Below are 255874 nucleotides of genomic sequence, written 5' to 3'. Positions count from 1 at the left end.
TCATAATCCTTTCACTTGGATATTACAACTTTAGAGGAGGTGAGTACTGAATTATCAGTATGTAAATTACTCAGTACTAAAAAGGTTCCTTAATTAGTTTTTAGTTTTAATATTAATTAAAAGAGCCACAAGGGAAGTGAAGGAGTGTTGTCTGAAAAACGAAATAGGATCTTCATTTGTTGTTCCCTCCACCTAAAATAAAGATATTCCAGAGGTTTTTATAGGAGGGTAAAAGGACATATGGTACAAGTGATAGAAAAAGAAATTGTTTGCTTCCATTCATATAGTGCTTCACTCCTGATCCCAGTTTGTCCTAATTCAAATGTGCACAAATTAAGAAATGAGAAAAGTTGCTATCTTAGGCTGTGTGTACACATGAAAAGGAAGTCGATGCCATTTTAGATTATTGTAGGATTCACAGTGGGAAATAAAAGATCTGGAGGTTGTCCTGATATAAAATCAAAGAAGAAAAATTTATGGAGAGCTTACAAGTTTTTATCAGTACTGTATCTGTCCAGAAAATAAATGGAGGACCTAATCAAATAGTTCCATAAATATAGGCTTGGCACTAAATTCACTTAAAAATGTCAAAATTGGATTTGGTTGGCACTCAGTCGTAAAAAATTACTTTCTGAAGAGTTATTCTCCATTTCTATTATTGGAGTATCTTGATAAGAAAATAATTGGATATAAATTAGATTATGTTGGTTTAGTGCTTCATGAAGGCACACTTGCAAGAATAAGAATGGAAGCAAAACTAAAATCCTAATGATAGTCTCTTCTAAAACAAACATATATTTGTCATAATGACTAAACCACAGGTCACTTGGTTAATTGTTAGTGACATGGTGGATTTAATGGATCTGGATGTAGCACGAGAACACTTCTATAACTGGCCATTAATCTCAACACCAATGCTTTCTGCCTCAGTCATTATTGCTTATTGATCTGACACACTTGTGCATAACTTCTTCTTATCTTATGAATGGTTTCTCATCCAGTTACATGGTGCATTGCATCAGGGTACTTTGTTTTCCATAAAATAATATATTAAGTCTCTATTTTTTATGGTTGATTAGAAACAGCAATGTCTGGAGTAGCAAAACTCTGTGGTGGACAGACACACAAATGTGTCCTTGACCAGGTCCCAGCTCCCACAAGAAGGAAACCTTTATGAACCAAAAGATTAAGGAATCCATATGCAAAGGTTATTTTTATTGCCATTCCTTTCAACAGAATCATGCCTGGCTTGCTCACCGATGTATTCCCTGTGGAGTCTGTTCCTTGATTTCACTTTCCTAGAAAAGTTTACACTCTGAAAGAGAAAAAAGAAATCTAGACACATCTTCATGGTTTTATATTTTTTAACTCTGTAGAGTCATTTTGTAAGTCCATATATCCTGAGTCTCAGATGAGACCTTCTCTGACATTCTGGCCAAAGGGGAAGTTGTGCTCCATTCATGTTCTGCCTCTTGTGTCACCTTCAACGTTTAATGCAGGGAAATTCTGCTTGATTTTTGTAATGACTGCTGGCAACTTGGGAAATTATTACAATAGTAAATATATTAGAGTTATAAATATTGGTAAATATGTTTGTATAGATTCCAGCTTCATAACAGTGATATTTTAATTATATTACTTTATTTATTTTTTTGGCCTTTATTCTCAGAAATATCACTATTCTGCAGAAATTAATCATGTAAATCAAATTAACATTGATAATTTTTAATCTAGAGACCATGTATTTCTAAGCATTGATCTAGATAAACAGCTTACAGAGGGTTTTAGCTCAAGCCTGGGGTTAAATTTTTTAAATGATTATTGGCTGTTTTCAATTTCTGCTATAAAGACAATATTTTTCTTAAGCATACCACATGTTCTTTGGTGAAAAGTGAGATTTTTCTGAGGGAAAGAAGTAGTCTAGAAGTACTTAATGTCTAAATTGATCACTACTTCCAGGAAATCAATTTTGTTTGTTGCCTGGACATGACAAAGAGAGTTGCTAAGAAGTCCTGAATATTTGTGAGACAATTTTTTTGTGTGCTGCACCATATTTGAAAGGCCATACACAATTATAAAAGGTGTAAAATTGTTCTTGGGAAGGACAGAAGGCAGCAGTGGAATCCATATCATCAGCATTCTAGATTAAGTTTTTAGTACACCTGAGTTCTGCCAGGTTTCCTGCAGTTTTATTTTCTGCCTCCACCAGCTTTAGAACTTGTCTTGTCTATAGTCTTGTGCCCACTAAATCACTGACAGATTTCTCTGGTGGTTTCAATGCAACTGGTTTAGATTCCTACTTTCTACAGTGAAACTAAGAATGAACAAACAAAAAAAGAAAATGGAATAGTAATTAATAAAGCTGATGAAAGATAGAATTGTGACATCATTCTTAAGTAGCTTTTTAATTTCATACTGATTCATTGTCCTTCCATCTCACAGGTCTCAAAAAATAATTTTCTTTGTGGTATGTAACATATACTAGGCACATGAGAAAAGGATACCTAAAAGTATAATTACTATTTCTTGAGGTAACTTTCAGAAGAAAACCTGCAGCAGCAAGGTAACATGATATTATGCTAGCTTTTTATACATTATAGCTCCTAAATTGCTTATATATTTCCAAAAAATCTCTAGGATAAAGCACATATTGGCCTGGTACACAAGAATTAAAAAGCTTAAACCACTGCATTACACGCTGCTGTTTATATTGGTCAAACTTAAAGAGTATAGGGTTGCAGAATATTTAGAACATCTTAGAGTTCTGAAAAAAGAAGAAATACATCCTAAAATTTTATGATGTAAAAATATTTGCCTAATAATGTGTAATTGAATAGTAAGTTTGTCATCACTGTCACATATATTGTCACATATATGGTTGCATTTAAAGGAGTGGAAAAGACCAAATGTAAGTGATGATGAAGGGCTCTTATAGATAGTGACAATTTCAACATGTGAGAAGGTATGGCTTTGTTAAAATTTATTTGTACCTATTTTTGAGCAGTTCTTGTTTGCAACTCTTACTAATAACAAATCATTTAACACACCATGGCCCTTTAGAGGACTACACTGCAAATTACATTTCTTTTCTGAGTTGGGCTGCTGTTACTGGGCTGAATATGCTGTGCATGCACAGGATCGAATGATTATTAATAGTTCTAGTCTTTCCTGGGTTGCTAACTGCACAATAATGAAAATAAAAGCATCATGACCAAGATACAAATCAGATGGAAATATCACCTGTGAACTTCTCATTCTAAATTTGTACAAAGCAATTAAAACCCCCTGTACTTACATATTTCTTTTAGACTGCTCTAATGGTTTGCAGGTAACAAGGTAAGATAGACATTCTGATTAGAAGAGACCAGCACTTCCCAGATCAATAAGAACAGAATGTCCTAATACCTCTGTACTTCTGGATGAGAGATTTTCTTCCACTGACTTTCAGTTTAGAGGTACTCACAGAAATTTATAACTGTAAAATAAGAGGGATTTCCCCCCTCAAATTCTGAAATAAATTTGCCTACAAATATAGTTATCCTGCTATATGTATTGCAGTAAAATTCATGTGTTTCATGTCACATAAGCCCTATGAACTTTTTGGCACACGTATATCCATGTGATAAGCAGGTGAGGTTCTCTGATGTGCAATGGGAAAAGGGATTTTTTTCGTTACTTTAGATATGGTTGGTGGATGAACAAAGGTTAGGAACCCACAGGTTTTAGACAGTGAAACACTGAACAAACTTTCCATTTAGGGAAAATAAAAATGTTATGATATTTATGTAATGGATGAATCACAGTTTGGAATAAAAAGGAGTAAACTTTAATCTGCTCCTCACTTTCCTCTTTTCTTATAGATTATGCTTTCAAGCATCATTCAATTTTGTCAAATGCTTGCTTGTGAATGTTTTTCATTGAATTATTACATTTACCTCTCTTTTTGTCTAGTCTCTTTCTGCTTTTTTCTGATGATTTTTTTTCTTTTGATCTGCAAAGTCATTGATGCAGCATCTTGTTCTCAGCTGAAAGAAACAGTCTGAGGAGTTGAATTGCTGTTACAGGATTACAACAGCACATTAGCTCTGTCTGTCTGTCTTGCTCCTTTAGGAGTACTGCTGGTTGCTTCTTCTGTGTAGGGTAGTAATTATTCACTGATTTGCTTCACTTCATGTTGTCTGCCTCCAACCTTTGAAATCCCTATTATACAGGATGAAAAGAGAGACTTTAAAGTAGTAGTTGCCTAAGGAGAAGGAAGGGTTTTGATGCTATTCCTAAGACAAGTAATGAAGAGATTGCATTATCTCAGGGTCAGTATCTCAGTATTAATTATTTGAGTACCTGTAAAATAAATTGAGAAGCTGATTTCCTCTATGGAGCCCAGTAGGAAGGTAAGGGATGCTCATCCCTGTACGTTTGAGCTTTTTCTGTAAAGACTCTGCTGTGCTATTTCTGTAGCATTAGAGCCATGCAGCCCACCACAGAGACATGTCTTTAATGCCAAGTCACTTTGGCCTGCTATGCCTCACATTCTTACAAATGTGCTGCTCTTCAAACCGGTCCCTGCTTCCATGGTCCCACTGTCTTTCGTGCTGTTGGAGAAAGTCTGTCAGCCTCTTTAGAGTCTTTCTGTGATTTTTCAGGATCCTGACATGCTCTTTGACCCAGCTGCCTCAACATGCTGCTGCTGCTCTCTTGCCTCTCTTCTTTTCTCTAGTCCTGTACTGAATTTGCAGTAGTTATACAGCCTGTGCATTGTGTTATGATTTAAAACTCTGATGTGATCTTTAACATAATTACCTCAATTGCAGGAGTTCAAAATCATGAGAATGTAGGATTACTGCAGTATTCCCTCATGCCACCTTGCATGTCCCATAAAGGTTGCTCTTAGAGCAGGCACAAAGGTGGAGCAAGCTCTGTACTGCCTCTCCCTGCGTCAGCTCTAACGTTAGGGAGAGGATGAAACATTTCCAATTTCTCCTAAAGGGCTACACAGCAGGATCCATTGCACCAGCAGTTTGCAGTATGTGTCGAAAGGCTGCAGCATATGCTCTCTCCTCACTGCACTCACCTCCACAAATTTAGCTCCAGCAACTGTAACAGACGCTGAGCCTGAGATATTGGGACAATGTATTGATACTCAGGAGGGAATCACACTGCAGGCTTTCTTTCCTTCCTGCCTTGTTCACAAAACACTGGAAACAACATGAATCTTACTGTTCAGGGTATTGTAGTTAGTGAATGGAAAGCTATTTTCATGCCTGTAAGAAGTTATGAAAATTGTTATTCTAAAAAATAATCTACTGTAAAATTTAAGTAATGTTCTCTGAAGCTGCTGATTTCCCTGTGGCCTCAAGTGGCATATTAACTTTTTAAAAACTATTCCTACTAAACAAAGATTCTTATCTGCATTTACTTGCTTTGAATTTTATGGAAGTGGCAGTTTCTCATTACAATAAACCCAGATCAAAAAGTGTTTTCTTTTGAATTCAAGTCAGCCAAATGGGCATCTCTATCTGAATTCATTCATGCAGCTCATCTCTGGTCTTCAGCATAGTTGGGAGTTTCATGTGGTAAAAGGGTATAACTTTTTTCACTGAATTGTGTATTTATATACAATGTGTGCCAAACAGCCAGAGCCAGAAAAACATCCTCCAGTAAAGTGTGGTTAATAAAAATTACTGTTCATTCATGATACTCTAGTTTGACAAGGATCCTTTAAAGATTTGTAGTCTCAATTACATTAGATTTTTTTTTAACCTAACTTATTGTACTATCAGCCAATACTGGACTATTGTAAACATTCTTTCAGTGTATTCCTTTTACAAAGAAGGACCACAAGATTATTTCAAAAGGATAATAATGATAATACCCTATTTTGTATAACATATGAATAACACAGGAATTGCACACACCATTTAAGAATCCATTAATTTTTGTCTGTTTGTTGAAATACTGAATGAGAGCAGTTCTTAAGATTTTCCATAAACATCAAAATAGAAGATAAGCATAATTTTTTCTGTTATAGTTACTTCTATAATCTGAAAACAATTTCTATAATGAAAAAAACATAAGAATGTGGGGGGTTTTTTCCAAATTTGGCTGATACTCAATTTTTAATTTTTTTTCCATTCATATCAGATTCTTCTGAAAACCTATAGGAGAGGGAACGCAGATCATTAGACAAGTTATTATTATTAAACAATGCAAATCTTCATCAAGTCCTGTTGTGGAAAAAGATCTTGGGCCCATTAATCCCAGCTGCTGAGCAGCCACGGCTCCAAGTGAAGTCAGTAGGAGATAAAGGTGCTCAGCCTCTCCAGAAGTGGAGAATATTGCATGAAAATAGATTTATCATAGTAAATTGAAATGTTACAAGAATAGAAAGGATTATTCAACTTCTACTATAACATATGAATTTGTGGAGACTGGAGACTAAGAATCTGAGTTGCAGTGAAAGATAATCCTTTCAGTGTAAGCCCTATAAGGAACAGGGCAGATGCCCATTGCTCCTATATATATTTCTGGTAGACATTTGTCCTCCTCCTACAATGTGTAATTTCTCTGTTTTACCTTGATAGGTGATGCTTAAGTAGAAATTCTACTGTCAATTGCTCCCTGGTCCGTGTTGGATCAGTGGCAGTGTGGAGCATGCAAGTGTGCACTCACAGCTCAGCCTCACAACCACCCAGGCCCTGCATGGGTCTTTACACCAAAATTGTGTTGGCAGACTGGACAGAGTAAGCTACAGTTTAGGAGGCAAAGAAAGTATATGAACCTATGGGGCATAATATATTTCACTTACCATTAATTACTTAAATATTATAATTATCATAATTTCTATTATTTAAAAGCTTCCCTGGAAGCCACTATTTATGGAAGTATTTTTTAATACTTTGAACAGTAAAACTAGTACATAAGTTTATTAATGTTTGTTAATCAAGATTAAAAGAACATACTAGACTTGTATGTAAAAACATACAAAACTACCAAAACATTTTCAGCCATTGATTGTATAATTTGACTGTGTCTGTTAAACAGTTGACTTTTGCCATATTGCAAACATTGCCAATCTTGAAAGGTCCAGCTCTCTCAAAACAGTTTTTTTTTGAAGAGGAAATATATTGTATGCAGAGAGAAACAATCTGAACTTGCTGTGAAGCTGGTGACCCAGAGAGCCACAGCTTGGCTTTCAGTTTACTTTGCTTGTAGGCAGTGAAATTACCTTGTTCTTTATTTAAGGTGTCTCCCATACCACAGTCAGGTACCTGGCAGTGCCCTTTCATGGGCTGCCCACCACATGCACAAGGCATCCTGCTTCTTCCTCAGGACTCTGTCACAGTAGCATTTCCTCAGTAATCCCTGTGGACTGTAACTTTCTGTCAATTCTGTGTGCCAAAAATTGGAAACAAATCAAATTTTTCCTCCTCTACCTGTGGCAAAACACAGTTCTTCTATCACTTGCTCAGGTTGTAAAATGCAGTTTGTGTATTTACCTGTTAACTTTAATTTAAAGTTAAATTTAATTTAAAGTTAATTTAAACTTCTCTGTACCCCTGTGGTGGTGCAGGGCAGATGTGTAACATCCTGTAACACCCATTCACTTAGCATGTGCAAACTAATGACAGAGTTGATAAAGATGTTTTGAAACAATGCATTTGCTTTTCAACACATGTTGTGTCCATCAGTTTGGCCCAACTGTTAATCATTTGGGGTTGTGGGGAATAATACATGGCAAAGAATTTGTTTGTTTAAAACAAACATAGAGTTTAAAGTTCTGCTTGAGTCTGTCTTAGACCTGCATCTTAGTGCTTTCAGGATCTCTATTACTGAGAAGGATTTTTGGAACTTATTTAAGTGGGGGTTTATTATATTTGTACTGTAAATGAGCTGTTCTGGAGGAAATCCTTGGAGAATCTCCACCAGAATAGGACACAACAAATACAGCAGCAGCTGCAGCATCAGCATGCTCCTCACACTTTCAGCTAGCAGCTCAATGAAACATTTTGGCAAGGCAGAGAAGCCAGTGGGTGCCAGATTGGCACTGGTACCTATTGTGTTTTCTTTGCCTTATAGGATTTTAAAAAAATTGTCCATCTATTTTTATGATACTGCAGCTTGAAATAAGGTGGAAAAGGGGAAAATAATTAATTCTTCTTTAGGGTCTCTTCCCTGCCATGGACTTTTGTCTTTATTCTTCTACTTTCTTCATCATGCTAATTAGGAAAAATATTCAAACACCTGATGTTGAGTTCCTGGAACACGATGATACATTTTAAGGGAGAGAATTTCCTTGACATTAACATCATAGCTTCTTACATCTGTTTTCAAATAGTTTCTGTTTTCTAACTTAAGTGTTTAAGGCATGCTGATCTCATGCAGTACAGCAGAGAACAGGGTTGCCTTATTTCCAGAACCAGAAGCAAACAGCTGTGCCACTGTGGTGTAATGCTCAGGCTAAGTGGGGGACCTGCTGAGGACAGAGCCTATCAATTCAAGAAAATTGGCAACATAATTGGCAATGCATTACATTTGCATTGTGTAATTACTAGAAAGGGGATGGAATGGAATTATGTCAGTGAACATCCTGTGCAGTGTCTTGGAGTGACTTCTAGATCTATATATATGGGCTTTCTTTGTTGACAGTTTCAGCAGGAGATGTTCAACACTGAAGGTGGTTAGCTCCAGTCTAGGAGCTAAATTTGTGATTAGAATTTCCCTCAGTATCTGTCTTCAGGGGGTGGAAAATATGGCTACCTAATGCAAAGTGTGACTACCTGCTCTTTAAGTAGTGCCTCACACGAGCATCCTCTGTAGGGGCTCTGCAGTCACCACCAGTTCCCAATTAACTTGCAGGATAAGTGCAAGCCTCTTGGCTTTAACCTGCAAATCCCTTGATGCCTTGGGACTAGGACAGCTGACTCCATTTGTGATGTTCCTGCAGGTGTCATCAACAAATCATCATTGTGCCATTTTTTTTTTCCACTAATGTGCCATTTTCTTCAGTCTGCACTGAGCAACAAGATGCTGAACTCCATGTCTTGTCTTTCACGTGTGATGCTTCTGTGGGTGTGTTAGATGAATGGTGGCACAAAGGAATATATGAGAGTGCAGATTATGCACAGTAAAAATGAATAGCACATTTAAAATTAATACAAGTTCACAATAAATGTAATTAATAAGAGCTCTGGAAAAGCTCAGAATAAATAATTTTGTCCACACTTGACAGCTAGACTGAAAAATTCACTTGTGAAAAATGCAAAAAGATAGAAGTTGCCTTTGCAAAAGAGATGAATATGTTTAAAGTATCTAAACAGATGATTGTGTTTCATGTTATGAACAGCTATACTCAGAAGTATGTTTCTGGAGAAAAAGAAATGCTAGGTGCCAACACATTCCTGCCTGGATCAGAACTCCAAAAGGTGTGAGCAACAGCTTATTTTTGACAGTTAAACTTGTGTTTCTTTAAGAAGATCAAACCAAGTTTTATATAGCACAGCTGTTTCAGAATTTTAAAAGTCTTTTCTACAAGTAGAGTTTGACAGTCTTTTTTTTGAAAAATGTATTTTAATAATTAATTCCTATATTTTCCAAAAACAAAGACACTTGTTTGACTTCATGCATCTCACTGAAGTGAGTGAATTTATGTATATAGAGTTAAACTGCTTACATCTTTATGCCACCGAAGACTTTGATGTCATTTATTGTTTAACAGTTCTGCAGTAAAATTGGCTTCTGAAAGCCAAGTGAATGAAATGCAGAAATATTTGCAAAAGGGAGAGAAAAAAAATCCTAAATGAATGAATGCTTATTGGCCACAGAGAATTTTTTAACAAGATTTAAAACAAGACAGTGATGGTAATTATTATTTGCTGCACTTTATTTTCTGGATCATAAATGAATGTATAAGCTAAGTAGATCATTACCTCTGCTTTTGCATAATCATAGATAAACTATAAGGAAAAAATATCACTGATGGGAAAGTGTGCCTGTGCAATTATCTGCTCGCTTGCTGTTTACCATGTCTGACTATAAATGTTTTATTTTGCCCCGACCATGTTAGCTTGAGTAGGGAGGTCAGAACCATTAGCAGATTGATCCTTCTCCTTCGTTTTATGGCCCATATCCATTTTTGTTTTCACTCCAATTTCTATTTCTCTTTCAGTACAGCTAATTTAAATAAACAAAGTTTGGGGTTTTCAACTCTGATTTTCCTTTTCTGTCTCTGTAACTGTCTTTTCTCTGAGCTGTCTACTCTTCAGATGGTTGTTATCTCCTGTGTGCTCTTACTGATTTTCAATACTTATGTTAGTTTTTGTGACTTTTGCTATTGGGTAAAAAGTGCTGTATCTTAGATCATCTCTATTAATTTTGAAATGAGGATGTTTCCAAACTCTTTATTCACTTTTCTCTTGTGGTGAGCTATAAATTTTCTTAAGCATCTGAATTCAGCAAGGACACCCAGTTGTCATTCAATGCTCTGTTATTAGCTGCTTTAATTCTTGAGAATCTGCATTTATTTCCACATTTACATGCTTATGTTTTAGTCATTTGTCTTTTTCTGTGGCTACAATAAGATAGAAGATACTTTAACACACAATTAATATTTATCCTGGCAAATGTGACTGAATTGCTCATCACTCTTATAACAGCGTTTGATCAAACTGCCAGTCATTCAGCTTATTAGTGTCAGTGTATGTTACTGATTTTTATTGTTCTTCAAGCAGGCTCATTTTCAATTCACTTGCCCGTATCCTTTTGTTTCTGTACTATAGAAACTTCAGAACTCTTCAGCATCCAGGGTCTCATTCTGGCCAGCATTTTCTTTCACCCCAGGACCCCCTGAGTTCTCCCCCCGCTTCCAAATGAAGTGGCAGATGGTGTAACTGCTCCTCTGTCCTATTTCATGGACATTGTTTCTCCACAAAGCTTTACAGTGTCCTCTCGAACTGGTAGCAAAGTGGTCGTGCAAAGGTGAACATTTGTGCAGGAACCCATTCCCAGGAGAATGGTTATTCCTCTTCTTGAAAGTACCATAGGAGTGTTTACTTTCCATGCACAAAAGAACAAGCAGCTTGGAGAGAATTGTGTTTAACAGCACCTTTGAAGTAGAGTGTTTCTAAGTACTAATGAAAGGCAAGAGGATGACAAAATAATGTGTTAGAGAAAAATCCAGATATGAATTTTTGGAAAGTATTTAATGTAAAAACTGCATGATTCTGGAGGAGTCCATAGAATCCAGTGAAATACAGTTTCCATCTTTATGGAGCCACAATGAAGAGAGTGTAATACAGAAAGGAGAGGATACAAATGGGATGGAGTTAACTTCCCATAGCAGCCCTCATAGTGCTATATGTATAGAAGAATAATACAATGCCATCATATGAATTTGCATTTTCTGTTCTGGTCACCTCATCTCACAAGCAGTATAAAGGGGAAGAAAAGTGGTTCACAGAAATTATAGTAGATATAACCAAGTGATATTTTAGTATTATAAACCAGTCAAGCATAGGAAAAAACCTTTGAATTCTGTATTTAGTGCAGAATCACAGATGCATATTAGCCCAAGGCCCTGTTTGTGTGTCCAGTGCAAAAGATCTTCAAACACACTGGAAATATTAATAAATCAAATGAGAACAAATATGTGTGGTTGTAATTTTCTGCAAAATAACAGGTGTTGAGTGCATGTATTAAGGCACCTGTTTCATTTGGCTGTTATTTGTCCAGAGATGCTTATTCATGCTAAATTTAGCTAGGCTGTGGCAGAGCATGAGTTCACTTGGGAATGTGAATCTGTGAAATATGCTTTCACTGGAGCATGGTGAATAATTTAACTCACTAAATCTCTTTTTCAGCTTGCCATTTAACTGTGAATAGATTTCAATTTTGATTTATTTTGTTCTTCAAGTTATTCAACGAAAGGTTTATGCAAATACATTGCAGCCTAAGGACAGCTCATATATTACCCACAGTGATTACCCACTAGCTTCTGCTGCTGCTGATGGGACTGATTCAGTGCTCATTGAAGTTGTTGTAAAGGCTCCTCTACACTTCAGCTACCAAATCCTGCAGATATTTTTTCCATTGACTTCAGCGAGATGGGATGAAGTTGTTCTGAGCTGTTTTACTCATGGTCTCTCTCTGGTCAGATAGCTCATGTAAGGGGGGTTCTGCTGCTTAACAAGATGATTTGAAAATCCACAGAGTCCTTAAAGATTATCACGAGACCATTCCCTCAAAAGCTGTGCATTTCTTCATGGTATTTCATCTTTCTGGAAAAAAAGCATTTTGAAACTCATGCAGTACAAACATGTCTGCAAGAAGTGATTTAACAGCTACATAATACATTTCTAAGTCATTTCATATGTGTTGTGTATTTATCAATTTACAATCAACTTAAACAATACCTACTGTGAATTTATGCATTATATAAAAGGAACACTCTAACATGCAAATAATTTTTATTAATTGCAATATATAGCAATTAAATAATTTAAACAGTTAGTGATAGCATAGCTTCTAGTATTTTGGAAAATACCTGGTTTCTTGTCAGAGTGCAGAGAGTATGGATTTAATTTCTTACACTCCAAAGTCTTTTTGGGAAATGTATCTGAATAACAAATACAGGATAACAGCTCTCCATTGTATGATTCATGCAGCTAAAGAATTTATACACTTTTATATAATTTTCTTTAATAGCTGATTATTTCTTTTTCAAGGAGATGAAAATGTAAAGATATATCTAAAATAAAATCTCTTGAGATACTTAGGGGGTTTTCTCTGTGTTCATGGTTTAAAAGAATAATGTGTTCATTTGGATTCTGTACCATCAATTCTAAGAAAGACCAAAAGATTAATTATGAATCTGATTTTATGATTACTAGGCCTTACTTCATTTTTTATAAATTTAGAAAAATTTTACTTCATTGTTTTATTTTCACTGATTTACCACAGAATAACCTGTGATGATATTTGCTGCTTAAGCAAGTGAAAGATTTAAGTGTGTGCACATTTCTTTAGTCACTTGGCCATTTTTATGGCAGTCAGTTCTTTGAATTCCTCCCTGACATGACTGATGATGAAATATTTACATATACTTCACTTATATGCAGAAGTGTCATTTGAGCTATCAATATTATTTTGGTTTACAAAGTCCATAATATCTTATCAACACTTTCTCCATATTCACCCATCATCTGGATGCATAGTATTTATTTTGATGGGGAATCTTTGACCTCTCCTCGTTTTCTTGAAGGAAATTCTTGACTGAATTTTTAGGGGAAGTCATAGAAGAACATAGTTTTTTCAGTGATTACATAAGAGATTCATGTGGTTAAACCTCATCCTGTTTATCTCAATCTGTTCTTTTAATATCACAAAAACTTCTTTCCATCCTACTCCTTTTTCAATTTATTTAATATATACCTTTTGCATATTAGATATTTTGGTGGTGGTGGTGGTGTGAGCCCTCTTCCGTCATATTGCTTTTAATGCCATATGCTTGCACTGCTGGATTTTGGATTTCCTTGGATATTTGCAGAAACAGTAAACATAGATCTATTTTCTTTCTGATTTGTCTCATTGCTTGCACGTTCCAGGCTTCTGTTTTCTTGTAACATTTAGCAGCCAACAGTCACTTCCCTCCTGGACTGTTCCAAGTACTCTGTGCCCATGTAGGTTCTTGAAAGTAACATTGCAAACATATTGAGACAAAGAACCTTATTTCTTTTGTTTTGTGAATAAGCTTTTGAAATGCACCTGGCAAAGAAAAAAAACAGCAGGTGCCAAGTGATTTGAAGTGTCTGCACTACAATTTTCTATTAAACTAACTGGACAAAAAACTCATCCATGTACAATAACCAGCAGATGAGAGAGGATTTTGTTAGGTTGTGTTTTAAGGACTGTAGTTAATTCAGTAGATGGCACTATTCCTCCTGAGTCACTGAGTTAATAACCCAGATACAAGGTGGTTCTCCACTATGACAATTATGGTTTTTTTTCCCTAGATGAGACTGAATAAAATTTTTGCATCCGTTAAAAATTCCCATGAAATTATTTGCAAGAACATGGGAAGCTTTCTGCCAAGATTCAAGTTTGATTATTTGATTTGAATCAATTTATAAGTGTGCTCCTCTGTATCTGGGCACTGCGTGCACTCCTTCTAGGTTCAAATGATTAGTGTGGTTCTACAAATCATGTAAGCCTGCAGAAGCTCTTGCTATTGCTTCAAAAAATGCAGTGATCACTCCCACCCACCTACTGCCTCTGATAGTTCATGGTGGCATGAACATGCCTATGTGCATTGGGATTGGTCTGGATTGTAACCAAGGAAGGAACCAACCTGTAAGTTATTTGACCTGGGTACTTTTCTTGGTCTGGTTCATGCTACAGTGACCAAAAAAGTGGTGTAAGGGAGTGGAATCAAACAGGAAAGGATAAAAGAAGCTGACAAGATTAATTCTTTTAGTAACGTGAACATTGTATATCAGCTTTAAGTGTTCATGGCTTCAAACACTAGTGCTGAATTCAAGACTTCAAACTTGGTATGGAAACAGTTCCAGTTCTGCAAATTCAGACCCGGGTTGAGCATGGGTTCCTGCTGTGTAACCAAAAGGGCTGCAGCTACATGAGGCCCTGATCCAGCACAGCTTCCCTCTGTTAATTTGTTTGATCCCTGTAAAGCAGGCATAAAACTCTACATGATGTGTGAGCAAGGTGACAGGAACACTGCCATGTCATCAGCCCAAGCAGCCCCTGCTCTGATCACTGATCTGGTGTGAGACAGCAGCACCATGCCTTCTGAGAGTGTGGGAATGCCAGAGCTCAAAACTTGGTCAGAAAGCATTGATTAGGAGAACCAAATAATCACAAGAAAAGTTGTATGTGCTCTAGATATGCTTCTGTCCTCAGAAATAAGAAGCAGCGTAGCCTCAGCACTTTCATCAAAGAAAAACTTACTTTTTATTGGATTGGATTTTTCCCACTAAAATCTAGGCATTTTTGTCACACATGTCTTGAAGATCACTACTTTTTTTTTTCTTTTAAAAAGTGTGATTTAAATTATTCTGTGATTCTATTTTGTTTGGTGGACATAAGAGTGGCAGGCATAGTGACATTGTCATTGCAGCCATTCAAAGTGGACAGAATAAATCCTGAGTCTCTCTTGAAAAAATAATACAAAATGAGAGATGAATAAAAGGAAAGGAAATAAAATAGTACAAAAGACTATACCAATGATTTCCCAAATGTCTTTCATTTCACCATGTGTGAAGTTGATTTTTTTTACATAAAAGTCTTAAAAAATGGGGTTAAAAATTTGGTGCATTCTACATATTGAAGCTCAAGCACTGGAATTTTTCATATGCATGGACATTTATTACATTTATTGCATTTTTTCCTTGGCCTAATAGTGGTGAGCTAAGAGTATCTATGAATATAACATATATTTTCTCTGTAATGTAGTGCTGACTTTTTAAATCAAGTGGAAAACAAAGGTATTTTAGAGTAAATATAATATTGACAATCAAAACCTTTTTTAGTCCTTTCAGTTACATATGAGATATGATGTCTTCTAAAAGAGTCCATGGTCATAAATAGAAAATTATTAAAGATAATGGGCAATTTGAAAGCAAGGGTAGAATTTATTGCTGTGTCTCAAAATGGCCTAATCTAGAATTAATTTTCTTTAATCACAGTAATAACATTTCACTTGCTTGTTTTGGAAATGTGGTGGGAACACAGCTGCTTTCTCTGAGGAATGGGTTGTAGCAGCTTGTAGTTTCCCTCCTAATTTGCAGGGTTGGAACTAATAGGCAGGTAGATATTTAGTGCAGCAGAACACTGGGGTATTTCTTACTGGAGTATAACTGAATACCAAGTGCTGTTAAACAGCAGAGTAATTAGATGTACTTAGTGAAGAGAGGGTGGTGTATAAACACAAAGGTTTGTAGACATGGCCTTTGGATACTTACATATTTTTAGTTTTTATAGTAATGACTTATGTCCTGAAACCACCTCCTTGAAAAAGACATCAGCATTGATTAAAGAGAGAATGATCTGTGATTAAGACATAGTCAGGGGATTTGGGTAATCTGAGCACTACTCCCAGTTTGGTTTCTAATATCAGGCAAATAATTTATGCAGGTTGTGCAATGTTTTGGAATTGCATCATGGTGATATTCAGGGTTCCTGTGCCTCATTCTGCCACCCCACAAAGGGAGTGTTTTTCTATCCATGTGGTCACTACCATGATTTAACTCTATTCCTTTTACAAAATAGGAGCGATTCCATTTTACTTAGAAAGTTTCTTTAAAATCTTTAACTTCTCTGATGTGTCTAGCCATAATGATGTGAGCAATCTGTGTGGTTACAGTATTGACACGTAATTTTTAAAAATCAAAGTAGTGGTAGCTGATAGGAAATCTGTCATAAATAAGTAGATGATAGACTTTTTTCCCCAAATCAATAGATTTTAAATTTCATTGAAGATATGCAATTAAATGCAAGCTTTTTTAATTGATTTTATTGGTAGCTTGGTGATATCTTCCCATTACTGTGCTGTCATCTAAAACAGCCCTTAAGAAGCAGTATTGTATAGTTTTGATATGTAAATAATCTGAGCTTGGTTTGAAATAATGAACCCATTAAAAAAACCCAGACCAGCAACTCTGGTTTCCTCTAGCTTTCTCATTGAAGTCTTAAGGGTTATATCACTCTTAAAAAAAAATCAAAATAAAATCAGAAAATTTAGTGCAAAGATTCTATTTAAATAGGAAGATCTTTTAAAATAACATGTCAGTTGCCATGAAATATTTAGAAAGTGGGAAAATGTTTTTCCCTTACATGTATTTTAATATAGCTGTGTATAAGGGAGGGTTTTACACACTGTGCCATGAGTATCAGTGACCCCTGTATTTCAAAAGTGGTGAAATTGGAAGCAGGTAGTTACTATTGATTTGTGTTAATTGCTTAATGTCCAAGCAGTGATCCCCTATTGTTTTAGGTACTGTATATACAATATTAAAAGTCTTTGCCATCCTTCCTCTGACTCCAGAATTAAGATTACAGCTTGTAACAGGGCAATAAATGATCAGCTTTGTATTTTCTCCACTTAAAAAGACTGGATTACTAACATTGTGCTGGTTTGCTCTCACTGGGTTAAAAAAAGGAAGGAGTCTGGCAATAAATACATTTATTTTCTGTACAAAGCAGTAATGGTTCTCCTTGCATTCTTCCAAATTCTCCCGAATTCCGTCACTCAATAATATGTTGCTCTTGTCAGCCTAAAAGGGTCCCAGATGGACACAGCAAATCAGCTGTGGTGCATCCTTCCTTCATTTATATTGTTTAATAAGCTGATACTGGGTCTTCAGTCAGTACTTTTTGTCAGGTTCATGTGTGTTCCTTTTAAAGCAGCTCTAATTCCATAGATAAATCTCTGTTTGAGCTGTCAGAATATTCATTGTGCAAGACCAACTTTACAACATTCCCAAGGCAAAGCAATTAAAACTCTGCATTTCCCTTAGCCCTTCTGGCTCCTAATGGCTGTTTATATTTTCTGTGAGGGTGATGGAAGAATGAAGAGATAAATTTGCTCAATACAGAGCAGTGCCATTAAATGATACTGACCTTCTTTAAAAATGTGTGTTTTGTTATGCTGAATACTTTCTTATCCTTTCAAACCATGTTTGGCATGGCAGCTTTTTCTGTCCTTGCAGATAAAAAGTGGTTCTGTGCTAATAAAGAGTTAGCAGCTTTTTAAGATCTAGTGAGAGAAAGAAACTTTCATTTGCAGTTGTGCTGGCCATGGGAGATTGTAATTGCTATGGCTTGTGGCAAATTTGTTTGCATCAGAATATATCCACATGGGTGATTCAGAGTTAATTTTAGCTCTTGGTGAGGCCCTGAAAGCTTGACACATTTTTTCTCTTTAGCGATGTCCAAGGTTCTCCTGTTTTACAGTTCCAGTGCTTCCTCTGTGAAATTGAGGCATGTGCATGTGACAGTTGGTTTTCATGAAGACAGATCACTGTCTGTGCAAGGTTAAACCTCAAGTCCATGAGTTTTGGCAGCCACATCACTCAGAAATGGCAAAAGACCATCACCTTTCAGTCCCTTGGCTGTCTGTCTTGTCAAAAGCTTTTCTGGAGCATATTATGTCATTTAGAATGTCTCTATAATGAGTATGCAGAAGTAATTTGGCCTGTGTGTGACTACTACAGGGAGCACAAAGGGGAGAAATTAGTTTGAAGCTACACTGTTGAAGAATGTGGATAAGAAAGGGACATAAAAAGCAGGCTTCACGATTTTCCTGTAAGGAGTAACAGGAATATCTAGAAATGAGGATAGGCCTGTGTTTCATACACGCTGAATATCCAGTGATCATATGTACTTGAACACAAACTGCAGATGCTCAGAACTTCTGAAAAGTATCTGTTAAATAAAAATAAACCTCGAAGAGTCCAAAGCCCAATTTTTAAGCACTTGAAGCTGGAGACAGAATTTTAAAAGATCATAACTCCAACTAGGGCACTCATATCAGGACCAGATTTTCAAATACAATCACCAGCACAGTTCCTATTGTGACACCTAAGACCCAAGTTTTAAAAGACTTTGGCCCTCAGCATGCTTAGGTCTTTTAAAAATTTGTCTGCAACTGTGTAGATGTAATAGAACTTCTTTCTCTGAAGTATAAATATCTAAACCCAAGAATGGAGCAGAAGCTCATAGAGAACTTTCCTCAGATTTTTTTGAGTGGGGGAAATTCAGTCTCCCGTTCTTCTGTTATTCTCTCCCTCACATGAGGATACCTGAAGCTACAGAGAAACTCATGAGTACTGGGATAAATAAGATTCAAGAAGATTATATAAGAATAATTATGCATTCATTTATTTACTGATAAAATAGGGAGACTCCAGACCTCCTTTTCTAGTTTCTACTCAAATTTCTGTTGTTTTTATTCCTTTCAGATTCTCTTACTTTGTCATTAATGAGACCAGGACACCACCAGTTCTATTGGAAAAACATGGACTTATTCATGGCTAAATAAAAAATTTTGTATTTCTGAAACTGCTAGCTAACAATGCAAATGTTATTTATTTCACGGTTATTTTTTTTAAAAAAATAAGTTTCACTGCAACCTTTTAAAAGTTTTAAAATAAAATCTTAAAACCAGGAAGTAACTGACTTATTGATAATATCCTTCTTGAGAAAAAACTTTCAATTGGAACAACTTTATGCATAATTTTCAACTATGAAATATATCTCAACTAGGAGAATATCAAGTATCTAAAGTGAAAGACAAGATGATAAATTTTCATCTTCAATGGCAGGCTAATTAAAAAATATGTACCTGGATTTAACATTAACCTTTCTTTAAAAAATAAAGAGGATTTTTATATCACATTTAACAGACAAAAGATGTATGAATGTATACATTTAAATATCTTATATGGTTCTTGAGTGGAAATTTGAACTAGTATCAAAGAATGCCCCGAGTGTGTAAATATAATTAGTCTGGCTATTATGAATCAAATCCTTCATAATCCTCATACATACAAAGGCTGAAGGATGAGATCTGTTTGTCTTTATAACTCCAGAAATAGAGTTGATTTGCAATGGCTACACTAATTTAGCTTATCTATAAAATGAGCACATATTACAAGTGCTGTTTTATGCTTCTAATATGCTGTGATTAATTTTAAAACTAATTTAAAGCCTCAGACGCTAATTGGTTCTTGTGCATACACACACAGTAGCCTGGCAAAAAGCACACTGCCACAAAGCCTTGGGGCAAGAAAATACACCAGATAAGCTCTTGCAACCTCTTAGTTGATGATAATATAAGCAACATGTATTGTAAAGGTTTAGCAAAGAGTAAAACACATTTCTACATGTACTGTCCAAATAAGGCTGCTGCAGAACTTTTGGAGGCATTAGGGCATAAATTTTAATACAGCTCCACCTTTAAAAATGAGGTTAAAGCCAAGACAGATCCTGGGACAGTTTTCTTCATTGGAGTGCTTGTGTAAGGGATCTGTGGTTCCTCTCCTCTGTCCTACCCACCACATATTACATTATTACTGACTTGAATTGATTCTATGCAGTAAATAACAAAATCCATGAAGATGAAAAGCCATGGAATTAACACTGTAAGGCAAAAATGCTGCTTAAGCAGAAGCAAGCATTTTATCATGTAAATATGCAAATATCTACCTATATACTGACACTGCAGTTTCAAGTGTGTTGACACCTATGGACTAGGGCAGATAACTTTTGTATGGTGGAATTCAGTCAACTGTATTGAATTTCAGCACAGCTTTGCAAAATGCCTCAGGAAGGTTCTATGTTTAACCACATTCTGAATGTATCTGAAATGCCTGCAATTTTCTTGAGGTAGTAAATGAAATAAAGCCTTTCAAAAAACTTAACACAATTCAAAGTAGATGATATAAATTCATTGTTTTGAAGATGAGTAGTGTCAGTATTTTATTTGGCAGCATTATTTGTTGGGAAGTGCTATTTTCATTGCAAATAAGTAATTGTCTGAACATTTGCATTTGTTTTTTACAGCCAATGTAGGTTACTACTAAAATACAGTGTCTTTGACAGGTTTATAATTTTGCTGACACAGGTTGGCAGATAGATGAGCATCTCACATGGAATATAAACATAAATTTCAATGAATAAATAGAACAGGGTCTGTTAGCACAGTCATCAAAAGAGAAAAGCCTCATAAGAAAATAACAGAAGGCTTTTGACCCTTTAAATTATAGCTCACTAGCTCACTGCTGCAATGAACTGAGCTCCCAGGCACTGCTGGTACTCTGACTCCCCTCTGGCATCTTCTTGTATGCTGTTCACATCAAAATCCCCATGGAAAGTCACATGCTCCCAAAATTAAGTAGCTAATAGACTACTCAACCCAGGTTCTGGGTCAGAGAAAGTCTGTCTGTTAGTCTGCACGATTCAGGATTGAGCATCTTTAGAAAACTGTAGGAAAAAGGAAGGCATAATTGAGTATTTCTGGCTGCTTTCTGTTTAGCTTTTGCCTTTGTAAGGTAAAGCTCAAAGCAATTAGAGTAAGGAGTTTGAATGAACGTAAAAGCAGGGTGGTGCCCTAAGTATTATTAATTAGCATTTATTTTCTTAGAACTATCTCCCAGGCATTGTCCCACTCACTTTGCAGGGGGCATCCTGGGTTCTGACTACCAGATAATTTGCTGGTGTGACTTTAATGAGTGAGAAATGCTGCCTCACTGCTTAACTTTTAACAGTGAGGATCTTCAATCCCTCCCGGGATGGTGATTCCCCATTTCCCAGTTGTTTCAATGCTTGACAACCCTTTCGGTGAAGAAGTTGTTCCTGCTGTCTGTAGGCATGTCTACAGCTGCTTCTAAATGCAAGAGTCTTCATTTCAGGTCTGAATTTGAAACCCTCATTTCTTTGGGGACCCCTAAGACAGGGTTATAGATTGGGTTTTTTATTAGCCAGGCACTGGTGCTTGATTCCTATCTAGATCTTGGCTGGCTTCAGGACTCTGAGGCTGTTACCATCCCACTTATGACATTCACTTGTGACATTGGGATTGTTACACCAAAATTTACAGGCATCCTTTCAGACAGCTGGGATGTGTGACTGTAAACACACCTGAGCTAACGTAAAGCTGCCTCATTACAGCCCTGCAATGAATGAACCCATCAAATGTGGAACTGGGTGTGCTCTGTTCCTGACTTTCAACGACTCTGCCTTCCTGCCTTAGAGCTGAGTCCCCAGCTGAGCTGTTGGAATTAGAAGTAGTTAGAACATGTTCACTAATATTACAGACATTACTCCTTTTACAACCTGTTTTTACTTTCCTGACTCGACTTTGACAGTCCCTTTACTGCTTGTACTGTTCCTCCTAATTGTCATTTTCATACCTGTTATTTATATTACTCCCTTTACTGTCTTTGAACCTTCAGTGAAAGACTCATCTCTGTTGTCAGAACAGCAAACCTGGGACCTACCATAACAAAAGACCTTCTGTGAATCAGCTAGTTTCAGTTATTTACAGTAGGTGCCTTGACGTAGAGGAAAGATGTGTGGAGTTTTTTTAAACATAAATTAATTATAATTATTAATGTTTGTAACTGTTCCAGAGACTAAAATTGTTGGAATTTTCACAATGGATTCAATAATATATGTGGAAAAGCCTTTTCTTTTAAACAAATTCTGCCTATCAGAAGGAAAATTTTACAGTGCTAGGTCCTTGATTTCTTTATGCAGGATTGTTTTTTTATACATTTTTCATCTGAGTTATTGTAATTTTGCCTCTGGCTAATATTTTTCATTGGTACTTTGGTTTTTCATTATTGACAGATATTTTTGAAAGTTATTGCATAAATATGTTATGTTTCTTTACAAGGGTATCTTTGGTAGGTAAGACAAAATGTGTGGGAGTGCTCTTGAAGAAAATCGGGAGGAGCAAGGATTTTGATAATTAACCTAAAAGCTGAAAACATGTCTGCAAACAACTGACAAAAAACTACTTTTAGATAACATTGTATACCAGGGAAAATTGAATTTTTCCCATTAACAGCAGCTCTGTTCTGATATCTTAGCTTTTTTCCCTAACTATATGTCTTAGCACACAGACCTTTGTTCTCATTTACATTCAGCATCTACACTGATGTACTCTTGTAAACTTTTACCTCTTCTTCCTATTCTTTAAATTTAACCCAGTTAATAATTACAAATTAACCCTAGGAAAAAAAAATATTCTGGAGTAGAGAAGAAAAAACTGTAATACACAATAGATTAATTAAAGTAAACTTTAAGTTATCTTGTAGAGCAGACCATTTCTTTAAGGGGAACAGGTCATGTTGAGAGTTGTACTTGGCCTTTAGCAGAATTTGTAGTTATGTGTGTGAGTTTTTTAAGCATGTGCTACTTGGAATAAAGTACCTTGTGACTCCTGCTGTCATTTTGTGCGTGATGTTTGCAAATGCTTCATTATGGTTTTTGTGTGTATTAAAACAGGAGCTGATGTAGAGCTGATGTCAGTGTAGTTGCAGAGTTCCAGTCAATCACCTCTAGAATAAATTCAAATTCCCTTTGACTTTATGAAGAACACAATAAAATGTGTGCAGACTAAGAGCATATGGATAGATTCCCATTTAGAAAGGGGTTTGGTGGTGAATCCTGCAGTCTTCATTCAAACAAATCTTTTTGTTGAATTCAGTGTTAATGGCATTTGGACCAGTTTTCTTTTGTTCCTTTCACAGTTCTTCAAAACAGACATATCACAGGTTTGTATTTAATGTGAGATGGTTTTTTGGTCTTTTTGAAGAGTAAAATTTCTTTCTTGTATAAACATCCTATTTCAAAATAGGTGCACTGCCAGAGGCCATATGAAGAGGCAATAGATATGCAACGTAAAATCAAATCCAGTTTACCCAGAGTACAAAGGCAATAGCAAAGAGATCAGATAAAGAGAAAGGGGATGAAGCTGTTGTAGTTCCTGACTGAAGTTCTTCATAAAGTGTGCAAAATCTGAGAGTTAAAAACAAAAAAATTCTTTGAAAGAAGACTCCACTAGCTTCCAAAATAGTATAAATACTTCCAATCTCTGTAGTCTGCTGCCAGAGCTAGAATGCAGTATTTGAACTCTCCTGTTTCATTATTTTTGAGTTAACATAATGTGACCTTCCCCTGTCTTTTTATTGAGCATCACTGCCTTGTCTGCTTGAAAGATTTCAAACACTGCTCCCATTTTTCATTGGCCCTGTATAATTAGGGCACTTTGTTTTTCTGTTCAGAATTTTAATTACACATTTTGTGTTCCTGACGATGGGGTGTTGTGTAGGTAACTTCTGTTTCAAAGAAGGAAATTCTCCTGCTGTTACTGATTCTTAAGACTTTTTTTTTTTTAAGTTCCTATGAAAAAGGACTCCGAAGTGTTGGTGTTTTCCATGTATAAAAGAAAAATACATTGCTGCTCACAGCAACAACTTCCAGACCCAAAGTGGTCAAGTAGCAATCTGAACCTAAACAGTCATGTTACATTTCAGTGATAGGACAATAATAGGACATTTTATGTGGTTCTTACATCCACAGATCTGCAGAAAGGTGAATAATGAGACATGAGATGAAAAACAAATTCTTCCCACAGCTGTATAAAGGCAATTACTGCATAATAGTTTTTCACTCTGGCATGGTTCAACCCCGAATGAGATCAAATCTGTGTTGTAACAACCATGATTGTGAATAAATAAACCCAAATACGCTGCTGTTTATGAGAGCTGTGAAAATCTAGAAGCTTAAAACTTAAACATAGGAATTTTACTTATTCCTTGCAAAGTTACTGCTTCCTTTGAATTTTTTTCCCATTAAGGTTGTTGTAAAGCCATCTCTTTACCCAATGGAAACTAGAAATTGGACTTCAGTGTGTTCTGGCAGGACAGATCTCTCACTCTCCCTGACTGATGCAAAAACACACATTACTTCATTACTCTCCCCTGAGCTACTGCAGTTTGTAAGGAGAATAATTAGAGATTCACTGGGGAAAGGAACAAAGTGTTGCATATTTATTAGGACACTACCTAGCTCAAAAGTCACAGTTGCCTCTAAACTGAAGGTTTTAGACTCCAACCTACCAGAAATAATGAAAACTATATCACTAAGTTCACTTTTTCATTTAGCTTTCACCACACAATAAATGGACCATTCTTGCTAAATCTACACACTTAAACTATCAGTGAGACAGAAACCCTTTCAGATTTTAAAAGAAGAATATTATTTCCCAAAATTCTGATATATATTAAGAAATACAATTTTGTTTTGCATTTGCGAGTTTATTGAGATAGAGAACAAGAGACTTATTTAAGGTTTGTGGTAGGAATCTGCTCACCTGAGAGCAAAAACCTAAGCACAAACACATGAAAATTGTGCTATTCTCATCTACATGGTTCTGTTAAATTTGAAATACTTCATAAAACCCAGGGCTTTTTTGTTCCAGAATTTAATTTAAAATAAATAACAAGTCTTTGAAATTGTTGACATGGGACTTTGCAATTTCCTTTAAAATTTGCTTTTAATTTCTTTTAATGGGTTTTCATTATATAGAATTAAAAAAAAAATGTTTGGTTTTGTTTTTTTTTCAGGATTATATGTTGGGGTGGGAAGCTCAGTAAATTTCAGTCTTAATTCTGATTTCATGAAGCAAAATTTTAATCCTCTCATGCTTTTAACATCCAGTGAATGAGCACTGGAACTGCCTCAGCCCTTTGTCAAACAAAAGTTTGGTGGGCTGTTATTCTACTAGGCCATCATGAAACATTGCATTTTCCAGCTCCTCAATGCACTGACAGCAAGTTTTTCTAAAAATCTTGGAAATAATTAGCATAAATACTGATTTGTGAATTCTCCTGAGAAGCATTATCAAAATGATGAAGTGAGGCACGGTCAAAGTAAGCTGGCGATTTAATGAGAAATGTTTGTCTTGATTCTTCTTTACTTCACTATAAATCACTAATAACTGTTGTACTCTCTTAAAACAAACTTAAATGCAATGAGAAGTAGCATTGAAACAGAATGCTTGTCCAAAAGAAAACATTCCTGGAGATGTTGATTTGTAACAATTGTGCCAAAACTGTCGAAATACTTTTTGACTTACAAAATCTTTCTGTATAATGCACTCTGAATTATTTTAAAATATATTTAAAGCTGATTATATTTATTAGCAAGTTTCAAGCAGATAAAGCATTTTTTTTCTGGAAACATTTTGGGAGATGTGCATTGTTCTATGTGCTATAATTCCACTGATTTACAGCTTCTGCAGCTCAGGAAGCATTTTTGAATACTCCTTTGTTTTATTTGTTGCAAAGGAGAAGGGTTTACAGTGCAGTCTTACTTTTACAACATAACTTATAAATGAAAATAGTTATACAGTGAAAATTTATGGTGTCAGAGTCACTAACATATACTCAAATTTAAAGGATCAGATATTATGGTTTTACAGACATTGTGCTCTTAAAACATTTTTCACTTAAATGTGATCTAGACAGAGAGACTGAGAGATTAAACAGCCATTTAAACTAGGAGAATTTCCTTGTGCCAGATCAGAAAACCTCTATCTCTAAGCACATGAATATTTGATTATTTTTTGAACTGTATCATTTGTAGGTTATCATACAGGCCTATTTTTATTTAAATTATTGCATACTGTTGATTCTTTCAGACTGACACGCCTAAACAAGAGTACTGTTAATATATAGCTGTTATGTAATGTTTTAGATTTCGTACCTACTGCTTCTAGGTACTAAAGGTGTTTCACAATCACTAATTATTTGGTCACTACAAACATATTATCATCCAGCAAGATAAAATTGAAGCAGAATCATTAATTCCTTAGTATTAACATAAAGACAGTGAAAGAAGGAGCATCAAGATTCAGGAATCACCATATATTAAACCTGAAGTATTGTTATTTTAAATTTATTATATATCAAGGCAAAAAATAGCCAGTGACATTATAAGAAACATTGGAACTGGAAATTGGGGTGAAACCACAGGAAGTATAAACTGCTTTAGAATCTTTAGGTCCTATGAATCAAAGGAAGTGAAAACATTTGCATTTATGAGATAGGATAAACCCTTTCAGTGTTATAAAAGTGATGAGAAACAAGAGAAGCAAGTCAGGAGGAAATATTTGATACCCCATCTGGCTGCCCAGAAGATGGGCCATGAGGTTGGTGACAGGCACTGCTAGATTGCATATGGAATTGTGTACTTACCATGAAGTTGATGGTCTCTGAGCAGGATCAGCAGCCATGAATTCACACCTTGCTCCTGGTGGGCCATATGTGATACTGTCTGTATCTTCAGAAGATCTAAGGGACTCTGGAAAAATCTGGTTTGGCCATGTGAGCTGGAATGAGGATAAATACTGGATAACAGAACAAGGATAGGAAAAAAACCCAAAACAATGACCAAAAGGTGTTGTGAGAATGATAAATAGGTTTGAGCATATCCAAGAATATAATTTTGTGAAGTATTGGAAAGAAAACTACCAAGTGGAATTAAAGAACAGAGAGGCTGAAAGAAAAAGAAGAAAATGCTAATTTAATAATGAGGTCACCTATCGTACAAAAATCTTACCTCCTAAAATCTGTTTGTGCTCTCCTGTCAACCCCATCTAATTTGCATTGAGAGAGGTTAAAAGGAGATGGCAGCTGTGTATCAGGGCAGGAGAGAGTGTGCACATTGTGCAGTACACTTGGTCAAACTGCAGCCTAGTGCTGGCACTGGCCCAGAAGGATGAAAAGCACTGGCTTGTGTTGATAGCAAGTATTAATGAAACAGTGTGAGAGATCAGAGTGAATGATACAATCCTTGGCTCTCTAATTGGCATGAGCCTCTGTGTTGCTGCTTTTGTTATTGTGTACTAACAGCCTTGAGTAACTGGGGGCTTCTTGTGACAGATGCTGCATATGTGTGTGCATAAATACTTACATGCGCGTATATACATGGGAGGAACAGTTTGCGTTAAAGATTTATGAAAACTTGAAGTATATAAACAATATGTAACATTGGTATTCTTTCTTAGCAATGGCTGTAATGCCACAAAATGTAATTAATGGAACTAAAGAGGAAAAGATAAAGACAACAGAAAGAGTGAAAGAAAGGAGAGTGATAGTGAGGAAGAAAATACATTGAAAGATACTGGCAATTGGTTGGATATAAAATATATCAGTGTGGAAAAAATAGGAGAAAAATAGCAATTCCAACTATACCTGTAGGTGTTAATCCTCTGCTACTGAGAACAGCTTTATGGACTGCAATGATCATAGATTGTTGCCTTGACAGGATTAAGACAAATAATGCATTAATTCAGTTTCCCCATTCTCTTCAATTTCAGTAGCTACCAGAAAACACATTTAAGAATGTCTTCTGAGCGAGTTGATTTTAGGGCTGTCCAGTGTAAAAAGAGAATGTAGTGGAACTTCTTTCCTCAACTTGGTGAACCCACATATAAGACAACTTCAAAACCTTCATACTCAGAAGCCTACAGAGAAAAAAACAGGCAAAATTTCATTTGAAGTGAATTCTTAGTTTTTTTTTTCAGCTGCCTACTGTCACCTTTATTCATGATGACTTTGCTGAAGCAGCACTGCCCCTGTCAGTCTTGTACACTGGAAGGACTACATCGAAGAGAGCAGGTTGACTCAGCAAGTGTAAGACCAGCAGGCTGGTGGCAGCCAATTTCAGCAGGAGGATGTGAAAGTTATTATATAACTTGCTCTGCAACCTGTTCAGCAAAACAGATGGAGAGTAGAAACAGATGCAAGGGCAAGGAGTAAGAATACAAGGGTAGTAGGACATAGAGGGGAGCATCATAAAGGGGCAAAATGAAGAGATAAAAGAAGAGAAAACAATACTTGATAGAAAACTCCTGGACTGTCTGATAGAAATATAATTGATTGCTGTAATTTTACTTAATTTTCTCTTGTAGTTCCTTACATTCAAAATACTCACTGAGAAAAACCCCAAAACAAACCACAAAACCCAGAATCAATTTACAGTATCATCCATATTCATTATCAAATATAAAATCATCAATGTTGCAAATTTGGTAGAATGGAATTTCACTTTGAAAATCTTATTTATTCAGACAAATTCTAGAATAGTTTTACTGAAGTCAGTGAAGTTACTTCACTTTTATTAAGTGTAATACAAGAATACTATACTGCTAAGTATTTTGGAGAGATTACTAATATTTCCTAGGTTTTGCAAGTATTAATATATATTATTTAGTATAATAAATTGGTGTTTGACAGTTAAAATAACCCATCTAATCATCATTCCTACATTATTCATAATTTATTTAGCTTTTCTTATGGTCCACATTTTTGTTACTCAGTAATTCCTTTAGGAAATATTTATTAAAGGTTGAAATGCAGTTATCATTCTGTATGAACTGGTTAGATTACTTCTTTTAACATCTATTTATTGTTTGCATGTGATATTTAGTGAAGTCTCTACAAACTATCACTGTAGTCTTCTCTAAAGTCTTCCAGAAAAAAGTGAGGGTTCTTCTCATTGCCCACCAAGACTTTAGGATAAGCCCATTAACAAATCTGTGCTGTAGTTTCTCCTACAACAAGGGTACACTAACCAAGAAAGAAAGATAAATTCAGCTTATTTAAGACAAATCCACTCTAATTGTGCATTCTTGTGATAACATTGGCAGGATAATTTGCTAAGAGTTTGATCTATGTTCGCACACTGTATTTCAAGATCAGAGAAGGATGACATTAAAAAGCGCACCACTAAGGAAAAATACTAATCTAATTTTACTGAAGATGAACAAAATTAACCTTCATTTGAATATGCAAGTGCTTATAGCATTTGGCAACTCAAAACTGTCCTCTGAGGACACAGAAGGCAGTGATGAAACTGCTTATATTCCAGCTCAAAACTTTATTCTTGAAGGCTTTTACACATGAGTAGGTGCTAAATAATAATAATAAGCAGAGACTGAAACAAACTGCTGGTATCTGAAGGGTGTCAATGCAGTCAAGATAAAGAACTGGGAGCTCTTCAAGTGAGTTGGGGTGTGACAAAATCTGTGCTGATGAATGCTGACATCCTGAATAAAATCACTACACGGCTTCACGTAGGTCAAGAAACTACATTGTTTCCCTGAGCCACAATGACAGCAGGGTGACAGAGATTAATAGCTTTGTATTGACTGAGCAACTTCCAGTTCCTTATCTTTGTCAAGTCAAGGCTCTGTCCAAGAGCTGAAATTGTTATTAGACTTATAATTGCAAAGACATTTAAAGGGTTTCCCCTTAAGGGACTATGAAATCCAATAAACCTTTCATAAAACCTCAAGCATTCAAGTGCAAAACCCTTGTCTCAGAGACGGGCACGCTCACATCCATAACAGGGGAAACCTTGAAGCCTTGTACATTGAATAATGTTTGATTTATGAAGTTGGTTTTGAATTTGTATCAGTTATTTTATTAAAAATATATGAAAGAATGTTTTAAATATGAGTGAGCTGTGTTCACTTCTGTCTTGATCAAGTACTCTGTGTGTCTGAGCTGGAGGTCTTTCTTCACCTGTCACTTAGATTCATGAGGGCTCAGAAATACTGATTTTGTATTGCTAATTTAAGGTGGTTAATTCAATTTGGATGAGATTAAATCTCAATTTCTCACTGAAATTTCAAAATAAAAGCTGTAGGATCAGGCTTGGATTTCTTTATTATTGTTGATTTGTAAGGAAGTGTTTGCAGCATGTAAACAGTTTTCAGTACTTTATGTCAGATTTACTTAATGAACCTATTTGAATGAGAGGATAGAATGTTTTCAAGCAGTACATTTAATGCTTATCTCTTTGGCTTATTTAGAGTCTCTTCCAGTACAACAGAGTGTAAATTGAGAGATGGCACTGGCCTCAGGAGATACCAGAGTCTTTCTTTTGTTTAAGAAGCTCAAGATTTTCTAGAAAATTATTGTGGTTTGTCAGTAATCCATTTTATGCTAAATTTTCTCTTACTCTGTTTATTTACTTCCTTCAAAGCTTAAAGGGCTTGTCTTGATGCCAGTCATATTAGTGGTAACTGCAGTCTTTTGGCAGCAGAGCAAATGGTATTGTATGGTGCAATTAAGGTAGAATCTGCCCTTGATTTTAAAGAAAGGAAATCTCACACAAATTTCTGCTGTGTTTTGTTTTATTTTGCTAAGACATTAAGAAATAAACAGCTAACATAATTAAAAACTATATCTTAATAGTGATAATCAGATTTAATAGCCATAATATATTCAGGCACATGCCTTTTATTATTTCATTAATTCTTCAACAAATCTGAGTGCCATTCTCTGGAATTATTTACTCCGAGCTATACAGATCTCTACTAAGGTGTCTGCAGCCTCCACTGACTACTCTCCAGATATTTCAGAAGGTATTGATATGTGTTACCTCCTCATTTCAGTAATAACTGTGTGTGCCACCTCCCATAGCTATAAGCCCTATTCTAGGACCATTGGAGTTATATGGACATTATGTCTGATCTTCTGTTTTGCTCCAGATAAGACATTTACAGCTTTCTTGAAAATAAGAAAGTATTTTAGTTTTAGGGATCTGTAAACCTTAGCACTGTAGTGACTCTACTGCATCTTTGCATTGAACTGGACATCCACTGTATTATATGAAGGCTCATTTCCTTGTTGTGTGCCCATTTAATTCACATGCATGTTTTAGACTAATGCTACCATTATCAGATTCAAACCTCTCTTTCCCCTACCTGAGGAAGAAGGATGTTGGGAGAACGTAACTCAGGTAGAACTCTCTTGTGCTATAAAACAGCATTATGTGCATAGTGTCAAGGGCAGAGAAGAACAGGAACATTTCATGCAGTCGTAGCAGCACTCACTGAGGCTGGCGTAGGTGGTGAAGGTTCTGTGTAGGGCACAATAACCAGAATTTTAGTCATATCTAATTAGAGACATAGTATTTTTCGTGTTGCCTGCACGCTGTTCCCTACAGGAAAAAGTGCCCAAGGAGTAAACAGGAAGGAATTAACAAACTGGAATGGACACAAACTGGAAGAAGTAGTTAAAAAGGCTGAGGTATGAGGAGAAACAAAACAAACCCTTAATGTTTCTATTTGATATTTTGGAATGCATGGAAAAAGGAATAATATCATTAATCCTTCTGAGTATTTATGTAAATATTGTTTTTTTGTTGTATTTCTTCCTTCAGTGTTTTTCATATATCAGTGTCAAAGCTAAGTATATTGACACAAACTAACTTGCCTCTGTTACTCAATTTTGACAAAAGAATTTAAGCAGTAAAAATGTGACTTAGAGAAAACTGTGATCAGTTAAGTTAGCCACTGGCAGAAGATGTGCAGTCCAACCATCTCTTCTCTTATTGAAGAAATTTCCAGAAATTTCATATTTATATATTGTATTTTGTACATGTTTCTGTATATACTCAATAAGAACCCTCTGGATGCTCATTCACATGAATATGCTGTGCATTTTCTGTCCATAATTGTGCCTAAGAAAGAAACTTAAAAAATACATATCCCTAAGTTGTTTGAATGCTGTGCTCTTTTGTAGTTCTCTTATCAGAATTTTTGCCTGTTGGTGCAGGTCAGGCAGCCAGGAGCTGGTGCCCTATTGATCAGCCTGCAACAACCACTGGAGTGAACAGACCAGCCTGTGCAAAGTACACTTCCACTTCTTAAACCAGTTTTGAATTTGAATCCTGAGGTAATAGTTTGTGGCAAATAAAATAAAACCTACAACCTGGGTGACTACTTAACTCAGCATAAAAGGCCAGTTGGCCTCTGCCTTGTGATGAATAATCTAAAGGTGAGAGAGTAATTGCAGCAGTTTCTTGCTCTCCATTTTTTTTCACGTTCTTTTCCAATCATTAGTTATATGTTGGTTCATCTGTAATGTTTCTTAATTGTGGTTAGATTTATTTATTTATTGGAATAACCACTTAAAATTTTAGGAGCTTTTTTAACAAAAGTTCTCATAACAAATCCAGAGGACAAACTGTAGTAAACAGTAAACTAATATTTTAGTAGCTATATTTTGTTTTACAGATTCAATGATCAGTTTTGGGAATTGTAGTAACAAAAGTTTCAAAACTCTCTACTTTTTTTTAATATCTGGAGGGGAGAAATAGTAATATCAAGTTCTGTACAGCTGTGGGCTTTGTGCCTGTGTTCAGAAAACCCATTTAATTTTGGACTTTCCCTGTTATCTGTGAAATCTAGATATTAAGCTTGAATTTCAAGATATGTTACAAACATAACCAGGTTCAATAGCCACTCAAGATTTCACAAGCTGCATTTACAACATATTCTTACCTTATGTGGAATACAGAAGAGCACTGGTGAGGCAAATCAGCAATTGGGTACCTCCCTGTCTGTCATTCCTCACTGAATGTTACCAAAGCTTAAGGATGGCAACATCCTGCAGGAAGAAAAGTTTCCTAGAATGAATTTATAGTAAAAAACCTCAGGGTTCATTCTACAACTGTACTTTGCCAGTAGTGCTAGGAATCAGTTATGGTGATCAGTTCATCATTTATCTCAAGGGATGATTTATTATTGATCATTTTTCTGCAGCTGGAGATATTCAAAGCCCTGGCAGCAGCCTGGGAGCTGAATGCTGTCCAGCTGAACACCAGTGTGGTGTGAGTGCAGCTTAGGTGATCTCATGCAGCTCATGCTGCTACCTTCCCTCTCTGGTTACCTCTTATTTTTGTAGCCAAAGGGGATCTGAACAACACATTAAAGACCTATGATCTCATGAAATAGAAATAGTGATTGGTGTGTATAATGAGAGGCCATATTAATGGGGTTTTTGTCCTGTAGTCAGTGGGTATCCTACTGTCACCACCACTGAGAAGCCAGCATTTCCTGGTAGTTATTATGTAGTGAGAGCTGTGGCAACCACGGCTTTCTCTTCACTGCTCAGGAAGTATTGGCACTAACCCTGCAGTTAGGAGCAGTCTGGTAAATTTTGATTAAGGTCTTATTTTTTAATAGCTTTTTTTGTGGGGGTTTTTATTGTGGTGGTTTTCTGGGGTTTGGTTTTGTCTGTTTTTTGATTTGAAGTTTTCATCATTCCACAGGTGAAAAATGTTCAGTGGGTAATATCACTATGTGAAATAAAGAGCACTGGCAATTTGGTTAGTGAGTGATATTTTTGAAGAATATTCAAGTAAGCAGTTGGTGCTGAGAACGGTCCAGGCCTGTGCAAAGCAGTTTGTTCTAACACTTGTTTCACATTGTTTTCTTGTTTATCCTGAGATGGATTTTAGTCAAGCTGCTGAGTGCAAATGAGGTTTGCCAAGTTATCCAGTTTTCCTTTTTAAGTTCCAGAGGGAGCTACAAAACAGTTGTACTCCATTCATAGTCATATTAATCTGACTGTAGAGTAATGGGAGAGGATAAAATAGAATTCATTGCACTTTTATCACAGGATAACGTGAAGTTTCTTCAAAAAGTTTGAGTGGAAGAAGAAAAAGATGAAAAAATAAAACTAGGCTATTTTCCCTTCCAATTTATTTTTCTTCAGGTGGCACTTAATTTAAAAAGCCTTAAAGGATCATAATTATCAAGGTAAGAAGAGTTCCTGTTTTATAATAACATAAAGGGTTTCCTCATCTTAATTTTGGTAATACAAAACTTGAAAGATTGCAGAAAATGACCTTATGTTCCTCAAGTGCTGCAGACATTATTTATTGCATAAATATAAAGCTAGAAAAGAATTGGCGTTATTGATTATTGATATTGTTTCCTCAGTATAACTCCAACCTAATTTTGGACTCTGTAGCTACTGAATAAATGTGATACATTTACCAGATGTATCATCAGAGATGATTCCTGCCCTGAAGACTTAATAGCTCTTGTGATTCAGTGAGTTGCACAAATATCAATCACAGCAAGGCAATACATTTTCAATAAATCTGGTAGTGCCGTAAATCGGTCATGCAGGATGAGGGTATGATGGATCATAGATAGGCTAAGGCTTTGCTAGGGCAGAGCCTTATTTAAAATCAGGGACCATAAGGACACGTAACAAACCTTATGAGGGAAAGGAAATGCAACTGCCTGTAGCAAATACATGAAATCATGTGTGTCACCTCCCTGCATGAGTCCATGTTTAAATTCAATTGAATTTGCAAAGATATTTGAAGCTGTGATTGTTACAGCTTTCTAATATTTATTGTCCTTCAGGAGAAGAAAAGGGGGAAGGAAAAAATAGAAAAAATGCTGTCAAAATATTTTGTGAGGAAAAACTTTTGACCTCTGCATTGATTGTTAATATTTTTCTTAATATGGAAAGTAAGAAACAATTTATTTTCAGAAAGTATTGACTTCAAGGATCCTAGGTCTGGGAGGAGAATATTTATTAGTTTATATAATCAAAATGGTGAAAATTCTTCTTTTTCTGTAGCCTTAGCTCTGTTTCTTTCTTAAAAGTAATAAACACTGTACACAAGAGTATTGCTGAAGTAGACTTCTGATACCAACCTGGGGTGTTGGATATAGTTACATTGCTCTGGGAAAAAAATATTGGTGTTTTATGAGTATTTCTGTAAATGAAAATGCTGGAGAGAAGGTGGGGGAAGGTGATGGTGTTTGAGATACCATTTGAAAATTGTCTGAATGTGTGGCACTGTTTCTCACAGGATGCCTAGGTAAACAGAATATTTTTAATATTCTGGGTTTACCAGAATTTTCTTTCTGGATGCAGGCTATTTTTGTGTGTGGAGGGCATCAACTTATATTACTCCCCTTCTTCTTCAGCTTTCTCTTTACTCTGCAGTTGGTCAGATTTCTGCTTTCGCTGTACCTATGAACATGTGCCCATTCATACGGTGACAGATGAGACAGTGCCACATGGGACTCACTTCCAAAGCAAATGGGATTAGCTAATGTAGGAAAAAGCTCAGAAAGAGTTCCAGCAGTTCTACTGACTTCACTACTATTAAAATTTATGTGAGCAAAAAGTTTATTTCAATATTTTCTGCCTCTCAGCCTTGCATATTTTAGCTGCTGTTTTTAAAGTAAAAATGGGTTCTCTACAGCATAAGCATCATCAACACTAATGAGGATGTTTCAGACCAGATCAAACTTATGTTCAAATAACTCCCTTAATATTCCCATGGTCACCCCAGTGGGCTAGAAAAAGGATTAATACAAAGCCTGTTCAAAGGAAAAGTCTTACAGTCATAATCAAACATCTTGCTTCAATTAATTTTCTGCTTGGTCAGATTTTGACCCTGGACTTGCACTGAGACAAGCAAGAGAGTAGGATATAAACAAATACTTTGGATTTTTTTTTTTTTTTATAAATTGCTGTAATATATAAATATCCTTTTTTCCTTACTCCGTTTATCTATATAATTATTAGTCTTTAATAAGAACTTTAAGGCATGCTAGTAGTAATGTTATAAGTTATTGTATAAGGACATTTTGATAACTGCCTTTAGACTCTACTGGAAAGTAAACACTAGTGAAAGTAAAAAGAATATTTAAAATAAAGTAAATATGGTAACGTTGGTAATAAAAATGGGTGGGTGCTGAAACAAACAAACCAACTTGATTTATCAATCTGTTGCAGAACTGCTGCAGATGTTGATTTGAAATGACCTATGATAATCTGAAGTTCATGAGCTGACAGCTGAGAAGTTGGTAACTCAATAGAATAGCTCCCAGATATCTGAGTTTGGGAGCAAACTAGTTAAAGAACCACCAATGTTACTGAGAACAAACAGCTGGATTTGCATTCAGAGAAAAGGTGGTTGTGGTCTAAAGATTCTTTTGTAAGTCAGCAGTCAAAATAATGAAGAAAACTACTTTATCCATTGCAGAGACAGAAACAAGGGCTGACCGAAGCTTTCCTTGGAGACAGTTGTTGCTGTCTCAAGAACAGCTATGGCTTTAAGTATAGGGGAAGAGTTCCACCAAAGAAATTTACTGCTGTTAAGGCTTAATGTAACAGTTGCAACTGAATATTCAAATATTTTACATTAGGAAAAAAATGTTGAAGGACAACTTAGTCAATTGCCTCATTACCTGGAAATGAAGCAATATTATTGTTACCACAAGGATATTTTTTTGTAATGGGGGCTAATAATGGTAAAGTATTGTTGGGAGTTTGTTATTGAATTTTGTTTATTTATATTCTAAATATACTTAAAAGGCTGCAAATTTTCACGTATTCCTGCTGACATATGTAGCCAATAATTTCCATCACAACATCTCTGTGGAAATTGAACAAAATATCTTGATAGGAACAAAATTAACACAGGTCACACATCACTCCATATGGCAAGTCACCGTGCCAAGACAACTCAAGGTGCTTTGTAGTAAATGGAAAGTCACTAACAAATACTTTTCTCTGTCAAACAGTGTTTCTGTTATCTAAAGAAAGTTTGACATCCATGTCTTCAGCCAAGATCCATCAGTGGTTTTCCATTACTTTATTACATTAGCTTAATCTGACCTAGAAGAAAATATAGATGCCTAAGCATAAGCTTTGTTTGTATCCTTGTGCACTCACCTCTAATACCTTGAGAAGGAGGAAAATAGTTGGCATTGGAATATTTAAAAATAATAATCATAAATTCTTCCAGTGCTTGACCTCTACATACTCAAGTTCTCTCCCTGCCCATTCTTTGGCATTTCAGCTGGGAGAAAATGGCCATATATTACTTTTGGGTCATGTATGGAAAGCTTCCTTCAGCTTTACCTCCCTTCAGCTTTACCTATGTATGTTCACTGAGATCAAGGATGTCCGTTTTTTTCTGGCTGGTCCATACACATCAGGCTGCAAAGTGAGGGTTCTGTGATGAAGCCAGACCAATCTAGCCTTAGTATCACTGAACAGAAACTTCCCCACTGAACTTCTGCCTACAGGGTTCAAATTTTATCTCCTCCCAACTATATATTTTACATAATGCTATCTATAAAAGCAGTGCAAAGCCTATACTGAACCCATGATTATCTCTGGAATTATTGAACCCCATAATACTGCCCCTAGCAGTTTCCTGCTATATTCTGCATTCAGGTTCAAGACCATTGTTTCTGAAAATGCTTTATAAATATGAAACCCACATTTTGATGTGGATGCAAAATCAAACAAAAGCATGCGCTATTTGCCACTGATTTCTGGTTTGCTGAGATCACATATTAGTTCTTAATTTGGTTTTCAGGAGACATCTTGGTAAATTTCAATTGCTCTAGCACCTTTCGCATGAATAATCTGACTGTGCTATGGCATTCCTAACTTTGGAACGTTGTTATTCTCCAAGTAACATACAAAAATTAAATAGATATGTTTGATGGGGTATTGACAGCCGTTGTCCTAGTGAGATTGTGTGAATGCAGTATGGTTTGGCTTTACTCTAATTAGACTAATCACATCCCAGAATTTTGGAGACCTCAATGACATAACAACTTAGGTAAAAGCACAGTGCATGTTTTTATTCAGTGTGATTGTAGGAGTACTACCAGAGGAAAGCTAAATCCTTCCTGTGAATCTACAACCTATCCATTTCTCATAAGACCAAGAGTGATTTGCTTCTTATGGAGTTCAAGTGGCTTTGAGTTCAAAAATATTTTTTTGCTGGCCTTATTAAGCTCTAGTAATAGCCTGTATGTTATTCTGTCCACTTTCACCTATAAGGAAACAAACATATAAAATGCCCATATAAAAAATCAGATTTAAAAATGGAAATGAAACAAGATCAAACACAGTGTGGTATTGAGAAATATTGCATAAGTATATATATATATATATATATATATATATATTTATCCCTTAAACAGATCTTATCTTACTGGAAAAAATAGTAATTTGTCGTTTTGTATTTTTCTTCTATTATTAAAAAAACACTTTGCAAAATATTTTGTGAGATTTTCAGAGTTAAAATTTCCCAGAGTATGCATTCACAGTAGCACCAAGGAGCAAGCAAGGTCTCCTGTTCCATTTTTTTTTCCTTTGGTCTGTTTGGTAAGGAACAGACTTGACACCCATCCTCTTGTTATCCTTTATGTGAACCTGCTTGTTCCAACTTTGTAATCTCACAGATCAGGATTAACTTCCACTATAAGCTGCATTCATTTTAGGGGGATTTGCTCACAATATTGAAAGACAGGATGATATAAATGGATTAGAACTCCTGGGTCTTGCTCCCCATCTCATTCCCATTGTGCTTTGATCTTCTTCAGGAAGATCTGTTTCAGAATGAGAAAAGACTCTGCCCATTAAGCGTGAAAAACCTCTGATGTTTGATGCAAGGAGAGCATCTGCCATGTTAATAGATTTGTCAGTGAGCTAAGTGCAGAGGTACTAGCTTTTGTTCTGGGTTTGTAAAGTGCCTAAAAAAAAAAAAACTTAAAGAAATTACTGACACACAACTGAAGCTCCTGAGAATGTTTTCTATTTTGCTGCCTTTGATGGGAAGCTGGCCCTATGAAAATTGTTTGGAAGGCATATAAATGCTATTCTTGTAACACTCAAATTCCTAATATTCCTCCTATTTATCTCCAGTCTGTGTTTGATTCATGAAGGGCTCAAAACCTGTCTGTTGAGAGACCTAAAATGTAGGTTGATGCTCCAAATGTTGGTCTGCTCAGAGGCTTGAGCTTGTTTCCTCCACAAACACATGTGCTTCCCTCCCTTTAAAAGTCAAATGTTATTTGTCTGCCTCTGAATGATAGCATTGAAACTAAGTTATTCCTACCAGAGAGCCTAAATTTAACAGAGCTAAGCATAAAGATTTAAAAGATACTGTTACTCTCTGCACATTTCTCAGATTTTTATTGTACATAACTTTTCAGAAACTTGAGCCTCCTGTGTAATATAAGGTGTTAGAAACTCAGGTTATTACCAAAGTGGCAGCCTCAGGCAGGAGAGAAAATTGGCACAGAAAGACCCACGCTTACTCTTCATCCTTTTTTCCTGCCTTCTGGCTTTACCCTCAACTAATGTACCACAAACTTCCAGAGCTCTGCTTTCTGAAATATGTAGACTCCTATTGTTATCTTTTCTGTATTGAGTATGAATATTTTAAATGGGAAAAAAGTAAAAAAAAAACATCACAGTTTACACATATTTCTCTGTAATTCAGTCTATCAATTTTTGCATGAAATTGTAGCAGGGTGCCACCCCTACAGCATCAGTTTAGCTTTCCAACAGGCTGCCTCAGTTCCTTTTCCTGTATTCTTTCAAATAATTTGTAACTTTAACTTTGTTTCTGTTCACAAACAACTCTTCAAACCTTCTCCCCTTCCCCACAGGAGCAATATGGCAATCTTATTTCCCTAAGGCACTGATTCAGTTTCTGCTGAAAATTGAAGCATCTTCACTGACTTCAGAAAGCTCCAACATGGTTTGTTCAGAGACAAATTAAAAATCTCCTACTTGATAAGACTAAAGGCATATTAAAATGAGAATTTTTTTATATCTTTTGGACTGCTGAAATATCCAGACTTTCATAAAAAGCCCTGAGAAAGTGTAATTTCTTGGTACCTAAGCCTCACCAGCTCTAAAGCTGGAAATAACCAAAGTTTTTATCTGTATTCCTCTTCTAGAACAACTAAAATGGAGCAAAAAGTTCTAATTTTGCTAAAATGCCCAACATGAGAAGCTCACCTGTCATATATATTAGGATTAATTTTCTTTCTTTTCATCATACAGCATTAACTGGCCATGGTTCTATTCCAAGACTTCACACAATCACATTTTGCATTGCATTTATAGGTTTCCTGATCTTCTGAGGACTATCTCTGTTTTTGTTTGATGGATTGTAATGTTGAAATGTAATGTTGTTATGTTTTTACTTAATTCCTCCACTTCATCAATGGACTGAAAGAAAGTCAGCCAAACACACCTGCAAGCTGTTCTAGAGCTTATGTGTTACTACTGTGAAAGAAAGACAGGGAGCTGAACACCTTCAAATTTGCTGAAGTAGTTCTGTGGTGTTGCTCACAGGTGGCTGGAATTAAATTGACTAAGTGACTTCTCCAAGCACAGTACCTGTCATATCTTGTCTCCTTTTCATAACTTCAAAGATATGAAAGTCATAAAACCAAGCCCAGAAAGGGTCAGAAGCCACATGCTCCTTTGATTGATGTTTTGTCATATTTTGGTTCATTACTTCACCAGAATCCTTCTCTGCTAAATTTCAGAATTTATAAACTCCCAGAAAATAAATATTATTAAAAACTGGGAAAAAGAGTGGTAGTGAATCTAACCAACCATGCATGAATCGAAAAATTAGGCCTCCAGGATGACCTCAGAATAAGGAGATAAAATGGAGATTACATTCAATATATTTGTTATCTATTTCTTTGACCTTACAGCCACCTTTAAAATGCTGAACCACCGTTGCTGAAGGAAATATTTTTTTGCTGCTGTGTACAGAAGTTTCTTTCTAATGAACACCACAGGGTTTACTGATCGCTCTTAATGAGTTAGGAACAAGTGTCCTGCAGGTAAATTGTCACATATTTTTAGAAATAAACCAATCAATGAAGGTGATGTATAGAATGATAGAGTTATCTGTACTTCTCTGAAAGAGAAAACAAATATATCAATGTCCTTAATGCTTTATATAAAAGACACTTAAGGAGCTGGCAAAAACTCTGTTTAGACCTGTGTTTCAGCCCTTAAGAATCAATAACAGCAGTTAAACTGAGATTTAGGGACTCTTACAAACATAACCAGAAACAATATTCAAAGGAATGAAGAAACTGAAGGTTGTCACAGGAGAAAAAAGTCTGATTTTGTCACAGTGTCTATATCTTTTGGAAGAAATAGCTGTCTCTCACTCTTACTGTAAGATAGTCTTTTTTTTATAATGACCTTTCTGCTGTGTCTTGACAATTACTTTGACTACCTTAGTAACATGTGGTGGATTTCAGCTATTCTGCTAGAATTCAACCAAGGAAATAATTTAAGTACACTTTTTAGCAGACATATTTATATCCGAGTATATCAGGATCTACTTTTTATCAAATGTACCTAACCCTATCATGTGTGGTGCAAGGGAGGTAAGCACTTTAAAAAAAAATGTTGAATGCATTTATATAATTAATTTTCATACTTAAAGGCATATTTATGTCTTTGTAGAGTATTTGCATATATGTGCTGCATACATAAAGATTGTTTTGGCCATCAGCTTGCAGTGCCTGGTGCTCAGGGAGTGGGGAGCTCCTGCTGGCTGGGTTGGTGCAGTGCCCCCTGTGTACAGGGATGTCTGCTCTGCCACTCATGCCAGGCTTCTTTCAGGCTTTCAGCCTCATGAGTTGAGGGTTCTATTTTCAGAATTTGAGGATATGGTGCTTACATAATAAACACTGTGATAGAGCTTACATTTTTAAAACTTTTAATCTGGTCCCTTACTCCATGCAAGTCAAACATCTTTGGAAGAAGGATACATAAGTGAGCTAAATCTAATAAACTTTCAACATAATTCTACCTATCTTGTACACAATCCTTAATGCACTAACTCCCTCACTACTTAGACTTTTGACATGCAAAATGGAGAAGTATGTTACTGTAAAGTTTTTCAATATTTTCCTTTATTCACATGTAAATGTCATTTTGCTTAATTAGCTAATATAGCTGTTTAAAGATAGAAAATCAGGATTATTTTGTGTCTGAAAATGTAATGTGTTACAGATTCCCTTGCAGCAGGACTTTTTAATAAGCTTGACCATGATTTCTTCTGTCTTTACATGGAAGTTTTGAAATTGGTTCTATTAAGGCAATTCAGAATATATAGCATAAACCACAAATTATGTAATAAATACATAACTAAATTAGGTTTTGTGATTTTCCTTTTATACGTGAATTCATCTCTGTTTTCTTAATGTTGGGGTTCTTTTAACTTATGGAAGAACAGGCTTCTGTTCATGGCCAAGAGCTACATTTATTTATGCAAAAGTAAGGATTGGCATTAAATATTTATATATCTCATTTATTTGAAGCTGCTGTCCCATAAAGAACAGACTGCTTTGGGGTTGCTATTAACTGGCCAGGTTTTTCTGACCTCAGTTTAATTCTCAGACTGCTGCACTCAAAGTTGTCACCTTTTATGAAATATTCCAAGAAAATGACAACACTGTTTTGAAGTGTAAGTGAAGAGCACAAGCTCGTCCTGCTCAGTGACCTCAGAACATCCTTTACATACTTGTACTTTGTCCTCATCCGTTCAGTTCAAGAATTTAGTTCTCACCTGAGGGTTGATCATTTTCCCACCAACTAGGTGTCTTTAGGAATTTGCTTATTGCTCAGACACTCATTTAGTACATTCCTACGAGTGACAGACATCTGCTTCTGAGTAAGTGCTTGCTTGCTTGCTGTAAATATATTGCTCATCTGCCTGCATTCGCTGCTTTGTGGAAAATGGGGAGAAGCAATGTGGAAAATGTTATTCAAGGAAAGAGTATGTACAGCATGCTGCATGACAAAGTCCTTAGTTTCAAAGCAGTAGGGCTAGAGATATGGACTGCTCTTAATGACAGGCTTATTATGAGATTTTAGATAATAATTTTGAATACTACTTGTAATTCAGTTTTCTAAATTCTGCTTTTTTTTTTTTGAAAAGGCTTTGCACTTCTGTAAAGTTTTAAAGTTTTGCTGCTTTAGTTTTACTTTTGTTGGGTTGCAGAACATGCCATTGTTTCATTTACATCTCATAATTTTTAATTATGTATACTTTTCTGTACTTTCCTGCTTTAAATGATGTCCTGGACTGTGGAAACACTTGAACATTTGAAATACAACCAGTAAAATGCAGAGTTCATTATGCATCTGTGGAAGTTGGTGGTCTGTAAAAGTCAGAGGTATTGATACATGCTTACATGTTTTGCTTCACATCAGATTAGTGGGTTATTTTACAGTAGCATGGTATTATAGTCTTCTTTGTATGTAGTAATTTTTTGTTGAGTCTTCCTTGTAGCATATTTTGAATTTTTATGTTATTTACCCACCTGTTTTTTCTACAGCCTGTAGAATACTATGGGTTCAGTTCAGAAGTTGACCTCCTATCTATAATTCAAATAAAACTTCTGGGAGTAGAAATTTACCAAATCAAACTGGATTTTTAAACAAATACGATGTTCAAAGACAACAGCAGATCATTGGCTGACTTGGAATCATGACAAGACATGAGGTATGGATTTTGTATAGTGTTTAACCTGTATTTAAGTTGCAAGGTGAGAATTCGTGATGCACAGTCCTTGAATGTTTTTCTCATTTATGATAGGCAGGAGCACAGAATGATACCTGGAACTTTGTCTAGGCTGTTTATTTAGGATATAAATATACTATGATTATGAGGGGAGCTTGGAATGCTTTGAGAAGATTATTTTGAGGCACATTAAAAAACCCTTCAACTTTGACTAACTGTAGATATGAAGAATATAGCAAAATGATATATTTCATATTAAGTCCATCACTTAGACTCATGAGCACTGAGAATGTACTTGTCTAACTTTTCAGTTTGTTTTGAAAGATGACCTAAGTAAGTTTATTTTTTATCTAGTTTGCTTTTCTTGTCTCTAATGAGTCTGAGTTGTAACTGTTTGAATTGTAGCTAGTATTTCTATTTGATCTGTTAGTTCAAATATGCCATGTCACATCAAGGAACCCTTGATTTATTTCCACATCCCTTGCAGATGGATTTGCCAAGCAAACAATTTTCTTAGAATTATTTAGATTATTTTTGGCCTTTTGTATTTAGTGAGAAAAGTGCAATAGATCACATTTTTATTAACATTTCTAAACGTGTGCATATTATACTGTATTCATCTACCCCCAAAATCAATATTGGTTGAAGCTTGTTAAGATGACTGACAGGCTGGTTATTACTTCTGCCCTCCAGTGACTGTCCACATGGATATTCCCAGCCATTCACTAACACTGGCTGATTTTGGCTTAAAAATGAACTGTCTTGAGACTGATCCATAGATTTATAGAATGCGCTTCCTTTCCTCAAATTAATGGTGTATAGATTATTTTACTTTCAAAACAATATTTGTTTTATAATTGAGACACAAACAACATGTATAAGAGTTTAGAGCTTTGTTCACTTAACATATATTCAGAAAATGATGCCTTTATTAACAGTTGTGGTGAGAAAATAGAAATACTGGATATGCTTGAAATCACTCAAGAGAATTTATTTTCCTAAATCACCATATTAGCGAAACAAAAAAATTTGTTAAAAAACTTTAAAAGCTGTTTGAAATAATCTATAAAAGAGATTAGGAAGTAAATATAATTCCAGTTAATTGTGTTACTATTTACTGAGTCCACAGTGAAGAAGCTGCAAAATATGAAAATCAGATTTAGAAAAAAGTTAACTGGCAAATTGAACAAAACTTTTTCTCCTGAAAAGGGCAGATCTGACAATAAGGTTATTTACATACACCAGAACAAAATCAATGAAGTAATTTTACTTTCTGTTTTCTCCTCTGCTGTATGCAGGTGTAATAAGTCATCTTGACTGGCTGAGCAAGGAGGGATCCTGGAGGCTGTGGGTCTTTTTATTTTTGAAGCTGTACATACAGCTGCTCATGAACAGACTCCTTTTCAGATTAATTTTCTGCAATCCTTTTTATGCTGAGTAGTTCATTAAAACAATTTTAATCATACCTTTCATGAGATGCCCTTTTGCACAGCAAAATTTTCTCTCTGTGAGGCTCAGTAGAGCACAGTGACATTGGCCCCTCACCTTGTGATCAGGCTAAACCTTGCCAGTGGGGCTGGCAGGCACGGTGCCCTAAACTGCCACGGGCTGGGCTCGGTCCTTCCCTCTGCACTGGAACTGCTCTGAGAACCAAAGAGAAGGAGGATTTGCCTTGCACTCAGGTGTCACAGAACTGTCCATCAAATAAGCAAAAGGGAGAGCAAATCTTCAGCAGTTCTTACTTTTGTTAACCAGGGAGTTTGTAAGACATTGGTGAAAGAATATTCTTAAATCATAGAAATGAATTTGTGAACAAGTAAGTGTTCTGGAAAAAGAGCCTCTTCATGAGCTGCTTTCTGTGGGTGCTGCCAAAATATTGTTTTCCACAATCCCAAGTGAGTTTGGTATAGTTCCCACTTAGCTGATTGCACAAAATTGATAAGTCACATAATTGTTAAGTTCTGCAGAGGCTACTTTTAAATATATCATTCATTTCTTCAACCAATCTGGAGACAGACCCCTGTAAGAAACAGGCAGTATTCCTTTTAATACTAACATCTAATGCAAAAGATACAAAAGATGCTTCTGGTGTTCAAGCACATCCATATTAAATGGAAAGGAGGCCAAAGGGATGGATACTGAACCTACTTTTTCTTAATTTTTATAGGAAGCAATTGGAAAGAAATTATATTCTATGGGGGAGTTAAATGATATGCAGTGGATCAGAGCTCTGGTCCTGCAGGAGGTAGAACTTGTTCAACTGCCTGCAGGATGCTGAAGGAGATCATGAGGTTTCCCCATATCTATTGATCATGTGCCAACTCTCTATAGGCAGCAGCTATTTCAAAGAGATTTAGATGATGTCACAGGAAAGAAAAGGTTTCTCCTTTCCAACTGAAATGCTTTATATGCTGTAGGATACTTTAGTATCTTAACAGCACACTATATATTTCATTATGTGCTCCATTTTTATGTGTAACTGTCAAAGATCAGAGTTTAGTTATTTTTTTGTTTATTTTTTTCCTTTCTCTAAAAATTAATTTAATTTGCATGAGGTTTTTTTGGAGGGGTGGGGAGGGCAGGTTAATCAGTCTTACTAAGTGATAAAAACTTTGACTACAAAATAAATTCAGCAATGTACCTTACAACACACAAAAGCTTGATCATAAAAATAATGCAAAGGTAGCATCCTCATTCCTTGCTTAGCTCTTTGAAGTTTTGATCTAAAATACTGTAAATGGCTAACATTTATAAACTGTGTGAAGTAAAATATCCTGTATTTCTGAATTGCCTGCTGGTGCTGAAAGTTATAGAGTTTTCCTCTACATGTGAACACCAGAAAATAATGTATTTCATGTGGGTAGCTGGAATAGCAACGCAAAGTCGTGTCTTCACAAATATATGGCACAGAAAGATTTTTCTTTATTTGTTTACTTTTAAATTCAGTGATATTAAAATGGCAAAATAACATTGGAAATTTTCACTAAATAGACAATTTGTTAGAAAGTGGGCACTTCCTTTTTTCCTCTTCCACTTTCTACTCACAGAATCAACACTGAACTGAAATTACGGAAGTTTACATTTTTGCTTGAAATATTTCCCTTTCTCCAAAGGAGATTTGTATTTAATAATGTTTCATAGAGATGCCATCTCTATGAATAATAACGATCCATAGAGATCCCTGGATGTTTCAGTACTGTTCAAGTACTCTCCCATTTTGAGAATTGGAATAGTGCTTTGATCCCATGCTTTGAATCTTTCAGAGGGATAAACCCTCACTCTCTGTGAATCTGTGCCCCTCCCCTATGCATTGTTTTCTATTGTCACCATTAGTGGTTCCAGAGCTCCTTTGTGAGTATGGGACTGTTTCCTCAGTGTGATTGTAAATCTCAATTTTTAAGTCAATGTGTCTTGGGAACCAGTTTCCTTTATCAGAATCAATTCAAAGAAAATCCAGTGAGAGAGGAGGGAAGAAGAGAGGATAAATACTAAGGCTAGTCATGTATTAACTAAAAATATTGGGCTGCCTTGCCTGGGAAAGCCATCAGGAACAGGCTGCTACTTCCATAATGACTTTTATAAGGTAGTAAGAGTCACAGCTTCAGCCTTTTCCTTGTGCCTTGTGAATCAGATGAAGTTACCAGTACCCATTCCTCTATATCAGACATTTTACTTATTCTGCAGTCTAAAAGCTGTTTGCTGTCATTATTTAGAAATTGGTGTTATTGTCATCTTATATGTATTAGAATTATTAAGAGGATGCACAAGCACACAGTGCTTCATCTCCTTGATCTGCCACATCTGTTTTTCTGAAAACTGTTGAAAATCTGGAATTAAAACATTTCCTGTTCTTGAACCTACTGCTTATTATTATATATAGTCTCTTTATTTCTGAGTGGTTTCTCAACACTGTTGGATAGATATGGTGATCTACAAAGGAAAATAAATTCTCGGTTTAGGATATTATATATAGCATGGTAAGCAGGGAGAAATGAAAGAAATGTATGCCTTGTGTAAAACTTCAGAAGGGAATCAGTCACTGAAGATGATGTGCTGTTTGTTGGAAGTGAGGAAACTCTAAGTACATAAAGATACTTCTGGTTTTACTTTGGTTCTGGGCTATCAATTATGTGGCACAGGAAGTTTGGTGCTCTGGAGATTTTCTTAGATGCTGAGAGTGGCTTCAAGTAAACTTTTTATAAGCTCAGAACTTCTGGAATTGGATGGAGTAACAGCACACTTTATAAATCAGCCTTCTGTGGGCACTGCATTGTCTGTCCAAAGGCTGTAAGGAAGATTTATCATGCAGCGTTTGTGGGATGCTTGGATATTGACTCTCTTATTGCACTTAATAAGAGGAGGAGATACCAATATAAGAATAAGGTTTCCAGCTTAACTGATTATGTCCTCAGTAATCAGCTGGGTTTTTTCAGTAGCTACTAAGAGAAAAGCTGTCCTACTGAAACAAGAGGGTCTGTTCCTGGGAAATTCTCTATTTGCTCCTTTTTATGGCAAGTTATGATCCTTTAATTTGTCACATTGAACAGCAAATTAAAAGCAAAAAGGCACTGGAGTTTCTTACCTAGACAGCAAACATTTACAGTCCTGTTTAGCAAAGATGGAAACTGCAGCAGAGGTCTGAGAAACAAGGAAGTGCCAGACAGAGGGGAGTTGTGTCTTTCTTCAATCTTCTGGAACTAATTTTCTCTGACATCAGATTCCAAGACTGGGCTGACTGGGACCTGAACAGCTCTTCACTGTAGGGTCATGTGCTGCCTGTTGGAGACAGTAACTTAAACCCAAACACAGTCTTATAAAATCAATGTGTTATCACTTAGACTGGGTTTTGACTTTGGACTGTCCAGGATAATACTTTTATTTTTAAAGTGACCAGAGGATCTGAGTCAGCCAGCAAATGAGCCAAGGTGAAATACTCCAGGCAGAGACACTAAGGGATGAGCAAAGGAAAAAGGTCCTCATGTTGTAAATGATACTTTTAAACAGAGCTTTCCATTATTTGTCTCCCCTGTAAGTTAGAACATATAACCCAGAACACAGAGGTGGAAGCAAGAGAAGTTGATGTCTTCTGTGTTTACTGGCTGCTTTGGAAGTTTTTCACCTACCATTTCCACTGAGCTCACCATATTTCCACAGAGTACAATGGGAGTGGAATTTAAAATTGTACTTTCTGTGATGTCTGCATGGTTAATACATAATCATTCTTACTAGCATTAATTTTTTTAAATGGACTTCAGATCAGCTGTGCTAGAAAATATGTTATAAAACTATGGAAGACTCTGGATGATGAGTCTTCCTCAAGACTGTTGAGGATGAGTTTTTCCTCAAGAATGAGTAAGCATTTCTGGAACACTGATAATCTAGAAATTGTTAGTTCTGATTTTTTAATTTCAAGCTGTCCTAAAAAGTGGCATCCTTGTGACCCTACCCTTGGTATGTGCCTCCTCTATAACATTTGAACTTGTTGACAAATTTTAAACAAATTTGGCATGGGTGGAAGTCACAGAGGATGGGTCTGTTCACATTTCATTAAAATGAGAGTTAGATATTGGAGAGAGAGAACTGCTGTCGTACCCTCACCCAAGGAAGACAACAAAATTAATCTTTGGTTAAACATCAGGGACTCTGCATAAACTCACCATTGAGACAGAAATCTCAATTATGATATTGGACTGTGATAGTTTGGAGGCTCAGAAAACAACCAGGTGTGGCTTGGGGAAGTTTTTTCCCCCCCTCCAGTTGAAAAGAACACCCATATACTTTGAACTGGAATAACTTCAGACATTAAAAAAAATCAAAAATGCAATTAGAGCTTTGATGAGAGCACTCAGGTCTAATTTAGAACAATCTGGACTGAGCATGAAATGGCTCTAAAAATAGCAGGGCACTTAAAAAACTGGAAGGGATACATGGAGAAAATACAGATTTACATAGTTAAAAGATTGAATGAGTAAAGATGGAGATTTGCTGCCACTATTTTTGTTGCCACTTCATCACCTAGAAAAGTAAGAGATGAGGACTTTACATATAGTTTGGAGTTTAAGGAATGACTTGTCATCCTGAGTTACCATAGTATCTGGTTTCCCTGGTTACCAGTGACCATGGAAGGGACACTAGGGAAGCTGAAGGCTGGTTATATATTTATTTTTTGAGAACGGAAAAGAGAGAGAGGGGTCAGAAAAGATTTTTGTGTGTGTGAGAACAGAATGTGAGAATAGTGCTGGAGGATAACAGTTGGGAACAGATTTTGTCTGAAATGGAATTTATAGATTTCTTTTCAGTGCAAGGAGTTAAGTAGTTGAAAGAAAAAGACTGGTGGTGAGAAACAGAAATTCTGATTAAAAAATGAGGGAAAGAAGAGCCCTAAGGCTGTCTGCCTGAGATACTGGAGGTTGTGTTGATACAGATGACACAGGGTGTGATTTGACCAGATTTCCTCTTTAACACAGTAGCACTGGACTGGTCCTTTCTGTGCTTGGGGTTTTACAAATCTACTTGTGCCATAGACAGCATGTTTCTTCCTAATCCAGAGGATTAATTTGGCAATTCTTATGGCTGAGACTGGTTCCCAGAATGGAAATTTAGGAAAATCTATGTTTCCTTATGGCCTGTTGAATTCCTGTCAACAGAAGAATAAATATGGCAGATTATAGCAAGGAGGGTTCTCAATGAGTGTTTGTTTGCTGGTTTCAACAATAAGGACATTTCTGACTTTCCCTTTTGATTTCAAACTAACTTATTTCATGTTCAGAAAACCTTTTGAAAGATGCCACACTGTAACAGACACCATATGCAACAAACACTCCTGGGCAGCTTTGGGTTTGATCTTTAGTGGAAAGAAAAGGAAGGCTGTAATTGCTTTCATCCTTTAGACTTGTTGACACTTAATCAGAGCTCAGATTTCCAGGGAGAAATTATTCAGGCTTGGGGAGTTTTTGACACCTCTACATTAGTAAAATATTTTTTTAGACATTTTAATATTCTTATTCCACAAGGGCCTGTTCATGTCAGGGAATCTCATACAGAAAATTTCCACTAATGCAAGAATGGCTCTGCTGCCCTAGTTCCAGTATCTGAGGCAGCTTAAATGGAAACATAATTCTGTTTTGTCCCTGTGTTTTATCCATGATACACATTTCTTTGATTTCTTCATTTCTAGGGCAATTTACACGTACTTGACTGGACCAGCTTCTCTTAAATAAAAAGCAATACAAAGGCTTAAATATAAGAATACTAAACTTTACCATATGTAAACTCTTGTTTATGGCTGAAATTATAAATCTATGTCTTTAATATGCTGTTTTATTTCTTTGCACATGGGCCAGATGGTAGGAAACAGATGATTTTACTAGTTGGATAATTTTAAGCATGTGATTACAATGTTGTGAGTAAATTAATCATTTTGCTATGTTTCATTACAGAGCTTGTTGATATTCTATTCAAAACTTATTCACTAAGTTTTCTTTTTCAGAGATTTTCTTAGTTATTTTATTTTCAAGATGATTTAAAAATAGGCACTGTCTTCCAAGGCAGAGATTTTTAGGGAAAAAAAAAAAAAAGACAACACAGTGTGTATGAACCTTTAAATTCATTGAGGCAAATTTACTCTGGATTTGGCCCTTAAATTGAAAGTTTCCAACTATTAGTAACTGTAATGTGATGATGATTTAAACATCTTGAGCATTTCAGTAGTCTACAAAATACCTTAATCCACCAGAGACCAGAGGAGAAGGCTTTTGTAGTATTGTAGTAGTAGTCTAAGCTTATTCATAACTAATAAATTACCAACTGCCATAAATTTAGATTAGTAATTCTGGTGACCTTAAGTAGATTTAGAGTATATGAAGGTAGAAAGAGGATTTACGTTTTGATTCTTCAGATTTATTTTGCTTATATTACCTTTTATTTGCCAGTATAACTCAAAATATTTCCTTCCAATCTGAATTCAGATTCCAAAACTCTCTCAATTTTCCTTATTTATTGTATTTTTAATTGTATTTTTGCCTCTGTGTTTTTAAAAGAATATCTCTGTTTTGATCCCGATTTGCATGAGTGCAATGTCAAATGTTCACATGCAAATGGGGTGGTTACATCTGCATGCCATCATGCATGCAGTCCCTCTTTGCACTGGCAGGTAGGCAAGAGCTAAAATGCAAATAGAAGTTAGCCTCAGCATTGTCACGATTCTCATTCGTGTGACAGCAGAGGAGAACTTTATAAATGGATTGGAGGAAGGTGTTTAAGGGGAGCCTTCCCAGCCTAATAGGCTTGAACAGCATCATGGGCCAATTAAGTGAAAGAATCTATTGGTCCCATGCACTCTCATTATTCACATAAAGCATTTTTTGTGTGCAGGAATAAATTGGATCCCTTTTAGAAACTTCTTTCTCAGTAATGTTTCCACTTTGACGTGAGGCAAGTTTTCCAGACATCTCTGCATATTCTACACTTGGGTGCCCACAGCCAGAGCTCAGTTCAGCACTTCCACCTTGGGGGCTGGAGAGGTCCAAGAGCCACCTTCGTGTGGCAGAAGTGAGCCCCAGGTAGCAGAGCCACTCCTGGGTCTGTAGGAGAGGGCAAAGCCACTCCTCCCAGCCCATGCCTGCCGTGACACAGCCAGTGTCCTCCTGGACTCAACAGTGGAAATGCTGGTGATCCTCCCGTGCCATCTCATCCTTTCCAGCCTCTGATCAGCGGTAGGAAGGTTTTCAGCAATAAGATTCCCTCCCCCACCCTGACATTTAGAGTAAAATCTCCATTTCCTCAGGCAGAAATACTTGTGTCTGGCTCTGTTGATAGGCACCAGATAGCTTTCAGTTAATACATGAACTACATGTTCTAACCACCTTTTTAAAATACATATAGAAACATTTTGTCATAGCTAGTCTTCCTGAAACATGTCTGTCTTGTTAAATATTATTCCTCTTATGCTGCTGAAAAATATTTTATTAAAATATTACTTATTTAATAGCTAATATGTCTAGGTTATAATTTCCTTGGTAGAAAGCTTTTCCCCTTTATTTTTCTTTCAATGGCCAGATATGAGTGAAAAAACCCCAAAAAATCCTCTGAACCCCCAGCCATAATTGCCTAACTCCAAGACAGCACAGCATACAGTTTTGAGGAAAATCTGCCATGAAAAAAGAAAATAGAACATTTATTGGAAAGGACAGAATGCAGTTAAAATGTTGCCAGTGTACATATTTTGCTACTTGTTCATAAATAGTAATTTAATTTTCTGTTCTGTTTTGCTGACATATTCAAAAAATCCCTGTCAGAAGGTTCTTTGTTGACCTTAACCTTACTTGCTAAATTTTACAAGCACAGTGGTAGTCACTTCCCTTGAAAAAGATATTGTTGCCAGTAATCATTGCTAAGTGCAACCCCATCTATCCCATGTGTGACAATAAAACTGGCCTTTTCAAAAATAAAATAAAGTGAGAAAAGAAGAGGAGAGAGAAGAAAATCAAAAACATTGATATTCTGAATCTCACAGTTTGGTAGAAGGGAACTTTTTTTAACAACCCCACCCCCTCAGAGTCCCACCTGCAACTTGGTAAGTAAGTGCCTGCTGAAGACACCACCCCCAAACCCCCAAGGATGCAGGTTTTGGCCATTTGTGCTAACGATTTGTAAGTGAATCCATCCAAAGGGTGGCTCAGCAGATTAAAGCTGAGGTATTTGAAGAAGCTTGGGAGGGAGGGTGGTGGTAGTCCTCTCCTGCTAGAGCAGATTTGCCCAGAAGGTTGCTAATTGCTGTGCAAGATTTCTCCAGAGACTTAGAAGGTGTTGGTAATTGGTAGAAAGATATTAATTTATTTTCCTGGGTGAGATGTCTTCTGAGGTGAGAAGTTTTATTTAACAGGAGCAAAAATTAAGTAAAAGCTGGAAGGATGGGAGGGAGAGGCTCCTAGGAAAGTGTGATATAATAACATTTTTATTGTTTTCCCTGCAAATAGGCAGGAAAGTTGTACTAATGATTTGGTAGAAATGCTTTAATGTCTCTTGCTGTGCACAGTTATCTTGTGAAGTTTGATTTTTTTTGTCCCAGGAGGCTGCAGAAGGGGAATGTTTCTATACCATTTCACATCAATCATTAGTCCTCTACAGAAAGTTGGTCTTACAATTTTTTCTAAATATGTTCTAAATGCTTATATTAAAAATTAGGACTAGTTTCTATTCAGCTAAAGATATGTTTTGGATGCATGTTTCTGTATTTCTAAAAGATGAACTCTTTCTGAAGTAAAAATATCATTAAATGAAGGTGGCAAGTCAGCACAACCCTGTTGCAGTAGTATCTTCAGAACTGCTTTGTTTTACGCTGTCTTTCCTGAGGAGATCAATAATGGATGGCTGACATAATTCTTTCACCACTCAGAAATGAGAAAGCCTAAATGCATTTCTTTAGGGCAGGCATGTTTTTCATCCTGAGCTGAAAAGCCTGTAATTGAGTGAGGTTTATAAGTGTGATTGCTATTGGTGTGTGTTCCAATCTGATGTGCCTCCGAAAGGTTCCACTGGCATTTACCTGACTCTTAGGAATGTTGACCTCATCTCCCAGGCTGGCCAGGATGCGAAATGTCTGTGCTGGGAGACACATATACAAAATAAATCTCAGAAGCATTGAGGTTTAGCTTTTGATTGTGTTGGTAACTTCCTCAAAGTTTACTAGTTCTACCTAATTTGCATGCACTGTAACTTTAAAAAGAAAGTAGAGCAGAGAACAGGGGTTGCAATATTGACTTATATTTGTGTCTTTGTGATAAAGTGATTGGAAAGGCTTAACAAGTTTCCTGTTGGTAAGAATGTGGGAAAACTGGAGGGCTTCTTTGACTGGACTCTTCTGCTGCTATTCACAGGTCTAAAAATTTGGGAGGAATGTGTACCTCTGAAATGATTTGTCAGTATGGACATACTTACAGCACAAAACTCTAAAGTACGGTTCTTATTACTAGCAACTTTTAGGTCTCCAATCATTTCTACAAATGAAAATGTACCCGAAGGAAAGCAGCAGGAGCAAAGAATTACTGGTTTAGTGTGACTCCAGAGTGCTGAGTGTAGCCCAGATCCCTCTCTCATGGAAGCTGTCCTTCCAACCACTCTGAACACCTCCCCTCTCTGCAGAAAACCCCTGTGGCCCAGCTGCTCTGTGCTGACTGTTCTCCCTAAAGGGGCACGCACAGGGCCAGAGCATTTTCCAGACCCAGGCAGACAGTGCTGTTCTTGCCTCAGGGGATTTTATTTAGCTTTCTTTATCTTTGGAAGGCTTTCTGTAGTGTATTAGCAATATGTTCTCTGGAATGGTTCAGGTATATGGCAGCTTCACTACGGCTGTAAGAGTGACACTGTTGAAGACTTCATCTGATCTGCTGATTTTACCCATCTTTTAAATCAGATTAGCAGTCTGCTTTGCATTGTGTTCATCCCAGAAGTTTTTTGGAAAAAAACAACAGAATTCTGTAATTTAATGTATTACTGTTTTCATCTGCTGTTTTGGAAGGCTGTGGATAAGACAGATTGGTTTACAGCACATGTGAAATGCTGTTGAAAAATGCAACATGGATGCACTAGGGTAAAACAGCTCTTTTCACAATTAATTACTATTGCTGAGAGAAAGGTGAATTCAATTTTGATTAGCATTTTTGAGGGGCTGGTTGGGCTTTCTGTTGTTTGTGAAAGGAAGGAGTGATTCTGGGGGGTGTCCGGGGAGTCCTGGCTGATGTCACAGTGGTGGTTTCTGTGGCTGGAGGGGAACTGCCAGGTGCAAAATGATCTTGGGGGTCCTGTGGGTCCCAGCTGTCCCTGCCCAGGTGTTGCTCTGGGATCTCTGTGGAGCAGCTGGGGCTGCTCCATGTGGGACAGAGCTGGTTCCAGATGGTTCTGGAGTCACTCTAGCACAGGGCACAGCTGAGCCCCTCAGCAATAGCAGTGGTGCCTCTGTGGGAATGTGTTTAGGAGAGCAGAAAATGCTGGGCAAATGCAGGAGGGAGGAGGAGAGAGAGAGAAAGAGCAGAAGGAGCACCACTAAGGTACATGCCATCATCTTGTACTTCTGTGATTGAAGGTGATGTGTTGCTGTTAGTTGCACATATAGAACTTTATCTCTAGAAATGAAATAACCCCCTAAATGCTGTAAATCAGCACCACTTGTGAAATCCACAGTATGTCTTCCTTGCTGTGTGAACTCAGTTCTATTGGAAGCAGTATTCCCATGTTTGTTTTGATACACAGTGGAAATAAAGTACTAGTTCTCTTACCCACAAATATGCTATGTTTTTGTGAATTGAGTTTCCAACTCTTTTATCAACACTGATTGCTGCCTGGGGAAATGATTCCAATATATCAAAGCCTGAGAGAAAAGAAAGCCAAGGGTAGCTGGATATTTCAAAGCAGAATAAAAAATGAGCATTAGAATTCATGACAAGTAAAAGCAATTTGTAGTACAGAGGTAGGCATTGTATTAAATAAATGCATTTAAAATATTGCATGTAAATGAAGTAGATGTCTGAATTTAAGAAGGAAGAGCAAGTGCTATGCATCAGTGCTTAATCAGGTATTTGTAAGTAGTAAGAGACTTAATTTAAAAATAGGATTACCTGTAATTCACTCTGAATACTTAAATTTTCTTTCTTTATCAGAATGAGTCACATTTACTCCTATTGAGCAATAGTCTTAAAGTAGGTTTCTTCATTTGCTCTACCTATAACACAAAACAGTGTTCAGTGTAGAAACAGTGGGAAAATATTCCTAGGAGCAAAATATTTAGGGACAGAAAAAGGGGTATCATTCACTTTCTTCATTATCTTATGACAAGGACAGCCTCCTAGAAGCAGTGAAAAGTACTTTGAGTGCCAAATTGAATGACACTCACCATTTAATTTTTTTCCTCAAGCATTTATTTTCAGCTCATGTGAGCTATTGTGTTTTCCTGTTTTGCAATGGAGATGTGGCAATGTCATGAAAAAGACACTTCTGAACAACCTTAGTTATCAGTGTCAATTAGATAATTTTGGAAGCATGAGTTTGTCTTAGATAATGGTAAAACAGCTACAAATGAGGTAAAATATGGAAAAATAATCCTTTATAAAAATAAATTAGTATACTTCTGGCACAACTTTATGATGTGCAGCATCTACATTCCTGTTTTTCTTTATATATTTTGGATGTTTAGGAGGGCAAGAGCTGAATCTGGTTGTTTTAACGTGTTGTGTAATAGGTGTTCATTTGCAAGGAAAATACTTTATCTTGGAATGTTTTTCATTTAAAAGACATTAATTACTTGCTGGTCATAAGAGACAGCAACAGTTTCCACCATCATGTGGCTGCTATTTGGGATATGTTCACCATTTTTATTAGATTCCAGGATTGAACTTTATTTAACTGAGAACCCTGGGGTTTACTTGGTGACATACAAAATGTGTGTACATGCCTGTGTGTGAGATTTGAACAGGCAGGCACTTTCTCTTTTCAAACAAAGGACATCCATAACAGCAGTGTGGAGCATTGCGTTCAATCCTTGTTTCCAGGGTTCAAACCTCTGTATGCAATTGAGATAATTTTGGTGTTGCTCTCTAACAGGCATTTTCATTTTGGTAAACTCTCTTCAGATTGCTCAAAAAGCACACCTGTCAAAGCGACACATTTTGGTGGCAAAAAGGTTTTGAAGCAGAAAATCTTTTGTGGTTTGAATGATTCCCCAGCTTTAAAGCCCAGTAGCACAACATGAAACGTGCCAGCATTAGAGTAGTTTGCAAGTTGATTTCAATTAGACTGTACAACGTGTGCTTAAATGAAAGAAAAAAAATTCCTTCTCGGCAATTCTGAAAGTTTTTATTTTAGTGGTGTGAAAGTACAGATGTCTTAACTGCCTTGAAAATAAGAGCAAGGTAAGGAAGACTCAGGTCCTATTTCAGTCAGTATGGCAGTGATCCTGTGGACCTCAGACTCATTGTTTAATGCATAAAAATACAAATAAAATCATTAGGCATTGACATACTTTTCTTTTTAAGAAATTGTGTTGGTAACTTAAACATGAAGCAGTGCTGTCAGATACACGTGGCTGTGTGATGCTATGACTTCAGTGTGTCCTGGGGAGCCTGTCCTGCTGTTTTAATGCTTGAGTTGTGAAGTCACAACTTTCCGTCTCTTATTCCAATCAGATTTGATCCTCAGACACTCTCATAACCACAGCTCATCTGTTACCTGGATTTTATCATTTTGTCTGGTCTCAGTTTACTGCATGTTTGTATTACACATGGCCCTCACTCGTGAATTTTCTTTTTTCAGATGGACAACAAGTGGACAAGTTTGTGGTGAAAGTTAAAACACTTTGAAGGACATATAATCTGCTGTGCTTTTCAAAATCCCCAAATAGGTAAGATAAAATCAAATTTGATTCTAGATGCAGTTTTGCCAGTCAGGCACTGTTATAATTTGACAGGCATGATGTGACACAATGAGATCTGAATGACATAACCTGCTGTGATGTATCTGATAGGCCAATGTATAAATTTAATAAACATTTCCAATAAGTTCCCTGTACTTGGCCTGTCATGTCCTCAGCCATGCCTCAGTGTTCTGCCACTCTTTAGGTCAGGTATCTGGTCTTAAACATCACAAAATGTAACAGGTTGCTTATTCATGACAAATTCCATAGGTGTTTCCATGTACATTTCCTGGATATTCTGGATCTGAATAATGTTGCAACTGTATAATTATTCCAGTGTAGGCACCTGTAAATCATTGTATGTGGTCAGTAGAGAAGCTGCTGAATATATGGAATCACTTAACCTACTTACATATAATCTGCCTAACACTGATATACTGTGTTGTGGCTAGCTATGACCTAGTTGGCTTCTTTCTGAAGTTCTGAGGTGTTGGAAAAAAAAAAGAAGAAAAGACACAGCTCCAGGGTTTCTTTCCTATAATTTATCATGACAGCGGCTTACTCAAAGAATTAAAAGCAAGGTATCTCCTCATCTACTCCTTTGGATTTATATTGCTGCTGCCATGAGAGGATTCTCTTCTAATTCAGTGAAAAGCAGTTGGTGCAGCTAAACTCCCAAACCTCCTGAAGTGGCATTTAATGCATAAAATTAACAGAACATAAAATACCTTTTAAAAGAATCCTTCACGCTAACCCTTCAGCCAGTTATCAGTTATGCCTTGGCCCCTTTTCTAGCTACTTAAAATTAATTATTTGTAATGTGGAGTTTTATGCTTCTGGAGTAATCTAATTCTTGTGATTTCAGTGGGAATTGGCAGGCTCACAACTGTAGTTCATAATTAGAATGTATTTATCATATCTGCATTACCTTCTTATTATATAGAAAACCATATTAATATTGCATATCACAAATTATTTGCAAATATTATTTCTAAGAACTTTATCTAGAAGCCTTGCAAACAATTTGAGTTTTTAAACAACAAACAGCACTTATGAAATAATTGCTTTTACAGCCTGGGACAAAACTGCTACATGGTCTATTCCAAATTAACCTGTGTAAGTGTTTGCTAAAAATGGACTGGGCTATGGAAACCAGAAAGCAATTGTCATGTATAACTTACTTTTTCATTTGAAATATAAACCAAAGAATCAGTATTAATTAATTTATTATGCTTTTATCATCTTCTGCCAAAAAAAACTTGTATATGTATACCACTGTCAAGAATGTCACAGCAAAGTATGCCATGAATCCACCAGGTTGTTCTCTAAAAATAAGAAACTTATCTCCATATGATTCCAACATTGAAGGTGACTTATGCTTTCAAAATAAGTGTCCACAGAGTCACTTTGCATTCAGATTTCATTTGAAATTCTTGCCCTTATATATGGAATATTATGGAAGGGCATTCAAATAACTAAAGTCCTGAGATGTGCTGGTTAAAGGCAGGAATAAACTCTGCTCTGCCCCTGTATAGTAAGAATGCTGCAACTGTTCAGCCTCACAAGGCTGACATACCTGGAATATCAAACTTCCATGCTCGTGTCTGCACAGAACAGGGACAGCAGAGGTGAGCACTGTCACCTTTATTGCAAGTAGCCAGATGGTCCTGTTATTTCCGTCTCCTGAATAGATAATAGGTAGCTCAGGAAAGAATTTCTTATTGTCAGCTGAGGTGTAATAGGTTCTGGACACAGAATATCACTGTTTATATTGCTTCTTATTGTTTTAGTTGCTATCTAAAATAATTTTCTTAGGCACAGTAGATAATAGAAGCTAAGTTTAAATAAAAAATATTGCATGGTATTGAGTCATGGGAATACTAATAGTCTGTGTTTTTCAGGGAATAAGTCTCTGGTACAAATGTTGTGATCTGGTATATTTAATGTAGCTATTTGTCATTATAAAGCATTTCTGAGGTATTTTACTTGATAAGCAAGCTATGCATTAAATTTCAGTAAATTTGACATATAAATTTGTATGGGAAGTAGAAGTAAAGACAGAATGCAGGTAACAATAGGCTCTGAAAGCGATTTGGGGATGTGTGTTACTGAAGAATACAAATCTTTGTAAGTTATATTGAATGGGTGCATTCAGCAAGTCCAAAAATATTTTATTTTGAAATCTGTAGCTGTATTCATCTGTTTCAAATCTCTAGCTGTGTTTTTGTCCATTTTCTACCTATCTTTTCTCTGCTGTACTTGTGTTTTTATGGCTTAGCCCCAAGAGGGTATCCAGAGGTAGTGCTGTGGCAGACCTTGCTGAAACCTCTACCAGCTCACTGCTGCTCACTTGTTTTAATTTCTTCTCTCTTCTTTCTTCCTCTCACCTTTCAAACCTTTGTTCATCAGTCAGAGAAACCTTCATAGTTACTTTGTATTAGATGTGCTGGCTACCATCAAAATGAAAAAGTGGTTTTCACCAAAAAAGAGTTACAGAAGTTAAATTAGGATTTAACAGGTCAAGATTGGGCCAAATTCATAGGATGGTTTGGCTTGGAAGGGACCTTGGATATCATCTAGTTCCACCCCCTGCCATGGACATTCCTTCTGGAAGTAGCTTCTCTAGAGCTGCCCACCTCTTGAACTGCTTAGTTTCCAGCTCCTCCTTTACTGATAGAAACAGACAGTTTCACATATTTAATGAATAGAAACCTCCTGAAAATACAGTTCAGGTGCAGTAATCCTACAGCAAGGTGTTGAATTTAATGCATGTAGTAATGCAATACTTCAGAGACTACTTGTGTTTAGGAACTACTGTGTCTGAAAGGAGACATGAGACACACACTGACTGGATTGGTGGCGTAACTGCCCAGTGCAGGAGCATTTGCTGTAGTTCAGAAGAAAATCCAGTAGTAGTCCAGAAAATCCAGTGGCAAGAGACTTGAGATCCTTGAGACAGAAATGTATAGCTTCACACCATTCCAGGAATGGATTTGTGCTCACCCAAAGTGCAATTCAGCTGTATATGTTCCCTCTCCTTTTTTTACCCCAGAAGGAAAATACATGTAATATTCCATGCATTGTATGCATTTCCTTTTCTGAGGAAAGTATTTCTTATTTTTCCTCTCTTCTGTGGAAAATTCAGTGAATTGGTGATATAATGAATCCTTGGTAACAATGAATTGCTTACCCATTTTTTCCCAGATTTGCTAAGGGTTTGTCAGTGCTCTGTTCTGATTATACTTAATATTTGTAGTCATGGAGGAAAAGCTATTATGTTAAAGGTGCTTTACACAGCTAGAAGATTTATCTTTCCTTGGAAGTACAAACTTTGGTTACTCAGCAGAGTTTATGCCATTGTTGTAAGCCTCATCTTCAAGTGTCTGCATTTACATTGTGCTTGCTATACTGCCCTGGTATAGCTGTGAAAGGAGCCTCTTTTCCCCCATCCAGCCTCAATATAAACAAGATCTAAGTTACCAATGTGATAATTAACTACACATTACAATTCATTAAATAGTCTTAATTCTGGTGGGGGAACAAATGAAATTCATCATTAGCAATTGAGTTTTAGAGTGAGTGTGTGTGGGTGCATGGGAATATGTATGCTAGAAGAAATTTATGCAGATTAAATCCATTAGCAATTTTTTGCACATCTCATTAGGCAAAATATCAAATCCTACTTAGCTCTTCTACTGCTCTCATTAGACAATTTAAACTGTACTGTTCCATACCATGGAAAGACTCAACCAATCCCTTGTGTAGTGTCCCACAAGTGAATTCTCAATGTCATACCAGCTCCTCCTCATGTTGTCACTGTGTACTATGGCATTGCTCAGTCTGCTGAGAGAGCCTGGCAACCCTGGAGGGGCTCTCTGGAAAACAAGTGGTTTTTACTTCTTCTCACAGCACCACCCAAGCTCTCTGGAACTGTAAGTGGCTTAAAACAGGTGTGCAGCTCTATGTTGTGTGTTGAAAATACTTCCCAGTGATAATTGTGGAAAAAGTTGTTCTGTTGCTCCCCTTGTCAGAAAATACAGAATTATCAAAAAATTGAAGTTTTCTTTCTGAGGATGTCATTCCTGTTAGACTTTTTAATGGAATAATTTACTGAGTTAGTATTGGGATATCTGATGTGGCTACTACTGTCAGAGGTTGTGGGTTAGCCATAACTTTAAGTGAAGGCTGAATTAATTTTGATACAGGTAGGTTTGCTAGGCTGGCTCTCCATCTAACCTTGCAAATACTCCATCCCAAAAGAAGGAAAGTACAGGCTGAGAGTGGAGAGAGGGGGGACACAAAAGTGCTTCATTTAACTGTACTTCTCTTATAGCAGTTAAGGTTTCCATAATACTGTGGCAATAATATAGTCAGTAGTTCAAAGGAAGCTCTATAATGCCAAGTTGAACAAAATTAGGTAGAAAACTTTAAAGGGAATTTGCTAGCAAGAATTTGTCACTGTTTTTGCATGGATGGAGGAAGAAATAGGGTTTCCTCTTGTTAATTCATTTACACACAGCAAGAAGCATGAAAGAAAGTACAAGCTAATATAAATCTATTCTGACTGAAAGTCTAAAAAGTATGGAGAGACTGTCTTTAATCCTTTCTCTTCCTGTTATTTGACTACTCTTTCTGATTTTGAGACTGAAAAGTGCTAAATACCTTTCATTCCCTGCCCAAACCATCTTGTGCAATGCAAGCTTGCACAGTTTAAAAGCATAGGGCTTGCTTAACTAGAAGGTAGCAGAATGAGAGGAAAAATTCTCTGCTGAGTACTCAAAGTTGTGGTCCAATTAACTTTTCTTTCTTATTTATGAGTGAAAATGCAGCAGAGTCAGAAAACAGTAACAAAGACTCCAACCTCCTCTCCATGTACAGTATTAGAGCAGTATTTAACTTTCAAACTAGGTTAACAGTATTTTTAGCTTCTGTTCTCTCCTTACTTCTTGCAGATGCTGGAGCAGGTAGAATTTCCATTTTTACCTCACACTGGAAGCAGCAGTGTATAAGGGAACAGCTGAATTCTTGCAGCGCCACATGTAGCGTTCTTTGCTGCCTTTGATCATTTGTCATTTTGATCATTGCACTTTGAGCAAAGTAGTTAATTGATCCTTTCTCATTGCCTCCTTCATGTCCTGCCTGCTATCAGCTTTGGTCATTTCCTTTATATTCAAAAATGTACAGGCAATTGTCCTGCAGGTCTTAGCACAAATGGGTGAGCCTGTCATTCTGCTGTGAGTGTTCCTGGCACCTTGCTCGCTTGGTCAGGGATGCTTTGGAGCCTCACCAGGGTGTAGTTTGTACCTCATTATGCTTTCTATAGCTGGTAGGTGCACCTCACATGCTGAGAAGGGCCAGAAGAAGGAATTGGCAGACAGGAAGATTTTGAACAAAGGTTCCTGAAGCTCTATCCTCTGTTCAGTCCCACAAAAGCAGATGCCATGTGGGATGTACGAAAGTGGCCAAGTAGAGGTTCGTGCTCTTAATGGCTTTGTGTGGGCTTATGAGGGTTATGGTTCCCAGGTGTCCTAGTGAAACTGGGACAGTCTGGACAATGTGGAAGCAATTCCAGTAATTTTGAGTACAGTTTGTACTGTCCCCACCCCACATGAGGGAAAGGGGCTGCTGGCTGCTTCTGACAGTGTGGGTCACTGACACATGGGCTGGAAAAGATGTAGGTCCCCTGAAGAGACCTAAAGGATGGAGTTTAACCTTCTAAACAGAAAATCTTGTTTTCTTGTTTTTCTTCTGTGTCATCTGGCCCTCCAAACAGGGTTGGAATCTCCTGGGCTGTTGCATGCTCTCTAGGTTCCCTGGCCTTACCAAAGGAAGGGAATTCTGTCAGGTGATGGCATATGGGCAAGTGCTCATAGCCATGGGGGATCTCATGGCACAGAGCAGGCTCTCAATTGCATTTGAATCTGGGGATGGAAAAGGAGAGAGGAGGAAGAAGTAATCTCACTTTGTCAAGATTGCCTTTTCTCCCTCACCATAACCCATTCCAAATCCCTCTGCTAAACCATGAATACAGTGTATGCTAAGCAAATAATTTCTCCTATTATATTTTACATGCAGTTCTTCAAATTCAAAGGTCACCAGCCAGACATGTAAAATGACTTCATGAACGACTTCAGCTCGTTAATCATGCCTCACTGTTGCAGTGCCTCTCCTCAGTTCATTAGAATAACATTTCTTTGCACTTTATGGCAAACCATCATTATAATACAGAACAAGGACAACAGAGTGTGAAAGACTTTTTTTAATGAGACTTCATAGCTGCTCATGGTGGGACTCCTCATCCTGTTTGCTCTTGAAAGAGCTGTCTGACAAAGGTTCAGGATTTTACCTGATGAAGAGAGCCAGAAAGAGTTTCACAGGGAAAACTGTCAATGAGCTTACAGAAAACTGCATAAACTTGGCTGCCCTGTCAGCTGAGCTGTCAGTCTTCAAACAAATGCAGAGAGAAAATCTTTAATTGTACTCACCACACACAAGACATTTTATGCTGTATCATTGTCATTTGCAGCTGTTCTTAACTCATGGAGAGAAAGAAGCAGCTCAGGATCCCCAGGATCTTGAGTGGACTCTGAACTTAATAAGGAGAAACTTTGTGCTTTAATAATTACCAATCTTTGAGGAAAATAAACTGTTAACTCAGTTGCATCATCAATGCTCTTGCTGTTATTTTAATATTATTATAGTCCTTACCTTGGATATACCAAAGAAATAGAATCACTACAATACTGCTGGACTCAGACAGCTAATTTAAATCTCTTAATAAATATTTTAAGGGATGTTAATAATATTTTAGAATCTTTCTTCTTTAGCTGGAATAATGAAATCGCAAAAATGGCTTATAAAGTTTTGTGGCTGTTCATTTTTAATTAAAATGTTCTTCCCTGTTTTCCCTCAGGAGTGGGGCGACCTTAAGCACTAGAAAAGGATACCAAGGTTCCTCAGAAAAAGTACCAGTCTGACTATTGCCCACATTCATTTCCTGTCTGAGGCTAGTCCAGGTGCTCCCAACAAAAAATAAATACTTACAAATCCAGGCTCTAATCTTGTCCTCACGACAAATTTTCAACTTCCTTTGAAGGCAAATGCAGTTTTAATTCATATGGGAGGCAGCATCAGAACAGTTCTGCAATATGCAGATAGAGGAGTAATAATGATGAGATATACTTATTTTATCACCAGCCTCAAGAGATAAAATTGAACTTTACAATCAATGGATTTGTGAGGTGTTTGAAAATTATTGTTGTTCTTTCCCCCTGCCATCTGTTTGTTCCTTATTGCCCATCTCCATTGTTTTTGATATACTATAGGTGTTATTTTTGGCAGTTACCTTTCATCTCCTATATATTGATTAATTTCTGCATGTAATTTCCTAATACTTTTTTCTTCATCCCTGTTTACCCAGTATGTGCCCCTAGATCCTGAAGCAGATTTCACCCTAGGCTTCAACAGCTTTCTTCTCAGCTTTGCTGCTATTTTGTCCCTGCAAATCCCTTGAAGTTCTGTATGTCCATCTTTTTCTTCCTTATTGGCCAAGGTCTCTTTCACCTGGGTACTGCCTTGCCCAAAGCTTAAAAAAACTGTATTTTTCAAGCCTGGAGTGAGGAAGTAGCACTGTTCTTTGTTCCCCCAAATATTTCTGTTATCGCTGGGGGAAGCAACAGAGTTTCATTGAAATAAAACAAACTGTTTAAAGTATGGTTACTAAAGTGTTCATGAGCCCTTTTCTTCAGCTGCTCTCTTCTCCAAATCATCAGGCTCCTTTTTGCTGCATCTCTTAGGCTATTTTCCATCTTTCTCTCTGATAGGCCAAGAAAAGGCTTTTTTTTTTTTTATTGTAATCTCTAGTCCTCTTTCCCTTGTGTTGCTCTGATCTGCTTTGTCAAGTGATCAAAGTCCCTGTACAGGTGAGCTGTTGCTTAGTTACCACCTGCTTGGAATTCACTCTTGAAAAATTGCTTTGTCTTGGGAAGTAGCCATACCTTTGTTCCTTGGTGCTCCATTTAAATGGATGATCAAAGTTTATCAGCCTGCTCTATTAGCTCTGTGTTCTGTGCAAAACTTTTTCTTGTCACTTCTATGGATTTTAGGTCAATCTGGAGAAAAGAGATGGAAGAGAAGGCTCTGCAGTTTAGAGGGAGTGTTTGCCAGAAGGCAATCTTGCAGGGAAACAAAGTACGTTGTCTCCAGCACCAAACAGTCTGAACACAGCCAAATAAATCCCAAAGACAGCGAAGGTATTTTAGTGTTGGGTGGCTGCTGACTGTCTCAGGGGAGAGGTGAAGAGCAGTGACTGCCACTGCATGGGAATTTCTTTTGGGAAGTGTTGGAGCCTGGAGGAGTTGACCAAGATGATCCTGGAGAAGGATTTAGCAAGTGCTGCATATTTCTCTCTCAATTAAACCTGCAAGAAGCAAACTCTCACTGTAGTATTGCTTAGGTCCGGAACTGTATTTTCACAATTTAGGAAATATAAATACTGATTTGTGTGATTGATGAATTATTCTGATATCTGCATATAGAATAGTGCTTTTCTTGCACTTTTGTAGAATAGTGCTATATTTTGTGAGCTAGAGCAATTTTCCCAACTGGCATTTAAATATTAACTCCAGCTAGCACACTTCATAATGTCAAGTTCTCCTAATGCTTTTTTGTGTTCACTAAGGCTGTTTTTATGTTTGTTACAGCTATGTCAAGTTCCTATAATCACAGTATCTGCTGTAATAACTGCTGTATCAATTTATTCATTGAAATATAGAAACATATACTAGTAAAATAGTAGAGAAGTTAAGGTTGAAAGAGGCCTTTGGAGATTCAACCTCTCCTGCTCAAAGCAGGTATTTGGGGATGTGTGCCATGGAGTTTTGAACAGATCGGACATGGAAGAGGCCACAAACAATCTGGACAATTAATTTCAATTTTTGTTTATGTTCACAGTTAAAGCCCATTTTTTTTTCAAGTGGACTTTTCAGTTTGTGTCTCTTGCCTCTGATCTTTCCCTTTGCACTGGCTCAATCTCCTTTTCTTCCCATCAGTAATTTACACATGCTGCTAAAATTTGAATAAATGTAAACATAATCAAATCAAGGGGATGATTCTGATGGTCAATAAAATGTGCTGTGGGTATAGTATTATGTAGTTTTACATGAAAGAAGTTGCAGGGAAATGAAAGCAGAAGAAGCATAGAAAGAAACAGTTACATATGAGATTGGTCAGATCTCGATGCACTTGGTTCTGGCTGAGTGAGATTTTATTTGCTGTCTAGATAAATTTTTTGGGGAAAGGAGATTGTAGAGGTTTCACTGCAGTGTTAGCTTAGGGCATAGCTTCTGTTGTTCAATATCCAGTACTGTTCATTTTTTTAAAAAATGATGTTAAATTTTGCTAACAATGAGGTAGTATTAAGTATTTTTGTTGTTAATTCTTTTGCGCAGGTACAATATCAGCATAAAAGCAGCTGCTAGGGAGATCAAAGCTGGAAAGGATCAAACATTGGGAACATAGTTTTTACATTTCTGACAATTTGTCAAAAATTACTAGCGTCTGTGTTGTATAAAGGCATTGCATATTTTTGGAGAACAAACAGTTTTGAAGTATTAAAAGAGATTTAAGTTAGAAGCAAGATGATTGATTTGATATGCAAGATGGCTTGGATACAGGGTGGAGAGCAGGTGGGGAAAAATGAATAAAAATGAGAGCAGTTTATGTAACCTAAGTATGTAGAAATTCAGATAAAGGGCCTGAACTGTGTCAAGGACCAAGTGGTGGTGGTACTACTGATTTGAAAAGCACACTGGAGAATCAGGTCCTCTTCTGCTTAAAATAGCAGGGAGAGCTCCATTTTCCTCTGTAGTGCTGCTTTTCTTTCTATCTCATACAGGGGCTCTTAGAACAAGTGTCAAGGCAAGCTTTCACATTGAATGCTTCTATATAAAATTTAGTTTTTATGAGGCAGCTAGATTCTATTTATGTTCCATATCTCATAATATGGGGTAGCTTTTGCTAATTGCGAGGCTGTGAATCCTCTGCTTAACCAACCCAAACATTCCCATTTTTAACTTATGACAATAATAGAAAGATACTTTTTGACTCCTGTTATTTGTTGCTAATAGCTGAGAGCCTTGTGGAGTTTAAAAATAAAAAGCCTTAAGCAGCTTTTGTCTGAAGAAGCTCTAAGGCATGCAATTTGTTTGCCAGCTGATGTTTGCTAGATTTAAGAACAACAAAACTTCCAACCCTGAAGTTAATTAAATATTTAGTAAACATTTTTATAACCTGTTGTTGCCATCATATTTTGTGTGATTATGTCACTGTGTATGATAAAACTGAATTTAACTGTGGCAAACCTTTCCAACTTCTGGCAGAAAGTGTAACCTCTTTTTCTGAATTGGCAATGAATTTGCCAAAGGGACAGGGTCTTAACATTTTATGCAAGCAAATTTCTGACTGCCTGGGCCTGGAGACAGGTATGCCACACCTGGGGATAAAATCCATCCATTTTGTGAAGTATGAATGTGACTGAGGACCTTCTTGGGGAGGATTTCCTGTTGTTCAGGAGAGGTTGCTCTTGCATTGGGCATCCTGCCCACTGTACAGTCCCATTTTGTGTTCCATTCTGCCAACTCCAGTTGGCTGCACATCTCCTACATAATTTTCCAATTTTCCCTGGTCATAGGGTTTTGTAACTGGAGACAAAGTAGTGAAGTGCTCAAACAGCAAGAGAATGGAATTATTTTTTTATTTAGTATGTACATGCTTGCTTTTCTTTTCTGCAAGTCAAAGACTGTTTGTCATTCACTTCCCCCCAGTTTTCTCCCTGATTTGAAAGCATATATGAGCAAGATCTGTCTGTGTTTGAATGTATGTGACCTCACCCTCTCAGAAAAGAAGAAATTAAACAGGACAAAACCTCTGATGATTAACGTCACTGTCTTTAATGATTCACTTCTGATGACAAAGGGTGAAGCAGTTTGATTTCCTGTATTTTGCTTCCACTGTCTACAAGGTAATTTCCCTCCCAATGAAGGTACCTGAGCTCCAAGACCTAATTTTTTCCAGTTTCCTACCAGGTTCTGAAAAACCTGGTCTTCAACAATTCTCATTGGGCTCCAGGCTCCAGCACTTACCGATGCACTGGTTTACAGATACAAAGGTATCTTGTGCTCAAACACTGAGTGACAGTGCAAAATTATTCATAGGAAGCTTCTGTGGTTCCATATCAGAGCTATAGGAGCTCAGGAGGGATGTCTTCCCACATGCAGCTTGTCCATTCACAAGGCAAATGTGTGAGAAAATGTGGGATTGTATTCAATCAGTAATTACTAGGAGATTCTTTTCAGTGCAGATTTTGTGGGTTCATTAAATGTTTTGTCCACTTCAGATTAAGGGCTGATGTGCCCATTACTATCTCCAGTATGTTTTCAGCAAAACTGGTTTTATAGCTCTTTAAATATTGTTGTTAATTTTCAGCAGAAGAATTAAGAATACGTCTCATCCAATGTAGAACTTAAAGTAATTTTGTTGACAGCTAATTCTTATATCAGGTTATGCACCTATGATATTTTGGAAACGTAAAATCCAACAACAGCTTCAAAGCAAAAAATATTTGGACTTTTTTTTTAGTCTAAATACTGTAAGAATTATTTCACAAAACTTGACAGTCCAATATGCTAAGTTACAGAAAATAAGGTAATGCATGTTTTGTATATACATGGGAACTGTAGCTCTGAGTATGGGATTGTGCATAGAAATCTTGTGTTTATATGAACCCCAGGGATGCATACACACATCTGATGGGCTGTTTCATTCTTCCCAGAATAGGGCATAGACTCATGACTGGTGTCTTACAAACCCAGGACTGAATACTGTGCATTAAACTATCCTTATAACAGTGATTTGCAGAGTCATAAATGCAGATCCTGAATTTCTGAGCTAAGTTACAAGATCTACACAAACCAGGGATGAGAACATCTCTTGAAGGAATTATTGACTTTTGATGCTGAATTCATGGTTGTTCAGCTCTCAGCACAAGTTAGAGGAGTCTGTCAAGCTGAGAATTGATAAAGCAGAGCAAAATGCTTTTATGCCTTAATAGTGATCTCCCCTCCTTGGCTGCCTCTGCAGTTCGTGAGGTTGTGAGCTCATCCATTTGTACACCAATGGAAAGATTCCCCATCCCCAGGGAGTGGAAGAAATCCATAAGAGTTGTATTTTGGCTCTTCATACTGCTCAAGGGCAGAATTTTAAGTACAAAAGAATGCTGCTTACTTTTATTAGGACTAGTAAATAAATGTCTGGATTGTAACTTTGTTTTATTCACAAAAGTGTTGAAATTCTGACATAAGCCCAAGAAAGGGGTTCTAATGTTTTTCTATTCTGACAACTCTCTACAGGTTATACTGGGGCAGTGAACATGAATTTATAGATTTATAATCCAATTTCTAGAAAGCCTATGAATAAGGAAAAGTGTTGATATCACCTGTTTCAATGTATTGAGTCTGATGTATCTCTGGTTTTGTGTTCTTCCTGAAGAAGTCATGATTTCCTGAAGAAGATGATTTCTTGGTGCCTATGCTGTGCACACAGCAAGGCAGTTGTCAAGCACAGAATAATTATCTGGAGCCTGTTACAATGCTGAATCCCAATTTCAAAACTAAGTGTATTCATGAACAATGAATACACTTCCTCTGTTGAACCAGAAGAAAGAACAGGAGAAGCCATGAAAATAATTTAAAAATAAAAATCACCTTCTGTTCTGTCATCAAGTTTTCCATCCTTAGTGTGGAGGAGATTGCAGAGACAGGAGAGTCAGTTTCCAGGTCCTCTGTCCTCTTGGTGTCTGATAGCATGGATCCCAATTAATGTCAGTTCTGAACCTGACTTTTAAGATGTGAATTCTTTTCCACCCAAAGCTACATATAATATTATATTCTTTCATGTAGGTCATCTAAACAGCTGTTGAATTGTTGAAGCTTCCAGCCACTGCTGATCTGAGTCAGGTCTGAACTGATGACCTGCTGATGAAAAGCTAGAGTCAGATTTCAGTCCCCTGAGTCATTTAGACTGCCTGCAAATGCATAATTAACATTTAAGATGCAAGTCTTTTTTTAGTAGCAGGAGATGAAGGACGAAGATGGTCAGTGTTTAATAATCTAGACCGTCCTGATATAACACTGTAAAGAAAATGTCTGTACAGCTGGAAAGTGCAAACTTTGATGTCAGAAAGGAAAAACATTGAGCTGCAAGTCAATCAGTATTTCACTGAAATAAATTTCAACACTTCATTTTCACTGTTTGTTAAAGGATTAGAAGAGAGAGCCATGGGGTAGTTAGGACACTCATCTGAAGTATTGGAAAGGTTTTCAATTCACTTACTTAAACGAGGTCCCCATATCTTTGGAAAGGTCTTGCAAACACATTCTGTGTAAGAGACTAGGAGACACCATTCTTCTGCATGGGTGTCTCTCTTCAAAAGATTAAGTTCATCCTTGTGTGCAATGGTGGTTTTGGTTCTAATTCAGGATGTTTTTGCAGGAGGACAACTAACCTTATGCTGTTTATGAACAAAGATGTACTGTAGGGAGCTTGCCAATGTCCTTCCAAAATAGTGTTCACTGCATCAAGCAAAGTTCACTTTCAAATTTGCAGTGATGAAATTTCTGTAGCATCTTTTGGGAGACTTTCTGATAGACTAACAGATTTCAGTGTCACTGAGTTTTTGCTGATAATATTAAGAGAAGGTATAAATACTCTGTTTATCCTGGTGATCTAAACCAAACCCAACCTTTTGCCCTATTTTTTAATGTGTTTATAGACTTCTACACCCACAGATTTTCATTACACATCACCAAAGTAATTGCCATCAACAGAGACAAAGGCCAAAGGAAGTTATAATTCAATTTTACACAGAAATGTATAGAAACGTGTTAGGATAAAGGAGAGGCTGTGAAAGACTTGCTGTTTACTCTGCTCAAACCTCTCCAAATCCAAAAAGGACTGCCTGCTTTGTCATCTTCTTTTAGATAGAATTTTTCAGGTTGAAGTTGTAATTAAGCTGGAAAGATCCTTCAGCAGGGATATGATGGCAAATGTTTTTGAGTGAAGTTGTGTCTGTCAGGTTGTGGTTCCCAGCTGGCAAGGTGCTGTGTTTGTGATGTGCTGTGCAAATGAACTCTGCTTGCTCTTACTTGACTTTCTGAAGAGGTAGATTTGCAGTCCTCCTGCAGCATAACTGAGCTGAGAGTGCTGGGATGTGTGTTGAAAAGGATCTGATTGCTTCTGGAGGGTGAGGTTATTGTGCCTGTTGCACATGGCAGCAGAGGTGCCAATGGGTGGAAATATTTGCTCCCCAGGAAAGAGGCTAAGGAGGAAGAGAAGCTCTGAGGTGAGTTAGGAATGAAAAATATGCTCTAGTGAAATCCTGGGGTTGCCTGAATGCTTTGCAACTTGATTTGCAGACTAGGAGGAGTTGGTTTGTACAAGGTTTTCTTGAGGTGAGCCCTTTGATTTAGCTTATGTTATTTGTGTAGGGCCTTACCCAACAGACTGATTCCTGGTCATGTGTGATGAATAGGGCAGAAAATAAAGCATCATTGCAAGTGGCTTCCTCACTGCTTCAATTATTGAAAAGCCCTTTTCTAATTTTTGGCTTGAATTTATTCACCATCTCTTTGCTTGCATTTGGTCTTTTGGCACCATTGGTCATTAACTGGGAGTTCTCTTCTCCCAGTGATGCTTTTCTGCTCTTATATGTAGAGAGAGTCACCAACTTCCCCTCAGTCCTCATTTTGCTGGAGTGAATGAGAGGAGTTCCTTTATTAACCTCTTTCAAGCTCTCCATTCACCTCCTCAGTCTAATGCCCTTTCTGACACTTTTCCATCTGAAGCTCAACTTTTTAAACAAAGGTCATGATCAGTATTGTAGATAATATTCCAGATAAGAATTTTTCTTTCACAAAAAGATTATTCACTTTATAGTCTGGCAGCAGTCTCACTGGGAATGTCAGGATTTCACACAGGTCAGAGAGAAGTGTCCCTACTTACTGGAGCTTTAGATATTCCCTTCTTCACTTTGTCTCCTCATTTCACTTACTTTTGATAATATGCACAAATATTTTTTCACTTACAGAAACAAAGGCAAAATAAAAATTATTAATTGTGAAGAATCATTCTTTCCTTTTATCCTAAATGCTATGCAAGATTAAAAGCACATGTGCTGAAATTTTTAATAGAAAATAAAGTAGCCATCTGCAATCAATAATTTAAAAAGCAAACAAAATTATTAAAAACATATTAAAATAATTTCAACATTTTAAAAACAGAGTGCAAAGTGTTCAGTTCATTGTTTTCTGCATGGACAAATGTTAAGTTTTCCCAATAATATATTTTTAGTAAATAATTTTAGTAAAACTAGTTTTATTAAGACAAACATTACTTAGGTTATGTACCTAGAATTAAGAATACAGCTTTTAAGGGGCATGGAATAGTGTCCTATTTTGCTATGAAAGATAAAAGAATATAGCTCTCAACTTTGTTTCATTATATGTCATACTAGCAGAGGTAAATCCTATGGAAGTCAAAAATAGCTATAGAAATTCATAGAATTACTTGTTGATATGAGATACAGCCCCCTGAGTGATGTTCTACCTCTATTGAAATCTATGGGGTTTTCCCCTGACATGACAAGAGAGATTTTTCAACTTAAGTGTATCATAATTGAGGTTTATGGCTGCTTCCTGTGACAGGCAAAGTCACCACATTTAATTTACTTACCTTATTTTTAAAAAAGAGTACCTTCTCCTCATTTACATGCCTAACCAAGAACAGGTAAGACTTGCATAAAAGAGAGGCAAATATAGGGTGAACTCTGTAGCAAAGAGAATACTAGGATGCATGCGGAAAATTGTTGAACTGGAAAATAAAGGTGCAATTGCATGAATAGCTCATATAATTTTTACGTGCACAGTAAGGATGTCAATAATAATAATAACAGCAATAATCTCTATATGGATTGTTAATGAATTACTATTTGCAACAGCAGAGGAATATTTTTAATGTGTCTGCTCCTGAGAAGTCAGGCCCAGGACAGACCAGCACTTTGATCTTTAAGGAAAGGACTTTGGCAAACAGCCATAGGTGGTGAAGGGGTGAGGGGCTGTGCCAGTGGTGTGGGGGTTGTACTTCTGTGGGGGTACTGCTGCTTACTTGTGTCTCATTAGTCACAGCAGTAAGAGTGAAACATGCTCTGATTTTATTTTTCCTCTGATGGTGGGAGTTTTATTTCTCTTAATTGTATCATGTTTCATTACATATTTCACTTGTGAGGGAGAGGTCTGGACAGAAAACAAATGTAGAGGGAAAATATTTAGGCCATGCAATATAATTTGTATAAATGTAAAAATAAATCCCTTAATATACAGGGGTTTTCAAGACAATGTTTACATTGTATGAACCATTCCAATCAAAGATAGAGTGAAGTGATTTCAGGTACATTTGCAAGTGCACCCTTCTTTTTTCCAACCGGTCTTATGTCAGTCTAGATAGTGTCTGAAGTGAAGCCTAAACTACAGAATACAAGAAAAGTTTCCTTCTGCTTATATCCTTTCTAGAAAAAGACCAGCATCTGAGCATCTTTAATGCTTATTAATAGGAAAAGATATTAAATATAGTCTTCACCTTCGTGTCCTGACTGCAGTGGAAAAAGGTCAGTGCTGAGCTGCAGAGCTGACACTGCATATTACACCATTATGCTGTAAACAACTGTACACAGGTTTGCTTGGAAATTGTAGCACTTCGTTTGCTACTTGAAGGAGAAAATATGTCAGTAAGAAGAAGCAGATATCAGGTAGCAATATCTTCTATTTGTTCTTTTTTATTATTGGATGTATTTCCCCCGTCCCCATATTTCAAATAACAGTAGAAGGAACCAGAGGTAGAAAAACATGGACATAATGTCCCTTCCAGGTTGCACCTAAATATTTGTGTACAAGACGAAAGGGCCAAAGAGGGAGCCATCACTGATATTCTAAAGTTAACTTCATTTAAAATGAAGCTACCCTGTATAGCAAAAAGCCCATCTGACACTGAAAAACCATTTCTCCTAGAAATAAAATGTCTGTGTCTTTTTAAAGTACTTTTGGCTAATGAAAACCACTATCAAAGAATTTCAGACAAAGAATTGGACTAAATGTGAATTAGACTGTGAAGGTGTATAATGTAATCTCCTATAATTACAAGTAATAAATGGAAAAAATCAAGAAATAACACCCAATAACCTTGTCACCTTCTAGAGGATGTTTAAAACAAACTCTGCCAAGATTTCTTGCAAAATTTGTGCAGTCAGTGCAATACCACTGGCTTCAGAATGGTGAAACGCTAGTGCTGTCTGAATCATCTGAATTGCTTTGCAGGAGAGTAGGAAACACACTGAATAAGCCCTTACAGGCTTTCAGCATTGGCATTGCTCTAGTTGGTGGAATTAACAGATACAACAGGTTGTAGAGAATGTGGTCTGGTGCAGTTTTTTAGTGTTAAAGCAATTTTGGACAAGACAAACTCTGGTTTCTAGGCAAAGAATTTAAGGCATCAATTTTGCCAGCCAGCTAAGAAAAGTGAAGTAATGATTTCTGGGCTGCAAGCACATGTTACCAGGCCTGCTGAGCTTTTGGTACTCTAACACCTCCCAGTCCTTTCTCTGCCTTGACTGTATCTGTGGCTTTTTGCTGCCTGATCCCAGGTGCAGGACTCTGGCCATGTTGAATTGCAGGAGGGTCTCCCAGGTGCACCTCTCAGTCCCTGGCTGGCATCCCTTCCCTCCAGGGTGTCACCTGCACTGCACAACTTGGTGTGGTTGGCTCTGGGATGCCAGTAAGATCCCTGCCCTGCAGGTGTGTGCATGTCTCTAGTTCCTCTTTATTCCCTGTGCCACATGTATTTCATAATCATTTAAGCTGGACTCCTGATGAAGCTGCCCTACTGGCTGGGGTTGCTGGAATTCCTTTGTGCTGTCCTTCACATGCTCTCCTGTTAATCTGCAATCCCTTTCCAGGGTCTGGGCATCTATGGCTGGCGTTGGCATCAGACTGGAGGAAGTTGTATGGATTGAAGTTCCCCTCAATTTCAAAATTCAATTTCCTTCTAGAGAGGGTTAAATTTAGCTAGCAGTCCACTTTTGCTTGAGTTTTATAGTTCACCAGAAACTACAAGAGATTTCTCTACCAAATAAAGACATATGGAGGATATAGCACAGATTTGCCCAGTCTGAGCAGGGAGGTGCCTGGCCATTGGAGTTAGGATAGGATATGTGAGTTGCTCTGTTATATGGGTGCAGCATATAGGCTGGGATTTAGGTCATAGGACATTTTAGAAGTTCATGATTTATCCAGGCTATAAGTTCTGCCTGTAGGCATGGGAGAGAAGTAAATACTTTCAGAAGGTAACTAAGATCACCTTAGCATAAAGATATCCAGTAGCATGGTTGACTCTGGAGGGCTTCCTCTTGTTCTCTTTTTCCCTGTTCCTCTCTCTGTTAATGTTTGGGGCAACTACAAAACCTGCTAAGCTCAGGTTCCCAAATCTCAGTCAAATTAAATTAACTGACATGTAGCTTTAATGAACTTAGAATTTGGTGTGTACATCATCAATCACATCTTGAATTATAGTGTCTTGGGATCAACTGAATAGAAATCTTTACTTTTCCTGAAGTTATGTCAGATTTTTGCCATAACTTCTAAGAATTCTTTCCTCCCTTGAGCATATCCTTTTATTTAAGATTGCTCACCAAATTACTAATTAGACTATATTTCATTTGTTTAGCTTATTCTTGTATGGACATATTGATATCAACAACATTTGCTCCACTATTTGAATTTGCATAATGATGCATGCATGAGATTTGTAAGGCTATTATGCAATAATAAGCTTCGTATTTCCATAATTATGTCATAAGCAATTCTGCCATGAGTAGTGTCAGTGAAGTCAAATAGGAATGACATTACAGTCATAAAACATGAGAAAAACACTTGTCTGCAATAATATTAGTAATGACCTTACAGCTTCTGGTGCCCCAAGTGAAAGTAGGTTATTGCAAACTGAGTAGTTTTATGTGTAGTGTAAGTGGGTTTATTAAAGTGAATTTTTGATTGCAAGTTTTCCATAAACACCATTGCAAAACAAGAAGTTCATCCTTTTATTAAAACCTCTGGACAAAATTGGAGGAAGCTGCATGTTTCTGTGATGAACTTCAGTCAGCCCAGAACATGATATATCGAGCTGTTGTGAGGAAGGTGGGATGAAATTTGGAAGTGTTTGGGGGTTTTTTTGGGTTTTTTAGCTGAATCTTCTCTCTAGCTCATACATAAAACATTGCCTGTATCCCTGTCTCCTCCCCTTTTTCACCTTTTGCTTTTTTAGAGGAGCCTAGTTGGAGAATGAGGTTTGAATTCTTTGGGATAGACCTATTTGTAATTTAAGAAATCGTACAGGCAGTGCTGCCAGGCTTGTATATGTTTTTCTTTTCTTGGAATATGAGAATGCTCTCTTGTTTAGCTCAAAGGTTGGTTTAAATGAAATAAATCAGAATGCCAATGTTACTGGAATTTTTTTTTATTGCTTTCTTTTTAGCCTTTTTATAAACACCAGAAAAACAGAAATGTGGAAGCTCTGCTAGCGGTCAACAGGTTTTAGAGAGAGAAGGTGAAGGGAGCAGGAAATATTTAATAAGAGTTAGCTGAATAAGCAGCTGACCTGCACTCTGAGTGCTCCTTTCACATGGGTAACGCAGGCAGTTTATTTCAAATATTGTTACCATATCAGATCATTGCTTGCACAAGCATGTTTTATTGTTTGCTTATTTTTCTATAGCACTTTTGTCTATACTTCTGTACTTTATTTTAGAGTTTACCCAGAATAATAATTTGTAGTCATGAATAAGTAGGATTTGAAGGTCATGTAAAGACACCAATAAGTTATGTAATGCAATAAATTAGAAACTAATTTTTAGTCAAGCTTATCCTAATTGTACACGTTCATTTACTTGTCTCTAAATTGCTATCCTTTTGCTATCTTGTGCTGTATTTTTTATCTTTAATATGCCATCTTTCATTATCAAATGACCATTTGAATATTGTAACAATGGCAATCCCAGAATTTTTATAATGAAAAGCAAGTGTGATAGAACACATGCTAGTCAGATGTTATTAAAAAACTCAATAACATCTGACTAATTATTGAGTCAGATAACTAGTGCTGACTAGTTATCCAGCAGCTGTTTGGTTAAAGAGGTGTTCAAAGACTTAAAAAGTATCAGAGAAATTTTCTGAGCTTAATTTTCAACCACTCTTAATTTACTCTAAACAATGATATAGAAAACAAATAACACAAAAAAAGGACCAGTCCCCTTGAGATTGTAAATAAACATGGCTAGGCATGTCTATGTTGCACAAACTTAAGAATTAACAAGTTTGTGTGTTCACACATGTATTTAATCTCAACAGAAACAAAATTGTTCATGCAAGTGATCATGTAGATTTTTTAATGTTATGATCATTTATTTCTACATATGCAATTGCTTATGCCGACTGAAAAAATGCCATTCATCCTCACACTTATGTCTATTGTCTGATTTTGCCTGTAAGGGACAACCTGTGTTTTTAAAGAAATGACAAATTGAAACTAAGTGCACATTTCTCTCAGTGTTCCAATAAAAGCTTTTTGAACCAAGGGCACAGACTGCCTGACCAGTGAGCCGTGTGATAAAGCACAAACAGTGCAGGAAATGAAAACCCTGGGAGCAGCAGATGATGTGGGCAGGAGGCACAGGTATTTCACTCAGCTCTATCTGGTTCACTCCCCAGGCTCTCAAAGAAAACTTAAACATTATTTACTCAACCATGTGCTAGTTAAAACCAATATCTCCAGACCATCTGTTCAGGAAGATGACCTCATGCAACTTTCTGCCCCAACATTACGTCAATGTAATTCTGACTAATCAATCTCTGCTTGATCACATTGTCTTACCTATAGAGAAGAAAAAGGTCGACTCAGATTTAGCTGGGTATTTCAGCATCATTTTGTGAAAAACAGTAAGACCCTCAGTTGTGATAAAGTAGCTTGGCTCTCCTGGATGATGGGAGCTTCTCTGAAATATGCCAGATGAAGGGCTTGGCCACATATATTCAATATATCAAACTATAATTTTGCAATTTTTCAGTACAAAATCTGTTCCTTTTGAAAACACTCTTCAGAGATATCAATGTTGTTTGGATCTTCAGGATTTTCTCATCTCTATTCTCTTTCACTTGTGTATTCACATTAAAGTGGGCTTGCTTTCACAATAAAATATTGTGGGGCTGTAAAATGGCTAAAATACTTCTGCATAGTACTAACTTTTCAGCGTGAAGTGCAGGTGTGCATTGGGAGCCTTGCATGTCAAAGTGGCTGTTTGTTACAACCAAAGAATCTTGCAAAAAAATAACTTACCAAGTATCAAATCCGTTCATTGTGTCAGCCTAGGAGTTCCTGAATGGGAAGAAGTGCAAATAATGATCAATAGTTTTTCAAATTCAGTGTGTGAGTGCTTGGGTTTCCAGGAGTTCAGCACCAAAATGGGTGCCTGGTGAGCATCTAGAATTGAGTCAGTAGTTTTGATCAATTCCTTCATATAATCAGGTTAGTGTTTGGTATTTAATCTGTGGAGGTACTCAATATCTAAACTGATGACAAAATATTCATGAATTTGCCTTTTCTCCGTATTTTATATTCTGCTTGTTTTGTCAGATTCAGTATGTGCATGAATCTTACTTTAATGGTGAGGAGGATTTGATTCAATGTTCCCCTTGAAATGTTGTGAAAGCCTGGTTAGACATTCTAGCACTGAACATGGTTTTGCTGAGCATTTTCACATGTCCCTGTCACTTCTGTTTATTCATTCACACCTTTGCTCCTTTCTGATATAGTTCCTGTTTGTTGCCAGGCAACTCTGGCTGTATTATGCAGGTTCTGCAGTACACCCAGAACTAAATTGCAGTGCACTGTAAAGCAATAACTGATGGTAGGCTGTACTTTTTTAAAAATCACACCATACCTTTGTTTTCTGTTTGTTTTTAATTGTCATTCATCTGAAGGTTGAAAACTTTCCATAAATGTACTCAACAGAAAAAGAAGATTGATCAGAAGCACAATGAAATGTGGAAAAAAATTTAAAAGGCATGTTTATGTTTAATCCTGAATCTTCTAAAATACCTTTGGGGTGTGCCATTGTCTTTTGAGGCTTTGCTGTTTTGATGTGTTTTCACACTTCTCAGCTTAACAACATTATATCAGATTGTTAGTGAGCATCAGCACTACCTAGAGACAGGCAGACACAGCCATGGAATTGAATAACCTGTTTTTATTAACATTGTTGTGGAATTTCAGGCACAAGGAGGTTGTGTGTATGTATTTGTATAGCACTGTGATACAAGGAGCTGGTTTTTCTATCCATTAGAGCTGGACAGGGCATTGCAGGGAAAACAATTTGTAGAAGATCCTGGAAAGTCTTTCTAAAAAGACAAATAAGAAAGGAAATTTACAGTTGCTGTCAATGAATACATGTCTAATGCTGAGGAGAATAAATCTCACACACGGGAATTCATTTACATACTATTAAAGTTGACATGTTAATATCAAAGCATTAAAATATGTAAATAGCATAAGCATGCACAAAATCCTGATTACTGCTTTACATTATCAACTCATTTACTCTCTGATATTTTACAACTATTCAGCTGTGTCAGCAAGCAATTATAAAAATCTACTCCAACTTGATGGTAATGCATTTCTGTGTGTTTCCTTTTCTTTCCAAAAACATTCTTGCAGTCCTGAAAGAGAACAGCATGGAAAAGCCTCACATTGCTGAGTGTCCTTTTTGCATGAACAACATATGCTTTGAGTTTCTAGCGCTTCAGTGGTCTTTCTTTTATACTGCTTACCAAAAAAGGCAGATTTATATGCAGGCTAATGAGAAGTGACATTTCTTACGCTCTCTGCTACAGTTACAGTGCAAATTTAATCCATTGCAGGTGTTATATCATTACAAAATAAGCTGGAGGCATATGAGCACTGAGGAAAAACTTAACAGTTATTATCATGGAAAAAGATGCTTCATTTTATAAAGCATTGTACCTTTTCAGTCATAAAGTCTCTACAGCAGGGAAAAAATTTGTCATAAAATCTGTACTGCCGACCTGTAATAAGACAGTTTCTTTTTTTTCCCCTCCCAATAACTTCAAACAGCTATTGAAAGCAGACAGCAGTGATGTGATATTTCTTGATTTCGCTAAGTGTCTGAATTTTGATCATGCTTTAAATTAAATGGAAACTTCTTTGGCAGTGTAATATTGCTATTGTGATGAGTCTCTTGATTTATAAAAAGAAACATTTCATGTCAGAGCAACTTGAGATATATCAGATTCTGTTCTGTCAGTTCTTTAGTGATATTAAAGAGCTGTTGCATAGAAAAAACCTAAATCACAGAATTATGGCATGGCTTTTGTTGGAAGGGACCCCAAAGTCATCTGTTTCCAGAACCCCTGCCATGGTCAGGGACACCTTCCACTAGACCAGGTTGCTCAGAGCCCTGTCCAACCTGGCCTTGGACACTTCCAGGGATGGGGCAGCCACAGCTTCTCTGGGAACCTGTGCCAGGGCCTCCCCACCCTCACAGGGAAGGGTTTCTACCTAACACCTAATCCAAAGCTCCTCTCTGTCAGTGGGAAGTCATTTCAGCTTGTCCTGTCACTCCATCTTTCCTGTCCTACTCTCTTCAGGTACTGGAAAGCTGCAGTAGGGTCACCCCAAAACTTCTCATTTCCAGGCTGAACAATCCTTATTTGCTGAGCTTTTGCTTGTAGGAGGGATGCCCCATCCCTCTGATCGTCTTGGTAGTTTCCTCTGAATTTGTTAAAACAGTTCCCTCCTGCAGTTCCTAGACTCTATATAGAAAATATTCCTTTAGAGCTAGAGTTTTATATGTGTTAGAAAACTGAGTGGAGCCCTTATTGGAAAATTTACTTTTAATTTAATTGGGAAAAATATAGGTTTTTTTAGAGGTATTCCGAAATTATTTTAATTATTGCTAGGTTATAGAGGATTTCTGAAAATTATTCAGTTATTTTTGCTTTCCTCTGAGTAAACATGAAGGGAGTCAAATTGTGGAGGATTAGAGCTGTAATCTGAGCCTATGGTATTGCTGTGGAACTGATGTGGCAAAGAAAATAAAGGGAGCAAAGAGATTGACAGAAACAACTTCTGTTAAAGAGGAAGTTAGAGACAAAAGGCTCACAAAAAACTATTTTAAGCCAAGGGCAGATGACACAAGATTCAGAATTTAATGAGCCTTAAATGCCATAGAATGTGCCACATGTGCAGTTGTAGCATGAAGTTTGTACAGTTGCACATCTCCATTTTTTAAAAGCCCTCGAAGCTCACACATGCATACATTTAGTCATAGGAGCTCAGAAAAGAGCCCTGACCCATTTCACGTTGTAGCCATCACCTCTCCCAGGTTTCATTTTAACTGTGGCAGTTTCAAGCTCAGTTCTCCTAACAGCACAGATGACTTCCATGGAATATCACTTTGCATCCCCTCACTGGCAGGGTCCAGGGGTGACACAGGAGCAGCAGAGTCTCTGTGAGCTGTGCAAACCCATCTCCACGCTGTGCCTTGGAAATTTCCTCTCCAGCCCGCCACTGCCTCTTGCCCAGTGCTCCCTTTCTTTGCTCTCCTCAGTTGCTGGCTTCCTCTGCAGAGATTTTGATCAGCCACCGTTTCCACTGCTGTGTTATTTTGGTTTCTCTGTGTGTTTGTGTTAGGGCTGCATTCAGGTCTCCAAGTGACAGTTCTGTGCTGTTTTTGTGCTGAAGTGCCAGAGAGTTGAGACTGATTTAGATGCTTGCTCTCAGTTTTGGTAGACCTTGTGGGCCAGTGCAGCTGATGGAGAGGGAATGGTGGTTTCTATTCAGACCCCTGGAATGCAATCATGCTCTATGATCTCAGGTAACTGTCTCTGTGGTTCTTTTAAACTTATGTTGTGTTGGAGAAACTAACATCCATCCTGTTTCTGATAGGTATTCCACTCAAAGCTTATTCCTATTTTAGATCCTCTGGAAATACTGATTTTGAGATTTTAATAATCTATTAGTGCAATAAATTAGTTTATCAACAATAATTTTTTCAAAACTTGTTATTTGAAATGGGATGAAATTCTCTACTTCTCACTGCTGGCTGAGCTTGACAAGCCATTACATATGCAATGAGAAAGAAAACAAATACTGAGATTTTCTTGCAGTGCTTTTCAGACATTTTGATTTTAAAATTAAAAATTACCTTTTCAATTCCAAATGGATACAATTTACAGAATAAGTGTAGGAAAATAATTTTAAAACAGCCATTTCACTTCATGGTGGAGAAAACATTTCTGATAATCAGAATTTATTTTCTATTTTGTGATTCAACAGCTAAGCCAAAATGTACATCAGCTGCTTCACTTCTTATGCTTCTAATTTTTACATTTTGCCTTGAATAATAGATCTAGTCTGAAACGTATGTTGTACCTAAGCTAAAGGATTGCATACCTTTGTAAGAGAATAGAAATAACAGAGCCATTGAAGGTTCTGCCTTTCCTGCCTGTAAGCTGAGGGGTTCCTGATTACATCAGAGCCCTTTTCGGAAACACCTCCAGGTCTGAGCGCTGCTGGGGCAGCTCCGGGCTGGCCCTGCCGGGGCGATCCGGGGCTGCTCCCTCGGAGCCATCTGGCAGCGAGGGCGAGCCCGGGGCCAGCCCGGCCGCTGCTGCTCCTCCTGGCCCGGGGTGCTGTGCTTTCCCCGGCCTGGGCAGCAGGCAGGGAATTCTTGCCATCCGTCCCTCTCCCTGCTGTGCCGCTGCGCGTTCTGCAGGGTGTCCCTGGATATCAGCTGCTTGTGGTGGAAAGAGTTGTGGGCGGGTTTTGGTGTGAATGGAACGAGAATTTTTCCTTTTGTCCTTCAGGAGTGGAATAGAAGCTCATTAGTAAATTCAGTAGAATGTGTGTTTCAGCGCCCAAACTGAGGGGGGCTCATTGCAAACATGGAGAAGTCAATTTTGGGGAAAGGTAGAGATTCCTGGCTTTGCATTAAATGCTTTACACATGCAGTGGACTTCCATGTAGGTTTATGTTTCAGACTAACAAAAAACCAGTGCCAGTGTGGAGATGAAGGGTGACAAAAAGTGATTATGAGATTGAAGGATGGGTTATTTTATGCTCTAAATTTGTGTTCCTAGCTCTACATACATCAAAACCAGTGAAACGTCAAGACTGTAACTTAAATACGTGGGATGCACAAAGTTGAACGATACTGGTCAGAGCTGAGGAAGGGAAGAGAAATGAGAAGTCCTTTATTTGCTTACTTTAAAATGGGTAGCACAAAGCATTGTCTACTACTCGTAATTTTTTTCCTCTCTCAGCTTTTTTAGTTCAATATACATACAGGAATAATTGATATAGATTTTGATATTTGTTTGTTTGTTTTACACACAGACCTTTCTTCCATCCCTTTAATAACTTCCATATTCTTAAACAGAAAGCTACTTTTGCCTGTGTGAACTCTGCCATTATTTTGAGGGGTCTTGTTTTCCTATAGGACTATCCAGATGGCAAGTGTGTGACTTCTGCAGTAAATAATACAAATGAGATGCTACCAAATGAAAAAACTCCGGAAACTGGGGGAAAAAAGACAGCTTGCAATCTCCCCTGAAGTTACACAGTTATGAAAACAAATATTCACCACAAATACATGAATTATAGATAGAGTTTGAATCCTTCCTGAAGTAGTTTTGGCTTTTCTTTCTTCATCTCAAGATCTCATATTAATAACTGCAAATCTGTGTATGGTTAGGTGTGTAAATGTATAACTGGGTTGGAAGAGTTGTCATGGGAAGATGGAATTTCTCATACAACTTGTGCACATCTCACATTCAGCTCTTGTCATCCATTCCAAACTAGATACCATTTTTTTAAGAGGGCAGTTTTGCCCTCTTGTTTTGTCTTATAATATAATCCTGAAGTTCTGTATGTTTGTTCAGTGGGACATCAGCTGAGTTTGTGGAAAGGGAAAAGTAGTATGTGTAGTCTGTGATATTTGAAGTACACTTTGCTGATAGTAACTAATTAATTAGCTGGCTTTGAGATTAAGTGGGGATTATTATTTATCTGCAATGGAGATGGGCTGTGGAGAAATAGAGAGCTGACTGAAGGGACACAATTATTCTATGATACAAAAAAAGATTAAACTTGCAGGGCCTCTCTCTCCAGTTCTGTGAGAAACTTGTGCCTGTTACAAACTTTAGGTACCTGTTTATGTCCTTGCCTGTTCAGTAGGCTATGAAATCCTGTACTGTGAGCAGTGTGTATCTCATCATACTCACTGTCTGCTATAAAAAAAATAAATTAAAATATCACTTCTGAAAGAAAACCAAGGTAAAATCTTCAGAACTGTTGTACTGGGTGTATTAGGAACAAATCCCCTATGACAGTGTTTCATTGTTTGACCTTGCTGAAATTGTTGCCTACAATTCAAAAATAGGCCCACTGTGAACTGCATTTTGGCCTTTATCTCATGGAATTTCTCTATGGACTTACCTGAATTCAGCTCAAACTTTTGTTCTGAGTGGATTGTACTGCAGATAAACACAGTTTAATGAAAAAGAAGTGATCTTTAGTAATAAATTAGCAATGTGTCTTGATATTAGTGAAGTGTTGCACATAAGTTAGTACATGATACTTACTAGGAGAAAATTAAAATTACTTATGAACTACACAGTTAAATGGTCTCCAGTTGGGTGTTTCTTCCCATGTGAGGTTAGTGCTGCATTTTTTTTAGGCAGGTAAAAGACCAGGTTATTAAATTAATTTAACTGAAATTTAATAAAGAAACAAAATAAATATTTTCAAGTTCTAAACTACCAAAAAGACATAATTGTTATTAATAAGTGTGTTTGTGTTGTTCCAAGAAGGGAATTGAAATTGTAATTCTTAGTTCTGCCACCATATACCCTGAGATTTTGAAGGGAATTCTCCATTGGTTTCCTGCTATTTGTTCAGTGATATTTCCCCATGCTTGAGAAGAGTGACAAACAAAGAGGGATTTTCATATTTGTATGACTTAGGCTTACTTTGTGGTGTTTATCCTTTTAACTTAACCTGAAGATACTGAAAAATACTTATCTTGCTGTTGTGGTTGGAAGTCCTGCCAGGGCTCAGGGGTTGGTGGTAGGATGTTATCTTGGCTACTTCCAAATGGCTGTTGACATAATCTGTTGCCAAATGAATAAAAAAACCTCTTTATGTATAAAATCAGATTAGGTGATATGAGCAAAGATGCAGATGAAAGATCTCCAGGTGAAAATATTAATGAAAACGTGGTGGGCTGAGTTACTGTCCTTAGTTGAGTTACTTAGTCTGTTCTTTCTGGATAATTTGAGATTTTTTAAAGTGGGAGCAGATATGGCAGGAGGTCTTGTTGCTCTTCAGTATGTGAGAAATTGTATTACAGAACTTGGTGTTTTGATGCAAAGGGTTTTTTTCACTGATAAAATTCAAAAATCTTCCAAAACTGTGACCTTGAAACTTGTGTTTGTCTAACAGTCATCTTCTCTGTGTAGTTACAATTTGATATAGAAATAACTTGGGGAGAAACAGTTCAAATCCTTTTCGTGGATTTTTTCTTTTTATGTTAAAGTATAGTCTAACTTTGTATTTGAGAGGTTTGTACATACTTGGCAGCTGGTCAGACTTCCAATGCGCTTCTGAAATTTCAGTCATTCAGTTGTGTTTTGCTTTCACTTATAATTTGTGTGAGTAGGCTAGACTAATTCTGTCTAAAATATGTGTAATAATCCTAGGGAAAGAAATTCTAGGTAAAATATTGGATCACACAGTTCCATCTGTGTTTTCAGTGGTAAGAATCTTTCCTTGATAGATGGAAATTTTTACCTAAAATCAGAAGACATTTGGGTCTGACAGTGAAGCAAGTGTGCATAATGTCCGGTTGTATTCAGTTCCTAAAGCTCATTAAAATACTTCAAAGTGGTGCAGTGAGCATAGAATTTTAGATATTTTGTAAAAACTCACTGAAATGTAATTTAGAATGTATTTCCTCATTTTGCTGTAAGAGTGTAAAACTTTGTGATGATTTATAATCATAAAATCATGATCAGCTTTCATGAAAATTCACAGAGACCTACTGTGTGATGATTTTATCCTGTTCTCAATTGCTTTCTCCCATAACTCACCATTTGTTTCAGTTCAAAGGTAAATTGCAATTAATATCTTCTGCCTGCCCTAAAGTGCAGTATTTTTATGCCCCCAAGCAGCAGAATGCTGAATTTTGAATTCCAGTGGTGCTCAGGAGCAGGATTTCTGATTTACTGATGGTGTATCAACAGTGCTGATTGTTTAATGTGAGATTCAAAAACCCATTAAACTTGGCTTTTATTTTTTTAACAGTGTGCTAAACCTATAGCCATGTACATACTATAAATAACACATCTTTTTCTTAGTTAATGCAGTAAAAATGCCCAAGTATAATTTATTTTCCAACCCCCCTGATGCCTGGCTGCTCATAGCCTGTCCCTTATTGGGTTGTTGGATGCATGAGCATCCCTTGGGGCTGGCCTTGGAGCAAAGGCAGCAGCTTCCCTCCCCTGCTGGGTGCTCCCACCCTGAGGCCAGATAGGCCAAGCCTGAGGTTTTAACCAGCATGGCAAAGGGTTTTCTGTTTCTGGGAGCCTACGGATATTTTCACCAGTTCAGAAATAGTCAGAAACATCTCTTTTTGGTTGTCCTTGATTTTAACTAGGTATGAGGGTGCTCAGATTTTTTTACAAACAAATCTTGGGTTTTGTATATCAGCTTTAGTTTAATGGGGGCCATTGGTTGCAGTATTGCTGAAAGGCAATGTTTTTTAAAGCACTCCTGCCAGTAGCAGCACCAACATTTAAATAACTGCAACCAGACATGGTCATTGTTAAATTGTCTCTTCTGCTGTTGCTCTTAGAACAGCATTGTGTATGAAAACTCAGTCTTTGCTACTCATACATTAACTTTTTTAGGATGAAAACCAAAGAATGTATAAAAGACTCATACTAATCAAACTGTGATGAATCCTGACAAAATTTGCAATTTGGTTTTTGAGTTCTGCGTTTGTATATTTACATGCAACATTATTAGTGCCACTCACTAGTAGACCAATTTAAGTTCATGAGTATGGATTGGGTCTGTCATCTAAATGTGTGAGTAATTATTTTGTGACACAAACTGTTATTTAAGACCACACAAGGAAAGACAAAGATTGTTTTTACTCTCACTTTGTCTTTGCTGACTTTGTATATCTTTGCTGGGTGTTTCTTCCTGCTTTTTCACAGTTTGAAGAAGTCTTGATTATTTGCAGATTTGGTTAGAACAGCCTCTCTTGCCATAAATCCATATACCACTAAACAAGTTGGAAATGTAAGCAGCCTTGAAGAAGGGAAGAAGCCTGGAACTCTAGAAGTAGTTGTGTTTTAATACTCTCTTGGCATGCTGCCTATTGACTTGTGCTGCAAGCAGCTTGCCAGGAGTTGAAGGTGCTCATCATTTGCTAATTTGTAGAAATATTTTTCATACAACTCATCTCAAATTGTTAGTAATACAAGAAAAATTGTTAAGAATTAAATAAGTCAGGAGAAATTGTGTGACATAAACAAAGTTAGAAAACATAAAAATTGTTGAAAGAGAAGAAAAATGTCTTCTGTTGATTTACTACAGAAGCATGAACAGATGTGGTAGTCCTAATGGCCTTCTGTAGAATATAAAAACTAAACTGCCTTTAGTTCTGACAATTTTTAAAGTACTGTGAACTGTGTTTAGAGATACCAAGAAGCAGATGAGCTGGAGCTGGTTTAGAGAACAATTCCAATACAACTGTGGGTCTCACCTTGAGGTAGAGGCACAGAGAGCATATCTGGTGCTTGCAGTATTCTGAAGAACTGGGGCTTCAACATCTCATTATTGCTTTATTTATCTGGAACTTCTGCTATGAAAGTGCTGATCATTAACCTTGTTTCAATTAAATAAAAATGATCACTTGAACTGAGTGCAACTCAAAATGCATCTGTCAGCCCTTTTAACCAGCAAGCACTTAATCACATTACAACAGCTTTTCTCTGAAAGATGCTGAGCTGCTCTACCTATCATGTCCATGGCTTGAATGGATCTAGTAAACAAGAAGTGGTTTTGACCATACTTTCTCTGAAACATTTCCTTAATGCTCTACCTGGTTCCACTTTGTAGAAATGATAAATGGTTTTGGAAGTCAAATCTATTCTTTCAGGTTATTTAGTAGCCTAAACATAGCTTCTCTCAGACACCTGATTGTGGACACTGGGTTCAGTTTGTCTTTTTGAGAGCATCTGATGGTGCCAATCAGCGTGCTACATTTTGTATTTCTCTGTCTTGGGTTTAATTTTCTCTTAGGCTCTCCAGATCAGGTGTCATTTGTGAGCAGACAGCAGCAGAAGCTAAGCTTGCTGTCTTGGGACAAAGTTGTCTTTGGGAGTTTAGAATACATGCAGACATGGATGATAGCTGGTAAGATCTTAGTGAGCATCTATTAAGTGTTATTTTTCTAGAGTGTTTCCTGGACTTTGGTGGGAAAATCTTCCAAGAGATGTGTTTCTGGAAGGCAGTTTGTGTCCACAAATTATATTTACACAGCTCCAACTTGTCTCTAAGCCTGCTTTGACCATGAATTATACCTTCCTATCCCTTCTCCCTGCCTATCATCTCATTCCCCACTGACGTTTGCCTTTGGCAGCATGCCCTGCCCAACAAGCCATTGATCTGCACAGTCTCTTTTGCTTTAAAGACCACCATCAAAACAGTCTGAATTAAAAAAAAAATTCAACTTCCTGAACCCTGAAGAACCAAAGAGCAGAAACTCAATCAGCTCTTTAATGTTTGTTGCTTTGTAAATGAAACTAAAAATTGTGGGTGTGTGGTGACACCTTTCCTGTACACCTTACCTTATGAATTTCATGAGACTTACTGTGATGTGGGCCTGCTGACTTCTTTATTCTTTTTTGGGTGTTTTTTTGGAATGAAGAGTTGATATCACAGGATTGACTTTCAGTCCATGGATTTTTCTGGCCAGAAAATAGCCACACTTTCAATCATGAATTTCTGCTTTTGTGAGCATTGTTAACTTTGGCTCAAAAGTTATACCAGAATGATCCTTAGTTCAGACACAGTTTAGTGAAAAGTTTCATTAAGGGAAAAAGAAAAAAATGAAAGAAATAGAAAGAAGAAAGGCTTGGCTGGTGTCCTTATAATCATGCAGTGTCCATGGCTGGGAGCAGTGGTTCAGCCACAGTTTGGCAGCCGAACTGCAGAGCCTGGCTGCCTTTGCTGCACTACAAAAGACCAGTCTTAATTTATTTCTTCATATTCCAAAGCAAATTCTTTGTCTTTAGTGGTGTCCCAGGAATGTGTGCATTTGTTCCCAAACTATAGCTCTGACACACTTACCTAGTTAGGTGATGGTTTTGAATTGAGTCATACAAAACTGAAACAGAATAATTTTCAATTTTATTTATTTGACACAGTATGATATCACTGTAGTTGTTCTTTCTATTCCTCTACTACAATAAAACTGTAGACAATACCCTACAGGAAACTTCTATACATAGTGAAAGGGCTTTTATTTTTAGAAGACTATAGTTCTCCACTTGGTGGTCTGCCTGTTAAAAGCAAACAGTTTAGAACACAGTTCAAACCAAACATTGAATACTGGCTATGTCAGTCTTGGTTCAGGGGCATTTGGTTTCTGCAGTGTAATCTGCTACACTGAACAGGGAAAAATTGTTATCACATTATATATATACATAAAATATATTTTTAAATAATAATTCTGCTGAACATAATGGTAAATAAAGCATTTCCTTACAGGGATTGAACAGTATTGAACAAAATCAGTCTGCATGTCTTCTGCAGACAGGTTACAGCTTGGGCTGCCAATGTTCTTACCTGACTGGGTGCAAAGGAGGGAGATGGAATAGCAGCAAATCCAGAATAAACCCTTCTCCAGAGAAGGAGGGTACAGGTTCATCCTGGTGTTAATGAGGTTTTATCAGCTTGGCTCAGATGAAATAGGAGAGGAGAGAACATTGTGTCGGTATGAAATACTGCACTGGTATATTTGGAGATGAAGTGATGAGGGAAAGAGTGAAAGCATTGAAACTTAAAACAGGGAAAGAGACATTGGGAGAGAGAATTCAGGGTTGTGGCACATCCGCTGCAAGCAAAGCATCGCTGCTGTTTCAACCACATGTTGAGAACACAGTGCCCTGGGTCTCAGAAAGAGTGAATTTGAAACAGCATTTGCTCATCAGTCACATGCTTTGGGGAAGGGTGTAGTGCTTCCTGCTGGAGAGCAAGCTAGCAGCACTAGTAATTGTATATGCCAGGTACTTTGGGGGTGTTGGTATCTGTCCTCTCAAAAGAAATAAATATGGAAAAACCCATGGGTTGCTCTGACCACTACAATTCCAGTTTATATATATATATATATATATATATTTACTGCAGACTATATAATTTCCTGTGGTCTCTTAATCCAGTAAAACACAGTCTATACCATCGTAATATAATTTTTGTTCTGAGAAGATAAGAAATGTAGATGTTTAAGTTGGATGCAAGAACTCAAAAAGGCCACATTTCCTTAATTTAAAAAATTCATTCCAGTATTTTTACCTAGGAAACAATTTACAAATTCCTATGTTTACAATTAATAAGGTATTTCTGAAAGTTTTTTATTTATTACATATATATAGACACACACATTTTATATAGAAAACCTTTCATAGATATAAATTATGAAAGGATGCTTTATAAAATAATTATATTTATCTCCTTTTATTATACTTAATTACCAAGTTTAAAATGCTTTATTCTGTTTTGACTGTAATTTAACTGTAGATTAATTTAGCCGAGAAAATGTAGTTTATTTATTTTAAAACCCACTGTAAACTGTAAATTTTTTTCATGCATCAGATTATTATATAATATATAGTCATTAGACACTTGTAATGCATGAGTTTTTGTTTTTTACTATGTCTACAAATTTCTAAATTCCTGTGTCATGGTGCTTTAGATTATCTTTATATCTATACATTTAAGAATTTCTAGACATGATGATGCTCTATTATGCCAGCAATATTTCAGTTTGTTTCTTCCATCTCAAAACAGAAATCCAAATCCAGAATTCCTAATCCAGTTTCCTTGTTCAGGTGTGTAGTCAGTGAGAGACAGTATACCATGGATTCAGGATGAGCTTTTCTGTATTATGAAATTATGGATTTATGCAGTGCCTTCCTCTAGAAAAAAAACCCCTTGATATGAGGCTAAATCCAGTGCTTTAAACAGCACTTCATAAAACATGCTTTTGCTGTTCAAAACAACATAGTGCAGTGTATTTTTACAGCAGATCTGTGTTCTGACAATAATTTTGGTGAAGTCAAGACAAAATACCTGTGTATTTTATGGTGCCTTTTTTATTTCTCCTGTTTTTTTTTTTTCTGTTGTATATCACATGGTAATATAGGATCCCACCATTTCTGCTGTGACACCTACATCCAGTCTTGTGCTTCCCCTAGGTGGTGTGCAGCACAGTTCACTGGAAATTCTATTTTAAATGTTTGCTTATACCAGTGATGGAGGGTAAGATGTAGATCTAGGTCTGAAAAAATGTCAGACTTTTGTGGAATTGATTGTGGTGAAAGGAGGTGAAAGAAAATTGAAGATGAAAACATTGGATGTAGAACAGTTCATGGCAGGGCACAGCCCTCCCAGTGGAAGGCTAGAGTCCTGGACATTGCTATTTGGGGTGCAAAATAATTCATAAACACCCACTAACTACAAGAGGAAAAAGGGAATTTTCCAATCATTTGTTCTTCTTAGTGGCATTTCACTTTGTCATAATATCCATACTTCAAGTTGTAGTGGTAAATGTTAAAAATATTTACATTGGAGCTATTCCGGTGGATGCCTTTACTGTCCTGAATTTTGCTAAATCAAATACATGAATATTTAATATTCCTAAATGTTTCTACAAAGCCTATAGCCACTTTCAGGGTAAAATTCAATTGCCTCTGGCTCACACCGAAGAGAAGCTTCCTTTTGAAACAGCTATTCTTAGAAAACAGTGCTACAGAGCACGGAGCAGTGGAATTGCTATGCATAATGTTAGGGCAATTTCTTTCTGCCTTTAGGTGATATGACCAGCTGACATTTCAGCACAAGGATTCTTCAGAGCAATGTAGAGAATTTGATGTGACAGTGTCTCTGAGTCAAGCACTGAACTTAAAAAAGTATTTGTTATATATAACATATGTACTAGCCTCTCATGTAATCAAAGAGTTTTCTTTGGCTTGTTTCCACATGTAGTTGTCTCTTTTTTTGTCCTCATTTTTATTTTGACTGATGCATACTTAAATGATCACACTTCCCATGCACACACCACCCCCTGTGCCTCACTGTGCAGGAGATGCCTCGTGTGTTGCCATTTCTGCTTCCCCCCCTCTCGTGTTTCAGTGGGATTGATGCTCCTGCCAGGAGTGTCAGCTGGGGCAATTCTGTATGTGCAGGAGAGCTAGCAGCTCCTTGCTTGTGAGAGGGTGAGAGCAGGAAATGTCACAGCCTGTCCTCATCAGTTTGGATTAAAGCTGGATGGAATATTTGGCCAATGCACTGAAGACAAGGCAGAGCATGTTGGCAGCCTGCAGTTTGAGCAGTTACATCAGCAAAGAACTGGCAAATAAGTTTTTATGAAGACAAGAATTAGACAACCTGAATTGACTCCCCCTTAATAAAAATAAGCTTTGCTTTGCTGGAGGTTTTTTTGGTTGGTTGGTTTTTTTCTTTCCTCTAAAAATGCTCTTCACCTAATATTCCTGAAAACAGATCATGAAAGGAAGTCATCTTTAGCATGTTGGATTTTAACTTTTCTGTCAATGAATGGGATTGAGACACATCATTTCTCCACAATGAAATCTTAACCTATTGCTTACTTGAATTAATGGTTTGTTATTTCCAAGTCTCTCTTTGGTTTATTTGAGAAACTTGATGTGTTCTGCTTTCCCAGAGCAAAAAACAGTTTTTCTGATTGGTGCAGGGCAGACAAAATGCAAACCCAGAGCAGTTACTGAAAAGCATGGATTTCCTCCTTTGTGGTTTGGCAATCTTTATTCTGGTCAGCCTTGCAGTATCTGGGTGAGAAAGTTCCCTCAGTGACTGGAGTTGTTTTCCCTTTGGTTCTCTGAACACCAGAATAGCACACAGGTGACTCCAAGTGACAATCCCTACAGGAGAACATACAACTGCTGCGAGCTTCTAGTCAGCTCCATCTGGGTCACTGATTCACTTTGATTACAGTGTTATCCATTTTCCATGTTAAATAATTTATATGTTATTTTTTGTGTCGTGTTGTAACAAAGCCACTGCTTTTTGATCTCTAATGTGGATGATGCTGCTGTTCATAGAAGCAGAAAGTCTGAAAGTCATAAATGATCACGAGGTGTAACAATGCTCTACTGTACAGATGTTTGACAATAAAGCAATGGGACAGAGCATTTTGTAAATTTAATGGCACATCACTTAAAACATCATATAATTACAGTGTGTAAGTTGGAATAAAATTGCACCTTTGCAGGTTAAATAAAGAATAGCTAATAAAATTGTAACAGACATACATTATACAGCATGGGGTTCATGATGAATAATTGGTAGGTTATTAGTGCTTAGCAGATTAAGGGTACTTCCATTTATTACTGTGCTCCACTAAGGATGAGCATTAATTTTTTTTCAAAGCAAATTCACTGGAAACAGACAGTTTAAAATTTATGCTTGTAATGATTGCTACATGGTCCATTAAGACCACCTCTAAGTGAGCTTAATTTGTAGCAGATAAATGTACATGTCTACATATTTTTCAACGTAGTTTATGGTGCATCCTGCACAGCTGTGCCCAACTGATTAAATCCTCACAAAATTTAAATAGGAAACCCATTACATAGACAGTATTATATCCATTTATCATACACACATTTTCAATTTAACTCTCTAAGTCTTTGTGCAGGATATTTTCACTGTTTCATTAAATATGTATAGCAAGGCCATTTTCTCTTCTAGTTTGTTTTGTGCTCTTGTTTTCTGGGTTTGTTTGGATCCTCATTTTCAGTTCTATCATCAAATAATTAAGAACTTCACCAAATTGAACATCATCTACAACAATTATCTCAGTAATGATTGTAGATGTGACAGTCACTTAAAATTGTAGATCAAGAGAGCTCTCACCTAGGGAAAACAAGCAGGGCTATAACCACTGTGTAGGGAAAGGTGATTGGTACTAACACCCTCATTTCTCTGTCAGGATGGATACTGGACTCTGGATTTGTCTGGAGAGATAAACATCCTAGATGCTGACAAATGTTTGGATTACAGATGTTTCTGTTCTTTCTTCAGCATTTCACACTAGTGAATTCTGGGCACTTCCTGATTTTGTTAAAGTCCTTTCTAGAATCCCATTCTGAGCTGTCCAGCTTTATCTTGGCTTTAGGTGTTTTCAGTGTCATATAAACATAGTTTTGGCTTACAGAAATAGGATTCGATGTATTTGTCCAATTTTAGAGACAATTTTACAGATCAAATTTAGCTACTCTGGATTATTTGAAATCCCTCTTATGGTCATAGAGCAGTTTAAAGCTGTTAACTTCACTTGCCCTGAGCCCTGTGTAAAGTAGGTGGGATGAATTCCTGTCAGTCAAATACTGCTCTACTTGGTTCAGACGCACAGAATTTTCTCTGGATCTGGTAAAAGTCTTGTTCATCACATTTTGTGGTCTGCTGAAGTGATCCTCTGCAACAGAGCACACCTTTCTTAAGGTCAATAGAGCCTGCACTGCCAGAATAAGGGGACAACTTTTGTTTAAGATGTAGAACTAACTTTGTTTGTCCGAGAATAACAATAGGGAAACACGATTTTAAAAGAACAAGAATAAATAATTCTTGTTCATTCGTGTCTGCATTCCCCTAATTAAATGCCAGAGACAGATTCTGTGCTCTTCTACAAACTGAACAAACAAACAGAGCCACAAGGAAGTGTTGACCTCCAAAATCTTCAAGAACTGACAATCTATTTTGTAAAGAAATGGTTGTTTAAAACACTGCATTTTTTATAGGTGGCTCTGTTTTTTTGGTATGTGTATAAAATCAAATTATATGGCCATTTTTTAGCAAACATGGGTATTTTAGAGAGAAATTAAAAGGATTTGGTAATTTTGCTTTTCTCAGTGCTGCAAATAGTGACAATGACTTATTACCACCTTCTTTTTAGTCTGTTGTCCTTGAAGCCATTCAATGATTTTTTTTCTCCCCAAAGTTGAGTGTCAGTCCCTGTTCCACAGAAACACCAAAACTGGTAGGCACAGGAATTAGTTTGAAAACATTTCAGATGACAGAAACTATTTTATATCCCTGTATTTTGAAATTTCTTCCAGTATATTAGAATTTTTATTATATATTAACAAAGGAAATTATTGATTTTTTTCTGATTAAGATGAAAACGCTGGTGTAACACTTTGCCAACATGCATGACTTTTCCATAGGATTTTAATGTAGGCTAGTTAGTCCTGATGTTCTTCAGGGCTTTTCACACATTTGCTCTGCTCAAGATCCTTGTTTTGACTCCTCATTTCACTTATTTTCTTTTTAAAAAGCCAAGAATCCTGGAAGAGAATAGGATTTCCAAGTCAGAATATTCAGACAGAGCCCATCTGTTCTTCCAAACATCAGCTTCAGCATAAATACAAGGACAGACATTTAGAGCTACATCATCCTTGGAATGTAGTGGGGAATGAACATCCCAATTCTTGGAGAGACAGTGGAAAAGTTTTAGGATATTTTAAGAGAAAGGAAGATGTCCTTCATGTGAGAATGTGGGGTAAGAAGAAAATATTGTTAAAATGCTGAGGAATTATTTCATGATTGCAAATACTCAGGTGCTCTGGGGGCAGATCCCACACCTACAATCAGTGCTGCTGCCTTGGGGTGGGGACTAAAAACACTGGGGGAACCAAATGTCTCTTGTAAAATAGGAAAGTGCATCTCAGAGTAAGCCCTATAATTGTCTTAGAAGATTAGAGAAATGCTTAGGAACAGAGAAGTCAACTCATGGGAAAAAATGTCCTAGATATAAATTCCTGTTCAAAGATCACACAGATAAAGAAGCTGGCTGAGCTGGACAGCTCTTGAACAAGCCATAGGTGAGGTCACTTTGGAAAGAGCACTGTGAGGATTTGAACATCAAGACCTGTGCCTCAGCTCATCCAGAGACAGCTGATACAGAGCCCATTTTTTTCAGTAGCAGGCAGCTGTGACCAGTGAAGTGCTGCCTCCATGGTCTGGATTGTAGGTGGGCTCCTCCAAATCAAGTTTGCCATCACAGGCATGGAAATAATTTTGCAAATGTATATGGTATTATTTCTAGATTTCAGGAAAAGAGTGTTTTAGAGGGTAAAGAATTATAGGCAGTAAGTTGCTTGCAGGTAGAGTCTAAAAGAGGAAACCTGTTAACTACCAGGAATATTAGTGGCTATCCAGTATCTGGTGATAGTTTTTTCATGTAAGCACAAAATTATGTCTTTCAAAAAACTCTACATGAGTGTTTTGGAGCCTTGTTTTTGATACCAAGGAATTATTGTGTGTGAGATTGTAGTGTATATATACTCACTTCATCTACATGAAAAAGATATTTGTGCTTGTGATGAAACTGTTTGCATGCTTAATGGATAAACATTTCAGCAGAAGTGTTTATTTAAAAAGGCAAAACAGTGCAACTGTATGAACCTGAGGAGGTTTGTGTCACAATCTGTTATCTTGAAACCCTACCAAGACAAACTTACTTCAGGGGAGTCTGTTTTATTTTTGCTGCTGGCAGCAGAATGATTAGCTGCAGAATAATCTTATAGAGAGCTGGTGGCTGATTAAAAAAAATTAGACTGCTCCCTATGTTGTACTTTCAGAGTAATCTTCCTCACGTTTTGATTTTTCAGGAATAGTTAAAGCATTAATACAATATTGTTAAATAATTATTACACTTGAAATTATTAATGTAGCTAATTATAGGTATCTAAGAATCTGCCAGCCCTTCAGTCTAAGGTTAACTTTTTGCAATAAATAGATGTATGAAAAAGAAAAACTCGTTGCCTATCAGAACACAGAGGACTGACTATACAATGATTTCTGGAATATTTCCAGGACAATGGAAGAATAATTGGTAACCGGCTTAAAAGCAGGAAAATGACCCTCAGTCTCGTGAGGATATTGAATGCAATAACGTTTTGGGTCCAAATTATATTAAGTACTTAAATACTTCAATTCTTGGGTACTCAGCTGAACCATAACTCCAATTCCATCTTAGCTCAACCTCTATAGTTTAAATAAATTTATCAAAGTATGGCTGATTCAGAATGCAGTTTAAGGAGAGACTGCAGCCCCAGCAGAGTCAGAGGTAGGACCTTGCCTTAAAGCTGAGCTAAACAGCTCAAGCAAATTCAGTGAACAATAAAAAAATTGTGTCAATTCAAATAAATATAGAAAATATTTTCTGTGTGAGAAAAGGACAAATGCAGTTAATAGTAGTTCTTCACAGGTTTTTTTCAATGGGGATTTTTTTATCCTCTAAATGATAACCAATTAAAATATACTCATGACAGAAGCTGACGTTTTGTCCTCAGAAGCAGGAGGTTTGATAATCATTATGTGTGCAGTTACCACAGCACACATAAAATACCTGGCTTGGAAAGCACAATGAATCATGTTTAATTAAACTTTGTTTCAAGTGAGTTGAATTGCAGTCAAATTGGAAAGGGCTTCCACGTTTTAACAACAACAACAAAATCTTCAAATTATGGAAATATGCAAATATTGCATCACTGCTCTAGAGGAAGCTGTGACGAGGACTAGTTGGGATTTGGTGGCTTTGTAGTGCTTTATGGTACATGATAATGTTTATGGTTTAGATCATGTTGCATTAACTGGAGGTGTCATGAGCTGTATTCTTTGGGTCCCCTCTGTGTCCCATGACTTCTGATTATTCTACAGATTTTCTTTCCTTTCAAAGTGTGTATATATATATATATATATATTTAAACCATAACTAATACATTATGTGCCTGAACATTTCATCAATGCTCACATATGGGAAATACAAAATGTTTTTACATAACTCTGCAATGTGATGTTGAGCAGATTTAACACATTTAATATAAACATAATAAACTAAATTCATCTAAATTTAAGTCTCCTTAGAATGTGAATTATTTTTATTTAGATTGAAAACTGAAAAAAAACATGGGTTCTTTCTGTATTGCTGAGCTGTTCTCTGTTTGTTTCCAAATTCTTCTTTAGAAGACTTTTTTCCCCCTGGAACCCTAGTGATTATCTCTCCTTTGATTTATTTCTTTCTGAATCATTGTCCCAGATCGTGTGTGTCTGCAAGGCTTGGTGAGCTGCTTGGAGTGGATCCCCCTGTCTGCCTCTTTTGGGGCTCTCTACCATGGTGTGCCAGCTGTTTTGCCCGCTGTTTTGGCTGTGTGCAAAAGCACAATGCAGAAAATACTTTGGATTTGCAATGTGCATAAACACAGTGCATAAACAGGGCTGAAGAAGGTGATCCATGGTGTCCTCTGGCTGAGCAGGGAGCTCTCCAACTGGGAGCAATTTGGTGATGTTGCCGGGCTCTGAAGTATGTTTCTCTCTCTTTAACAGTTTTTGGGTCACAAAACGTTGCACAGAGCTGGTGAGTTGCTGTGCAAGAGAAAGCAGAAGGGAGAAGAATGAGGTGTTGGCTGGGTGGCAGTGAAGGGAAATGCTTACAGGTCCTAAACTTGTAACTTATTTACCTTGGAGAAAAACCACCAGTCAGTGATAAAGGTCTGGTTCCACTATTGCCCTTTGAATTTATCAGTTTCCATTTCCTAATTTCCAGTGACTGAGCTGTGGAAGTTTGCATGCTGACCCTTCTATACCCCAGCAGCCCCTGGACTGCTGCCAGCTGCTGGGCATTCTGAGTGACTGAACCCGTGCAGAGGGGCTGGCTCTGCCTGTTCCATTGGTGCAGGCACGCCACGACATGTCCAGTCAAAAAATGTTCACTGCTCAAGTCCCTTGTGGCCAGTGTCATCTTCTAAAAGCTTCTCAGGAGAAGCATATTCTTCCCAAGTTCCCTTTGGCAACATGAGCAATTTTTTCTGCTATATTTTGTGGCTCATCCTTTGAATCATCCTTTAAGGATATGCCCTGGGCTGAAATCCTACTTGCACTATTAACTTTTATTCTGCAATAACTCATTTAAAAACATCAGATGGTCTCTAAATAGGTGTTTTATTAATGTTTTGTTAAAAAATAATAAATTCTGTTCCTGTTAAGTCAGAATTCTGCAGCATCTGTAATGTAACCTTGACATTTCAAAGCTCTTTTAAAGACCTTGCACAGCCTTCCTGATGGATTGAAGAGTTTATTGTTTTATCAAAGGATACACTCAGAGGAACTGCTGATTTTTTTATTCAAGTGCTAATGTCTTAACCCTAGTTGCACCTCATATGTGAGGTCTGTATAAATGTATAATAAATATATAGTGTATATAACTATATTTATATTCTTCAGAAACAAAAATGGCTTGCAAAATCTAATTAGCTTTTTCTTTTCATTCTGCCCGATTAGTTTTAGTTATTTGATTTTGAACCCATTGTTTTCTCTGATTAATTTTGTATGTAAGCATTGAAATCTAATTTAGTTGTCTGAATAAACAATCTGTTTGGAAGTGGGAGGTCACTGATACTCCTTAGTCAGGCTATTTTCTGTATGCAGTTCAGATGGCACCCAGGGTAGCAAAAAGTTAATGAAAGCACCCAAAATCTTATGAAAAGAGTTCAAATGAATTTGTGCTGGCATATATGAACTTGTTAGCCCATGGACAGACTGAGTCCTTCAGCTCAGTATTTATTTATTCCAGACAGAAATCATACTGCCTGTGCAACTTTGTGAGGAGGAGGCATTTTTCACAATTCCCTTCTACCCAGGTATATGGCATTTCTATCTTTGCTACCAAACACAAATTTAGCTTGTTATAACACCCTCCTTGAGCAGTGATGGAGTCCCACTAAAATATATCTTCTGCCTCAAAGTTTAACACTGTGCCTCTACTGCTCTAGCCAATATGTTGCTGTGAAAACTCTTGGTGAGTACTTATCCAGAATTATTGAAGGACTCGACCTTCCTCTGTGAAGTATTAGCAACATTAGCGAGTTCTTTTTTAATAGTGTTTTTGTTATCTCTGCCCTTGTAAGTTGCTTCTTCCAAATGTTATAGCTTATTAGTTTATATGTTATTTCCATTGCAATTATAGCCAGAACAGGAAAGGTTTTTTACCTTTTTAGCACATTGTCACCATGCATCATTTTTAGATCCTCATTTCTCCTTATTAGAGGTTCTTTAAGCCCTCAGCTCTCACTGGATATCAAAGCATGCTTATGATATAAAGTAGCTAAAGTTTATGGAAGGATGTTGTTGCATTGGTGATGGTCTGTGGTGGTTTATTGGGGTTTTTCTGTGTGTGATCTCTTAGGTTAGCTAAGTGTAATATAAATGTACATAAATATCAGACATCTGGTACAGCCTCTGCTGGAATGACCCATGGCTGTGCCAGACCATGAGAGATCTCTGCCTGGTACCCCTCACCTCCAGTATGGTGCCAGCCTCTTCTGGAATTTTCTTCTCCTGGTGTAGATTAGACAGGGTAGGATGGAATGTGTGAGATGAGCAGCCTTGCTTCTCTGAGGAGAACTTGGGGATCTTTAAAAAAACCCCAAACCATTAGAAGATACAGTGAACATTTTTGATGGGGCCCTGAGAAGATTATCCTAAAGAAAACAGTGTGATTTTCCTCATTTATTTCAATTTTTATTTTGCTTATGTTCTGCTTGGTTGCTGTGTGGCCTCTGTGTGTACTACCCAAGCATGACATAATCACAATAATTGAAATAATTGAAATAAGGTCAGCTGGCCAGAGGATAAATCAGTCTATGCAAAGCATTGATAAGAACCTGGGCCCTACAAGTGCTCATGTGGCTTCAGTGTTCTTGGAGCTGATGTGGCATCATTTCTTTTAGTCTGGGAGAAGGACTGGATTTTTAAAATGGATTTTTATAATTTTTATGAATTTATGGATTTTTATGGATTAAAATTGTAAACTCAAACATTAGGAGAGACTGGTCAGACTGTGTGGCTTCAGAGCCCTCTAGAGCAATCTGTGATACCAAATTATCATTCTATACTATTAAATCATATTTCATTTTTTAAAAATATTATAGTAGTGATTTAGTTACATTTTAGGGCATTTAAAATGTTTTGAAAAAAATGTTATAAAATTTAAATATTAAAATAATTATAGTAAAAGCTGATGACTGCTACTCTGAACCAGTTCTGTCTGATTTCCCTTAAAAAAAGTGTCTATAGGCCAGACTATACCTTTTCTAACATTGTCAGTGGATTTCCTGGTAGATAATTAAAAGCAAAATGTGGCCATTTGATTCCCCAAACAGCAATAAAAATACTCTGAAGAGTATGTATTTGGGGTATGAATAGTTGATTTTTCCTTTAAATGGGTTTTACAAGGCTATTGTTAGTAGTGCCATTTCCTTTTCCACTGCATCCTTGAGAGTGGGTGTTTGCAGATGCACTGTTACGAGAGCCACTCATTGTAATATCCTTTCTGAGCAAAGGCAGGCAGCCTGTGCTAATTGCTTTACAGAGATACTCTGCAATGTAATATAAAATGTCACTTCAGCCCTGTTCATAAAGACCTGAGTTTCCAAATGTTCCGTGCATTACAATAAGTTTTGGGTTGGGCTAAATTGCACTATTGATTTTTTTGTAATTAGGTTTTAATGAATTGTATTCACTGAAGTTTACATTCGTTGAGGGACTTCAAAGATTGGATTGTGATCATTTAATTCACTTTATTTTTTAATTATTTTTGTGTGTGTGTATCTAACAGTAGACACCTCCTGGAAATATTTTCTAGATATTAGTATTTTGTGTTAGCTTCTTTAAAGTCCAGCATCTGCCTTTGTCCAGTAAAATATGAATAAAATGTGTAAGATTATAGGAATTTGGTTTGTCCAAGAGCTGGTGAAGTATTCCACATCTTAGAAATGTTTTCTTACTGTTTGCTCCCCTGCATCTTTTGGATTACACTGGTTGACTGAAACTGGTCAATAAGGGTTTTGTTGGACTTTTGTTCTTTTATGGTAGCTTCTGTTTGGATTAATCTTTATCACCGAGCACTGAAAAGCTGTTTTTCCTTGTTAATGCTTAATCAAATAGCGTGGCAGCAGATATTGTGTTGATTTAGTAACACATATTGTGTTCCAGCAGATTTTCTTATGCTCTTTTATTAAATTATGTGCTTCTGTAAGAAAAACACATGTTCTATACCAGCCCCAAAATGCTGATTTAATGATGCTTTTGCAGCTTTGTTTATTCTTGAAGGGTCAGGGTCTCTGCTGTAATTTAGTATTTATGATCCATTTCACCCTCCTAAAGGAAAACCACTTAAAAAATAGTTTAAAACTCTCTAAACAATAAGAGATTAGGAAATTAGTGATTTTGTACCTATGTGTGAGAGTTTCCTTTCTCTTCCCTGTGCTAATTCACAGCATTTCCCCCATGCTGGAAATGGATAATTTTTGCTGAGTGTCGTCATGGCTCAGGAGGGTGAGGCTGGATGGGTCAGGGATCCCGGCAGGGCAGGGCAGGGCAGTGCCACCTCTGCTCTGGGCAGCCCCTGCTCGTGGCTGGGCTGCTCAGAACCTCGCTGCCACTGTCCTTCTCTCTCTGGATGGGACCACAGCTCACCCCAAACTCAGGTTATCCCGTTCCTCCAGCCACAGCAGCTCCCTCTGCCCATGAAATAACATTTCTCAGCCGTCCCTGTGTCCTGTTTGCCTGCTCCAAGCCACGGTGCTGCTCTCAGTGTGCCCAGCCCAGGAGAGCCTGGCAGGGCTAGGGATGAACAAAGCTAAAGCATCCTAGAGGGAAGTGACATATACAGCTAAGTCAAGCTTTTGGATTGGAATTTTGGGATGTAAAATTGATTGCAATACACAGAAATTGATGCACAAGTGGCTGGATAGAGGAACCTTCATGATTTGTTTGATGTTGACCTACTGTGTGGCACTGAGTAAATAACTCACGAAATCTTGTTGTGCTTTTATTCTTCCTATATACCTTTATTCTACACTTTATATTAAATCTGCAGTATTTCAATATTTCACAACAAAAAAGAAAATGTTTCTTAAAAGAAAAAACCAATATTCCAGGTTATGTTCCTTCTGTGTGATTTGCATTTGCTTATGTAAGAATAAGTCAAATTAGACTCAAAACCATTCATAATTCTAGGTTTCTGAATTTTGCAATTTAATTTCAATAAACATGTTAATCTAAAGGATTTTTATATTTCAAACTAACTATTATACATACCTTTAGTTTCTTTTTAGACTAAGCCATCACCCTGGTGAATTTTCTGCTCTCCTTAGCTGGGAATCTATTATGTCTTCCACAACTGTTTGGGCATAAGAGCCTGAATTAGGCAATTAAAAAAGACACAGAGCTTTTACAACTGTGCCTAAATAGTAATTCTAAATTTCTACATGGCCATTTCCAGATAGAAATATGCACTTTGCATGTGTGACTGTGCAGATTAAAGCCAACAATTTAAGCTTATGGTGTGAGCGCACCTGCATGTAAGCCTTTATTTTAAAATTTGGTCATGCACAACTTTGCTTTTTAATTAGGTTTTCTTTTTTTTATTATTTGAGAAAAATTTGCGTATGCATACATTTGCATGTTTTATGTCTATTTTTAGAAAGTGTGATTGTAAATTGAATTTACAGAATGGTAGGGTACAGTTTGGATCTATCCAAGTATGTAACCTATGTAAATAAAAACAAGGATAAGTGTCCCAAAGTGAACCTCAGGTCTGGCTAAAATGTGGAAAATTTCTTTGCCCTTTGGCTGAGGATGAAAAGAAATTTCAGATCTCAAGAATATGTTCTTTGTGCTTCCTCATGGTTTCCTCTGGAATACCTTTTCTTTAAATTGCAGCTAATCTTGTTATAACTACTGGAATGTTTAATGCTGATGTTAATTTCCTCTCTGACTATGAAATAGTTTGCCAGTAATATTGGTTGCAATAATGGCATGAGGCACTTGTACAAAATAGTGATAGACTTTTTATTTGTTGAGATATTAGCAGCTGTTTACAAGGAGTGCTGGTAGCAGTGATTTTGTTCTTTAGAGCATTTTAGTACAATGTTAGTAAGGGTATTTATGAGTCTCTGGGGCAGGACATGGAGAGAAGAGGAAATATTTGGAGACAAAAGCAAATATTTTGAGATGAGCAGCTTCCTTCTCTGTTCCTCTTTGAAATATATCTTTATTTTTTAATAAATTTTCTTTACTAATTCCTTTCCCTGTGACAGTCTCCTTCAGTTTAAATCCATGCAGTCTTGCAGGACAATACCAATTAGCTAAAGTAAAGTGAATGGGCAATTTAGAGAAAAAAAATACAGATAAGCAACTCCTTCTGCTCAGTTGCTGAATGAATTTCCAGACAGGCTAACCTTGAGTATATAACTTTTAACTTCCTGAAAACTATAGAAGTCTGGTGTCTTCCAATGAAGTGAAACATGTCAGAAAGAAATTGAAAGAAGGATGGAAGTGACAGGAAAACAGTGTAACAACAAAAAATAGTATGAAGAAAACCATATTTTTCCAGCAAATGAAATCTAGAAATCATAGAATTAAAAAAGTTCTAAATAAACAAAATCTACTTGCATCATAACCTGGTCTGTTCCTCTGTCGATACAGAAAAGTTCTTTACAGCACATTTCCAAGAGTTTTATCCTTTTAAAAATACCCTAAATTGAGAGCATTTCAAAAGGATGCTTAGAAGACTATTACATGGTCAGATACATCTAATTATCAGTATTTCCTTTCCAAATCCAGCCTTTGCTCTGTTGCATCCTATTATTCCTACCCCTTGAGCCACATTAAATAGGTTTTTCTCCCTTCCTTGGGATGATTTGGCTTAAGACACTTAAGGATACCTTTCACTGATCCTTTTGCCTTGCTAAGAAGAGAAGAAACTGCTCCAATGAAATACAACATTTTTAATTGCTGGATATACTTTTCCTACACTGCACTGCCATACTTTTGAATGGTATGTGGCATTAAAGTATGCACTGTTTTTCTCCTTAATTCTTGAGTTAAAGTGGGTTTTTTAAATTTGATCTTTTCAATTAACTTGTGTTACAATGGTTGGATCAGGCTGGGGATTTTCCAAATGTAAAAGTTGGCCTGCTTTGTAGGTTAAATATCCTCTTAACTGCTTTGTTACTTCTGCTTGATCTGGGGTCTCCAGGGCACCAGGTCCACCTCATTGCCAAGCAGCAGATACTAAAATGGTTTTCTGTGAGTTTGCTGCAGTTATTTACAGCTGCACACACTGCTCTGTTGAGGATATAATTATTCCCTACCATCAGTGATTTTTCTTTTACTTTTGTTCTACCTTCTAGTTATCAATGTTGCTATTTGTCTTGGAACTGCAGTTTTCCATGAAAAGCCTGGTTTAGGCATGATAAGTGACCAAAACCATACTACATTACCAGCATTCTTGAGGTAAGAATTGAGTTGCTTTTATCTTTGACACTTGTCTGCTTGTGTGTTTGTACTCCATGGTGAATTGTCCTTGAAGCCTTCTCCTGTCTGAGGACAAGTTCTGCAACTGAAGACAAAAAGCTTCTGCATCACACACATGTGCAGGGATTACTTGTCATGTGTGAATCAAGGGAATTTCAAAATGTCCTTTGCAGGCTGCCCAGAGATCTTGTGGAGTCTCCTGCCCTGGAGATATTCAAAAGCCAACCAGACACAGCCCTGACTAACGCGCTCTACAGCACTCTGCCCAAGCAGGGAGCTTGGACCAGAGCACTCCAGTGGTATTTTCCAACCTCACACATTTTATGATTCTCTCCTTCAGTAAGAAGGAATAAATTTCCTTTTTGCTGCTACTGTTATTAATATTATTATTTTTATCATAATAATTGCCTACTTTTAGAGAATAATTTCACATAGTGTTTAGAAAATATAGTCTGAGGGATTTGTATAAATATTATTGGCATTATATCTACAAGCATAAAGGAATTTAGTAATTACTGCCCCAGCATGGTTTATATTTAATATATTAATTATATTTGCATACATCAGGTATATACATGGAGACCTCAAAGTCATCTCTGTCAGATTCCATGAATCTGTGAGTCAGGTAAACATCTGCAGCCAGTACAAAAAGGGTGCTTAGTCAGGCAATTTATCAGGACCAGGATAAAACTGCTTCTCACAACCCTTCCCTGCTAATTGAGCCAGGACATAAAACAGCATCTGCAAATGTTTGCCTCTAGATCCCAAACCAAGGAATCATTGTCAGGCTGTTTGCAGAGTATACCTCAAATGTGATATGTTGGATAAAGCAGTAGAGCAGACAATTGAATACAACTTTCTTAAATACTAGAGGTAAATCTGATTAAAGTCCATATTAAATGTCATTGTTAAATCCAGCTATATCCTCAGTAAAATATATATGGCTCTTGCAGAAAACAGTGTTATCCTGGTAGTAAAAATCAGTGTCTGTCCAAGGTTGTCTGCCAAAGACTTCTCTTTTGACATTGATTGGTTTTTGTCTTGATAAAATTAATGGTGATTGTTAATTATTTTCATAATCATTACTGTAACCAGAGCTAAAGTTCTGTGAAGATAAGGAAGTTTGTAAAAGTAAATATGATTTCAGATGATGCACACCTGCACCTAAGCACATTCCCCATTTTTAAATTGTTCTCGATCTCCTTGTGTTCCAGCCACTCTTTGCTGTTTGCCAGTTACCTCCCTGGGCAGGGCCACACAGCATTAGGAACCTGCTCCAGAGTTGCAAGAGGCCACAGAGATCTGAGCAGGCAAAACACACTGTACAGTGGCTTTTTCATTTTAACCAAAAGTTGACATACTCCAACTCTAAAAACTGAACATTTGTTAGGATGAAAGTTTTGCCTAAGTAAATTACATTTCTGCTAACAAACATGTTCTAGAAGCTGCATGTTAACTGTAGGAAAAATTGGTGCAGGCAAATAATTTGAACACTTTATTGGGTGAAAGTTGCTCATATTTTGCTGGATCCTTAGACAAACTAATGTGAACTGCTTGTATAGGCTTGCTGGGCTTCATCCACTAGACACAAGGACAGTGATCTCTAGACAGTATATTCATAACATAATTAAAACATCCATTTCAGGGATCCCCCAGCAAGTCTCAACAGGCAATATCATTATCACTTCAACTAAGTTTGCTACTTAATAAGTTTTATGTGATGAGCTCATGGTCATGTCTAATTGGCTGTACATCTAAGCATTTCACATGAAAATGGGCTTGAACTTATTCATAGAATGTAATTGTGACAAATATTAAATCTGATGGTAATCAAGCAGTAAACTAAAGAGGAGGGTTTAAAGACATTTTTAGATACAGAATGCAGATGATGGAGAAAGCATCTGTTTTTGCAAGTCATATTCCTTATATGTGAATATGACTGCTGTAGCTATTTTCTATTCTAATGAGGTTTCTGAATTACAAAATATATCTGTTTGTCCTGTTTCATTGATCAGCAGAGATGGTCAGCATCCTTCCTCTCATCTTCTCATCATCTATCTCTTCTATTTTATAGACTACATTTCTAGTACTTCCTTGCTTCTCTATAAGAGGTCAAAAGAGAAATTCAAATGAGTCTGGAGAGAAGTAGTCAAGTCATCTAGTTTATCTTCTTTACATTGACTTTTGTTCATCACTTGAGTTGTTGCTTCATAATTAGGCACGGAGAACATCATCCCGGAGTAAGGTACTGACCTTCAATTTTAATGAAGTATTATGGGAGTCTTAGTCTTAAACACTTCATTTGCCATTGTTATGATGAACAAACAAACTAGGGCAATAAATGGTTCATCTGGATCAGCATTTTAGGAAGTTTCTTTTTGAGAAAGAAAATTCTTTTTGAATTTTAAAAAGCGGTATTTACAGCAAAATAAAATTCTTTTTTTGAGGTACAAAAATATCTCTGGAAAAAACCAGAATTTCTCAGAACATTTCAAAAGTAATATTGATCATGTCTAATCAATAGATATTATTTCTTAAACTGAAAACACTTCTATCTCATTCCAGCTAGATGGGGCTCTACAGGAACTACTGGAGCTGTTTGTGTTTTCTTTCCAAAAAACCAGTTAAGTATCAAATGGTATTAATTGATCTTACTTCTGAAGGTAACATTTTCTTCTCCTGTTTCCCATAGTATCTGCAAAGGGAAAAGCGCTGCCAGTATTAATGAAGGGAAGCCAGCTGATGTAATCCTTTGGGATTTCAGCAAAGCTTTCAGTACTCTCTCTTGCAGTGTCAAGTATGCCACATTCAGTGGGACAAGCACATGGGGTGAGCCCCTGGCACATGGGGCTCAAGGGGTGAGCCCCTGGCACAAAGGCTGTGCTGAACGGGGCCGTGGGCCCAGCACTGCCAGCCAGGCCAGGCAGGGCATTGTCCCACCCTGCTCAGAGCTGGGGTGGCCTCACTTTGAGGGCTGGGACAGCTTTGGGGCACCATGGAGGACAGACACTGAGCCACTAGAGAGTGTCCAAAGGAGGCCACAACAGAGGAAAGACATTGAGCCATTAGAGAGTGTCCAGAGGAGGGTACAAGGAAAGACACTGAGCCTCTAGAGAGTGTCCTGAGGGGGCCACAGTAGAGGACAGACATTGAGCCATTAGAGAGTGTTCAAAGAGGGCCACAAGGAAAGACATTGGGCCATTAGAGAGTGTCCAAAAGGGGCCACATTAGAGCAAAGACATTGGGCCATTAGAGAGTGTCCAGAGGGGGCCATGAGGATGGTGAAGGGCCTTGAGGAGAAGCCATATGAGGAGCAGCTGAGGTCACTTGGTCTGTCCAGCCGGGAGCAGAGGAGACTGAGGGGAGACCTCAGTGCAGGTACAGCTTCCTGGAGAGGGGAGCAGGAGGGGCAGGCACTGGTCTCTGCTCCGTGTGACAGTGACAGGAGCTGAGGGAATGGCATGAAACTGTCTCAGGGAGGTTCAGGTTGGATATCAGGAAAAGGTTCCTCACCAGAGGGTGGCTGGGCACTGGAACAGGCAACCCAGGGTAGTGGGCACAGCACCAGCCTGACAGCTCAGGAAGAGTTTGCACAGCACTGTCAGGCACAGGGGGGATTGCTAGGCTGTCCTGTGAGGGAACAAGAGTTGAACTTCAAAGATCTTTGTGGGTCTCTTCCAACTTGGGATAGTCTATTAATATCTATATATTCTGTGATATTCTATGACTAAATACAGGATGTCTTAGTTATATAGACTGAAATTTACATTTTGTGCTTATATTTTCTGTGAAATCTAAAAAGTGAGAAATTTAGAGAAATCTAAATCTAATGAATGTCTTTTGTGTGTGTGTAAAAAAATCTGTACCTTCCTTCTTCTGACTTTGTGATGTTGTTTATTTTATATTGCTGCTTAGAAAAGCTCTGTTTTAAATTTCTAAAATTCACTCAAAGAGAAAAAATGTAAGTCCAGACCTTCACTGAAATCAGTGTATGTGACCTTTGGCTTTACCTGAACCGTTACTTACCTGAAGATTTACCTTTAAGATGCCTTGGTTTACTGTATCTCACATAAAGATGATATTGTATGTCAGAGAAATTGCCCTCTATAAATGCCCATTTCATTCCATTGCCTGTAAAGTGATTTCAGGCAACTGCCTAGCTACAGATGTCTGTGCAGATTCAGACACTTAGCAGACAAGTGGAAATGCCCCTTTTATGCTATCCATCCCACGTTTATCTCTTGACTTCAAGGACTGAGCTCTAATCTTTTATCCTCAATTAATGCAGGAATGAAAACATGATTTTAATTTGCTTTCCACTTCTATTTTAAGAAAGGAAACAATGGTTTTGAGGGAAATCTGGAGTTGGTTTATGTTAGTGCTCAATTACACATAATTTAGTTGAGGGTAAATATTAGGATTTCAGACTTCAGCACAAGAATAATAGATTTTTCTTTCTTTAAGGAAAATAGCCTATTTGTTTTACTGCCAAGCATTGACTCTTTCAGTATGTTCGAGCCTAGAAGGCTGAAAACAACGACACAGATGTGATTCACATAGGGCTCAGCAGCATGGTGCTTCAGTGTTCTGGCTTGTTGGAAAGCTTCCAGGGGATTTAGGAAAAGAGCATACTGAAGAAATACAAACTGTTATTTTGCCAATTAGTTGGAAAGATGTGCTTTTTCAGCATGATTCAAATTTGCTTTGTTAATTTTTATTTGCTTTCATCAAAATTTCCCCATGCAGAACAAAATATTTACTCACAGACCTGTTATCTGTATGCTTGTTATAGTTAAAATGGTTAGGTATCAATCCAAAGAATTTTAGAATACCCTGTTTATTAAGGGGCTTATGTGTCTCCTAGGTGATTGTAGGAACAAAGTGGCAGTATACTGCATCACAACAAGGTAAATCCATTGCCACTTTAGAAATGTAGCTGTTGGAGCCTAGTTTGTGTTTTGTACAGGGAGTTTATTTGACTATTTTACACCTGTAAATACTAATCACAAGACTAATAGGTTCTTTGTAATAGGTTCTTTTTTGGAACATGATTACTGTCACATAGGCTTTGTGGGGTGGTGAAAGGGACTATAGGAAAATACTCTTCAGTGATGCTGCTCTCCTTGCCTGGTGTCCCTAAGAGCTGGTGTCACCAAAACACAAACCAATGTGGAGGCATTTTTAAAAAGTGTAGCTAAGTCATCTTGGTTTATGTAAGATTAAGACACATTAAAGTTTTCTCAATCTTTAGATGAATCTATTACAGACACAAACATTTTCAAATATAGAAATCAGGAATGGTTTTACAGGGAGGACCTTCCAGGCTGTTCACATAGTAATAAAATATGATACAAAGCAACACGGTGTCAATAAATCTACAGGATAAAGGTCAGGTTTACATCCATGGACAGAGCCAGCAAATACATTTGTTCCTGCAATGTCTGTGTTTTAAATGCCACCCTCTGATGAACCTGCTGCAGAAATACACTTCTGGGTTTGATGAGATGTCAGTTTTGTTCAGTGCTGATCAAATAGGATGAATGAAAGTGAAACAAGAGAAAAATATTACTTCTGTCATTTATTTTTTATGCATTACAGGAAGTGGGTCAGTCAGTGAGATTTCTCTTAAACAAATAGCAATCACTGCACAATATCACCCATTGATCTATTTCACAGCAGGCAATGGCCTTTTTGTCAGAAAGGACACACAATTCAAATACCACAGAAGACGAAGAAATGCCCATGACAGATTTAAAAAGTGTCTTCCCCTCCTTTTACTTGCCAGGCCATTCTCCACAAATCAATCTTGGCTGTAGAGGCAGGGCATTGCAAAAACACTTCTACATCTAGAGGGAAGGCAGATATTCTAGAAAAAAAAAAAGGTGTCATGTAAATATTGTCTAAGGTAAAGGAAATCACCGTTTAGCAAAAAATGATTTGTTTTCTATGATACATACATTAAAAAAAAAAAAGGACCCGAGCAAATTGCAATTGCATGAGTCATTTTGTGTAACTGTAGCAATTTGAAGAGCCAATACTTAGGATGAGTGGTGTGTCTTATCATTAATTCTTCTTCAGAAAATTTTGTCAAATGTGAGAGTCTAGACATCCCATAGGACTGTAAATATTTGTTTTAAAAAAAATTGTGGATAGACAGTTCTGAAAACGGGACACTTCCCTTCACACTTAATTTTCTTGTGAAATGATTTTAAATCATTTAAGTGCAATATCCAGCTTTGAGTGATTCCAAGCAACTTTCATGTATCTGAAATGAGGCAACTAAATCCAATATCACCATCTAAATAAATAAATGACTTGAGTTCCTAAGAATTTATAACCTGCATGGAGGTAAATGCTATTTCCAGTTTATTAACCGTGTGTCAGCACAGCTGAAAGGCAAGACAAGATATTCTCTAATAGTATTATATAGTCAAATGTGGAAGGTCTCCTTTATAGGAGTTATTTATTCAAATAACTGAATTATTTCACTTTGCTTGACAAGTTGCTTTGGTTGACCATAAAATTCATAGATTATATCTTCTTCTGAAGGTGTGTATTTTAATGCCATTGCACTCACAAGCAGAATTGCTTTGATTTAATTCTAAGGACTTTTGTCTGTTGGTTTGGTATAATATTTATGGGGGGCAAATAATAAAACCTGTAACACATAATGACTGTCTGAAATCACATTCCTCTACTAACGAACAAAATGTGTATGAAATACTGAGAGTTTTTCACATCCAACTGAAATATGGGTTTACAGATAGCCCACAATCTTCACTTTATCATTTTTCTTTTTAGAAGAAAAAATAACCCTCACTTTTCTCTTCAAAGAGGGGAGGAGGATAACAGCACTAAAGAAAGAAAGAGAGTTATAGAAACAAGTTAAAAGGAGGAGGAAGAAACCTACATCTATGTGGCTGATTTCTTCCTGCTCTGTCCACTTGTTGGAGTATATATAGATATTTAACTATTTACCATTCAGTATAAAAAGCCTGCAGACCTTAACCATGGTAACCATTCAATCACTTTCTATTTAATATATTATTTATTCATATGCCTTATTCTTGCAATTTCCAGCAAGGCAATTAAAAGCATATGTTCCTGTCTTCTATTGTATAAGGTTTTTAGGAAGAAATAATTAAGCTATAATACATTTTATATTCTCAATAGTTCTGCAGCTTTTCAGAATATTTTTAAAACTTGAAGCAGCCATAACAAGAGAAAATCTGAGAATGACTCTCGTGGCAAATCTTGACTCCATGAGAATGACTTCTTTTACTCTTTCTCTCCACTGTATTTTAAGAACATAGCATTTTTATTATATCTTAATAAAAATTAAATAACATTGATATTTGAGGATTCTTGCTGTGCTTTCCATTATGACCCTTTATATACCACCAGATAGCATCTTTACCTAAGTGATATGCTGTTATGAAATGGAATTGTTAATGAGTATAAATTCAGAACATTTTAGGGCAATGGTACAAGACAGGCATTACTATACACAGTTGCATTAAATAACGAGATAACACAAAAGTAAAACAAACCCAAGAATCTTTTAAAGACTGGCTGGCGATCCCTGAGGTCCATACCAGGTACTCTAATGTGAAATCCTCCCTGAGGGAGGAGGAGAGCTGCACTTCCCTAAGTCCCTGTTTTTATCCCTCAGATCTGTGAGATTGTTGCTCTCCCCAAAGCACCTCCCTCACCATCATTGTCATATATAATTGACTTTTTAACAGTGAGGGGGAGCAGAGAGGGTGTGGTAAGGAACTGTGTATATCCACCCAGTGAGACTTTTGGCTGTGTCCTCTTTTACCTGTGCAGGGAAAGTGGCTGGGAGTGTTGCAGTGACAGTGAACTCAGTGGCTGTCTTTGGGACACAGTAATAGTTTTGAATATTTTGAAGACAGCCAACATTTGACAAGTATGCAGTGGGCAATCTATGGATTTTTTCTTGCAGTGGCAAATAGTTTAACTCACCTTTGCTGACTAAGCAGTTGTTTTTATATATGGTTTCCAGTAGTACCTTATAAATGACTTTAATTTACAGTTCATTACATGTCTATGCCTCTAAATCCCCATGCAATAATTTGTATCCTTTCCCTTGATAGTTTAATTGTTTGTAATTTTTTTTATGGTAACTTCTTGATAATCCAATCCAACAACTTCTTTCCATTGCTTTTGAATAATAAATCTTTAGGCATTTTTTATTCAAATTATCATAGGTACTTATTTTATAACTGCTTTTAATGTGGGCAACACAAACAGTATAATTCTTACACTTCCTTGGGGAAAAAAAATGCACCACAGAAGAAATGTATTTCTTTACATTAATACAAAACACAACATCTAATTAGATTTGCTAGTGCATCTGACAAATGATCTGCATATACTATAAATGGGGCACATATATCACAACTGCTTGCACTTTAGTTGGAGCTTTACAGTGCCTTACGACTGTATAAACATCAGTGTAAAAAAGGCTTTAGTTACAAATAATGGAGCTTCATCTTACTCAGGTCTTTAGTGGGTTTTTAGTATTCAAACTCTGCAAAATAATCCCTGGGCCTTTAGATTAATGAGAGAATATTTGTGTAAAGGAAACTCTGTGGAAAAGCCCAAAAGGAGCATATCTAAGGGAAAGGTTAGAAAAGGGTTACAAACCCTATGATGGCCATGTTTTGTGAAGAAACTTTCTCTTCACAATGTCATTGCAGTAAAGCATTTCACATAATGGGTATAGGACTTCAGATATGTTTATAATGTAATAAAATATATTTGAAGGGTAAGTCAATCCTGCCGATTTGTTAAATGGATTTTTTTTTACATCTCATTTTCCACACCTGACTCTAATGTCATTTCCTATCACATCAAAGATGAAAAAGTACATGTAATAGTTGCTTTGCTCTCACTACTCGATGAAAAGGTTTTTTTAAAAATTAGAATATTCACTAACACCTACTAAATGCTTTCTAGCTGTTATTGTGATAGGGAATTTTTGAAAAAACTGCTTTGTTTGAAAAAGAATTATAAAAATTCTGTATGTGTGTGTCCAAATGCAGGCCAGCTTTGTTACAGTCTTTTAAGCCTAGTGAAATGAATCTACTGGTCTGAACAGTTGCTAAATACCAGATATATTAAGCGCATGCCACATCTTAAATCTTCTATTAAAATCTTCACAAAGCTATAAAATGGAATTAATGAAACAAATTAATGGGCATAATTCAGTCCATTAAATTTGCCCTTTTACCCTGTGTAAATAGAAGTTTGCCAATTTTTATGGCAGTAGTTTCTAGACCCTTATGGGTGGCTGTAACATCTTTGTAATAGTTGACATTTTATCTATTCAACTGTTTTACTCTTTCTTTTATTGCTGTAGTGACTTTTTCCCATGTCCAAACTATCACTGGAATATGAAATTTCTTTCTGAATTAGCTTACCATCTTCAAAGCTTGTAATTCTGAGTGCAGAAAGTTCTTCCTTTTTCAGTGCAAGCAGAAATGGAGCAGAAGTTTATGGGTGCTTCTGTAAGTAAGGTCATCAGCACACTGAAGTTCAGAGCATGTGAGCAGACATCCTAATAAACATGGAAGGCTTAAATGAGGCAGACTGTTTTTGTAAGATGTTCATAGTCCCTTAGAGGCAGGTTTTGTTCCATTTTTTTCCCTCCCAAAGCAAAGCCTGGCATCCAGAAATTTGTTTAAGGCCTTTCAGTTCTCTAAATACTTGGCATTTTTCCATGTTTAGATTCAGATTTTAGGATATGAAAAATGGAGACCTATAATTACCAATAAGTGGCAACTTTTGTGACCTTGGATTTTGTATATTGCAGATAGTAAAAAATTCAAAAGTAATTATGGGAAAAATTGATTCATCATTTATAGTCCCTACATGCCCAGTCATCATAAATAATTAGGGAGAGGAAAGACAAATATGCAGAAGGTCAATTAAAACATCACAGTGTCAGTTAGAATAAAATATGATCATAAAGAATTCTATTAAAAATAAATTTTAGGATAGAAGTGTTTCCTAAATTTCTGGTAATATAGTTTCCTGATTTTTCACCTCTATTCTTTTGGTGTCCCAGGTCTTAGGTGACATTTCCTTATGTACTGTTTAATTTGTTCTTACTTAAAAAACTGTCCTGATTCTGTATAAATGGACATAAGTCATGGGTGATAATTGAGAATTGACAAGTTGGACATTTTACCAGCCATCTACCCTCACTTTGTGTTTTGGGTGGCTTTACTCATTATCCTTCAGAAAGGATCACAGGATCTTACTGGCTGTAATCACAGTCATGGAAATACTCATTGAGACAGTTTTCCCACATTCCTACTGTTTTTGCATTCCTCACATAAACACAGATGCGCCTGGGCATGTATGCCTGCAGGATTGGTTCTGGCTGACATGTAATAAACAGGGGAAAATTTCTGTTCAGGTAGGATTTCTCTTTTCTCTAGTGATGTCACATCACTTTAAACTAGGTTAGTGACCCTGGGAATAGGAAAGGAAAGTTCAGTTTGTGTCTGTTTTCTCTTCTGAGTCTACTGAAAGTGCTCTCCTAGCAATATGGGTATTCTCTCTGGTCAGTTCATCAGAAGCAGCTGAGTCAGATATCATAAAATAACTAACCCACATGCACTTGCTAAAAGCTCAAGCACATCATACTCATTGTTTAATTTCTTTAATAGCTACAGGTTTATTGTAGCAATAAAATATGCTGTAGCTGTAGCATGTCAATTCAAAACCACTGTTCCTTCTTTTTAAAGAGGCTGTTCAGAGATTATCAAAGTACCACTCAAGAAAGTAGATGACTCTGTGTTAGTGAAAAGAGAGAGTTTTCATCTAGAGCTGCAGAATTTATCCTGGAGAAATCTGTGGTGCAGAGATCTGAATGTATGTATCTACATTTTAATTAAAAGTTAAGAAGTTGGAGTCCTGAGATGTCACTGAGTTACTGCTGGAACAGATACAGCTGATGTCAATAGTCATTTTCAAACTCTGCTGAAGCTGAAGGAGGGTGAGAGATCAGTGTTAAGTGAGAAGTTACTGATGTACCCTCATGGGCATAGCTGAGAATGTTTGTGCTGAAGGAATGGAGCACAAAAGAAAATGGTTCTCAGACAAAGTGTTTATGATTAGTGAGGACAGAAATGGAGCCCAAAGAAAATGTTTAATAAAAAAATTTGAAAGTGGTCATACAAAATCAAGAGAGTGAGTCAGAATAGAAGATGGCAGAGAGAATAATCACTCAGGAGAGATGTCTGGGAAAGAATCTTATTGATGGGAGATTTTATGCTGCCAACTAAGGTTATTAAATCAGAAACCAGAGAAATCCTGAGAGAAGAGAAACATGTGATTGATGTGAGTAAAAATATTTTGAAGAAAATAGAACATTGTTGAATAATATTGATTGTGCAGGGGAAATAAACCATATCCATGAGAAGGTGAAGTAACATCTCCCACTGAAAGGGTCAAAAATACATATTTCACAAGTGAATGATATGCTAAAAGAACTTAAAATTGATGAGGATACAGGGAAGAAAACTGGACAGTGACCTTCCAGTTGGATGAGACTGACAGTTCAAAGGAAAGGTGGCTGGAGGGGTGTAGGAACTACCCAATAATTTCTGTAGTGTTGCATGTCAGCTTGTTAAAAACTGGCAAGGATTTAAAAGAAAACAGTCAACAGAGAGGGTAAGGCATGAAGGCCTCATAAATGGAATTTATAACTGAGAATTTGAGTGACTCGCTTGCTGCTCTTAAAGATACTTATTGTGGTGAGAAAGATGGAATATGAATATATAAAGAAGGTGTTGATGATGAAACTAATACCAGAAGAAGAGGTTAATTATTTTAGTAGTTTAATTATCACAATCAGAAGCCATTATTGGATTTTCAGGAGTAATGCTTGACTGATTTGTCTAATAGATGAGTGGTACTTTGAAAAATATTTTAAGATTAAAATTCTCAGAATGATTTGGTTTTTTTTAACATTAATAATCTAGCTATAACATATTTTTTCTCTTTCACTAGTGCTTGAGTAATTTCTCCTTTAAATCCTCTGTTAGCCCTGACCAAACACCCCTTTAATCTCATTTCTTGCCCTAAATGTCACTTCATATTTTCACTCTTTTTTTCCCACCACTGCACAACTCTGTACCTTCTTTGTACCCACATACTGCCTGCTAAATCTGCGACATTTTCATTTCATGCAGCACTTGATCTTCCCAGCCCACTGCCGCTCCCGTGGGACTCACTGGGCAGCACCACCGAGAAATGGGAATGGAAGGTGAAGGTGCCAGGGTGCAGCTCTGCTTTGAGGGATGTGCTCTGCTCCTGCACGGGTGAGCTTCTCTTAAGGGCTCCCTTACAGGAAAGTCTGATAGGTTGAAAGGCAGTGGTCCCCAGGGGTTTGTTGTGTGCCAATTCTTCAGTGCTGCACTAAGATTTGGGCACCATTTCAGTGCTGAGATGGTGACCTAGAGAAGACCACAGCCAGCCCACATGGCAATGCTTGTCTGTCTGGTACCTTCCTCATATCTGTTTCTTAAAGTTATGTGCCATGCTTCTGCTCAAAATGCAGAGTTTTCCACAGCATGTCTGGCCAGCAAATGCTTGTTTTTTTGAGATTTTCCAAGGCCTGCATTTTGAGCTGTGCTGTGCAATCAGCTGAACATCTGTTCCCCAGCTGAAGCTCTTTGTGTGGGGCTGTGCAAGAGGGAGCAGGCAGGGCTGGGGCAGAGCTCCTTCCAGGTGAGGGGACGACAGTGCCTGATCTCAGGTCTTGTCCAGGAGCCACGTCCTGGGTGGGAGGTGCAGAGCAGCTCCCTGTGCTCTCTCAGCTCTCACTGTTGTGTAGGCTCACGTCTGCCCTGAGTGTGCTCAGGAGCCCTCCCTGTTCTGGCAGCCCTGACACGCAGGTGGCCCTTTCCTTGTGCTGCATGCTGCAATGGAGACCCTGCAGTTGTGCAAGCAGAGCAGTGGAATGGCCAGGACAGCCCTGTCTGAGCCTCCAGCTGGCCCTGGACAGCCAGTGCCCCATAATGGGGGAGCAAGGATGGCTCTCCATGCTTTACTCTGATCCTTTTTACTTGAAAGAATTTTAAAATTTCTTGTTTCTTCTCCATCTAATTTTCCCAGTTGCTCATATATCACATTTGATGACCTTTTGAATTTATTCTGTGATTACAGTTCCTTTCCATTGAAATACACTCTACTCCTTTCATAGGTTATTCCTTATTTTATGAAAAATACTAACAATATATATTTTCCATTTTTATTAAATTCAGTTTACTAATCATAATAATCACTAGAAACACAGGGACCTCAAAGAAAATGACAAAAGGCAGCAAAATGAGAATCTATGCTATGAATCTGTCTGCTGCTATAACCTAGGAGATATTACACAAGCACCAAGAAGCTTCAGCCATTTTTAAACCTGGACTTTACAAAGCCTTTTTTGCTAAAGTTTGGAAGTTTTAGGAAATGTTGTTGCTGTAATATTTTTTGTTTATTGATTTGTTGGGTTTTTGACAGTAGAACTGAAATATCAAGGATATTTTCCTACAAGATTTCAGTCCCAGTCTTAAAAATTGAGTATTTTATAATTTATCTTATAAATTTAATTGTCATCCTATCCTCTCTCTTTAGACACATTTTACCTGACTTCCACTAATAACTCACATTCCCTTCTACTTCTTTGCAGAGGATCTGCATAAAAATTTGTCTTAACCAGACTCTGAAGCCCTGGGCCCATAAATACTGAGAACTTTTTAGAAGGCTAATTCCTTCATTTTTCCCATGTCATAATTGCTTTGCTCATTAAGAGATTTCTGCATTAAATTTATATTTGTATTTTTTACATCTTATATTTGAAAACATGAATATATAATGTCTCCCTGGAACTCTGCACCATTATGATGAAAGATAGAAGTGGAGTCTAAGACAGACATGTTTAATTAGTGAGAAAACTTGACATTTTCAGTGCTTAGACTAGACAGGGAAAAAGCCAAGAGCAAAGAAGTGGTTTGGGGTGATTTTTTTTTTTAGATTGCTGACAGAAAATAATTGTTTTAACACGAATTAAAATGAAACTTTTCAACTTTTGTAGTGTATCAAAGGCCATTAGAGTTAAGGTTCAATGCTTATTCACAAATCCAAATATTCCAATTCCTACCTAAGTGGGAGGAAATACTTTATCATTTTTGAGTGATAACCACTCAAATTCTGTAAGTGGCAATTGAAGAACTATGTCTTCATTAATAAAAATATCACTTGGCACATCATGAGGGTGGGTGGTCAAGTTTTGGGTTCAACTGCTGAGGTCATTTTTTCTCAACTGGCAATGGAATTTTCAATCTTTGGAAGTCAGTTGTTCTTTGATGAGGAATGAGTGATTCAGTAGAAAGAAGCAGGAATAGTTCAATTTCATACAGCCTTCTAATTCAGGGTTAGAAGATGAAACAGCAGAACCTACAGAATCTGAGAGCTAGGGCCCTTAGGATTTAGCTAGGGCCAACTTTCTCATCTGTGAAGTTGTGTTTTTCATTATATCTGACATTTTTTGAGGGTGAGTTTTGTTACAGATTATTAGCCTATGGCACTGGGCTGGGAAGATGAGACTTCACTGAGATACAGAACCCATAAAAAAAGAGTGAACAATTGAAATTACAGGGTTATTGTTATCTTGTTGTCAAGGTAGCTTGAGGTTGGTTTTGCACTGAGAGGAATTCAGCTTGCTTTTATGTGTGATACTAGGAAATGAATTCAGTGCCCAGTATGCCCCAACACTAATTATAAAACTTTCTAAAAACAAAGAATAAACCCAAACAAACTCTTTCCAGCTTTCTTTCACTGTTTAACTCTTCTCATGCATCTCTGAAACCACTGTATTGATTTACACAATTGAGGGCTTTAAATGTGATTGATTACCTGTATCCTCTTCTGTCCTGGGTTATGCATATTCATGGAAGGAACAGAAAAGATAACTTTGCATCACAGCTCTACCTCAGGGAAGTTGTTTAGGATGTTTAGGAGTAAATCCTGGATTCATTGCCATTAGCTTAGAAGGGAATAAGCCCATGTCAGCAAGGAACTAATAACTTTCTGGGTAGCTGCTGTGCAGCTAATCAGGTAAGAAACATATCACAGTCATCAAATATTACCAGCTTATTAAATAAAGGGAAGAAAGCAAATTTCTAGGAGAATTTAAGGAGAACCTTCTGAGGTGCCTGGAGACATCTTTGTTCAACCTTCCTTGGTACGTGCAGGGGATTAAGCCCATGAGCAGATGCTCCCTGGAGAAACTCTACAGAAATTATCAAAATTGGCCAACAATGTTTGGAAAAAAATTAGGATGTAGTCTAACTTCTATATGTTCAAGGTACTGTGTTTAGGCAGGATGACAAGATGGGAGCAAATGGCTGGGAAGAAGTTTGCATTTTTAAAAGATCTGTCAGAGGAAGGAAACAATCGAAGTTCATTGTCAATGACAATTAAACAAGCAGTTTTGGATTTAACCTGCAATAAAGAAAATTAAGATCAGTTAGTAGGAAAAAAAAACCCCAACTTTTAAAGGTAATGATAGCAATGCATTTGGATAAATTGCCTGGAGAGATTTTGGAATCCTTGTAATTGGAAATTTTTAAAAAGACAGTCTAGACAAATATCTGTCAAGATTAATATGTTTGATCTTGCCTTGGAACAGAGGATGGATTAAATGACCTCTTGAGGTCCCTTCCAGCCCTGTTATGAATCTTTAAAATAATGTTTTAGCTCCCAGGGGAGAAAAGAACTATCCAAGCACAGAGAATCTGCTACAAATGACCTTTGATATTTTTATTGACAAAAATTCAGAAACAATCTCACTATATAGCCAGTAATGAAATAAAATTATTCAAACTAATATTAATCTCTAGTTTCTTCAATCAGAATCTTATATGAACATTTCTCTATCCCCTGTCACTTAAGACTTCTTGTAGGAAATAAAATTGTGATTCTGTTTGCAGAGTGAAGATCTTAATTTGAAAAGTTAAGTACCATATTTGTTGTCTCACTATTGTGGAAATTCTCCTGTTCTCTCTAAGGCAAGGTTGTTGAGAAAATGCACTGATAAACTGGACTCAGTCTGGAAGATGGCCTTGTGCAGAACACCATATGACTTATTTGTGAAAAGATCAGTCTTTCTGATCCAGAGACAGCTGGAATTTAACTTTGAAAAGAGATTGCTTATAAGGCTCTGCTCACTAAGAAAGATAATTTCTCTCTGAAATTCTCTAGACCAATGGTTTTCAAATTTTTTCAGTTTTAAAAATTCCTTGGAAGGCCTTGACTACAGAATAGTGATGGTAAGGTTATAAACCAAAAGTGTGATGGTAAGAGATCTGCAGCAATAACAGGAAGAAAGACCAGCCTGAGCTCACAGGTGTCTGCAGTCACAGACCAAGCTCCCTACTGCACATCTGTCGTGTGACAGAGGCAAAACTGGCTGTAACTCACATTAGGAAAGGGGCAAGATCTGACAACAGCCTTAAAGACACCATTTTTTTTACCTTGTAGATAAGTCTTCTGTGGGAAATATCATTGAAATGTAAGGGAAAATAACAAAAGTGAAGAGTTCCTACAGAAGAACAAGCTATTTCCAATGGGAAGAGAGCCCTGGTGATCTCCAGCTCAGCCTCCTCCTGAAAGAGAGTTAACCCTGACAGAGCAGGTCTCCAGGGCTTTGTCCACAGATGTCCCCACAATTCCCAGGGACAGGAGATTGCACAGCCCCTCTGGGCCAGCTCTTCCACCACCTGACTTTGCTCTTGTTTTTGTGGGTCTTTCAAGGCTGCAGGGAGATTTTCCCCCAGCGATTGCAGTGCTGTGGAACACCAGCAGTTCTCAGTGTACTTTGCAATCATTGTTTTGTTAACAAAGCATAAAGTTTCCTTGCCTTTGAGTATTTGAGAACCTTTGCTGAAAACTGTCTTTATGTTAATTGAGATGTTTCTCACACAAAGATATTTTACTCTTGCATAAAAAACCCTAAAAATGAAGTCCTAGCCCTTTTTACATCTAAAATATTCAAAACTGAAAAAATATTAGCTCAAGGGCTAATTTAATAAGAAAATGCAAGTGCAATTATCTCTTAGTTAATTAAAGAACATTGAAATTATCAAAAAAGATTAATCTACCATGTTGAAAAAAGCCTTATACATTCATTCTATTGAAAAGGCTTGTGTAATTGATTTCATTGCTTTCAAATAAGTTGGTCCTGGAAATACAATTAGATATCAGAATGCAGGAAAAAAAAATTAGCTTATTTTGTACCATCAAAATAAAAAACAACAAAGAATTGAGTACACTCCCCATACATGTGAAAAGCTTTTTCTAAACAACTAAATTAATTCATCTTTACCAGGAAGCAACAGAGATAAATAGTTCTTCTATCTTCAAAGAAGACAATTTTTCAATAACTAATATTCTTGAAAGAAAATTGATTATAATTCTATTTCAAATAGTAGAATATAATTTTGGAGAATATTCCTTTTTCTGAGTAATTTGCATAAATATTAAATTAAAACAAATTATTAAAAATACTCTCTTAAATTCCAATCCAGTGTTCTTATCAGTCAATAGTTTAGATGAAGATGCAATGAATAAACACATGCAAATCATAGACAAGCTGCAAAACAGAATGGGATAGGGAGGGAAGAGGAGCAGGATGCAGGAGCTGCAGTGTGAGTGCAAGATGATGCCTGGTGCTCAAATCTGCTCTGGATGTTATTGGGACCATTTTCTGCATGGTAACACAGGAAAGTATGAAACACACACAGAAGGAGGTTTGCTGTCTAAGAATCAAGCCTGAAAAATGGCAAAACATCACAGTTCACCTGGTGGGGCTGGGGACAAGCTCTTCTTTGGTCCAAGGGGCAGGATCTCCCACCCAAGATGATTAAGGCTTTTAATGCAGGCATAAAGGGCCTGATGAGTGACTTCCCTGAACTGCTCACATTGTTTAATAAATAGTTTAGGTTTGGAAGAATTCTTGCAATGTTTTTGTAAATAACCTGATTGAATTTTTGTCTTATAACAGTGGGAGAATTGTCCTGTTTGCTGCCAACTTAGTTCTGACAGTGTGTTCACTGCTGCACAAATGGGAAAGGACTTTTGTCCTTATTTATTCATTGGCAACAGTTTGAAGCAAAACTGTAGCCCCCCCTTGGGACACTTGACAGGGGTTTTGCATCACATAAAACATGTTCTGAAAGCAGCAAAATGTTTCCTTGCCAGCTGAAACAGATGTAATATGCTGCTCTCAATTTGTTTTGCCCTAATTCTTAAACCATGTAACATTTGTTACCTTTGATAGCACTTTCAGCCAGCTCTTTAAGAATATCTTAGAATAGGCTTAACATGCTCATTTTCTCTGTGCTACTTCAGTTTATATCCTCTCTAATGCATATGAGCTTTTCAATTATTTATGATGGGCAATGTTATTTAGAAGAATATGAATCAAAATGGTAGATTTTGAGAAATAAAATGATCATTTTTTCTATCTCTTAGGAATCCCACGAATGCATGTTCTTACTTATTTTGGCAGGGAGGAAAAAGAGGTTAAATGACTTTCCTGCAGAGATCAGTGAGACTGTTGAGGTACACTCACATATGTCATTAACTTTCTCACAACATAATAAGGCATTTGGAAGAATATTCAGTGCCCTTAAAAATTGAATCTCCTTTGTCCTGGGCTCTAGTAATAACTTGAACAATAACCTCAAGTAGAAGAGGAGAACCTGCTAGAATTCTCTCAATTTACACTTATATTTTCTCTCTGTTATTTTTGTCTATGTCCTCAGGCTGAGGGGGAGAAAATGACCACTTTTCAGAAGCTCTGAGGGCTTTTTCCATTTGATAAACAGACAAATCAATGGGGCAGCACTCTTACATCTTGCAGTTCTTTGGCTTCATACAATAACTGTTTTTAATTTCTCTCTAAATAACTTTGGAGATAAACAAATGTGTGTGTGTCCCCACTTTTTTCCCCCCTCTCTTTCTCTAAAATCTGGAACTGGGGAGATTTGTTTGCAGAATATAATAGTATAAATAAGTATCAAAGATAATGGTATCAATGAGTATCGAGCAGCATTACGAGGCTGCAGTTGAATTTGACTGCAGATTAGGATTGTAAAATCAACAGCTGATTTCATAATTAACAGAGAAAAAAAGCTCAAGGAACAAGGAGTCTTTATTTCTTCTCTTTGCCTTGAAGTGGACTGTTGCTCCAGTTATTCATGATAGACAAAAGAATGCCAAAACAGCCCTCATTCAGGAGCTCTGTTCATCTGACAGAAGCTGACATGTGTAGGGTTAGGATTTCCTCCTCTGTGACATTTCTAGGCGTGTAGGACACAAGAGATAAGCGTGAGCTGAGACAGCTTTTGCAATCAAACCCTGGAGCTTGATGAATGCATGGCATTTGGGTCTATTGATCAGTGACACAAGAACAAGGAGAAAAGGCATTAAGATACATTGTTGTCAAAGCTGTTCAGAGGTTTCAATTTTCCTTCTGATGGTGCTATTTAAGCAGAAAATTTATACAATGAAATGGAGAAAATGCTTGTAAAGGTATAGCTTATTAAAAAGAAAATGTTAAAAAATTGTGCTTCTGGGTCGCTCTAAGAAAAAATTTAAAAAACTTTTAAAATGCCAACAACCCAAAACATCAATAGTGAGCCAGGCTGAGGAAAAAAAAATCTCTTTTTGACAGCACTTCATATTTGTGCTACCTGCCTTTAGGAACACAGGAATATTTGTTAGCTGGAGTAAAAATTTCAGTCATTTGCCATAAATTCTGAAATGTTGTTTGTAAAGTTAACCTATAGCATCTGAGACCCTCACTAATAATTAGTGTACACTGGGATTTACATCTGGAGCAGTTATTCTTTGTCATTTATTGTCATACCCATAAACACAGCTGCTTTTCCTCTTTTAAAAAAAGGTTACCCTGTAGCATGTATTTACAGTATAATCTCTATATATACTGCTACGTATTTCTGCTTTCTGGTAGAAATATCTTTAGGTGTTTAAGTTGAATGATTATTATTCTTTTCTTATCATTCCCAGGCAAAACATAGGAAATAAGAGAGAGGAATGAAATAAACAACATTTTATGTGCTTTTTTTTTCTATATTTCACTAGTTTCTTGCTGACACAGATGAAATCAACCAAACTGCATAAAACATCTTTCTCTCAGCAGCATAGAACACTGGTACTTTCTCCTCTATTTATCACAGTTGAAACCTTTTACATACTTGTGTGTGCGACAAGAAATGTTTATTATAGAACAGTTATGTATTATATAGCAGCACTTTATATTAGGGGATGTTTCACCTGCTGTATCTTAGACCTGCATAGGTGTGACAATATATTTATAGCTGTTCAAATGTTCACAATTTGGGGTTTTCTTCTCTGTCTGTAGGTTACACCTGTAACTAACTAAAAAAAGTTAAGTGTTTCTTATAACTTTGCAGAATAAAAAAATGTTGCCATGTTCTAGGGTTTGCAGCAAACATAGTAATGAGGCTTGATATTGAAATATTCCTTGGAGAAGACCAGATTTCTGCTTAGTTTGAAAAAGGAAATAGTGAGGAGTGGTTTTGTGTTTTGTAGTGACTTCAAAAAAACCCCTGGTAAAATAATTATGCACATCTTTCCCACACTCTGGATTTTTGCCACTTCCCACCTAAAATTAGAATTGGTTTTGGTTTTTGTTTGTTTGAGGTAGTAGCATGTTAAGCAATAATTAGGATTAGTTAACTCAGCAACAGAGAATATGAGAGAAACAGACACGAGAGAAAGAGGTAGCAATTTTTCTAATCCTTAATTGTAACCCTTTCTTTGATTGATGACATACAAGAAATTAGTGCCTTACAGGGTGTAATTTCCAAACACCTAAGAGGTTATACGTTTATTTGATTTAAAATGAAGTCTCTTGAGTTGGTTTATTTGCCATCACAAAGGATGTGAAATAAATAGCAATGTTCTTTGCTCTTTACTCCAGAACAGGTCATATAAAAACCTTTAAATATAACTGTGTGCTTTGGGTTTGAAATACTGGACCTACCTGAATATACAAACACACACATGAAAGCATGGCAGTGATGAATGCACAGCCTTGCACTATCTTGAAGCCCAGAAAAGGGAAAATATATTTATGGAATAAAAAGATTAGTGCTAGTGTGAGCTACACATGGGAATCAACTCCTGAGAAAGGAATACTTTTACATAGTTCTGGGCTTTTTTGTCACCTAAAGGAATGAACTTTGGTTCAGTGTAAGTACATTTTCAGTTGAAATTATGCTAGAGAGTTTAAAGCTCTGTGCAGCTTCCATTTGAAGTAAATCATAAAATGTGCCTAAGTTGTTCAAATTACACACTGAGCATAAAATGAAGCTAAGTTCTAATGCTTCCTGTAATGCATAAATGACACTGGGTAATTATTTCACCACATAACAAAGGATAAATTCAGTCCTAGGCACTTGCATACCAAGGATGTACATCCAGCATGACTGCACTGTATACTTTAGACATGCTTCTTAATTATTGAGGGAACTATTGCAATATCACTTCTTTTGAACAGTGCCATAACTCTTCCCCATACTTTTCTGTCCTTCCATTAGTTTGAACATGTTCTTGTTAGCAGACTGTGTTTGCCATGGTGCTGGCTTTGTGTGCCAAGGAGTGCCTGTGCATTGCTCAAGGTGAGACTCAGTTCACATTGGTCTGGAATTTCATGTCTTTCTTCATAACTTCAAAACTTCGTATCTTTCTGGAACTTCTTTATCCTTCCTGACTGGGGGAATTTGCAGAAAAAATGCAGATGAGAAATGAATGTAATGCTGTCAGAATGTAGATCTTCTAGTTGTGGAGAATAGCTTGCTTGTGTCCTGCTTTATGAAAGGAATCTTAATGTAAATTGAAATGAAGATTTCAATTCTGAAATGCACCACAAATTTTAAAATATTATTTCCCTAGTTCATTTTTCCTTTCACAAAACCCATGTAAGAATTAAGCATTTTTCCAGATATTTGTTCACTGTGGAAAATAATTTCTCTGTGTTTTCTGTGTCTATCTTAGACCCACAGAATGGCTTGGGTTGGAAGGGACCTTAAAGCTCATCTGTGCTGTGAGCAGGGACACCTTCCACTCAACCAGGTTACTCAGAGACCCCTCCAGCCCAGCCTTGAGCACTCCAGGGATCCAGGGCAGCTGCAGCTGTGCCAGGGCCTCCCCACCCTCCCAGGCTGTCTGTGGGGGTGTTCTCACTGCATTTTGAAGCTCATTCAAACTGCAGTAACTCAGCATCTCGCAGTAACACAGGCACTGTTGCCTCCTGCACTCCCTGTGGAGCATATGGCTCCTGCAACAATATTGACTCTGTGTCTACAAATCACACAACAAAGGCTGAACTGTGAAGAACTGCAGATGATGAAAAACTAGAATTCCCATTTTGCAATTCAGCCTGTGTCCCATTTTCTCTTTTTATTTTGCCCTGCTTGAATAATTAATGTGGGACTATTTAGGAGATATCTATGAAAGCATATTTAACATAATACAATTACAGAAAAAATATTATTCAAATATCATATATTTTCTATAAAAAATTGGTCATGATGATGGGCTTATGGACATTACCTTCTTCTGGGGATTTTGGTGGAGGGGGTTGAATTTTTAATGTTTTAATCAAATAATATGAAATTTCTCCAGTTGTCTGGGAAATTGTTGTTGCTTCATTCTGAAGCTCCAAAGTGATATGGAGATTAATAACTTTGGGGCTGATATTATTTTGCCATTAACAGAAATGTATTGGCTTGAGGATGAGCAGACATCTATTCTCATGTGGAAGGGGCATGGCTGAGAGCAGGGCAGATTCAGAGCCCACAGCACACAAAGACACCTTCTGGAGAAAAGCATATAAATGGTTGTTATGAGAGCAGAGCTATAAAAAGGCTGAGTGAAATATGGCATCACTAAAATGCATAGCAAAACCCAGTGTGATTTCCATGCTGCCAGAATTTCATTCTAATTCAGCAGAAGTTTCTAGAATGAGAGAAAAGGTCAGACACACAAACATGCATAAAGCATAAATATAATAGATTTTAATCAAAACTTTCTTTTATTGACCTGATATTTCCTAAATTTTAACATGGCCATCCATGACTGTTATCCTCAGAAAGTCATGTTTGAAATAAGATTTAGAAAGTGTTGATACCTTTCTATAACTAATAAGAAATAATTTATGGATCTGTGGGAAATTAAACTGCAAACTCTAAGACAAATTTGAAAGGTTTCCAGATGAATGCCTAAATTTGGAGGCAATACTGTTACTTTAAGAGCAGCAGTTCTGATCTTCTGACGTGAAGACAAACAAGAAAAACCTTTAAATATACATTGCTGCAAGTCATTTTACCAGCTGGTCCTTCTAGTACACATTGAGAGCTAAAATACTCAAAGAACAGGTAGCTGCTGGATTAATTACATCTAACATTTACTTTTTTGGTAAATGTGTTTTAAGAGCTCACTAATATAAACCTGATGATATTCAGAATTTTACTGTTTACTTTGTATCATTGTTCCCTTTCCAATCAAAGGGACAAAAAGAGAGAATAAGACCTAGTCTTTTGCTTTATAACAGGCAAAAGTCTGTTTTAACAGTCTCATTGTTACAGGAAATACTGAAATGTTTCTTAAATGTTGACTTCTAATTATTTTGGTATCTACAAATAACTAACAAAATTAAAATCATCCTAAAAAGCAGTTGCTTGAGAGTAGAGTAAAATACTTTCACCATCTGAGGCACTACAAAATTTCTAGGCATTTATCAGAGGGTTATGGGACTGTTCAGGGCCTTTGTATCTTTCCTTGACTAATTCAGATGCACACAGGGGTTGTGCTGGTTCCAGGGGGATTTGCCATCTCATTCTGAATTATTGCTGACACCCAAGTTAAAGCTACATAAGCTCTTCAAGGCAGACAAGGCTTTGCTTGTGTGGTTCTTACCATTTATTTGGCATGAATCTTTTGATCATAAACCTAATTGTTCCCATCAGGCACACATTTATAAGTGAGTCTAAAATGATTCTCACAAACAATTGCAAGAGCGTGTCAGTGACTTACCTACCCACAGGAAAGTCAAAGTGTTCCTTAGATGGAATCCAGCAGAGCTGAAGGAATTGAAATGTTCAGAGCGAGATCTACAAATCCCCATTTCATTTTCATAGTATTATGAAGATTCCTTTGACCCTTACTGAGGTATTTCCTGAGAGTTCTTTATCCTGCAGAGCACTTTGTGGGTCTCACCTGCTCTGACATGCAGAGCACACCGGAAAGAAGCAGCCTACAGAAGGCTCAGACTGCTTTGTAGATGAATCTTACTGAACTCTTGCTGCCACAAGGAACACCACCATGCCATATTAGTTACCCTTTCCTGTAGATGTTTATCCTGTCTGTTCATAATTTCAGTTTATGTAAAGGTGAGGGGAAAATATATAAGCAAACTTGAACAAGAGTTTCTGAAAATTATTGAATTCTTAAAAATGATCCCAATCTTTTACTTAACAGACAACTTCCCAACCTGCTTGTCTCTTCCTTGAGCTTTGCTTACTGCCGGGGTCAATGTGAGATCTTCCTACAAGAAGCTTTCTTCTTTGTTTTTGAAAGAAGAGGGACCTAGTACTTTTCTTGCTTATTTTATGATAATTACTACCAGAACAGGAAATTAAAAAAAATATGCATTTCTAAATGTACATCTTCCAGTAAAGTGGAGATAGCAGTGATGATTGTGAGAACAGAGATGGGAACAAACACTCACTAGGTTCAAAAGAAAGAAAATACACAAATGAGTCACTTCATTCTAGGCTTGCGTCAGGCAGCACAGGAGGTACTGAATCTCTCTCTCTCTCTCTTCTTTTCCAAATTTTCCCCTAAAGTCATTATAAAACACAACTGATGACTACTGGCAATTTTTATTCCACATGCTGCTTTCCCAATAAGGCTCAGATTTAGCTCCCTGAATCTTATTTTTTTATGGAATAAAATATTACCTCTGTTTCCTACTTGCAAAATAGGAAAACATACCAGGATTTTAAAGCATTTAATCAGTTGGAACAGAGTAATAATAGGCTCTGTTTGCTGAAACCTTCATAGATGCAAACACTAGTGATAAAAGTCACCTCTCTTTATGTCTAATATAATCTTCACTTTTATTTGGTCACTAGTGCAATGGTTTCTTAGAAACAACCAAAAACTAAAAATAAGAATACTCCAAAATCTACCCCTCTTCTGACCTCCCCAGTGTTTATATTGCTAAATTAAATTTCTGAAGCATTTTCTGGGAGGAGTGACAAGAGCCATATGGAGAGAAAGGCAAGCTGTAGAGGAAATCCTGCACTTAGTTCTGAGCTAAAGTGTTCTCACCTCCAAAGAGCTCCGAAAAAGTTTGATTTTTCCAACAAGTGTATCTGAGGTGTATCCTTCAGATCCTCACCTCTCAAGAAAAAAACATTTTATTGCTACAGCTGTACTCTGTTTTTTGCCTCTGTAATTTTAAAGATAGGCAGAATTTCTCCCCCTTGCTGTCGGCACCTGAATATTTAGCACAGAACTTCTTGTATATACAGTGCCCTGACTATATCTTTGAATTCCCAAATAGTGCTGTTCTTTCATTATTAACACTTACCTATACTTATTTACAGCTTCAAATTATAAAGTTTATTATGAAAGAAAAAGTATTTATTATTACTGCAAACAGTAAGGGCTTTTTTACAGAAGGTGATATAAACACTGCTGCAAAAATCCTCTTCAGGCTCCATAACATTGTAGTACTTCATGTCACTTGAACATGGATTGGAAGTATGTCAGGCTTTTTTAATCTCTTTTCATTCAATTTGCTTTGATCACAATAAAATTTCAAAAGAGGAGGGTCTCTGCAGGGGCAAGTTTTGGTGAAGACTCAAGTAACACAGAGAACTTGGGCTTTGCGTGTTGAATTCACACTCGGTGATTTAGGTACAGGGACTTCAGGACTCCTGTGCTGCTCCAAAAGTTAAACTTGTTTTTGCTGAGGTTTTCATGTGATGACAATATTTGTAAGATATTTGAATAAATTATTTGAACAGGACATTTTTTGACTTTCTTAGCCACATATGAGGTGCTGATGATCCTGTCCACATTCTTGAGCTTTCACATTTGTATTACACTTTTCCTCTCAAAATGCCTTGGTTTTGGTTACAGTAGCCATGCTGAATTGCCATCAGAGGTCTCATTTAATAGACAAGAAAACCAATGCAACAAAGCATGTTTAGTCTGACACCACAGATTCAGTAATAAGAGAGCTCTACTGTCAGTTAAACAGAGGGATAGTTTGTTAACCTTAAGAAAGTGATGTCAATTCTGAGAAGACAGAATAAACTTGGCTTCTGTTAGGATTAGCAAAAAGTCAATAGCAGGCAGGGCCAAATAAAGCTGTGTGAATTGCAAGCTCTGCTGAGATTCAGAGCAGGACTTGCTGGGTGATTACTGAGGTGAATTGCCCTTAATTCCGTTTCCAGTGTAGTCCACCATGACCTATGGATGCTCTGTCTGGATAGGTAGAACAAACTCACGCGGTGTCTTGCAACATCTCAGAAGACAGAAATCTTCCAAACTGCCTTGCAGAAGGTGAAATCAAAAAGACAGAAATGTGGAAGGGTTTGAACTGGTTTATTTTCTTTGCTAACCAGAGATGACAACCTGGACTTTAAGCAGTTCTGTTGGTGCTGGTGACTCTACCCTGAGCAGTACCTGAGAGTTTTCCTCTCATGCTCCTCCATACTCCCAGCAGCAGTAGGAGACCATAATCTGTTAAGGCTAAACTCTCTTTTATTGCTTTTCTTTCACAATCAAATGATTTTTTGTAGTAATTAAGGTCTTTTGAAAAAAGCATAAACATTAGCATATTACTAATTTAGAAAGCAGCTCCTAGATGAATGCCTGTCATGCAGTGCACATGTTCCACCGTGCACTTGGCTTATGTTGATACTGCTGTTTCCATTTTTATTTCAGCTGAGCAAGAGAAGTCTACCCAAAAACTTGCTTTCTAATCAGGTGGATGGGAAAGGATGTTTAGGCACATAAATTGCAGAACTAATTAAGGTGGATTTGCAGCAATCCACCTTCAATCCCTAGGGATTTTACTGAGTGAATCTCCTGGTCATTGCACAGATGAAAACCTACAGAGCTAGGTAGCTACTCACAGGCACAGAGAGAGCTAATTTTCATTTGCCACCATTGGTACATTTCTAGGGAATGTATTGAATCTGAGGTTTTCAGAAATGTGGGCCTTTATGGTTTTGGGGTTTACATTTTTAAAGCTAATCAGGGGATATTGATGTAAAATTATTTTTAAATCCATTTACTTTTTTTGAAAAAGCTCATAATCAAATATTGATTTTAATAGATTAAATAAATAATTAGAGCAAAACAACCAGTCAAAAAATTTTGTGAAAGTTCTGTTTACTAACTTATGTTTACAATGTACATAGATGAGTATTGCTGTCACTGGTATGTGACTTGCTATTGCTAGAAATCATCTTACCACTCAGAACCCTGTATTGTCATATTTTATTGTGTATTTCCCAGTGTAGGTTAGCATTTTAATACAGACATTGCTAACATTAAAGCTAATAGTATTTCAAAGATCCTTAGTTGTTTGATAACAGTCTGTGACCTTGCTGACCTCTGTGATAAGACTCCTGAGCATCTCTTTTAATTTCATGCATTGAAAGATAGAATCTCAAGTTAAATAGGGCAAAATTATTAATAAATTCCTTCAGAAATGTTAAAAATAATAGAATCAAAGTAAAATTCAGAACCAGTTGGGCTTTACTACTGGAATAAAGATCTGCATAATAATGTGCAAGCTTAGGGCAAACCTGTGTGCATGTCCTTTGTTGGACAGACTCAGAATGTGCCTTGAATTCTCCCCTGTGATTATTTTGATTTAACAGCAAAAAATTATCCCAACTCTAAAGCAATTTCTTACATTAAATTCTTTTAATTCCTAAATAAAACAGATTGTCAGTTTTTTTAGAGATGTTACCATTGCTAACAGAGATCTCGATGCTTATTGAAGATACTTCTTTTTAGTTATTCCTTTATGTCTAAAAGCATGCAGGTTTTATTAAATGTAAAATACTGAAAGGAACACAGAATTCATATTACATAGCATGTCCTGCTGTGGCCTTGCTTTACCAAAGAAGTATAGCAAAAATGTGCTGGTAATATCCTTTGTCTTCATTATAAGGATCTGTGTTACTACATTCTTTCTGATGTAAGGCCATTTACCTTGACTCCCAACCACATTTAATCTCATTACATTCACTGTCATTATAGCAACATCTTTATTCCACTTGAAAGACTTTAAAGCTCTGGAGGATGGTATTACAGTAAGGACAGAATATGCTTTATTGAATAGGGTCCTCTGTAAATTCCAGATATGATCACACCATCCATTTTTATGAGCCAGTTCACATGATGCTGGGTTAATGCAGCAATTGTGATTCTTCCAGTTAAATATAGGGATGGAAAACCAGACCATGAATAAGCATCTTAAATATTTTGATATTGAGAGGACAAAAAAAGATGTATTAAGAGATCTTAATATAGATCTTGACTTAAAAAAAAGAACTTCTGTACTTTTCCTGCAAAAACTTCTACAAAATCCAAACATGTATAAATACAAATGCTAATGTTAGAAATAAAAGTAAATTAATTCTGAGACAGGAAATGACATCACTGTAACTTATCCTTAGTTTAGAACTCAGTACTGCATGGATCATACTGGGTTTTGTAATATTTATAACAAAATCTACAGGGCTGAGTTGAATAAGCCTTACCCACTGGAAAAGAAAATATCTAATTTAGGCTTTTTGTCAGGGAATCAGCATTACATTGGAAAATTTCACTGATAAAATGCTTTAGAAAACTGCAAAAGCCAGAGAGGCAGTACTGGGATTTCCAAGTCTTGTACAGCTCATGCACAACCATGGGGCTGTACAAGGTGACCCCAGTGCCGAGTCCTGCCAAGCAGGACTCGCACTAAGGTGGTGAAACACAACAAACTTCTGTCTGTGCTTCTCTCTGTCCAGCTCTCTTAGACCTGGAAAGCAGATTGCTGGAAATATGTCTTTGTTCTGCATTCCCTCTTTCACCTGCTGTGTTCTTGCAGTACAGAGCAGCAAGAACAAGGTGCATGGGATCAGGTAAACTTCTTTCTTCATGACTTGTTCTAGATAGTAAAAGAAATAGCTGTGAAATATGTGAAATTAATGGCTCATAAGATCTTTGTGAAAAAAAACCAGAACATTCAGTGTGTGTCTGAATAAAGCATCCTTGAAGTACTCAGCATGACCATGCTGATAAATAGACTTACCAGATGACTGAAGGGAAAATTGTTGGTTCTTGCCTTTGGTCAGTGATAATGTTGTATGATCTTGTCATTTATTATGGTAGATTTTATTAGGTGTGTTATTATAGGCTGCCCATAAAATTTTATGTACTAGTAGAAAATAAAATTATACTTTATCAGATTATTTCTCTGCCTCTAACTATTCTAGATGGGTGAAAACAGAGATTTGCAAGGTGTGGAACTTCTTAATGAATACAGATGTAGAAGAAGATGATGTTAAAGATGATTCTGTCAGCTCTTTAGTCTTTGAAGCTACAGCATCCACTGCAAATCCAGGGACTGACCCAAGGGAAGAGTAACATTAAAACCTGCTAGTTTTATAGAAATAGCTTCTAAAGGTTTGATTTTCCCTGGGGAGTGGCTACATAATGTAAATACTGGGTATGTCTGAAGACAGTATATGAAGAATAGCTTTCCTGTTTTTTTTTTTCAGGGGCAAGCTTTCTGCTAGATTAGTATAAGTAAATATCCATGTTGCTAATTGGTTCAGATAATTTAGGTAAATGGTGGCTTTTGAAGATTACTTACTGTGCAAGATTAGTCATATGAATAGAAATAATTGCCTATCTCGCCATCTCAGTAACCTCTGCTATTCTCTCCTTTTTATCTCATTTTACAAAGCAACTTCATCAGGCCATAATAAGCGTTACTCAAACAGAGCCTGTAAGCCTTGCTTTGAAGGGGCATATAAATGATGAAAGGGGAGAGAAGACAGGCAGGAAATAGAACTCAGTGAGGTTACAGATTCTTGCAGATTTTTCTTCCAAACTGCTATTCAGTAAAAAGGTTTCCCTTTCCCTCATGTCACAGAACCAGACCCTTGTGCTAGCTGTTCCTGGCTAATCCATGGCACAGTTTCTTCATCATTTCTATTGAACTGGGGAGACATAAGATCAGGCTGACACAGGCCTTCCTCACAAAAAGATGCATTGGCTTTTCCCCTGAACACAGCTCTCATTATGGAGGAACACAATCTAATTTCCACTGATACAATGGATGGGTCCCACAGTTCACAAAAATATATGGAGGGAAAAGGCGTCTTACAAACTTTTCACTTCATCTTTGGTTTCTCAGAGTTTATCCCCAAATGCCATTTGTATTTTCTTTTCATATGTAATTCCTTACAGCCTTCTCTAGGAGTGACATTTGTACCAGGGTGCAGAGTCAAAGGTGACAATTCCTGGTGCAGTGTTGGGGCTGTCTGGGTTCTTCTCAGAAAAATGACTCCTTATTGCAACTCATTTTGATAGCCCTGAAAAATATTTTCTGAATCACTGTTTTGAGCAGTATTTATATGTACTAGTATTAAATTTCCTGTTACCTAGTAATTTTGTTAAATAGCTTTGCTCCATAATTAAGCAATGACTTTATTACTTCTCTCCATTCTGATCAAACAGGAAAACAATTTTTTGTCTTGTATTCCCACTCAGACACATTCTGCTTTTATCTCAAAATGAAGAGATTTGTTCTTGTGTTTTTCTCTCCTGTATTAATCAGATCTAGTTTAATATTGGGAGATACCAAGTAATCCCTGTTTAGAGAGTTTTGTGTTCTGGAAATGCTGCTTTTGTCACTCCACTGCTATCAAATAATAACAGCTTGGCTGCTTCTGCCACTGGCTCTCCAGCATGCTGGGAACTGTTCCTGCTTCAAAAGAATCCAGAAAGGTCTGGTGGTATTGTAGTTCTAAAACTCGAGCAGCTAAAACCAAAAGGTTGATACAATTCGCCCTTTTGGGAAGAGAAAACCTAAAAATGGCAGCTGTACAAACCTGTAGCAGAATTGTAGAAACAGTTTAATCTATAGAAAAAACCTGACCTAACATTTTTTCTCAGACTTCATGTGAATTTGTTTATGTAAAAACTGGAAAAAGCAAGCATGCAAGGCATTCCTAGAAGACGTTCTTTGACCTACCCCAAGTGTTTTAAATTATTCCCAAATTCATAATTCTGAAGGACCATTTTTGTTTGAAATTTAAAAAAAAATTAAAAGGTAGATAAAACAAGAGAAGGTGTTTGTAAAATTGGAATCCAAATTACTTGCTGACACAGAATTGTTTTATTACTCCTCCCAGTTGGATTTTAAATCAGAAATCAGAGAGATTTTACAAAGCTAATGATTTGCTTTCATCCTGTCAATACATTTCCCTTGAATCAAGACAAAATCAATAGGAGAAGACAATATATGAGAGGCTGAAAAACCATTTTCCTATACTCTAGAAAATGTAGCTTTCCATTGACAATTTGGGGCACCTTCTACAAGCAGTTTATAGGATATCTCAAGGAAAAAAGTGCAGAATAAACTTAGGAGGGTCTCTCAGTGGAACACGTCCATATGTGGTGTTGGGGATAACTCAGGTTCACTTTGTCCTTCACCACCTTGTCATCAATTTTCTTCCCTTGAGCTGGCTGCTGGGAACAATTTTCTATTTGCTATTGATACATGTGAGTTAATCAACACCATTAATCTGCATTCCAGATAGCTGGAAAGTGTGTTTGCTACTACCAGTAACATTTCTCCCTGCCCCTGGAAACCCGTGGATGGGTGCTTGTGTGATCCTGTCTATCACTACTGTTGGATTTCCTTGAGTATAACAAAATCACCTTATCTTGTTTAGGAAATGTTTGGGGTTTCTGTGGAAAAGCACTGTTTAACTCTGCTGAATCCCTTGGGTTTAATCTGACCCAGATGATTTCCTAGAATTTCCACAGACACATCTGGTTCCACACAGAACAGTGTTCTAAACAATTTACAAGCTTTCAGTAAAGTCCCAGCAGACCCTGCAGCCTTGGCAATTGTAGTGCTGGTACAAATCCTTCTCTAAGCACCACATCCTCAGCAGTGACACCCCAGCAGCAAAGAGGTTATTCTTTTCAGAAATAGAACCCAAGGAAAGGAGTTTCCAAAACTGCAGCTAGCAGTATCTTTTGGGCACAGCTACCAGAAGAATATTTTAAAGATAAGATTTATTAAACATTAAATGGAATTAAGTCCATACAGTCCTTTACTAATTATGCTTGGGCATCCCACTGCGCTATAGAGAATACATTTTTCTTGCTACTCTTCATATATCTCTTGGGGGAAATATATCATGATTCTGGTTGTTAACACTGATGCAAATAGGTGAATTCTTTTGCCTACTTTTTGACTTCAGATATTCTGAAGAGTAAGCAAAGAATTCATCAGTCTTTGAAGTCCTTAAAAAATTTCCATTGGAAATCCAGTTTGTGCCCTGAAACACACTGGAATTTAAGAAAATTATTCACTTTTTGAAAAACCATCTCATATTACTTGCTACTCTACCAAATTAGATTTTCTCCAAAATCTATTTTCATCCTTTAACACTTTACTTTATGGTTGTTGTCTCCAAATACATAGAAGAAAGTTTCTATCCTAAGGGGAAATTACTGTAGTACAAAAACCAGGGAAGACTTTGTTTCTTTATCCTGTTTCCTCACCTTTTTTAATTTAGTAATCTCTCATAGAAGCTTAACAGAGTGGCTGGCAGAATGCAGCACTTTGTACAGTCAGCATGAACAAGAATGTTAAATTTACAAGGAAAGACATTAGATGCAGCAAATAAGGAACAAAACACAGAAACTGTAAACTTCTTTTTAATGCTTATATTTTATCAGCTCCATGGGTTTCATTCCCACATGATTTAATATTATTTTAATTTCCAAAATATGTGGTGCATTTTTTACATTGTATTTTCATTATGTATCTTTCCTGCTTTCTCTGCCTGCTCTGTACTGAGCTACCTTCACTCCTCTAGCAGGGGCTGTGACTGTCTGAGCCAGACTCCTGCCCTGCCTGCAGTGGGGCTGGAGCTTCCCATGGCTCCAGCAAGTTCCCTCTGCTGCCTGGGCAGCCCAGGAGGGGCAGCCACAGCCTTGGCAGTGGGGTGGGGTGCCATGGCTCATGTGCCAGGGAGCAGCAAGCACAAGCCAGGATGTGACAAGGTTGTGCTGGGTTGTGCTGAACCCCAGGTTTATTGGAGAAGTCTACAGAAGGTGGGGATCCACTGTGTGTCACTCAGGAAGAACTTAGAAGTTTCTGTGGTGGCACTTTCCTGACCTAATCCCTGACAGTGTTTCCTAAAGGCAAACGTGTATAACATTTGAAACTGGCTGAAAGGATGACTTTCTTGAGACTGTCTTGAATACCAGACCTTATATTCCTAATCATCTACCAAAGCCTGTGCAAAAGCACCTTCAAAGTTTTCACCAGAAATCTCTACCCAAGAAAAACTGCTTGGCTAAAAGTCTCAGTTTTCCAGACATACATTCTGCCTTTTCTCTTTTTCGCTTCTGAAAATAGGATAAAAGGACCCTATAAGCTATTTAAAAATATTTTTCCTTTTTTTTTTTTTTTTCCTACCTCAATCTTAGCAGTTGCAGAAATCTGCTTCTGCTGTTATTTCTTGCAGAGGTCACGTGCTGCTTTTAATTACAACCTTATTCCCTTCTGAGGCCTGTGCAAGTATTACCCAGAGCAACACTTTAGCCTCTGCATTTAGGCTGAGGCAAAAGCTAATCTTCCATGTCGGAGTTTACTGTACTGGATTTATTAACACCTTCACAGTCTTCACCAGTACTTTTGAATTCTTTGGGTCATATTAATCCTAAGTGAGGTCAAGGAAAATGAATTCTCAACCTGCTGTCTAACTCTGCAACAGGCAGAATTCTAATTCTCTGGTATAAAATGAAACTACAGAGAGGTGTATCTGCATCAGAAAAAAGTAGTGGTTGTAAATATTGATGAGCACAATAATTATCCATTAATGATGACCAGTGAATAAATCTGGAATAGACTCCAAAGAAAGGATCCCAAGGAGCAGGAGTTGAGTCAGGGAAAGGACTGTACTGTGTTTTGTACAGTGAAGGATAAATATGTGATTTTTAGTGAAAGTGCTCCAAATTGTTACCTCTTTGTTTCAGAATGTGGCTTGTTTATATGTTATGTTTCATTAACTCTGTGAAATACCTGTAGCAGTGCCAAGAAATTGATTCCTTCAGCCACGTTTATGTGGAGTCATTGATCTAAGTAGGAAACACATAAAGTGCCATTGATCTAAATGGGGGTCAGCTTGAAACATCCAAGGGGAGAGGATGGTATTTGACTTCTGTAGGAGGGAAATACCCACCAGATTAACTCATTCACATTCACTTTTCTAAGTGAGTCCTAAATTATTCTTGTGTATTCTGAGAACTGAGACTTGTCTGTCTCAACAGTGAGGGAGCAGAGGCAAGACAGTCTTATATTGGTTGCTGTAGTGAGCATTAAATTAGCAAGAGCCAACATAATATTAACCTTGTTTAATTGCAATTTCCTTGTCTGTTTGCTCTACTGTATATATTTAGTTGTACAGTCTCTGGGTGCTGTGGTGTTTCCAGTATAATCACAACTTAATGACTGTGCATTTCATTTTCAGACATCACTGATGAATTTTCATCAGCCTTTAGTAAAGTAAAGAAGAATTGGACTGTTTCAAAACATTAAAGCAAATACTTAAATGTGCTCAGTCGTCTCCATATAGACTCTTTCAGGCATGGTAAGAGGTTAGATTGAGACTGCAGATAACTTACAAAATAGCATATCATTGATGTGTATCACCAAATCCAGGACTGCTCAGAGAAGACAATGGAGAGGGCACAGATGAAAATGCAAATGGAAATCAAGGAGTCTGATGAATGGGAAAATGAGTGACTCAGCAAGTAGCACTCTACCAATACCCAGATGATATCAGACAGTACTTTATAGATGAAAGTGATTAAAATTAAATGAAATGCAAATTTAAGGTACTCAAAACTACAGGTAGGGAATTCCCTGAGTTTTTAACATATTCCAAACTAGGTGCTACGTGTAGACAATGCCTGGCAATAAATCAGCTCTTAAACCCTGATCAGATGGCTGTGTAATGCAATTCTGTCTGAACCAATTCATCCTGTAGACTCATTTATTTCCACTTTCTATTGTATAGTACTGCTGTACAAAATTAAATCACTGCTGTATTGTGTCTAGAAGAGGGGATAATTTACTTGTGACTGAAAGAATATAGTGCCATCATAGCTTGGGTTTTTTTGTGGGAGTTTCATGAAGTAAAATCTATATCAGAATCAGGTTTGGCAGAGCCATGACTTTCTGAAAACACATTTTGAAAATGTAAGGTGTAGAATTACCGTGGGAAGTGATACACACCTAAAATTAATTGCTGTGTAGCAAAGCATTTTATGCTACTTGGCTGATCTTTAAACAAAAGTTAGCATTTCAAAAACGCTTACTGAAGGCATTAGCTTTCTTGCAGTGCATTCCAGTTCAATAACTTTAATGAAGAGAAGTGATACCTTCACATTAAAATTCTAACAAGGAAAATATTTTCTACTCATCTCTGACTCTGTAAGTTTGGTTTTCTTCACTGAGTTGGGTTAATTTAAAGGAAGAAGTGTCCATCATTCATATACAATATCCTCACATAAACAAGGCCTGATTTATATCTTTCCAGAGGTCTCCCAGCCTGGGGATATTAATGGGAGCTGACTGGAAAACACCTTCTGTTGTACTGTACATCCTGCTTTTGAAAGTCACAAACCAGCACAAGATTTGGATCTGCATATGCATCAGTGACTGTAATTGTCTCAGTGGGTAATTATTCTGGCAGTGTTCATTTAACTGCTTAATTCTTGGAGTTACACGGTCCCAGTGCACATTGCACAGTTGGCAGAGGGGCTGCAGCAGCAAGCAGGGGTTAATTGGCTTTTATTGAAGCAGTTTATAGCTTGCTCTTGTCTTCATCCTTTAGCACTACTGATCCACTGTAAACTAACATCTATTGGGACAATATTTTTAAAGATGTTTAGTTTTCCACTAAACCGTATTTTATTTGTGTTGTTTCATTTTCTTCCCCCAAGATATCTAAGGATGAAAAGGATAAGGTCATTTTTACTGGTTCTCTTTTTCTTAAGGTGAAACTATTACATTCTCTGGCACATTAAAGGGCAGATGTTACTTTTTATTTCTGAAAAATTTACATGCACTTCAGTTTGTGGAACAGAAATTGCAGTGATTCAGTAGGTAGCTACATTTGTTTAGCCTACATAAAGTGTTGAGAAGAGATCTACAGGGAGCAGTATTATCCTTTTAAATGATTTTTAAAATATCAATTTTTATTTCAGTTAATTCTAATGGTTTGCCAGCAGTGTTTTACTACTATCACTGTTCAGTGTATTTGAGCACTATGAAAGATTTAAATGAAAGTTTTATGTAATACACTTCTTTAGAATTCAGAGGATTTTATGGATTATTATTCATAACATCTGCCACTTATGGAGAAAAAGCCTTAAAATGCTCCTTTAGTATATATTGAATGAATGAAATGTAATTTTATATTAAATAAGATTTATTTTATTTTAGAAGTTGTGTTTGTGGGGAAGATCTGTTTGCTCTATAATATATACGTCGTTTGTAAAAAATGTAAGACTTGAAAAAGAATGCCAAATGGACATTTTAATTTTAATGAATGCTTACTGATAACTAAAACGGATTAGGGTGATGTAGATCCTTCCCATTTTCCTGCTGTATAAAAATGATTTTTATAAAATCATTGCTTAAAAAAATAAAGCTTTGCTAGAATTTGAGATAGCCCCAAGAGACAGATCTTGGAAGGCATTCTAAAGCCAGACATTTCAAGTCCTCTTTTATTTTTGACTACAGGAAACCCCCATTGTTCTGTTTTGTGCTTGACATTGAACTGGGCAGGTGTGTCCACATAAGGTGCAACGGGGAGGATTTGCATGCTGGCTTGCTGAAGTGACAGAATTGTGCAAAATAACTGCAGTGGTCTGGCAAGCTTCAGGAAGCAGGTGGGTCTGAGGTACCTGTCTCCAAAATCACAATGCTGAAAATGCCTGCTTGCCTTCTGCCTAACCTGGGAGGAAAAGACAGGTTTTTTTCCCTACAGTGCTATTCACCAGGCTCCTCTTTTGTACATCATGACATGCTTAGAACTGCCCCAGTGTTAATACTACTGAGTGGTACAGCCTGTAAATGGGCAAAATTGTGATTCAGTTTTATTTGTCTCTATGATGAATATAAAAATTTGTATATGTGTATTTTGTGTTTTATGTAAATTTGTAAATGTGTATATGTGTTTTATTTGTCTGTGTGATGAATAGAAAAATTTGTATATGTGTATTGGGTGGTATAAATTCACAAACTAAAAAAAGATGCTGATTCTAATTTTTACTGAATATAGAAAACCAATGCACAGTAGCTCATTTTAGGAGTTTTAGAAATTCCTGCTCATGTCAAAAGTCCTTGTCAGTCATCTGATGGTACAGGTAAATAGACAGTAGGCTGAATTGCAGATGATACTTAACAGGGGTGGGACATAACAAAATGCCTCTGCATCAGTGCAGAAGGATCTGGAAAAACTCCAGAATCTGCCTGACATAAACCTAATAAATATGAAGAAAGTGAAGCACAGGAATTTGTACAGATATAGATGAGGAACCTGTTGGCCAAGGGACAGCCAGCACTGCCGGGAAGGGTTTGGAGTGATGCAAGACTGACAAGAGCTGCCAGTTCTCCTTAGCACGAATAAAACAAATCCCCAGTGTGGCTACATTATATATGTGTGCTCCCTTCTGCTGGGGCTGCTCCTCACACACTGCACCCAGTTCAGGCCCTCCAGATGTGGAGAGAGGTGACAAACTGCAGTGGATGCAGTGGAGGTGGCCCAGACCAGGAGGGACTCAAAGCAGCAGCAGCCCCCAGGATGAGGGTTGAGGGAGATGCCCTTGTTTAATCTGGCAAAGATTCCAATAGCTGCCTACAGCCACTTGAAGAGCAATTGCAAAGATGATGGAGTCAATCTCTTCTCAATGGATTACATAAAAAGGGACATTTTCATGAGTTGTGGCTTGGGATATTTGAATCACACATAGAAGTGATGAGAATGTGCTTTCTATACTCCCGTATCCCACAATAATTTCTTTTAATATCTTCAATACCTCAACCAGTTTGAACTGTCTTCAGCACAGAATGAGTTTAAACCAGGTGGAATTTCCATAGTAAGTTACTCAGCTCCTCAGCTCTCCCCTGTGATATCACTCTGTTTCAATCTCATGTGGGAGTATTCAAGTTTTCTTTTTTTGCATCGTGGAGTGAATTAGACATAAGATATTAGCTTGGAATTCCCCAGGAAAGGAATTTTAGTCAGTTTTCCTAATAGGTTTTAAGCAGATTCAAAGAGGAGTTTAGTTTATGAGTTAATAGCACATGCAGAGCAACTCCACTGACCTAGCAGACATTAACAGCTCTGTCTGAAGCATTTTAGCCAGTTGGGTCAATGATTACCAGATTAAAAATTCTCAGTAGTTTTTTTTACATAATAGGCTATCATATTCAGTCAAGTAAACCATCCAAGAGTGTTTAGATTTGTAATTCAGAATGAGAAGAACTATTTTTCCTAGAATGTAGTGGAGTTATGTGGGAAATAAAACACTAATAGAATTGGCAGAATAATTTACCATTGTATGACATGAAAGTGGCTTAAATCTCTGCTGGCAGATGAGCACACAGAGTAATGGTTCAAAGTGATCATTACTACTTAATCATGACACGTTCTTCTGGAAGAGCGAGGTATAATTCTTCAAAATGAGACATTTATATTTCCTCAACTCTTTCTCTTCTTCCTCTCTATGGCATATATCAAATGACAACGTTCATATTGAAATGAAATTTGTTCAAATCAGTTAGTGAATTAGTAGAAGAATGACCATAAAGTAGTTATTTAAACTTTACTCAAATAATGAAAAGCATTTCAAATCACAGTTATCACTGTTATCATCTCTGCCTTGAAAAGCAATAGTAAATAACACACTCCTTGTTTTTATTCTAAACGTGATATTTTATTTATATGTTTACAGGTGCAGTCAGGTAGCAGTCCCCAACACAGTTCCATATTCTAATTCTCATGTTTGGTTTTGTTACATTATGCTTGTATTGTTTTCTTTTTGTCCATAAGTTGTGGAACACAACTTAATTGTTGCTATTTTTAGTTTACCAAATTAACCTTCTTCAGCAAGCACACCTGCAGAAGGAGTCCCTGGAAAGCATATGAAACTTTTTTTTAAACATTTTTAAACATTTGTGCTTAATATGTGAGAGGTAGTTTGAAAACTTCTGTAATAATACATAAATTATTAAAAATTATGAAAACAATTTTTTTAATTACTAGTTTTTTGGCTGCCAGTTGATTTGTGGCCAAGGGGCAGTAGAAAAGCAACACTTTCCAGGTGTTCTGAGTATATGCTTGCTACATTATGCTTAATATATCTTCCTGGAATTATTTTGAGGAGCATGATCAAGTTGTTTTTGTTTTAATTGTGGAAGTCATTATTTGGCCAAGCCTCTTGCCTGGATTACTCAGTATCCCATTAACAAAACCCAAGGTTTGATGAAGATGTGTAAGATAATTGTACATCATTAGACACCTCAGAGTTGTATCTCTTGTTACATGTTCCTAAAGAGCCAGCACTGTCTTGCAAAGTTCTAAAATTTTTATTGGACTTGCCTAGGTAATGAAAGTTATTGAGCCATTTTCAGTTAATGAAAAGCACTGAATGATGAATCACTAGGATATTTAAATGTACTCATATGTGAAACTCCAGAGCTACTCAATGTTTTAAATTTAATTAATTTGGTTCTTGGTATTGATTAGTAAAGGTGATTTGCAAGAAGGTTGTTGAATGGATGGATCACCCAATATTTTGGTTCTAATGGACATTGTCTTGTACTAAAAGGAGACGGTGATATTAATGACAACTTCCAAAATAACTTTTGCCATGGAATTCTCTGTTGGTTCATTGATCATTTTGTGACAGGGACTTTTTGAAATTCTATGCTTCACAACAGGTCTGAACCATAGCATTTGAGAGGACACAAGTTGTTATTTTAAAATCTATATAAGATGGAAACAGTGAATGTAAGGGTTTTAATTCACACAGATGCTTTTTATAGTTTGTCCTATAGTAGAATTAAGATAGAATTAATTTAATCAATCCAAAGATTTAGATGATCTAGAAAAAAATATATTCTGTGCTTTTATAAAAACTGCAGAGAAAAAGCTTCAGAATTGTAGAACAGAGAAAGACAATTACTCTGGCAATACCAGTCTATGGTGAGACTATGCACAAGGGAGAGGGGTATACTCAGCATGAGTTAAGGGTTACTAGAAATAAGCCTTTAGTGTGAAATTCAGTACTGCACTAAGTACCAACACAGACATTTCACATGAACCAATTAAGGACCATTTAAGACTGTTTCATTAAGTGTCTCTTAAATGTAAAACTTGACTATTAAAGGTGTCCAATAAAGATAGTAGAAAGGGTTTTCTTTTAAATTACCTTCTGACCAGGAAAAATCTTGCTGAGAAGCTTAAAACCAATCTATAGTACAGAAGGTTAAGAAGTATTCTGTGCTTTCACCAGTCCCAAGCTTATTTGTAATTAGGAGATGCACTGAATTTTGCCCTGCAAGGCTGAAGTCTCTCATAGAACAGCTTGTGAATTAAGTAAGAAAGAGTACTAATTGTTTGTGTGATCATTAATTAGCCATCCTGCCTTTCCATATCATCATTTAACTCCATTAAGCTTAATGTTTATACATATACTGTATTAATGATCTCGCATACAGCTAGCAGTGGAATACATAGTGATTAGTGAAGCAATAATCACATACAGCATTATAAATTTCATCAGTAGTAATGCTAATTCCATAAATTAGCAGCATTATCATAGAAACTGGATCACAACTGGAGATGTATTTTTAGAGATTATAAATTATTACTAGATAAAATTATTTCCAGAGGAACAAAACCCCAGGAAAACAGCACTGTGTCTTTGTGGGGTACTCTTTAACTAACAAAGAAACAGGGAAAAAAAAATCAAAATACCACCCCCCTCCCCCCTGCAAAAAAAAACCAAGCTAAAAAACAGAAAAAACCCAAACCAAACCAAAACACCAAACAGCAGAAAGAGCTGAGTTTCTAGTGAGAACAGTATATTACCTAGAAGTCTGAAAGTTTGCGTTTATTTTATTCTGCTTTCATGACATCCTGATGGTATGACAGTGATCATTTTCAAGAGCTGTGTTTCTATTTTTTATAAGAGTTACTCAAAATTTAACACAACGGATGTATAGACTGACTGAATGCTCATATAAAGGTGACAGAGCCCATGAGATGTACAGTAAGATTTACACACAGACCATCTCAAAGACTATAAAGATTCAGAAGTTATAAAATGACACTCCTCTGGATCATTTACCACTTCATACCATGGAGATTCTCATCCTAAAATGTTTGTTTTTGGGAAGAATAGGAAGTAACAGGAACAGTGATTGGGGTATATTCTGCTGGTGTGGTTTTTTTATTTGGGTTTTTTTTGGGTTTTTTTGGGGTTTTTTTTGTTTTTTTTTTTTCAGGTCAGTGCAATAAATGCATCATGATATTAAGAACCAATGAATTTAGTACAAATGAAAGACAATTTTTTTAATGCAGAAATAACTAGCCCATGGAAATTTCCATGGCAGATAAGCTGTCTGTAAGAAATGGGGCTGGGTAATGTGTTTGCTAATGATATTTGTGGCTGTGATGATCAAATCTCATGTGTCAGAGAAATATGATGGAAAGAGAACAAGCCTTTCTTTTTCTTACTGTCATTTCAAAGTCAGATATTTTATGGGTATATAAAGTAGACACATAAAGTATGAGAGGAGCTGTAGAACAGAAGATGGCCCCATTATGAGAAATTCTCTATTAGTGGTGTTCTAGGTATTCTCTGTGAATACCCAGTCCAGAATACCCATTGTTGCCAAACTGCAGAAAATATTTCGATTGTAAGAGTTGGTATGGACAAGCAAAGCTGATAAATGTTAGAGCTAAAATAAAACTATGGAGCAGAACTAAGTGACCCAATAACAATATCTTACAACTTTGTTATTCATGACGCTTGATTTATACTGCTGATTTCAATGGTTCTTTGTGATTTACATTACTAAAAATGACAGTGAGACCAATTCTTGCACAAAAAGGCATTTTCAGCAGAGATTTTTCTTTCTCCATGCTATGTTGCACAGGTTTAAGCACTATTTTCTCTTTTGTCACTTTTTGGTCAAGACATATTCTCTGTAAAAGGTTTGGGAAGAGTTCTGTCACATTAATACTTTCTAACTGAAGGCATCATTTGCCAGAGCCTATATTCAGTGTCACACTCTTTAAAAGAATTGCTCTTGGCAACACAGCCTAATGGTATTACAAATCCTGTCACAATATCAATAGTGAAGTGGGAAGAGAGTTAGAAATATTAGGATGGTGCTCCATAGTCATACAGCCTGGCAAAGAACAATCTGACTCTTCTCTTGCTCATACCAATGAAATGTTGTCAATCTCAACTCTCCTGATTTTTAGTCTGTTTGGAAGACCACTGGAATCAATCTTCACCTGTCCAAGGGGAACAAAGACTTCCAATTTAAGTGCTCCACAGTGTTCTAAATAAGACTCTTGAACTTGGTGTGTAAATGGATCAGTAGCATCATTGTTTCCAATTTAACAAGGAATTAAATAGCCTTACAAAATATTCTTTTGGATAAATTGTACAGCAAGATCATATAATCCAGCAGACTCCATATGGGATTTTGTACATCTAGTACAATTTTTCAGAAAGCCACTTAAGAAAACATCCAAGCAGTGTGAAATTTAACCATTTCAGACTACTGATTGTAGCCTGTCACTCATAATGCCCCACCAGATAATTGGATAAGTCACAACAGAATCAACTATTTATTTGGTTCTTTCTGCACATTTCTGAACACTAAGGCAATTTTCCAGACAGCAATAATCTAGAAAGATTACAGGATTTCTTATAATTACGTGAATGCATTCAGAGGGTGTGTTTACCATTACAGATGAAAACCTCTTAGTTTTAGTAAAACCAGGTGTATTCAGTATAACAAACTTAATTATGTCAGAAGAATTTTTAGTGTTTTCAATGAATTATTTTATATAATTAGTTTGACTTTAATTTAAAGTCTTAGAAAAAGTGCAAGGTCTTTATAAGAATAACTGCCTGTTATTATCTACTCTGATGCCACCTTGATAGGTCAAGAATTTCTATGCATTGCTGATATTGCAGAAAGTCAGTAGGAACAAGGAAGTATACTGAAAATGGAAGAAACTTTAATGTATTCAAAACATTCAGTAGTTTCTGATTTTTTAAAATCAATTTAAATAAACTGTTTTAAATGTTTACCAGGGAAAAAAGTAAAAGCATTGATGAGCTCAACCCTTACAAAACTGTTGTATTGTGCAGCTGCAATTAGTTTTCCTTCTTTAAAATCATCAGAAAATTTAGTGGCTCCCTAAGGTATATTTAAATATTCTTTGATGAATTTTCTTGTGTCATGCTTAATTGTGCATGTGTCACACAACTCCAAAGAATGTGTACAGTGGGAGCAATCACTTCTCCTATATAACTGTAATATGGTTTCATATATAGCATGAATAATTTACATACATTGGATTTGAGCAGGAACAACCATATTTAATGCAGTCTTTCGGTGAAAAGATTCTTGTCAGTCATCTACTCCCAGGCAGATTGTTATTTACAAAGAATCCGGTCTGCATGTAAGGCAAGCCTGTGTCTTTTGTTAGTGTAGTGTACTCAAGTGAATCAGGAAGATTCAAAACAATTCAAGTATTTTTGTATTTTTGAACACCCTGAGTTTCATGTGTCCGTATATCAACCTGTCCCTAAGTCAGAAAGCAAATAGAGTCTTGTGTTGAATGCAGAGAATGTTCCTGCCAAGGCTGGGCAGCATTCCTGGCAGTGGGAGTTACTCATTGCAGTTCACCTGGTGTCACTGCTGCTGCCTCAAAAGCATCCTTCTCCTTAGAGCCATGATTTTCACTGCTCTGTCTTTCTTTCTTCCCCCACCCCCTGTGTTATGTCAGTATTGCAAGCCTGGTTAGGAGCACACAGAACTGGCATTTCTGCATCCTCTTGATTTTAGGCACCTGGAAAATAAAGGAATTTAACCTGTTCATTAAAGGGTATACAAAGGAAAATCAATAGCCTTCACCATTACTATTTTGTGTTGAATCTGTGACCTGTGGTTATGGAAATGATAATTCCTGCTTGCTTTTACATGAGGGTTGGGATTCTAGCATCCTTGGGATTTGCTCTCCAGACTGGAGTGGGCACAGGCCATTCCCCCAGGCTGCACTCTCTGCTGCTCTCTATGGTGTCTCTTCCATCCCACCATTACCTCCTGTGCCCTTTTCTGTCCCCAGTCCATTTTGTTCAGCTGTCCAGGATGCACAGGCTTCTCTTGCAGCATCTCACTGACCACTCAGCCTCTCTCTCTCCTGCATTCTACTGCCCAGTTCCAGTTCCCTTCAATCCTGTCTTCTGTGTCTTGGCAACAACTTCTGCCAGAATCTCTCTGGAATCAGATGGGACAGCTTCTATTCTGTTCCTGGAAACAGCTGAACTTCCAGAAATGTTTTTTACATTTTTTCCTGATGTTTTCTAAAATCAGCCTGCGAATCTTGGAAATTTCCTAGAGGTTTTAAATATAAATACATCATTTTTCATAAATCTGTGAGCAATTGAGCATATGACTTTGTAACTGTAACACTCACAAACCTTAACAGAAGACAACCTTTTAGCCTTGCCTTTTCCACTGTGCCAAATAACATTTTTCACTCATTGTGCCTTGTTATGCTGTTAACTCACAAGATGTGATTTCACTGAAATAGCCTGTTCTTGCTACCATGAAAATTAGTGAAAACATCACTGCTAGCTATTTTTTGCTGTGTTTTAAAAATATTCAAATAATCATGGATATCAACACATAGGTGTTGTGCCTCTAAGTTTAAACAAAGTCTTATAGACAAAGAGAATGTGTGACTGGAGGACTGAGCAGAAATAGCATTTCTTATTACTACAAATACACCTTTTTTCTTTAAAAACAGGAGGGGGAAGTAAGTTCTTTGATGCTGATTCTATTTTTAATTAATTTTAGGGCCATTTAACATAACTAGAAAGTTTGAAGTTTCATGTTGACACTGTACATTACGGTTTAATGACCTAGACTTATTTACACATAAATGAGTTTTTTAATGGTCTAATTAACAAAATGCATCAGTTTGCCTCTTTAAATTAAGCAACTCTAAGGTAGTATCTTTTAGTAATTTCTAATGTTTAATAAAAGATGAAAGTCTCCCATTATTTTAAGTGAGTACTTTCCCAACAAACTGTTTCCTCATAACGCTACTGCTGCTTCAAAATATTGGACTTTACATTCAGACTAAATTTTAAAATCAGATCAATTACTTTGATTTAAAATTCAGAGGAATGTGACATTTTGGATAGGAAAAAAATTAAATGAATGTTTACATCTTGATAAACTCCTGTATGAGTTTACTCCTGGCTCCCAGGAACTGCTCTTTTTAGAAGAGGGTTCTGTTTTCCTGTTGAAGTGCAGAAGGTCCAGTGAGTCAAATTAGAGGTAAGCATGTCTTCTCTGCACTAGGAATGTTCTCTGCTTCTCTTGGCTGCTCAGTCAGACTTGATCCATGGTGGATTAAGTCCAGTTCTAGAAGTCTGGTTTTATTAGGAAATTTAATTATGACATACTTCTGATTTTTAAGCATTCTTTCAAGCTGTGTTATCTAGAAATCAGTTTATGTCAGAAAGTGACAATGTATTAATTTTCTGCATTTTATTATCTCTTGTCTGGAGGCTTCTGAGTACCTTGTAGACATAAATTCTACCCCTTTTTAAAGAGCAGGAAGCTGGGATATAGAATGAATCAAGACTTGCCCAAGATCACAGAAAAAACTGAGCAATAGATCTCTTCATTCTTAGCTGATTGTTACTATTGTGATGCAGGCCAACATTTCTGACGTGCAGTAGTAATAAGGGGCAAACTCCAGGTACAAGAGGACCCCCACTGGCTTCCATGGGGCTGCTTGTATGAATGAAGCTGAGCATTCAGGGAAGGTATTTGCAGGATTAAGGCTCTACATAGGATGGAGAATTGAGTTTTATATATACTTTAAATAGATTCCCAGTCCTTTGTGCTTCCCATTGTCCAGTGCTGTCTCTCACTCTGAAATAGGGCATATCAGACAGGCAGGAGCTGAGCAGACGACTGCAAGGGAGAAGGCTGTCTGCTATGAATTAAAAAAACTAAAGGCTGACCCCCCAAATCATACGCTTCAGTTTCAATAACTTCCATGGCTTTGATATCAGCGCTGTGATTCTATTTTGGTGTGTCTTCTGATTTTTGAACTCCTGGGGTTGGCTACACTGACATCATCTCTAAATTTGGTGGGGAGAGAAAAAGGCGAGCATTGTTAGGGTGAAGGAGCCGGCACAGCAGCAGCTGCTGATTTGCTCAGTCAACACAGTCTATTTTATCCCACGGCTTGAGATCGAAGGTTTCTCAACTATATTTTTAGCACCTTAAGTAAAAGCTTGTTTGTTTTTTGACTGAGGTGATTATACCCTTGATGAGGCGCTACTGCTTGTTCTGCAAAATAATAAGGACTGTTAATCTTATGATAGACTCAGGGGTAAAAACAAGCATCACTCTAACCTCTATTGTATTATATTCATAGTCAGAATGTCCAGAAAAGAGACCTGCATATTTTAAATCATGATCATGTCTGCTTTATTGTGCATTGCATTGCTTCCAAAAGAAAAGATAAAAGTTACCAGAGTCTCCTATTAGTGCAGGGGAGTTATGCCATTTAAGTAAATAACAGCACAGAATATCAGCAAGATCAGAACAGGGAATATGTCTGTTTACGAGCTGTACCTCAGGAATATTTTTAGTCTGTATCCCTTAGAGAGAGGGTCTGCACCAAGACACACAGTATGTTCAGGGAGTTCACTGTCACCTAAATAGCCCCTGCACTGGAGACCGTGGAGAGTTGTAGACCATAATTAATCATTCAGCTTACTGTCTGTGGCAGGTCAGTGATTTGGTGACAGAGCAGTGAACATGGGCAGCTTGTGAGCTCTCTCCCAGTAAGCTGCTCCCCGGCAGCTCTGCAGGAAGGCCGTGCAGCAGGGCTGTGCCTGTGCTCACAGAGCATCACAGCACCACAGGCACCCTGACAGCAGCAGGCTCGGTCCTGGCTCATCCCCCAGTGGAGCAGTGGGACCACACTGCAACTCTGCTTGTAGTGCCAGGGAATTTGGAAATATCACTACAGCTCTGCATGGTGTTGTGCACACAGGCACCCGGTGAAACAGGAACAGAGGGGGGAAATCCTGGCTCCCAGCAGGGCCTGTAGGAGTTCTCACTTTACTTCAGTAGGTTTAGGATTATAGCCCTGGATGCTTTCACTGCCTTGGGGTTTCCCACCTCCATATGGATCCATCCCACAGCTGGGATCATCACGTCCTATTCATTGCATTTTTTATTTTTCATCCAAATTGTTTGTAACTGTTATAAATGGAAGAACAAATCTGTGGCAATGTCTTGTCTGTTTAGCTAGAAAGGTCTTTAGGAACAAGGACTGCCTTTTGCTGTCTGTTGCTATAGTGCCTAGCACAATAGGGGCCTGGGTCTTCATTGCAATCAATGCAGGATGCCCATTGTAGGAATAAATGTTCCTGAGGAGACAGAAAAATACAAGAGCTACTCTGTAATGCAGTCATGTGCCATAATGGCATAAAAAAATTTGACATCAGACTGGTTCTATTCTGTGTGGGATCATACCCTTCTCTGCAATATGCTCTGCATAGTGTATTTTTATACTAAAAATAATCCTTCAAAGGGCACTGATGTTCGTGCAGTGGCACAGGTGATTTTAGAGACCCCCAGAGCTCCCAGTCCCATATAGAGATCCCATACTCTACCCTGGCACTAAATTTGGTGAAAAGCAGCTGCACAGGGGATGAAATGCAGATAACGTTTAACAGTACACGAGCTGCAAGACAGAATGGGAGCTAAAAAAATGTGCTCTGTTAATATGAGGTGGATTTAAATAGGTAAGAAATTATCTGCTAGGATGGAATTTGGCAAGAAGACCAAACTTAATTCTCTCATGTCATCCAAAATGTGTCATGTCCATCTGAATAATGTCCTCCCAAATGGAAATAGGCAGAAACTTTCCAGTAAGCACTACTTCATTAGAAAATGCTGAGTTACTGAGATCAAAAATACATCACAGGAAATTCTATGGGTCTCTGAGTTTTTATGTTGGGTTTTGTATGGCCTTCCTCCAACTCCAGGGCACTGAGCAGGCTTCCTGAAGCTCAGCTAGGAGCTCACATATCTTCCAGGTAGATTTGCTAGAGTTGGAAACCCTGAATTTCTGAGATCTCTGACCCAAGTTGGGGCTCCTGCAGCTTTGACTCCTTTCTTCAAAAACTTGGATACTTTAATTCCTACCTCAACACCCAGCCAGTGGAGGTGGAAACCTGGAAGCCCTAGGAAAGCTTCCCCAGCAGTGGTTCATTCTTTTTCTCCTCCAGCAATGGTCACTGTAAATTCCAAGATTGCTGCTTAAAGTGAATGTCCATATTTGTGAGTTCCTACTCTGTTTGTAGGTGAGAAACAAGCAATCCCAAGAACCCTGAGGCTCTCAGCTCTGCTCCCTTCATAAGGGTTCCTGTTTCCAGATTCATACAAGACTTTTACCATTTCAGACATTTCCTTTTGTTTCAGACAAAATTATCAGCAATAAAACAATCTCTTATTTCCAATGTAAAATTTTCAGAATTTTAATTCCATTGCAAAATTTGAGAATCTACTATTTTATTTTCATTCAAAACAAAAATGTGGCGCAGAAATCTTGAATTTGGGTGAAAGCATCTGCAAGCACTGTCTGGAGAATTACTCAGTGCCTTCTCCTTGCACCACATGCTCCATGCTGAACTGGTAGCATCACTCCCAGCCTGCCTGCCTGCGGGTTTGCCATCTGAGGTTGTTTGAGTGAGTCATTCTCAGCCTGTGAGATGGGGCATATCCAGACTGGGAGGTTGGTAATGTTTGGCACTTGATTCTTGGTGCTGTATTGTTTACACTAGAGCCATTAAATGTTCTATAACCTTCAGATATCTTGTTTTTCAGCCATGACTTTTGCAGTGTCAGGCTGTGTTGAAGCACATGAACAGTGTGTTCAGTCATGGTGTGTGCAGAGTTCAAAGCTTTGTGACTGTTACACAAAACTCCCTGTGCTTTCAGGGCTATAATCCTTCCTCTTGACAGAATCATTAAAAATAGCTGTGGATGTTAAACATGCTCCCTGCAACCCATAACAACAACATTTCATTGCATCAGAGTTAATAGCTGTGCAAGGACTGAGCTCTACTGCCTCGTGCTGTGTGGCAAAGTGCTTGCAGGATCAGGACTGGAGAGAGCTCAGGCCAGGATTGGATTGGAAGGATTGAAAGCTGTCAATACCCAGAATCAGAAAATTCAGAGAAGGATAGTGAAGACCTTATTCAAGGCAGCGCAATGGAATTTCCTCACCAACTTTTTTGCCAAAATTATATTAATAAACAGTTAATCTGGGAATTATTCCAGCAGATCATGCACAGAGACATCAAAAAAGAAATGGTGCTGGCATCATTTTATGTATAACGAGTGAGATGTCAGCACTGTGCAGTGATTTCAGCACACTGCTGCCTAACAAGAGAGGAAAGGTGTATGCTGGGGGAAAGAGTGAGAAGAAAGAAAAGTTTCAGACAGTATTTGTTTAAAGAAAGAAATCCATCCTATGGCTTTTTAAAATGAGGATAAAACTACTCTCTCCAGCTGCATACAAATGGGAAAGCAGCTCACATATTAAAATGGATCTGGGACTTTCAAGTACTTCACTCAATATGCAGAAAATTATACTGGATGTCGACAGCTTTTCTCCACAGAGAAGACAGCTGTGGGGGTCCTTTTATTAGACAGAATAAAAAAAATCCTAAAGTGAAGTTTTGCCAAGTAAATAGGCAACTATTCGATAAAACAATCAAGTGCTGTTTTTATTTTGCTATTCAGTGTGGAGTTTGTTACATTTCCTGCAAATAATACAGAAAACAAATCCCTTTTTAGGACTGTGGGAAGTACTCACTTGTGACAAATGGTGATTGGTACACAAATGTGCTGAGCTGGTAATGTCTGTGTTCTCCAGAGCCTATGAATCATCTGCCAGTGCCAGTGTGATGTTAAAGGAGATAAAAATATTTTCCTTTTCCATTCTGGAACAGAACCAGGGAGCCTTCCTGATAATTAGAGATGACTCCCTGTGAAACCACAAACCCTGTCCATTGTCAAGATCTCTGTCCAGTTCCATGTGTGAACTCTGCATATTCCATGTGTGAACTACACACATCACCCTTATTCTCACACTGGCACCCCTGGAGAGAGCCAAGGCCTGGATTCAGGCACTCAGAATTCCAGCTCCCCTAAAACTGCCTCACCTCCATCTCTCCATGGCTGGGATCAGTGTAGCCCTAAAGGCAAACTCACTTTGTGGAAATCCTTTTGCCCAGGAATGGCTTCCTGCATGTCCCTGCCAGCTGATGGTGAAAAAGCTCATCCTAAAGTACTTCTTCAGGGATTCTTTGAGTCTTCTGCAAGAACAGAGGGAAAGCTGTTTAGAAAACAAAATTATAAAAATTATACTGTTGAAAGTGATGGTTATATCTTTTCACAAAATATTTATAATCCTTGTATGTGCATCTGGGACACAAAACAGTTAATATGCAAACAGAGATAACTGGGGTATTACAGAACATCAGCAAACATATACAACATAAATTTGACAAGAGAGATAAAAATCAGCCTGGCAGCTTTTAATTTCCATTTCCATTCAAAAGGCAACTTCCCAAAAACAGCTGCACTATTCCCATGCTTTACCTCTCTCAGATTCAAGAAGGGCCTTTGCATTTCAGGGAAGGGATGCTTCCTCCCTCAAACTTCATATATTAGCTCTCTTGGGTTTTCCTCTCTTAATTGCTTTCAATCAGAGCAGAGGTTTCTTTGTTGTTTGTCTTTTTGTGTTTGCTTGGAGAGCTACAATTAAATGCCAATTACAATTTGGATAGGTGACAATGTAATGCCATTCCTGTTTAACTGTCTTTTTCAAGTCTTGATAATGTGTGTTTTAATCACAGTGACTGTTATCACATAGAAAGTCAAATGCATCAAATATAGATGCTATTATACAGTTTAAAATGATTGCCATTTAAGAAAAGTAAAAGGACTGATGGAATTGATATACTGAGAGAGTTTTGTAAATCTCTGCAAAAACACAGGAATACTTTGCATAGGGCATTGTGAGATATGTCTGCAGCTAGTTCTTTAAAAATCCTTACACAGGTTCAAAAACTCATCCCATCTTATGTCTTTATAATATGTACTTTGTTCTTCATTTTCTATAGTGGTAGAAATGAAAGGCTAAAATCATCTCCATGGCTTGTCATTTCACAGGTTATTGCACTGGCTCATCCTTCAGCTTTTTGCCACAAAGAACCTTTGAAGCTTGCCCAGTTCTCTCTAACTGACTTTTGTATCTGACCTCCACCAGCACTTAATTGAGGGATATTTGCTAACTTAAGTAGTCAGGATTGCATTTTCTGTCAAATTTCTCTAAACCTCTTTTCCCATTTCTACACAAGGCCCAGATCCTCACCCATAGCATAGCAAGGTGCATAACACAGCTGCTCTTCCCTGACTCACCTTCCTCTATTCCTCTCCTGTATCCACAGAGCTGATCAAGGTGAGACAATTTATTGCCACTTTATTGACTTGTGCTACATTCCCACTGGCATTTCAGTGCCACCTGGGGCTTCTCAGTGCTAGAATGACATGAATGTTTCACAAAGTAAATTTAGAGAAGGAAGGGAGGCAGGTAGGAGTCAGGTTGCTCAGAGATGTTGAATAATGGGACTGGAAGGAATGCTGCAGGTCCCTGTAAGCCGAAATTCCACGCTGATGTCTCTATTCTGTCATTACACCAGGCCCTCCACGGCTGTTAGTTCTGGTGGGTGTTGCACAGTAAAGATGCATTAGAGTAATTACATGGTAATGACAGAAGATCATGAGTTAAAGATGCTGTGAATCCTGTATACACATCTGAAATTGTTTGGAGCTGATGCGGGAGGTGTATCCACATGGAATTTGATTGCACTGATATTGTAATTAAAGCTGAGGAGAGATGAGGTTTGTACTTATTTCTTACTGCTACCTGTGAATATTAATTAGCCCATGGAGCCACCTGACCTTAGTAATAATCAGCTCTGTTACACAGAGCAGAAGGGAAAACGTGAACTGTCCTCTAAATATTTATTAAGAAATCCAAGATGAAAAGAGACTGGTTGTTGTAGAGAATAGAGGTTCCTGGAAGCCAAGTTGCCTCCTCTGTTGTGGAAGGAAGATCAGAATCTTTCCAGTTTCCTCTGCTTTGTGGAGAACAAGGACAATTCTATCACCACACAGGTGACAGGAACACGGCTGGTTTGGCACACAAATGAGTAAGAGAATGTCAGGTCTGCAGAGATTTCTCTGAGACTTTCTATATTCCTGCTTGCCTTCCTACCTGCATGGGCTGTATGCAGAAGTGACTCCAGAAGGCAAAAAATGTAAGCCTGAGCTCAAGAGTGTCCCCATGTCTAGACAACACATATGTTAGTCTTTTTGAAGGTTTCACATCACCCTCAGAGAGAAGGGAAATTATTATTTCATCATCTGTGAGATGGGATGAAAAGGTACATTGGGAAACCCTGCATTTTTGTATTGGAGAAAGCCCTGAGAATTAAACTAAATAAAACTAAAATTCTAGTCCCATGTCTTAGGCTGCCTGGCAAAGTAATCCTTTTCTCCATTCCCACTAGCAGTGTAGTCTGGCCTTTGGAGATACCCAGGAAACTGGTATCAGGGAGAAATTTGAGTGTCTGGTTTTTACAGATGGCAAGGACAAGCCGTGGAGAAAAGGAAGATTATATCTATATCTGCAGCATAACAAGGTAGCTCTGTTTCTTTCCCGGTTAGGACCTGGTCTTGTTTGCTGCAGTCAGGAGCAGCCTTCCTAATGGTTTCCTGGTAAGGCTCATTATTGAGTTCATATTTTTGTTCTTCTCACATCTCCCTCATCTCCTCTCACAGTCCCTCCCCAGTCATGAGGATTCGATCAGCTGTGATACACAGACTTTGGAGTCTGTGTGGAGGGACGGGCTGTGTTAAAAATGAGGTGTGTTCTTCATCTCCTCAGGTTGACTGGAAAGTAATTCTCTGAAGAGGTGGAAGAGCACGATGCTGCTGTGCACCGGTGTCTGGCTGCTGCCCTGCTGGAGATCCATGAGCAACAACAGCACGGCAAGTCCTCTTTCTTCTTTCCTGACAGCACCACAGTACCTGTATCTTAATCAGTCAGTGTCAGACAGTGTCACAGGCTCTGAGCGCTGCTCGAAGCAAAGCACAGCACAAATGCCTCCCTGCTGCTGGTAGCTTAGGTTACCATTACCAGCCTGAGCTGCCTGATGTAACACTCCTGTGCTCCAGACAGGCTGAAACCCTCACAAGTGTTGGCACCAGCACGCGTTCAGATCAAGACACCGCTGGCCCTGGGCGTGGTGGCTTCTGTGCTCCCGTGACTCTGTCACAGGCACCACGGCCACGCTGCTGGTGACAGCACAGAGGGGAAGCAGAGGTGCTGGAGAGGGGGGTGATGAAAGGAAAAATGGTTGCTGGGGTCACTGATATCATTTCAGTCATACATGTTATAAAGAAGGATGAACTTGTGCATATTTTATATGAATTTACATGCCTCTTGGGCTACCTGGTTTGTAACTTTTGACTGGCATGGTTTAAATCAGAAAGATGGAGGGGAAGCCTGCCTAACATGAAACGGTGACATAAGATTTTTAGCAGAAACAATCAAATAGCTGACTAGAGGGAATAAATGTAGCTCCATCAAAGTTAGAGTGGTTTACTGTTTCCAGCAGTGAGTCTGGCATCAAAGGGAATCCTAAACCTGAAATCCTTGGAAAGAAGTGGGTTATCAGCAAAGACAAATTGATTCATGTAGAGAACAAAGACAACATTTTGTTAGTGGGACAGCCTGGCTTTTCCCAACTCAGTGACAGCTTTCCTTTCCTGGAGCATGGAGTGGTTAAGCTTGGCCTTTCACCATGTTAACACATTTTCCTCAAGGCTCTGTACCTTCAAGGTAGGAATAAATAAAGCTTTATTTTTTTTTTAAAGTATTATATAAATTACATCTGTTCAAAGGGTCCTGCTGGGAAAGTTTTCAAGTTCTGTAAATTAGTTAAAACTGTGGTGTTAATACAGGGGTCTGGTGAACTGTGTTCACCCGTAAGCACTGAATGAATATTCACAGCAGCTTTAGTAAAATGTGGTGTTTAAATGTTTTACAGAATAAGAGGCACCAATGATAAACTTCAGCAACTGGACTTTTTGTTTGCTGGTTCCCATTTCATGGGCCCTGCTGAAGCTGTAGAGGCCTTTGTTGTATGTGGAAAAGAAACAATTATTTGGAGCTACCCTGCTAGTAACAGCACAGAAGGGAGGCAGAACTGCTTCCACAGAGCTGATGAAAGGAAAAGATTGTTGTGGTGGCTGATACAATTCTAGTTACACATGTTACAGAGAACAAAGAAAGTAATTTCAGTAAGAGTAGAAATACAGGGTGATGACAGCTTTACACTGGGTGTTCCAGCTTGGCTGGGTCAGTCTTCAAACAGAGGATCTTATGTGAAGAGCAGGGTATTTGGGGTCTCAGATTTATTGTTGAGGGTGTTCCTTCTGTCCCCTTTTAAAACAAAAGAATTTCCCCCCCTCTCCTGGTTAGGATGTGCCTCAGTGTAGAGACGTGTCCTCCACAGTACTCAGACAGATGTACCTGTGCCTTCCTGCTGGATGACACAATAACAATTCCAGGATGTCTCCTGCAAAACACAAACAAAAATGGATGCAGAAATCAGTGGCATATTTTTTTACAAGAACAAGGCCATTCAACCATTGGAGCTCTGGCAGGATTAAGACCTTGTTTAGAAACAAGATATTCAGTAAAAACAGTATGTTCAATTTTCATTTTTTAAGTCCTACAGAGGTTGTAAATATTTTGGAAGTTAGAAAGAATACAGAAATGCTAAATGCATATTCAGAGGTCTCAGATTTAGTACAATGTTTTATGAGGCTACCTCATAATTCATTTCAGCTGCCCCAGTAGTAAGCAGACTGGTGTTTCAGGGCCCAACTGCAGAGGTCACAACCTTGTGCACACAATATATTGAACAATTCCATCATTCCTGCCTTCAAAGTGAATTTAGACTGACATAGCAGAATAGAAAAAAATGCTTAATAAACTAAGGGTTTTATTGCACACACAGTCTCATAGGTATGCATTCAGAAAAGAGTGGGCATGACTCTATAATAGGTGCACTAAAAAAAGCCATCTGTTTACATAATATCCCCTTTCACCACACTGAGTAGAAAAGATTTTTCAGTTATTTTACTGTCTATCCTCACCACCTTTACATTTGTTTGACTATAGTATTACCTTAGTAGAGAAACCTTGTTATGGGAAGTGATAAATATGAAATTTCAGAGAATGAATCTTTTATGGGCAGGTGCAGGGGCAGTGCACTGAGCCAAGCAAGGGAGTCAGGAGACTGTGCCTGGCAAGGGTGGCCTGTGCATGTCCTCTGGTGAGGAGAGGAACTTTCCACTGTGCTGCCCCTCCAGCCTCCTCCACAGCAACCAAAGCAGGAGCTTCCAGGGGCCAGCTCTTCAGCCCAGATGCTGAATCAGCCCAAGAATATTTAACTACAGCAGAAAAATGGACCACACCAGAGGATTTTCTCCTTGAAGAGAACTTCACACTGTTCTGATTAGAGATGGAAATTTCTGAGGTATTCTGGACTTCTTTAAGAGGTCTCAGCAGTTTAGTGGAATTAAAAATGGAAGTCATGGTCACCTTAGGCATAAACATCAGTTAACCCTTGGATGTGATAAGACTTGTAAAATCTTATCAGACCTTCACCACTTTGAAAAGATGCATAGCAAAACTATTTGATAAAACATTCCCAGTCTTTAGCACCCTCCCATTCACAGTACCTATTATGAGAAAGAGCTTTAGTATCCCTAATTTAGAGATGAGCAGCTGAACTCCAGGAGTTTTAGAACAATTCCTCCAGGATACCAGAGTGCCTCAAAACATTTGAGAGCCTATCCCCAACTGACCCTCTAGAGGCGAGAATGAAGGATGGGAAGCAAAACCTTAAATCCAAGGCCTTCATGCCTTAAATGTTAATCATAAACAAGCACCATCCTTGTGCTACAAAGAAGTTCCTCCCCATAAATAATTCCACATTAGCAAGACTTGTAGCTAATTGCTTTTGCTTTGCAGTCTGGCTGTTCTGTTATGTTGTACAGCCACTGCGACCCTACTTTTCAGCCATATGTTGTCAGTCATATTTTTGCCTCTTGTTGCATTACTGTCAGACTCTAAGCTTTTTATGAGTCCCTGAAATGTGAAATTTTGGTCTTATTTAGTTTGCAGCTAACCCTGTTGCTTAGATGCAAGAATATCACATTTACTATACAGAGAGATTTATTTAAAACCCAATTGTGAGTTACACTGAGAAATCTTCAGCAAACCATGACAATAAATAATGAGAGGATGTTTGCCTGGAGGACCTCCCTAATGAGGTTTGGTCTTAGGCAGGCATTCTGTTTAGAAGTCAAATACTTTGTTCCTTGAGATTTTCATGTTTCTCCCTATCTAGCAGAGATTTCTGTGAGGTTTTGTTAATAATTGACCTTAGGGTCACTCATGATTACACATAATGCAAAAAGACACCAGGAACCTATCTAGGGGAACAATAATTCTATATACAATTCCAATGTCTAATATTTATTTCTTTATAAACAAAAAATCTTATCAAGACAGCAGTTTTTTTGGAAGTAGGCACAGACTAACACACTTTAAAAGAGACTATAGATAGCTGTGAATTAGAAAATATTATTGTGGGCCACATTTGTTCAGAGGAGGGTTTCTGCTCTGAGGTGCACCTCATTGTATTTTTAGTCTTCTGTAGGTTCTCTTCTCAAATGGATGAAATTAACTAAGTGAACTCTCTCACTTCTGTAACCGTGGCATTTGTCACCCTCCATTGTTCACCCTCCAAAAGCCACTTTCCCTTTCCAGTGCCAGCCTCTCTGTCTGCTCTCTCAGAGACACAGAGCACCTATGCTGACATGGGATTGTGGCAGCCACGTGGGGGAACACCTCACCAGTTCAAACCTTCATCTCTCTGTAAGGTACACACATACCATGGTGTTTTGGACACTGTTATAAGTAGTGACAGGCAGCAGCACTGGAGGTATTTGCAAACGCACAAGTGATGTGTATATAATGCATATAAAGGAAGAAAATCTGTAGGAAATGTTGCAACAGCTGGTGATGTTTGAGGGAGGGTGGGTGCAGTTCTACTGATGGTCAATGAAACCCCTGGTATTCTCCATCACAAGCCTGTAGGTGAATTTCACATCTGTTAAATGTGTTGTAGTATTTCCTTGCAGGTTTACTTAAGGCCTGTTGAAAAGAGAGGGAAGCACTTTTTTACTTGAACGCTAAGAGACACAAATGTACTTACCCAGAAACCCAGGGACATGAGTGAGTTCATTGTGCGTGGAAAGTCATTTACTGCATGTTTCTTGGATCCTTCAGAGTAAATGGACATCTAGGTAGTGGGTTGAGTAAGTCACCAGACTTAAGGATTCCCCTGTGGACAAATCCTCACCGATCTTTAAAGGTTGTCAGATTGCAGGTGTGGCAGACCACAGTTATCAGGAAGTCATATGTATGGCAAATGGTTCTGGTTGGATCTTTCAAGATGAAATTCTAAGTAAATATCCAGGATGAAGTCTTCCTCCTTAGGTGTATTATCTTTGCTCATTAATATTTCATTCTCATACTGGAAAGAACTCTCCTTAAAGTAAAGCAAAAGGGAAAAATACTATTGTCAGACTCCTAAATTAATAAAGCAGCCCAATCATTTACTTAGAGCAATAAGCAGCACATTCTCAGGTTGAGGAGATGCACAATGGGAAAATCTATCCGTTTGCCTCAGCTGCACATCTGGTAGCCCTTAGGCAGAAGACAGGTTTGAAAGGCATCTAACCGGGAACTGCACACAGTGCCTGGTTCTTCAGGCAGTGCAAAGTTCAGCAGCCAAGTTTAAAAAATGCAGGGCTCCGTTCCTCCTTGCCTCCGGCAACATCTGCTCGTGTGACAAAGAGAAAGCTCAGTAGTTCTGCACTTCAAATACCAGTTTGATGTCTGACTTATAATCAAAGTGCTCACTAACACCATGCTTTGCACTTACTCAACTGTTTTAATCTTTCACAGTGCAAGCAACTTGATAATGTAATAAACAAAAGATTGATAGAGGATGTAGCAAGCTTAACATATTCCTCCAGTTCCTCTGCTGAGGAGTGATGGATACTTCAAGTGAAGAATTCCCCTGGTGGCTTCATTGTTTTCGTGGCATCTTTCTAGATGAACTTTTCCAATGGTAAATTCAGTACAAAGTAGAAATGCAATCTCTCCAAGGGATAATGTGGAAGCCCAGTGCTATACAGTGCTATAATGCAGTAATGAATTCCATAGGCAAACCAGGACTTTTACTGAATAGTTTTGTAAGGTGAAGAAATGGGAGAAAATGTTGGGTTGAGTTAGGTCAGAGTGCTTGTTTGGCCACCTTATAATTTGGGATGTTACAAACCAAAGTCTCTCCAAAAGCTAGAGCCTAAACTCGGAAATGAGAAACCCTTAAACTCTCAAAATGTGAGCTCTATGTTACATTTTTCAAAATGAAAAGGCAGTGCTGAGAACACCGGTGTTCAGGTAACTCTGATATTGAAATCTTTAACTGAATTCAAATTTTCCCTCTCAGTGGCAGTTGCAGTATTTTCTGCTTCCATTCCTTTTGAGATTGTTGCAGAGTGCATAATTCCCCAGTTACATGGTGAAAGAGGCCGAGGGTATTTTATGGCTACATCAGAAGAAAGTCTCTTCCAGTCACATTGCATCTACATCAGACCCTCTGATGAGCAACAAAATAATGCTTTAACACACCTTGACCAGAGGAAAGTAGTGGGAATTTAGGGTGATATCATCCTCTCCAAGATGGTTTATTGGGAATTTCTATATGCAAAACTAGAAAAAAAATCTGGCCCATCAGAAAATAAAACTCAGTGCTTTCTAGTAGGACAGGGGATAAGTGAGAAAAATAAATCATGGTCCAAAGGTATATTTCTTTTCCAGCATGTCAGAGAGGAAATAGTTGTCTACCTTTACAGTGAGAGTTCAGCCAACAGAAGTCTACATAAAGTTTTGAAAATTAGAGACACTTGTGAGAAATATTATTTGCTTTCATCTTAGGAAAACAAGCAATTGCAATCAATTATGTTATAATTATCATATTGGCTTCAAACTATTTGGAATATTACTTTGTGTTAATAAAGCAGCTTACACTAATAGAAGATAAAAACTCAGTTTGCCTAGTTTGGAAAATAAGAAGTGCCTTGTTGAGGTCAGAGTGAACCCATTAGTCATGCAAGTAACTAACCATAGTGGCAGTTCATAACAATGAAATTATCATATAGTGGTCTTTTTGTCTTCGTGATCAAATTAATAGGGGAAAAAAACAGTTTTTAATTTACTGTTGACTCCTTGTAAGTTCTAAAATTTTTGTCTGTCTGCAACCAGAGCATTTCTACTGTCCTCAAAAAGACAGATTATAACAGGATTCAGTGCTCTGCAATAAACTCTAAAACAAACCTACCACTATTGTAGATGGCAACTGTACAACAAATTACTTCCCAGCAAAGCTCTAAGAAAAGCCCACTATTTACTAAGATTATACTGAATGAGCATCAGGGCTCAAGTCCTTGAATGAAACTTGTATAGTGTGAAAGTGATTTTCTTTTCCGAAGATTTGATAAAATTGATGTGATTTCCTTTAAAAAAAGTTAAATCTGGGGTCACAGAAAAAAAAAAGAAAAATCTCTGAATAATTGATAGAAGTGGAGAAGGTAGAAAGCAGAAATTACTTGAAGTTTGTAACTACACCATAACCACTCCCAAAAAGCCTTTTGGGTGAGTGTCTGGGATGCTTGACCAGTGTCAAAGTGGGCAATGAGACAAGGAAGAATTAAAGGTGTTAGTGTGTCACCTGCCATGGTGTCACCTGCAGGGACACAAGGGTCTGCCCACCTTCCCCAGCAGTAAAGAAAGGATGTTCCCCTGGCCACCAGCTGACTGAAGGGGCCTCAGAGCTGGTTTTAATTCAGTTCAAGTTGTTAGATTTCCTTCCTTTTCATGCAATAAATGTTACACTGCCAGGAAAAGTATGTGTCCTTTTCTGGTACTGCAGCAGTCATTATTGCGAAACAGCACATTTTCTATTCATACATATATATGACTATATATTCATACATATACACACAATATATAGAAAATTGTATATCATTACTTAAATTATAATAATATTATATATAATATATATTATATATTCTTACATATTATATATAATAATATAATAATGATATATAATTATATATAATTTGTATAATTGTATGTATATATTTTTTATATTTTTATATATAATTTGGTATATTTCTATATTTGTACTTCTATAAACAATATATGTACATGGACATTTTATATATATGCCTTCATATAAATTCTTACATTACTTACATGAATTCTTTATCTACTGGATATGTGCTATGTTTATAGTATATAAATTGCTTTATAGAGCAGGACGATATTATGTGTGTATCAAATTAGATTAGGCATTTTCTCATTTTTATATGGTTCGTATAGGCTTATAGGCCCTTTCCACCTATTTAAGTGGGTGGGGAGAGTAGAATAGGTGCTAGGAATACTTTTGTAAAATTTTTTTATAGAGTCAGTAATAGCAGCTGCTGCTGTGTCCCAGGCTCAGGCTGGTGTCCCAGGAATGAGTGTTGGCGATCTGGAGGGAAGGACCTGAGGCTGCAAGGGATGCGGCAGCCGCAGCCACCTCTGAGCATCAAACCCGCGCTGCTCGCAGGGCCCATGGTGGGGGCCGTGGGGGCTGCCAGAGGTTTCAGCACAGCCCAGCCCTGCCCCGGGGGCTGCAGAACCCAGCCCCAGCCCCGGGTGGGGTCCCCGGGAGCAGCTCCTGCCCCGGGTCCCAGCTCTGTCCCAGCAGAGGCCTGTGCAAGGCAGACCACGGCCTGGCGCTCTGCTTGCCCAGCGCCGGGCACGGCTAATAAGGAGCAGGCTTTTGATATTGCAAAATTCTCCATCTGTTCCCGGGATTTCTAATTACAGGCATTAATCTGTGCCCCTCCAATGAGCCATAATTGGTAGGCGTTTGCCTCATTAATCATTCAGGTGCTGAGCCTCTCCATGCACTGCCGCAGCAGCGGTGGCCAAGCAAATGTATCTGTACAGGCTTGGTATGCGGTACCATTGCAATTTTTGGAATTGTGGTGGATTCCAAGGACATTTGCAGTTACTGTAGCTCAGGGGCGTTTCAATATCCTGAAATGCCACAAGATGGCACTGACTGATTCCGAGGCCCCTCATCCCGGCCGCCCAGGCAGGGCTCTGCCATGGCCGCAGGTGCGCTCTGGGCTACTCAGGGCCTGTTTTACAAACCAGCTGCACTCGGCTCTTCGTGGTTCGTTTTGATGTGGTTTGTTTTAAGCTGTGGCTATGAAATGCTATGACTCCGTGACAGTGACATAAAGCTTTTGGATTTAGGCAGATTTGATTTTCCAATGTTATATATGCAATGGCTGCTGGTCTGTTAACGGCCTGAGCCAAACTTTACACACAGAATTTGAAGCCCAGGCTGCCTATGTCCACCAAGAGCTGACATTTGTTATTCTTACCAAAAGGCAGAACACCATAGCCATGGGACACTCACAGAGCTTGGCTGGAAGGGTCACTGCATGGATACTCGTAGCTCTGCAGCTCACAGTGTGCCACCATGGTTGCTTCTTTATGAGCCTCCTCCTGTCACCATCCCTGCTTCTTTACGAGCCTCTTCCTGCCACCATGTGCCACCACAGTTACTTCTTTACAGGCTTCTTCCTGCCACCATGTGCCACCATCTCTGCTCTTCATGTGCCTCTTCCTGCCACCATGCTGGTGAGCCCAGTGCAGCTGCTCCCTTTGCAATGGTTGATAAGCCCCTCCTGTACTTGAGCATTGGACGCTCTTGTCTGGACTCTCCAGGTATCCCCAGTTGGCTCATAAAGTCTCTTCTTGTTTTTCAATCACAGTAAAGTATCATTCCCTGCTTTTGCCCAAACCGTGCCTTTTAGGCTGGCTGTAGTCTCCTGAAGGGTGCTGCAGTGGCTCAGCTGATTGATGAGTTGCAATAACTACTTTTGAGTCCCTTTGTTGTGACACTGGTTTTGAGTTTCACCCATGTATAACGAATAGCCTAACAAACATAGTGTATTATTTCATTCCTTTATTAAGTCATTTATTATACAGCAAGTTCTTTAACTGAATCAGAAAAGTTTCTGGATAGAACCAATTTACTGTCATCATGGTGTAACATATGGCTCTTACAAGGACTTATTTTCAGCAAATCCATGCATTGCAGGATCTGCTCAACACTAAAACAATATTTTTTTCATTTAACAAACTTGTAGTCAAATCTAATCTTTATTTTGCCTGGGAACTGATTTTTTTCTGATTACTGAAAAGGGAAAACTTCTCATTTAAATGACCTTCTCATCCTTGAGAAGACACACGTTGGCCACATGCTGAAATACTACCAAAACTCTACTTCTTTAAAAATAAGATGAATCCCACACTTTTTCTAGGTGCAAATCAAACTTTTAGTCAAAAGAAAATAAGAAATAAAGAATAAATAGTACAGACAGTACAGACACAGAACAGATGCTTACATTTAAACATATGCCATTAAGCAGTTAAAAAAATTATTCAGACACCATCATATCAAAGGCATATTAGTGACATATGGTGTCTGACATGCTTCCACAAATGAATACATACACTGGCTTTGATGACAACCATGAAAATTGTATCTTTCCACATGAACAGTTTTTCAGGAACAGCCTGCACAGCAACATGTATTTTGGATTTCTTGTGGAGGACACACCATGTTGTAACCACACACTATGTCAAATCAGGGGAATGTGTGTCAAATCATTCTCCTCCTTGTTTCCACTGAGACCCAGGCTAAGACTTTAAAGCATGTGAGCCCCAGCAAGCAGCTCTGCTTGGCAATAAGGGCCAGCTGGCAGCTGTGCTGCTGCACGGGACTGCATTACAGCTCAAGGAGGAACTCCTCCTCCTCCTGGGACAGCAACCCTGTCCCCAAAAGAAGGGTCAGGGCAGGGTACCCTCTAAACCAGCCAGACAACACAGGCAAATTTCAGCCAGCCACACCAGGTTGGTTGTTTGCCCTCTGCACTGTAGGTTTGCCCTGGCTCCTCCAGTCCCTCAGCACCTCTGAGAATACAAAACCCAAGCACCGTCTCCCATTAGTTGTCCCAACACAGTCCTCATTTGGTGCATTTGCTAAAACCATTCCAAACCATCCACATTATCATGACAAAACAGGAGCCCAGAACAGCAGAGCCCAAGCACTGCTGCTGCTGAGCTGTCCTCCCAGAGCCAGGCCAGCAGAGTGAATTGGACACAGGCACTTTCTCACTGAGGGCTGATCTCCTTGGCAGATGGTCGGCGGTTCCAGCACACGGGAGGTGATTATTTCACCATAGGAGAAATACATGTTAAAGTTTATTAATATTAGGGGGAATGGTCAGGCTAACATGGGGCTACATGTCAAGGTACTTGAGTCTTGTCTAGACTTCAGCCTGTTTCAGTGGAAAAAACATGATTTCATGTGCTGGAAGTGTTATGCTGGCCAAAATTTGAGGTGCCAACTCATAGACTCTTAAAGGCACTTGGGGTCAGACATAGGGTTAAAAGAACTTTTAAGATTTTAGCTTTAGAACCCCATGGCTCAGTTTTGCCTATGTTCCTTTCTAGAGAGTCGTCAGGGGGTAGTTGTTCAGTTCAGAGCCTGTAAAAGCAAGAACAGAATAAGCAAAGGTCATACTGAAGTTTACACAAATAGCAGCTGAGGAAGGTCAGGTTGTTGAGAGAGACTTTACTGTGCTCATATATCTAAATAAACAGGGACCAAAAAAAAAAAACCAAACCAAAACAAAAACAAACAAAAAAAAATCCCCCCCACTTAAAAAAAATCTAAATAATCTCTATAGTTCTCAACAAAACAGCTTCAGCTCTAACACTGATTTCAATCCGCAGTAGCTTAAATATTTTTGTCCATAAAACAGCTAATGTATTTCTTCATCAGAATATCCTTGAGAGTATCAGTTAATTCATAATTTTAAACAATTGCCATATAATCATGGAGGGTCTCCTAACAATGCAGTAAATAAGGAGAAATGCCAAAGTGTTATTCCTTCTCTGGCTATGTTTAGAGCCTAACAGGGTACATGTGCTGGTCCCACTGATGCCTGGACAAGGCTTTCAGCTCATGGCTGCTCACATCCTGTCACTTTAGAGAACAGAGAGCAAGCTGTCCTCCCTCCCTGGGGACAAGAGTACATCTGTTCCTCAGGCCAAGGTGCTGAAGACAGGCAGCAGCTCACCAGTGTTCAGCATAAAAATGCCAAGCAACTTGGGCTAGCCTAAAGATGCAGGTTTGATTGCAAGAGCTCTGCTTTGACGTTTTCTGTATTTTGGCTCCCAAGCTTACTGCCCTTAAATAAAAATAGTGTTTATAGAATCTCCAGTTTATTTTATCAGCCTCTTCTCTGTGTTCTCTGTGGTATAATATATTGCACTTTTCCCAAAAGGGGGGGAAAAGTGCAATATACTGTCTTCTAGTCACTAGTTGGTCCTCCTTTAAGGACCTTGTAAGACATTTTTTGTGTATTGTTTCCCTGCATATGTGAGCAGCTTTACTACTTCATCCCCCTTAGGACCACTTAACAACATCAGCAAAGCAATTAAGTGTAGTTTTCAGGAAAATGCCAGAGGCATTACACTGTCTGGATGGGAGTCTCAACCCAATTATTTTCAGCTAGTTGTGAACTGTGGAAAGTGGACTTTACTTCATTATAACTTCAGTTCCCACTGATTAAAAGTCTAGTATGTTACAGACGGTAAGGAAAAATGAAACAATTAAACTTTCCATCAATAAAATTGCTGCATATTCTTCAACATAGGGGTTTACTTCTCTCCAGAGAAGTGATTAAAATGAACTGATTGAACTATAATTTGATTGACTGAAGAGCTGCAATCCATTGCACTAAACCTGAAATTCTATCTTATTGCTCTATTTAACTCTGAATATAAAAAATTATTGGCGGTCTTGCAAAGCCCTTATGCAGCCATCCAGCCAAAATTTCTTGTTGCTCACAGCTTCTTGTGCAGCAGGTTCTGTTTTTTCACTGATGTGTCTGCATGATTCACAATGGACTGACGTCGAGAAATACACAACGACACCTAAGAAATTATATTAATACAGCTTTAGAAAAAATAGGAAGTGCCTATTACATTATCAGGTATCTTCTACCTATTACATAATCATTTGGGGATTCTAATCACAACCACAGATAAAGCAAAACCAAGAGACTGGAGAGAATAATTGCCAGGTAATATACAGTTGTTGCAGCAAAAATTAGCATATTCTCCTGATGAAAAATGCAGCTGTGATGCTCCTTCCTGCTGCAGAGCTGTCTTCAGGAAGGTGTGAGGCTTCTGGATGCAGAGGTGTGCACACAAATGGATGACTCCTTCCTCCCAGGGGATACCCGAGTGCCCCACTGGGTCTGGTCTCAAGTAAGCTGTGCTGGCTGTGAATTAGGATGCCCGAGTTCCAGTGCAAACACTGCTTCTTGGGACTCAGCACAAGTGTTTATGGTTTGCTTAGACTACGAGGGTTTTGTTTCCACAGTGTAGAATTCTGCTGCCAGAGCCAGGGGCTCCTGTGGCACAGTGAGGGCTCATGAACACCAGCTAAGGAACAATGAGCTGCTTGCCTCTGTCAGCAGGCTACCAGGGTGTTCTGGTCTATGAAATACCCAGAACATCATTCCCCCTCTGAAACTTTAGTTGAAATGCCATTTCCTGTTATGAGCTGCCCCTCTGTTGTATGACACCTGCATCTCTATTCCCACCATGTATTTTGAAATAAAACACAGTATTTGACCCACAGTAACATTGGGTAAGAATATAATATTGTACTAAATCACAGCAAGAACACCTTATATTGGTAATTAAATGTATCAGGCTGGGTAAGATATGTGGACAAAGATGGGCAACAGCTGGCTTAAATACTTAATGCACTTCCTCTGACAGGCAGCTCAAACTCTGAATTCAATACATGTTTTCCTACTAAGATCTCCAAGAACCAGGGCATGTACCCCTTGATAATATTTACTACTGAGCTCAGTTTGCTGTGGAGCTTTGAACTTCTGGATGTGCTGATCTATGAGGCTGGCTCATAGCTAATCAGGCCATGGATGCGATTTGTGCTAGCTTCAACCCTTGCATATTGCCAATCCCAGTTTTACAGCAATACCTGATCACAGTCAGGATCTATTAATCCACTAAGTTCTTTGGTCTTAATGTTTACACCTAGGTCATATCAATTCTTCTTGTTAGCCAAAAGCTACCACAACTGTGCTGGAGTCACTGAGGCAGTATTGATCTGAAAAAATGCTGCCTTCATCCAATTTAGAAGGAACGCCTTTGACAAATTATATTTGGCACTTAATAATTGTCTTTCATTATTGGCCTTTTCCTTTGTTTCTTCTTTCCTTTTGATTACCAATTACTATAAATGTTATACTCAACTCTGCCTCACCAGAGGTAACTTTGAATAAAGATGTGCAGCAACAGGAGCCTTTTAAAGGGAGACAAGGGCAAATACAGAACCACAAATTTGTAGGTATCTCTGGAGGCTGCAGAATGTTTGTTACATTCCCTGAGCTGAGCATTATGTACACACAGCAGAGGCACGTAGGGCTCCAAACAGCTTAAATGCCTGTTTAATGCCTATTTAATCTTTCAGTTCTTACACAGATAAATTCTCTCAATTATAAGACCTTTGCATCAAAGTTGAAGCAGAAGGTGCTGTGCTTGAAGTAATTTCTATCTTATTTTCTTGCAGGACAACAAAATGGCAAAAAAGAGGTGCCCCAAATGTGAAACTAGCCTTGAGACTTCTCTAATTCCTGCATGAGAAAGTGGCAGGGATCTTGCAAGGTATTTATTCATCCCCAACAGCACTCCTACATCCAAGGCAGCAAGCAGAGCCCGGGAAGGGCTTTTTGTCACACTGACACAAGGCACAAGAAATCTGGACAGTGTGCAAACAACAGCAAGAGCAGGGCAGGACCTTCTCCCAAGCCCAGCCTTCGCTGCACATGAAGGAGGAGACACAGACATCTGGTGACCCAAGCAATTGCTTAATGTGGCTCCCCAGAGAAGTGTCAGCAAGTGTATGGACAGGAACTGGCAAACACTTCCACCAGACCATGCTGGCCTGGCACATGGAAAAAGTGAAGAATGATTCAAGCTGGATGTGTTTTCTGCACCAGTGGGCTTCCTGGCAGACGCACAGGAATAACCCTATCTACCAAAAAAGAACATCATTGTGCCATGGATGCTGCAAATCACACATGTGACTGCTCTCTCCTTACTCTGTCATGGACAGGCAATTTCCTGTGTTTCAACAAGAAGTTGATTTCAAAACCTCCAATTACAAAAAATATACAAAAATGTATTTGCCAGCAGATTTTTGTTTAGAAAAATACAGCATTTTAATTACATAGTGCTGTAATAGCTCCCTATTTTTATAGAAATGTGATCACTGCAATTTCTTCATTAGGGAATAGTTCCACTATTTAAGAAAATGTTATTTAAGAGGCGTGGTGTTATCTGTTTATCCCACACTGTTAACACCCCAGAAAAACATAAGCAAACACTTGAATGCTTTCCTCCTAGCAACCAAGGTCTCTCACATCAGAAAAGCAGCATACTTGTCTTTTTCTCTACCTTGTATTGAGCCAAATTTCTAGTTTACAGCCCTTTGGCCATTCAGTAACCATCAGATTCTTGGAATATAATTTTAGGTGAAATTCTAAACCAGTGATTATGTTCACAGGGCCAGATTTTCAGGCCTTTGTGTATCCCTTACTTTCACTGATAGAAATATTGTAAAATTAATCTTAGGAACTAAGCTTCTTTACATTTACTAACCTGCTGCATGACTTAACTCTTCAAATTACCAACAGCTTTTACAAAGTGCTGAGTTTCTGCAAATCCCAGTATGATGAGTCTAAAACACTGACACTGAGTATTGCCTTGGGATCTCACTCTGTCTTTCAAGGCTGGGATCATGGTGCTGTTTTTACTGAAGAAATGGGGGGGTTCAGATCTCTTGAAATCTTTGCAGGGTATTGGGGACCCAAAAACCCCAAAAAACCCAGAAAATAGACCATCAGAATCGTCTCCTTGTCTACTTCCTTCTTTCCTTACATAAGGGTAAGTTCTCCTTTCTCTCTTTTCTTATCTAAGGGACACATGGTCTCCGTGCTAACTCTTCAAGAAAAACAGAGAAGCACCTGGGAAATCTGTCTTCCAAGGAAAGATGAAAGATGTAGCTAAGTGAGAGGATGTGTCCTTCTCAGCACTGACAGTGTGGTCAAAGAGACAGCTCCCCCTGACTTTTCCCTGAAGAGTTCACAGACAACTGTCCAGAAGAGCGCCCGGTCTCGCGGCAGCTCTGCGAGCAGCAGGGATCACTGCAGCACTCTGGGCTGCTGCTGCCGTGTCATTCCAGGGCCTCTGGGGTCACCTGAGTGCATTAAATTAACACTGTTCCCAGGCAAAGCAAAATGTCTGGCAACAGGATGGTGCAGCATAACAATGGGGTAGGAGGGGTAGCTGCACACCTAGATATGAAATGATTGGAAGGAGAGGGGAGCGCTGATTCTGAGCGACGTGACTCAGTGCCAAATGCACGTTCTCACACACATCTCCCAGCAGATTATGTGTCTCTTCACCAGCACTTAACATTTTTATAGCTTATTTCAGTATTTTTGCATTTGTTTCACCCATCATAATTTATTTATGAGTTTAAGATTATTAAAAATTTGAAGCTTCATTACAAACTATCCTGGGGGAATCTCACCTGCCTCATCCTATTACATTATTATTACCAAGTGTCTAATTTATATTTAATCAGACATCAATTGAACATCAATAAAATAATAATGAATTAATAAGCTATATCTTCCTGGAAATACTTGTAGCTTAAGTATTTAAGCAAAGGCAGTGCACTGTCTGTGGGTCAGCTATCAAATCTCTCTGAGACTATCTGACAGAACAATTTAGTATTTAGAATATGATAATAAGCCATAAAAATAGTTAATTGCTATGGTCTTCAGCTAATTCTTGTGATAATTATGACCCATACCAACCTGTGAACCTGAGCTGAGAAGTGACCCAGAGTTCCATGTAAGACAGTCATTTCCAAACACTGTAAATGCCTAAGGGACTCCATGTTCCCACAAAATGAAATGACAAAAGAATTTTGGTTTGGGTAAATGCTTTATTTTTCACTTTAGCATGACCTCTTAAACTGAAATTATTTATTTTTCTACACAGAAAAATCAAAATAAATATTTTTTAAAAATTAATATAACATCTGCCTATGAACATTAAAATAGCCTAGTTCAACATTGCTGGTCGGGTGTTCTGTTTTAACAAAATATCAACCCAACAAACAAGCTTTGGAAAATACTTCTTTACAGACAGAAGTAGCCTTATTTCAGCCTGGGGAATTTCAGTAAAGACCCTACTCCTATTCCCCACTATGGATCCACAGTGATTGTCATCCTTAAATAGTGATGAATATCACTAATTGGGGACTACTTCCATGTGCACTTCTTAGGCCTATATGTTTTCTCCTTCCTCTACTAAGCCTCAAGAGTCAGAATTTTCATTCCAGATCTTTTTACTTCTTCTTCAATTTCCTACTATGTACTCTCCTTTATGGTTCAAATTTTATCAGAGATTGAAAAAAGAGCCCTAGATGCAAAAGATAATCATGTTGTCAGTATTCTTCTCTGTCCCAGTCCACTAAGAATCACTTAACCCTGTTCTCCAAAATGATCCTACTGAAGTCAGGGGAACTGCTTCAGCCCCTCACTTAATCAGATTTACATGAGGACTTTAAATACCCATCTGTGGAACTTGAGCCAAAAGACAATATTATCCTTCTATGACAGTCTAGTACCTTTTAATATTCACTGACTCTCTTTTCCTTTTCATCCACAACACATTTGTCTCTTTTAGCTGCTTGGGTCCACTCTGGCTGTCTGTATTACCCAAGCAAGGGTTATAAGGCCAAGTGTCCTCAGGCATGCAGCATGGGCTCCTGCAAAATCAATCCCATGGAAACCTCAATGCCACTTGGGATATTGAGCCATCCACCAAAAAGTGCCATTCAAATCTAACATAAGGAGATTCCAGTTTAACATTTAAAATTTTAATAAGATCTAAAGTGGCCATCAGACATTCTTTTATATGAGATTTTCACTCAGTTACTTCTGCATCAATCCCCACAACTCCTCTTTGAGTAAAACACATCCTTATTGAAATGCTTCCAGTGTTAATCTGTAAATGGAAAATCCATCATCTCACTGGCTTACACTAGTATGTTTTACTCCACACATTCATCACCTCACTTCTCAACTGAACTTGTCAGGCTGTCACTCCCACTCACTGACTTGTCCTTCCCTCCATGCAGGGCTTTGGCAGCCCATGTTTTGGTCCCAGGGATGCTGGTACACCACAACCTGAGTGAGCTGGACTCACCAAAGCCATGGGAAGCCCCACCACTCACAAAAGTAAAAGCCATTGCATGGTTATGTTCCATCCCCTTTACCATGAAGGATTCCTCAAAGTTCAGAATCAAGGACATCACTCTTCTTCCTGAGCAGACCCAAATACACTCCTTTCTGGGACACACTCATGGGGAAATGATGACCAGTTTAACCAGAGACCACCTTCCCACACCTCTGAGGGATGGTTCTAATTTTTGGGCAACTTGCTTACTGGATTTCACATTTTCTGCCGTGTAACCACAGTCAAATCTGAAAAAAAAAATGCCACTCACCTCTCTTCTTAAAAATCTTCCACCACAGAGAGCAGTTTCACTGCTCTCATTCAATCAAACCACTCACTGACTTGACAGATCTTTCTCATGAGTAAGAAAGAATAAAGGTCTTCCTGTTCTGGATGTGCTTTGCAATGGATCCTGTGAAAATCAAGATAAATAATGTACACTAATTCATCTTTAATGAGCACAAAAGTAGTTGCCCAGAATGACAGCTATCAGGTTGTAGCCAGTGAGTGCTGTACAACCCCTTCTGTAAACACAACAATGAGTAAAGATCAATCTCTTACTCCTTTCTTACTCTCCAGTGGGACAGACCCTTAATTATAGCTATTACATTAATAATGATTTCAGACAAACCCACACAGCTGAGGGTGCATTCTCCTCAGGATAGCAAAGACAATATTAAAACCCTGCCTGGGAAAACTCCTCAGTAACTTCTGCTGGTGTTCATCCCAACCAAGGAATGCTCTGTTCTAGACAGAAAGCACATAGCTCCAGCTCACTTCCTCCTGCTCCTGGGTGATAAGGCAGTCTGCAAAAATTGATACACCATTGAAAAGGGAAATATTTATGCCTGAAAACACTGAGAGAAAAGAAAACTCCACCTCTCATTAAGCTCTGAAAAACTACTAGAGATTTTGGATGTCTTACCCAGGCCTCTAGATCCTGCACAGTTTGCCCATCTTTAGTAAGTCCCTGACTGACAGTGTTTGTGACACAACAATGCAAAAATAGCACTACAAATTGTGATTGTGTACCAGAAAATTGAACCAGAAATCCCCACTAAGGCCCTGTATCACCCTCATCTCTCACTGCACCACCAGAGCAACATTTTAATTCTGTATGTGTAGCATTTATGGGCACCCTTCAGGTATAAACATACTTCTACAGTCAGCTGGGAAGGATGGCTACACAAGACCCCAGTGAGGGGACAACAGGGCAGAATCAAGATTCAGGTTTGCACCAAACAATGAATAATTCATAAACCCTTTACATGTAGGTAGCTTGTAATTCTTACATAACAATTACTAGAAAATTAATGTAACTGCCTCTCAAGAGAATTACTAGAAAACACCATTATTCTCTGCAGGTATGCACATGCAAGCTATAGCTAAGCTGATGACACATCTTGTGATAAATTATTTGGTTTAAACTTGTTTTGGAATATGTAGCAACTTATTGATAGCCAACATCTTACAACATTGCCTATGTGGAAAGCAATGCCTGGCAAATTATCAATTCTTAATAAAGCTCTGTGCTTCTAAGTATTACTGTTGATGCTGCTCTTGATTTAGATTCAGCTAATTTTTGTCTAGACTCAGCACTGTGGCTCATCCATGTTTCTCCATTTCCCTGAGGATTTGGAAATACAAATTTTGACTTGATCAGCCTATTAAAAAATTCAGAAATGCATATGCAGCACTATCCTTGTCTGTTCATGAAAGTAAAACTGACTCAGGATGATATAAAGGCACATATGTGTACTAAAAGCCCTGCCCCCAAGATGGACACTGTGTTATCTACAAGCAAATTATACTGTCCTGAAACAACACTGTCAAGGTGCACTACCACACTCAAGTAAGCCCGGATGTGCAGGAGAAAAATTTTTAGACAGAGCACATCTGTAAAGGTAAGTTTCCTTAGAATTTCACAGCCATATGGTGATGCTGCAAAAATAAGCAGAATCAAACAGCTCTCTGCCAAAACTTAAGACTGTTCCATACCTGTATAACCATCACACTTCATTGTCAAGAGCAGCTGTAAGCAACACAAGTCTCAGTTATAACCTCAGCAGTAACATTTCTTTGTGAATGTTTGCCCTTCCAAATATCTTTTAACCAACACTTGATGCAGGACTCTGTAAGCCACGATCCTCAGCTGTGGGAGCTTAGCAGTTTGCCACTCATTTAGTCAGCTCTAGGCATTGCCAAAGATCAGGTCTCATGTAATTCTGAGTTTAAAAAAAAATTCTTCAGAACAAGGAAATTTAAACTATTTATGATCCTTTTTGCAGTTTCAATCCTGTATATTTTTATCAAGCTTTTTTACTTAAAAACCCACAGTTTAAACTAAGGTCTAAAAAACCCCTCTGATTTGCCACAGAAATCAATCTTCTGCTGTCCAATTCCATTCTTAATGAAAGAGACAATTCAGAAACCTACAGGAACATGCTTTATTGATTCATTCACAAGTCACTAAAGCCTGTGCCTGTGTTCCCTCCAATAAACCTAACCACATGCACTGAATTGCAGGGAAAGACAATGACCCCAGATCTGTTCTGCTGCAAGTCCAGTGAGAATAAACACACCCAATAAATGTAGATACAGCACACCACTAAGTTAATGACAAATGTGTGTAGGAGGCAAAGTGACTGATATTTCCTTCCTTTATATTTTCTTTATTATTCCTTCAGCTGAGCCTCTGCCTTCTTTATAATTTATTTACCCAGGGCAGTTGTGCCCAGATGCATACCTGTTTCTTCATGGAGGTCCTTGTTTTTCTCAATTTTGTAGATGGATTAAACAAAGCAGGAGGAGGCCAACCTCCATGTGTGAGGTCACAGAGTGACCTGTAATCTGCACTGCAGCAGATGCCCGAATTCATTCAGGTTCAACACCTAATTTGGCATAAACCTGGAGTGTAGCTGCACTGCACTGGATATTTTATAAATATGTCTTTCAGTAATCTCCCTCACTTCTTATGAAGGCAATAAGAAGCCATAAGAACAGCAGAGCCTATATTGGGTGAGCTTTCCTATTAAATTCCTCTAATGCATCTCAGCTGTGACCTGCAGTAATTTGGGTAATCTAATAAGGCTGAATGCCCTGTAAGAATCTGGGATGACACACTGCCTACCTGCAAGAGAGAAGTACAAGAGAGCAGTGAGATACCAGGTATCACCCAGCAGTCAGGACAAGAGTGAACTTAAAAATCAGGTGTGAGAAAATACAGGAAAACACATTATCAAGAAAATATGGTTTGCACAGTCCTACTGGTACTTTCAAGTACCACCAATACAACTTTCATTTCCAATTCAAAGCATTGCATCTACCTGTCCTGCTTAAGGGAATATGCTATACTCAGATTTAGAATCAGGTTTTATGGTAACTACAGTTAATCCAATTATTCCAGTAGAAATACCCTGAAGTACAGCATTTATTCAGGTGCACCCAGGTTTTGCCAGAAATCCCAACAGTCTTTTGCCTTCTACCTTATGATGCAATAGAGCATAGGGAGCCCATTTCTCTTATGTCATTCCAATATTCTTTCCCCTTTAGGTATGCTTTTGGTAAGTGTGCACAGACCCAGTCAAGAATACCACTTTTTACTGCAAAACTTATCTGTCACCTGCATTAGAACTTAGTGGGTCTAGTAATCCTAGTGACTAATGGTTTCAGAAACAACCTCTGCTGTTAACGGGATAAATAAGGTAACAAGCAATTTAGTGGTGTATAGAGGAATTAAAGTATTTTGTTATGCTCTTTAATATTTCTCTTCATTCTAAAATCAGCCAAAACTCCAGCACAAAAATCACTTTTCCTTTAGAATTGCCTGTCAGCAGGGTAGTGGGCACAAGTTATCGCTTTGTGCCATACTCTATGTTCAAAGCCATCAGCATTCAGTGTGCTAAGAAGTGACACTGAATCCCACAATCAGAAATAAAAATGAAAGTTTCAAAAAGATTTCAGAATTTAGATGAATATAAATAGCTGCTTTGAAGATGGAAAGCATTTTACAGATTTACATTTTGGTCTGTTTTGTACGGATAAACAACCGAAAATATGCTTTTAAAAGGAGCAATATGATTTTCAGTTTAACACTTTCCATAATAAGATTGTAAGAAATACTTGGAGCCACAGAAAGAATTATTTATACTCACTGTACAGAAAGCTTATGTTTTGCTTCTGCTTATTACTTGAGCTTCTGAAAAGCATCTCATTTATAACCTTAACAACTATTAATGTAAGCCACAAGCTTTTTTCAAATGTACATTCGAACCACCACCTTTCCCAACTATGAGAATTCAAAGAAATCAGGCCACTATTATTGTTTATTCAATAGACTTAGAAGGTTTATCAAAGGTTTTCTTTTCCTTTGAAAGATGCAACTAATGTTGCTAAAGAATCCATACAAATTTAGAATTAAAAATGTTACAAAAAGTGCTCTGAAAGGAAAATTAATTGGAAGGATTCATACTCTAACACTTCTTGCTGTCACTTTGCTCTTAATGACTGAAGTGTTTTTATAGTTTTCTGTGTTCTTCCTTAGTGCTTTATAATTTGATTTCCAAATCCCCTGAGAGCTCTGTGACAAACCTGCAGGGTGTTTCCAGGATGTAAAGGTCAGAGCTGAGGACAATGGGCATGGAGTTTGCAGAAGACAAATCTCCGATTTTCTTCCTTCAAATCTGTCACCGACACACAAGCTAGGGTCAGTAAGGCACAAAGAGAAGTCTCTTAAAGGAAAATCAACCATGGTGGCAACTTCCTACGGAAAAATCAACTTCGGTGGGAACCTCTTAAAGATGTTAGTGTAATTGCCAGCAGAGTTCAAGTGACGTTCCTTTAAAAAAAAGAAAGAGACAGCTTTCCCAGAGATCTGCTGCATGGAAATCAAACAAGCTTCCAAATTTCTTGAACAAAACTCATGTAGTGGGAAGACCAAACTGTGACTTGCACACTTGCCTCATGTGTAACACCTGGAATTTAGGGAAATCCTTCTGTGCTATATTCCTGGACTCCTTCCCACCCCATCCTCCAAAGAAGTCTTTCCTCAGCCAGCTCCTTCCCTGCCCTCACACCAGCCTCTAGTTTTCTGACAAGATATTGCTCTTTTGGGCTGGACACCATATGACACTGTGCTGGCTGGCCCCACAAACTGTTAAATTAGTGCCAGCCAATCTCTATCTTAGGGTTCCTAGCAACTTTATTATCTTTTTTATTGTTTAATTAACATAATCACTTCTTAAGAACAACTGGAATACTAGTTAGTGGAACAGGTGCTGTAACTAGTAAAAAGTCTATAAAGAGAAAAATCAATATTTCACCAGATGTATGCAGAGAATGCACCTTTCAACATCATAAATTCCCTTTTGGGGACCTGAAAGTATTCTCTGCTGCTTCTGCATGATGTGCCTCAGTGTTAATTCACTTGTTATTCTTTGCTTAATCAAGTTCATCTGTAGTATAAATGTGAGCACCATTATGCTAATTTCTGCACTAGACATGCAAATATATAAACATTTGTGTGCCAAATTATTAAGGTTCTGTCTATAATGTTATGCCCCTATTTACTATCTATATTTTATGTCTTATGGATTTCTAAACATTTAAATTTATATCAGTGCTGTCACATATCTGCAAGCAGAGACAGTTTTATGAGCACTAAAAAAGCTGCAACACACAGCCACTAAATACTAATGACATAAATGGTATCCACTAATGGTCTCTGTTTTTATTACAATGCAAAACTTCAATACATTGCAATTACCATTGCTCTAAGGCTGAGCCATACACACTGTATAACGCCAACTTCCATCTCTATAGCATAAAATGACATTATTTGTTGTTCAGCCCTGTACTGCAGATGTTGACTGAATGCTCAAGTCAGCAGTTGGAGCTAAATTCACTCTATTTACAAAGTCTTACTGTTAACTAATACCCTAAATTGTCAGATATGCCAATGTATTCGACATTTTTCAAAGCCTGCTGCACTAATAGCATGTAAGTGTAGAACATGTCTTGTTGTACCTGTCAACAGCCCAGGAACTTTGCAAAGGTAAAGCATGTCAAAAAAGGGAATTATCTTCACGTGCTTCTCTGTTAAAAAAATCTTTAGTGAGTAGTTTTTCTAAAATATTGCAATACAAAAGTGCATTCAGCAACTTGTAACTGGGTTTCTTTTTCACCTTTTTAATGTTAATTTTAAATTCTTCATTCATAATTTCAAGTCTCCTTTTACTTCAGCTACCAAAGAGACTAAAGCTTCCTCTTAGAACTTTGAGACAGTGGAAATCTCAATGTTCATAAAACTGGATGAAAACAAGTGCATTGCAAAATCTCTCCTACATGAGTGGAGCTATTAATTTCATTTCATCAATACATTTTGCTTGCCAGAAACTTTCACCAAAATAAAGGAGAGCTAAGTTCCCCTCTCAGACTTTCTCAAGCTGGTTTGTCTCACATAAAACAAGTGCAATTAGATTCCCTCCCACTGACTTCAAGAATAACCTCCAGAACGCTCAAAGTTCTGTTTGAAACAGGAGACATTTTTCCTATTTCCATGCAGCTGGGAAGTCATTTACACAAGGAAAACACTGGAGACAAAGTAGGTGTCAGACTGGGTAGCATTTTACATGCATTTCCTGACACAAGGCAGACAACAGAAACGTGCACACAAAATATTTCCTTTCAAGGGCTGGCTAGTGCAAACAGCAAATAGGAGACCTTAGTGTAATTATTGCAGAGTTACCAAATACTCCTTGTTCCTAAAAACAAAATCCGATTATCACTCAGCTTTTAAGCATGGAAAGCCATTCCACCTGAAAGCAATACTTTCTTTAAATTTTCTCACTCAGCTTGCAAAATCTAAAGTCACACAAGTGACTGGAGAAGAGTACATGATGTAAAATGCATACAATAATTATACCCACATCTTAAAACTGCGAATACTGACATAGAATTACTTATTTTTTCTTCCTTTCTCTGCCAGGAGTCCTGAACATAGCAAGTGCTCTCTAATGCAATCTGAACCCACTTCAGTGTCCTAATATTTTGACTAAATAGGTTTTGCAAAGGATCCCAGTTAACTACCTCTGTTGCACAATTGCAACCATAAAATATTCCAACTGAAAATCAAATAGTTTTAAATTCAGAATCCAGGATTTCTCAAAAGAACAAATTCATTACTTTGAAGAGCTGTAGGAAAACACAGCTTTTCTAAATAAGTAAAATATGCTATGCATTTTCTCAACCAGGCTTTAAAATAAGAATTTTAACATAATAGTTCATTTTTGGAATTCAAAATGTTCAGGGGCAAGTAATTTTTAATCCTCTTTACACATCTTGAAACAAACCGGGCTGAGTTCACTAACACAAAAATGAACTATTTGAGAACATGAAAAGCATTTAATTGTTCTTCATTTTTCTTGAGGAAACTGTTGGGTAACTGCAACGAATTTTGAGGAGTATTTTGGACCTTTTGAAATTCCACCTTTGATAATCTACATTGTTCACAGTAATTCTTTCTCCTTGCTTAACAATCACATTGTAACAAAGGAGGAAGTGAGCTCTTTATAATAAAACCTTGGACAAAAACTGAGGGAATCAACTTGAAAGAAAATATTAACTATGTTTCAGTTTGTAAGTGTCATGAAAAGTATCAATAGGCCATGGGTTGGCTAAAACCAACAAGTGCCTGACCCATTTTTTGTTTGTGATTTTTGCTTTTTAGTGTGGTTTGCTTGTTTGGTTTCCTTTCATTTCAATGCCCCTTACTTTGTTTTCACAAGTTTGCCCTCACAACTCTCAATGCGACAAAGCCCAATGTCATTCCCCTAACAGACCACACTTGATGAGGTGCCTAATTAAGAAAGCAGCTGCCCTAAGAACTCTGCAATGCCAAGGAGAGAGAAGGAGACACCTGCAGGGGCCGAGTCAGGTGTCTCTGGTGTCTCTGCTCCAGAGCTCCCGAGCTCCTGGCGCGGGTGTCTCAGGACAGCAGAGTCACAGGGTCAGGAACAGCCCGTGACCCAAACAGGGAGCTCTGGTTCTGCCCAAAACGTGCACATTCCCTGAGGGCATCAAAGACAGCACAGGTAAGGGCACAGCTGCTGCCCAGGAGCAGCTTACAAAGCTCTCCACGGGCATCACAGACATTCCCAGGCCCAGTGGGTTTCCAGAGTTGGCAGCTGTGTCTGGGCATGTCTCCCACCCTGTTGCTCCAGCCTCTTCTACACTAAAAAAGAACATGAGCTCTTGTGGTGCTTATCTCTACCTGGGTACACACAGTGAAAACATTCTCCTTCACTGAAACAATAAAAAACATGGAAAACAATAAGAGGCTTTCTGTCCACTTCTGTGATGGTCAATTGAGCCCTAAACAAAAAGACTCCTGGCTCTGCTCCCTGCTCAGAGTGTTTGGCTATATTTTTATTTTAAACTGTAAAGACACTATTTTAAAAAGCACTCTAGGAAGTTTGGCTGGCTGTATCTGCATTCCTTCCAAAGGGAATGGGGTAGAGTATTTACACCCAAGGCAATGGCTTTTTAAGGTGTTTCTTCTGATTGTAACAATACAATGAAACAGCTATAATACCTGGAAGCTTTAGACTTCTGCCTTGTAACCATGCAGATGAATAGCTTCAACCTTTGCAAGAAATTGCAGTATGAATGTCTGCTTTATTCCACAGTTGTGTCTGAGCAGACTATTAATAGAATACTGATAAATGCTACAATAGCTATTCTTTTTCCTCCCCTTTTGCTTTTATGCTGTCGTCAATACCTATCCTTCCCCTGGTGCTGTCAGCTGATGCCTGTCTCATAACTCTTGGGGTAACAGCATTAGGTGAAAAAGAAATTAAGTTCAAATAAAACTGCCAGGTAGAATCAACATTATGAGATTATGGACTGAATTGTTTTCTGAAGAGGCACATATATGCAGCGTTATACCACTAATGACCTACAAAGAACTTACATATTAAAATTTAATTACCATAATATTATTTAAGAGAAGGGGAAAGATACTAAAGCTGAATTTGTTTCTTTTTATAGAAGCTCTGCAATTTTTAATGGCAAGTAGTAACTACATCTTCTTTATACATTTCCTGGGGACTGTGTAGGTAGCACCACACACCACATCAGGTTCACATAAAAAGGTGTTATGAAATCCTGGTAAAATGTGCACGTGGCTGGTAGGACATTTACCCAGGCCTTTGCCAATCTGTGCCATTCTTGGGCATGCTGCATTTGTACAATTTGTACATGGCTGCATGTGTACAAATCTCTTGTTTGTGTTCACTCTTGGGTAATTAATCTAAAATACAGGCAGCTGCCACTGTTGATCCTGTGAGTAAAAAGAAATCAGTGAGATTATGGAGCAGAACACACAATATAAATACTACACAATAATTATGAAGAAACAAGAAAAAAGGATTTCTTGCAACTACTTGCAAGCCATGCAGCTAAAAATAAATTAGTATTTGATTACGATACCAACAGCCTCAAATTATCAGTATAGCATGCAAATGAGTGAAGTTGTTTACCCTGTAACAGCAGTGTTATTCATGTTAATGCTTGTGTCACATATCCTAGCACCACTCGGATCCTTCACCTGGACTGCAGCAACTGCTATTGCAGTCAGAAGCAACCAGCTCCCAAACTGGGTCTTTCAAGGAAGCCAAATAATGAAGTGCCATGGAGAACAAATACATTTTTTCTTCCTGAAGCAATATCTTCAGCGCATTAGAGGAAACAGCTCTGCCCAGAGAAGCCTCTAAGGCTGTAACTGATGTTTCATCTGCTTTGAAAATTTGTATTTTCCAGAGTTCTCAGACTATTAAGATTGAAGCAAAAATGACACATGTAAAAGAAACTAAGAGAAATAAAAATCTCTTTTTTCTCATAATGCCTAAATAAAGTTGGGAAGAATGAGAAACACCTAGATATTTGTCCAATCTGAACACAATCCAAGCCAGCAACAAAAAGTCTCTAGCACATCCACATTTAAAAGTAACAGTTCCACTGAGTAGTAAATATCTATCTTTTAAGACCATGGTGGCAAGTACTGTAGAAACATGCATGCATACATTTTAGGAATAGCTAACATTTGCCCATGGCTGGAAAGCCATTTTGGTGAAGACAATCTTATAAAAATGCTTTAATAAAATCAACAAGGAAACTACAAATGTAGTATGTGTGAAGGGGGATAATAATGGAAAATAAATTATATGGTGCTTTCAGGAAAGCTGAATCAGCATTGGCTCTGATAGCTGGAAATCTGGACAACAACAGAGAGCAGAGGAAATCCCGAGTGCATACTCACCAAAAGAAAACTGACTGAATTTCAGTGCACAAAGGAATAGACTGGACCATACAACTGTAGTGAAACACTATTGTGACACTGGAAAAAAAAATTAGCAATGCTAATGGCTGAATGCCAGTGGATGCAAAAACTGTAGGAAATTATAAGAATGCAGTAGTCATTGTGGAACAGATATCAAAATAAAAAAAAACCAGAGGTCTAAGTACCTCTGGGAAGGTAAAATGGACAGAGGGTACCTAAAACAGGGGCTGATCGGAAAGAGGGATTGGCAAGGTGAAGAAACAAAAAGAAGCTGAAACCTTTATCAAGAGACACATACTGGAAGATTTTTTTAATACATCTTATTGTTTTGTTTATAAAACGCAAGGATTTCTCTTCAGCTGGGTTTTTTGTGTATTTATTTGCAGTTTTAGAAACTGTCAGTTTTGGAGATTACATCTTATGCATATTAGTCTTCCAACATATTGAAACTTTTTTTGACCTTTCAGGAATAATAAGTGGTATTTTTATGTAAATTAGTCTTCTTCAATCTTTGTTGTGATATCAAATATCTTAAATATTGGGCATGCTTCCCATAACAGAACTATTTAAAAGAATGAACAAACTGAGATTAAATAAACATGGTTGCTAACTTTAATTATTTCCCCAAAACTGTATTTTAAGTGCTTGAAAAATTGCAGTTTTCTCCCACAGAAATAATAGACACAGCACTTTCCACATCTCATAACCGCTCCCATCAATATCTGCTCCAAGAAAAGTTGCACATTGAGTTCTGCAAAGTCAGGCAGACAGATTTCACAAGACACAATGGAGCAGTGAAACTCTGAAGTGAGGGCCCATGGCTTGGCCCTGGTTCTGCTCAGACCCAGCCCTCCCAGTCTGTGTTTGTAACAGGCAGTTACAGCAAACCCTCACCTACATCGCCTTTCAGAAAACCCAAACATCTGAGATGTCCAGCGCGGGGAATGGATCAGAATAGATTTAAAAGTGTCTGCACAAGGAAGGTTAAGAGCCACAAATCTCTCCACACAGCTCTGCACTAAGCAGTAAAGAGCTGAATTAAATGCAATAGTAAAGCAGAGCCAATTTTGAGATGCATCCCCCCCACTTGCTCTGCCTTTCCTAATAACAGAGGTTCTGCTCAAAAACATAAAGCCTAACTTGCTGGATAAACTAACTTTACATAAGCAGTTATGACCTAAACAAAGTTTGAACAGTACATAGCCTCTGGGTACTCTTTTGAGTACATTTTAAGTTTAAATTTAGATTTTTATTGCCCTTGGAATGCTGAAATAAACTTTCAGTCCCACTGGTGCATCTCCAGGAAGAGACTATATTAAATTTCTCTGTTCATGAAGGTGTGTGCCTTCCTTCTATTCATTACCAGGCATGCAAGTCACATAATAAAGCCAGGCTGGTTTTATTCTTATCCAATACACATGGATGCTTAACAGAATTCTGCAAGGGCAGTTCCCATTAGCAAGTGGTATCCTGTAAGAGCTGAGTATCCCATCAGGGGTCTCTGGAGGTGAACTCACAGATCTGACACACCCAGGGCTCCCAGGGAATGGTCACACAGCTTGGTCTTTGCTCTTCTAGCCTGGGATAGAGATCTTCCATTTCCCGTTTCTGCAGAACAACATTTAGAACTAACTCAAATCAAATCAGCTTACTAAGATGACATTGTGGAAACATGACAGCAAAATTAAACATCTGAGGTTTGAAAAGGCAAACCTAGAATTTTCTTATTTCATAAGGAAAGAATTCTTGAATAGCCCAGTATTAGTAATATGCACTAGCCTTACATGCCTAACATCCTACCAGCAAAAGAGAAAAGTGGGCCCAAGCAGAAGTAACAACTCTGACATGAGAACAACCTGACACATCATAAATTAAAACTCATTGTTTTGTCTGAGATTCCATCATCACTTCCCAAATTAAATCAGCCCTAGATTCAAAACAATTTAGCTAACTGGGAAACAGCAACCCTTCTCTTACAGGGAAAGGAAGATTCATCCATTTCCTTACTTGCTGAGCTGTGTAACTGGAAGCAGCATTCCTTGTTTCCAACATCCCAGTGCCTAACGCTGCACTGGCACAAGGCAGAACATTTAAGGAAACAGTTGTAATATGCAGTGAAGCAGAGACTGCTACACACGAGCCCAGATGCAAACCATCATCTGCCTCAATAAATAAATAAATGAAGTTGCTATGTAAGCTGTAAGTTAGGCAGATTCCTATAACATGAAAATAGTCTTTAGGGTAAGATGATGATAACCATGTTTATGACAAACAAACTAAATGTGGTGTGTCTTTCGATGCAACTTATCATTATTTTATTGATGTGCTCCCATCAAATCTCATTCAGTTCTGCATTCATTTCAAGCAAAGGCCTTAAGTCTTCAAAGCACTGGGATCATGCCACAAGCTCTAGGTCCACACTGGTGGCAGAAAAAGTTTCATTTGTAGGAAATTTGACAGAGGTTATACAAATCTTTTTCTGGTAATAGCAGCTGTAGCTGGTCTGAAATGCAGTGTTAAATGAGTGTTGAGCATGGAACATTTTATAATTATAATTCTCCATCGAATTGTTTACTTTTCAAGGTGGCATAGAAGGAAATATTATGGTTTTAATCATGTTCATTACAGCAGAAGAGAATTTGTGACCTAACCCCTAAGTTTAAAGAAGAATCTGTCATTTTGGTGGCTCATTTTTGAGATTTATATTTTGTGGTGGTTTGTGGGTTTTTTGGTTATTTAAAGACAGAGAGGAAGTTTGAGGAGAAAGCTGAGAGATTGTCTGTGTATTTTTAAACAATGTCTGAGCAACATAATCAAATTGTATTGACAGTGCTTCTCTGGTCCCCTTTACCCAGAGGAAAGTTTGTGGTTATTTTTTATTTCTGTGTACAACATAAACAAAAACTGCTTAACTTTCCCTTCCTCTTCAGCTCCTAACCTATTCACTTAGACTGGCCCAGATGGCCTTATCTTTTGTTGGTTTGGGGGAGCCTCTTCCATCTTTTGGCTTTATTTCACACCTTTTCAAAGCTGTTGTTTTCCAAATAGCTTGCTTTTTGGGGTTCTGCTTCCTCTTCTTCTATGCTATTCTTTTGAAATTTAATTTTACATCCTTTACAGGGCTTTTGATTTTTTTTTTAACTGCTACTGCTGCCTTTTCTTAATGCTTTTATACATATTGACAGCATGGTGAATTACATTATACAATACAGAAATAAAGCTCACTCAAATTGAAACTTGCTGCCATTTTCTTCCAGTTTCTGAGACTCCCTAAGAATTTATTTTAAAATCTCCTTTAATACTCCTGCTGAACTGATGTTTCCTTTCAGAAAAGGAGGACACTGTTCCAGCCACAAGAAATGACATAGCATGAAGGAAATGAGGAAAAAAGTCCTGAGTCATGAAAGCAAAGAAGAAATACAAGTGAAACAGACTCGAGAGAGGATTAAAATCCACAAACTGGAAGGGACAGAAAAGTAGGATGGAGCTCTAATTGAAAGGAATAGAGAACTGACTCCACATAAAACTAGGTAGATCAAGGAGGGAGAACTTGACCAAGGGAGGGCTGAACTAGCAGACACCTCTCACCTTTCAGCTCCCTTCCTTATCCTCCCTCTGCCCCCGGAGAGCTGGGAGCCCTCCTGGCAAACCTTTCCTGGCCACAGCCAATGCTGAAGCTCCAAAGTAAAGCACTCAGGACAGCAGCTGCTCTCAGAGGGGCACACAAGCACTGCCAGGCTGTAGGGATGGACCTGCCCCTCCTTCCAAGGGTGGGAAGAATATTTGGGCTCCAAGGAACACAAGCCAGTTCTCGTTCCCACAGCAGCAACAGGAGGGAAGATCTCAATCTAAGGTCTGCAAGTCAATGCATTTTGTGAGTAAGTGGCTGCCTTCCCTCCTGCTGCTCTGGGTGTCTGATTGCTGTGGAGGCAAAGCCCACTGCTGAGAGCTGCCCACCCAGCAGAGTCTGCCAGCAAAGAGCACCTGCATGAGCCCCCGAAACCGCGCCGCTGCTCGGGGCACCGACAGCATCCTGCACCAGGGGCCTCCCTTCTGGCCCCTAACAGAGCCAGTCTGGGGTTTTCCCAGGCCCTAAAGCTTCTTTCTACTCCTAAATACTGTTTTGGAGAAGCCATGTTTACAGTACCTAAAGCACTCTGCACTCATCAAAAGGAGTGTTACAGTTAAATCAGAGCCCCAGTCACAGATGTGCTGCTGGATTTGCCAGCAGTGACCACTCTCTGTAGTGTGAGGCATCAGCACCTGAAACAAGAGCTGAGCCAACTCAAAAAGCTGAAAAGGGCATCATTTTCTTCAATTATTCCCATGGAATGCACAACTGCAGTTTAAAAACTATGATCTTTAAACATTCATCCTTCTGAATAGGAAGTTTAAAAAGTAAATCCCTCTGAGCATCACAGCTATACTTTAAAGATGAATCCCACAATAAAAAAGATTTTGTATAGATAACGGATACATTTTCTACTAGGTGGAGAAAAAAAAAAAAAAAAAAGATACCCCAAGCTATGACAAGTTTGCTGTGTAGGTGATATATGGTAGTAATTGACATCCTAACAATAGGAGACCATAAAGATACCTTGAAATTATTTTCTTTTCTATTTCTTCCCTATCTGCTTTTCCTCCTCCATTTCTTCAGTAAGGCAGATCTACCAGCAAGACAATTTAATCTTCCAGGGATAAAGAAAGGCTTCCTTGTCTAAGAAAAATAAAAACTTCTACTGGTCAAGGACAGAAAGCCCAAGAGAAGGAATTATCTCCTGACAGTGAGCTATGTTTTTTTATCTCTAGAAACGGAAGCAGCAGTGTTCTGGAAGAAATAACATTGATTTAGCTGGAATGTAAGGAAGACATCTTCTGCTTGATGTATGTAGCCTTCTGGACAAGGGTAGGACAATAGCTTGTATTCCCTGAACAAAATACCTCCTACTGCGTTTTCTCTATCATTTAGTGAGAAGAATTTTATTCCCTTGTAAGATTTAATTCTGAACCATGAGAAACTTCATGCTCAGTCATGAGCCTGGATGGATGCTTATTTAATGAGCTACCAACTGGATAATTCTCCTGGGCTCTTTTGCCATGCATAACTGGGAGAGGGAAGAGTCATTTTCCCATCAAGTATGGATAATAAAGCAAACCACACCAGCCAAAGACACTGGTACAATTTGCCTTCTTGGAAAAAACAGACACAGAAACCAAACCTCAGCTATTGTATAACTTTACAACATAGAGAAAATCTTTCCATGAGTTTTGCTGCTGCACTTCACAACATAGGAATATGCCAGCCAGGTTCAACAATATTTACTAAAGCAACTCATTAGCCAAAGAAACAAACTTGCTCACTTGGACTTATATGCAAACACAGAACAAGCCTCCACATCTGTCTTCATGAACATACTTTTGCCATTCACCCTAAAAGCAGCTGACTGTTGCTTGTGATTCCTTCTAAAGGAATGCTCCACTTTTCCAAAGGCCACTTTTATCTGCTGGCTTAAATATAAAACAACTCTAGCACTTCTATTATCTAGCTGAAGGCATACAGACAAGCTTATGGTTAAGTCTTTTAACTTAAAAATCAGGAAGCACCTTGTTGCTTTCAACTCCATGGACACACTTTCAACTTCAGTGTTTTGCAAAATGGTGGTGTCCTCAGCAGAGCAACTAGAGATATCAGTGTCTATCTCCATCCTTTCCTGAGGAGCCAGCCAGAGATGTGGGGAGCCAATACTTCAGCCAGAATGAACATATTACTGGTTTCCAGCAGAGATCCTAATACTGAGTATCAACAGGGTTCTTCTAAACAAGAAAAAAAAATTAAGTTAGAAAAGGAAAAGCACAGCACGAACAACCTACAAAGGTAGTGGAGAAAACTGGAAAGGGCTACTAAAGGCAAGAATTATTTTAAGTTAATCTCAGAGATGACAGGAAGTCAATACACAGAGGTAGGCACAAACTCAGTTAGCACAGCCAAGAGGCTCTCCTGATTGGCAAGGCTGAAGTATTGGGCCTTTTGAGAAGAAAGATTACCAAAACAGTTAAAACTAAAAAGCTGCACAACTCATGGAGGAAACTCAGCAAATGAGCAACTGCAACAGAAGGAATATACAAAAAATATATCAAGATATAAAGGACTGTTGCACATTACTGATGTGGAGATGAACTGCTGTGGCAAAGGGTTTAAAAGTCTGCTACACCTGGTCAGGTGTGGCCAGGGCTCACCTGGCCTGCCCAGAAGTGCTCAGTGCTTCCTACCAGGTAACAGTCCTGTTGCTTCAAGCTTGCAGAAATGTTTCTGTGCTGCTCAGGTGTAGAAAGGAGCCTCTCACCATCCTCCTCTGCCCTGGGAACAGCCACAGGGTTAGTGCAACCTGGCCACAGTATACCAGGAAGGAAACTGCCATGAACTGCAGAGGTGAAGGGCTGAGCAAAAGGCTCTGAGTCAGGCAGGAGCTCACTCAGCTGCTCAGGGTACAGCAGCCTTTGTGCAGAAGCATTCATTAGACACCAGAGTAGATACAGTAAGACAGAGACACAGTGTGATGAGATATGCTGTCACCATTAAGGCAGGACGTGACAGATACATTTGGAAAATATAAAATATAGTCACACGGCTTCAAATTGAGAGAATACACATGAAGCCAACCTGGATGAACAGCCCAGCCTTCTTTGGAATGTGCTGACATTGATAGCACTGATCAGACCAGCTCCTAATTATATAAATTTATAAGCCATTCCCCAATGTTGTATTTGCAACATCTTCAGCTCTGCTGAAAACACAATACAGTAAGGGAACATTAAAAGCATTAAACTAAAATTACCATTCTGCAGCTGATTTCTGATTATACAGGACTCATCTCTCCAGCTTCTGAAGCATAACCAAAGGGATTTGGCTGCATTTCCATGTTCTGGGCATAAAGCAGTCACGACCAAACCTGTGGGCACTGACTGGCTGGCCTAGAGAGCTGCAGCTTCAGTTTGCCTGGTGTCAGGAGCCAGCACTACCTACACTGTGACCATCTCAGCCACAAAGACACAAAATACTCAGAAACAAAAATTGTGTTTGTCCTTGATATTGTGTGCTCCACATTTTTTGTGAGCACTTCACTCATTTTCTTAAAACAACTCCAGAACAGTACAGCTATTTCCTTTCCCACACAGGACAAGTATTCAAACCTTCAGGACCATCTGAAAGACTGCTAGTAAACAGAGGAGAGGTGGTTTCTTCCTAAAACCATTGACAGTTTCAAGAGATTTACTACCATTTAAACAAATACTTGATAAATTAAGTTTCAATGCTTTTTAATGTTTTGGGGTTTTTTTTGTCTTCAAAATATATAAATATTTCTAAGAGGAAAATTTGTCATGGGACTAAAACAGGTTATGCACCTAAAACCCTACACTGACAGAAATTTACAGGACAATCACCAGTTAACACTGGACCACTCTGTGACATTCCAGTTATTAAAAAAACAAACAAAAACAACAACCAAACCAACCAACCTACCCTAGCCATCATTGGACAACGGCATCATGTGTTCCACCGTGTGTTTACCACTGAAACTATTGAATATCTCAGCAGTTATCCAGAATTCTTACATGATCTTGAAAACATGGCCAAAATAATTCAGTTGTGTTATGTAAGGCTCCATGAAAAGATTTAAATGAAATGTGAGAAGAAGAAATATGAATGTATTTCTTCAAAAGTTCTGGTGATCCAAATAATCCTTGCCTCATGCAATTCAGGAAATGGGACTGGAATGTATTTCTGTGACAACAGCTTCCTGAGTTCTGCCATAATATCCCACAGTCAGAATAAGTTGCAAGCATCTGCACTGCAACACAGCTATGCAAATTTATGTCAGCAGAAAAAACTCATTTAATGACCCACTGGAATTAAAACCATATCTTCAAAACTGAGCTCTGGCATCTCTACTTTAAAAAAGAAAGATCCTCCTCTTCCTGCTATAGGGGAAAGCTGATTTTTCTCTCAATGTGCTTGTTTCAAAGTCCTTTCTTGTCAATGAAGTCCTTCCACTATGTATATTAGGAAAATACATATGACTTTCACAGGTCATAGTGTCTCAAGACAGTGATGTCTTAGTTCTATAGAAGGAAAAAAAATTAATTCCAAGTTTGGTCAGAGCTGTGCAATTGTTCGTCTACGCGACAAGCTAAATGCAAAGCTGGGAGGTTTACATTTATTAATGGTGGTTAATTCCCAGCAGAGCTCTCAATTAGCTTAATCAAGCCACAACAGGGGCCTGGGAATATTGCAGGAAACTCAGTGAAGGTCTCTGCTCAGCACAGCACTGCAAGAGGCTGGCCACATGACAAAGTGCACAGCTACAGGAATTAGAATCTCTGCTGTGGATGTAATAACTGCTGAGCCTCATCTCACTCTTCTGGATAGAGCTGGTCCTGCCATTTCAAAGGAGGTGTTTCAAAACTAGAGGCTGCAATCCTCTGGGTTGTGTGAACAATTGAGCCTTTGGAAAGGCTCTTCGAAGACTAAAATAGTGAGATTAATCACTCAGAAGACAGCAAAGGAACAATAAAACCAGATTAAAAAGAGAGACATCAGAAGCTTTTTTTCCCCCCCACCTCAACTGACAGAACTGTAGGGAAATTCAGCTCTATTGTCAGCCAGGAAACACAAAACCAAGTAAAGAAATTATAAAAACATTCAAAAGGGAATTATGAATCCATGCCAATCAATAATTTTAAAATATGATTCAATGCATGCTGAAAAATTTGGGGAGAATCAAAGTAGGAAGGATAACTGACCCATGAAATCTCAAGTCCTGTGGACCAGATTTGAACAATTACAAAATCAGGAACAGTACCACATGCATGGCAAAGAACAAAATACTTCTCCATTCTTTCAGTGGAAATGGTATTTATCAGGTCAATGTACCAGGCAGTGTGACCAATATCCTGAAGAGTTACGCAAGAAATTTTCATGGAAAGAATTGTAGAGTGAGCAACGTGACATGTTCATAACTCTTTTTTTTTTAAGCTTCAGCATTTTTATTTCATAACAGAAAGAAATATTGACCTGCTTTGGTGACAGCAACACTAAAACCAGCTGTCATGCAATTAATGGCATAGGGATTTTATCAACAGAAAAGGTTCAGGACTATGCTAATTTCCACTAAAATATTTATGTTTTTAAAGGAGTTGCTACTACTGGAAAAATTGGAAAACACTGTCAGTACAGAAGCAGCTCAAGGAGGATGGCCCTGACTTGGATGACCCTGAAGCCCAAAACATTGAAAGCACATTAAAATTTATTAGCATGAAGCCCAACAATGCAGTGAGAATTTCCACTACAAGCTGGATGACTATTAACTGCAAACAAAGCAGGAGTCCTCCCGTGAACCTTTAGTCCTTGAGTAAGTGTTGTGTAGACCAAAAAAACAAAAACAAAAAAACAAAAAATAAACCCTGGAATATAACTGCAGCTGAAGCCCTGATACTTCTTCGAACATACTGTTCGCACCATGAATTACTAATGTGAATGACAATTGTTCACATCTTTTGTCTTCATTTTGCTCAAATTCTTCCAACATCTATTTCTCAGGTCTTCTTTTTTTCTGATAGCTTGACAGAATTTCAGTCAATTAGAAGGTCACCGACACCAGGAGTGCCACGAGCAGCACGCTGCATGAGGACTCATGACTAAGTCTGAACCCGTCTTTGTCAATGATAAAGGCACAAGAGGCAGGAGACCCTTGGGTATATTCTTCATGCTGACAGAATGTTAGACCCATTTTCCAACAGCTCCACAATTCCCTCCCCAACAAAAATTTTACAAACCAGTTTTTTTTAGAATCCCAGGTTCTGAGTTCAGAACAACTGTTTCACTTTAGGAATCCCACACTGTAGGAACCCAAGTGCTACTGGTGAAACGAGACATGGCAAAATGGGACACCACATCTCCCCAGCTGTATAAAGCTGCACAAAGGCAATGGCGTTGTCTTCTGCTCTTATCCAACAAAAGGCTCAAAGCTGTCACAGGGGAGAGAGCAAGAATGCTCTGTACCCAGATGTGCACAGCTGCTCACACTGGGACCAACACTGCTTTTGACTTTGGACCACGGGAGCAGAGGAGCCCCAGTGCCCTGTATCCTAGGAACACAGCAGGAAGGAAGGAAGGAGGTACTAGCAGAAGGGAAGCGCACCCACTGCAGGCATCGCTGCCTCCAGCCAACACTGGATTGTCAGCAAGTGACCCAAGGCACAGGGACTGATTACTGCCAGCCTTGCCTGAGCCCTCTGGTCCCATGCAAGACACACAGCTTGCTTCACTCTCCAAAAAACAACAAGGCCTCTTTTCTTTTTGGCAACCAACAACAGAGGCCTTTTGGCAACTCTTAGCTGGCAGAATACACACTACACTTCACCCACTGACCCTGTCTGAGGGTGAAACTAAAACGGTTCCACAAGTGTGGGTGTCCCACCCAGGATTTCTACACTACAAGAGTGTCCTCAGAACCTGAGCCTTCCTGCTCTCCCTCTGCACATCCCACTGGAGATCCCTCCAGCAAAACCCGGATCTCTCCCCTCCTGGGCCACCTTTCCTTCTCAGTGGAAAGGACACTCAGATGTCACCCTCAGAAGCACAGACACCAGACGGAGTACCCAAGCTGCTTCCAACGTCCTCACAGAACTCTCACAGTCGCTCCCAGCCTCTGGCCCCCTGGCCAGCCGCTCTCCCCGTACCTGTTGCATCCCTGCGCTCGGCTCCAGCCGCGGCTCTCCAGCACTCGCCGCTCTCCGTCTCCAGCTCGCAGCAAGGACGCGGGCAAGGCTCTCGCTGCCGGGGGCGGCACTGCCGCTCCGGAGCGGGGCGAGCCGGCCCCGCTGGCCCGGGCAGGGCGAGCTCTCCCGCCCGGCACGGCGCTGCCCCGGAGCCGCGCAGCCGCCGGCGGGGCTGCGGAGCGCTGCCCGGCCACGCACGAAGCCCTGCCTCCGCCGGCTCCTCGGGAACGGCCGCTTCCAAACGAACTTATTGGGCTTCCAGATGTACCTGGGGGGCAGACGAGGGGAAATTATGTCGAGTGTGCATTAACTGTTCCCTGAGTGAACTGCATTTGACTTGTTCTTCTGTTGGACCAAACTCCCCATCTCCTGCTGGAGTCATTAATCTGTACCTTCTCATCGTTTGCGCAGAGGAGAGTCGGTTTGTTTCTCCCTGTGCGCCCCCTTCGCCCCCACACGCCGTCCCTAAAAACCCAACAATTAAAAATGTGGATTCTCCCTTTAATTCCCCTACATTGTGTAATTATATTCACATTAGAAATCAATCAACATTGGTCATTACCATTAGCGATATGCTCATAAAGCAAACACTAGACATGCTAATGAACTGAATGAAACATAATTTCTTGTTGTGTAAACTCATGCTCAAAGCTAATCAGCTATAAATTCAATCAGACATTACATACATCAACTGAAAACGCATTACAGCAGGGTACAGAGCAGCGGCTGCTCATTTCTGGGGGCAGCGCGGCCCCGAGCCCGGAGCAGCCCAGCAGTGCCACGGCCGCGGGGGCCGAGGCCGCCGGAGCCCTGGGGGGACACTGCCGCCCTGCGAGGGTCCCCTCGGCGGCGGGGCGTTCGTGGCTCCCGCCCGCTGCTCACCGGCCGCGGCCGGGCTGCGGACAAACCAGGCCCTTCTGTCTCCGGCTCTGCACAGCCTGGACACCGCTGCCCGTAGCCAGACCCCCCAGTCTGTCCAGCTCCGCCGCTTAAAATGTCACCAGTTCCTTGGGCTTGGTCACCCCCGCGGAGCCCGATCTCCTCCCAGGAGCGGCTCGCAGGGCCCGGCGTTGCCCAGGCAGGAAAGTGGCCTCGCCTCGCCTCGCCCGCTCAGGTGCGGGCGGATTCCTGGATGTCAACGGGCTCCGAGCAGGTGCAACCAGGTGCTCATTCAACATTTAACATCCCCGCCATAAACACGGAGCCAAAGCACCGGCCAGGCGGAGGGATGGCGATGGCTGCAGCCGGCTGCTCTGGGGAGCCCAGCGCCGTTTGCCCCGCCGGGCAGCGCCGGCCCGGAGAGCTCGGCAGGGCGGCTTCCCTCGGCCTCCGGCCTGATCGGGGCACCTTCAACCTTCCTCTCCCTGTCCGCCGGGGGCGCAGGGATGGCAAAAAAGGGGCTGTTTTTAAACACAACGTGTCTGCTGAAGCAAATCACCGCGCACCAGCCCGGCCGCCCGGACGCGCCGCCCGCGATTCTGAAGCGGCCGGGGCAGCTCCGGCCGGGCTGGGGCGGGGAGGCAGCGGGGCCCGCCCGCCCCTCCAGGGAGCCGGGGCGGGGTCCCGGGCCAGGGCCCCCGCCCAGGACACGGCCAAGGGCTCCCCGGCCCGGCCAGGCGGCCCAGCCCCACGGGGGTTTGGGCGCGGTGGCGGCTTTACCTCCTCCCCGGGACGCCGTGACTCCCGCCCAGCCCGGGGCCTGCGGGCGGCCCGAGGCGCGGGGCTCGCTGAGGGGAGCATCGCCGAGCCGGGCCGGGGGCTCGCTGCGCGGAGCAGACGAGGCTGTTTCAAGCAGCCACGGCGGCGTTTTATAACAGCCGCAGAGCAGCGATTTGCTGCGATCGGAGTAATGTAATATCCAGCTGCACAATATTAATGAGACGCTCGGAACCAGGGGAAAACTTTCAGCGGAAGGTGGCGGGTTTATTTGTTTCGCGTTAAGGGAGAGGAGGGAAAAGGAAAAAAACAAAAGACAAGCATCAGCATCATCAGCCCCCGCACCTGCCGCGATCGCTGGGATCCCCCGCGGCGGGCCCAGCCGGGAGCTGCTGCCCGGCTCCGGCGCGATGAGGCGGGGAGGTCACAGGGCCGCCTTGCTTTCTCTTGCAACCTAGTAATTCTTGTTCTTCCCCCCCGCCTTTTTTGTTTTCCCCCACTGCCCAGTCCCCGCGGTCACGGGAGGCGAGGGCGGCTTCCATCGCCCTGGCGAGGAGGGCGCGGAGGGGCACGGGGCTGGTCGCCGGCGGGAGGGAGGCGGCGCGGTCTGAGAGGCTTCAGGAGAGAGTAATGAAGAGTCTCGCGTTGAGAGAGGAGCTGGCGGCCGGAGGATGCGGCGTGTTGGTTGTCTTGAGCAGTTTGTAACTCCAGGTGAAAGCGGCCCGGGAGCCTTCCGTCATTATTCCTTCTCCGCAGGTCTCAGCTGTCCCCTCGCACGGCTCCTGGCCGGCTCGGCAGGTGCCGAGGCTCCCGGGAGCTGCCGGCAGGGGCTGAGCAGGGCCGGCCCGCAGCTCCCCTGCTCCCGCGGGGCGCGAAGCACGACCTGGGCCGGGCCCAGAAGGCGTTTTGGCCCCTGCGCCGCGGGGTGACAGAGGAGCAGGAGCTGGCAGCAGGCTGCTGTGTTCCACCTGGAGTCCAAGGGCCGCGGCCATTCCCGGCGCCGGCCGACCCCGCTCCCCACCGCCGCCCCGCCCGCCCCGCCGGTCTGTTTCCAGGGCAGAACCTGTGGATAAAGCGAGAAGCGTTGCTTATTGTGCTCGTATTAATCCCCCGCTTCTTGGAGCTAATTAAATTCCTTCCCGGGAGCCGGGGATCGCACGGCTCCGCAGCCGGGGCAGCCCCGCGCCAGCCGCGCCACGCACACAGCCCGGGGCTCGTTTCACCCATTTATTTCACATTAAAGTTTAGATACAATCGAAATCTTCGGTACGCACCTTTTAATAAAAGTAGTAATCTCTTTGAGTACTGCAAAATTATAGCATTTATATCTTCAAAAGACGGTAAACAAATAATACCAGCGAATCAATAGTACCAGCCTCGAGTGCACATGGTCAGGTGGTTTTAGGCAGCCGTAGAAAATGCGATCTGGTTCAGAGAATATAATACAGATAAATGCTATAAATAAGTGGATATCAGAGACGGCGTGGAACTTCCTCCTATCGACGGCTCCGCTCGGGCTGCCGGCAGCGGCCGCAGGGCTGGCGGGAGCCGTGCGGGGGAGCTGCGGGGCCAGGGGCCGCACCCCGAGCCGCTCCCGCTGCGGCAGCCCCGGGACCCCGCCGAGCCTCCTCCCCCGGCCTACCTGCATTGAGAAACCTTATTTCCGGTTAAGAAAAATAAAAGTCCCATTTAAACTTTATTGAATTAAAGCAAAAATTAATTTTCAATATTCACACATATATTACAGAGTAATAGTAAAAGTTCAATATACTTCCTGGCGTTTAGTTGGGCCACGTTGTACAAGAGCAAAACAAGCATCAAAACATTTAGCAGCCTTAAATTTCACAATCACTCAGAATTACATAGAAATATTGAAATACTCTAGTCAGCCTTGGCTGTGGATAGTTCTTCATGTAGAAATTTTTCCTTTTGCCAGCCAGTACACAGCAAGAATTGCATTTTCCCTTCCATCATGGCATCCATGTATTCAAAAAATACTTTGCTTTTTTTCTTTTTTTAAAAGTTAAACTCAGAGAAAGAGTCAAGATTAACATGTTTTAAAAACAAAACTACAAAATATGCTGTGAAGGACAATGAAAATATCTAAAGTCTACTTGTGTGAGGCAGAAGCCATGGGGGAACAATGGCAGATTACACCAATGACACAGAGATGGGAACTAATTTTGTGGGAGGAGAGAGAAGAATATAAATGGGGGTTTGATCAATTATAGTGTCTCCCGCCTGTTGGCTGCAACACAACAAAAATAAGTAGTAATTCTTCAAAGCAGATGTACACAAACCTAAGCAGGATTAAGCTTCTTTAATATTTGAATGTAAAAAGTCTGCTGTCCATGATTCTTCAAACCCAGCTTTGACTTGGGAACTTGTAAGAGATTTCTCCCTTTTCTTGGATGAGAAGTGATTTAAAGCGGGAACACTAGAAATCCAGAGAATGTTGAATACTTCCAGCCTCCCATCAAGTTTCCTCTCTCCAGTTTTAGATAAGCTCTGTCTCCTTTCTCCATCTGAATCAGTACTCCATTGCTAGCAGCTTCTCGGGTCACATCTTGGTCCCCTGCAAAGGCAGAAATCACTGGCCACCCGTTTAGCATCAAACTCACCTAAAGAGCAAGATAAAACAAAGCCCTCTGTCAATTAAAGTCAGACAATGACACCGCTGGGGCTCGCCTAACAGGCAAAATGCTTAGTTAAGGAAAGGCCTCTTTTGACAGCTGAAACTCCGGCCCCATAAAAGAGAAACACCAGTCTAAGCCCAGCTAAGGTATGTACTCCAAAGGAAGAAGTCTTTCACCACTGTTTTAGACCTGACAAGCACATCAAAACACCCGGTGCATATAAAGCAGGACATTGATCCTATTTTGGAGAATTTCAATAGGGTGCCTGTGTTTTCAGGCTATGAAAAGAGGTCTGCTTGTACTTATTGAAAGATGGCTTTATGCGAAACCTCAGAGACAGCGAGGAGCAGAGCCACAGCCGCGGAGTCAGGGCCTTTGAAGTGTATTCAAGGGGTAGTTTTCCTTTGTTAGGCAGCAAAGACAATATGCCACAACACAGTCAATAAGGTCTGCTAAGCTCGCGTTAATGATCCCGGGACTGCACACCCCACATTAATAATGCACTACCTGCCCAAGCTGAAGTGTTAAGCCACTTGCACCAGAACGGTGCTATATGGCTGTCCATACACCTTTGCAAAGTGCATCATTATACAGTCAGATCTCCTGTCTTGATTATACTACCTGGCTTCAGGCCGGTAATTTATTAACCCTACCTAGAGCAGCATAGGCATCAAAACCCATAGAAAAGGCAGGTACATACAGGGTAGCTGCATAGACATGCACAGATTCATAATCGTTTCCATGCCACAGCCACCTCCCTGAACCCCAAATCCCTATGACACCTTCTGCCACAGGAGAGCCGGTGAGAAGCCTGCCAGGGACGGCCGTTCCTGCGGGCACTGCGCAGGGATGCTCCCGCCAGCGTTCCGCGGCACTGGGCAGTCCGAGGGCCCGGGGCCGCAGGCGGCCGGCCACCTCCCATCCCGGGACGGCTCATGCGGAGAGGGGCCGAGCGGAGGCCTGGTGGGGCTCCGAGACCCCCTGGGCACCGTCCCCTGGAGCGGAGAATCGCCGCAGGTCTGCGCTCCGGCGGCGGCTCGGGGCACGTCCCGCCCCGCCGCCCGCACGGCCCCGTCCCCGCCGGGCCGCCCGTCCACTCCCTCCCGCGGTGCCCGCGGAGCCCGGCGACGGCGCTCGGGGCTGACCTGGATGGTTTGCCTGTTGTACACTTTCACCACGTGAAAATTGAAACTGTAAATCCCTTTCCTGGGCGCGATGAAAGTGCTCCGCTCCGAGTCGAAGTTGCTGCCGATATTCACTAGTACCTGTAAGGGAAGGGCACCGTCAGCACCAACGGGGGGCCGCTGCCGCCCAGCCCCGCTGCCCCCCGGCTCCCAGCGCCCCCCCTCCCGCGGGCAGGGCCCCGCGGGGCGGCGCGTCCCGGCCCGGCCCCGCCGCCGGCCCCGGCAACTTCTCCCGCGGCGGCGCGCCCGAGCCCCGCCGCCCCGGAGCGCCCGAGCCGCGCCGCGCCCGCCCCACCTGGTCGAAGTAGATGATCATGGTGCGGTTGCTCATCTCGGAGGGCTCGTGGTTGGTGCTACGGATGGCGGAGAAGGCGACCTTGGCGCTGCCGGAGCGCACGGAGATGCCGAGCGCCGTGCCGGTGGGGTCGGAGGTGGGGTTGGAGTCGCACACCACGAGGCACTTGCCCTCCAGCACGATGGGCTCCGTCTCGTTCTGCCCGCACGCCACCCACGCCGCGCCCAGCAGCAGCCCCAGCCCCAGCCCCAGCCTCGAGCCCCGCATGGCGCCGCGCTCCCTTCGCTCCGCGCCGGGCGGCACCGTCCGGGCTCCGCTCCGCTCGCTCCCCTGCCCCGCCGCGCTCAGAGCGGGGCCGAGCGCGCCCCGCCGGGTGGGAAGCGGCCGCGAGGAGGCACGGGAGCGCCGGCACACATAGCGCGGAGCGCTGCGGCGCGGAGCGGGGGCCGAGCGCTTCGAAGCGGAGCGGAGCCGCCCGCCGCGCCGAGCGGGGCTGAGGGAGGCGGCGGGAGGCGGCGGCGCTGCCGGGGCTGCCGGCGAGCACAAAGACGGCGCGGGGCGCGGCCCCGCCTCCCCACCGGCCCCGCGCTGGCGTCAGCGCCCCGCGCCCGCCTCCGCCGCGCCCGGCCCAACCGGCGCCCGCCGCGCGCCGCCGCCGCCAATGGCCGCGCAGTCCGCCTGCCGCCGCCCGCCGCCGCCGCTTTTGTGGGGCGGCGCGGGCCCGGGCGCGGGAGCAGGTGCCCGGCAGCCGCCCGCACCGCACCGCGTAGGTAGGAGCGCCGGGGCGCGGAGGCTCCGCGCGGGGCTGAGGCAGGGCGGGGCTCGAGAACTCCCGTGGAGCCGCTCGGACCGGGGCGTCGGGCAAAGCCGGGCCGAGGGCCCGTGGGGCGGAGCGGGGCCGCGGCTTTCCGCGGTGCAGCTGGGCCAGGCAGGCTGGAAGGGAGCGGGCTGCTGGCGGGGCAAAGGCCTGAGCATCACCGGCTGTGACCCCGCGCCCCTCCGCCGGAGAGCGCACCGAGGGACGGCACGGCACGGGTCCCCTTTGCAGAAGCGCCAGGCTCCGCTGTCTTCTTCAGCCGCCTTCGCAGCCCGGGGAGGAACTAACCGCAAGCACTCCGGGGAAGAAGCTCCGACGAGGTGTAGCGCCGTTGTGGGCGGCAGGGCGCCCCGCTGGCAGGGCAGTCCCGCCGGGCCGGGCTCCGTGCCCTGCCCCGCCGGGGCACAGCCCGCAGCGCGGGTTTGGGCTCCTCGCTGTTTCCTAAAAGTGCAGAGATTCCTTTGTCTCGGTGAACGTCTGACCCGTGTTCGTTCTGGATGTGCTGTCAAAAAATCATCGCCCGGGATTGTAAATGAAGAGATTACAAACAAACGACTGGAACAGAGTTATTTTCTAACTGGCAGATCTGTTTACAAAGTTAAACTTCAGAGATAAAAACTTTTATGGAGTCTGTAGCATCTTCTCTGGGAAACTGGATGTCATCCAAAACTGGGCTCCAGTGCAAATCATTATAAGTGTTGGTAAATGCTTTACTTTATTTTATTGTGCTGTTCTAATTGTGTGATTCGTAAGGTTTGTTTTGCCTGGGATCTCTCTCTCTGAAAGCTGCCATAAATAAAACTTTATTCATATAGCTGCCCTGCTAAGTTAACTGAGTGTCTGTAAAGTTGTTCAGCCAGTGTGTGAAGTATCAGGCTGCCCGTGGGCTGGCACTGGCTGGCTCGGAGGGGCCGGGATGCAGCGGGAACCAATGGCAAAAGGAGCCTCCCAGGGAGGCTCAAAACACCCCGCGCGTTAGATGTTCAGCGAAGCAGACTGGAAACCAGTGTAGTGGCAAGATGATACAGGGGAAGAACAGTGGTCAGAAAGGAGTTGGGGAGATAATACAATAGAAACAAAACTCCTGAGAAGTAGAAAGTGAGTGGGTGGAGCCACAGCCTGTTAGAAGTTGTGTTATGTTTTACTCCAAGACATGAGCTTAAGATTTACAGTGTATTGTTGCTGCTGGCAGTCTTAACTGAGTCTGAAATTAGAATCAGAAAATTTAAAATAAAATTTATATTTCTAAGGGGTACTAATAAGGCTAAACCAAATAAAAATTAGTGAAAATGAGCATTTTGCAGTCTTGTCATTTTGGGGAAATAACTTGGGGAAATGGAAACGGAAGGAGCATGACACTACCCTTTTAATTTTTTTGAGTATTTGACTCAAATAAACATACATGTTCTTTCAACACACGACTCATAAAAATATTCATGTATTTCTTTTGTAAGACACTTGTTGTGCATGACAAAAATCAATTCTCTTGAGCTCTAGAGCTCTTTAGGTGCAGTTTGTGGATTTGAGTCCAGGAGGGGCTGCCAGAGCTGGAGTTGTCTGGTGTGGTGACCCCTTGGCAGGAGGCTGGGTGGGCTTCCTACCCCCAAGCTCCTTGACTCCTCCAGTGACTCAGTGGATGGGATTAGCAGGAAGAACCAGAACAGGGGCACCTGGAAAAATGAACAAATGTGTCACTTTACCTCACACAGGAGGTGGGCAGGCAGATACGGGGGTGCCAGGATTCCTGTGCCAGACACCCTCGTTGTCAGTGACTTTCATTCCTGCACACTTGACTAGCACTGTAGCACCCAGCTCCTGCAGCTCTGCTGTAATAAACTAACACCTGCCATGCAAATTAGACCTGACTTCATTTTCATTAAATGTCACATGCGCTGCTAGGCAGTTGTGTTGATTCTCTCTGTGCTGACAACAGTCTGACTTGTACTGGGCACAAAGAAGAGGGGCTCAGCAGGAGGGTGCAGGGACTGATACATAAGCACGTGGCATAATTAGTGATGTGTGGCAAAGACCTCCCCATCTAGGAGTGGAAATTTGCAAATCCAGATGCTTACAGAGGGCCAGGAATTGTTGCCCCCTCTAATTACAAACTGCATTGTTGGTCAATGTCATTGAGATCCAAGAGGGCAATGGTCATTGAGATACACTGGAAATGGTGTGAAGGTATTAACAAACTGTAACAGATGTGTAGATGGTAGCCTGAAATTAATATATTTGTCAAGCAGAGCTCTTTTGTGTTTGCTTATAAGAAAATGCTGTGGATGTGGTAAAAATACGTGAACTGTCCATTGTGTGATAACTTGCCCTGACCTCAATATTGACAGATTGACTCCAGACTATGAGTTTGTAGAATTCCCTTAATGTCTCACTCAAGGTTAAAGAAACAAACAAAACCCCAAACCAAACCAAAATGAAAAAAAGAAAATCCACAAGAAAAAAACCAACCAAACAAACAAACATCTTGGAAATAATCTGGAGGGGAAGAAAATAATTGAAGGATCCTTGTTAAGTCCCTGAAGCACCACTTCAGGACTGGTTACTATCCTGCTCAGATCACGAGAGGGTTGCTTATTTTGTACCAGAAAAAGAACTATGGAGACACGAAAATAACAATTTTTTTTACCTCTTACAGAAGCAAGCTTAAAGCTCATAGATACTGGACTTTTATATGTAGAAACCAAAATATAGTTTAGCCAATAAGCAGCAGCAGCATTACCTGTCCCCCATTACAGTGTCAGTGAGCCTTAATCCTATTTTAGGAAAATCATCCTTAAAACTCAGTGTTACTACACATCTTACTTCAGCTTCACTGATGAAGAAAGTCTCTAAGCCTATGCTTCTCTGAAAACAGGTACAGAGAAATCTACTGGAAACCTTTATATTTCCTTCAAGAGAATAATTTAGCAAGAGTTTAGCTTGCTGTGTATGAATTCACCTTTTTACAGGCTACTTCCCTTTTGATTTAATCCTTCTTGAATAAGAAATGCAAGGTCTGGTCCATAACTGGATAACTTATATGAAATGCAGTTTGTTCACAATTCTGAAAGTGCAGTTTGTTCACTGCTATATTAGTTTATGAACTATAAGCAGCAAAAAGCAATTCAGGGGTTTATATATGCCCACATAAACTTAAGATACTTGTCTTCCCAAGCATCTGCTGGGATTCTGTACAAAGTCTGAAGATGTATGAAAATGAGATTTAGACTGAAACAGCTCTTGCTGATCCATACTGCGCTCTATCTAGAACCATCTGATTTGCTGTTGTAAGAGAGGTTTGCATGTATTTATGGTGATTTGCTTATGGTGTCACCTTCAGCTTCCACAGCAAGCAATTAAGGTATCTCAGGAGCAGGCTGAGTTCACTGAGAGAGTGCACAGCAGGAGCAGCTGCACTGCTAGGGTGCCATCCAGCAGAATTATCTCTAATGCTGCACATTGTAGAACAAAAAGACCCAGGACTTGTCATGCCACTTGCCTGTGCAGGTTGTACTCAGCAGAAAAATACATTAAATGGCACAGACAGGTTTGGGGCCAGGGGAGAGCAGCACCAGGCCAGGGATGGACACCACAGAGTGCCTGTGCTGACAACAGCCAGGTGATCATTTGTGTGTATTCCTATATCAACCTTCTGTAGTTATATTTGATCAAATGAAACCAGGTTGTTTCCCAACATTAATCATGCACTTTTTTTCCTATAGAAAAATAGTTCTGATTTTTATTTTTAGATATCGCTTCTGGCTAGAGAATATCAAACGATATAAGTTTAGTGTTTTCCTGTGCCTTCATGTGTTTTATAATGTTAAAAAAAATTGATAAAATGTTGAAATAAAAATTCAACTCTTGCAGTTCACATTTTTGGCAAACCTGAGTCTCAGGAGTGGGAATTTTTGATGGATACAGGTAGTTCCAAACAGAAGGTCAAAGGGGAAAGAGTTACACAGTCTTAACCATGTGGGGATTGCAGCAGTAAATTCATGTCAAATTATCTACCTTGAAGGATCCTTGGGCTACACAGGCCCTGTACTGGGCTTGTATATTTTGAAGAACAACACAGCTTATTAAGATAACTTAATAATAAATTTCATCTGCTGAATTTTACTGCCTGTCTGCAATATAGTATTTGACTTCTGATCTCACATATATATTACATAGAGCAACTTTAGAAAGGGGAAAGAATATTAACTCACTGCTAAGGGCATTTGAAAACCCATCCCTGAGACAAATATTAAACATTCTGGTGTATACAATCATAAATGTCCATGTGTAGAATAGCACTATCAAGTTGTTTTTTTTAAGTAACATTGGATTTCAGTCTTACCTTGAGATGTCTGTTTTACAATTGCATTTGCTTATGGCATGCACAGCAACAGATCTCTGTTGCTGTATTGACTGATGATGTGAGATAATTTATCACTTACGTGGAATATCAGCAGATTTTCTTTCAGGTACAAAAATTTCCTAAGTGAGCGATGTTGCCAAGGTCAGGAGCTTGATTTGTTTTTCTTGTCATGGGCGTCTGTTGAAACAAGTGCATTGTTACAACTGAATAACTCAAATTGGAAATTAGTTGCCATTCAGATAGGTAATTATATTTTAACAGGGCAAAATCCCAGCCCAAGCTGCCAGAGAACGCTCAGCTAAAGCCAGCACGGGCTGGAACAGCGTGTGTGCTCACTGTAATTGTAAATGGGGCCACCTTGGTCATGCTGCCTCTTCAAACTTAAAAGAATTAAGACCAAAGCTGTCCAAATGTTAACTGAAACTCCTAATAATTAAGGGTTATTAGGGGCTGTTGGCTGGCTTTATTTTCTACTGCAGTGCACTTGTATTTGTGGATTCTATTTATACACAGAATTAAGAGCTCTGTTTGAACAGGTAATCCAATCTCCTCTGTGTAATTTAGCCAATGATTTTTTTTTTCCTGGCCCTTAATTTTGGCTGTGTTTCATGATGTACGATGCAACTGCAATACTAAAAATAATCTCATTCAATATACCTTATCTGAAAGGATAAATCAGACCACCTTACAAATGCTGGATAATATTCTGATTTTTTTTTTTTTAACTTACGAAGGAAGCCCCAGAGGTGCTGAGGGGAATTTTTCGTGTGTATCTTTCCCTCTAGTGGCTGCTCTTCTCAGGGAAAAGCAGCAAAAGCAACACTTCTGCACTTCTGTATTGGGTACAAAGGGATGGCAGGATGGAGGGAAGGAGATGGGCAGACAAACTTTAGGTACCAGCAAATTAAAATTTCCTGATGAGCCATATGAAGACAAAGATAAAACAACCATGAATTTGACTAGGTTTTCATGGAAGATGAAAAGTGTTCTTGAAATGTTATAATAATTTTGATTAGTTGCATGCAAAACCAGCTTCTCAGCCACTTCATAGTCTCTCGTCGATCCTTTTTGTCAGTCAGTCATATTTCCAGTGTTTGCAGGACTCATGGAGTTGGAAAATACCTGAGTGACAGCCCACAGACCAGCTGTCCCTCCTGTATCCATTCCACACCCTTTTCTCCTGTTTGTAAATACTTCCTTTTGTCTGTCCTTTTGGCAGCATTAAGCCCACAGCCAAGTGTCCATGTTCACTGTGTCCTTTGGGCTGTTCCTGCTCTGGGATTAGTGCCTATCACACACCCCAGCACCCCTTCCCAAATTGTGGTTGAAGGAATGAGTTGAAGTCACGAATCCACAACTGTTCAGAGGATGAGGAGGCTGAGCCAGCACTGCAGAAACACAGCTGGCCCAGGCAGAAAACAAGGCTGCAGGGGGACAACCACCACGTGGAACATTTCATTAGGACTTATTTCTGGTCTGCATGCAGCAGTGAGTGCTCACAGGCCGTGCACTGGTCACCTTTTTCAGGTGTTGAAGCAGTGATTACGTGGAGGCTAAACACCTCAAATGGAGTAGGCAGAAGAAAAAAAAAAGAGAGGGAGAAGAAACCTGCTGTAACTTCATTCATAGCTCACATGGATGCCAACCTGGGTTACTTTCCAGTCCTTTAGCTGGAGACGTCTTTATTCCTTGCTTGCTTTAACCCATTTGTTTTCTTCCATTTTTGCTAGTTTCATAGCAGAGTTGCTCTCTCCAGCCAGACTCATTTATTCTGGCTCAGAATTGAATAGTTTAGGTCTTTGTAACCTACAGTAGTTGAGAGATTTCCTTACCCCTTGTCATTTACTGCTCTGACAGTCTACAGTAACAAAGCCTGTTAGATACCTCCCCTTATTCACTGCACATACTGGGCATATGTGGTACCTGGCTCAGAAACTATCACAGGGCTACCCCAGGGTGCCTCCCAGGGCACCCTTCCATCAGAAATCAAATCTGACAGGATTATCAGATCTAGGAGGTTAACTTGTAACCATAAGTCACAAACAATTAAAATCCTGAAATATTAGTATTTCATTAAGGGCTTCTTCTGAGAAGCTTATTAGCTATACAACCAGTTAAAAATGTCTATAGCCTTTCCCGGAAAAATTTAGACCAACCTATGGCTAAAAAAAAATTAATAATAATGAATTACTTACAAAATATTTGAATTTCTACTGGGACAGTTCTTCCTGCACTTATTTCTCTTTAGGTTTGAATGGGAAAATGATTAGTAGTTATGTCTATCTTCAGCAAAAAAGTAAAATAGTAAATTCTATCAAACACTGACTACAGCTACTTTTTATCATAAAATTTTACAAAGTCCCCACCAGTGAGCTCATTAGTGTAAATGATAGAGCCTTATTTCAGGTTCCAGTCAGCAGTTTTCTTTAGCTACCAAGCAGCCTGTTTTCTTTTGTGACATGGTAATGGAGGGCCTTACTCCAGAGAGCAGGGAAAATTTCCTCTCTGTTCTTGCAGGGCAGTCGAGTAGGGCTGCTAAAAGCAGGCAGAGTGAGTGGGGTTTCAGTGTCCTTCTGGAAGCCTTTCTGAAAAGAAGCAGAGCCTTTGTAAGGGAGAGAAGTGCACACTGCACCCCAAGCTTGTTTGAGGAGCAGATCTCAAGGGACGATGGAAGAGAAAAGCTGTTTCTAAAGAAAATAATGGATTCTCCCTATTCTACCCTCCAGATTATGTGTGGCATACAAGCACTACATGACATACACATTAGCATCCCAGGATACCACCTGTGTGCCTCACCACACACTGGTACCTCAGCAGAGCTGGGGACACGGCAGAGTCCTGCTGGCATCAGACATGGCTGGTGCAGGTCTCCTCCTCAATTTCCATGAGCACCTGCAGGGCTAGAGGTAAAAGGAACAGGCTGAACTGTTAAAAAAACTGGCAGCTACAGATAAAAATATTCAACTGAAAATTATTACTTCAGTGGCAAAGGATGGGGGGGGGGAACCCTGAATACCAAGCAATTTCTCCTGATTTTCATCTGAAAACCCCTAGCTTGATAATTGTGGGTTAAACGTGTCAGCCAGCTCATGGCCACTGTGCCATGCTGCTTACTGAACTCTGCTTTTCATGGACAGTGATCTCTGCACTCATCACAGGGCATCACAATAACTCTGCTGAAGCCGGTCCGGGCTGCATTGTTCAGGATGCTCAGTGGGTTTGTTCCGAGACGGGGGAGCTGTCACTGTGTCCAGCGCTCCCCCGCTGCTTGCTGAGACCATAACGCAGCACACTGGCATGCCCTGAGCACTCGGGGTGTTTTAAGGAGCTGTCGGAGGCTCTGAGGAGAGCCCAGCCCGCCGTGCCCGGGCTGCGGGTCCGGGCCACCGCGCCTCTGCTGCCACCGGCACGGCCGCCCCAGGGGAAACCCGAGAGCCGCAGCCCGGAGAGGCTTTCTCTGAATGCTCTGAGCTCTCCAGCAGTGCCACAAACAAAATAACAAACTGCGGGATGCGGGCATGCGGATTTTGGAAGTTTGAATTACTAAAGGCTGGAGGAGCATAACTGTGCCATTTCTCTAGGAAACTCACTATCCCTAGAGGCAAGAGCAATCTAGTTTAAAAAAGATTTTTAAAAAAATCCTGGAAGCAAACCACCTTGATTTGGAGAGAAAAGAATATATCTCACAGAAAACAAAATGTCTTCCATTGACTAATTGGAGCAGCATTGTTTAAATATTAAGCTGTGAAACCAAAAAGTCACTATTAATTTCCCTGGAGTTAAGCAGTGAATTCTGACCTCTCAATTCTAGATTTTTAATTTTGCGGGCAGCTGGGCTTGTGGTACCCCACATAACAGCATCCTTTTGTGTGCTGATTCCCTGTAAAGTTCCATCCAAAGCCTGTCAGACTGAGTCCATTTCTTCTTTCATCTTCTCTCAACCTTGAACTTCCCTCACCATCCAGGACTTGAGTGTTTTGTGTCATTTCTGGAACTGCAATTGTGCTACAAGATTAGGGCAGAAAAAGAAAAAGAGAATTGTTTCACATGAGGAGGACTTTAATATTGCAGGGGTTTTTCAGGTTCACAGAGCACAGGGAAGTGCCTGTGGGCTGCAGGAAGCTCCAGGCCTGGTACAAGGCTCAGGGCAACGGGGAAGAGATTTTTTCCATTTGCTGAGCATTGCAACCACCCCCTCCATGACCAGTGTGAGTAGGGAGAACTCATCTTCCTCAAGGGCTAAATCTACTTGTTTTGGAAACTGCTGATATAGATGAACTTCTGAGGAGATACAAATTGCACTTTGTGTAATTGTCACTGCTACTTGGGCCAAATTCTTATTTACACAGGAGTAATTTTTGCATATATATTAAATATAACAATGGTGGAAAGAACAGTTAATGACTATGGGTACCTAGTTCTTCATCAACACTGCCACCACAGGTACATTTCACCCCCTGAAACAAAAAAATGCAAGTTAAGCCTGTCACAAATATCATGTTTTCTTACATATTTCTTCCTCTAACTATACCCACCAGCAGAATGTCCATCAGTGCTGCAGGCAGCTTGTGACAAACTGCTGCTTCAGTAATTACTGGAGGTCTGTACCACATTTGTGATGCTGTTCACCAGAGGGGTTCAAACCTAGAAAGACAGACATCATCATTTTTCTTTTGAAGCTGAGACCAAGTCTGAGTCACTGGGCTGGCCACTGACTGGCTCAGCAGATCAGCAGTGGCACCAAACATATTGTATTTATTGAATATATGAGGGAAACAATGAGAGGTAGGATGGTAGCAGCAGTGATACAAAGGGAGCGAGACAGCTCCGGATAAGGAATCCAGTCAGGTATTGGCCAGCCACCAGCATGAGCATATTTATAACAAAGATCATTTGAGGGTCATAATCAGGACATAAAGGGAATCTGCTTTGTTTGCACATCATCATCACCATTGTTCAGCACATTTTTAAGGTACAAAAATGCACATGTATTTTCCAAGGTTTTCATTAAAAGTACATTTTTCTTTTTGCACATAATTTCTTTATCATTTTTGCATCTCAAGTAAGCTGGGAGTTCTTGATTTAGGTTATGTAAAATATCTACCTACAGAGAAACCTAGCTGCACTGAATGACTCTGCACCATACCATTTTCTTCCAGGGTCAGCAAAATTGTTAAAGGCTGAAGTGTAAAAATTGTGTTGCATTGCATTTACGCATTGCCTCCCCTCTATCCACAGAAACTCACCTCACTTGCCTCAGTCCTTGTGCATCCTAGGGCTTATTTACAAATTGGCAGTAAAGTGCTGTAGTCTCTTTGACAGTTTGCAATTAATTGCACACAATCTGTTTAGGTTTCAAGATGCACTGTTCATAAATGATGATATATTCCAAAAGGCAGTCCAATCGGCTGCTTTGCATATTGCATATATTTTTCATATTTCTGAGACAGGACATATGCAAAATCATTTTACTGTGGCACAAACACAGGCAAGATTATTTGGAAGAAAGGCCAGAGGTTCTATATCTAATTCTTTCACTCACCTGCTGCAGACTGTGGGTAAGTCATCTAATATTTCTCTGCCTTTCTTCTGCATCTGCAGAAGGTTGTTTATTTTTCTAAGAGCTGAAATTCAGTGAATGAAACTGTAATTTATTATTATTAATATATTCCAATAAAATGGCATTGCAGTGCTCTAGCATTGCTTTGAAGTCAGTATTAAAGAGTATTAAAGAAAGAAAGAATTGAAAGAAAAGGTAGTTAAGTCCATCTGATATGCTTGCATGGAAATGCTATTTGTGGGATAACCTCCTCAGAACATGAAACTGGTAAAGGCATATGTGCTACATGGATCCCAGAGCCCTGACAAGCTTCTTCTCTTTTTACTCATTTTGAGTAAAGAGTGACATGAGTCATGTGTCCCAAACCACTAAAAGCAACTTTTACAATACAAAGCATTTAAATGTGCCAGTAAATACCTCATATTGACATAATATCTCACCATTCTTACAATGAGCTCCTATTCACTTTAATTTTTCTCTCTTTTCTCTGATCCTGCCTTCCTGTTGTGAATTATGGGCAGCTCTCAGAAAAGCGACACACTTTAATGATACATGTAATACTGTAATTGAATCAAACTACTTTGTTTCCCCAAAAAGCTATTCTTTATTTGCTGGCAGGCTGCTTGTTTATCCTAACATTGTCAGTCACATCATGAAAGCCATCTTATCATAAAATAGCTATTGTAGAGGAAGCATTACTGGTTCTGTACAGGGCTTTTTAGCAGTAATTATGTACAGCTTTTAGTAATTTTGAGAGTCACCCAAGCATCATTGATACAAACCATTTGCAGTGACATGCAATGATGCCTGTATAGTATTTTTACAAGCAAAATCAAATAAGACATTTTGGTGGTAACATGTAAATTAGCCTTGAGGCTTGCAATGCAATGCTCATCAAGTGTGTAACATTTAATTACAAGACCACTGAGCATGAGTGAGGTCCCCTGAGCTTTTCATCCCCACAACAGAAAGATTCTCCCACTGAACTGATCATTTGAATCCTCTCATCAGATGTGGAGAGAATTCACTGCTCTCTCAGCAGGCCAAACTGGCATTTAAGGGTCTGTTGTGTTTCAGGACCCTGTTGGGTAAAGTACTTGATGGACCCACTGCTGCTTGAGATCCCTTGTTGGATCCCATCTGCCAGGAACTGAGAACTGCAGTTGACAAAAGTAGCAGGTCAGGAGGAAGAGAGTTTACAGAAATTTGATTTAAAAAATTGATTGAAATTAATTGAATTAACTTCAATTGATGACAAGAATCAAATAGAAAACAAATTAGCCATTTCAAATTCCCAAAGTGATGCTGTTTTCCTGTAAGAGAGAAAACATTACTCAGTAGGTTTGCTGGAGATAGGAGTTTCATTTGCAGTGCCTATCTATTATGGCAAATATATTTGCTAACTTACTTGTTATAGACCACAATATAGGCAATGTTATGTGTCTATATTATGTGTTGTCCCAGTTCCTAGACACTGGAAAACGAGAAGCCTGAGGAACTTGCTGCCCTGCTGGATGTGGTAAGGGACAGCTATTCTTAATGTTCTGAAATGTCCTGGCTTCCCAACACTGAAATGTTAGCTTTTTATGCAAATGGTAGTGGCAACAGCATGCTCAATCTTTGCTATTTCATGATTAGTGTTTTCATGTGCAATCAATAAATCCCCAGAGCCTCTCTCTGAAATGGCCACCTTGCTCAGCCTCTCCAGTAGGGAGGTCTATTTAGCAGCAGGTTTTCAGCAGACCAAAATGTGGAATCAATACCCTGAGAATAATCTGCCCACTTGTCCTTATGAAATATTTGCATTTTCCATGCAAGTTCTAACAGACTGAATGACTTTTCCAATATGTAAGGTTTTAGTGCCTTGTATGGAAATGTGTCAACTTCACAATTGCCAGCACATCTGAGAGGATCTCTCAAGGTCACTACTGGATGGACTGAAGAGCTTCAATAAAGCTTTAAGGTCCAGTCATGCAGATACAGAACCTGAGTGGTTACAGACTGCCTGCGAGCTACTACAATGTGTAGGTGAGGGGAGTCTGGGTAGGACATGGAGCTTTGCTCTCCTGAACTCACTCCACACCCCTGCTGTTACCTGAGGCAGGAATGGGAGCCCTCTCTGCTGTGTGCATCCCTTGCCTGGGGAAGGGACAGTGACTCCAGCCTGTTTTCTCAGTTGTTACCTGCTGCATTGTTTCAGCCCAGTGTGGGACAGCAACCCTCACCTCAGTCTGTCCCTTGGGCAGGGGAATCCTCTGCATTCTGTCCCCAAAGTATCCCTCTCTGGTTGTAACTGTACCATGACATCATTTTTTTCCTTTGAAAAGTAAATACAATAATATAGTTATTAATAATTTTAACAATAATGGCTATTTAGGAGGTCTTAAAAGTTATTCACAATTAGTTTTCTTTTCTTTACTCCTTTAATGTAGTCACAAGAATACAGCAATCTCCACATGTCTCTTCTGATCCAGGATATATCTATTTCATCCTGGCTTTCAAAGGGGAAGCCCTCAGCAAAGGGTACGAGGTCACATTTTCATTTTTAGCCTGGTTTCCTAAGGAAATGAGGGTCATGCCATTACTGTCTGTCTGTCTGTTCTTATTTTTCTGTCATATTGCCTTACAGGAACTCTTGAGCCTGTCAGTCAACCCCAGTCAGAGTAAAACAAAAGCTTTGTAAGTCTCAAGAATAAATACATGCGTGTAAGACCCCATGGCCGGTTTTGGCTGGGGAGCAGAAGGACACACAAATTAGAGCTCTTGCTGAGCAAAGGTGAGGAGAACTCAGCCAGTGCCATCTGCTTGGCAGCAGCAATGGACAAACCAGGGCTGGCCACTCACCAGCACCAGGCTAAATTTGGACAAGGCAGGGCAGGAGCAGCTTCTTGGCCGGCGAGGGTGCGATGGTGGATCCAGCTGCTCCCAGGAGTGGGAGGCTCCAGGAGCACAGGGCACCTCTCCCTCACAGGCACATCTCTAATTCTGTGCTTCACAGTGGTAATTACAAATCTGTCATCAAATTCTGCCGTCCTTGCCAAAATAGTCAGAGTGTTTTGCAGATTACACACAGTGATAGCATTCCTGTTCTAGAGAGATTATCATTTAGGGATATAAATTATGGTCATTCCTTAAACCTACTGTCTGTCTAAATTTTGAGTTAGAGACTGGAATATAATGATATGGTATCAAAATCATCCAGAAAGTCTCAGATAGTGTCTAATCCAGCTTTTTGTGTAGCTGAAGTAAAGCTATCACTGAGTTTAGTGATGCAGGACCAAACTTGGGCTGTATTTGTATTTGGTTAGTAGCACTTGACAGGTTGAAATAAACAGATTGTTTGTATATACTCCATGTGAAGCAGCACTGTGTGATATGAAAAAGCACTGAGAGAAATTCCCACAAAAATAATTAAAAACCCAAACAACCAATGATAACAAAGAAAAAAATTCACCCTGAAAAAAGCCACAAAATCAATAGATTATGAAAGCTACGCTGAGGCTTCCACTGCTATTATCTCAAGGCTTTATTATCAAATATCAAAAAATCATTACTGCAATATCAAAACAGCATAATAACGATATAAAAACTCCACTCAATCTGTTCCTGCAGGGAACTGATCTAAAAATCCACAAGAAAAAAAAAACAGTTGCTGTGAAAATGGCAGTTAGCCAGTTCAATCATCCTGCCAACCTGGTTCTATAATTGTACACCAGTCACTGCACCTCAGTGCCACTACCATGGATAACTTCAAAAGAAGTGTTCAAGCAAACAAATTATAACTATATCAGACAAAGCATGAAATCTTTTGGAAAGGCTCATAACTGCTATTATCAGGTGCTCTACTTGTGGCTTTGGATTTTCTATGTAGTGTAACTGATTCCTTATCACTTAGAAATATAACTTAAGCACTCTGCCTTGTGTCCTCCTGCAGAAGGCCAGTTCTTACCAACTTAAACATTCTTCAGGTTTCCTTACCTCAAAAGTGAGAGTCACTTCAGCTTCCATGGGCAACCATCATCCTTGCTGCCTATGGGAATGCAGTTTTAAGGAAAGCAAGTTTCTACATGAAAGACTTCCATTGTTTGAGACTTTTGTATCTTTTACGAGTACTTACCATAGTGTTTTCAGAAAACTTTTTGGAACCTACATGCAAATAGAGCTTGTAGTTCATAATGGTATTTGGTGGGTGGGAAAGAGGGAGTAAATGCTATTCTCAATTTTTTAGTATAAGAAGAAAAGAAAGTTTTCTGGTCCAGTTGTCCAGAGTGATTTGCTTCATTCTTGTTTGACACCAAAACACCAAGTCTGGCCTGAGATTTACAAGCCCACTCAGCTCTTTGCAGTGTATTGTTATATTTAACAGTTATTTTTAAAAGCCTCCTGTATTTAGGACCAAATCATAAATACACACTAGTAACAGATGTTAGTCTTTTCCTAAGCTTGAAATAAATAAGACTCATTATAATTCCATTATAATTTGCAAAAGTCATACCTTTTTTGTGTGCCTTTCTTCTTGAATGTGAGGGTAGCAGATGGCCCTTCTAAATTCCAGAAAATGCACAGAGTTGGCTGACTAGATCAAAACAAGAAGTTATAAAAACTGAGGGCTGGGCTCAGAAATGACAGGGTTAAAGCTTTCTGTGCACAAGCTCATATGAGCTTTCTCTGTGATTTTACACTGTGGGAAAAGCACCCAGACCCCCCAGACGAGGACTTTGTAGGTGAGGAACATGAAATCAAACCAGCCTGTGAGCAGAGTGCAGCTCTGCTTTATATTCTATGCTGCCTACACGTCCTTGGCTTCTGTTCTGCTGCAGGCAGACTGTCTGAAGTCACCCTGCAGCCCTTCAGCCCATAATCTACTTCCTGACAATAACTAGCAAAAGACTAACATTGCACTTGGCTCTGCAGTAGACTCGAAGCAGCCCAGAGGCAGCAGGGCCAGCCTGCTGCTAGGCTGTTTGTTTATTTCGGTTGACATTTTCCTTTGTGGAGAATCTGTTCCTTGTTATTCAGGACGTGGAGCCCTGCACATATCCTATGTGTTTAACTGTCTTTGGATAAAAGTGGGTATTTTCCCATGTCAATAAATGTTATGGTGTGAAGCTATGAGCTGGACACTGAAAGAGCCACCCCCTGCTGAGCATCTCACTTTTGCATTGAGTTTTCTTTGTTAATCATGCGCAAAATAAAAAGGCTTTCTGTCTAGCAAAAACCCATCATTAATTTTTCATATGAGCACTTAAATTTTGAACACAATCCTCAAAGAAAAGAGAATAATAAAACCAAAGAGTTACATTTTCTTATTTTGCATCTTAGTTATTTGATATTTTAAGAAAACTTTTTCATGCAGAATTACAATTCTCTCAGCTTCACAGTGACACATTCATTCTGAAAGCTACATTTGACCTTCAACTTTGTCCTTCATTAGCAGGATTACACCTAAACACTCCTTCATTTTACTGCAAATGAGACAGATGCAATGTGTATTCTGTTCGGCCCCAGCATTAGGATTATCCCAAGAGTGGCATTTATGTTCTTGTAGTTCCTTGGTATAAATAAATATCAAAGTAGGAAGACCAATCTGTACTCCACTAGGAATAATAAACTAAAATAATATGGCACTGATTCTGTTTGGGTTGTCTAAATGTGTTTTTATGATTGTATATGTTTATGGCTTTCTCACACAGCCACCATGAATTCCAGGCAATTAAAAAGGACATGAGTTCTGAAGCATTTTAAAAGGGGCTTTGCTTTCCAAATGTTGTGTATTAAAAGTAGAATATATTTTTTTGACAGAACTACTGCAAAATCAACAGTTGCGCACTTGCCCTGCTTCAAATTCCTTTCCCTTCTCCCAACTGAAATAACTAATTAGAATATTTCTGTAAGTTAAAAGAAAGGCAGGGAAAGATTCCTTATGTTTGCACATACATCAGATGCAGTGCTAGCTGAAGACTCAGCCTGGAGGCCCCAGATTTGAAAGTAGCTCAGAGGGAGAATTTAGCAGGTCTTGTGTCAGGTCTATCAGCCTACCCATACTCTGTACAATTTGCTTTTTTCAGGCTGAACCAGTGCAGTATCACCACAGGTGGGATGGAAACACTCTGTGCTGCTCACACTGCCTGGCCTTCACCCCCACTTGACTGAGGGACACAGACTTTTCAGTCAGGGTGTAGAGAAGAGCTGTATTTAATTGGACAAATAACCACTGTGCTCTAACCTACCTCAAACTGGTCAGTCTGTGTGGTGTCATGAGTTATTGAACAAAGAAGTAAAAGTACAAGCAGTGAAGAAGAAGCAGTAAGTTTGATCAGACTGTTAAATATTGTTGTCTGGCTTTTGTTATTTACATCATTTCAGATACAGGGGAAAGGGTCAGGAGAAAAAAAAATTAACTAATTTTCCAGTTATGAACCAAGTCCAGTTTCAAATGGTAATGTTCAAGAAATACTTTGAAAGACTAGAGAAAACTAATTAGATAGATGTATCAAAAAGGTACATTTTTAAAGGCAAAAATACCTTGTCCCTCCCTCAAGTGAAACTGTCCCACATGACTTTATACATGAGAAAAAGTGAATAAATGGAAAAGGGTGATAAAGCTTAAAAATTTGCTGCTCCACCTAGTGTCCCAAACTGTCAGAGGAACAATTCATGGACTTCAGTAGTAACAGCATACATTTCAAAATTTAGAATTCAGAATTAAAAAAGAAGATTATTGAAGAATATGGCTACAGCTGTCACTAAACTGTTAATAACACATCTGGAACAAGCACCTGGAATCACTGTAAGGTCTGGAGACCTGATGTAGTAGTTCCAGCAAGTGGATGGCACACCCTTGGATGAACAGTGGATGTGGGCAAACATACCAAAATATTCTGGGCTAAAAGCACTGAAATTCGGAGTCCACAAAAAGTCATATTTTGTGAGAAAATCACTGGGGATTTCTTCCCCTTCAGCCGTAAGATGTTGCCTCTGCACTGTTCACTGGGCTTTGGTCCATCAACTTGTTGCATAAGTACTTTACTGGGAGCATAGTCATGAAGAGAACTATTAGCCCATTGTGCTGAAGTGCAGAATGTCAGCTGTTTAGTGGAAATGTATCATCATGTCACTATTAAATATTTATTTTGTTGTAGCACCAAGAGACCAATCCTGTCAGGTTTCCTCTGTTAAATTTTTTATGAATGATAGTCCCTGACAAGCTGACAGGAATATGAAAGAGCAGAAACTGACACAAGCTTCTGGTGTTTCCAGAGGAAGGGTGTAAATCCGGCCCAGGACTCTTGTTTAGCAATGAGATCCCTTCTGGAGATAAACCAGGCACTCCTAGGATAACCTCTGCCAGGAGCAGGGCAAAGAGCAAAAACCCTGAGGAGCCAAGTGTTTCCAAAGGCAAGAAAAAGCAATTCAGTCCCTCTGGGGGGTTAGGAGGCAGGGGAAAAAATGTAAGCAGAATGGGGGAAGTCCATCTAATCATTTTAAAATTATACCCCAGTTTTGACTGGTCTAATGAAGGGCAGCTCTGAGCCTTGCCCAGCTGGGCACAGGCAGGGCTGGAGCAGCAGAGCCCAGCCTGGGGGAGCTGCCCTGCAGGAGCCCAGCTCTGCTCCCTGCCTGCCTGGACAGCCCCTGCCTTGTCTATTACAGCAGGAAATGTTTCTAAATCTGAACAATGCAGCAGATCTGAGGGCAGACAGCTCAGATAATGAAAAGAAAAAAAGAACTATTACTTGGAAATGATTGTTGCTTTGTCACTTTCCCTTAATTTCCTCAGTAACTGGTAGAAACCGTTCCTTAGCAAATATTTAGGAAATAACATCCATAATACCATTTCGCTGCCTCAGTCTTAGCTATTGTTTCCATCCTTTTACTTTTGATGACAGGTGAGTTTCAATTGTAGTCCTTTTTATGAATACTCAGCGTATAAATTATGCAGATTAAAGTCTCTAATTTCAGAGTAAATTTCAGAGATTCTTTTCTTCTTGTGGTGCATAACAACTGCATAACATTTTTATTTAGTTCTTCAAAGGCTTTATGATCAAAATTTCTTTTAAATAATGCTAATTAAGTCCCTGCATTCACTTATGAAAGCAGAAGATGAAATAATTAAATAAAAAGGTTTAATCTTCAGTTAATTTGTTAGATTCAGGTAAATAATACTGATGTTCATACTGTAAAATGTAATTTGGAAGAAAAACACTTTTAGTTGTTCTTACCTGAGTATAGTCTATGGCTGGAACAAACTGACCATCAGTCACATCTTCACCTGGTGCAAATATTTTTGAAGTTAATGCAGCAAAAGCAATGTACATAAACAAAGAACTAAAGTACTATCAAGGCTCTGACTCTGAAAACCACCAAATATTTGTTAATCAAGAGTGAAATAAGGGAGTTTCATGGAGGGGACAAGGATTCAGCTGTTTGGATTTTAAGGCTTAAAGCTCAAGGTTTAGCAGTAACTTCCTGCACGGCCATTTTCATTTTTAAACCTTTCTATCTCTTTCACTGCAATACAATGAAGAGAACTTTCCTCATACCACAAATGAAAATTTTGGCTATCAAATAAACTTCTTGTCAGACATTGTTATGGAAGGGACCTCTCAAAGCCACCGACTCTAATAGCAGAACTTCCCTGTCGTTCATAGACCAGTTCTCAGTGGTTATTCATCTATGGACAGTGAGGCATTGGGACCAGGAGCAGCAGAACACAGCTCTGGAGCAGGGCTCTGCCTGTGCCTGGTGCCTCAGTAGGGATGCAAACTCAAGTATTTGTGTGCCTGGTTCAATCTGGCACACAGATCTGAACAGCAGGCTCTGTATTTCTTGCATGAGCTGCCTGACTACTGTGCTGCTGGACACCAGTGCAGGCCAAGGCCTCATTTCATTTCAGCACTGTAAAAATCAGTATTTTAACTCCTACAAAAGGACTCAGGTTTTGAAATGTGGTGCCTTACAGTGGCACACCATTTATTGGAATATTCCCAGTTAACCTGACCTGCATGTTTTGCTATTAAAGCCCAAAAAGTTAATATGGCACCAAACCAGAGGAATACAAATCTTTCTTGAAAATCATGCACAGCTTCCTTTTGTGTTGGATCACAATAATACTGCAGAAAGTCGGTCACAGCCTTACCCTGTTAGGTTTGGATTGCTGTACATCACAAGCCTATTCACAAGCACCTGACAAATCTCTCTCATTAATAACAAATGACACCCTCACTGGTGCTACAATGCATGTTACATTTAATCAATTTGCTATTTATATTCATTATGTACACCTCCTATTTTGAGTAATGAAAAATTGAAAAGTAATTACAACATGGAAGAGCATCATGGATAACAAATGAGACAAGATGAGAAAAAGTACTAATAATTGGTCAGTTGTGCTTGTCAGTACATTTAAAGCAATTAAGGCAGGAAATGAGATAAGACAATTGCAAGCCTTTGAAGTGAAACAGAGCATCAGGGAAACCAATGGTATGGTACCCTGGTTATGAGAAAAATGCAACCATCTAAATACAGACTTTAAAGAATTGTTTAACTACAGCTGTTGCTTAAAGAAGTCAAAGTAACTTCCTGAGTGAACTGCAATTTTAATGTCTGGTAGCATGATTCTGCTCTAAGTCTGCCTGTCACCATGTCCAATATAGCCCCCATTGTAGCCAGGGGCAGCTAACTCATCTTTTCCACATTTCAATGGCCTCAAAGAAGGCAAACAAATTAATGACTCAGATGTCTATTTCTGCACTAAAAATAGGAAGACACATTAAACTGTTTACAATCAAGAGAATACTAATAAAGAGAGTACCAAGATGCTGAAAAATTTTCAATTGCATTTTCTTGTGAGCCTTATAAAATGGAAGGGGGAGAAACCATGTCTCTCTGAGAGAGAATAAGCTGCTGCTGCTTTGCACCTTGGAAAGATGTTGAGAAGTGGAACAGCCGCAGTATCTGATTTAATGAACAGCTGCTGAGTTCCTAAGGCTTTTACCAAGCCTATTAGTTTGCATTCCCTCTTTTGCTGGAATACATAAACACATAAGATCAAAGGTCCACTTTAAGAGAAAAATGTGCCTAATTTATTTTTGATCAGAATTTTGAGGAACTTATGTGTCTACAGCTGACACAGCAGTCCTGGGAAGCCCTCTGTCCCTCTGGGTCCCAGAGTCCCAGTGCCAGGCAGGACCAAACTGAGCAGAGTGCTACACCTGGGGCCAGCCTGTGCATGCAGCAAGCACCCCAGTGTGCTAATAAACACACTGGATTTGGCTCCTTAATAATGCTACTGTGGACTCTACCTCGAATTAAAATCTCTAGCACCTGAGACAGTACTCAGAAGAGTGGCCTGTAGTGGGCTGGTCACAGGCAGTACTCAGTGTCTGCATGGCAGATCTTCAGAAACAAGAAAAAGGAATTAAAACTGATACATCAAGTTTTTAATAACTACATTTTTTCTTCAGAATTAAAATTCTGTTTTAGGTGAGGCAGAGGTCAGAGGTTCCTGCTATGCAGAGTGACAGGTATAAACACCATTTCTGCTTAGAAGGGTAGCTTTAATGCTTAATTCAAACAGAAAATAGAGTAAAGACATAACAACAGAAAAAGACATGGCTGACAATCACTTTCTTGAGAGAGCTATAGTGACAAGGGAGGGCAAAAGTGCTGAGGAAGGTGATGACTGTATTGCTGTGGCATCTGGAAAGTAGAGTTTGGTCATAAAAAACTGTTCAGCATTAGCAATTATAGTAGCTTTTCTTTGACATTGCCCCTGAAGTTTAGAGGGAATATCATTGATTTCATAATGAAAGCTATTCATTTTGCAAAGGTTTATTGTAAAATGTCATGAGGAAAGGCATCCTCAAGACACTAAGAAATATAATGAAAAACCTGCAAAAAGGTGTAAAGAATTCCAAATCACTGCATTGTCTAGATATTAATGTGAGTAGGTACTAAATGCACTGGCTGATTATTGCTTCGTTCCTCTTAAGGAAAGAGAATTAATAAAACAATACTTAAAGAAATGCAGATGTGAATAAAACCTGTACTAGCAGCACAGTGATTACATGGGAAAGAAGACTCAGTAAAGCTAATGGGCTTTCTCAGGTAAGATTTGATGTAAAAATTGAGGGATAAAGCTATTCAATGAAGCCACGTGAAGTCTTCATTACCTTCAAGTAAAACATCTTTTATCACCTAAGTCCCTTTCCTGCTCTGTGTGTGTATAGAGTCTATTCCCCACCAGCAGTGGGGTGCAAAAATTCTCAGCTTTAAATCATTCTAGAAAAGAGTCTCAGCTTTTCGGAGAGCTTTTTTAAACTGCCTGTTCAAAAGGATTGCAACTGTTTATTTGTCACCACCCTGTAGTCAACAAAAAATGATAGGTTTTTGTGGAAATGTATGAGCTTTTTGAAGAAGAGACTGTGCATTTATGTCTACTCTGAAGGAAGACAAGGATGTTTGTGTGTTGGATACAGGGGTTTGTAATAAGGTTCCAGACAGTTTATTGGTCTAAGCAAAGGAGCAAAGGCAAAGCTAAAGAGAGAAAGTGATATACAGGACAGGATTTTCTAGACTGGTGTGAACTTCAAATGGAAAGAGAAGAGGTTTTTTGTGTTTTATAGGACATGTCCCCACCAGCCTCAGCACAATAAAATGTGCTGGCTCCCAGCATTTCACAGCATTTGCTGGGCCAGCAAGACCTCGAGCTGTGCTCTGTGTGTCCAGCTGCTGCATCCATGCAGACCCTGCCAGGCTCCGCAGGCACAGAGGCCCAGAGCTTCGAGGGCTGGGACTGAAGTTGGTATATTTTATATGCAAACACACAACAGATATTCCAGGTACTACAAATATTAGGTGATGTAATTATGTAACTTAGGACCATGCACCCAGACTGCTAGATTTATTAATATATTGTAGGTTTTGGTTTTATTTGGAAGAAAATTTATATATCAAGCACTCTGAATAGTGGTATGTACTCAACTGCTATTGACTCCCAGCTAGTTGGAAGTAATTATATGATTTCTCAATAAGCATCAGAAGTCAGCCATAAAGTTCAATTATTTTGACATAAGAGATCAATAACAGGAATCTGAAGCAATTATAGGCCCATGATTCAGAAACTGCTTGACTAAAAATGATCACATGGTGACTCAGTCCCTGACAGCTGCTCCAAGTTCAGTCAGTGGTGTGGTTCTTCACATCAAAGCACATGTAATCAATGCTTTATGCTACTAACATAAGCTGTTATTATTTTGTATTTCCAGAGCACACCCCACACCATGGACTGCATCCTGGGCTGAGCACATCCTTTCCCAGGGTAATTCTGAATGTGATATTGAAATCTGTCATCATTGAGAGCTGTGAAAGGCACAAGAGGTAACTGTGTACATTCACTTCTTTTAAATCAGCATGATTGTGCTGTCTTACTTTAAATATTAATCAAACTTCTGAGTCAACAGATTTCATCACTGGAGCAAACAGAGCACCCTTTAAGTTTCCTGGACAGATGCCTATGAAGAAAGCAGAGCTTTATTTAGAAACAAGCAGAAAGACTGTGTAGACAAACACTTGAGCAGCATAGCCTACAAGAAAAATACCTTATGTCTTTTAGATGTTGTGTGTAATTCTGTTTTATATCCTTAAGGACTATAAATGAAATTGTTGGTTTTACACTAGTGTCATCACAATAGCAGTATGGCCTTAATTAGTCATCATAAAAGCACAGTTCATTTTCAAGTGTGGGCTCATTAACCGGACAGAAAGATCAAACTTCTTCAGACTGTGCCTTAAACAGTGGGGCTGTGTGCTGGTTGTGCTGTGGGGATTTCTCAAATTAGAGCTTTGCTCTGCTGTTTTCCCAAAGGCTGCTCCTGTAAGCACACACGCTCCTGCCCATGTGGACGTGCAAGGTCACTGCAGCAGCTCCTTGTTTCTCTGGAGCCCTCCTTGAGCAACCGTGCTGGGAAACTCCCAGGCTCGTTAAAGTGTGCCAGCAACCCAAGCAGCCAGCCAGCTCCTCAAAGGGATCTCACAGGCTTGGCACTACTCGAGTCCTTTGTCCAGGGACAGAACATTTGTTTCCTGAAACTGGAGCAACCAGCATAACTCCACAGCCAAACCAGGTCTCACTGCCTGGACTCCTTCCTGGCACCTCTGCCGCCTCTTCCCAAGCCAAGGCTCATCTGCTCCCTGCAGGAGCCATTCCAAAACAAAACTCCTTTCTGGCCCTGCCCCAAAGAACCACTCACTCACAAACTTCCTCTGACCACTGGGGCAAAATAAGGCAGCAGAAATGAGACTTGGACCACCTCTGTTAAAAGGAGGCAATGCCTCCTGCCACTTGACACCAGTATGCAGGTTCAGTGCTATTCTGTGTTTTCTGCTGTGGTGTTTGCTGTTTCATAAATATTCATATGTATATTTTATTTGGGAGTTTGTTGTATATTTCATTTGGGTGGGGGGGTGTTGCTAATTTGTACAATTTGAGGTGAAGTCCCTTTGTTTTTTCTTTCTTGGGATCTGTGGAAGGCAGCAGTGTTATTCTGTTTGTATGAGCACCAAAATCCATCCTTTGAGAGACAACTAATTAGTCACAGGCAGATTTAAGTCTTGTTCCTTAAGGAAGGAGGCAATGTCAGGGCAGAACCTGTCACCTTTGCCTGACCAACCTGAAGGGAAGAAGACTGTTACCACATCGACCAATCCAATTGTGTGACAGGGAAAGGATGCTGACTTATCTAGGGTGAAAATGCAATAAACTAAAAATATTCAAAGAGAAATCTTCTCCAAGCAGCGCTAACATTTTCAGACAGCTCTCCCTTCCAGTGCCACAAATAAAAGAGAGTATCAGCAACTAAGTGATGGGCAGTTATTTAATGAGTTAATCTCATTAGGATATTTTAACTCCCAGAAGAGACTCAACCCATTAGCTACATAAGAGCTTGGAATAAAAGCCTTTCAAAAGGACTGTAAAAACGTGTTAAAACGTGGTTAATACACTGTGGAGTTAACCAGGCTGTCTGGCAGGAGGAAGAGCAAGAGGTTATTGCTGGTGAGCTCCTCTGTAAACCCCACAGCCACCCCCTGAGCCCACCAAGTAACATCACTAACAATTTTGATTCTTATTTCTGAGGTTAATTTTGCTATTCTGTACAATTCCAGCTTGCTTGCCAATTATGAATCCTATAGTTTTACCTAATGTGGATAGGCAAATCTGGACTAGTCATACTTTGTATACAAAACAAACACCATCACCTCCCATAAATAGTTTTAAGTTACTTAACCTTACATTCTCCATAACAGTGGAATCTCTTCTAACCCTTTCTCTTTTTTAAGCAGAATTTAATTAAAATAAATGCAGACTGTGATTAACTGCACTAAAAACAACAGCAGTCTCATCTAGAACAGCATCTTGTCATTACTTTGATTTCAGTGGGACACCTTAGCTTTCACAATTGTACCTTTGCAATTTACATTCTATAACTGGTTCTGCTCTTATATTTACTTATATTACCTTCAGTAGAATTACTCACATTGCTAAAGTGAGCAGTATTTGACCCTATAACATTAAATGAAAGGCATTAATAGCAGAACCTAGAGAATATCTTCCAGAAATAATTAAAACTCAGGAATTTTTTTATCTATCATCATTGAAAATGTTCATTTTTCCATCACATTGAAATATGGATACCTAATGCCTGATTATCCAAATCTGCTCCACAAAAGCAGTCAAGAAATTTCTACCATATAATTGCTAATGCTAATTGCATTTAGTCTATGGTTTCAAAAGCAGTAATATGAAAGGTTCTGACTGTTTATAGTATTGTAAAATGTAACTGGTAAGTAATGCATTTTCAAGAGTTTGGGGAACATTATTAAGGTTCATTTCCATGCTGCAGCTGCAGGAGTTGGAATTATGAAAGTGAAGAAGCTGTAAAATTGAAAAGGTCAGTAATGACATTCATCTATTCCAGCTGTCAAATCAAGGGAATGTTAACAAAACTAGTCTCTGGTAGAAAAGCTAATTGTCTCCTTGTATTTTGGCTGCCCCAATACACATACTCTACTGTGGCTAATCCATAGGAAAGAACACAATGGAACAGTGTATCATTTTTTGAACAGGCCTCTTGTAAACAAATAAGCCTAATTTCCCTAAATGAGCAAGCTCTAATGATTCTATAACCTAAATTTGTCAACAAGGCAGCCAAAATTTTCAAGTTTAAAGAAAACAGTATGTGAATAAAGTTCATATAGTCCTGGAAGCTGAGTTTCCAGAGTGCTCAGAGTACAGCGCAAATTTTAAATTTTGCACTAATGCAGTCCTGAAAGCAGCATTTCTAAAATGTCTCCTACCAAGGCATGTTTTATTATAACAACACATAGAAAAGTTTCTTTCACAGATCAAATCTTTTCTGGATGACCTGGATTCAATGATCCCAGAGTGAGAAGGACCTTGTCTTCGACAGCCCTTTCCCATGAGGTGACACAGTACAAATGGAACACACCTAAACACAAATCACCAGTGGACACTGAGTCTAAGACCCTTCTTATTGAAAGACAGGCCCCTGCCACGGGCAGCAAGAGCCCTCATCAGGAAACAGTGAGAGCCTTGTGCTTTTTATGATGCACCAAATCCTGCCTTATTGCGAGAACGACATTCCTCAGCAGCTGAGGCCAAAGGAAAGGGCCCCAGATCTATGGCATGCCACTCATTCAAGGGAATCCTGTGATTAATCTACACAATTTTATTGCAAGCCCCTCTGGCTATTTTCTATTGCTGTCTGGTTTTGTATTTTCACCCCACATGCTGCAGCTGTTAGCAGAGGTTTGTGCTACAACTGGAACAGCCTCACATAGCCAACACTGTGTGAGCACAGGATTCCCATTATATACACCACTCAGACTTTGATTTGACCTGTTTTGTGTAGTACAAACGTGACAGAAACTATCCAACTTGATCAATGACAACATAATATGAGGTCAGTATGTATCTTTCTGGGTAACATGTTAAAAATCTTTCTGTTATCTGTTTCCTTTCCTGTGCAGAAGTATTGCAAAAGCCAGAAACAATACTGGCAATTCATGAAATATTCAGGTGTACAGTTGCAATTCTTTAATAAATGGAAGTGACCTTCAAAACAGACATCCCAAAGATTAAGAGAACTTCTCAAAAGATGGCATTTGTCACTAATCAATGACTTACACTCTTCCTAGCAATGAATACAAAAAAAGACCTTTCAGAATTATTCTACTTTAAAAGCAAATAATTCATAAAACCTACACAAGAGAACATTAATGAGCTAGCAAACAACAGATAGAAAACATCAAACAAGGAAATTGAAAGGATAAATCCCCTGTGCCTATCCGTTTCCATGTCTGGAGTGCTGGGAAGCCACTGGCACATCCATCTGCTGTTTCCAGGCCCTGGGTGATGCTGCCTGCACTAACCACATATCTTTTATTATGATATTGTACATCAAAATATTTATAACATTTTACAAATGGATTTCCTTTGTCACAGTCACACAGGTGTCTTGGCTCTAACTGGGTCACTGTATGGGAACAGATGTAATCTCAGCAGAATACAGTGGGAAATCTGGGCTACGTTAATGACTGATCCAATTACAGTGGAAATCTCTAGAAAACCCAGATTTATTAAGAACCTGGAGATAATTACAATGTACTTCTAGGGATGACCAGATGGACAAGCCAGTCTCAAACACTTTAGGGGCAGTGGAGCTGAACAAGAGGTGCCTATGCCATTGCCTACGTGGCTGGAGAAATTCCCATTGTGAGGATATGGTGAAAAAGCTGGGGGCTCACTGCAGCCACCTGCAGACTGAGTCCAAACACCTCCTAGGCCAGCAGCAAGGCTCACCTGCTGCTCTGAGGACAGAGGAAAAGGTTTCCAGGAAAGAATGTAGCAGGAATGAAGAAACCCCAGGCAGCTTTTTGTCCAAGGAGATTATTTACTCAAAAGAGCTCCTCATGATTTAATATCAGGGCCTCTTGACAAGCTACATTTTCTCTCCTGAGTTGGAAATAAATGCCATCTCCCAGGCAGCAATCTGATCTCACACTTAAACAAACCCAAGCATCTTCCACACAATTGCACCCAAGAAAAGAGACTGAAACACACTTGAGAAATCTGAGTATAAACATCTCTTTTTACCAATGCAAAAGTAGATAAAATTTCATAGCAACCTCTGTGGTTTTTATAACATGCTTCATCACAGGGGCCTGCCCTTGTCTCTAGTAAAACTGCATCTGTGAGTAGTCCCATTAAGGTAATTTGGATCTAAGAGGATGTCTGACTTTTAGTATTTGGTTAATTAGGAACTTTGCTGACTCAAGATCTTTTCTTTTTCAGCTAAATATTTTATCTAAGAAGATAAATTGAGTACTAGAAGATAATATTTCTTATTTCTAGTACTTCCTGCCAGCTTCAAACTAGTAAATATTTACGTTTCAGTCACTGATAGCTAATGTGACCTTTCTGTTGCACACTACACCCATGCTATATTTTCCTCTCACTATTAACATTCTTTCCAGTCCATCTTTCATTAACAAGCAGTATTTAAATATATGCAAATTTCCTATTTTAGCTGATGTTTTAGGAACATTTTTAAGGTCACCTTGTTTGATCTATCACACAGACATAGCAAATTTATGCACCATATATCCTATCTCTACTTGTTTTTTACCTACATCTGTCTTCTCTGATTGCATTTGAATGGGGTTATTTTCTATTTTAAATAAAAGATTTATGCCTTAGCTGTCAGTTTGCCTTTATTTGAAAATTTAATTTTGTTTCTAGAAGTCTAGATTAAGTTATTAGATTTAACTGTCCCTTGTGCGTTGCAGCAATAGCAGAAGTATATTTTCCCTGGTGGATAGAGAACATAAACAAAATGCTCTCAACTTAAAAACAAAGAATGTTATTACTAAGACCAATATAACACAGTCCAGGATACAAAAACTGGTGGTGTCATTTTTAATAATGATGGTGAGGAATGGGAATTGACTAATAAATATGACAAATCACAAATCCAGCAGCCTCCAAAGCCTGGAAAATGCTTTGCAGAAAAGGCATGTTCCCCCAAAATGTCCCCTACACTGAGGCTAGTGAATATCCTTTTGTACCACAGCACCACTGGGACACACGACTTGATCCCTGATACTGAAGGGTTTATTTAAATGAGGCAGAAATGAGAATCAGCACCACTGTTTCCAGTTAGTCAGAGCTCTATTTATTGATCCAGTGTGGTGTATCACATCTTCAGTGTGACACCTTCTTTAGCATCTCTCAGCAGTGCTACATCGGTTACATTTTCTCTCAAGCCCTGGAGTTTTAGGGCTTTCCTAAAGCAATGACCATGTCACTGCAGCTGCAGCCTGTGGTTGCTGCCTTGAAATAACCAAACCAGCTGAGCTCTCTGGGGCAGGGCAGGGGTGGTGTTTGGGGGAGTGTGATCTTATCAAATGTGTTCACATGTTTTCAATCTTTTTCTCCATTTTTGATTTCTAGAAGTACCTGGGTTTCTGATCAGTTCTGTTGTCTTCTCTTCACATGGTAACATCCACACAGACCCAGTCAGAATCTGGCCTTAATCAACCTCTGCACCTCTTATAAACACTCAGACCCTAGATCTTGTGATTTTGTGCTCTCCACAATGTGCAGAGCGAACAGATAAAACAAAGAGCTGAAGAATAAATATTTACCTGGCTATACTAGTAAATCTTCAGTCACAAAGAGGAAACCTTGTCCTGATTACCTTTGTTAAATACTGAATATCATGAAAACAGATCTTTGGAGGAGAAGAGAGGAATTCCTTGTACAAAGAAAACAGATGCATGCACATGATGCCTTCTGTCACTCACAAAGTATCAGCTAAGGGTTGAATGGCACACATGACTACAAGGTGCCTCTCTCTCCCAGTTCAGGACAACACAGCAGCTATTTAATATAAGCAGTGATGAAGAACAGTGTGGCCACCTCCTGTTGAGGGAGGCAAGACAGGGCAAAGCTGAACCTCTTTGGAAACCTTCAGTCAATGCACCTGTATTGCAGGGCTATCAAATGCAAGCAATCCCAGCAGCAACTAGTCAATCTTGACATCAGCCCAGTAAAAATTAAGTGAAAATATCACAAGGCACTATGTCCAGGCAGACAGCACCAACAATATGAAAGTGGAACCTTCCTAAGGATTTTCTTGGAAAATCTTGTCAGCTCAGAAAAACTCTGATACACATTCTAGACACAGTTATGAACATGAGCCTCCTGCTGCCACATCCTGGTAAAGAATTCACACAACCTGTATGACAACACTGTGGCACAGGATGACCACACCAGTCGGGTACTGGGCAGGGAACCCTCCAGGCTCACACTCACCTGCTCTCTAGGTAGCAGGTCCCTTTGTTAGGAGCATGAGCCTACTGCTTCTGCTCTGATTCTGCAAAAATTCACCAAGGATGTGTTACATTAACCCTTATGTCACTGACCTTCCAAAACATCATACAAGAAGAAAGTAAAGGCTAAGACCTGCAAGGAAGTAAACTCTGCACTACACACTAAGTAGAATACATTATCATGACAATTACTTTGTTACAGAAAGCACCTTCAAATGCCAAATAAATTGCACAAATCACTGCACTAACGCAGCTGAAAAGACTGCTCCTCCTCTCTTTGATTTAACAAGTAATTAATGAATACATAAACCCTGAACCAAACTTTAATCTATCCCAGTGTCAAATAATTAATCATTCGTTCCACGTTTAATCCTGTTCTGATAAAGGTAATTAATATTTCACCATGACACTGCAGAATAGAAGAGTACCTGGGAGCAGAGAAGGCAGCCTTCCATTTCTCCTTTGTTGTAATTCTGAAGTGATAGGTGCTTGCTCCCACTGACAGGTAATCCAGAACACAGTGTTCCCCCACAGCTGTAAATGAGAGTTTATGCTTGTCATCTATTGTGATTGTAATGAAGCTTTTCTTGTTCTAACCAATTATTTTACAAAACAAAACAAGAGCAATAAACCTAAACCCAACAATATGAAAAATAAGACACCTGAACTTGGTCAATCATTTTTCTGACCTGACAGTATTTGGGAAACCAGAGCTTGCACAAATGTTTTGGCCTATATAATGTCACTGAACATATGCCAGGGATGTGGATAGAGAACAAAGCTTGTGCAGATTGTCTACTTCTGTCCACAGAGAGCTGTGCTGTGAGAAAAAGCAACTGGATGAAGATTTAAGTCCTAATTTTACTGCAGGAAAACACTGACATCTTTTTTGAAAGCTTGAAGTCTAATCAAGAAATGTGTTGATGTGCACAAAATTAAATTGAAGGAAATCCTATGTTGATTTTTCTCAGGGTGACACATCTCAGGTATCCACATATTTCAGCAAAGAGTTTCACAAGGAAGATTCTACAAGAAACAAATTGCCTTGGGATTCTGCTACCCAATTACTCAAAAATAGAGAGGCATACCTTCAGAGTCATCTCCTTGCTCAGCATTCTCCAGTAGGGCCACAAATTCTTCTCCCTAAACAAATGCTAAATATACTGTCATAATTTATTCTCACTCAAATGCAAGAAAAAACCTAAACCCAAACCCTTGATCGAGAATACCAATTGTACTGACAAATTTTTACAAGAAATCCAGCTTGTGACACAAACCCCTCCCAGAGTCCTGTAGTGATGCTCACACAAAGACAGCTGAAACTTCTCCTTTTCCTAACATGCTATATCATGCCACTATCCCAGCTATCATTAATCTAATTCTTCATTATGTCCCAAATCAGTAAGGAGAAAACTTTCAAGTGGGGGGTCTCTGGTGGAGTAGGACTAAATAAACCCACATGAAACCAGGCAGTTTTAATTTTGGGACCTGTCAAGAGCTATTTTATCTGCAAACTAATTTGCACACCTGATAACAGCTGATCTGAGGTGACTGATATTTTTAACACCTAGATAGCAATTCTAGCCAATTATGCTGGACAGCATTTCCACAGTTACAGAGAACTTTGATTTAGGATCATGGTTCTATCAGCTGAGATGCATTTCAAAAGGATCTGTTTTCCATTAGTTCTAAATACTTTGAAGATGCACCTAACTTCTCACTACTTGAATAGAATCCACAGCTGTTAGGAACCTGAGTCATACTCCTTTCTCAGAGCACTTCTCAATGCTAAAATAAAACCTAAGTATCTGGTAAAGTGCTGGTTTTAGGTTTATAAGGAACACCTGACCTGATTAGGGACAATGAATCATAGAGGCAAATGTCCTGCTCCTGGCAGCAGCCAGCACCAGAAGCTTCAAAGGAACACTCTGGCCCCACAATAAAGCCTTAGCAATAGATTTTATTTTTGTGTTTCTTGATTGAGTCAACAGTTCTTTTGCACAGGAGACAACTTAAAAACTGATTGTCTATGCCACATCTTTAACTTGTGCTTGCAGCAGTGGGTGATATTTATACCCTTGTACCAATAGTCACACGGATTTGTTGGCCAGCTGCTGCACTGTCATTTCATTTCTGACTCCCACAAGGAAACCTTTTCCATATTCATGAACACTGCATTAATTTCTAAGATCCTGGAAACCCTCACTGAAGCTCTGTGTTATAATCCAATTGATTTTTTTATTGCTTAAGATCAACAAAGCCTTAATTCACTGCAGGAACAGCGTTGTGTGATATTTTGTATACATGCACACATAACATTATTTTTGCTATCACGTGGATTTTATTTCTACTCATTTATGCTAATCATTTTAAATTGGAAGGATTAAATTATTGATATATGTAAATGTACTATTCTACATCAGAATTTATGAGATTGCATTAGGAAGGGTTACTCTTGTAGAAAAAAACATATTTCTACTCTATAAGAAAACCAGTGCTAAATTGCAGTGGTAGCTATCAGCCAAGGCTAGACCCACTCATGCTAATATGACCTTCAATTAGTGAAGCAGACATCTCAAGACCCAGCTATTTTATCAGACACACAGTATAGGATGAGGAAATGTTGGTATCCTTGAAAAATTCTACTTTGAGGTGACCTTCTACTTAGCCAGGCTCATTATGCAAAACAAAAATAATTGTGCATCTTCCTCCTAGTCTCACTTAAGAAGGTTTTTGGCAAATTTCAAATTACAAATAATGATTTAACCCATAGATTTATGCTAATACATAGCAGCTCAGGCAGCACATGCATCCTGTACAGTTCCCCGGGGACACGGGTTTACAATGTTTTCTTTTACTTAGCAGCAAAAGATTTAAGCTTTTACTTAAAAAATAAACAACAACCACTACATATCCACTTAGGTCCAGATTTTTTAAATAGTAAATACCATTGTGACATCCTTAAATAGCAAAGAACTCGGTGGTCCCCCACAGTAGTTTTCTCACTGCAAAGTTATGCTGAAAATCTGGCTCACTTCAGTGCTCGAGTGGTTCAGACTTCTTTCATTCTTATTCAGAAATATGGCACCTTTGACATGGCAAACAAGTGAATATATATCATATTCAATTTGTAAGCTATAATATACTCAAAGACGTTTAAGGCTACTAAAAATATGTTTATTCTAGTCAGAAAGAAAATCAATGAAATCACCATGTGGAATATTCTCTAATTTTTATACGAGCCTTTTCAGCAACATGCTGTAGGCAACAAAGGAGTTCCATACAATGTTTTTTTTTAAAAGACTCACATTTCTTTTAAGCTAGGTGTTAGAATACAGAGAATTAAACTAGAGAGAGATGCTTAAGTACCTAGACAGAAACAACAAACACAGGTAAAAGATTTTAAGGTTAATGGAAAATTCACTGTTAGGAAGCAACCACCAGGACTATGAACAGTGCAATGTCCATGAGACTGGAAAGGATTGTAGATCTTCATAAGACCACTAAAAGGGAGAAGAACTGGTCAAATAAAGGGGGGCTTCCCAAAAAGGTCAAAGAATTGTCAGGAATGGAGGGGAATATGTAATGAGACACAGCTGGTATATATTGCCATTACTTATTGAAGTCAGGTATAGACATAACAACCTAGATAATAGCTAAGGATTTGGCTGTGCAAAGCCATAGACAGGATGAGATAATAGACAGGTACAATGGGATCATGTTCTATTCTTGGTACAGGAGAGAGAATCTGAATAAACTTTCTTGCACAATATCTATAGAATTCCCTTTAGTTTGCTGTCATATTCTGAGCACTGAAATATGTCACAATACTTACTTTTTTCTTTCCAAACTTGTCTTCTCTTCTGAAACTATTTTTATGTATTAGTCTTTGGCTGTGCCTGTATATATATATATATATACACAAACACACACATTTTTCCAGCACTCCTCCAGTCAGATGAGGATGGAGACATTCCTGAGTCTTTCAGGAGTCTCATGCAGATCTTAGACAAGGGGGTTTGTTTGTTTGTTTGTTTGCAGTTTTGTTCTTGCTTGGCATTTTTGCGGGGGAGAGAGTAGGAGGACTTTTGTTGATTGGTTGGATTCAGGGAGGGAGGGTTTATTTATTTGTTTTTGTTTTGTTTTTTTGGTTTGTTTTTTTTTTTTCCTTTAGCTCTTTATTTGCCATTTTCTGCTTAGTTATTTGAAAATAAAGAGAGTTTTGAGCACAGTTTTATGGAGTGGGCTTAGCCAAACCGTTAGGCACACTGTCTGCTAGTTTTGAGTGGTTCTGAACATTGCACGCTTTCCCTAAACGAGATTAACAGCCATAGAAACGAGTCCTTGGAAATATTCTTGGTTTTGCCCCCGTTTTCGTGAACCAATGCGACAGGCAGCCTGGGAAATGCCCCTTTTCCCCCGGCTGGGGGATCCCCCTTTTAGCCAGTCTGGGAGATCCCTGGGCTGGAAGATCCCCCTTTCCCCGGCTGGGGGGATCCCCCTTGTCTCTCCTAGGAGACCCCCCTTTCCTCCTGCCTGGGGGATGGCGCCTTTCCCCGCTCTGTCCCGGGGCTGGGCGCAAGAGGCATCCCGGAGATCCCCGTTTTCCCCCGTTCCCCCGTTCCCGCTCTGTCCCGGGGCTGGGTGCAATAGGCAGCCCGGGGATCCCCGTTCTCCCCGTTCCCGTTCCCGCTCTGTCCCGGGGCTGGGTGCAATAGGCAGCCCGGGGATCCCCGTTTCCCATTCCCGTTCCCGCTCTGTCCCGGGGCTGGGTGCAATAGGCATTCCGGGGATCCCCGTTTCCCGTTCCCGCTCTGTCCCGGGCTCAGGGCAATAGGCAGCCCGGGGATCCCCGTTTCCCGTTCCCGCTCTGTCCCGGGGCTGGGTGCAATAGGCAGCCCGGGGATCCCCGTTTCCCGTTCCCGCCCTGTCCCGGGGCTGGGTGCAATAGGCATCCCGTGGATCCCCGTTTCCCGTTTCCCGTTCCCGTTCCCGCCCTGTCCCGGGGCTGGGTGCAATAGGCAGCCCGTGGATCCCCGTTTCCCGTTCCCGTTCCCGCCCTGTCCCGGCTCGGCGCTCCGCGGCCCGGGGCGCGGCGGTTCCTGCAGCAGCAGCGCCACCTGCTGTCCCTTCCCGGCGCTGCTCCGGCCGTGCCCTGACCCGTGTCCAAATAACACCAAAGAAATATTTTATTTTATTTTAGCTTTTCTCTTTTTTTTTTAATTTTTTTTTTCTAATCGGGGGCCAGGCCGGTCCCTCAGCGTGCCCTGCAAAGCCCCTGCTGGCCACGCGGGTCAGTAACATTTACGTGACATTTTCCAGTAGAGCGGTTGTAAAATCCTCACTTTCTCCACATTAGTGGAAAAGGATAAAACCAACAAAGAGGAAAGCCTGGTCCGATTCTGATGAAGTGCAGCCACTAAGGCAAACACTGCAGTGGAGGCTGTAAGCTTGCTCCCCACAAACACCCCCACACTTCTGTTCGTGTCTCCAGGGGTAGGGTTGTGGTACAGGTAGGGCAGCACACCAGGACAGCACATTAACAAATGTGTAGCTGCATTTCCTTCAACATCGTTTCTAAATCTTGTATTTAAAAGAATAACTGATCTTCCAAGGTCATGTTCTGTCAATGGTTTAATTTACAACCAATTAAGCCACATTCACTGTTAACTTCACATGCACATACACAATTTGCTTGTTTGTATTAGTAGGAATGTGTTTAGGGGGATTTTTTAAGAGGAGCTTTTTTTTTTTTTTTTTCTCTTCACTACTGTTTGACAGAAGTCCTTCTGATGGCTTACAGAGCAGTGATGGCCCAAAAGGGCAGAACCTGAGAGACAGCCCCACAGATGAAGCTGCACAGATCTTTCATATATCAGATATTTGATTTATTTGGTGGGGGCAATTACTTGCTCTTGTCATTGATCTTTTTGCTCTTTTTTGTTATTGTTGTTGTGGTTGAGGTTTTGGGGGTGTTTTGGCTTTTTTTTTTTTAATTTAGCTTATTCTCTTAACATCTTTAATACATTATGTTTTGTATAAAAACAAAATCACACCTTGTACACAGGTAGTGAAAGCACCGATCTACTAGTGCAATGTATTTCTCAAAGTAGTTGGGTTCACTCTGGCAATGTACTTTATCAAAGGTGTATTTTACCCACAGCCAAACAAACTGTGACCTGTTACAGAGGAATAATTATTTTCCATATTAAAATGTGGCTCATTTTAAGTGGCAGCTCATTGTATCCATTAAACATTACCTATTCTTCAGGCTGGAATCAAGACTGCTTTCAGAGAGTATTCAGCTTGCTACTGAAATGCTTTAAATAGATCTAGTGGAACACTGTAAATATGATCAAGGCAAAAAGCCAGTCAATAAAACTGTCAGTTTTACCCTAATAAAGGAGGAAGGCCTTTGCTATTTCTCTGTAGCAGACAGTTTATTGTCCAGCTGTATGCAATGGCTTCAGGACATCTGGCCACTTAATCATTGAGTATCAAGTCCAGAGCACCAAAGGAGCCATAAGCAAAATAATCAGTGGTCGAATTCACTTTTGTACTAAAGACCCTGCACACAGCTCTAACATCAACAGACTGTATGATCTTGGTTTAAAACAGATTTTTAACATTCCTGGTAGCTGTCAGAACACAACAAAGAGCCTTGGTGAAAAGACAAGTATTTCTGAAAACCTCATATTGCCCAGGCTAGGTCATACTGTTTCTGTGGTGGGACATGAGTCTGGGAAATGCAGGAGCACCCTGAACCCAGCCTAGAGCTGCTGGGACCTTGTCCCAGTGCCTGTCTTAACCCAGCTGGAAGCACCAAGAGCATCAGTGCTCCCAGCTGGGAGGCAGAACAGCCCCCTCAGCTGAGACTGGGTGGCTGTCAGCTGCTCTGCTTTGAAACAAGGTACCTTTGACCTAATCCAGAGGTTTAAAGGATGGGCTCAAGACTATGCCAAAATGGTGTGGCTAATGCTTGGTGCTGCTGGTAAGGCAGTGACATTCTTTGCTGTAGTCACCCGAAAAGCAGCTCCTGCCCAGACTGAAACATCCACCAAATTACACAACCAATTGCACCAGCTGCTTCCCCCTACAAACCCTTCTGTAAGGCCTCAGGTAATCCTGTGTGCATTGAAATCCCCTTGCTTTAGCAAACATATCAATCTCTCACTTTCATTGCTACAGATTAAGGCTTAAAATACACTTGATATCTGGATTTTCTCATTTATTCAACAGAGTTAAATTTCAATATATTGATATGAGCTATAAGGCTTATTTCCTTCAGGGTGCAATCAAAGAATGTGGATTTCCACAGCTCCAAGTGCACAGCTTTTGTCTGACTGCAGCTACAGAAGTTGCTGTGGAAGCCCACAGGCATCTCATGCAGAATACACTGAGAGACCACGTTGGTGGGCAGTGCTGGCCTATCTGTGTGCTTCCACTTCTGAAAGTGATCCTGAATCCTGTGCTTTAACAAACTTCCTCCAGGATAGTCCTGGAAAGCGATTACACATCATGATGGTACCTGCCCTCATCCCCACTTTCCCAGGAAGTGTGTTTCTCCCTGTCTGATGAGTCCAATAGGGATCTGTGTTTTCTCACAAAAAGGATGGGTTTGTAAAGCCAAGAGGCTCAAATGATCTTCTTCCCACACCCGTGCACCCAGAGGGTCACTCACAAAGAGGCTGGGCTAGCACAGACTGAGTTTGCTGAAGAACTGGCAGGAAGTAATAACCAGCTCATTTGTTTGGCTGTTGTAGTAAATTGTCAGGCCCAGGCACCCTCAGACTGTGGAGGTTTGTAGGATAGGAAGGAAACATTAACACATTACACAGAGGAGGGACACAAGAGAAGGACACTGGGAGTTAAGGGTGAAAAAAGGAACAAATGCCAAATATCCCTTCTTTCCAGGAGTGTTCTTCTCTACTGAAATACAGAGCTGTCCTCTGTTACCTACCATTCTCTTTGTGCTTGTTCAGTTGTGGAGAAATCTGTCTGCTGAAATGAAACACCTCGTCCCAGAAATGAGGTAGCTGCTAAGTGAGAGCCCTGGCTTCACACAGTCATCAAGGCAAACGCCTCAGGACTGAGCTGTTCGACCTGCAATGGAAAACAATTTTGGTTTTTTCTTCCCACTGGGCATAAGTCTTCCCTGTCTCCCTGTTGTGCTAGTGAAAGCAAATTTCACTGGAAACTGAATCTATTTACAAATATTTTGACAGATTGAGACAGTTGCTCAGGAAAAAATGATTAAATGTATGCAGATAAAATATGGTGTCATGTGAACAGCTGCTGCACAGACCCACAGCCTGCGTGGATGCAATTTTATTTATGCTTTTGAAAGGCTATGTGGGTGTCCCTGTAAAACAGAAACAAAGAGAACATTACTCCTCTTGGTGATAAATTAGAGAAAAATTTCAGATGATTAATCCTCCAAAATGTGCAGTCTTGACTTTTTTATAAAAAACTTTTTGGCAGGAAGGTATACATGCAAAATTGTACCAGCACTGCTCTTGTATACACTCACAGGTCCCTTTCCCTAGATCTCATCAGCAACTCCCTTTGAGGCTGTCTCAGTTCCTCACTGGAACAGGTCATTATGTGTGTGCCTCAATCCATCATTTCTGAAGTATCCTGCAAAGAGATTGCCATTAGAAGCCAGCACAGTGAAACCAACTATCTTCCATCTAGAGCATGACTTGCAATTTTTTATCACATCTTATTTTTCGATTTCTAACATTATATTACCTATCTATATTGTTACTTTTCTGTAGGGACAGAGATCATGCTGTACCTGCTTTTCCTGTACCAATTACCACTATTTTAAGACTGTGTAGAGATGTCTGCAAATAAACATTAGCTGGAAGTTCCTGATGCCTTCCCCTGACACTATCATTGGAACATTATGACCATAAACACCCTTGCCTATAGCAGTTATAATTGATTTTGTTTCAAATTCTGGACACCTGAGCAATGAAACACTCGAAGTGTTCCAAATAGCAGGATCAGTCTACAAACAAAGGGCAACAAATTTCAGATGCAGCTGTTGCACCGAGTGGCATGAACAGACAAACTGCTTCTCCATAAATGCCAGCACCTGCTATAACCTGTCTTGCCCAGCACTAGACAGAGTACTCACAGTCTGCACAAGGCTGTGATCCTGGCTGCAAGCACGCAGACTTCCTCACCTTTACAGAACCTGAGGTACATGTTTTGACACCCAAATTCACGTCCTCAATCCAACACCAGAAAACAAAACATCAGTGGGGCAAAAATAATTCAAAGTGCCTTGCTCTTTGAGAGTTCAAATAATCTTTTCAAACAGTCAGATTACAATACCCAGATAAAAACATGCTAATTCAGCTGGATCTCCACTTAGAAAAGGGAAGTGCAGGGTGCTCAGACAGCTGGATCTCCACTTAGAAAAGGGAAGTGCAGGGTGCTCAGACAGCAGCCATGAAGCAACCTTGCACAGCCAGAGCTGCTCTGCACATGAGCTCCCCCCAGCAGGACACAATCCTGCCACGGCAGAGCAGGCTCAGCACGTCTGCTGGCTCCTGCCCAGCCCCAGCGAGCAGGGCAGATGATATTCTAGAGCCTCACAGTGCCAAAGCTCCTGCTCTCAGACAATCAGCCTTTACTCCTAAACACAAGAAGCCCCACAGAACCCAGAATGAGCTTGGAGGTGAAGGGGATATGCTCACCCAAAGCATATCTTGCAAGGATATCTTGGAATAATGCTGAGGGTTTTAAAGAGTGAAGCATCCCATAGGAAAAACGTGATAATAAAAAATAATCTATAAATGCCATATTCAAATATACAAGATGTCTCCAACTGTTTATCATTCTTTGAGCACTTCCCTTGTCAAATCTGACTTTGCAACGGATGAAAAAAAATACCCACAGTGTTTCATAATGACACGGCACAGATACTTTAAGGCTGCTGATGAATAAGGAGGCCTTGAAAACCACTATGACCATGCTGTTCTTTGTTTGCCACATAAGAAAACAAATGCCAAACCTCTTCATTCAGGATGTTCTATTCATCAATCAAAAAAAAAAAATTACAAGGAAAAAACTGCCACTAGAAATAACACTGTGCTGAAAATTTTTCTCAAGGTCGGTGCCAGCTTATTGGGGAGCTGCTGCTCATGCACTGGTACCCCAGACTGCCACCATGCACTGCTCAGGGGACAGGAACTATTTGGCTCATATTTTCTTTTACCTTGAAAATTTGGTGAGCAGTAGCTGAGCATACACTTAAGAAATCCACTCATAGCATTGGCCATCACCAGCTGGATTTTATCTTTGTATTGTTTGTCTTTTGAAACTATGGTGCATTTGCTGACCCCTGATTAAAAAGCATTTTTGGACAAGGGTCAAAAGACAAAAAATACCTACATATCCACACAGGATGATAGGAAAACCTGTCACATCACAGCAAGAAGAACAAAGGCAACAACTGCCTGCATACCTTGGGAAGCTGACACTAGACCAGCAGATACTCGTGTCTGCCAGGCGTGAGGATGGGCTCAGGAACTCTCAGAGCTCTCTGAACCACAAAGCAGAGTTCACCTTGTGGTTCCTTAGAGGAAAATACTGCAACTTCTAACCTTGCACTAACAGTTTCAAGTTAATTTTAAAAAGAAAATTTTCTGAACCATAGCAATATATTTTTTTTGCATCACTTTGTTTAGAAATAATAAGCAGGTGCACTTACCATGAAATTTCTTCATGATAAAATGTATTCCAACTTTATGAAGAAGCTTATACCACTGTTAATTAAGATGAATAGTTTCAGGATATTGTGAGAAAAATAACGCCTATACTCATAAAACTTGATGACAAAATCTGATGTGTTAGAGAGAAAAGTGATTACTCTAATGCATTATAATGCTTGATACATAGTCTCACAGCTCTCCCCTGCTGTGTTTTGTATAAACTATGAAGTCAACAAAGCACTGATAAAGAAACAAATTAAAGGTAGGATTCACATGATTCATATTTCAATAGAGAGGAATTAAAATAGATAATGGCTCCTAGACAAAGAAGGAAAAAACAGCATTTCTTGTAGTATTTCGTCCCTGACCCCATTAGAACTTTGTGATACTGCAGGTCTATCCTCTCTCTAATTAGTACATACATTAACTGTTAAGTCACCTCACTTCAATTTATGATTTATGTCTACAACATAAAAACTTGGTTCTGTATTTGAAAAACATGACATCCCTGGTATAAACTGTTTGATGAATATTAGAGAATCTCTACCTTTTATCAGAAATCTGCATTCTTTGCAAGCCTGAACCATTATTCTTAAGCTCCTCCTCATCTGGTGAAACAGCTAAATGACCTCATTGAAAATTTCTTTCCATGGACTATTTTCATCTGCATCCTTCCAAACTCATCTCTCTCAATTTCAAAGAAGCCAGAAACTGAAGAGGTGCTTAAAGGAGTAGATGAAAAGCAGAATGTGACCATATCAGCAAAGCAACCCAGCAAGAGGAGCTACATCTGTAGCTCTTTGTTTCTGGTCACACACTGCACCTGCCCGCTGCCAAGGCTGCAGCGGCACCAACAGCCTTCAGTGGGACACAAAGGCACAAACACTTCTGGGAGAGACCTTGACAGCGCTGCCCAGGAGCCCAGGCTTTGTGTACCATGAGGAACAGCTTGCTGCTTTTCTGTACAACCCAAATATTCAGGGCTACCAGCTGCTGATAAGCATTTGCCAAAGACATCCACTTCATTATTTAGGCAAGACACTGGAAATGCCACAGTAAACTTTTCAAGGGCCTTTCTGAGCTGACTCTTCATAATTATGGCTAAATATATTTTAGAAAGTCATAATTGTGCATAAACATATATTTTTTTTTATATAGAATCCAGAGCCTAGTTGTACCTTTTATTTCTCCTGTGGTCAGCATAACAAAACAGGATACATTTTATCTTAGTTCACTGTGTGTGCATCCATGGCTTGACTACAGGATTCAGCTGAATATGTTCTGCATTGCTTAGCTGGGCACAAACGAGAATAGTTGTTCAGAATGTGCTCTCCTACTCCAAGATAAACACCAAAAACTGATTTTAGTAAATATTTGTACTGTGTTATACCTGTTGAGTATATGCTCTGTGTTAGGCAAATGAGCTGCCCCAGGGTATTATCTTCATGGACTGTTTGCAGTTCTATAAAGCTCTCATCACATCTACTCTCTAAAATAATTTGGGATATTGAATATCAAAAAGGGCTCTGCAATGCAAACAAGACAGTCTCCATTGTGCTGCTTGTATAGTTAGACAGCTATGAGAGCACTTAAAGGAATTAAACTGAGCATGAGCAGGTGCTGTCTTTGCCTTTTGTGCTGAGTACTGACTATGAGGTGTGCACATGATCTTGGGATAAAACACAGAAACCTGAAACTCTTACAGGCAACCAGCAACTGGAGGCAGCAGCTTTGATGTGTCATTACTTTCAGGTGCAAAGGGAAAGACAAACCTTACATAATTGCACAGTGATGTCACTTTGGTGACACAGGCACTTCTTTTCCTCTCACCATGTCTGTTCCTGGACCTTTCCGACTAATTTCTAAAAAAGAATAAATTAATCTAAAATAATGGCAAAATCATCTTCCCCTGCTTGCCCCATCTCTTTCATGAAGTCCTAAAATAAGCCAAATAGAAGACTACTGTCAGAAAATTGAAGAAGCCAGGTGTAGAGCTGGGGACACTTCATGGGGAGCCTGCTGCAGGTCCTGGGGTTTGCTCTGGCTCTCCTGCCAGGACTCCTGGTGACAGCAGCACTCTCTGAGTCTGTAGGAACTGAACTGAGAGCTTGGCTGGGGACAGCAAAATGAATGCTTCAGTCAAACACTGCTGAGAAAGTGGGGTGGATGACTTCTCTGCAAACATGTTCCCTGTCCCAGGCTGCCCACAGGGGAGAGTCCACTCATTCCTGTTCACTAAGTAAGCATATAGCCCTCCCAAATAGCACGCAGCACCTCCACCCCAACCTGCTGATGGAAAGGAACAGAAAATGTAGAGAACTATTGTTCAGCTGGAGCCTCATGTTCTCTCTCCTCAAGGCCTGCCAGTGACTTTAACAGCCAGCTAAAGTCAGTTGTGTTCCTGGGAAAACCTATGGTAATATATATATAAGCAGGAGATGGTCTGCAGCACTCCAAATCCTGGAAAATAGATGCCCAATCCAAAAAGTAACTGCAAAACTTTTAGAGTCAAGGTTCAAGTGCCAAACGAGAAACAATGTACGATTTCTCTGCAATGATATCTCTTTTCCAGATACAAAGAGGGCACTACTATTTTCTTCCTGAAAAATTTTGTGCAGGAAAAGAATCCCTCATTGCTCCCACCAATCACATTGTCAAGAATTACAGAGAAAAGGAAACCGACCCTTTGATTAAAAAAAAAAAAGATTTCTGATACTTGGGATGTGTAGGTGGCTGGTGCAAAAAGCCACTCAAGAAACTAAATATCAGATGACCAAATCAACTAGGAGGATACAATGGCATGCTGGTGTGCTCATATCCAAGTGCCTGAAAGGCAAATCTTGAATTTCTATGAGATACTCTACCTTGTGCATTCTTGGAGGAAAAGAGACACTTGCCATTATCTGTGTGTAGAGGTAACCCTCCACCTCTCAGTGGAGACAATGCTGCAGAAGGGAAGCAGCCAGCTCTGTTGGTGGGGTGAAAAGAAGAGCTATTTCTCCCACAACCCAGATCTCCATGTGCGAATCTATTTCTGGTTCAGAATCCTTTACCCTGCAGATGACAAAGAACAGAGCAGCAAAGGATAAAGAACTTACATGGCAACAAACAAAAATACACAAGGACTCTGTCCTCAATATTCAGGTCAGAATCTAACTCAGCCCAAAGTTCAGCAACATTCAGCTCTAGGGTTTTCTTCAAGGCCAAATCTGGCAAAAGGAGGGAATGAAAGATCTCATTATGTGTGTCCATTGCATGGAAAAACCTCTTCAACACACCATGTGAAATGCTTTGTATTTTAGAAATCTATCAACCAGATCTAGTGCACATTGAAGTTAACAGAAAGCTTCCCACAGGCTTTACTGGGCTTTGGTTTAGGTTACATGTTTTAATTCTTTTTTTCCCTACAACAGAGAAGCACAGTAAATTATAGAGGTTCTCCTTGCTCTGTTCCCCTCCAGGCTACAGGCAGCATGCACAGAAGCTTCTCTCCATCTTCTTCCATGTTCATCTTTGATGAGGGCTCCATTAAACTCTCCCAGTTGTTACTGCTCAGAAGGATTTAATGACTGGTGTTCAACCCTGATAGCACTTAATAATAGCATTTGTGTAAGGAATTTATGCTAAAATGGTTTTATGGTTTGCATGAGAATGTAGGAGCAATAATAATAATAATAATAATAATAAACCAAATACAATGTATTTTTAAATTCAAACTCTAAGGCAGACATCACTACCCTTAACAGTTAAGATGTGAAAATACAATCTTGAATCATAAGCTCTCATAACATCATTTTCACAATTACAATTCAGAGATTAAAAAAAGCCATTTTCCTGTGCTTACTGTTACAGAGATTATAGAAACATAAATGTGCTGTTTAAATTTTTGGTAAGTTTTAGTGAACAGAAGAAATCAATGCAAGCAGTGTTCTGTTATCCAACCTCAACCTTTCCAAACTTCTGTGTAACACCCTGGGGACCATGACTCCTGAATGTATGCAATCAAACATTTTAAAAGGCCAAAGACCAAAACTTTGGTGATTAAATACCCTACTTAGCCCTGGGAGAAGCATTTAACATATGCTTCTTCAGTGGTGTTATACATTAATTTGATGTTATCACATCCATAGCATGTTTTATCACTTCTAAGTAGCATCCCCTAATGTATACAATTGCCTGACAGAAACCCTGAAAATGAGAACTGATGTTTGCTGGGAGGAGACATCAAAAAGATCATTTACTGTTTTACAGTGCAGTAGATGGATGACCAACGAAAACATCCATTCCAAGGCAGTTTCTTTTACTACTGAAAGGTTTTATTGCCTTGGATGAAGGCACTCAGTTAAAAAACCAGATGCAGTCAGTTCTTCATGGTGATGCATTAAACAAGGTTTGGGGTTTTGTTTGTTTGTGTTTTAAAACACTTGAGCATTACCAGGTTTCTAAGGCAGAGATAGAAAAAGTTTTTTCTGAGTCTTCACTTCTTCACTGAGTATTTTCAGTGAAGAAGCAGAGACAGTTCCTTTGTTTTCTTACTGTCACAAAGTTTAGTATGATAAAAATGTCAAAGTGCTCCAAGTAGTCCCATAAAGCACGTCCAGTCTCATCAGCATTAGAAACATTGCTCAAATCAAACGTATTTAGGTGTCCTCATGCAACTCTTTCCAGCCCATCTCTCAGTGATCTCTTCAGCATCATGGGACATACTATCAGCTCTGTTCCATGTTTTGACCATTTTCAAAAACCCTCTTGCCAACACTCCCTTGCTTAAAATTCATCTCTACCCAACTGCTCAACCAAATGCTGCCTTCCCTCTCCTGCTCCATCTCATCTGCCACTGTCCCCTGCCTGCTCAGGGCTGCTGCCACAGCTGTTCATCCAGCCAGGGAGCAGCGCCGCTGAATTTTGCAGGAGAAGAGCAAGTGCAGCCCCTCGCTTTGTTAAGAGACCCTCTGCATTATTTGTTTCAGAGGCAGCCACCTTCACTCTCGGATTTCTAAATGGGAGAGGGGAATTAAGCAAGCAGGCAGGCAGATGCCTGTGTAAAAAGCTCTTTCTTATAAATAAATCTCCCAGATTTTAGTTTACAAAGTAGATTAATAATGCAACTACCGGATAGAATTCGGGGAAATTTTGAACAATGCTTTACAAAATAAGGTACTTAGTCCCATAGCACATGAAAACACTGTTTCAGTATTAATGGGCGACTCTCACCTTAGCAACAGGAAGTATTTTTTTTTTCATTTTGAACGTACCAGATTCCCATAAATGTGGACTACCACACTCCCTAGCCAGTGGCAAGGTTTATGCCCTCTAAACATCGAAGCATCTGCGAGGTACTTAAGGATTTATTCACAGGCTGCCACGATGAGGCAGTAGTAAGTTGTGGTGAATTCAGCATTAACAGCACAAATGATGCTGCTGAAGTGCTAATTAGTGCTAATTTGACTTGGCCCATTTTGGACCTCTGACAATCACAGCTCTTCAAAAGCAAGCAGGTCTGGCATATGCACATCTAAGGAAAAAATACACCTGTCTATTTCCCGATTATAATATTTCTAAGGCAAAACATAAAGAAATTTAAAATATTTGTGTTTTCTTAAGTAGTAGCCCAGGCTAGGTGCTGCTACAGATTGATTTCTAGAAGAGAATGTTATAACATATGTGGCTTAATGGGGATTGTCAAAAGTATTAGAGCAAAGCTAGGAAGAAAACATGTCACTGAGCATAGATTTGAGTGTAGAGTTACATACTTGTTCAGAAGTTAATAAAGAATTTTTTTTCCCTTCAGATAAGCAAAAGCTGTTTCCCAAAGAGAGGGTCATGAAGACAGAAGCCAATTTTTCTGCTTTCATCCTCTGCCTTTGGGCCCTGATAACTGTACTTGCCTCCCCCCATTTTCACTAGATGAATCGGGCTAGTGAAGAAAAATAGCTTAGAGATGCAGTAGGTTCATCCTTTGAGAAACCTGATGCAGTAAACTGTCTTGATCAGAAATATTTTTCCTACTAAGGTGAGCTACATAATTTGGGTCCTTAAAAAGGGGACTTTGAAGCTATGCTCTGCCTCCAAATACTTGTCATTTGACCCAGAAGGTAATAAATGAAAAATTCTGAACAAATAAATCAAAAAAGCTGACACACTTTTCCAGGTGGTAAAGCTTTCGTGTGCTAACAAAAGACTTGATTCTCAGTGCTTTTGATCTCTGCAGAACGACAGGCCAACAAAAGCACGACTCTGTGATCGACAGCGTAGCAGAATGAGGCCAGCAGAGTCAATACTCAAAAAAAAAAAAAGAGTAACTACTCCAGGGATTTCTCAGGTGGGTGAAACTCAGGGCACTGAACATTTTCTAGAAATTACATTTTAATAATAGTTTTTAAAATGTACTTAAGTACTTTGAAGACCTAAGTAACAAAATACCTAAATAATCCTGGTTTGTGTTTGGTGCAGTGCTTTTGTGCTTTAGGTCTCCACTATAACAAAAGGAATAGCAAAAATATTAGATAATTTCTGATGGCTGTTCATTTGATCAAATTATTGGCACTAAAAATGAGTGGCTGTAGCATCTTCAGAGGCTGGTGGGAAGCGGTGGCAGGCAGGAAATAAATAAATAAGATCACAGGATGGTGCATTGCAACTTCAAATACCTGATAAGCAGGAAAATATTTTTGTTGATTAAAAACCTCCAGACCAAGGGTTTGAGAAGACGCAATAAATATACCCTGAACTGAAGCAGAAATCATTCAAAAGACTGGGGAAAAGTAGCATTAGGAATTATGTAAGGCTCTTATCCCATTTTTTACTGCTAAACCTACTAGAAAATTAAAAGAAAACAAACAAAAAATGACCCCCCAAAACTAAAAAATATGCAACAGAAGTGGTGTTGTGAATAGATCCCAAAATAACATTATGTGGCCATATTCATCCAGCTCTCTGTGGCTTTCACATTTAAACTCTGCTCACATGAAGTTGAAGCTTGCACTCACAGGTGAACAAAGTGAACAAAGCACAGCCAGCCCCTGTCACACCTCAGCAGAGATCACCCCAGGCCTGCAGGGAAGGGGAACAAACAGGGCAGGACACAAACTTCTCTTTTACCTTCATGGTTACAAAGATTACTTATGGTCAGGAACTGGCCAAAGACCATCTGATGAAATATTTGAGGAAATGCATGAATATAAACATAGAAACAAGCATTTACTTGAATTTTATTCTCTCCCTCCTTCCTGTATTATTGTGGAATTTTCTCTTTTTTTTTTTTTAATGAGAACTATTAAAACACTGACAGAGGAAGAATCTTTTTTACATATGCACAGACTCACACATGATAACATGATAATGTCCTGGAAATACAATTATATTCTAAGTTTTTCTTAGTGGCTTTTTACATTTTTGTTTACTTGAACAACCAATCCCTTCTAATATCACACAAGATGAAGTCACACAGCCTGGAAACGTCTTTGTAGGGGATAATGCGCTTCAGTAATTCTCTTTGTTTTGCTCTATTCCAGATTTCTCAATTCTTGTCCTATCTATTTCCATGGTATAATTATAGCTATGGAATTCCCTGATAGCCAAGGGTAGTGTTTATTCATAATACTATCCTTTCTCTCTGCTTTCTGAAGGATGGAGGACCACATTTTAGTGACTACAAAATCAATCCAATCTCCTCAAAAAGCAGAAAAATACTGCAGAAAATCTTAGAAGAAAAGACGGGTTGTCACCTGTCTTTTAATGATCACAGAAGACTGCTAAATTAATTTCCTTAATGCATTTTTGATGGAAAGCAAATTTTTGAAGCTCTGATTTTAAGTTTGCAGCTTTGAGGGTTCAGTTGCAGCAACAATGACTGTTACCACAGGCAGCCAAGAGCAGCAGGAAAGGCAAAATACCTGAGAAGACTTCTAGAACACAACACCCATCACCATCTACTGTTAAATCTCCTAATACCATACTGGCCTTAGAGCTGGCCTGCACAAAGCAACGTTGCTGTGACTTGTGTAAGAAGAGTGGTTTTAACTTGCAAAATTCCTGTTGTGACTCCAGGACAGGCTCTTCATCCTTCTCAGCACCAGGGGGCTCCTGGAAGTGAGAAACTGGAGTCCTCTGACTTCTTGGGAAAAACATTTCTAACGTGTTCTCTGCACAAAGCCGGTGGTGCTGTTTGTCTCTGCACTCTGAGATCAGGGCTGGCTCTCAACACTGGCCCAAAGTTTTCATCATTAACTTAATTCACTCACTGTGCCTTACTGCAATGAGCAAAGCCCTTTCTGTGCACACCTGAATAAATTCTCTTTCATCTTCAGATTGGATAGTTCAGCAAAATGCCACTTCTAATTAAAACTAAAACTTTCATCGATAAATATCTTGCATTTACAACATGAGACAAACTTACTGTGCTGCTGCTTGTAGCAACACATCCTCTATCCCCTTTCTGCTTTTCACTGGTGTCTTTTCCCCACTAGAGCTGTGTGTTTGGCAGGTAACCCCTGTTTCTGACCCTGCTGATGGGAACTGCAGAGCTGCTGCATAGGTGCACTACACACACAAATGCTGACAGCACTCAATGCAGAGGGAGTTGAGTATTGATTGTCAAAGGCGATTAAGAACTGTGTGCAACTCAAGTCAGGGGAATAACAAGCTGCTCTAAAACTGCCTCCATGGCAAACTAAGCTTTAGAATGGGCTGATAAGTGGACTTTATTCATAAACAAAAACCACTCGAATTTGGGGATATTTTGTTAATAGAATTCTGAATAAGGACAATTAACCATGAGGATGGAGAAATAGCCCAGACAATTCTTAATCCAGTTTGTAGCAATCCATTTGCATACTAACTAACAATTTTCATGCTCAATTACTCTGTTATTCAAAATATATTTATGATTGCAATGCTTTTAAGGTGAAATTGAATGCTCAGCCTTTGCATGGTCTAGAACTGTTAAACATTAGTTTGCTGAGGTGTTCAGTGATACGTTTCTTAATCAATGAATTTTACTAGAGTCAAGTATTACCCTTGATGTAGTCCCAGGTTGATCAGCCCTGGAAAAGGGCTACTTATATTACAGAATAAATTATATTTCTAGAGGTGAAACCTTGTCACTGTTACAAATGGTTGGGTTTTTTAAAAACCTACATTTTTAGCTCCTTATGTGTGCGAGTGCATTTTCCCTCAAAATATTAAATAAGCGTAATGATGCTTTCGGTGTCTATTGCTACAGTAAACCTATGGCTGAAGAATTTCACTGTTCAAAATGTGAGTTTTGCTTTCATAAGTATTCAATAACTAGTTTTTAACAGGTCTGCCACAGAACTGACTGCTAAAAAAAACCTAGGGCAAAATAGATTCAAAATTTCCAATATTTGACGCACACATCAAACTGGTTTCCCTAAAACAATCTCTGTATTCCAGCACCACGGCACCAGCAACTTGGGCTCAAGGCCAGACTTACCAACACTGGGGAAGAAAAGTGGATCTTAACACAATAAAAATATTGTTAAATAATTTTAAGCTAAACATCTTGTGCTTGGATTTTTAAAGAGCTCTGAGTGTGTGTCAGATGGGGGATGATC

General features: G+C 39.0%; 1 protein-coding gene and 2 long non-coding RNA genes across 18 annotated transcripts; 1 reads left to right on the top strand and 2 right to left on the bottom strand.

The window, feature by feature from the left end:
• The first annotated feature begins 53396 nt into the window (after positions 1-53396).
• On the top strand, positions 53397-180084 carry LOC135279282 (uncharacterized). Of its 16 annotated transcripts, none has more exons than XR_010346569.1 (11): positions 53397-53587; positions 58030-58117; positions 96967-97190; positions 106888-106990; positions 107185-107310; positions 109086-109256; positions 109577-109634; positions 143020-143159; positions 144228-144376; positions 160801-160904; positions 174800-180084. It is a non-coding gene; the product is annotated as an uncharacterized LOC135279282 (long non-coding RNA). The 16 variants fall into 16 exon arrangements; XR_010346568.1 differs by lacking the exon at positions 96967-97190 and adding an exon at positions 160581-160631 and having other exon boundaries at positions 53398-53587; XR_010346574.1 differs by lacking the exons at positions 96967-97190; positions 109577-109634 and adding an exon at positions 141949-142068 and having other exon boundaries at positions 53399-53587; positions 143020-143143.
• Positions 177934-181706, bottom strand: LOC135279284 (uncharacterized). Its single transcript, XR_010346582.1, has 3 exons — positions 181289-181706; positions 178814-178954; positions 177934-178072 (listed from the first exon to the last, which is right to left on the bottom strand). It is a non-coding gene; the product is annotated as an uncharacterized LOC135279284 (long non-coding RNA).
• Positions 181707-202990: 21284 nt separating this feature from the next.
• Positions 202991-205991, bottom strand: CBLN1 (cerebellin 1 precursor). The gene is made up of 3 exons (XM_064386608.1): positions 205429-205991; positions 205095-205214; positions 202991-203934 (listed from the first exon to the last, which is right to left on the bottom strand). The coding sequence occupies exons 1-3, from the start codon at positions 205693-205695 to the stop codon at positions 203737-203739; spliced, it is 585 nt and encodes a 194-aa protein (XP_064242678.1). The 5' UTR covers positions 205696-205991; the 3' UTR covers positions 202991-203736.
• Between the last annotated feature and the right edge of the window lie 49883 nt (positions 205992-255874).

Source organism: Passer domesticus, chromosome 12 (assembly GCF_036417665.1).
Source record: "Passer domesticus isolate bPasDom1 chromosome 12, bPasDom1.hap1, whole genome shotgun sequence".
NCBI classification, from domain to species: domain Eukaryota; kingdom Metazoa; phylum Chordata; class Aves; order Passeriformes; family Passeridae; genus Passer; species Passer domesticus.
This window is presented reverse-complemented; position numbering and strand designations above follow the sequence as displayed.

Bases quoted from the DNA above. Each gene is read 5' to 3' on its own strand.
- CBLN1 (XM_064386608.1), bottom strand. From the start codon at position 205,695: ATGCGGGGCTCGAGGCTGGGGCTGGGGCTGGGGCTGCTGCTGGGCGCG. The intron at 205,215-205,428 runs GTGGGGCGGGCG...CTTCCCTTACAG, and splicing joins TGATCATCTACTTCGACCAG to GTACTAGTGAATATCGGCAG. The intron at 203,935-205,094 runs GTCAGCCCCGAG...CTTGCTCTTTAG, and splicing joins ACAACAGGCAAACCATCCAG to GTGAGTTTGATGCTAAACGG.